This window comes from Ips typographus, linkage group LG1 (assembly GCF_016097725.1).
Source record: "Ips typographus isolate SLU linkage group LG1, UJ_Ityp_2.0, whole genome shotgun sequence".
NCBI classification, from domain to species: domain Eukaryota; kingdom Metazoa; phylum Arthropoda; class Insecta; order Coleoptera; family Curculionidae; genus Ips; species Ips typographus.
In genome coordinates, this window is record NC_138422.1 from 14,901,740 (window position 1) to 15,190,097 (window position 288,358).

The window sequence follows — 288,358 nt, forward strand, 5'->3', positions numbered from 1 at the left end:
GGATTATTGCAACCTGAAAATGAAATATGAGATACTACAGCATCACTCAGAATGTCTTATTGAATTTTTAATTTGTTGTATTTATTTTAGAGAAACATGTAACCATCCAGAACCTAAATCAAGAACTTAAAGTTAAAGAAATACTACATATTGGTGATACATCTCTGCGAATTTTGGTAAATAAATTCGGTTTCAAATTTAGACGGAATTCTATGATCCAAACGGAGACTTCTCATAAATAATAAATGTTATTTCGGTCAAGATATTTTTGATTTGCTTTGGCATAAGGTTGTTTTAGTGCAAATTTGCAGCCAAAGATCTCTACTTTCTGACTGACAATACACGCAAAATTTTAAACCTGACGAAGCTTTAGACACGCCCTTTTCTATAATATGAACACAACAGGTTTGTTGACGAAAACTTGATTTGATTCATATGATTATAAATGACGTAGCCTTCGTGACGCACGGGTAAACTCACTCCGCGAGAACAGTAATTGTAAAGATTTTTTAAAACTTAACCCCAAAGATAGATCAGCAGAAGTCATTAAACTAAAATTGTGTTTAAATTGCTTGCGTAGGGGACATCACCTTAAGGATTGTAAATGCCAACCTTGTTCTAAATGTCAAAGGCGACATAATACCTTATTGCATTTCTCAAATACTAGAAACGAAGTGGTTTCTGATCCCCAGGAATGCCCAAGCTCTGAAAATGCTAATGTTTCTAATAACTCTTTACATTCACGCAGAGATGATCATGTCAATACACTATTATCCACTGTATTGGTTCAGGTATCAGATGTCAATGGTCAAATTCATGAATGCAGAGCATTGTTGGACAGTGGGTCAGAATCCAACTTCATTACAGAAGACCTTTGTGATACATTAAAACTTTTAAAACATAGTACCAATATAACAATAAATGGTATAGGTCAGGTCACTTCTAGAATAATTCATAGAGCGTCGGTACAAATGGAATCAAGACTAAACGCGTTCAAGATTAATATTCCTTGCTTAGTAATAAAACGCATTACTAATAACATACCTCATGTTTCTTTTGATGCCAGCAAGCTGAATATTCCTAAAAATTGCTTTCTTGCTGATCCTAATTTTAACGAATCAGGTAATATTCAAATTTTGATTGGCGCCCAAATTTTCTGGGATCTTCTTTGCGCAGGTCAAATTAAATTGGGAAATGACTTGCCAACTCTACAGAAAACTCATTTTGGATGGGTGATATCTGGACCTTTGCCTTTACGATCTCATTCACTTTTGTGTAATTTATCATTGTCAGATTTGGATAATTCTTTATCAAAATTTTGGGAGATAGAAGATTACCCCAGAACAAAAACCTTATCAACTGAAGAACAATTATGTGAAAATCATTTTGTTTCTACCACCAAACGTTCTATTGAAGGGCGATTTATCGTTCAGCTGCCTTTCAAGGAATCATTGGACTGTTTAGGGTACACTAAAGATAAAGCTTTGAAACGTTTCTATAGTATAGAAAGAAAACTGCATAAAAATGTTGATTTATATAATGAATATAAGTCATTTATTGACGAATATTTGCAGCTAGGTCACATGTCATTAGCTGACAGTGATGAACAGGGTGATTATTACTTGCCCCATCATGATGTTTATAAGGAATCCAGCACAACCACTCGATTGAGAGTTGTGTTCGATGCCTCCGCCAAAAGTTCTACTGGTAAATCACTGAATGACATCATGATGGTAGGGCCAACCATACAGGACGATATATTCTCCATTATATTGCGGTTCAGACTGCATGATATTGTTGCCACTGCCGATATTGCCAAAATGTATCGGCAGGTGCTAGTCGATGAGTCTCAACAAAGGTTGCAAAAGATATTATGGCGTGATCATCCTTCAGATTTAATTCAAGCTTATAAACTACACACTGTCACTTATGGGACAGCAGCAGCTGCTTTCCTAGCGATAAGATGCCTTTCGCAACTTGCATTTGAATGCAAAGATACACATCCAAAAACGAGTGAACTGATTTTGAAAAACTTTTACGTCGACGACTTATTATTTGGTGGAAATAGTGTTGACGAGGTCTTGGAGATGAAGAATGATGTAATCAACATCTTGAAGAAAGGTGGTTTTGAGCTTCGAAAATGGAACTCGAACGATAGACGAATATTAGAGAATACTTCTGAAACTCAAGCCAACTTTAACATCAACACAGGAGATAACCATTCGGCCGCGACTTTGGGTCTGCGTTGGTTATCAGAAAGTGATGAATTTAGCTTTAAAGTCGGTTCATACAATTCTGAGCGAGTCACAAAACGAGCCATTTTATCGGCTACCGCTCAATTGTTTGACCCATTGGGACTTTTAAGTCCAGCAATAATAATTCCGAAGATGATTTTACAAAGACTGTGGCAGAGAGGAGTTCAGTGGGACGAGTCTATTCCATTGGATTTGCACACTCAATGGCTTAGTTTTCGTCAAGATTTAAATAATATTAATAATTTGTCAATTACTAGGCAAGCTACATGCAAACAAAAGGTTTACACGGAGTTCCATGGGTTTGCAGACGCTTCCGAGCTTGGATACGGCGCTTGTTTATATTTGAGAACTATAGACAAGGATGATAAGATTTCTAGCAGACTTTTATGCTCTAAAAGTAGAGTTGCTCCTTTGAAAACGCAAACCATACCACGGCTCGAGTTGTGCGCAGCGGTATTGCTTGCAGAGATTGCCGATAAGTCTAGGATTGCACTTAATCTAGTGCCTAATAAAACTTACTATTATAGTGATTCAAAAATTGTATTGTCATGGATTAGATCTCCTTCGAACAATTGGAAGACGTTCGTTTCTAATCGAGTATCCAGAATTCAAGAATTAACTGACCCTAAGGAATGGAATTATGTGCACACCACCCAAAATCCTGCAGATGCGATTTCCAGAGGTATGAGTCCGAAAGCTCTTTTGGAGCATGATCTTTGGTGGTTTGGCCCTTCATGGCTTGCTCAACGTGAGCAGTGTTGGCCAAGATATGACACAGTCTTACTTGACGAACTTCCTGATAAAAAGGCCAAAGCAATTACCATTTCATCGTTAGCTGTGACCTGTGATACAGATTTTAATTTATTTGAAAGATTCTCTTCGTTTTCTAAACTACTTAGGGTAACAGCATTCATGTTACGATTTATTCGCAATTCAAGTTTGAGACGTGAATTTAAATCAAACCGACGAGTCGGGCATTTACAATCTCTTGAACTCAGACAATCTTTAGAACGTTTAGTGTCTATAGTACAAAGAACATCATTTTGCAATGAATATGATTGTCTTGGTTCAGATAGGGCATTGCATCCGAAAAGCAAACTTTTACCCTTAAACCCCTTTTTTGATGGACGGGTTATAAGAGTAGGTGGACGGCTTGGTCGATCCAATTATCGGTTCGACAAAATTCATCCAATAATTTTGCCGGCTAAACACAATTTTACTAAGCTTCTTTTTAAGTATGAACACCTCAGGCTCCTACATGCTCCGCCCAATTTATTGCTGTCCTCGATCAGAGAAAGGTTTTGGCCAATATCTGGGCGAAACCTAGCGCGAAAAACTGTACACGATTGCCTAAAATGTTTTAGATTTGCTGCCCAAGGTCAGAAATATTTGATGGCTGACTTGCCCCAAACTCGATTAACCCCTTCGAGGCCATTTTTAATTTCAGGATGTGATTATGCTGGTCCATTTCTAATCAAGGACCGAAAAACTAGAAATTTCAAGTTGACTAAATGCTATATTTGCCTATTCATTTGTTTCGTCACTAAGGCCATCCACCTCGAATTGGTGTCTGATCTTACGACGGAGGCATTCTTAGCTGCATTGCGGAGATTCTTCTCTAGGCGTGGACTTTCTAAATCGATTTATTCCGATAATGGAACAACTTTTCAGGGTGCAAAGTCGGAACTTGCAAGTTTTTTAAAAAATAATTCTCGTGATTTTATATTGGAACTAAATAATCAATTTGTGGATTGGCATTTTATTCCTCCTCGTGCACCGCACTTCGGCGGACTTTGGGAAGCGGGGGTAAAATCCGTGAAACATCACTTAAAAAGAGTCATAGGGGAAACTCCACTTACGTTTGAGCAATTAACCACAGTACTATGTCAGGTGGAGGCCTGTCTCAATTCCAGACCTCTTTCCCCTCTATCCTGTGATCCTTCCGATATGCAACCCCTAACTCCAGCGCACTTTTTTATTGGAGAACCGTTGTTAAGTATGCCCGAAGATGACCTCACTTATGTGAAGAAAAACCGCCTATCACATTACCAACATTGTCAGCAAATAGCTCAACATTTCTGGAAACGCTGGATGAAAGAATATGTGGGTGAGCTCCAGACTAGATGCAAGTGGAAAACATCAATGCCACAACTACTTAAGTTGGACAAGCTGGTCCTCGTGAAGGAAGATAATACCCCTCCGTTGAAATGGAAGCTCGGACGAGTGGTAAAACTGTGCTATGGAGCAGACGACGTTGTAAGAGCTGCCGTCATTAGGACTTCCAATGGACTTTTCAAGAGGCCAGCTACCAAGCTCTGTGTTTTACCTGAGGAAAGTCAGCCGTCAGATGTTGAAAGACTGGAGGCTTTCAAGGTGGGCGGCGATGTACCGGAGAAACTTGGCAACCATGCCGAAGCAGATGCCGGGGACGAAGAAGCGGCTGCGTCGTCGAGACCCGAGACGAAACGTGTGTGTGCTTTTAGAAAGACAGCGTTGTGAGCGGTCGCCTTTCTTTACGCTCCGCACATTGTCGTGCTATTGCATCATTTTTTGACCAGTTAATGTCAGTTTGTCTTTCAATAAAGTGTAATTCAAGAAAACTAGCGTTTCAGTACGCAACAGTAGAGCTGGCTCCTCTGCTGTCAATTTCCCGCTCTAAGTCGCGTAGCTTTATCTCAACATCATTCTGAATTTTACTAATGTTCTCCCGAACATCATTAAATTTTACCTGAACATCATACTCCATCTTTTTGAGACTATGGGTTACATACTCTTGGATGTCTGTCTTGGTCCCCGCTAGAACGTCCAATATTTCTACGTTACGCTTTTCTTGCCGCTCTCTGTCTTGTTGTCGAATTCTTTCTTCTTGTTGTCGAATCCTTTCTTGTTCTTCTTTGTTTTGTTTAAGCATTCCCATAATAGCTGCAAGTTGGGCCTCCATGTTTGCACTTTGACGTCTTGTTATTGGCATAAAATAAATTTAACACACCACTGTTCTGAAAATCGGGTTAGGGAAAAACCGGTTCTGAACACAAGTCTCTAACCCGTTTAGTTCAAATTCACGTCGCACTAAAGTCTGATCCCACTTCTGACACCAATTGTTACGATTTTCCCGTGGGTTTACACAAAGTCTACTATGGGAACGGATTCTGCCTATTTTTTAGTGATACATTTCACTGCTACTAAACTTTCTTTAATTAAATGCATTATTTGAATTTTATTTAAACGTATATAGTAAATTATTTGTAAACGTAAAACGTACCTACTTACCACGGGCGGAAAGTAAGCGTAAACTTTGTCCGGTGACGTATTTTTCTTCTTTCGACCCTCTACACGTAAATAACTATTATTGAGTGAATTTGAGTTTCAGAATTATTGTAAATTGTTAGTTTACAATTACAGTGTTGAGTTTACAAAAGGTCTCGCATAATCCGTGTAAAGTGTCACAATACTCACAATCAACTCTTCTTGCTGATTTGAAATCACTGGGTGACCTACTATACTGATTGGTAAACAACAGTGTGAAATTTCCTCATTACCGTCTTTGTCTATAACGTGAGTGCCGCTTTATTAAACCCAAATTTGCCAACTGCGATCTGTTTCATGTTCAGTAAATAAAGAACCCGAAGATTATTATTATGTGGTCGTAAATTAAAAGAATGAATTCCGCTGTTGCTGTTTCGTGTCCTCGTGCTAGCAACGACAATTACAGAGACAAATGGTAATTAGGCAAAAAGATAAGCAATTTTGTAATTTGGTGCGGACAAAAAAAAGTCCCGCAACAAAGAACTCGCGCGTCCCGCCCATTTTTCTTGCCAACTAACGCCATTTAGAACTCGACTCTGCGTTATTGTGTTACATACACAGGCCTAATCGGTCAATGTCAGCCATAATAAGGGTTCGTGGCGGTGAAATTCGACAGATGATAACTTATTTTCGCGTCACGATATGTACTATTTCGTTCTCGTTCCACCCTTTTTTTGTTCCATTTTAAATTTAAGTACGACTCCTGACTCTTGGCATGATTAATTTCAATTTAACGGCCGGTATGTTGAAATTTGAAAAGTTTCCGAGGTCCAACTACATAGCGCCAGTTTCGAGAGCAGGTAAAAGGCATCCTTTTGTTGTTGTCGCTTTGGAATTAACGCTAATGTGCAAACACCGGGCACAGTTAAAACAATATTAGTGACTATCCGGTTCAAGCTGCGGTTCGCCTCTTTAAAGCATAATTAGAATGGGGACAGGCGGTCAACCCCGCAGTCACGAAGGGCAGAGGCCCTTTTTGAAATACGAGAATAGTTGCCCGGGAAATTGCCATTTTGCTTACTGTCCAATACGAGTTAGTGTGTAAAAACAAAATTTGATGGAGAAAATTTTCTCAAACAAAACAGCATGTAATAAAATAAGTTCTGTTTAATGCAAACAGCATCTAAGTAGACTTACCAGCTAATTTCAAATGGTTTTTAATGGCTCAGAAACACCAAAATATCTTCAGTGGCTGTCAAATTGTCTTCGGAGTCTTGAAAGTCTTACCAGAAAATCTCAAACTGTTTTTACTACCTAAGCAACACCTTCAGTATCTTCAGTGATATTCAAACTTCCTTCTAAGCCTTGGAAGTTTTACCACGGAATTGCAACTGGTTTTTAGTGGCTCAGAAACACTATAAAGGAACTTATGTGGCTGTCTCTCTTCGGAGTCTTGAAAGCCTTACCAGAAAATCTCAAACTGTTTTTACTACCTAAGAAGCATCAAAATATTTTCAGTGGCTGTCAAATTGTGTTTTGAGTTTTTAAAATCTTGCCAGAAAATCTCAAAAAGTTTTTGCGACATGCTTGATGAAGCCTACAAGCAGAAACACGTGTCGTCGGGTTATCATCCTTGTTCTTTTCTGTTTCACGCAATAAACACTTTCTTGGTATTGAATATTTTTGCGCCAATCTTGCAAAACTATAAAAGTAATCTTCGATAGACGTTGTTCTTTCAAATTTGTAACTCTTTTCGGTAAGTAATTCGTTAAACTGTTTTCAAATGTACGATCCCTTTACTGTTTCTACTTTGAACTACATTTTGATAAATTTTTTGTAAAACATTCGAAAATTTTTGACTTCAAAAAATTCTTTGTACTAACTACTAAAGTTGTTACAAAAAAAGTAATTTCCAATACGTTGTCAGACATAACTATTTCAGTATTATAAAAGTAGGTTAGGTCTGAAAACAAAACCGTATTTTCAGAGTTGCCCGAGATTTGGTGAATACTCGATATTGAAACTGTGCATTGAGAAGACTTACACGCACTGTTATCAGCGCAAAAATTTAAATATTACGCGAACATTAATCTCACCCTTAACCTAAAAAATATCTCCCCACAATAACGTTCTACGTGATCCCAGCCATCGACGTATTCCCATCACTCATTTTTTTCGGCTGCGCTATTTTTTAAATAATAGAAATTATGCTCTCGACACCTACCATTAATCTTTTGTGACATCAATTTGTTTTTTACACGTCGATGCTTTAAAGAACCTCTCTCGGTTAAAAATTGGATATTCAAATAGATTTTGGATAAAGACCGGAAGACGTATACCCAGATTCTTACAGCCATTGCTGAGGTTTCAATCAGCACGATGGTTGGTCGATAGCTTACTTGAAAAATTTGTTCTGCAACGTCTTAAAGTAAGCTAAAGAATCTTGAAATCAAATTGCAAGAGTTGCACGTATTTTATTACAAAGTAAACTTCATTTTTGTCCATAACAACACATAGTAAACAAGTTAAGGAGCTGGGTAATCCCGGCCTAAATTGAATTACAGCAATTCAAGTTTTGAGAGCGCTTTTCTCCCTGACTTTACCAAATTTTGTAGTGTTTTCTCAGGTTATTTTATAGAAAATTTAATAAGGTGCTTAAAATTGTCATTTTCTCACTACAAGTGGGTTTGACCAGCAATGTCGTCCCTGACTATCAAACTGTGCTCGAACTACACATTAATGATATGACAGGATAATGACATCTTGCAAGTTGCAAGCAAATTTCAATTAGACTGGGGAAATTTAATGGTAAAATTGGTAAATGTTCCTTTCACGCTCATTACTAAATTTTATTAAGTAATATTCTGTGGTTATTCCCAACATCTAATAATTAAAATATGTACTTCTGAAATTACAGATTTAAATAATTAACATTCTCAATGTCAAATGCCTAAAATGTTATAGATCGATCACGGTGAAGAATATTATAATAATTTGTAAACGAAGATAACGATAATAGCAAATATGATTTCTTTATTTTTAAGCCTGATTTTAACCAGTTACCTAGGCGTTTTTGTCGTTAAGATTCTGGCAGATTCATTAATAAAGAAACATCTCATACACAATCAAGATCTATCCAATGGTCGTATTTTTCACAACCTTTACGGGTATTCTAGCGAAAGTAAATACAATAATTGAATTTTGCAAAAATTGCTGTTGCAAATTCGGCTAAATTTATATGTATTGTGTGTCCTCATTAGGGATCCTATAAAGTTCGTTGTCCATACACTATTTTAAAGCAAACAATTCTGTTAAGTTGTTTACACTTTGTTTTTTATACAAACATAAACAAATCACCTTGATTTGTGTACGAAGTACATGGGTTTCGTTAAAATGTAATTTGAGTACATGTGATTGTCTTTTTTGTGTATTTTTCTTTAAAAAACTAGTTATTTTCACGCGCGTGTTCATTTACTGTGTTTCATGTGAGGATCTAATCAGCCTCATGAGTCACACACTGAAGATATTCCTTAAGATTATCCCCACTGCAGAATATTAATAAAGTGCGAAAGAAACATCGGATCCACACAATTTGGATTCAGACGAAGTTTAGGCACGAGAAAAGCATTAGTTGCGATTCAAGTACTGATTCAGAACTGGAACGATCAGAGAAAGGACTTAATGCTGTGTTTCATCGATTAGGAAAAGATTTTCGACAGAGTCCAGCATCGTAAACTGATCCAAAAGCCTATACTGGAACCAAATGGCTGAAGTCAGAGTTGGTAAGCAAGACCAATTTGTAGAGGGGTCAGACAAGGGTGTGTTCTCTACCCACTTCTCTTTAATTTATATTCTGAAGCCATCTTTCAGGAAGCCCTAGAAGAACGCTACGTGGGCGTTAAAGTGAATGGTGTATGGGTCAACAATATTCGTTATGCGGACGACACAGTTCTAATTGCAGGTAACATGGAGGATTCGCGGGATATGCTTGGGACTGTCGGGGAATGCAGTAAGAACATGGGTCTCAATATTACCAAGAAGACTAAATTCATGATAATTACTTGAAAGCCACAAGAGTTTCAAAACTCAAGCCTAACATATGAGAATCAACCAATAGAGCGAGTAAATAAATTTAAAAATCTAGGAACGTGGCTGTGTGAAAACTGGGAATCAGACACAGAAATCAGATGTCGGATAGAAAATGCCCGCAGTGCGTTCATGAAATTCAGAAAAGTGCTCACCAATACTGATTTCGATCTTGGCTTGAGAATTAGATTTGTCAAATGCTATGTCTGGACAGTGTTGCTTTATGGCATGGAGGGATGGACACTGAAGGTAAGCACTATGAAGAAGCTGGAAGCATTCGAAATGTGGGTCTATAGGCGTGTACTGAGGATTCCTTGGACTGCAAGAAGAACCAACGATGAGGTCTTGAGAATAATCAATAAACGTCGAAAAACAGCATACCTGGGCCACGTAATTCGCAACGAGAGGTACCAATTCCTGCAATTGATAATTGAGGGGAAGATTAAGGGAAAGAGAGGAATCGGCAGGAAAAAGATGTCATGGCTCCGCAACGTTAGGCAGTGGACAGGACTGAGGACAAGGCAAGAACTAATGCATACCATACGTAATAAGGAAGAGTGGACAAATGTGATCGCAAACATCCATTAATGGACACGCAGCAGAAGAAGAAGAAGTACATTCACCAGACATACTTAATTTTAGTGTTAAGGAAAAATATAACTTTATATGTTTTTATGTGTCATTGTGAGGGAACAAATATTCTAAGGAGTTATGCAAATTAGTTGATATTTGGATGGACTGAAAGGAAATTAATATTTTCATTCGGACGACTTACTATTAAGCTATTGAGCTTTTACACAAGAAAGCTATACACAAACCTAGAATAACGTTCAATAGAAGACACAATAAAAGTTTGATTATAAAAGAAGTAAAAATAAATTTTTAAAATTGCTCCTTCATATACCTTACACGTGTTAGTTTGAGTTTGCAATAAAAGTCGAGACAATGTATTGGTTTGCCAAAAAAGGAAGCTTGGACTAAGCGTGTCGTTCAAATAATTAGATTTTATGGCAAACTTGAAGCCATTGTTAATTTCTACGAAAAACCGTAACTTACGGGACGTCAGACAACAAAGAAAGTTGGTAAAAGTGTTTCGCGCAAACGATAATCAAGATTGACAGACGGGAAATAGTAAAAACTTTCTAAAAGCTGAGAAATCGCCTTAATGGAAACTTCTTCCATATTCGTGGGTGAAAAATATTTTGTTATTAGCTGTATCGACACACGTCCAAATGAAAACTGATGGCTCTTTTGATCGACGACTCGGTGTTGATTTATTTCGAGAGATTGATGATTCGGCGGCCCTTTTATTTCCATCAAGGATTAACTGCAGCGCAGTTGCTTGCTTTCCTGCTAAAAGGCTTTGTGACTTTTCCAACGCAGTTTTAATGGTCCGGATATGTTGACGCGTTTAAATGGCCCATTTATATCCGCCACCAAGCCACCTGTCTCGTGCGATTTTTGATTACTTTTCGAAACGTGACAAATTTCTGCTGGACACGATTGAAAAAAGACTGTTAAACTTGTTAAAGGAAATGTAAATTGTCCCGGACCAGATTGCGTTTTAAATGTCTTTTTTCGCTTTCTTTTGGCTGCTATAATCCTTTTAAAAAGACGCTCGCCTTCTCGTTATTTACAGCGGCTTCGGGACTCTAATTTGAATTAATCACCGATTGTGAATAGATCTTGATTAATTGATCGGAAAATTGGGTGATTCGTTTTTGTTCTTTGGAAAAATACGAAATTTAATTCGTCTTCTGTTTTCTTGACTAATTATACCTGTATTTCATTTATTTTTCGTAGTTAATATCAGCTTGACTAATTATTACCGACCAGTTTCAAAATGTACTTCTGAATTTGCCAATTGCTCTACTTCTACTATTTCAGCAAGATGATTTATCTGACCTTATGCTCGATAAGTGCCAAAAAAAGTAAAAAAATGTTTATAGTTAAAAAATGTTTATAGTTGTTTTGACAAGATTATAATAAAAACTTTGCACCAATCAAACATTGTTTTCATTCAATAGTCGTAGAAACAATCACTACTATTTTAATAATAGTCTTTATTACGTTTGAGGGCATTCACAAATTCAGGGAGGTAAAAGACATCCACAGATTTGAACTTTGATAAGCTTTATCTTTAAGTGGAAACAAGTGAGAAAATTCTGTCGGAAAAAAAAAACAAGCGCATGTCACGTGGTGTCTTCCAGAAAGGCTCAACAAACTTTTAGTTTACCGTCAGGACGTCAGTTCGTTCGTCGCGACGCTTTCGAAAGCACGTCGACGTCTACAGCGCTTGCGTCAGTTTACGTCGGATTAAAACAACGTGCAGAATTCACTTCCGGTTTACGAAAACTTCGCGTAATAAATTTGTATTCGTAAATAAAATGTGTAATGATTGTGTGAGTGTGATGGGTGTTTCAGCAATATAATTTAAAGCTCCTAGAAAGTTTGGTAAAAAACTTTGTGAGATGAAGGATTTAAGAGTCGTCATGAAGTTTGCTCTCGTTGTTGTACTTTGGGGTAAGTGACTAGTTTCGTTCTTAATTGAAATGTGGATGAAAGTTACCAGTGTACACAGTGGACGTAAAAGCTCTGAAGACGTCTTAAAGGCTTGGCTTTTAAAACTTTCTTTCAGAAACTTTTATGCCTGCATTTAATCAAATTCTCCTGGCGCGCTTTGAGCTGCCTTTTACAGTTGCCACAGCAAAAGGTTCAATTTTTCACCTCGACTGCATGCATCATGAATGAAGAATGTTCCGGATGTTTTTCGCATATTATGCATCTAGTGTGCAACTTTCTAAGCATAAGGGTTTGCCGCTAAAAGTGCAACGTCGTTATCCCTAATGTTTGCTTCACTAACAGGCAAAAACCCCGAGCTTCTCTTAGTTTTTATTTTAAACCGCAACCCGAAAAGAAGCCCTTTTATTCTTTCCAAAACAACATTCTAAGCCAAATAATTTGTGCTTCTGCGAGGAGAAAACGGGCATCTAACTACCTTCGTTATTCCTTTCAATAATGAGAGAATCCTTTTCCGCGGCCTGGATTTTTATTCAAACTGTCTTTCCAGGGTTCCTATTTATGCAAATTATTTGCCACGATGATGCTCTCGTTCAGTCAAGATTTCTTTTTATTTCACTTTTCCTCATTTCTATTTCTCTTTCTCAGTCATCGTCAGCATATTCTTTTAATAATGGCTGCAGGGAAGTGTTTAATTAACAACTTTAAAAGACGTTTATTGGAATTTTTATGAAACTATCGACAATTTAGCAAATGTTGAATTAGACTAAAAGGATAATTTGAGAGATCTGTTAAAAGTGGTATTTACAATACTTGATACTTATAGGGCCCTTATCATACAAGGTAGATACCAAAAAATATTGGGTTTTGGGTATTAGCTGTTTTTGGCCTTTTGTTTCTGATTTTTTCTTTTTAATAACTTTTAATCATGTTTTTAATGTTAAGTGTAATATTTCTAAATTTATTGTCAAGGTTAGTGTATTTTTTCCTTCTAGAAGAAAACAAGTTAACGGTATTTTGCTATTAAAATTAGAAAACCTTATCTTTACTTTACAAAGTGAATTAGTTGTGTTTCACTTGAAACTATACAGAAGTAGTGCTTCATCAATAAGATTTAACCGACTCAATAAATCGACCACTTGAAAAGCAAAAATTTGCGAAAAATCAAGCCTGTACCTTTAAAACTGTTGATTCGATCGCATTTCCAGGGCTACATTGCATAAACTGCTCATTACTTAAGGCATCCATTTTGGTCGGTAACTCAAAAACGGTTAGACTAACAAAAAATTTGAAAGAGTTCAAAAATATTTCTAGCAACCTGCTTAATCATCATGTGTACCTGTCATAGTCCGTCAAGGTACGAGTCGACTGGATACATTTGTTTCGCAATAATGTTGTACAAGATGCTGAAAACTCTGCGAATAAAACATGTTTTGCAACATAAATCGTGTTGTTGCAAAACATGTTTTTTGTTTGCTGTGCAGACTTGACACACACTGTACAGATTTTTTGCGGAACATTTGTAAGCAGAAGCACTGAAGAGCCTCAAGCAGGCTCTTTTGAGTAGTTCAATTACCCAAAAAATAACCGAAGAATAAGGGTTTTAATGTAAAAGTTAGTTAGAACCAACCTGTAGAGTGACCAGTGTGACAAAGTTCAGTGATACCTCCTATATTTGTAGAGTTACAACAGTTTAAATGAGAAAGCTGTAACGAATTGAAAAAAATTATAAATAAGGAAAATCTGGTTAGGCAACTTAAACTAAAATATTTTCTAAAGTAGGTAATGTAAGTTTGCTTATTGTATTTGTTTTGAATTTTTTATCCTCCATTTTATCATAAGCAAATAAATGATCCAATATAATGTTTTCAAAGAAATTTGAAGATTACCAGGAATTAAATTTTTTAATTATTATAATTGTGTTAAGTTTTTTGTTGTTGATAATCTTGTTTACAAAAGAAATTTTGTCAGTTCAAATTAGAATAAAACCTGAAATTTAGGTTAGGAATGTGTTGAGTGTTTTGTATTGGTTCTTCGTTTCTTTCAGGTTAGAAATTATAGAAAAACTAACATCAAGACAGAGCAATTATAATTATTAAAAAATACTTGTTATTTTATATAATTTTGTTATTTAACTTTTTAGCAGATCAGAACAATTTTTAAGGTTCGACTGAGTTTTCACTACTTTTAATGAAAGTAGATGCAATATTTTTTATTTTTGTGACATTCTGTGACTTTGAATTAATAATAATTTTCAAAAGAACGAAAATTTGTGTTATCATATCATGATTCATTTAAGTTTTACGAGAAGGAAAAGATAATAATACTTTGAACATTATTAAATAAAATATATTTAGTGAAACATAAATTATTTTTGTACACAAAATGTAAAAATTTGTATTGGTAAATTTCAGCTTGAAATTGTCAAAGTTCAATATGGCTGTTCATATTGAATTCCATTACATTTTCTCGTTGGGTGACTTTTCCGCACTTTTCAATGTATTTCGATCATTTCTATTCTCAGCTGTCAGCCAAATTCTCAATTTCCAAGAGTTCAGTTAGGGTCCTAATTGAAGTTTTATTTTTATACCATATTGGTTTTGAAACTTCAAAAAAAAAACATTTAAGATTTGGTTACATTGGAAAGGGATGAATAGTTAGATCCACTATCAAATCTCAAAAGTTTTGCGTTTTTTTAAAAACCGATAATTTTAAATTGCAAAAGTCAAAAATGTTCTGAAAAACCACTTGATCGAGTTTATATTTCTCCAGTTTAGACATTTTTTCTTATCATTTTCACGCAACCACATCGATTCTTCAATAATTGAAAGCAAATAGAGGACGTTAATTGGTCACTTAGCAGTCAGTAAAGTTACCATTTGCAATGGAGTAGAAATAAAAACAATTTTGCAGACCTTAAAGAAAAAATTAACAGTTAATAAAAAAAGGTTCTCGTGTTAGGAGCTTTAGTACTCAAAATCTATTATAAAGTTTCAAGGCAGTTATTGCGTGCTAAACGCTCGCTCTTAATTATTTAAGCAAGCTTGACCGTATACTTCCTTAATTATGCTGTGCCTGTAAAACTGTAAAGTAATCGTTGTTTGAAAGTAATTACTGGCAAGGAAAGGAAGCTTATCAACTCCCCGCGATGCTCTGAAACAACACGTTTTCAGTTTACCGTTTTAATTCGAACGACAATGAATCGAAAATTAATTTCCCAAAATCAACTTTGCTATTTATCTTTATAGACCAACCGGAGCAGCTTATTTAAGCTCTCTAGAGTTGGTGTTTGAACAGCCTTAAAATTGGGGTCGAAGTCAGTCACTAGATTACTGTACAGCGTGTTATCTGGAATCCAGCCCATTACCATATGTAAATATGCAAATTGTTGTTGTCTAATAAGTTTGCTCGGATTCTCATGCAGGTCCCGTCTTGCCTCCGGTCTATTTTAGGGAAATTGGCGGTTCCTTGTAATATATGGGCGACGACAGGGGCGGATTTTACGAATAATGAGCCCCTTTTATAGGCGGTATTGATGTGCGGCTCCTGCTCTATTATGGGCTAATATTAATAAAGCTAAGAAACGAGGGAAACCTTTCAGACGTTGCAAGTCGTATTGCGTAAACAATTATTACTGCCGGCTTCTACCTTATTGAATATTGATGAGACTGACTTGTTGGAGTGCATGCTACTGGCAATTATAACCGCATGAGGGCGATATATGTTCAGGATTAATGGTGATTTATGCTGGAGAAGGCCAGATTTAGTTCATATAATTCCTTAAATATGTTGGAGATAATAGGTAAAACTAGAAAAATTACAGATGTTTAGAGATTTGCTGTGCTATATTATATCTCTTTATAACTGAACTTAAGAGAATTAGAATACTAGCTAACCTAGAGCAAATCCAGTGTAGTTGGTGGTTACGTCATTGAGTAACAGCCAACCACATTGGTAAATCATTAAACAGTTGATTTCCTACTATGAAGGGCGTTATTTCAAAAACAGTTTTAATAAATATTTTCTGAAGTTTAGGGAAACTGAAACATAAATAGGGGCGCTGTCTGGACGTGTCTTTCATTATTTTACCCAAGCGCCTTCTAAGGTGTGGCAGGTGTATGTGGGTGTAATATACATTTTAAATTAAATGATATATTCTAGTTTTGCGATTTGATTATACATAATATTATAAAAACTACGCGTACAGGGTGTTCCACGATACAACCATCGATCGATATGAGAAAGACTACAAATAGGAAAGTTTTGCAAATTGGCAACATAGTATAGTAAAGCCAGCATGCCCAATCCAACTAAAATATTTGGGTACCAACATGCTTGTTGTAATTGAAACACCCCTTATATTATTACATTTTTCAATACGCCTGACGATTCTAATTATTCCATTCATCACGTATCCTAACCTAACCTAATCTACATCTAAATTCAATGGTTTATACCAGGTGTCCAAGAGCACCCTGGACATAGGAGATTAACATGGGAAAACGGTTTTGATTTTTTTGCGCCTGTACGGTTGATTTGATTGACCGTACCAGAAACAATGACCTGTTTACCCGTTGCCCGACAACCGCCTATACAGTGCAGGCCAAAAGTTTAAATTTTCGCATTTTTGTTCGTGTTTTACGACGAAAGGGCTCAAGTTACAGATCTGAAAAAAATACAGAAAACTAGTCCGTTACAGGTACTACAACTTTTATTAATACGATTTTTCAATCAAATCAACCATACAGGCGTAAAAAAATCAAAACCGTTTTCCCATGTTAATCTCCTATGTCCAGGGTGCTCTTGGACACCTGGTATATATTTGTGTTTTAAAAATGTAATTTTTTTTGTTTAAGTCAGTTGTTGGTGAACAATCTTCTTTAATTAAAATAAATTATTTAAAACATAATTTGTTAGCGCATTTTGTTATACAGGGTGGTCCAGTTTTAAATGTCAATAATTCACCAATCCATAGCCAATTAAAAAATAAGTTGACATTCATTATGTCATTTTCCTGAAAAGTGCTTCCTAAGGAAAATACAGTCCTTCAAATTTCTGTTTAAAAAATCGTTTTTTTTGTCATAACTGTCAGACCGTTGGAGCAATATTGATCAAATTTGGAACAAGCACTTTATTACACGTTATTACGGTCAAAGACCCAAAACTAACCTAACCCAACTTAAAAATTGTCTTGGAAACGGAAAATTCACTTAAGAAGTTTAAAAAATATTATTGTAGCCAGTTTTCATAGTTTCCAGACAAACTAAAAGACTTTTGAAAATTGAATTAGAAAAGATAAAAATTTCACAAGTTTAAAAATTGTGTTTGTAACCAGTTTTCATGCAAATCGAGAGACTTTAATACTAAAAATTGACTTGTAGACATAAAAACTACTTTTTCAAGAATTTGTTACTACAAATTCATACATTTAAACCTTAAAAATTGACTTGAACCCCAAAATGTGACTGAACTAATAAAAAGTGACATCAGAAGCTTAAAATTTGCATTTGAAGTAAGTTTTCATAATTTCAAGACAAATTTCAATATTTTAGTCTTGAAAATAGTCTTAGATGCAGGACATTGACATTAGATTCATAAAAATTGTCTTAAAAACTAACTTTTCGTGCTCTTTACTTTGCTTTTCATTTTCTTCGAACTCTGGACTATTTTTAGTGCTTCAAAACTGCTTTCAGCTTGGAAAATCGAGTTTCAAGACTATCTTCACCAAGTTATTGACATAGCAAACTTAAAAAACATTTTTTACATTCTTCATAGACTTAAAATGGCATTCCAAGCTTTGTCACTATTAAATCGACTTCTGCACTCATAGGTGGAATAAATTGTAGCATCTCTAAGAAACTCAGAGAGCTTTTTAAGACTGAAAAATCGAGTTTAAGACTATTTTCAAAAGTCAAGTTTCTTCAGTAATAAAAGTAAAAAATTTTGGTACCAAATGCTACAATAATAGTCTTGTGAACTAATTTTTAGAAATAAAATAGTCCGAAAATTTAATTTACTTCTTGTTGTCCAGTCCAGAAAATTGAGTTGTACACCAATTAAAGTCTTGAAAATATACTTTTGGACTCTCTTTAGTCTTTGTAAAGTCAGTTCTAGCATTAAAAGTCAACTTTTATATTATTTTTAGTAGTAAAAAATGAGTTTCATGCACAAAACAATCTTTGTCTTGATTTCCGGACTTTTTTTAGTTTTTGAATGCCAGTTTCAGACACTCAACCAGGATGGCAGTCTGAGAAGAGAGAAGTTTTTAGACTATTCAGTACAAAATTGGACTTTCACAAGTCTTGGATGTTCAGTTTTAAAATATAAAACGATTTTTTAAATTGAAATTTGGAGGACTGTATCTTCCTTAGGAAACGTTTTTCAGAAAAATGACATAATGCAAGTCAACTTATTTTTTGATTAGCTATCAAATGGTGAATTATTGACACTTAAAACTGGACCACCCTGTATAACTCCAAATTTAACTCGATTAAGTTTTAACTTAAGGTTACATTTTTGGTTCAATAAACAAAAACAATTTGAATGTGTGTGTGTATACTGACAGTTATCTTAATTTAAGCTGTTTTATTGTATTAACTGATTTACCCAGTATGTAGACATAACATTTTGAGGTTTTTGACGTAATTCGATTTTAATTTGATTATACATGTTTCCACAAAATAAGCTATAATGGATATTGAAAAAGCCTCTCAAAAGAAACTTTTCTAATTTAATATCAAAATAAAGATACCTCATTCATGTCATAGAGTAATTTACACCTTATGTAGTTAATAAACAAACATTTGAAGTTAAAATTCTCAATTGAGCTGCACAATTCATAAAACCACGACCAAAACGAATTTCTTTCTTTTTTTTTTTTCTTTCTCCCTCTCTGGATTTGAAAAGGAAATCCGTTTTGCAAGCTGAAAAGGGAGCACGAATAATAACCCAAACAGGGCGGGTAAATTTTTTTAAGCTTGTTGACATTAAATCAAAACAAATTCCTGAAGAAGAGGGTGTTTCACGGTCAAACGGTTCGAGCTGTGGAATTCCAGTAACACAACGTCATATTTTTCCAAGAGGGCGGTTATTGTCCTTTTGACTTAAAAGGGTATTTCCGAACGTTTGCCCCTTTTTCTCCCCTCCAACGCAGAAAGTTTTTGTTCAAAGTATAAGCGAAACGATATAACTTTTCCAGTCTGGAAGTTCTGGACGGATATTGGGAAAGAATTTGCTTACAAGCGAAAGTATGAGAATAAAGATAAAAGCTTTATTTAATGCGCGAAGGGGGAAAAGTGGCTATCCCGTTTAAAATGTTTAGAACGTGGCTAATCAAATTGGAAAGAAAATCTGCCTTAGTACATTAGATAGCAAGTGTTAAAAAACCGTTTTACACATGAATGGGACAAAAGTAATGGAAATACTGTAATTGCTGTACGACACGGAATATGTAACCTATTTTTTGTACATGTATAATTTTGAGTGATTACAGCACCTGTTTTGAAAGCGGGAAGAACTGGATCTTGTCAAGTTTCTCGTTACTAAAACTAACAAACCAGGAAGTGAATACTTGTTATAGTTACTTTTACTTTACTGTTCAGCTGACCGGGAAATAAAATACAGGATTAAGAAAAATGTTTTAAAATATTTTTATTTTACTAGATGATTGGGATGATTTGCAGAAAGTCGTACAAAAAATAGTGTAAGCATCACGAACAGTAACAGCTTTACTGACTCAATAAAGTGCACTTCTTCGCACCGGATGCGGTAAAGTTACTTTTCTGCACTCAGTTTATCATCTCTCACCTCATTTAAGTCAACAAATCGTAATTGTATATTTGATTTCTTAATTAAGCATACACTTTTACTCATCTTTGCAAACAGAGACTTTCATTTTAGTAACTGTACTATACATTTTCGTTCAACTTAATGAAAATTGATTCTTGTAGGAAAACACATGCGAAAAGCGTTTTTTTCGCCTTTTAACCGCCAGTCTCGTGGGTAAAATAATTAATTCCGCACTCGATTGAATAGTTGATATTATTTTTCGTACTTGTTAGGCAAACAACTATTAATCTTCTGGTAAAAATGTCCGGATTCACTATGAAGCAAAATCAATATTTAAGTGTTCGCAATCAAATTGGCGGCAAAAGTTATTTCACCGTCTAATCACTTCCTAAGCAGAAATTCTAACTAGTTTCAGACTCGCAACCTAAATAATAGCAAAAGTTTTCTTTGACACGCTACAGGTCTGACTTAGAATTACCTGAAACAGTGCATAATAACTAACAGAGTGAGATTCTAAATCATTGTCAATAAATTCAGTAGTAGTCCACCAAACAGAATGTTACTTAATTAATGTTATCCGTTTTGCTGCCACTTATTAAAACAATGAGATATTATCAGCAGAGTTTTTCTTGTTCTCGTATGATATACAACTTAATTCCGCTTGCTTATTAGGGGGCGGAAGATTGATGAGGGTAGTTATACGATCCTACTCTACTAGAATAATTATTATGAGGGAAATCCAATATATTAGATAGCATATTTTTAAACTGTTGGTAGCACTAAATTTATATGTTTAATCAAAAGTTATTTTATAGTATAGAATATTATAATTTTGTAACGAATTTATATGACAAACAATAAAACTTAGATAATGTATCACGAAAAGCTGTTTTCAATTAGCTGGTTTTTGAATTCACAGGATATCTCACAAACAAATTTTGCGTTCAACTAACGCGTGTTATAATTCACATATAATTCGGTATAACAAGCAATAGTTAATTACATTTCTATCATGACTGAATGACACAAATAATATACTTAAATGCTCCTAGCTTAGAATCCATATAACAAATTTGTGACTCTTATAATAATCATGTGTACCTACTGCACGCACTACACTGTGACACCCTGTATAAAGCAAAACACTACTTAAACAAATCAATTATTTTTTCTCTGGCAATCACGAACAGTAAGATTAAAGGTCTACCATTTGTTTCGATAATAACAAATTCCCTTTCAAAATTATTTATGTCAGAAATTATTACATAAAATTAAATTGGCGTTCAGCACTTTGTCTCAAAGCGCTTTAGGCGAGGAATTTCTTAATAATTTTTCCGAAAGCCTTTTCCAGTCCACTAGTCATTAATAAAATCAGCAGCTAATAAATAACTAATTTATTTACCTTTATTTAAGGGCTTAATTTAGTGTGCTTTATTAACTTTCTTGGCGTGTTTGGAGTAAACGTGGGATTTCAATTATTTACGCGGACGTAATTCCTGCTTTGCCTTATTTTCTACCTGATTTTGTTAAAAGCACCAGCTATATTGTATTTAACCTAAATACGAAATGAATTCTCTAATTATTGTTGTCAGATTTTAGTAAAATGTGGAAACATTTAATGATCTTTTTGTAAAAAAGCGATTTAAGTTATTACTAAAATGTCCGTTTTCATTTATTTTATTGGTTTATGATCTAAATTTTAAACAGATTTTGAAAGATGCATCATTAATTTAGTCAAAATCAGCTGCAAGATTAGAGTTTAAATGTTTCTAAGCAGCTATTGTTAATAGTTACTTATACCAAGGTCTTATCGGAAATGCGACTAGAAATAGAAAATAATAATATTGTTACGATTTTCCCGTGGGTTCACACAAAGTCAATTTAACTCAACAATTAATAACTTTATTTACACTTCAAAACACTCCGTACAATAATTAACTCAGCTATTAAAAACACTACTACAATTCCACAACTATTTCACTATTTAAACTTTACCGCGTTCTCGAATTCACTACTACACTACTCTCTCTCGTCGACGCCGCTTCTTTTATATTCACAAACCACGTTCTAGAATGACCGCAAAACGCTTCGCGGGTTGCCTTGACCATTCAAGAATCTTCCAGGTAGCGCTTCCTAACTGTGGCCTACTTTAATACGCGCCCGGCCAGATATTGCGGTGCATCGGTTTCATCCTGACTCGAGTATAGTAGGCCCAAACCGTAACACTGCCCCCCTCTTAAAGCTGATCGTCCCGATCCGCTTCAACTAATCCCTGGTATTTCTTGAGTCTGTCCAGATGAACAATTTTCATCTTGCCTTTGGGGCTGCGTTGGACTCTGTATGCGACGTCGTTTAACCTTTTTACCACATTGTAAGGTCCCTCCCAGTGTCGTTGCCATCTTTGACTTAATCCTTTGCTCCTCCTGGGGTGAAACATCCACACGGCATCACCTTCCTTATAATTGCCACCAGTTGGTCTGTGGTCCAGTGTCATCTTCATACGGTTGTTGTTTGGTTTCATCTTCTCTCTCTCAAGTTCCCGAATTGTGCTGGATCCCTTCTGTAACGAACACTGGTCACACCGTTTACACCATTCCTCAACGTCCTTTCTGAAGTTAATCCAGTAAAATCGATCTCTTATTCTAGCCAAAGTCTGGTTTACTCCAAAGTGTCCTCCTCCGCGACTGTCATGTAGTTCTCGCAGCACATTCTCTTTGCAGGAATTGGGCACTATTGTTTGGTAAACAAAACGTTTTCCGTCTGGACTTTCCCATTTGCGAGTAATTAAGTCTTCTCGCAGTCGAAGCGAATTCCACTGCAACCAGTAACCCCTTACTGTTGGTCCATATCTGGAAATCTGTTGCCAATCCGGTTTCAAATCCTTCTCCAACCATCTTCTGATTACTTTCAAATCAGAGTCTGAGCGCTGTCCTTTTATTATGTCCTCCTTAGAAACGCTGCTCTTCATTCTTTTTGTAGCCTCTGTATCTGTCACCATCGCGATTTGACCAATCCTCCAACCATTATGAATTTGTCCTTTCCGGTACCTTAAGTCACTATCCAAAGCTTGACGATCCTCTACATACCGCGGTAAATGTCTTTCCGGATTCTTCATTTCCTGCTCCTGGTTACGCCAGTTCTGCGGGGTCGGTAAACGAGACTGCTGTCTGCAATTCCATTGGTAATGTCCTTTACGTCCACAAATATAACATGTAATGTTTCTTTTAGCAGAGGAGTTCCGGTGATTTGTTCTGATGTCCTGGTTTCGTCGACACTGTGGGTTTGGAGAACAAGACCGCTGTCTGCAATTCCTTCTAATGTGTCCCGTACGTCCGCATCGATAACACTCCACTCTCGTGATCGGGCGTGATCGTTCTAATTGTGTGGGCTGACTATTTCCTAATGCTGCCATTTGTTGCACTAATTGGCCTACCATTGCTTTAATTTCATCTATTAATGTAGCAACATGATCGGCTGGCGGTACTCTTTCCTCTTGAATAGGCTCTGGCTTTAAATCATTGCACGCAGCTTCAATTTCCAGCGCTCGAATCAGTAATTCGCTGTTGTTGCTCCCTTTGAACATCTTCAGCCATTTCTTTACCTCCGGATCTCGAATCCCATCTACAAAATACTGTGCCACAAGTTCTTCTTGGATTTCATCCGGGACGGCTGGGTAAGCCAGATGCACAAGGCGACGAATTTCGGTTTCAAACTCTTCTAGATTTTCACCAGTTTTCTGCTGTCTTGCCATTAATTGCGTTCGATACAGTCCTTTCTTATGTTGATCCCCATAACGACGTTCTAATGCAGCTACTAATGCTTCATAGTTGCTTCGTTGGGCGATAGGCACCGTCTGTAACAGCTCCAATGCAGGTCCTCGTAATGCCACTACTAGTGCTACAGCCATTTCCTTGGTACTCCATCCATTTGCATTTGCAGCGGCCTCAAATTGGAGTTGGTACATTGCCCATGAAGTTTGACCGTCGTATGTGGGAGGCTTGATCTTGTTGAGCCCATTTCCGGTGAACACTGTAGAGCTGACTCCTCTGCTGTCAATTTTCCGCTCTAAGTCGCGTAGCTTTATCTCAACATCATTCTGAATTTTATTAATGTCCTCCCGAACATCAATCTGAATTTTATTAATGTCGTCCCGAACATCATTAATGTCTTCCCGAACATCGTTTAATTTTAACTGAACATCACTCTCCATCTTTCTGAGACTATCGGTTACATACTCTTGGATTTCTGTTTTGGTCCCCGCTAGAACGTTCAATATTTCTTCGTTACGTTTTTCTTGCCGCTCTCTATCTTCTTGACGCATTTCCATATCTTGTTGTCTCTTTCTTTCTTTTTCTTCCTTCTCTTGTTGTCGAATCCTTTCTTGTTCTTCCTTCTCTTGTTGTCGAATCCTTTCTTGTTCTTCCTTCTCTTGTTGTCGAATCCTTTCTTGTTCTTCCTTCTCTTGTTGTCGAATCCTTTCTTGTTCTTCCTTCTCTTGTTGTCGAATCCTTTCTTGTTCTTCTTTGTCTTGTTGTCGAATCTTTTCTGTTTGTTGTCGAATCCTTTCTTGTTCTTCTTTGTCTTGCTGTCGAATCTCTTCTTGTTTTCCAAGCATTGCCATAATAGCTGCAAGTTGGGCCTCCATGTTTGCACTTTGACGTCTTGTTATTGGCATAAAATAAATTTAACACACCACTGTTCCGAAAATCTCTAGTCCGGTTCTGAACACAAGTCTTTAACCCGAAGTTTAGTTCAAATTCACGTCGCACTAACGTCTGATCCCACTTCTGACACCAATTGTTGTCGACAACAATTAATAACTTTATTTACACTTCAAAACACTCCGTACAATAATTAACTCAGCTATTAAAAACACTACTACAATTCCACAACTATTTCACTATTTAAACTTTACCGCGTTCTCAAATTCACTACTACACTACTCTCTCTCGTCGACGCCGCTTCTTTTATATTCACAAACCACGTTCTAGAATGACCGCGAAACGCTTCGCGGGTTGCCTTGACCATTCAAGAATCTTCCAGGTAGCGCTTCCTAACTGTGGCCTACTTTAATACGCGCCCGGCCAGATATTGCGGCGCATCGGTTTCATCCTGACTCGAGTATAGTAGGCCCAAACCGTAACAATATTAAAGTTTTGAAACAACACTTAGATTAAAAGCCGGCTATCAAATTTCAAAACTCTCCATAGGAAACTAGTGAAAAGATGAGAAAACTATTAGAAATCAATGGTATAAGATGGAAAAAACTTTTCTAACTTGTGTCAAACTGAGATATAAAAACAAGTTGAATTAAGACAAAATTTGAGTGGCAGAGCTGAAAATAAAACTGATAGAATTGATTAAAAAACAAATTTAATGTGAAATAAAAAACGTTGAAAAATGTAAGAGAATTAAAAATGAATGGCCATATTGAACCTCTTTACTAATGAAATAAGTAAGCATGACTTTGATGCAAATTTTTAGTTTTCAGGTTAAAAACTGTTTTTGCAGAAAACGAGTCAAATTAGAAGCCTTGCATTAGAGTAATTACCAACAGATATACTATACAATATTCAGTTATGAATCGGTTCACATAATTGAATTTTTAGTTTTGATTGTGAGGGTCCTCTCTACAGAATGAAATTTGAGTAAAACTGGAAGAACAATCCCGGGTAACACGTAAAACTGTCAATTTAAATCGACCTTACAAGTAATTTACCTCTTTTGCAGTATGGCTGCGAAATTGCCTGTTAGAAATTCATTGGAAACTAATGGGTTTTAAAGTGAACTTTACACCGGAATTTTTCCTCTAAAAATTGAATTTTTATGAGTACAACGTGGGAACGACGGCTCTCATACACCCTGATCCAAAACGAACATATAAGATTACGGTCTGGGAAGTTGGGTGCTTATTACAATTAGATAATCGAATAAATAAAGCAGTTTAGTCGAGAGATAGTCGAGGCTAAAACCGAAAACCGCGGCTATCCGTATGTTAGGCGAGTCTCTTAACGACCCAACTTTGCTTGCGGAATAAAGTTAGCTACATAATGGCTTGATTAACACCCCTAATAGCTTTTACTAATGTGCTGCGAAGTAGCTACCCGGCTAGTCAGCTAGAGAAATTGTTCTCATTCGGACTGACTATGAAATGTGGATGGAGTTTTGACAGTAGAAAAGATGAGATTCGTACTAACCTGAGTTATGACCACAGTGGGAGTGCTTTCTAATTTTTGGACCTCACACATTTTGATTGTTACTACAAACAGTCAAAATGTTTGTTGAAAATTTAAGGGATGTTTGATCATTGAACACCCTTGATCCCTGACTTTTGTGGGAGGTTGATTAAATTTCCAGATATATACTGTGTCACTGGCCGCATTTGTTTTCGGGCTCCATGGCGCGAGCAGAGCGTTTTTGACGTCACGATGACATAATTTGGCAAAACCATAGATTAACCAATTGTCAAACTACGTCATTGTGACGTCAAAGAAGCTCTGCTCGCTCCATGGAGCCTGAAACGAATGCAGCCACTGTGTATAGCATAATCATTTACTACGTTTCCATGCAAATTAAAAATGTTCTCAAAACGTTTTGAGTTTTGAATCTTGCCTTGTAAACTCGTTTTCAATTCGGTTTCAATCTTATTTTACTTCAAGGTCGATTCGCCTATTTTTGGGATCGTATCGGGATTGAAATAGCATGGAAACACCTTAAAAATGAAAACGATTTTGAAATCGAGAAAATACGTCACAATTGTGTATTGTCAACGTGTAAATGTCATTTTTCACTTCTTTAAGTTAGAAAAAATAACTAAAAGTTTTTCATTTTATCATTTAAATTGTTTCTAATTTCATTAATTGTAGTTACTAATAAAGTAAGCAATAATTACATTTTACCTTATCATGGCTACCAGAAAAGTTTTGTCTGGACAAAAAAGTAAAACTTCTACTGGAAATTTTCCAAACACAAAACATTAATCGGTATTTTGATACCAAGAAGTATAAAAATGGAGAAATTTACCAATTGGTTTATGAGGAATTAGTAAAGAAAAGTGTAACTACTTGTGAACGTTTGCAAATTAAAAATAAATGGAAAGCTTTGAAGTGCATGTATTATAAAGTGAAGCGTAAAAATGGGATAAGTGGAGAAGTCCGTTCAGAGTGTACTATTTTGCCATGCTTGATGAAATATTGAGTGCCAGACCATCATCCAGTTTGTGGGGTGGACACTCTTGACGAATATGAAGAAAGAAGTGCATCGGAACTCAAATGACACATCTCAATCGTTTCTGCGTTCTGTAAAAAGCTCAATCTAGTTTCAAAACGGAATTGAAAACGATTTGAAAATTAGCATGGAAACTCTAACAAATTTCAATGTTGAGATCGTTTTAAAAACGCCTTTAAATACATTTATAGTTCCTGCAGTTGGTGATAATCTTAAAAGTTGATATTACCTTTTATGGTTGAGGTTACAGGTAATTAATAATAATAATAATAATAATAATAATAGTCTTTATTTTGCATGTGGCTGTAAGAAAAACAGTCCATGTAAACTAATCTTAAAACTAAGCTACTAAAATTTAAAGTTTAAAATAACAGGTCAGATATAGTAAAACAAGATAAAACAAGATAAAATTAACATTTTCATGACAGTACAAACTTGCGGATCATTTCGGTTTTAAAACATTTAAATCTTCGCAGTCTTTATGTTCACCAGGTAACATATCACAATTCAGCAATCCTCCATACAGTACAGAATTGTGCATGTCTCTAATAACGCAAAATTTGAACAATGTCGTGTATAGTAGTCGTGTACATCTCTGAAAATCTCAATCCTGTCACAAATATAAGAAAGCAACCAATTGTTTCTTAATTTAAAAGCAAACACATAAACGCTAACCACAATTTTTTGTTTGTCTGACAAAAGATTTAAAACATTCAGCATTGTTGCAGTAGGGGTATACGTATTGCACTTTAAAATGGTTCGCATTGCACGATGTATAATTTTTAGTATAATTCAGTATAAAAAGATGTTGAAAGTTAGATTTCTACACGTCAGACATTTAATTTTGTTATACAAATATTTGTAGTTTTAAACTGTAAGAGGGATCTAATTTATGAACTAAAATTTTGTGTTCGTTGACAAAAATATGTGAGCTTTATTGAAACAATCTTAAAACTGAAAAAAAAGTGTTTTAATACAAGTAGCTTTATTACAAGTAATTAGGCAATTATTATTGCCGATAGCATAGATTTATATTTTGCTTCTAATTTGAATATTTTGTTGCAAAAAACTAAAGGAAATAATTCTTTGAAAAGACAACATGATATTTCAATAAATTTCACACTGGTTACTTTCGAAAATCGTACACAATGCTTCATAATGTAACTGAATGTTAGAAAAATGATCCGAACTTAGTCTTAGTTTTACATTTATTTAATGCATAAAATAATCCAAGGAAGCGATTGAGATAAATCATATCAATAAAGTCGAATTTACCTTGAATGTAATAAACACTGATGAGAAAGTAAATTGAACCTTACTGACATCTATTTAGTTTGTTAAAACTGAAGTCAATATTTTGTCTGGTTAAGGGTTAATTTAAACAGCAAATTGTTGATTACTCTTAGCTAACATTGACATTGACTTAAAAATGATATCGATAAAGTCGCAATTTGTCTAAAACAAATTAATGAACGAATGAGAGTTACATATTCAGATATAAACTAAATTGAGTTCTATTAACATTAAATAAATTCAAAGCTTAAATAGCTATTTATGATATGTGTGTTAAAAGTGCATTTTTAAGGCACGCATGGGAAACTTTGAATGTTAAGCGATTTTGAATTTTTTACTACTTTTTTCCTCTTTTAACAAAAAAACAAATGTAAAAAATAATAGTTTTTAAGTATCAGTTGTCATGCATTTGTTTAAGTAATGGAAGAAACTCTCTACTTCTTTTAAGCAGTAGATAGTTTTGTGTTATGCATTAGATTTAAGCGGAATAAAATTAAACGCAAATTGGGAGTACAATTAAAGAAAACGTACAAAAGGAGGGCCGGACTGACAGTAATTAATTACCGCAGTTTTTGTTCCGGCTAAATAATTTTCTTTAAATATATCATCGGCTCTATCTCGAGGCTTCGTTAAAATTTTAATGAAATTGGAATGATTTATCGTTCTAAGATTACTCCCGGTCTGGGGAATGTGAGCCTGGAAAGCTTAAATCAATTAGATCACCGTGAGTTATAAAAGAATGAAGCGCGCCACTGCCTAATCCAACACTATAAATTTCACTTCGGACCCCCTGATTGGTCGTCGCTGTCAAATAAAGTGACCGTTGCTGTAGCTTTTAGCTGTGCGTCGCTGTATCCGCAATTATTTTATATTCCTGGCAGTTTTTCACTCGCCCATAGGGAATCTCGACCTCCATCTCAATCCCAGTTCGTTTTTTATATCACCTTTCCATACCCTCCTTCAAGCACTAATCCCCTAAAGGTTACGCTTTGAACTGATGTTCCTAATTTTAAGAGCATTAAGGAAATTGAGGGCCCGAGTAGGATTTTATAGTTGACCCTACGCCACTGTCTAAAACCGTTATGCCGGCTCGATATCCAAGGTGTTTATTAGAGGTCCGCTATCTAGCACGGAAGTGTCGGTCTTTGGAGAATTACAAAAACGACGAACTTGTGTGATATTGTGTCGGTCTAGACATTTCGCGAGCAGTGTAAATAGGTTGTGTAAAAATAAAGGAGCTATTGACACAGTTTTGTGAAAACATAGCTTACAAAGAAGTAAACAGGGGCGCGCCTACACTTTTAACATGATGAAACCACCTACAAAAAAAGGATAATTAACTCACAAACATTCACTGTCTTTGACATCACACAAGCGGTGTGGTAAAGAAACACTTTCTTTTTTTCTACATGGTTTTTTATTCACGTGTTTCGTCTGAAAGTAATCGAAAATGCCTAATGGAAAGTCTACTGGCTTTTGCAGAGATAGGTATTAATTGAATAAACACGATTAGCGCCCGAGTTGTGTAACAGTGGTGTAGTAGTTTTACTGTAAAACCCAAAATTAACTTATTGGAAAAGCTTTGGAAATATGGTAATTATTATACGTTATAAGAAATAGTGCATTGTTATTTAAGAAATAGTGAAAATTACGTTCATCGTAGTTTTGCTATACCATCCCATTCAAACTTTCAGAGTTTTCGGACATTTTTCATCCCAGAACCAAACCTTTGCAGACTTGTTTTACATTATCAGAGGGTTCTAGAACCATTTGTTTTAAATTGCCAGAGGCATCTGGAACACCATTTTGAGTGTGCCAAAGACCTCTAAATGCTACTGAGAACTTTCTAAAAAGTTCCAGAGCCCTCTACGAGCCTTCGAAAACTGAAACGTTGTAGCCCAGTTATGATATTGTCACGTCGAAGAGAAAACGACAACGGTAGTGAGTAGTTTATTTTAGTTACTTCATCAAATAAATTAGCAAAGAGTCAAAAGAGCGTCATAAAAGTAACATTAACCCTCATTTGCACCGTTGTACTTTAAGCCAAGCTTAAGTTAAGTGTGGTTTAAACTGTGTGGAATACAGTTGAAAAAAAGTCACAGTCTGGACCATGCTTAACTTAAGCTTCGACGGTGAAAATGTTAACCATCAATCTGAAAGTCTGTCCGTGAGATCACTTGACAGAAAGTAGCAATAGTCACTCAATATCACGTGATTAGGTGTCAAATTACGTAACAAAGATTTGTTGAGATGTTTCTTCAAGGCACCCTTTATTAAAACCAACATTTTATGTTTTTTACTAAATCGTAACAATTAACCAAAACATATGACACATCATTGTAATCAGAACAAACAGCCCAATTCAAAAATATAAAAATAAAATATGGCGCTCATAAGAAAAAATTGAAACTGATGATGGTAACCAAAAACTGAAACGTCGGATCTTAAATATGATATTGCCACGTTGTAGAGGAGGAAAAGTATAATGTCATATTCGATATAAGACGGGTTTTTGAGCTTAATGACTGTTATTTTAACAGTTTCAGAACCATTTGTTTTAAATTGCCAGAGGCATCTGGAGCACCATTTTGAGTGTGCCAAAGACCTCTAAATGCTACTGAGAACATTCTAAAAAGTTCCAGAGCCCTCTACGACTGTCTTATACTTTCTAAGTTTTATATAGCCACAGGCCTCTAAAATTCGAACCATTTTGAAAGTTCCATATTCATCTAAATCCTATACAGAAAATTCTGAAAAATGTTTTGAACTTTCCAAGAACTATTTTAAATTGTCAGATGCAACCAGAACCATTTTGTAAGTGCCACAGCTCTCTGAATAATACTAGACCTTCTAGAAATTACCAGAGGCTTTTCAATGCTACTGACCAGTGCCAGAGGCTTCTACAAGTATTCTAAACCTTGTATGAGAATTGTTTGAAATTGCCAGAGGCTCCTAAATACGACTGAACCTTCTAAATATTGTCAGAGACCTAAGTCTTTAGAGTCAGTCAGTCAAAACCTTCTCAAATTGGCCTATACAAGTATTCTAAGAGCCATGTGCACCGACATATTTACATACCTGCACCCTAGGCTAGGTTTTAATTTTACTGACATTTTGCACGTGACCTGTCATTTAAAGCATAATTTAGCTTAGTTAAGTGCCATAAACGTTTAAAATTACCAGAGGCTCCTAAATACGACTGAAAATCTTGTAAAACTTACCAGAAGCCTCTGCAAGTGTTTTACACCTTCTAAATACTGTTTAATAGTTGGTATATAAACTTTGATTCCCTGGTGATAGCATTTATTGTAGCCCCTGCTAAGTTATACCCTAAAACTACTAGTAGGTACCACTACTAATATACAGGGTGTCTGTTTTTCGAGACCCACCAGAGACATTTCGGTTTCTTGTAGAGATACAAGGAAGCTTAATTTCGGACAAAGTTGCGAATTTTAGACTTCTTTTTGAGAACTTCGAAAATTGGACAAGGTTTTGACGTTAGTGACAGTTGTCACCTGACCTTGGGATAGTGTTCATTGAAACAGTCACGTGACAACTGTCGAAATAACGGTCAATAAGCTCAAAAACACGTATTATATCGAATATTGCAAGAAAACTGTGGAGAACAGTAATTTTGACTGATTCTGGACAAGATATTTGACAGTTTTGACGTCAGTGACAGTTGTCACGTGATCCTGGAATATTGTTTATTAAAACAGTCACGTGACAAATATCGAGACTGTTAAAATAACGGTCATTAAGCTCAAAAAACCGTTTTATATCGAATATGAAACGAAAATGTTTAGAACCGTGATTTTGACTGATTCTGGACAAGGTTTTGACGTTAGTGACAGTTGTCACCTGACCTTGGGATAGTGTTCATTGAAACAGTCACGTGACAACTGTCAAAATAGGAGTATTATGCGCTAGATTTAAGCGAAATAAAATTATGATAAAGAGTTTAATAATTACAGTGGTTTTCCATTTCTGAAATAGTGAGAAATGAGTGAGGAATGTGAATAGGAGACAACCCTTGAAAATGCCAAAAAAATAGAAGAACAAAATTTGACTGAAAACGACAGATCAGTAACGTCAGACATCATCAGTAACGTCGTATCTGAAATATCATATTGCATGCTTGCTTTTTCAGTCATCTCATCAAGTAAATCAACAAAAAAATAAAAATTAGTTTTTTAGACCATAAAAATAAACAAGCAATTAACAATGTTAGTAATTGGTAATGTATTGTTGAAATGGCAAAGGTTAAATTGAAAGCCCAAACGTCAACTTTTTGTGGAATTGTTGGCTTGTGCCATATTTGATTGGCTATGAGCAAGTCTAAGTGGACATAGTCAATCAGAATATAAACAAATTTTAATTTGAGTTTCTAAAATATCTAGACCATTAAATGATAAATTTAGAAGTAAGGATAAATGACTAAATTTCCGTCATAGGGGAAAGTACTATCAATTTATTTAGTAAGTAGTAACATTCTAAAAAATGTTTTTCACAACTGTGCTGTGTTGTATGTTAAATATTAATTGGATATGTATAAAGAAATATATATTTTACCTAAAACAATAGTATTGTTAATATTATCTCACGTCTCTTATACAATACAGTATCTCTCATTTTATTATCTTTTTTACAGGAAGAGAATAAAGCAGTTTGTTTCGTTTTCAGTCAAATTTTGTTCTTCTATTTTTTTGGCATTTTCAAGGGTTGTCTCCTATTCACATTCCTCACTCATTTCTCACTATTTCAGAAATGGAAAACCACTGTAATTATTAAACTCTTTATCATAATTTTATTTCGCTTAAATCTAGCGCATAATACTCCTATCTACTGCAAGTTCTAGTTTAAGTTTTCTCTTCTAATTAAAGAGCGATCTCATAAAACACTCCATACTTTAACATACTTTTCGAATTTTATTAGCTTAGCCCGAAATTTAATTAAAACCGAAATTCCATTAAAACTTTCATATATTAGGTGAATAGCTCTTATTATATTTTTTATTAGCATATTTAAGCTCGCTGCGTGCTTTTGGTCGACTGAAGTTTTATGGAGAAGTTTCTAGAACGGTTATCGGCATTGCTGTAATGTTGTTGTAAAAGGGGCTTTTTAAGGTGGTTTAGCTATTTCGTGAATCGCGTCTTTAAGTGGAACTAGAGCAATATGATTAAAATGTAATATGGGAGAATTTTCGATGCAAGAATTTAAAGCGGAACTTTTGAATTGATATCGCTTCCTTTTGACTGCAATTACCTTTGCTCCTTTCAGTAATAAAATTATATTACAGCGATCACGGAGTGGAGTTCCATACTAATGAATTTCAGTTTTTGAGTTTCTCAATGAGACAAATTAATTTTGTGTTTTGCATAATTCTAATAAAATTTCTGCAGTAAAGTCTTATTATTAAATTTAATACATATATGAGTGTTTTCCTATTCTTTATTAACGGATATTAAATACACCATTTTTAAATTAAATTTATGTAGCTTTTAAAACCGCAATGAAATCGTTAAACCTACTGTAAATTGAAGTAAATCATTCACTGCACCTTTATAGTATATTTTATTCAAATTAGTGAGAGTTATTCATTGGAAAGTTTTAATTAACATTTTGTATGGTTATGTGTGTTTTAAATTCGCAGTTTATAATAAATTGATGCCTTTGAAGTACTGCTTTCCACGCCGTTACATAGAATACAGTATTATTTGTAATTCAAGTTCTATAAATAATTGTTTGTGTGTATTTCTAAATGCTTAAAAAAGCGTAAATATGTTATTAAAAAATAACAATTACAACAAGCGGACATGTTTTTTTGTAATTTTAAGTAGGAACTCAAACAATTTGTGAAATATTGGCTTGAAATTTATCGGGGACACCCTGGTAGAATTAGCTGATATGGGACAGTTTCAAGTAGTATTAAGTCAATTGTACTGTTTGAAACTAGAAAGTTACTCTAGAACTAGTTGATCAAAACGCTAGAACATTCATACGGAATAGAGTGAAATAATTTAAATACGTGTCACTTACAAAACATTAAATTTAAATCACGTACACTTTAATAACCCGAAACAGGAAAACTTAGCCGTTTCCTCTACACTCGGGGCGCTAAATAATGCAAAATACCCGTCTGCACCATTTAAAGTTAGGAGCAGAAAAATAAAGTCTTCGTGTTCTTATCCACCGTAAAAATACCCCAGGAAACCTAAAATAGGGGAAACTTTAAAATTGTGATGAAGTTGGTATGAAATGTAGCTCCATAGCCCTCTGACAGTGTTGCCAAATTATTAATAGCATGGGCATCCCTTAATGTCCGCTGCCGACTGCGATAGAAAATTCGTTGAATTATTTAAGGGTTAAGACGTTAAGCCATGGTGCTTGACTAGATGATTCTAGTTTTCAAATTGGAATATTATAAAACTTGGCTGAATCTAAGCTCAACAAATTATCTGACTTTCAGAGAAAACGCCGCCAGATATCGTTTTAATGGGGCATCATATTTCGCCCCCGACGGATAAAAAGTTGTAAAGTTCGTTCAAAAGTTCCAACCCGGATATTAGACTTCTATTGCCCTGTGTACCTCTCGACGTGTCTCGAGTCCTTTACTTTTTATGGGCGAACTTTTTACAAATCCCTTGCTCTTTTACGCGCATTTCCTAACTTTCCTTTTAAAACACTCTTTCGAATTAAGCAGGCTCAAGTAGTATAAAAGTGTAGTTTTATAGTGAACTTGCTAGTACAGTAGAAATTAACAAATTCTACATGACAAATAAATGATTTTTCTTTGATTATATCTCGACATTGCATAGTTTTAATATGGCAGCAGAATTTTACTTGAAAATAATTAAAAAAGCTCTATCATTACGGTCAAATTCGTTTGAAACAAATAATGTTAGTAAGCTAAAATAGATCAGTGTGTCCGAAATTGGTTTTACATGTATTGGGATCGCGGTAACCGTAAGAGCTACAGAGTCGGTTAAATGGAGAAAGTTTTAGAGAATTTTATGTGAAACTTATTTCCGGTTTCCAAATTATCTTTCTCCGTCAGGCTGCATTTTAAAACCCAGTAAAATTAGTATAAACCGTATCAAATCCATTTTATAACTTCATGAGTATTGACAGTTGTGACGCTTAGCTGTCAGTTCCAGATATTTTTTATTTTGTTCGAAACCTTATTTACTGTCAAATTCATCTCTTATAAAGGTACGAAACAAGGAAACATACTTTGAAATGATAGTTGTTGTGCAACATCTGGTGACATCTGTACTCAACTCTATGAGTTAGAAAGTACAAATAGGCATTTATATTTCTGGCATCCAGTTGACTATACTGGAATGAAGGTTCTTTGAAGCCTCTCTGATTAGCCGTAATACGGCGAAACCGGTCAGAGGATTGGGATTGATAAACAAAAAACAAAACCTCACCATTTTTATACTTTGAAATGTTATATAATCAGTTTGACTTTGGTTGAATGCATTTTATACCTCAACCAAGGCATTTTTGGCATGTTTCTGACTTATGTTTAGCCTATTGTTAATATGACAACTGGCAATATCCTCTTCATAAAGCGATAATAAAAACAACAAAATATTCTTTAAAATCGAGTAAAATCAGTAAAAACTGAATCAAATCCATTTTACAGTTTCATGGGTAAGGTTTGCCAGGTGTGACGTTTAGCTGTCAGTTTCAGCTGTCTTTTGGTTAAGTTTTAAACTTGGCACTTGCGAATTTTAATCCCATCGAGGTACAAAACAAGGAAACACACTTGAAAAATAAAAAGATTGATTTGACTTTAGTTGAATGTAGTTTATAGCTTTATAAGTGCGATTTTTGATAGTTGGGACGTTTGACTGGCCGTTTCCGATTTCGTTTTAGTTATCAGTACATATTTTGTTATTTCAAAATTGAATTATTTTACACTCATAGAAGTAAAAAATAGCAGAATATATTCAAAAACATGGTTCTTAAGAAAATGTGTTTTGAAAGTTTGTGTTGGAAAAAATTAAGAAGTGTCTAGGGTTCATAGCGTCTAATTTATAACTAAAAGTAACTAAATATGCTGAACTTCTTAAAAGCCAAAAGTGCTTGGTAATGATATTTAAAAACAATGTTATTGGACTATTTTGTATTCATAGAATTCTAAAAAAAACTAGCACAATATATCCAAAAACATATAGTTTTTATTCACAGTATATTCGTTTCCAATACATTTAAAAACTCTTTCTGTAAACAACATATTCCACTTTTGCAATTCAGATTGCCAAACATTAATGGATCATGTCTTTTGGAAGAAACTTTCCAGACTAAAATGAACATTTCCTAATAGACGAAGAAGAATCGCAGCTGTCTGTACGTAGGGTATGTCCAAATGAAATGAGAACGTCAAGTCACTACACCCAATATTATTTTCCATCGTTCCATGAGACGTTTTCATTCTGCAACTACACAAAGTGTTACAAGATTGCAAACGTGACCAGCACCCGAAAATAGGTTTACGTGTTTCACACCCCCCCGGATGTTTTTCGAAAAAGGAAATAGGAGAATTTTGCGGATCCCGAAGAAAATTGTCTTCGTAATGAGAACGTAGAAAAACCCGGGTCGCGACACATCCATGAAAATTATGACGTTTCCGGTTGGCTTTTCCAGGCGAAATTATCAGAATGTATTTTTAAGTCCCGCTAGTTTACGTTCTAATTTATTTCCTTTGGGGAAATGGAAAAATTCTCGTTAGCGCTTCGTTATACTATTGCTGTCTGTGCAATTTGCAATATATCACTAACAATATAAGTGCAATTGGTATAACAGTAATTACTGTAATAAAAGTCTTTTGAAATAACGAAAACGTTTTCTTTACAGACTTAATAAAAATCTCTTAGTCGGGTCCCTAATCCTTCAGCACAAACTTAACTTTTCCCAATTAGAAAATGATTTCGTTTCGAGCCGAAGGAAGATTTTCACGAAAACACAAAACTTTTCCCTTTTGTGAGTACGTATTTAAATAACTTTTCCGTGATGCTGACTACTTTAAAAAGGATATTTTCGAAATACCTAATTAAAGTTAATTGTCACTCGGAAAGTTGTTACCACCCTCGAGTTGTTCGTTAATATGCAAAGTTACCGGATTATTTCTTGTCGTCGAGATTGGTTTGGAAAAAATAGGGCTTTTAGTATAAAAAAGAAAGATCGCGTGATATTGATAGGGAGTAAGAGGGTCAGCAATAAAACATTCAGATTCAAATCACTGTTTTATTCCCACAAACCACAAAACGCTGGAAATATTTATTGATAATCACCGAGTCAAACAACGTTCAACTCTATAGGGTCATTTATTGAAAAAGTATAACAATCAGTTGCTGTTGTACTTCGCTTGGATTTTCTCGATAAGGTGACATTTTAGCCTTCTATTAAACTCAGGGGAGGGATTTAGAAAATGCTATTCGGGTCAATAGGAAAACTTAAAAACAGTGTTTGTTGCTCCGACCTGGTGGCTTAAAATAGGCTGATTAACATTTTATTTAACTGGCAAAAGTAGGTTTAATAGAAGGGCGGAGTAAATATTTAGTCTGGATTAAAAATTGATCAGATACACGTAACGATTTGTTCAATTTACTAGCGCACCTCTGGCGATCATAAATGTATGATTGCCCTAATTATTAATAAATAAATTTCAAAAGCAATTAGGAACGTAAATTCAACTTGACCCACTTTTTATCAAGTAGTTTAGCTTAAATAATTGACGGACAAATTAATTTCTCAAACAAGCTAGGCTACACGTTGCCTCATAATATGTAATGAATTAATAATTTATTTAGACCTAACTGTGATAAAAACAAATTAAAAAAATACACATAAGGATTTTTAAGTGGTTAGAATGGAGATAAAATAATTATTAAGATATTTTATTCTATAAGAAAATAAGCAAATAATCTATGCATTTTAGTTTATGTTAAGTTTCTTAACGTCATATTATTATTATTTTAACAAAACTTTTACTTAAGTCAAAACTAAATGCAATCGCACAGTTTTTGCGACATTTTGCAAGGTCAACTATAACAAAACTTTAAATAGTATATTCTATATTAAGAGCGGAAAGTGCATATTTGCCGCTTGCACCTGAAAATTGCAGCTTGAGGCGAAGCCGAAGTTGGTGAGTAGATTGTTGATTGAAACGCTCTAGAGCAGAAAATAATTCACTTTCTGCGCACGCGCGCAAATAACCACTTTCTGCTTTGAAATGGAAGCGTACATGAGGTACTTTCAAAGTCATTCGTCGAAAAAAAACCTTTTTGTTCAATTTCAACTTCCCTTTAGAAACTAAATAATACCATCATCAAGTACATCAAAATTTACAAAGTTATCATTCATATCTCGGAAACCAATGACGATAGATTTTTTCTAATTACGTCATCCTGTGTGTGTAAAAAAGTGTGTGTAATGTCTTAGTTTCAAACCTCTCTTTGGCTTTGTTAAAGACCTGTAAGCAATTGTTTAAGAGTGTTTTGTAGTTTTATCGCTTTATAGACGTAATTTTGACAGTTATCACATTCGTAACTCAAAGTCAGAAACGGCCGGTCAAACCTGTCACCTGTCAAAGTATTCTACTCATAAAGCTATAAAATTCATTTCAGCTAGTTCATACTGATTTTATCACTTTACAAGTATGAGTCCATGTTCTCTTCATTTATAAGATTGAGTTTGACAGTTGCAAGGTTGAGAACAACTGTCACCATATCCACGTCAGTGATTTCATATTTTAGTTCAATTTTGAAAAGATGAGAAATAATGTCAAATAAACCAAAATAAACCCTCAACTGGGCATCAAAGATACTGGCTAAAATTCTGAAATATATCAAAGAAAAATGTAAAAAAAATTATACATATTAGTATTCCCTACAAGTTGAGCAATTTAAGGGCTAAAAGTAGATAATAGTTTTCTAAGTACAATTTTGAAAATACATATAATATTTTCGGTACATATTTGAATATGTTGACGCAAAATCCACTAGAACAAGATGAAAAATTATCTCAATCAAGAAGCAGTACCACCCCATTGTGAACCTGTTGCAAGCAGTTTTACATACATTCTACTCAATAGAATGGCAAAAAAGGTCCAATTGAACGACCACCCAGTTGTCCAGACTTAAGTCTTTTTTAAATTTTCTCTTTTGAAGATATTTAAAAATTAATGCTCCAATTTTAACTTTTGTCACAGTATTGAACACTATTATATTATCGAATATAATTTTTCCACTATTAAGAACTTTCACGACATCAATTACAATTGAGAAAAACTATTGGAATATTACATTTTGTCATTATTTATTACTTATTGACTCATTTAGGAAAATGATGCTTTCATTAATATGTAATAAAAGAAATAAGTTATTGCTTGTAGGGCTTTATAAAAAAAAACTCATTAGTGTGTAATAGAACAAAATGTTCGGCTTTGATTGAAATTATAAAAGTAACTGTGTATAAAAAAGTGTATAAAAAAATAGGTTGACATGTCCAAATTTAGCATATTAAAACGTTATTAACTCAAACTTGTTGGATTTATATAAAAATTATAAATATTTATTGAACCAAATCAAAGTTCAACATTGTAGCCTAATTTGGGTATAACTGAATGATTTGCTAGTTTTGCAAAACATTGGTGTTTAACGATATCTGGAAATTAGATTCAATTGTTCGTAAAGTACAAAATTGTTTAGCGCCCCAGGAGAATGTAAACTAGTTATCTGGCTGGTGTGAGAAGAATAGATTCTCTCTTGTAATGCCAGTTAGTGCATTGTTTTCGGTTTAATCGGAAGGAAAGCGGCATGTATGTTAGATTGCGAATACCAAATTAATAGACTGATGTTGAATACATCTAGAGTAACTATTAGTTATACAATGCAACTGAATATCACTTTAAAGTTTATAAATGGGAATTTTCTAATTACAACAGCGGATAAATATGACGCTAGTTTCAACATTTAAAGCAGAATGAAAGATCTCAGACATAATGGCATTGAACTAACGTGAATTTCAAATAATATATTTATTCCATGTGATTTGATTAATAGAATCAATTACTTCTCAGTTGTTACAATATCAGTGAACGGGTACTTCTGCTATTAGAAACCAAAACCGAAACAATAATTACTGTACCCGGTACCTACTAGCTTCATCTTTCTGTAAATGTCTTTGTCACACTGCGGTGGTGTCAATTCGATAAGCATGGCCCATACCTTCGGATGGGATGGGATTCGGAATGGATGTATGGTCCATTTTTTTTCCCGTGGCGGTTACGTCATCATTTGCCTTTCTTGTCTATTACATGCGTTCCGAGAGCGATAGAATTTTGACGTCATCTAGTCACGTCGGCAATGAATCAGGACGACAAGGCTCGGAAAATCGGCTGCCATTGTTGACAAAAAGTAAACAAAGAGAATTTTTTTATTTTTGACAAGTATTTCGATTTAACTGTGATACTACGTGTGAGACTAGATAAAGTGTGTGGGTTTCGGTAGTCAGTTTTGGAAACGCCACCTTCTTAATACACTTTACAACTATCAAGGGGCCCGGTGAAACATTCTGAAGGAACTAGAGTTTGTGGAACAGAAAAGGATGCCTTTTCTAATAGAAAACACTGTCACAAGAAAACAGCCCATATAGGTGTTTACTTATGCCCAAGAAGAGTTTTTACAAGAACACTACAAAAACCAAGTTTATTCAATCCAGTGGTTCTCGAAGAAACATGGATATAGAGTAAAGGTGTATTTAGCAGAAGCTCACAAGGTGATTTACCTAATATTATAAAAAGGACTCTGGTAGAGGTATTAATGAGCTGCTAATACTAAATAGCTTATGTTTCAGGTACCTTTATTTGCCTAATCTGGAGTTTGCTTATCATGCTATGAAAGGGTCCAAATTTAAAAAGTCCCCAATTGCTCTAAAAGACTCTGAACAAAAGGTGTTTGAAGCTATGGTTATAATGGTGTTGTCAAAATTCATATGCAGAATTGAAAAAACAAATTTCTAGTAAGTTTCAGGTAATATTAGAAAGATATAAGTCACTTAAATGTAAATTTGATCAAATGCCATTATTTTGCAGAATTAGCCCTTATACATTTTGCCATATCTTCTCTGACTATAAGGCTAGAAACATACAGTAATTCTTCATTTTTATCTGGTAAGGAAGGAAGGGATAGAGGATGTAACAATGAAAAAGATCAGTCTGTAAAAATATTTTTAGAAATAGATGATAGTTCCGAGACTGTTAGTGTATCAAGTGGAAATGAAAGTGAAAACATTTCGGTTGAAGACTGTACAGAAGAAAATAGTGTGTATTTAGATGCCAGTAGTGAGCCTGGTTGTGAGATAACCAATGAAGAAGTTTTTGAGCAATCGGAAACAATAACATCTTCTGGTAGGCTCGTAAGGTCTCCTCAGAGGTTAGATCTTTAAGAAAGGGGATGTTAGGATAGTATAAGAGAGTGTTCAGAATAGTATAGAAAGTAAGTCAACGTTGTATGTTGACACTTAAAAAGATAGGTTAGGATGTCGAGGAGAACGTGGCGGTAGTGTTTTGAATATAAGCTTCAAGTAATATACAAAGTTAATGAACCAGTCTTTAATTACGATAATTACCAACATACATAAGAAGACACACTTACAAAAACCACAAACATTCAATAGTAATTTGTGTGGTTTTTACCTACATAGCTAATATTCCTATAAAAAATGTAAGTTGATTTTTATAATCTGTAACGACAAATTAACTAAAGAAAAGGCACTGTTCATATCTAAATCCAATCCTGTCCGGGAAAACTACACGCAAAACACACCTCGCAGAAAAGATATTCGTATTACGATGACGGATCGACGTCGAAAAGGGCTTGAGGTCGTGTAGCTAGGGTGGAATTCTAATTAAAATATTTCGCATTGTGGCCTTACTTAACGTCATTACCAGTTAGTAATATTTCACTAGGAATATTCCGCTTCAAAATGCGACTTAAAGGCCGTTTTATCACGCCATGGAAATGGAACGTTGCCCATGTGGAACCCAATTAGTCAGTTGGCCGAAAGCTATCAATTTGCATTCGGAACGACTTCACACAAAACGAGGTTGACGCTATCTCTTCTGGTTTTGTGTACGACAATTATGGCTGACCGTTGATTGGTCCTCGCCGTCCCCAAAATCGGTTCTTTTTGATTTGTTGTTTCCGTTATTATTAGTTTCCCATCGAACTTGACGCCTCGCAAATTGCATTTCATCGCAATAGCCAGAAAGTGTACAGTTTTTACTTTTTTGTCTCGTTAAAAAAAATGGTAACGGGCTCGTTTTATGCTTTTATAAGTTCTGATAGAGCTATTCGCCTGTGACGTGTAATATATTTATAGAAATGAGAATGTGAATATGGTCTCAAATGCATACAATTTTGGTGTAGCCTTTTTCAGCACTGGAAAGTTTAATTTTATGTTAACCCGCTAATTTAACAAATTAGACTGACAAATTAGGTTAGTTTAACCTGACAGTTAAAACCGTACATTTCTAAATTTTCAGTGAATTATGGTATGGAACCGACTAAAAGTGTACCAGAGTTAAAAGCCAGCATCAGTCAGCACGCCCAACAAATACAAAACACAGTTTCGGCCACATCTAAAGATTTAAGCGCATTAACCAAAAGCTTCTTTCAACGAGACTCAGCTATGGTAAATGCCTTCAAAGACAATACAGCGCAAGACGTAAAAAATGTCCAAGCTAATTATGCTAAAAAAGAAGAAAAAGTAATGAATTATCTTCAGCCTGGAGGCTCAACCGACCCAGCAGCCAAAGAATACGAGAAAATACTTCAAGACAACGTCAGCAAACTAAAACAAATTGCAGTTGCAGATTTTAACTCTTGCCAAGAGAATACCAAAAATTTGACTGAAGAAACCAAAGTCAAAATTCATGAATTTATCATCACAACTTTCAAAGGTAACGCTAGAAGTGATTTTACAGAAACTGCAAGCAGAATCTTCAAAAATGTTAATCAAAAAGTTAAAGACGATATGCTAAATAAAAATTCCAAAATGGAGTATAGCAGAGCAACCGTTGTGCCTGACGTGTCCAACATGTTTGTTAATCCTATGACTAAATCCCCTGAAGAGCTTGAAGCTGAAAAAGTTCTACAAGAAATTTTTGAACGCGAAATCGTAGAATTTAACGAGCAGATTAAAAAAGATTTTGAAGAGCTACAGTTGCAACTAAGTCAGGAAGTTAACACTGTCATGGATAAAGTCTGTGAAAGTGTTCAATTTACTCAGGTAACTATTTAAATATTCAATTTCACTTATAGATAGATGATTTCAGCAGTGTTTTAAATCCAGGTTGCCACGCCTTCTCAAGATTTAGCAGGTTTTCCACCTAAAACTACAGTAGAAAAAACTGTAAATTCATTACTAAACAAAACAAAAGACGATTTTAAACTGGTCAGTGATAACGTGCAGTCGGACGTTCAGCGCAAACAGGAAGCAATAAACAGGAATGTCAAACATTACGCTGGAAAGATGTTGGGCAGAAATTTTCTAGATGAAACCGAGGACTGACACAAAACCGGACGAGTTTTTTAACCGTGTTTTGCACCACGAGACAGCTGAAATACGTAACTCTGACCATTAATTTCGAATAGCGTGACGTAATATCAAAGGCAACTTGAAGGCGGAACAATAAAATGCACCTCTCGCAGATGTCCAGTGTTTTCCAGTTAAAAGAATAGGAAAAGGGAACAATAAAATTTAATCGCAGCGATAACGACTCTGACAAGTGCGACAACAAAAAGGGGATTAAGTAGATGCTGCCGCCAATCTACTGTCGGAAGCACTAAATTGGCTGCATAATAACTTTTTTATTTCCCTTAATATAGCATTGTATCAAGCGGTTGTACACAACTAGAACTAGGCCACATACTTACGTATTTATAGATTGTGGGACTATTAACATGAAAGAACAAGGCTGCGATTAACAATTTGATAGTTGATTAATGTTTGAGGAAAATTTATTTTTTTAAAGCTACGTGTACCAAATCATCCAACCATCTCGTCTGTGGCTTGCCGACACTTTTCTTTGTGTGCCATGGTTTCCAGTGTACAAGCCTTGATACTCTTCTGTCCACAGTTAGTCTGGCAATTAAACTTAAGATTCCACTACCTTCGTTCTTCTTATTTTTTCCTTCCGGATTTTATCTCCTAAGCCAACGCCAAGTATTGCCCCTTTTGTTCAAAACCATACAGGCTATAGGCAGGATGCATGTGCTAAAGACTTGTCGTTTTAGATTTATAGAGATGTCAGGGTTTTTAGCTAGATGACTCCAAATGTCACCAGTGTCAGTTTTATTCTTCGTTGTATCTTTGTCGTTTGGTTTTCCTTTTTTCATTTCAATAACACGACTAAGGTATTGTTACGGTTTGGGCCTACTATGCTCGATACTCGATGAAACCGATGCGACGCAATATCTGGCCGGGCGCGTGTTAAAGTAGGCCACACTTAGGAAGCGACACCAGAGCCGCTTTCCAGCCGACATTTTGTCAAAGCGCCAAACCCCACGCATGAAGCGCAAATTCTCGAAACAGGAACTCGCAGCCTGGAACTGTCTTTTTGCGGTTTTGCGTCAAGTATTCGTGCCAGTGTCACTTTTGTCGTTAAACTTCTTAAATTAACTACAAATTTTCAGTGCTGTTTTTTAAGTTTAAGTGAAATTATTTACAGATGTTAAGGTAGATTTTTAAGAATCAACTATGGATGAAGAAAAGTTGAGAATTAAAAAAATTAAAGTGTTTTTAACTAACCTCCTGCGATAATCTGATTATAATCGGCTATTGGCACTTTCCAAATTACCACAATCCATATTATTTAATGTTTTAACTCGGAAGTGCAGAAACCAAAACAATTATTTCGTGTTTAACCTCAAACAACAATGACTTGTGCTTGAAGCCCAAATATTGCGGGTGGTGCACCAGGGGAAAAGGGAGAAGGCGAGCTCACGTCTAAAAATGCGAACTGGGAACGCACATCGGAAAAAGTTTGGTGCACATATGCTCGTTAATGTGCATAAAATGGTCGGCTGGAAAGCGGCTCTGGAAGCATCTTTGATATTCGAGGCAAATCGCGAAGCGTTTTGCGGGTATTCTAGAACGTGGTTTGCGAATATAAAAGAAGCGGTGTCGACGACGGCGTAGTAGTGTAGTAGTAGTGAATTTGGGAACGCGGTAAAGCTTAAATAGTGGAATAATTGTGGAATTGTAGTAGTGTTTTTAGAAGCTGAGTTAATTATTGTACGGAGTGTTTTAGAGTGTAAATAAATTTATTGTTGAGTTAAACTGACTTTGTGTAAACCCACGGGAAAATCGAAACAGTATCAATGTATTCATTAACAATATCTACTATTCTTATGTTCTCCCCAGTCTTTTTTATTATTTTTGTTTATGATAAGTTAATTTTTAGTCCGACGTTATTTACAGCTTTATGTAATTCTAACATGTTCCTCAGGTCTGTTTTGCAGCAGTTCAGCTACTGAATATCTGAACTAATAATCACTATGTTATTGGCAAAGCGTAAATGGTTTGAAAAGAGACTATCAACGTTTACAACCTTATTTTCCGACAATAGCATTTTACAAACGTCTTCCAAGGCCAACGAAAAAAGTTTTGGAGATATAAATTTGTTCCATCCATCGCACGCAAGATAGCCCATGCTTCAACAGAATCAAATGCCTTTTAAAGTTTATAAAAGTGAAATAAAGTGGTATATTATATTCTGTTGTCTTCTCTTCCTACTGTTACCATTTGAATGGTCTGCAAGTGATCCAAAGTGCTGTATTCCTTTTCGAAATCCCTCCTGGTTCACTGGTTTATAAAGGTGAGATTATAATTTTCAATGGCTGTGATGACATTTTAAAAAGCAGAATAACTCCTGCGTTGTGTTTTATGTTTCAGGGTTATTTCCTTCGAATAAACATTTGCTAAATACCCCCTGTAGAATTATTCCTCTCGTGTCATTTCACGTATTTTTTCTGAACCAACACAACGGTAACTTTTTGAGTATTAGGATCCAGCAAAACAGAGTTATACAAACAAAAATAAAATACTTTTTTTATGTTTAAAGATTTCGTATCTTCCAGTCAATATAAGGTTCTTATCATTCTTCATTTTGACAATTATGCTTTTCTCAGAGAAAAGTTACGATCGAAGAAATTTTATGTTGGAGTTGTCCTTAATTATGGTGTCAATTGTTCTGGTATTATAGGATCTTACATCCAAGAGATCTCATTACACATGAAATACAAGATTTTCTTTAAGACATCTTTATATTGTTCAGATATTTCTGGATAAAGGTAAGATATGGGATGACGTAAGGTTTGCTGGCCACATCGATTTACATCCTTGACGATTTTTAGGAGATAAATCCAATATCTAATACGGACGAGGCTGTCAGATTTCTTGTCATTGCGAGACGTTCCGCACTGGGAACGAAAAGTATTTTTCCTTAAACTCCTTTTCTTGGAGCTGACTAGCGCCAAATATATCGAGGCATAAATTCTAATACTCGAGAATGTTCAAGTGTGTTGGATTTTCCAAGAAGACGGGTATATTGTTTAAGAGAGGATTTATTGAAGCATAATGGTGGCAGATATTCCTGGATAAGACAGACCGGATTCGGATAATGTATTAGATGGTTTTGTGCGAAAACTTTAACATTGATTTACGTTAAACTTTAAAGCCCGAGCACAGGAAGCGTTACTTAAAATATGTTGCAGATTCCTAGTCCTGAATAGTGGACGAACACGTCACATGCTGCCGAATCGGCTGCCAAATCCCTACGGACTGGAACGTAAAATATGCACAGATACGGCAACAGTGGCTAGTAATTTATAGCCTCATGTTTTCTTCCGCATCCAGACAACCAGCGTTTCAGCTGTCTTATCCTAAGTTATTTAGTGGGCGCATTACGGCCTTTTTTCCACGTGCATCTAGATACCGACTTATTCCCGCGTGAACGTGTTTTTTTCTTTTATTCGAGCATACGAGATATATTGTGGTATAAATCGCGATATCGACAACCTTAGATGGGCTCTGGATACATTCAGAAAACCAGAATTATTGTTTACGTGGATATTCGTCAAACATTATCACGCCAAAATCCATTCCGTAAAATCAGAAACTTACGACAGATAATAGGGCTGATGATAACTTTGGGGATTCAGGGAATTAAAATCGCTATTTAGACCAATTTAGTGGAATTTGCTGAGCATAAAATTCCAAAAAAAAACCGAACTCGTTCGCTGGCGCGACTCATAAAATTTTATTTAAATTCGGTTCGAAAATTTAGTGGCGCTCCTGGTCAGTGCACACAATTCCTGATTTCAATTTCGATTAATTTAACCTGCTGGTTCTCTGTGCCAAATATATTCTGCGGGTTTTATCGGACACCGTTTGCCGTTTATACAGAACAGTTGTCATTCGAGCGTAGATATGTGCATTTAGGGTGTTCAAAAATGATAAAAACTTAAATAATTTGATAATTGCCATGTTATCTGAAATAAAATCGAAATGGGGAGTTGTCATACCAACTCTGGAAAGAGAAGTATAAATTCATATTGTCACGAAATAAAATTTGTATTATTAAAAAAATTATCAAGTTAGAGCAGAATGGCGCGACTGACAAAGTAAAAGATATATGTGAGTCATTAAGCATACAAGTTTTCGGCTTGAATGTTAAAGAATACTATTGAGAGCGATAAATGTTATTTAAATTTTGACATCTTACAAAAACAACAAATATCATTATAGCAAAAATTTGATTGAAATAAGTCAAGTCACTTAACGGTATTTGCTATACGAACAAGAGGTGGTAGTCCATCTTCTTCTTAGGACGCCGTCTTCCTACGGAGGTTGGCGATCCAACTGGCTATAATGGTTCGTGAAACCGCACCCCTGAAGATCTCTATAGATGTACGTCCGCACCATCGACGTACATCCTTTAGCCATGAGTTCTGCCGTCTGCCCACAGATCGTTTGCCCTCGATCTTCCCTTCGATAAGGAACCAGAGGAACTCGTACCGCTCCCCCCTCATAACGTGCCCGATGTATTGGAGCTTTAGTTCTTTGATGGTTGTCAGCAGTTCTTTACTTTTACCTATTCTCCTTAGCACTTCCTCGTTGGTTATCCTGTCTACCCAAAATATGCGCAGTATACGGCGATACAAGTACATCTTAAAGGCGTCAATGCGGTTCTCCATTGCTTGGCATAATGTCCAACTCTCGGAGCCATAGAGTAGCACTGGGAAGATATAACAGCGCAATATACGTATGCGGAGCTGTAGGATTAGGTGTCTACTAGTGAGGAGGTTCTTCATGAAAATGAATGTCCTTCTGGCCTGTTCTATCCTTGATCTGATTTCCATTTTAGGGTCACTGTTCTCGTTGACGAGGGCTCCAAGATATTTAACGGACGGCACGTTCCACAGCCTGGTTGTTAATCTGAAGGATCGCCCGTCTTGGTGCCTTGGAGAATACGACCACCTTGGTCTTGGCAAAGTTTATGTGTAGACCATACTGTGTGCTATGTTCAACGATGTATGTTGTCCATAATTGTATCTTTTTTTACTAAACAAATAATAAAGACCCCAAACGTTTTCTTAAAGTAGTTTTTTTCGCGGATTTGAAACTTCTGCATATTGCTGCAAAAATTGCAATCTTTTGCAAAAAAACATATTATGTGTTTCATTCCCTCCTAAAAAATATTTACAAAAAAACAAATATGGAGGAAATTATTTTAAAATAGGTTACTTAATGCTATTTGCCATCAGACCTAGAAGCAGTAGTAAGCAAAAATAAACCACAATGACATCACTACATTATACAAGCTAAGAAACCGTGTATTTTCTTAAATAAAAAATTAACAAACCTGCACTTATGATATGAGTAAATCTCAGTTTTTTTTAAAACATTTCAATTAATACATAGACTTTTGCCAGGCAAAAAATTTTTCTGGTGCTTCATTAAAAAAAGTACAGCTTTGACATAAATTGAGTTTTCTAATACTTTAATGGCTGTAGCCTCTTTTTTTGAACGTCATTCGAAAGACCACAAAAAATACTGAAAAATGAGTAAAACCTTAATTGTCTACCTCTCAACGTTTCTGAGATATTCCAATTAAAAAAAGTACTTCAAAACACTCAATGTCTCCCTTTTATTATTTCCACAATGAAAAACAATCCGAGGCCAAGTAAAATTGTTAAAATTAAGTAAAACAAAGCAAAATTGTTATATTTTAACATGTCAAAATGCAAAATTTTGAAATTCCAAAATAAACTGAAAGAACCTCAATCTGTCATCTTTGAAGTTGTCAACAAACACTGTCAAAAGATTAAATCGACACAATTTTTCACAACAATAAACAAAAATAAAGTTTAAATTAGCAAATTTTATCTGTGACTTTGCTTTTGGCAAGAAAGGAGAAATATGTTAAAATAAAGTAAAAAAGTCATTTTTAAGATGTACAAATTTGGCAAATATTTTTGTTTAATAAAAAATAATACAAGGTCTTCAGCCAACAGCCAGAAAATCTCAAAATAAGCCATAAAAAGTGAAATTGTCCAAAACTTAAATTGACAAATTTTTATTTTGACTTTTGGCAATCAGAGAAAATTTCAATTTTATCAAATAAAATTTTAAATAGTTTTATTACAATAATTTGTCAAAAACAGTGGCAAACTATTTAAAACAACCCAAAACTGTCGTTTTTGAAGAATCTCAATATAAAGCAATGCATGCAAATTCATAAAACACATCGATTAACAATCGCTAGACAATTTTCTTTTGAATGCACTGAAACTCGGATTACTAATCAAAAAAGCATTACTTAAAAGTCATTTTGCCCATCGAATTTAAAATCCTTCGACTGCTAATCGATTTGTTCTTATGAATGCGGCCAATGTCAAATTTTAGATTGATTGATAATTTAGATTTATGAGAAATACAATTTTAACATTTTGAAATGACTCCCCATTCTTCTGAGATATTGCCTATTCCAATCATGTGTCTTCACAATAATAATTGACACTTTCTCAAAAAAAGGAAGCTTTAAGGTATTGAAAAGATATTGATCTTATCTTTTTGTAACAGAAATCATTCTTGGTATTTTTTTACAGGGATGTTAAAAAATAGATAGTTTATAGGTATTTAATTGTTGAGCGGTTTTTGTTTTTGGAATCAAATTTGGTTTTTTGATTGACGGTTTTTGAATGTAAGAGAAGTCAAAAAAAGCTAGCAACATAACGCGGTTGGATTATTCTGAGATCAAACGAGTTAAACGAAGCCTGTGACGTTATGTCGTTGATACGAATGTCTCACCAAGAAGAGCTATTTTTGTATTGTTATTTTTGGAGGACGTCTGACTGTAGCTGGAGGAACACTTGATCTGGGGTGAAATTCCTTCAAAGAAGACTTTAAAGAATTTGAGGATTCCAGGTTCTTCGACCCCGCATCGGACTCAAGACAATTTCTTCGGCATCGCAGCAAATTGTCCTGTAGTGCGGAGATAGAGAACGTGATGTGCGGTGAGATTAAAAAGAACAGTACATAACTGACTGTAAGTAGAATAGTAATGCTTTTGGACTCATACATAACGGTATTGTGCTAGTGAAATGTCAATTTTGTATTTTGCCCTAGAAGATAATTTTATAGAATAGGTAAGGTTATTTTTATGCGTTGGCCTAATACAACGTTTTGGCATCTCTGTATTTCTTGATTTTGTTGAATTTAAATTCTAAATTCATTTATTTTTCTATTTTGTGGTTTGATACTAGGAGTGATGTCTTGTGAATTAAAAATGTCAAAAACAAACGGGCCTTCTTGTGCCGCTGGAGAGAACTGGGACGGCAGTCAAGAATCCGTTCAGGAAAGTGAGGTGGACATCATTATGCAAATTAACGAATCCAACCCATTTCTCTCCACGCCAGGACAAGAAAGGTCACCTAGTGTAAATCATAACAGTATGTGCCCACTATACCGTACCATACTAGGACCGTTACTAGATCGTGTCGGGCATCACTATCCAAACCATAGGGGATGTTGGACGGATGACGGAACGGTCTAGTGGGTATTGTCTGATTACTTAACATGCAAAGAATATTAGTTTGCATGTGTCGGTACGGTTACAGTCCTAGTACGGTACGGAGTAGTGGGCAGACACCTTTAATCTACATTTTTAGGTGATTTAAACTGGTGTAAACAACACAGAGAAAGTGCTTCCAGTCACAAAGAGAATGTTTACGTTTTACGACCCAAACAACCACAATTTTGTATTATTTTGTATAAAATTACTGACTCACCCTCTTACTTCAGCTAGGCCGACATCTTATATTCCCCGCATTTTTTTAAAACAATAAATTTAGTTAGTGCTACGAAAAAAGGACCGCTTAAACAGCGTGTTAATATTCACAACGTAGCCTGTTCCAATTTTTTTTTAGACCCTTTCAAACGAAACAGTGACGCAATTTGAATCAAATTATGCTAAACCAATTTTCTCGTCCGGAGATTTTTAAGTAGGCTATAAAACATGATTTTCAGTAATCAACTTAATAAGATGAGACTTTTCAAGTGAAGGAAAAATTTTCGGAAAAGTACCTGTAGAGATGATTGAATAAAAACACTTCAAAGGGAACGTCAGATACGCAAGATAAAACGGATAAAATATTTCAGGCGCAAATGAAAACAAAAGAAAACGGTGCACGTTGGGGTGGGTAATAAATAAAAGCTACGAATGTTTTTAAATCTGCAAATGGGGATGTTCGCGTAAAGCTCGAACGGATAGGTCCTGATTTAAATATCCGGAAAACTGTCAAAGGGGATGTTTATCGTTATGTTCCCATTTTGTAGCACTGAATAGGTTTTTATTCACATTTGCAGTAAGTGTGCACACACCGATCTTCTTTAACAAGAACTGCAATAATTAATCAGGATTAGGTCGTTTGAAAAAAAAAGCTCAAACTATTCATTGTAAACGTCATATTGGTAACTAGTTGAAAACGCTTAATAAATCACAACCGCACACACAAAGTGGGTGTTTTTCCCATTTAATTTTGAACCGTTTTTGCGCTTAATTTGCCTCTTTGTTCCAGCGAAGAGGGCCAAAAATGGATTGTTTTTAATTAACTTGATTTATTAGGTTGTTTCGTGAATTCCACTCGAAATTAGGTTGACGCAAAACTATAAATGCATAAATTATTTTCAAATTTAATTGGCCGGATTATGAACATTGAGCGTTGTTATTAAAGTGGAAACTAAAATGTTTTGTTTAAAAAACGCTGCTCTAAACCATTACAATTTTCAGAATTAATTTTTTTATTCTTATTTAATAAGGGCAGGAATGGCTCGAAACATATTGCATAGCTAATAAAACTAACCAATCAAATTCAGGTTGCTGGCAAACGATTTGCGATCTTAGTGGGGTTATTCGTTTTAACTGATTTTTGAGTCTTAAAAATTCGAAACGACCATCAAGAGGAATAGATTTTCTAACCTTATGTGATATTTAGGCATATTATGTGCAAAAGGTAGACCTTTTAAGATGGTCAATGGGTAAACCTAACCTAACCTAACCTAACCTTATGTGATATTTAGGCATATTATGTGCAAAAGGTAGGCCTTACCAGAACATTTGGAATACCCTCTGTATGTCAGTAATATCAAAAACAAATATGTAAGTCATTTTGAAATAACAGTGATTATACATATAACATCAGTCCTAAATGAACATAAGCAAACTTTTGTTAACAGTTGTTTAGTCACACGTTAAAAATTAACGAAAACCCACAACAGCAAAAAAAAACTTTAATAAACATTTTAAGTATCAGACAGGAAATAAATATGCAATGATTGGGAACAATTTCAGTTTTGAAAGCCCGGCAGTTTAAATGCTGATAACAATTTATAACATTATTGAGGCGGATAAATGTTTCTGAATATACTGTTGATTCCCTCCTGGATGTGGAGTTTTAAAAATAAAACTTTGTATTCGTTAATAATTCAAAGCAGATGTTTCGTTAAATTATACTATAATATGAAAAAATTATTCACGGTCTTTTTGTCCTAATTCGTTTTTCCACGTTAAAAAAATTGGATTAAAAATGTGACTTTTCGAAATTCATTGTTTACCTTTTTTCCTGGCTCAACGCAGATTGAATGCAAAATCCCAAAGCTGATTAGCATCCAAGTTGGACTTAATCTCGTTTATCTGGATGAGGCTCATAAAAATAAATTGATGAGATTATGATTTCGAGTTAAGATACGAGGGTGGGTTGGTGAGTATAAATTACGAAAGATTTTTTATATTTAAAGTTGCTTTATACCAACTGTATTAACATCAATCAGTTAGTCTTTTGTATTGTCTTTGTGTATAGTCTTTTGTCTTTTTTCTATGCACAAAAAAGTGTTTGAAAAAGGGTATATAAATAAATACTATTTAACAACATTTGACATTTTAAATAAGAAGGAGAAAATTACATTGAACAAAAAAAAATAAGAAAGTTAATTGGTGCCTGGTGGCATCTGGAATACTATGTAAAATCATTGTAAACGGTAAAAATTATTTTAAAAAATTGCATGTATACAGAGTGTCTGTTTTACAATCCTGGCCATTCGAAACTCGGAAACATGAAATATAGATGAGTTAAAATGAGGCAAAGTTGTGCAGCTGTGCCAAATGCATTTTAAAATTCTAACTTCTCCCAAAAATAGTCGAAAAAAAAATTTTGAAAAAAGTTTTTATTTTCTTTCTTATTTACAGAAATAATCGAAAACGATTAATACTTTCACGAGACAACTTTTCACCTTTTCGCCTATACAAAATGACATTTGTAAAACTTTTGTCAATTTCGATGTGCACAAACATGTTTCAGTTAACTCCAAGCTTAACTGAACTGTGTAAAACTAACTTTTAGCATTTAAGACATAAATTACATAACACCGATAAAAGCCATTTTTACTGGTTTCAGGTAAACTGCAGTTTTAGAGTTTTACTATAAATCGGTTATAGTAGGTAACTTGGAATTAAACTGATTTTGAAAAGTCTCAATTTGGTTTATATCACTATCTAAATCTCATTCCTTTATTAGATTGTTATATCATTATGATTTTTAAGTCAATGTCAATGTTAATTTTAGAATTTAAACTCCAGATTAGACTGAGTCTTAACATAGATCTAAGAGTTATATTGACGTTTCAATGAGAAATTCTGTTAACAGCTATACGTTTTAAAGTAAATTCGACTTTAGAGTAATGATTTTTTAAATTGTTTCCTGAAATTATTTTATGCATTTAAAAATATAAAACTAAGCCAAAATCCGGATAATTTTTCTAACATTTTGTATGGTTTTTAAAAGTTACAGCGTTTAAATTTTTTAAAATATATTAATATTTTTAAAAAATTGTCTGTGTCTATCTTAGATTTTTGCAAATATTTTATCGTACACCATTAAAATATAGTAGTTGCTCTGTCAGTAAATTGAAAATCAAAAAAGGTCCCACTTATCAAAACGTAAAACATTTTTTTCTTATTAATCGTAAAACTTTTCTTAATATTCTTTGTATTTAATTTGTTGTTTGTTTTTTTTTAATACACTTATTTTTTTATGAAAATTCTGTTTCTATTTTTACTAAAATAATGATGATATAGAATTCCCATTTTTCTTCATCATATTTTTTACGGGTAAAGGTGCTAGCTATGATTTGTGAAAGTTGATCCGATTACTAACCGAACACGTAACAAGACGAACCGTCCCAATAGAACGGGAATCCGACGTCCGCAAAGCCGAAATAGATGGCTTATCATTTATCAATCAGAACCAATTTCTGATCTATCCGATGCCCTATTTATCGCATTAGTTATACATGGCCGAAATCCCGTAAACAGAGAGGTCATCGGTGCAGGAATATTGAAATTCTATCAGGCAGCTTCACCACACCAAATGAAACTTCCATTGTTAGGTTTCGTTTCAGATCGCTTTGTATAACGGGCTTGTATTAGATTGTTCAAGTTTGAGTCCGCTATGAATGTGTACGGTCTGTAAAGTTACTAAACGGACCTCTTTAATGACTGGAAAATTGATGAAGCACAATCTGAGCGCAATTGGATCATTGCGGATTATCATAGGTCGGAAAGTCTTTTATATGTAATGAAAATTATAGAATGGCTCGAAAATGATGGCAAAAATTACACCAAGTGACTGAACTGAAAGACTTGAAATATTAAAAAAGTTAAATAATTCTTTAAAATACTTGTTGATCCGATTGGTGTCATTTTTGCTTATTAATAATTTCCGGAGTCATGAAAACGGTGGATTATTGGAGACAGTTTATATACCAGGTGTCGAAAATAGTTTTGTACAAAACTTTTAGAGTCTTCTTATGTCTACTAGTCAAAATAAATTTTATTTTTTTAAATGGAGTATATTATTCTATCAATTATTAGGAAGTCTTGTTAAATTAATAACATATCATGCATGCACCGTATTCTTGAAAATAGCTAAAATGCACTTTTAGTTAAGTAGAGAAAGCAATAACGACTTGTTCTACTTTGAAGTGATCAAGAAAAACAAAATTTAAGTTCTTCTGATATAAAAGTCTAGGAATTTTAATCAAACGATCTTACTTACCTGTTCCATGAAAAGATTGAATAGAATAAAAGAAGAAAGTCAAAGAGGATGCAAAAAGAAAGAAATTCTGAAAAAGAATCGAGTGGAAACCTGGAAACGGACAAAGTGTACATTTCTCTCAAAAACCCAATTGAGCAGCTTTGGTTTTATATTCCACTCATACATGTAACAAACAAAACCTGAAAGTAAATAGAATTTTTCTACTTGACAGAGAAAATGCAGTGGTTTCATAGAAAAAGAACAAAACAACAATTTAAATAACAATGCATAATGCAATACGATTTTCCGCACACAAAAACGAAAAAAAAAAGAGTGGGTGCTTAAAAGACAAAAGCCGGACTGAAAACAGAAACAGAAGCCTCCTAATTATACCAAATGGGTTCTGACAAAGCATCCGAAGTTTCGCTGAATGGAAATTTTCTATTCACCTGCTTTGTGCGATTTTCCTGCTTTGCCGTGTTTACCCTTCCGTTTATAAGCCCCAATTTTGCATTCAACATGTCAGCACTTAATTACATGTAAATACCGGCGTTTCGATGTTTTGGAATTATTTTCGCGTTCTGCAAGTGAAAAATAAAGCTAAGCCGGATGTCGGGCCTTGAGTTAGAGCCCCGGATAATTCGGTGAAAAATTAATTTTCATCGTTTGGAATTTTCGCAAAGAACGAACAAAGCCAGGCTAACAACACGTTTTTTTTCCAGCGCATTTGGTCACTGATGTAAAACGGTTTATGAAGTTTTACAAAGCCGGGGGCAATGAATGATGCAAACGGCAAATAAAACACGCTTGTTTCTGTTTATTTGTACGACTTTAATGTGATAATAAATCAGGATTCAAGTTTAAACTGGCGACAATTAGGACGTGCAATTTTGCAACTCTCAGTAAATTACATACAGATTTATTCAGTTTTCGACGGTGGAAGTGACAAAAAATTTGTCAGGTAATTGTTAAAGTTAGTTAAACGTACCAGTTTGTCTATCGTTCTTGTTTTTGCTGGCTTAATTAGATTAGGTAATTGTTTACCTTAACTTTTCTTTTCCATTTTTGTGCACAATTTCTGAATTTAATTAGTCTTTTGATCAGGTAGATGTATTGTTTTTGACTTGATTAATTGACGCTAGAAACTAATAATACTAATCACGATTAGAAAAGGATTTTTTGAAAAATGAAAAATTTTAACGTGTTTTTTTTTTTGGTATTTATTTCCCCTAATTTAAGGTTCTTTGGTATAAATATGTCCTTTGCTGCGCATTGGAATCCTCCTGGAGCAAAATAAAATATTGCCAAAATTGCGCTTTTTTGCAAAATTTTAAAAATTTTGAATGATTTCTAACTCTAATAGATTTGACTAAAACGCCATTAAAAAAAGGGTAAAAAATACTACAAAATGAGCCAAAACTGGCTTCTCTAGCTCTTCATGTTACCGAGATTTTGAATTTCAAAAAGTACTTCCATTCTTTCAATTTTTTTGAAAAATGAAAAGTTTGAAAAGTTCTTTTTTTGTACTTATTTCACCTAATTTAAACATTTTTTTGAAAATTTTCTGGTTTCTAAATAAGTGACAAACTTCTGAGGTTTAGGTGTAAACAAATTATTAATCTTTCTTCATATTTCTAGAAATTACTACCGAGTGTCCATTCAATTTCAACATGTTCTATTAGCTAATATCACTTTTAAACAAACCAACATGTCTGACCATATGCGGATTTCTCAATGGATTTTGAATACTGCAACAAATAAAACCATCGCAGATAACTCATCCATTTGAATCACCTTGTGCTACTTTCTCGTTCATCCCTGTCCCTGAGGTATAAATCCTCATATTGCAACGACGTAAAAGTGTTTTCAATGTTTCCCGTAGGAAAATTTATAGACACCGAAATTATTCTGGATATCTCCGAATAAGACAATATGGCGCCCGATAATGGATTGGACATTTCCATAATGGAAAGTGCACTACGATATTAATACAGTGAGTTAATGGTGTTGTGTATGAAAACACTTTTTACCAAGAAATGATTTATTTCAAAACTTAATCGTAATGATTGTTTGATATAAACAAAATCAAAGTAAATTGGTGTGTCATCAGAAGAGACCAAATGTGCATTACTGTTTATTGTAATGTGTGTTCGACAACATTCCAATTTTGTTTGGTTTGTAAGAGGAGCATTTCCATTTAAACTCCTCTTTTTACTCTGTAATAACGTTGTTTAGGTCTATTCTATTTAACGACTCCCTAATAACAATGTCACCATTAATAAACTGCTATTTCATAAATCCGCACTTCATTAGTGGGTTACCTTTGATCCGTGTTCCATTGACATGGCCGCACAAATGTAAATTACAAAGTAAAGTTCGGTCGGGCAAAAACGCATCGAAAATCGACATTTATTCTGACTCTTCTGGCGTCATTAATTAAAATTTCTATATTGGTAGGACAGGAAATCAATCACTTTGAATTGTTTTACGCACGACCAAATTTTGCATTCAATGTTTGTTTATTTTTTACCTCTTATTACAGAGATATTGATTAATTTCTTAATTAAATTTCTTAATAGTTTAGAGGCAATTGCAACTGGCTAAACGGATATCACAGTCAGTGTTTCACAATTTGCGATCCTTGTGCGATAAGGACATCGTATCTTATTTAACTATTCCAAAACGAACCTTTGTCCACAATGGATAAACATTCTATCCAAGCAAAAAAAACCGTCAATGACGTCACACTTTTCCCTTTCAGTGCTCTCCGGTCCATAAATTACCCAGGAAAAAAATAACCTTGCCTGGATATTTGTCAAACCGGGAAACTAGACAGATTCTCCCAAAAGACTATCGGTATTGATTGCCGTTTATTCTCATAAGCGCTTTTGAAATATGGCGTCGTAAATACGCTGAGTTGCATTATAACTCATTCGTTTTCTGTTTATTTACAGTTTGCCCACAAATGAAAATCTACAACGCTTCTTTATCATATATTTTACTTATGTTGGAAAAATTTGAAAACTACCTCGTATAATTTTCAATAAGAAAATTGGCCCTAAATGCACGAGGATTTTCAAGGGTCAGTCGGGAGATGAATGTTATGTTTTTTATGGCCCTTAAATCCGTTTCGAGAACCGATAAATTGGCTTAACAGCTGTTTTCCACGAAATAGAACTAATGGAAATATATAAAATGTTTCTGATTTACACAATTATTCTTTCATGGGTCTCTCTGGGAAAGCTTTGGTCTAATAATATATGATTCAATTTAGACTCAAATGAGTTTGATCACCGCCCTCTGTACAAGAAAGCCTAGAATGTCACTTTTAATGGCGGCGTTAGCGGTTTTTTTTTTGTACACAAACCTATGGAGATGCAGTAGAAAATATGTTTTTTTTATTTTTTCGTGTAATTGATTAGAAGTTGTGAGTGAAAAATCAAAGAACGCTTTATTCCTGATCCAGATATGTATAGATATGGCTTTTTATACCCAATAAAGTCCAGCCAAAGCAAGTTTGGTTAGAACCCTTTGTCCTGGAAAGTACAACAAACTAATGTGAATACTGCTCAATCAAAGAAAATTTGGAAATCCTTGAAGCTAGGTAAGCAAAACTGGTAAATGGGTTTTATATTATTACCAAGACCTTTCTTTTAAAATGTAAATGTGCCAATGGAACTTCTAAAAGCTGTCCTGTTTCTTCAGAGTAAACCTTTGTTGCTCTCAAATGCAGGCGGCCTCAAAATGTAACCCACATACCTATGTATGTAAGAGGCAATAAGTTTACTGAATGAGAAAGCATATTGTACTTACCACTGAGTATTGTGTTGGAGTAAAATCATTCCAGTACAAAGCTTTCAACCACTGTTGGGTTCCAGCAGGATCTTTTGGAAAGTAAAAGACTTACACTTTTGGGCCTTTCACCAAATTGCTTTTACAATTTGGCAAACAACAAGTGGAAGGCATATTGTAGAGGCAATAGAATTTAAGTTAAAAAACCAACATCAAATTATAGAACAATGAAGGAACAATAACAATAGTGATAACACAATAAAATGAACACAAACTACACTTTCACTAGAACAATAAACATATAAACAACAATATATAATAGCAAACAAAAATTACTTTGGCAAGTAATCCCAAGTCTTGACTTTAAACCTTAAAAATTAATCTAATCATCGAAAAACTCAATTTCCACAATACAAACAAATGCAAACTGTCAACCACTATTTCGGCCATATTGGAATTTTTGGCATGCACCTTCTTGGCTTTCTTCTACAGAGGGCGGTGGTTTGATACGACTCTAAACGTCAATAATGTCAATGTCACATTCGTCATATAACCACAAACGAAAATTGCTAATTCGAAAGTTTCGGGTATCTTCCCGGAAAGTTACGGAAGAAATACGAAAGTTCCCAAATTTGCTCAACTCTACTTTTAAAGTTCACATAATTCGATCATATACAAGCTAATCATATAACGTCGTTATCTCTTCTTTCTGATGTTAGAACGGATCAAAAAAGTACACGTTTTAAATTAATTCGTATTTTCTCGATTGAGTTCATATACTATCCGATCATATACCAACAAATAATTAGTTTGTTTAAATATAGGTTTGATTTTCAAAGAACCAAAATGTTTAAAAAGTTTTACTTTCATTAACTTGCATTTATGGTCGAATCTATTCTGTTGGATTAATTTTTTCACGTCTTAGTGATTATCAAACTTTATTCTCAAAGCAAAAAAGTAGCACAGAGAGTAATAATTAAAACAGGTAGAAAGATGAATAGTTTACACTACTAAAAATTTTTTTTTGCATATTTGAAAGAAATTGATATGCTTGATGTTAAGTTAGATTATGCTTAGCAATTTCAGCGCCTTTTAATCTCCATATTTGAATAGTTTTTTGTTAGTTTATTCACCAAAATACATTCAAAGCATATCTATAAATATAATCCAATAACGTCGTTTCAATTTCATGACATCTTTCTATAAATCAACACAACATCTGTGTGTGAGAAAGCATCAAAGTCGCCAAAAGGGCACACAAAATCCCAATACTTTCTATCGCATTATCAACTAAATAACTTGGCTAGAACCCGACTCAAAGGAAAGTCAATATATCCATCCCACCCGCAGTCTTCTTTCCCATTTCTTTGGCATGCAAATCGATCCCAGACCGGACACGTCACATCAGGAGAATTCCCGCGATTCCCTAATATCCCCCGGGATATTCTAATGTCGTTCGTGTTGGTAGCCCCTTGTCTCCGATCTGCATTTTCGAAAGAAAATAGTCACAAAAAAGACCGGTTTTATTTAACTTTAGCTCACTTTAACACTTCTTTATATCTGGCTTTGATTAGATAGTTATTATTATTCTCATAGTGCTTATTATTCACTAGTTGTCTAGAGGAATGAGTCATTACTACCCGCGTGCATACCTAAAATATAGCAAAAATTCAAGTAAAATTAAGTGACGTAAGAGTGTAATAAGTTTCATTCTATAACAAGGAAATTTCAAGAAATTTCTTGCCATTCTCTATGCCAAACTTAGTGAATATGGTCAAAAAATTTCTGTGCATTTTTATTATAATTTAACCTTTTCCGTATCTCTGGTAGTTTCCGCGAGGGTCCAATTTGAATTACCCTGTAGTATTCTACTCGCATGTAATAGCTATTATGCACTCGGTAATTTACAAGACTTGCCTTCGGCTCATCTTTGTGAGTAATAGCTGTCATTACATACTCGCTGAATAATATACTATGATCGCACTGGATTGAATATTGCATGTTTACCGAACTAGCCATGACCTCACCGTGATATACGTTAACTACGTGGCAATCACAGGCCAGAAGCATTCCTTCGTAAATTCCACGGACGTAATTATACAAAAAGCAATCACGTTAGAATTCCAGCAAACTTTACATAGCACGAACTTGAGCCGAAATGGCTTTTATGCTTACACAGCAATTAATAATTTGGTACCTAGCTTATCGCGAAACATTTATCGTTTCTTGCTAGCTACGGTTTTTTTTAATAATGCTTGTACGCACGCAGTTGAAGCTCCATTAGTATTTATTTCAAGGAACGTGTGAGGAATGTTATTTCAAGGGTTTGGGGCACGTGTATGCTACCAAATGTTCTAATGACAAATAGCCTAAAAGTAAATTAATTGCGTATTAAATGAAAAGTCCAAAATCAATCATTTTGGTCACGCCTTGCCAGCGATAGATCTTTTATGTCCCTTTCCTACTTTGATATTAAGCCTAAATTTACCTATTTAATAGAAACTATTAAATAAAACCGTAGTGGTTTGAACCGTAAATGGTTTGTCTAGAATTTGAATAATTGTGCTGCCAACTTACACACTCTTTCATGAATTGTAGTTTGCTTTAATGTTTTAAGGAAAACAGTGGTAGCGTTATTTTTAAACAACACATCTTACAAAATTGAGATGATACAAAAAACATACAAGCAGGAAAGAACCAACTATTGGTTTCATTAAAGGAAGCTGAAATGCAAATAATGAAACATGTACAAGTCTAACTTGGAAGAAGGAAAAAGCAGTAAAAGGATGTCCCAAACAGCCACCCACACATCTAGATAAGCTAAGTATTTAAAAATAACCGAAATATACAGAATTTTAAAAACTGTAATTTATACAAGCCTGATGAATGTATTGAATATTAGCATAACTTCAAAACGGATAGATTTACGGAAAAACTGCAAGAGAAAGTAACTTAAGAATCTCTTTAAAGGATTTAAAATCAACCAACTAACTGTGCACTCTCGTGGCTGGTATACCTATTTTGTGGTTTACAATGGTCGGTTTTTGGCTGTTGGATCTGTAGTTAGTGGAAATCAAACGATATAACTTTTTTGTTACAGAATCAATTTGTTACATTGTTGTTTTTTGTTTAATACAAAAATTTACCTACTATTCATAAAGTTCCAATAGTTCTCTGTTACAGCTGATTCAAATAAACAGTTTGGAATTGGCCATACTTGTGTATTTTCAGCATTATCGGGTAACTAAAGTAGGTACACATGATACTACAATACATTTTGGTTATGTTTAGAAGCGAATGGCGTTCCAACTGCTACACATAATTGTTACTAACTTTAATAAAAAAAAGGAAAATAACTGAGAAACTACAAATTTGCTTGATTGTATATTTACGCCCACTGCTTTCGTGCGAGGTTTCAATTCGTACGCCCCCTGCCAATTTTTGTATTAAAGTTACGATTTCTAATTGCCCCGGCTGAAAACACATTTAGTTGGTGGAGTTTTCGTTCTGATATCGAAATTTAACGATTATTGCCTACACATAAACGTCAGTCGGGGTGGAAATTTAAATTCAATTTACCAAATATTCGGAAATTGGACGTGCGTAAGCGTCGAACTAATTGCACCGTAGGTCCGAACGTTTTCGGTAATTTTAAATTTAAATACTCGCCAGGATTTTGACGGGAGGGTTTGTGTTGTTAGATAATAAATACAAAAAGTGATATTTTTTGGTATGCAACTACTGTCCGTCTCAGGCCACTGACTTACCATAAAGTGTTGTGGTATAAGTAAGTCTACTCGTATGTAATGACTATTACTCACTCGATGACTGTCTTTTGGCTCGTATCGCTAAACTTAATCTTCGTGAGAAACAGCTACCATTACATGCTCGTTGAATAATATACTATAAGGTAACTACTAAACTTATTAATAAGCCGGTAACAAGTGGATCAATGTCGGTCAAAATTGCGATATAATAAAACTGACGAAAATTTACACCAGGAGCAAATGAATTTGAGATAAAGGCCCTGAAATAAAGCCGGTCGTTTATCATTGTCGTTTCAAAAGAAAAATATGAAATTATTTGTCCACTGAATATACTGAAGGTTTTAAAGCGAGCTGCGGCGAGGATTTGAGGGACTCTCTATTTATCATTTTTTCGGACTTTTTTAACAAAACGATGCCGGTTTAAAACTCGGTGAAGCAATGCGGAAACCTCAACCGCAAGCTAATTTTTTCCAACTAAAATTTCAGCAATTCGTTTTGCTGATTATGACAAGAACAATAACTAGCCGGCCAGCAGCGGGTCAATGCGAAGTAATTTGGGATGAAATCGGGACGTTTTGTTTGTTACACTAACCTCTATGATTTATAGACGAATGTAAGCTGTAAAATTTGAATTATTACAGCTGCAGGCTAAATGTTTCGAAAATATTGGCCCCGTTTATTCATCACCTCTGTCAAACGCTTTTTGAAGCAGAAATTAAACACTTGTCACAAAATAAACCAATTCCGACGATCAAATAATTTAATACAGTGTAAAACTGTCTTTTAAACACTTTAAAATTTCATGTTAAACCGTTTAACTTCAAATGCAATTAATAACGACTTAATTTAACTTATCAACATAATTTTTAAATAAATTTTTATACGTAGAAACATTTTGATTTAACCTAGTTAGGGTCGGTTTCTTTCTTTAACATAATTCTAAGAGTGAACTAGATATTTGACTGTGTAAATTAACATTTAGACTATTGATCGTTTTGAACAATTCCAATTTATAGATGATCTGAAATGAAAGTTATCCGGGCTTTATTTCAGTTTTGACCGGCCGTGAAAGCCTTTATACAATAGATTTTGACACATTTTTAAACTGTTTGAGATTTGTATTCATTATTCAGTAATCGATTATTCACAATATTCATATTTAATTTTTTCTCTGTGTCAAGATTTCTAGTCTTTTGAAAGGTTTTAATAACTTTTGCATCATTTTTAAATAATTTGCAACATTTTTAAGGCTAAAAGATTAGTGAAAAAAGAACAGTTACAATTATAGAAAAAAAATTAGTAGACCTTACAATAAAAAAAAAAGAAAGGAAAAAGCGAAAATGATCGCAAAAGTCATGTGACGCTTCACCAAAAAAACGGTCAAGATGGCGGAATTATGTGTGTCACATGACTCTGACAGAACAGAAAAGTAAAGAATAGAGAAAATACATCAGTCGAGATGGGCGAGCAAAAATATCACGTGACCTTGTAAAAATTGATTGGAATTAGTGATATATTTGAAGTTAGGTGATCTTAAAAGAACTGAAAATGACTGAAATGTCACGTGATTTTGAATAAACTGATTATTTGTGACTTTTTAGATCTTTTGCAGTATTTCTAGACATCCTGGAACATTTCTAGGGCAGACAAAATTTCTAAACTTACAGAAACATTTTTAGAGTTTTTGTCACATTTTTCGAAACTTTTGGCAACAATTTTAATAGTTTTACAACATCTTTAGACCTTTTGCAACATTTATTTGCATTTTGAACGTTTCTAGACACTCAACAACAATTTTAAGCTTTAATCGACATTTCTAGACTTTTTGTAACATTTTTAGGTCTTTTCGAGTATTCTTAGATCTTTTCCAACATTTATAAGCCTTTTTCACTGTGTAAAGTGACCGTTAAACCGATTAAATACTGACTCGTGCAGATTTAACAACTATATTTCAATAAAGTTTAATTTGTAACAATTATTTGTTACAACAGCCTTATTGACATGGTTTTGCTAAAGTTTTACTGTCAATTTTGAGAAGCAGGAAATATTTTAGTAATTTTAACAAAACTATATAAACCTGTCATTTTATTATACAGAAAAAAATCCATTAATATGGTAGGTTCAAACGGATTGTGAATAGACTATAGTTGGATTTGAAGTTAGCAATAAACCAACCATACAGGGTGTACTAATAACACTACTTATCTAATACATTAAAACCAACGCAACGGGGGTAAAAGAGGACATAAAAGCTACACAAAAACTATCAATCTTAACTATACTAGCATGATATTATTAATTAATAAAACACCTTGTATAGTTGTTAAGGTTCCTAATAGCAGTACTAAAACAAAAGTCACGACATAACCATTAAGGAGGTCGCTTTTTGTTACGTACGGTAAATATAAGAAAACAATCACAACCAGAATTCGGAATTCCATTTTCCCTAATGTTGTTCGGATTTACATAGCACACATATTTCTCGTTAAAAGCCCGGTCATATCTCCTCTCCGAGGCAAATCCGTGGAAAATACACCGCAAGCGTCGTCTGTATAAACAGGAAGTCGAATATTTACTGCAGATTAAAATGCTCCGAACCAAAAAGGGAATAAAAGACGAGATAAGAGTATATACAGGCCGGAACGAAGGATGATATGAAGAATTAACTTAAACGGTCCCCGAAGAGTGCTTCCTACGGCCTGGGGCGAGCAAAAACCTGCCCTTCGCTACCTTTTGCTACTTAAAACGCGATTTCCTGCGGTTGAACGTATTTAACCTGTCCAGAGTAAGGATTACCGTTATTTAGTTAATACCCTTTCTGGTCGGGATTTAAAAGTGAGATACAGTCTGGCAATTTTATATTGTTCTTGGCTAAGTTGCGGCCTTGTTGTTCTCTCCACTCGGTTTCCCTGGAGCCTCGTAATTACGCCGTTCGAACACCGCACAATTGCGATTTTAAATCTCAAGATCGGTTGCTCTTTTAAGTCCAAATTTGGCAACGAAATAATGAGATTGTTCTCCATCATCCAGGAAAAAATATACAAAGTGAATTCTTTCTTTCTAACGGTTTTTCTTTAATATCTAGAGATCTTCTTTAAACTCAGTAATGATCAACTCTGTCTCAAGTCAACATAGTTGATGACACACGAAGACTTAAAAATAATACATGATTTCCAAAAAGTTATTGTTCGCGTCTTTCAATTCTTGAAGACAACAACAAACTTTGAAGAAACTATCAATCTAACCTATATTTTTAAAAAAGCAACCTACATAAGCTTTAAAGTATTTGAAATCAGAAGAAAAACGTCTTTCGAGTGAGCAAATGAAATCCAGAAGTTTCCACTCAAAGTATATCAATTTTGACATCAAATTTTGGCAATTAGAGAAGAATACTGTAATTTTGCTCTTACACTATTCCATCACATCCAAGTTAACTATTAGGGCCGATTGCACCAACGTATTTAAGGGCATCCTACGCTAAGGTTTAACTTGACTGTGACATTTTACATATGACCTGTCACAGTTAAATAATAACTTAACTCGCTCTCTAAAGGGGAAACTCATTATTAGCTATTGAGTAAAATGTAAAATATAAACAATCATCCGGTATATTAATCCTGTGATATGGTTATTATTCAATAGAGGTGTTAGATCACCACAACTCGGCCTACAATACATGTGGAAAAATATCACACTCGTGACTATAAAAACACTTATACCAGTCCGAGTTTTAATAGAATTTATGAATGACTTTACGAACATCCTGTAAGAAGAAGTGTTTGAGTTGAATCATCTGATGCATTTCCTATTTGAAACTTGGGACACCCTGTCCCATAGTTGTCAGGGCTCGTACAAAAAACTACTGTATACAAAATAATATCACATACTAGTTTATAATAAATACGTATACAAAAAATAGACAATTACTTCTTCTTGCCTTTGTCCGTTTGCTCTTCAATTTTGTGTTGAGCTTTCTTTTTAGCTTCTTCCAATTTCTGAATTTCTGCTTTGGCAAGTTGTGTTCCTTTACTAGTCAGCTCCTTGAACGCTCCTAATGCTGCCCGTTGCTGTGGCGTAGCTTTCCTTTGGTATTCTTCGTACTGTTTCACTATTTCGCTTTTACCGACACTGACCAGTTTACAAGTGGTGTTGGCGGTGATAATCAACACCATTTTGGATAGTTCTAAAGCGGCCGTGGCCAGACTGACAATTTTGCTGTTGGTCATGATTTAATAAGGTCTGGCATGTTTCGACAGCCGACCAGTTTTATTTTTTTGGTTGAACGAAACAGTGACATGACTGGTGTTTAATTGCTTTTTTTATTGCAGTTTTGGTGAGCATAGTGGAATCGGCCAAAATTACTAAGTTTCACGTTCCTGCTATGGTCTATCATGATACTGAAGCTATTTTGGAATGCGACTTTACACTGGATGAGAAGGATGATGAATTGGTGGTTAAATGGTATCTTAATGATGCAGCAGTTTATCAATGGATACCTGGTAAGTTTTTTCCACTTTCTTAAAATGTTTTATTTATTATAAATCAATTATAAAAAGAGTAGAGTGTGATAATAAACCTAATTTGCAAAATAATCGCTAATGACAAGTCAACAATGATCATAACAATATTTTATAATATTCTTCTCTAGTTACTTCTTTCTTTACTTTACTTACTTTAACATAGATAGGCAGTGATTAACTCATATGTCCATTTGCTTTGAGAGCAGCTTGAGATTAGTATAACTTTAATATCTTATGTGTGTTTAAGAAGAAATTCCAAGAAAAGCTGTAATGGCCCTCTAATGTAGAATGAGAAGGAGCTCCATCCATGTTAAACCAGAGATTCTCTATGGCTAAATTATCTCTCTGACATGATTTGATTCCAGGACATTCTTCAATTTCAGTTGAAGCACGGTTAGTTTCAGTATCAGCATATTAAGAAGATCTTCGAGAAATCTCTTCTCCATCTGCTTCTGTATGATTATCATTATTTTTCGGATCTGGATTGGCTTCTAGTAATTCTACTTCCTTCACCAATGGATCGTTTTTACTTCTCGATAAGTTTCCTTAACAAAACAGCATCAGATTCTGTCTATCAAAAAGGGATTGGTACCCTTCTAGTTGAACGGCTTTGGTAATTAAACATTCGTCATGAAGTGTGCAGTTAGATGCTTTACCAAGCAAGAATCTTAGAAGAATGTAGTGCATCTAATAAACAGCTTGTTTTCGGGAAGATGCTCAATTTCTCACTCCTACGTCCAAATTTACTATTTCTCATATTATGATACTCTTCCATATGCCCATTTCCTTCAGAGCATGCAAATGTATAAGGCAATTTAGGTTGCTTTATTATTAGGTCTTCTCATAATATTTGAGGGTTTTCTGCTCAGCTTTCTTTAAATTTGTTGTTGGTTGTTTGTAAATTGACTTCTCTAAATGTTTGGTGGGTTTACTGAATTTATTTACCACGTGAGTGGATTTTGGTAAGGTTTCATTGTTTTGTCTTAAATACCTTTTGTTTCTTTCTACTAAGCTCTTTCTAAGGTTAGTTATGTTACGTTATGTTTCATTCATTCTATGTTACGTTTTCATTTATCCTGATTAATTGTTTTTAACACTTCTGTTGCTTTCACTGTGACAGTTTTTACACGATCTTACAAGCAAATTGCAACTCAAAATTAAAACATCGCTGCCCCTCTAAATCAGAGAAATCTCGCTTACTTATTTGGCGGTTATCCAAGTTGGGTTAACACAAACGCACGGGTTAAAATACGATTTTCATTAGCTTGTACTAAACGTATATGCGTTTATTGTTCCAACACACCATTTGTCTTCCGGCAGATGCTACAACATGCTAAATTACATATAATTTGTGGAAAATCATACTAAATTGAGAAGAGGTTACGAATTACAAAAGTTTATGCGAACTGGAATAAAAATTCAGTTGGTTTGATTGTTTCCAGGTTTGTTTTGCTGATATTTGGTTGCTACAAAACGTACAAAGTGATTGTTTATATTTTACTCAATATAGGTAAATCTGTTAATTTTGATCTGACAGCTTATAACTATTTTCTGAATTGCCAAATTGACATTATGTTATTCACTTTTCACATTTTTGACACATGTTTTGATGTAATGACCTAACATCAAGCGTTTGTCTGCTACAACCTTCCAAATATTGAAAGTTTCAATGCTTAATATTAAATATCTCGAAAACGACGAAATTTACAGAGAAACTTTTTTAGGACAAAAATTGTAGATAACGAGTAGCAGAATCAAAAAATGACATCAGTGACTTGGGTTGTCATCAATTTCAAGTAGATGGGGCAGCACAAAATATTTTAGATGAGTCTCTCTTGGTCCTTTCAGTTATTTTTTGCTGTTCTGCGATGAATAGTTTTTCAAATACAATACCTTGCATTCTTAGTTTTTGTTATTTTTCTGTCAAATCGATTTTTTAAATAACTTAGTACTTATGTATTTCAGCAACTAATAAAGGTCCTCAAAGCTTGGGACTCCTAAAAAATAAAGTGAAACTAGACCATCCGCATACCCTAGACAAAAAGTGCAACTGCTTCCACAGGCTGTTGCACATCACCAAACTCGGTCCAGACTTATCCGGAAACTTCACGTGTTCAGTGTCGAGTTTGCAAAGTGAGGATACGCAGACGAAACCGATGCTGGTTGTAGGTAAGTCGTTTTTTTTTTATTCTCCACAAACTCGTTAGAGATGAAAGTTCATCGTTTAAAATTAAAAGCCGAGATGCACTTTTCTCCCCCGAAGTCAGCGACGATGCTTAAGTGATTAGAATAATCTTCGGAGTGTAAAGACGTTTTTCTCGTCATTATGTAAGTGAGACCGTCAAAAGGAAGGCGACTAAGACTAATGCTTTTGTGGTCGGATGGTGTTAAGTGCACAAGATGGTTTTTCATTTTTGTTTGTTTTTCGAAGTTGCTTTGTGGAAAATCTACCGGATTATACTTTGGAGGTTTTCGTAGGGTGTCCCGCTAAATTAAAAATGTTATAGGTATTGATACACTTTTGATAATTTTAGTAAAGTGTATGCACAAACGCTTTCTTAACTGAAAAATGTTTAGCATAATAAACCCCTTTTGCAAGTAAAATGTAGTAACAATAATAGTATAGAAAACGCCAACGAAAACTGCATTCACGTCATATTCGATCATTACGTCATAGATAAACAATGTCGCCAAACTTCTCAACATTTGTGAGATAAAAGACATTTTGCTAAAATAAGTTATTTGTCAAATGACCGTATTTGAGTTGGTTCAACCAATTTTTCATTTCGTTTATTAGCTAGTTAAGGACTACCTTAGTTTTCTTATAACTTTATATATACCCGTTTCTACATACTTGTTTCATTTATAGAATATATCCCAAATTGCAGTAAGTATCGGGTTAATCAGCATTAGTGAATGGCTTGGCCTCTACAAGTGCTTTATCTCCTCTCTCCTCCGTAAAATTGTGCTAACAAAATCTAAACAGATCTTGAACAACCAAAAACTTGAAACTTTTATGATTTTGTTAGGCTACTTAAGGCCAATGTATACAAATTTGAACTTTGAAATGAAATTACTGTAGATGAAAAAAACTGTCACTTTTGATATATAATAATACAAACTCAATTTTTGTTGACAACGTTTACACCTATTAGAGTAATATAGAAATAATACTGTTCAATAATACGATAAACCAAAGGCAATTTATTCAATAAAGTGAATTATAATTTACTTCGTAGTTACATTGAGTAGACTTTTTAATCTTTTTACATATTATACGGTCAAAGTAATTTGTTTCGATTTAATAAAATACCAGAGGATCATAGTCACTCAAATCTTAATATTACGTCACCGATGACGTGAATGCAGTTTTCGTTGGCGTAAACTACAAAATTTTCTATGCACTATTTCAGTGGATTTCCTAAAATTACATAGTGGACTAAATAGTTCAGCAGCCACTAAATCAAGAAGCCGGTTCCAGTCATTAAATTTCGTTGGGTCCGAAATAATTTGCGAATCGTATCTGGGTGAACCAAAATAGGCCCGGGGGAGCAAATAGTTAAGTGATCGATACCGAATGCAATTGTCTCCCAAAGAGTGGATTTACGGTGCGGTTTTGCCCTAAGTGGTAGGGACACTCTATAGCATTCAAGCGCGCTTTGTCTCGCTACGAACTTACTAATTGAACTTGCTATACTGACATTGTTTCAACAAACGGTATTGGCGGATTTATGTTTATTAAACTTTCTTGCAGTTTGCTTTACCCTATCAAATTCCTCGAGTAGTTCATTATTAAGGACTGCGCTATCTGCAAGTTGCCGATGACTAGCTCGCAAATAGGGCTCTTTAATACTGAAAAGGGGTAAACTGTCAAGTTTATAACGTTGCAAGAGTGCGAAGATTACATTTTCTAACTTTCGTCGTACTGTTAAAGTTATACACGGGATAGCGGAAGAAGACGTAGATAAATTCCATGCAGGTCCAATCGTTCATCCAAATAACTAGAACAGACAGTTAGGCAATCTGTCGTTGTTAACAACAATTCCCAATGGGAGGTAAAATTGGAATTTTATACTTTTCAATCATGTACAATTGTATTGGTTGCTGTAAACATGATAGATTTTCGGGCTAGAAGTGATTTTGATGTATTGAACAGTTTTTTTTCGTGAAAACAAAATTCTAAATTTTGATGTAAAATGTATGCAAGTAGTTTGTAACCAATAAACTGACAGATTTTACCGCAATTGCAAGAGGTGACATAATAGAGTTAATTGTGAAATAATAGTTGAAGGTTTACGAGATACAGAGTGTTAAAATGTTAAAATATTTTCAGAATTAGTTTGATTATTCCACAATTATTAGTTATTGAAGATGGACAAAACTTGATGCTAAACAGTAATAAAACAAAAGATATTTAGTTTTGTATCTAGTAGAGAGCGCCACATACGCATAATCTTAGGTTAGGACAGTTCTTGTAGTACGCATAGTTTTCATTTACGCAATAATCCTCTTTACGCACAGTGGTAAAAAAACGCACAGTATTACTAAGGTAGGCTATAAACTAACTGACTAATCCTGGAGAAAACTGATACCTACGTCATTTGATTTTAATTATAATTGTAATGTCGCCAATAATAATTATTATAAGAATAACACTAATAATTAGATAACATGTTTCTATGAAAATGTTATATTACACTCTTAGTGATATTATTTATCTTTAGTAGCATAATACCTATGATTAGTACAAATATGATGTTAATACGTTCAAAGTAAAATTTTTTCATGAAAAGAATTACTCTGAGTAGTAAAAACTGGATTTTACACTTTGTCGTAGGTAAAGTATTGTACGTCACACATGCTCTAAGGCGCAATTACGCACGAAGTCGCATAGTTGGAAAATTACTTTTTTTCACTCCTACTGGGATATTGGTTAATTCCTTATCAATTTAGAGAAGGATAACGAATATATGAAATAGACCAATCACTGGCAAGTTTTAGCGTGCGTAATGAAATAACCCAGTTACAGCTAATCTTGAACGTAAACCAAATAATTCTTTTGATTGTCATCCACACTGACAGTTGGTATCGAAACATTGCATTTTGGCTTATGCTTTGAGGCAATGTAATATACTATTGCCATTTCGTGCGTAAAATGCTTTTTTCAGAACTAGTTACGTAATATACTATTTCCCACTAGTAACATGATAAACATACCATTATTGACCTGTTAGTAACTTGAGAAATTAGTTTTCTCTACCTGAATAGTCATTGTTAACCTAGGTCAAAAATACTGCCAATGTCTATTAACACATATGGCATATGAAATATACTTGACAGATACAGATAAATTAGGTTGTCTCTCATTCAGAAGGTGCTTTACGCAGGTGTGTTTACATCAAGGTACCATTGAGGTTGAAGAAAACCAAACAAATCTATGGTAACTAATATCTTCAAATTTCGTATATGTTCTTTGTAAAGTTTTTGTTATTCGTTTTTAAAGATTTGGCATTCGTTTGTGTTTCGTGGCCGGAAAACTAAAGAAATTCGAGATAAACATGTCTCCTGTAGAGAATTAGTGCATTTTGATCTGATACTCCTAAGAACGATTAGGTAAGTCCAATACACGAGTTAAAATATAATGTTTTAAACCACCGACCCAATTTTAGGTGTTTATGTTGACCAGTCTCTGGAAGTAACCTATTAAGTGCCTCGGGGATGGTTAGAGAAAGTTTAAGGATATGTGAAAGCAATTAAAACACTCGTAATCCTCCACAAGATGGATTCCAATAAATTTCACTCAAAAACTAAGCTTTGAAACGTTTGAAAACTTTTACAAGCCCAAGAAAATCTAAGGTTATTTTATGTTGTAACCTTTTTTGAAGTCTTGTGTCTTGCACCAACTTGCTGACCCAAAACCATATTAGTTTGGTAGAAAATGATGCATTGTCCTTTCAGATGTGTTAATATATACTTTCCATATTCTGAGCTTTGTTTTAATTATTTTTTTTTTGTATTAATCTCCGTAATTACTAACATCATTCTAATATGCAAAAACACGAATAGGTTAGGTTCTTATGGTCGTTGCTGAAGTGAGTGAAGCAATTTTTAAGGTAATAAACTAAATTCTATACTAAATTTTCAATAAAAGGACCATTAAAAATACGGTTAAAAGTCGCTTTGCTCCTCGGGATTTAATTTTGAATAAAAGCTTCTGTTTAAACCTTGGTTAATAATATATTATTACAATTTATACTACAGTTTCACGTACTTTCTATTGCAATGCATTGTACTAGTAAGTTTACATTCCTTCAATACAAAGTATTTAATTTTCCTGCTGGTCACAATACAACAATTACATTTTAAACTTTATGTTAGATAAGCAATTTCTTGTTCAAACATAACTCAAACATTCAAACCAGCTGCGTATTCTCGAAGGAGTAATGGCCAGCTGCACTCTGAGAGGTTAATATGTATTACGAGGCAATAATATCATGTCAGTTGAGTGGTATTATTAGGCAATTAATTTAGTAGCATTATTAGGCAGATGCTTGTGGAATAATTGGTATGCAGTAGCTGCTTTATTGAAGGCGTTATTTCACACCGTCCGCTTTAATGAATAGTTCAGTTTACTCAAAGAACTGTTCCCTCTATTATTAAGGAAAATTGAATGTGCTTTGGATATTCGAGAGAAATTTAATATAATACATTTGCCGCAGTCTGAAAAAAAACCGCACCACAGGGCACCTTGTTTCCGTCTCCAAGGACCCGAAAAGGAAATTTATTTTTCGTGTCCAATTTGCGTTTAATGGATACAGAAATACGCAAATTTATTTGAATTAGGATATAACTGTATTCGAGGGAACCGACAGCAAGACAATTCAATTATATTATATTTTTAGCTGTGTCTTTTTCAAAAAAAGGCTGGCTTCGGTTATCTCGTGTTCTGCCTCACAACGGGAAATATGAAATTATCTTTCCTTATTTTTTCCTTTATTGTTTTTTAAATCGTTCAGTTTAGAGGTCTTACAGGCAAAATCAGATTTCAGTGTCTTTTATGGAGATTTACGGTTTAGCACGTGAAACTGAATAAAACGGTACGTGATGGACGATCCCAATCGGCCTAACACAATAACAAAACCGTAGGAAAAAGCCTTTGGGCTATCATTCCCCCGATAAATATCACAATAAATAAAATATTCGTATATATCCGAAATTGAAAAATAAACGAAGTGGCCGTCAGGGCGACGCTAAAATAAAATTTGTCGTCTCTCTTAGACTTCCGAAAAGAGTTATGGCCCCGAATAGAATGGAAAAGGAAAATACAAATAAAAGCCCACATTTCTGTGAACTTCTCTCCGGATGATCTATCGCGGAGCGTGACGGGCTCATGAAAGTAGATGAAACTGGGATGCAAAATTGCTGAAAGTTTTAAGGAGATTTAAGAGTGAATTTATGACGTTTTGAATTTAGGACTTCCCGATATGATCGTACAAGCCACTGCAAAATAAGTTCTTGCGGCAAGAAACTACTCGAAGATGTCGGATATTGGCGGGCAAAGTATCCACTTGTTATGTTGTTGAAGTTGTTTGTTTCGATACTTCCTCTTGAAGTTAATCCAAAATCGTTACAAAAATAGAAAAGGTTAAAATGTGTTCAATTTAATAACAACGTAAACAACCCGAGTTGGGATAAATTTTATCAAAATTAACTACTGAATATCAAACGTATTGTTATCGACAAAGACCGATATTGCAAGTATTGCTAAATAGCAAGCTATTAGCCAAAAAGTCCTATTTAATTTTTATTCTATTTAGATAGAAGGCGTTTTCCCAATTATAATTTTTTTAAGCTTCTTTAAAAGGACAAATGCAATAGTACGGATTTATTTTAAATATTCGACAAAGATTTGGTATGCTGTCATATTATAAAATTGCAAATCTCTGTCACTTTCGTAAAACAAAATATTAATAAAAGCCTTTTTAAAAAAGTGTATTTGACTACTTTCCCCCAAAAGATACTAATATTAGCCCCAATTTTAGATTAAATATTTTTCATTATAGTGGAAGTGAAACATCCCCTAGCGGCAAATTCAGATACTTTAATATAATTTTCAGCAATTTCTCGTAGTCACATTTTTATTACCAAGAATGGTTTAACGAAGTGTAACGATAGTTTCAGTGGAACAGCCGCGTGTAAGGCTCACTGCGACACTCTATTCAATATTAGCTAAAAAACCAAATTTTTTATATTTTATAAAGAGTGTCACTAAAAAATAAATGCTAATTGACTCTCCTGTAAGAAAAATCATTCCAAAATTGTTTTCTTAGAAGGGACAATCATAAATAAAATAAAATAGACCTTTCAAAAAATGTCCACACCTCTACTCATCCATAAATGTCTGAAATACCATGGGTCATGTATAATGCCAAGATATTTTAGTCAGTTTTCTGTAATTTTTTTGCTAATTTAAAGTTATTCAACGTGTTTTAACTCTATTTAGAGCATTTCAGTTAATTTTGGAATGTTACTGGCTTATTTAGGATATTCTAGGCTGATCGACGTTGTTTTAAACGTTTTTGGCAAACTCGACAGTTAATGGTTTATTCAGTTCCATAGACTTCTGAGTGATTCAAATTCATTTAGAGCATTTTAAGGTTATTTAGTATTAACTCTAGAATAGCAAATCAACTTTTAAAGTAATCACTTTTGCATTCATGTGAAGAAAGTCATCACCTAACCTCCTAAATCTCCCTAGGGTATTTGCAATCCGCAAAATAAACATGTAAACCCCTCAGTAATCACCGAGAGGTCAAGTCGGAAATTTGGGGCGGTCGCTTTGATAAATAGAGGAAATGAGCAACTACGTGTGTGTTGAAGGGTTAGGGTAACTTTGGATTATCTTTTTTAAAATGCACTCTTGAATGATAAATTGACACTAAAAACTTAACTATAAATTCAAAAAATTTTTGGTTTGCCTCTTAAGCGAATTTATCAAGGCTTTTATAAAATAAATGAGTCTGCCGCCACAAAAGTCCGCCGTTTTAATTGAAGCGGCTATCTCGATTCGCGTTTTATCCGAAATTCAATTATTTCTGCGAGCCGGAGGTAATTGCTGATGGAATTCAATTATTAACGAATATCGTAATAAATTGTTTTAAATAAGAGATAAGTTACGTTATTTAATCTAATAATATTTTGTTGATTCAACAGAATCTGGATTTCATACGGGAATCGAATTAAAACCAACCTAAACCGGATTTTGCTAATGCAATTTCATAAAGGATTATGACGGCTCGTTTTTACACTGTGCAATTGTAGAGAGCCTTGAATATTCAGAAAGTAAATATTAACGTTTACATACCTTAAATTTCAGGTATTAAAGTTGCAGATTTCTGCTTATGAATATGACCACATGTACAGTAAGATTTTACAGGCTGGAACAAATCCAAATTAAAATCTTGATAAATTCTTGTATGTATTCAAAGTGCTTCAAAAACAAATTACAACCAGCAACCTTACTTTTCGCGGTTCCAATTTGTTGCTTAACAGAAAGCTTAATTTGACTTCGAATATCTCTGAAACCAAACATTTCTTAATAGTACAATTTTGAGGTCACTGTGTAACTCTGTGCAGAAAAAATCAAATGTCCTAATAATATACTGGGTCTCGTCCTGCATTATGTTACTTAAAAGTCAATAACGTCACTTTTCAGATATTTCTTTCAGCAAAACCAATTTTGACCTCAAAAATCACATATCTTTTGTATGAAACTATTTAGGTCATTGTGTAGGTCTATGCAAGTATAATCTATCGACGTAATAATATACAGGTTGTTTGTTCTAGACGAAATTGTTGACTTTTGTTTCTTGGTGTGTCAATTTTCAGAAACTTTTCATATATTTCGGAAAGCACATTTTTTTGTGTTACATTTTTTAGGTTACTGTGTGTAGGTGTGTGATGATATACAAAGTGTCTATGAAATTTTTGACTTCACTTTCAATCACTAGCGTCTCGTTTCAGCGGATAAAACCCAATTTTGATCTAAAATATCTCAAAATATTCTCAAAAACCTAACATTTTCTCATTTTCTGTGTTGCACTCGACTTTGAACTTGTATGTCAGTTTTCAAGCGCTTGACACATCTACATGAAGTTAAATCCAATTTTGGCTTTAAATGTCTCTCATAAAGCAGACACTTTTTAGGTAACTGGGTAGCTCTGGAAAAGCACAATCGAATCACGTATTGATTTGCAGGGACTATTTGAATTATTTGCGTAACTGCTAAAACAACCAACTGTCAAAATCAACACGCTTCGAATTTAACATAAGCTTAGTATTTTCCGTGCATTGGCGTTTCAAGTTATATGACACTGTCACTTCATATTTATGAAACCAATGGTAAATTCCTAACCAAAATCAACGTAAACAAACGAAGAAATGACAGCTGGAATGCCCAAAACTTTTTTCAAAACTGTTCACCAGAGGGAGTCTCTTCGCCAATAGCTACCTAACAATTAACATTTTCTGTAGCACTTTGGTTGGGGGTTTAAGAAATACTATAAGGACTACACAGTGAACCAAACTAGATCTCTGTAACTGTCAAAGTTACCACTTGCAATTTGACTTTAGTTTAAGATATAACATGTTTCTCTTTTAGAGCAGTTTTGTATTTTTTTGGTAAAATGCCACCAAACGGGTGTAACTACAGTTTCCAGGTGCGTAACCACCAAAACATAGAAAATATTTACTGAATTCAATCGAAATTTCAGGAAATTATTCTTGAAAAATAATGATTTGAACCTGTATATTTAAAACCACACCCAAAATAATAAAAATTTATTATATGATCAGATTTGATTTGGCTGTTTCTCCTCATTGAAAATCATCCTCATTGAAAATTTGGTAAAATCAGTCATTTTTCAAATTGACTCCCTCTAGAGTTGGTTTCAAAAGGTTGTAAATAAATAAAGTTGTTTCGTTTCTGTTCTCTGACATTTTCTTGATGAAGAACGTCACGTAAGAACAGAATTAGTGAAAACTAAATAAATAAAATTTTCTCATGAATAAACTACGTTGACTTTTTTTTTGGTAAAAAGTTCAGTCATTTTCTTTGCTGAAAAGATAAATCGTTCGCACTTAAAAGCCGCAAAACACTTAACAGCCCCAATTTAAAACATAACATCAAATCGTTTCTCAGGAGGAAATTTAAGATAAATGAAGTGCATGGAACTTTTATAGAGGTTACGTCGTGCTGGCGGAAGTTCAGCACGAGATTCGGCGAAAAGTTTTTAGTTCAAGTGTTTATTATCGAATTACTTCGAATTTTCAATTGGTGTTCGGTAATAAAATGCCTGGAGAGGTTTAAACGACAATCAAACTAAATTGCTCAAGCGTGGAAACACAGAAAGAAAACTGACGTTAAGATGTAACAATTATTTAAAGGATAATCTCCCAGTGTACTGGGTAGATAAACTGAATTAAATTTAAATTAGAACTACTGAGCACCGGAGCGCAACGGGGTTAATTAGAGAAGAAGAAGCGAATTAACATTTAAGGGATTCATCGTCTAACACACCCGCCTTTTCGTCGAATCACCGGAGCAGGGAAGGCTGATTAGCCCGGGTTTATCGTTCCAGTATTCCGGTTTATTGGCGGGAATAGTGCCGGACTAAGACATGACAGTTCAGAAGAGGGATATGTTTATAATTCGACCACGTATTCACAGCCAGGTTGAATGGGAGTAGTTGGATTTAATTAATTATTGTCGCATAATTGTTGAGTCCGTTCAACTGTCAGATCAAGCAGATTACACTATCAGACCAATGGGAAATTTGGACGTTACCATTGTATTTTGGTAAACAATGATGAATAGTACACTTTAATCCTACAAGTCTCTAATAATAATAATTAATCTACATAATTTGATGAGGTATGATACACATTTTATTTAAAAAATAGTCTGATTTTGCTGGACATTAAAGGGTCACTAGTGTAGTTCAGTTTAATTTAATCCAGGAGTGGAAACTCTAAAACTTATAATAAACCACTTGGTTTTATTAAAATTTTAACAAAAATAGCTTTTTGGATTATTTTTCAATAAAGGTGATCAACTGGCATAAAAAGTTCCTAGCCACCAAAAACATGACTATATTTATGTATTAAGAGTGAAAAATAAGGCTAACTTTGTCGTGTGGTTTTTGGTTGCGTCTAAACTATTTACAAATCAGTAAAATAACGTTTTACTATGCATGTGTATAGGGGCCCAAAAACATCTTTCCCAAACTCTGTATTGCTAGATAAGAAATAGGGGTAGGTTCACGTTTTCTATAGTCAATTTGGAAGTTATTTATTGGGGAAAATGCAAATGCAAACAAAGTTAGGATAAGAAAAACTGTTTCGGAGGGCAGCATATAAAAATGTTTACGATCTGAAAGGGACGTAGATCAGCAAAAAAAATGACGGTGGTTGTCCATTTGGGGAGGAATAAAACGATCCGCTTAAGGGTCGATGTTCTATAAATTTTTTTGCCGATTCGAACCCTTAACAATGCATCCAACTAGTGCAGACTGAAAAGCTTACGTGTGTCAGATCTTTTATTAACAATCAGACTGTGACCATTTTCGGACGCGAAATACTATTAATATTAAAAACTAGGGGTGGGCCGTCGGATTCCTCGTCAAGCAAATTAAAAATAACTGCCCCATGGCTAATTTAAAATATGCGTTTGTCCTTCACGAGCAGAGCCATATCGTCGGTCCTATTTTTTCCATTGCAGCTTTCAGCTCCATTTCCAGCTCTTTAATTTTGCCCGGACCGACCGAGCTAACTGTCAACTTGCGAGCTATTATTCACCGGCCCATTCACAGTTGGCAATATTGTCGGCGAGCAAAAAGGAAAAGTAGCGCATAATAAAGCGCCCTGTATAAGCGGACTTTGTTAAGCTTTTCGGTCCCCATGGTCCAGTCATTTCTAATGTAAAAGTCTCCAACGAGAGATGTTCCACTGAATTCTTCCTCTTTTCAGTTATATCTCATTCTAATGTTGCCCTAGCACTAAATTACTTGGCTTCCTTCAGCAGATATTTGAATATTTAGCGAAAAAATCTCTATTAAATACCTACTGTGGCAGACTGGTTGAACTTTCATTGTTATTCATTCAACAATAACTCTTATGCTTTGCACATCAATCAACAAAACCTAAATGACTGCAAAATAACATGTTTTGTCATGCAAACTTCTCAACAATAAATAAAGGTTAATATTAAACAACAACTATGAAACACATACACACTAAAAGGGCTTAATAGATGCAATTAAGCTACACACTCCCCACAGTTTAAAGTGTTTCCAGACTATTACGCAATATCTTAATGGAATGGAAAATGCACATTTGCAGTGGACATTGTCCGCTATATTTATGCAATGTACTTTTCGTACGTGGCATATCTGGTTGGGAATACAAAGGCAAATTTTTTCTCTCGATTAAGTTACCCTATTACAAAATTAATTTATATCGTTTGCTTGTTTGCTAATAAAGAAAATAAATTTTTCTAGTTTTCAGTAAAACCGTCAAACGTACTGAAATTGAATCGTTTCTTTGCAAACGCATCTTCAGTCAGGTAAAACTTCGTAAAGCCTGTCAATACAAATAAAACATTTTTTTATTGACAGCTGCTCTAAAATGTAATATAATAAATTTGGTTTTATTGGAACAAAAAATACTTCAGAATAATACAGCAAGTAAAACATTTTATTACTTTTTGAAGCTTTCCACAATGAAAATTTAACAAAATGACTTTTAATTTTTTATGGATACATATAAATTACTTTAATTTTTTACGTTATTTTAAATGCACATTAATGTTATTTTCACTCATACGTACGTTTTTGAACAAATTTATGATTTGGTTTTATTATTTGACAAATTTGTTCTAAAGACATTAGAAATAAAAATATAGGAAAGAGTTCGAGCTGCTCAAAACTAAATACCCTTATTGTTGATGACGCTTAAAGTAAATGCTGAGTCAAATATCTTAGTCCGTAGTTATCATTGAAACAGTCCAGTTTTGCAAAGTTTAGCATCACCACACAGTTTCAACGTAACTTATTTTAGACTCTGTTGGTGTAACATTTTTGTACTTAAAAAGTAAATTCGAAATTATCATCCGAAACCTCACTACTGTCGCAAAATCATCATTTTTTTTTCTAATGAAACTGTGGTACCCACGCTTTTTTTGAATAATTTGGAAATCGTTCAAATCAAAATTATTTTAAAAGACCTTTGAACTTGAATCTAGCTGTACATTCATGTATAAAAGTTTTAAACAATTGTGCCTAATTAGCAAGTTATAGAGGATTGAATAGAAGAGTACACTAAAAATGTTAAACGAAAATTTGGTCAATTTTGAAGCCGTCTAGCGGCCAAACCATTCCATCTTTCAACCCAAATGTGAGCATTTTTAGAAAGCTTATTTCAGTGGCTCTCCATTGACATATAAAAGTTTTAGACAATTTTGCCTAATTAGCAAGTTATAGAGGATTGAGTAAAAGCGACCACTAGAAATGTTCAAAATCACTTTGGTCTACTTTGAAGCCCTTTAGCGGCCAAATCGTCAACTTATCAACCCAACCCAAGTGGAAGAATTTTGGAAAAATCTCATTTAAATGGCTAAGCTGAAAAGTGGCTTGTAATTCGACTTGTTTTGAGGTTTTCTGCACGACCCTGTTCTGCTGTGTACCAAAATAAAATTTTTGATAAAATGTTAATTTGGCAACAATTTGGTGATAAATTAGGAAACTGATTAATTTAACAACGGTGACAAAATTGGTTAAATACCTTGTTATTAAATTAAGAGAATGACCAGTTTAGCAATATTGCAATCCGTTGGTAATAAAATAGGATAATAACCAGTTAGACAACGTTGCCCAAAATTTAATTAATAAAGTGGATTATCTTTTGTGTGTTTTCAATAACAGTTCAGCTCAATCATCCCATGTTTTAAAAAAAGGTGATATGAAAGTTTTTTTATGTCATTTCTGACGCTCCCAGAAATAGCAACTGTACATGTGTACATGTTTATTATCGGGGGTAATATCCCTAGTGCATTTAATTTTTCCGGAAAAATTCGGAAAAAACGAGTTTCTAAGTAATTTATTTTAACAAATAGCATGAGCGAGAGTGGTTTTAAAAATCATCCGAGTCGAAGACGAGAGAGAGAACAATAATTAATAAGAACAATAACTTTCAAGCTAGAAAGGGTAACACTATTCTTTATGTTGTTGTGAGGAGTGTGCAATTTTTTCGATTTTTTTTTCCGGAAAAACTGCTGACAGCTAAGTTGACAGTTGTTGACAAGTGATTTTTCCACTTAAAATTTACATTTGTTATACTAATTCTTGATAGCGATTGGTCAAAATTGATAGGAAGGAAATAATCATCAGAAATTAAATATAATTTATTTAATATACAGGGTTCTTTAAGTTTCTTTTCCCAAGAATCTTATGGCGATTTTATGAGGAAAAAAAACTTGCCTTGAAAGCGTCATTTATATAAAGGGATTTGAAATATATTATTATTTCCATTACTAACATGATAAACATATCATTATTGACCGATTGGTAACTTGATAAATTAGTTTTCTTTACCCTAATGATCATTGTTGCCCTAGGTCAAAAATAGAGTCTAATCTCTAGTTCTAATTTGACACAAACACAACAAAAAAGAAAATATTATTGAGGCAAATAATAATGTCAATGTCTATTAAGACCTGACTTGACAGAGACGTTTAAATTAGGTTATCTTTTCATGTTGTTATTTTGTTGTTATCCTAAATGTTTAAATTTTCAATAAAAGTACCATTAAAAATATGGTTAATAGTGGAAAAAACACTATATTATCCACGGCCAATAAAAGCTTCTGTCTAAACCTGGGTTAATAATATACTATTATTATAGCCTCTACATAACCTCAAATTACGGCGGAAATGGCTTCGATTAATCATAATACTGTTACGGTCTGGACCTACTATGCTCGATACTTCTTAACAAGCGCTCGCTTCGGGATGAAACCGATGCGCCGTAATATCTGGCCGGGCGCGTATTAAAGTAGGCCACAGTTAGGAAGCGCCGCACCTGGAAGATTCGAAGCAAATCGCGAAGCGTTTCGCGGTCATTCTAGAACGTGGTTTGTGAATATAAAAGAAGCGGCGTCGACGACAGTGGAGAGTAGTGTAGAGTGTAGTAGTGAATTTGGGAACGCGGTAAAGTTTAAATAGCGGAGAAATTGTGGAATTGTAGTAGTGTTTTTAGTAGCTGTGTTAATTATTGTACGGAGTGTTTTAAAGTGTTAATAAATTTATTAATTGTTGAGTTAAACTGACTTTGTGTGAACCCACGGGAAAATCGTAACAATTGGTGTCAGAAGTGCGATCAGACTTTAGTGCGACGTGAATTGGAACTAAATTTCGGGTTAGAGACTTGTGTTCAGAACCGGACTAGAGATTTTCGGAACAGTGGTGTGTTAAATTTATTTTATGCCAATAACAAGACGTCAAAGTGCAAACATGGAGGCCCAATTTGCAGCTATTATGGCAATGCTTGAAAAACAAGAGGAAAAACATGAAAGGATTCGACAACAAGACAAGGAAGAACAAGAAAGGATTCGACAAGAACAAGAAAGGATTCGACAACAAGAGAAGGAAGAACAAGAAAGGATTCGACAACAAGAGAAGGAAGAACAAGAAAGGATTCGACAACAACAAGAAAGAATGCTACAACAAGATATAGAAATGCGTCAAGAAGATAGAGAGCGGCAAGAAAAACGTAACGTAGAAATATTGAACGTTCTAGCACGGAACAAGACAGAAATCCAAGAGTATGTAACCCATAGTCTCAATGATGTTCGGGAGGACATTAATAAAATTCAGAACGATGTTCGGGAGGACATTAATAAAATTCAGAACGGTGTTCGGGAGGACATTAATGATGTTCGGGAGGACATGAATAAAATTCAGAATGATGTCGAGATAAAGCTACGCGACTTAGAGCGGAAAATTGACAGCAGAGGAGCCAGCTCTACAGTGATCACCGGAAACAAAATCAAGCCTCCCACATACGATGGTCAAACTTCATGGGCAACGTACCAACTCCAATTTGAGGCCGCTGCAAATGCAAATAGATGGAGTAACGAGGAAAAGGCTGTAGCACTGGTGGTGGCATTACGAGGACCTGCATTGGAGCTGTTACAGACTCTGCCTATCGCCCAACAAAGCAACTATGACGCATTAGTAGCTGCATTAGAACGACGTTATGGGGATCAGCATAGGAAAGGGGTGTACCAAACACAATTAAAGGCAAGACTGCAGAAAACTGGTGAAAATTTACAAGAGTTTGAGGCCGAAATTCGTCGCCTTGTGCATCTGGCTTACCCAGCCGTCCCGGATGAAATCGAAGAAGAACTTGTGGCACAGTATTTTGTAGATGGGATTCGAGATCTGGAAGTAAAGAAAATGCTGAAGATGTTCAAAGGAAGCAACAGCAGCGAATTACTGGTTCGAGCGCTGGAAGTTGAAGCTGCGTGCAATGACTTAAAGCCAAGGATCAGGGCTGTGACTATTCAAGAGGAGAGAGAACCGCCAGCCGATCATGCTGCTACACCAATGAATGAAATTAAATCAATGTTCGGCCAAATAGTGCAACAAATGGCAGCATTAGCAAATGGCCAGTCCACACAGGTAGAACGGTCACGCCCGATCACTAGAGTGGAGTGTTATCGATGCGGACGTACGGGACACATTAAACGAGATTGTCGAGTAAGGATACCGTCCCGCTCTCCAACGAGGGACGTACAACCATCCAGAAGGGACCAGGAAAACTCCCACTAGTCAACATTACGGGGCGAATGTTGACTAGCGAAGACAAAGCCCCCAGAATTATCTCCATCAGAAGCCTGGGTAGATCAATGGGAAGCCTGAACGTAGATGGAAAGGTGGATGCGATGAACGTTACTTTTACTTTGGATACCGGTGCGGCAGTATCTTTGATCCGGTCAAACCTTGTGGATAAAAGTCAAATTAAGCCTTTACGAAGAAGTATTCTCCTGCGCACTGTGACTGGAGAATCGGCTAAAGTTTTAGGAGAAATAACAGTGAAGATTTGCCTTGGAAGGATTACGTTTTACCACACTGTGTTAGTAGCGGATATTGAAGATGAATTTATTCTGGGAATGGACCTGATTCGTCAACATGGATTTTCTTTTGATCCCGAACAAAATATCCTAAGGTTTGGAAGTGAAGAGTTCATCCTGTCAACCAGTCACCGCTGTGAGTCACCCATTAATGTTTTGGCATCTCAGACAGTTAAAATAAGCGGCAATTCCGAGCAAATAATCATTGGACATTTGGAGCAGAATTCTGGGAGCTGTGTTGGACTTGTACGAAACCCGGACCGACCAGGAAGATGCCTCATTGGGAAATCACTTGTAAATGGAGGAAGTGAAGTCCCAATAAGAGTTGCAAACATTTTTTCAGACGACGTAAAAATCAACAAAGGCGAAATTATTGCGGTATTCGAGCCTGTAGTCAAAATAACCAATTGCGATGGGTTACCAGAACAGGAGGAGCAGTTGGGGGAAAACAAGCTCTTAAATGAACTTGAAAAGACCTGGAAACATCTGTCAACACCACAACTGAAGAAGGCTCGGAAACTGATTTTGGACCATGGTAGCATATTTGGAACACCGAATAATATGGGAAAAACTACCATTGTAAAACACCGAATTAACACCGGCAATGCACAACCGATTCGACAACCACCTAGGAGACTACCAATAGCCAAACAACAGGAAGTGCAGGAATTAGTGGACAGGATGCTTGACGACGGAGTTATAGAAGAATCCTGCAGCCCTTGGTCATCACCTGTTGTTCTGGTCACTAAGAAAGATGGATCAAGCAGATTTTGTGTAGATTACCGAAAACTGAATGACGTGACCAAAAAGGACAGCTATCCACTTCCCCGTATTGACGACACACTGACGACTTTGGCAGGATCCTGTTGGTTTTCTACTTTAGATTTGAAGAGTGGGTACTGGCAAGTTGGCATTGAGGAGCAAGATAAGGAGAAGACTGCTTTTTCTGCTGGAAATGGGCTGTACCAATTCAATGTAATGCCCTTCGGACTTTGTAATGCTCCTGCTACGTTTGAAAGACTAATGGAAATTGTGCTTCGTGGCCTTAACTGGAAGACTTGCTTGGTTTATCTGGACGATATCATGGTGATGGGAAAAACTTTTGAAGAACATCTGGACAACTTGCAAGAAGTATTTGCTAGAATAGGTGGTGCCCATCTTCGATTGAACGCCAAAAAGTGTTGGTTCTTCCAAAAGCAAGTCGAGTTCCTTGGGCATGTGGTGTCGGTCGACGGAATCCAGACGGACGACAAGAAGATCCAAGCAATTAGAGAATGGCCAGTACCAAAGGATAAACACGAACTCAGAAGCTTTCTAGGACTTGCCACCTACTACAGACGGTTTGTGGAAGGATTTGCCAACATCGCAGCTCCGCTACATCAACTTACTGAGGACAAAACACCCTACTGTTGGAATACCCAATGTGATCAGGCGTTCAGAAGGTTAAAGGCATCACTTTGCTCCAGTCCCATCCTCAGTTATCCACAACCAAAAGGAAAGTTCATTTTAGACACAGATGCCAGTAATTCTGGTATTGGAGCTGTATTGTCTCAAGTCCAAAACGGAGAAGAACATGTCATAGAATACTTCAGTAGGAAACTTACCAAAGCAGAACGGAACTACTGTGTAACGAGAAAAGAGCTACTGGCAATAGTAAAATCAGTCGATCACTTTCACAAGTACTTGTACGGACAGGAATTTTTGATAAGGACTGACCATGCGGCACTCAAGTGGCTCCTCGGAATGAAACAACCGGAAGGACAAGTAGCAAGATGGCTTGAAAAACTCCAGCAGTATAATTTCAACATCAAGCATCGACCCGGAAAGCTGCATAATAACGCAGATGCTCTATCAAGAAGACCTTGCGCCGAAGAATGCAAACATTGCCAGAAAGCGGAACAACGTGAAGGCGTTGTGTCCATCAGAATAGTTCAGCTGAAGACCGATGACGAATGGAGTCCCGATGAGATTAGGAAGGATCAACTAGAAGACAGCGACATAGGCCCATTGTTGTTGAGAAAGGAACAAAGCGAGCCAAGACCAACATGGCAAGAAATCTCTAGCAAAAGCCTGACGTTCAAAGCACTTTGGGCTCAGTGGGACTCGCTTGTGGTTGAAGGCGGCTTGCTAAAAAGAGCTTGGGAGAGTGCCGATGGAAAAGAGATAAGGAAGCAGCTGGTAGTTCCCAGAGGAAGGGTCGACAACGTGCTGGAGGAAATGCATAATGGAAAGACTGGTGCTCATTTGGGAGTAAATAAGACTTTGGACAAAATCCGGCAACGCTTTTACTGGGTGAACTACTGCCAAGACGTGAAATCATGGTGTCGACAATGTTCCATTTGCGCAGCTAGCCACGGACCACAGACGAGGTCCCGGGGACCTATGAAGCAGTACAACGTAGGATTGCCGTTCGAACGTTTAGCCATAGACGTCGCTGGGCCTTTTCCTGAGACCAACAGAGGCAACAAGTACATTCTTGTTGCCATGGATTACTTTAGCAAATGGCCTGAGGTGTTTGCGATTCCAAATCAGGAAGCCAGCACAGTCGCTGATATTCTCGTCGAAAATGTCTTCAGTAGATTTGGTGTGCCGTTGGAGTTACACTCTGATCAGGGACGAAACTTTGAGTCCAAGCTCTTTCAGAGGCTCTGTGACCTGCTAGGCATTAGGAAGACCCGAACAACGCCGCTTCATCCTCAGTCGGATGGAATGGTCGAGAGATTTAATAAGACCATAGAGCAACATCTCTCAAAGGTGGTTGATCAGCATCAGAAAGATTGGGATCAGCATATTCCGCTCTTCTTGATGGCTTATAGAGCAGCAGTCCACAACTCAACGGGACAGTCACCATCTAAAGTTCTGTTTGGTCGAGAACTGCGACTTCCATGTGATGTGGTGTTCGGATCTCCAACAGGCCAAAGCACGAACATTGAGAACTACGTTGACGAGTTGCAACACAGATTACTGAACATCCATGATCTGGTCAGGGAAAGTTTGAATCTAGCTAGCGATAAGATGAAAGCTCGTTATGATCTGAGGGCCAATTCGGGAGGGTTCCAGAAGGATGATAAAGTTTGGTTGTTTAACCCTCAGAGGAAGAAAGGCAAATCACCGAAATTAACACCTGTTTGGGAGGGACCTTACAATGTGGTAAAAAGGTTAAACGACGTCGTGTACAGAGTCCAACGCAGCCCCAAAGCCAAGATGAAAATTGTCCATCTGGACAGACTCAAGAAATACCACGGATTAGATGAAGCGGATCGGGACGATCAGCTTTAAGAGGGGGGCAGTGTTACGGTCTGGACCTACTATGCTCGATACTTCTTAACAAGCGCTCGCTTCGGGATGAAACCGATGCGCCGTAATATCTGGCCGGGCGCGTATTAAAGTAGGCCACAGTTAGGAAGCGCCGCACCTGGAAGATTCGAAGCAAATCGCGAAGCGTTTCGCGGTCATTCTAGAACGTGGTTTGTGAATATAAAAGAAGCGGCGTCGACGACAGTGGAGAGTAGTGTAGAGTGTAGTAGTGAATTTGGGAACGCGGTAAAGTTTAAATAGCGGAGAAATTGTGGAATTGTAGTAGTGTTTTTAGTAGCTGTGTTAATTATTGTACGGAGTGTTTTAAAGTGTTAATAAATTTATTAATTGTTGAGTTAAACTGACTTTGTGTGAACCCACGGGAAAATCGTAACAATACATTCTTCAATCCTGTGGATCAACAAAGGAAGTAAGTTTAATGAACAAAAGTAGTTTATACTAAAATAATTCTTTAAAATTACTTCTCATGGTATTTAGACCCAGCTTTCATTAAAGCTGTAGATTCTCTCAGCAGGTTTGTTTAAATACTGTGCCATTTAACGTCATCATGAAATATCTTCCACTTTTAGTTTGTTAAAGACGAAGTGAAATCAAATTACGCACATAGCCCAATATTTGAACTTTCCACCTAGCAAACTGGAAATTGTTTGCAGTAATCTTTGCAAGAAACCGTACACGACAATGGAGTCTCCGAAAACATAATGGCGCCTAATTAAGTCCTAACTGTGAGAGGCGTTCATTAAAGCAATCTTCAAACGGTATTTCCTTTTATCGGCACCCTTTGGTTTTAACGTCTCTTTGGTAATTAAGAACTGATCTGCAATATTATACGGTCTCTTTTAATGAACGATGAATGAGCTATAAATAAAAAGAATTTTCCTTATTCTTTTTAATTAAGGGTTTAAAGTGGATGATTATCAGCGCGCTCTAATTCAGTTTAATGATCGTGGATAATGACGGTGAAAAATTCGAGACGGAAAAAATAAAAACTTAAATGCATACGTTAATAAATATAAGGTTTTTCGCAGATTTGGTTTTGATTACTCGTATATGAGTGTTGTTTTCCAAGTAAATGTAGCAAAATATTTTCCGACACGCAAGTAAAGCACACTGAATTAATAATGAATCTAAGTCACTGAATACTAAATTAGGGCGACGTTCGCTTGAGAAATAAGCGAATTAACATTTAAGGGATATTAAAGGAGACGTGTTGCCTTTTTGCGCAGTCTGCGTACTAAGAAAATGTTAATTAGGATTTTACGGTTACCCCTTAGATGTAACTCGCAGAAAAAGTATGGCATTTGCACTAAATTAAGCCCGAGGAAATCACAGCCGTGCTTCAAAGGCCCTTTAAAACTCTTAGAAGTTGAAAAATAAATACTGGCGTCATGTATACCTTCATAACGAATTTGTCCGCTACCGCCATAGATCATCCAGAGAACTTAACGCTAACGCGGGCTTTGTATTCACCTTTTTGCTCTTTACTCCCTACTATAATTCTCGTCTTCTTTACATACCTCCTGGCAAAATCGGCAAAGCGCGAAGAGCTCGCAAATAAACGGTTAACAAGGTAACACACAGGGACAGTAATGGCCCAAGATTTGAATAAGTCACGTAACAGCTTCAAGAGACCGGCATCCAAATCCACTTCTTTGTGTCGGCCTCAACTTTAGGACTTAATTTGATCCTTGCGGACTTGCAACACGCCCTTGAAACCCTTAACTACTCGACCGTAGGGTGCTTGACTTCCGTTCCACTTCGCACTACAAACAAAGGCAAGCAATTAGATTTTTTTCATACAGTCTGAACAACTTTCTTGTCCATTTTATTGTCTTGGTACAGAGAGATAATTGATCAGCTTCCTTAAGTTGCTTAAATCAAATTTCAAGTGCCAAAAATTTAGGTTATAATTTCTCAATGGTTGCAACTGAGTATTAGTCATAGACTGATTTTGGCTTAATCAGTTTGTATTTATTTTTTCTACGACCTCTATAGAAAATAAAATTTTCCGCCCTCTTTCGAGAGATAAAATTATCACTTTCACTCCCTAGGGAGTGAATGTGCCACTAGGGTGCGTATTCTTGAAACGGTAAAAGAGAGTAATCAAGAGAAAAGTCTGGAGAATGTGCCAGGAACCCGACATTGTCAGCTTCTTCTGTCACATTCTATCAACACTTCCCTTGAGAATTCCCTTCAGTAAAAGTCACACTGTCTAGAATAATACAGCAAGTAAAACATTTTATTACTTTTTGAAGCTTTCCACAATGAAAATTTAACAAAATGACTTTTAATTCCCAAGTCATAGACAAACATAATTTTTTATAAATACATATAAATTACTTTAATTTTTTACGTTATTTTAAATGCACATTAATGCTATTTTCACTCATACGTACGTTTTTGAACAAATTTATGATCTGGTTTTATTATTTGACAAATTTGTTCTAAAGACATTAGAAATAAAAATATAGGAAAGAGTTCGAGCTGCTCAAAACTAAATACCCGTATTGTTGATGATGCTTAAAGTAAATGCTGAGTCAAATATCTTAGTCCGTAGTTATCATTGAAACAGTCCAGTTTTGCAAAGTTTAGCATCACCACACAGTTTCAACGTAACTTATTTTAGACACTGTTGGTGTAACATTTTTGTACTTAAAAAGTAAATTCGAAATTACCATCCGAAACCTCACTACTGTCGCAAAATCATCATTTTTTTTTTCTAATGAAACTGTGGTACCCACGCTTTTTTTGAATAATTTGGAAATCGTTCAAATAAAAATTCTTTTAAAAGACATTTGAACTTGAATCTAGCTGTACATTCATATATAAAAGTTTTAAACAATTGTGCCTAATTAGCAAGTTATAGAGGATTGAATAGAAGAGTACACTAAAAATGTTAAACGAAAATTTGGTCAATTTGATTTTGGTCACACTGTCTAAAGACAGTTTGTCACTTTCTTGACAAATTGACAAACATAATATCAACACTTTTTTTTTCAGCCAGGTATTAACATAATATTTAACTGCTGCTTTGTTTCACAAAACATAACATTAGTCGTAGAAAAAGTTAGATGCGCAACTCTGGAGTAAACTGCTTTTTGCACCTTTGAACTCAATACCTCAGAGTCTCAAATTGTTCCGGAAGCAAAAGTTGCATTTTCCTCCTTAGTAGCGCAAATAGTATATTACATACTCAGGTGGAAAGTGTTTGATTTCTGTCGAGATATTAGGTAGTTAGTAGGAACTTTATATCGAGACAGAAATTAAACTTTCCACCGTGGTTTGTATACTATTTTATTTTCAACCATTTATCAGAATTTTATCAAACTTTTAGTAAATCATTTAGTTGAAATATTGATTGCTAATAGTATCTAACAATAAGGTAGTATAGGTGTACGAGTAGTTATGACTTCAACCATGATAAAAGACTGGTGATTTGTTTACAATCTTGACAACGTCATTATTGTGCTATTGTGTTTTTAATATTTTGAGCTGAAACGTTTCTTAAAGTGCTTTTAATATGGAGATTTCTGAAGACGCAATTATTACTTACCACCTGAGCAGCGGGCTGTTGCAGAGGTCGCGGAAGAACTGTAAAACGTAAGTCCAGATATAATGAGAAATAATGTTATTACATACATAGTTGAAAATAATAACTATTGGTTTCACACTTATTTACACTTTTTTACTTAATACTGAGTTTGTGGTTTTGCCTCTCTTCAATTTGATTTTGAATTGTATCTGCTTGTTTTTCTAACTTTATATCATAAATAGGCTTTTCTTTTCTTCCATTGCAGTTTTCTCTTTTTTTTTTGATTAAATTGGTTAAATTAACTATGCTGCTGTCAGCAATCTGTCATTGTCGGTGTACCGTCTATCATCCTCAATCCAGCTGTCTCAGTTTGATTTGTTTTGGTTTTTTTTTTTTGCTTTTTTCTTGGGTAAAGTGTTCTCTGAAAGATTTGTTTAGCTTTGATAACCCACACCGCATTTCCGGTTATCCCCGGACAATTTAGACTAGACTAGAGTAGTGAGGATTTAAGTGCTTTGCATTTGCAACTGGGGTAAGCTTCTTAATTTTGGAGAATCTGCTGGTTTAATTTACACTCCTGGTGTCTGGGAGAGACTGGGAAGCCTAGTTTATAAAAGAAATTTTAACTTTAGCTGTAACTTTAGCATTAGCAATAAAATTTGTATTAACCTTAAGAAAGAAGGGGGTTTTTAAAACTTCTAATTTAACCATATATTTTTCTGAAAATTAACTTTAATATTATTTTTTCAAGTTGTACTGCCTAATGCTACACTAATGCACTAAATCAATAGTAAAATAATAAAAGAATATGCTTTTAATTTCTGTTTAGATATTTCATAAATAAAGCAGAAATTCAATCTTAACTGGAAGTTGAAATATTAGAGATTTAACTTTAGTATTAGTTTGTAAGAAAATTTAGAATTTTATGTAAAACATGGTCAGCAGTTACAGATAAATTTAAAGTTAAATTTTGTTTATGAACATGACAATTTAAAACCACTAGCTCTATTCTTAATGCTAATACTAAAATTGATGCTTAAATTTTGTTTTATAAATCAGGCTTTATTCTTTTCTTTGCTTTCTATAGAGTCCTAGGTGAGGGCTGAAACATCCATAAGAACTAGAAAAGGGTTGAAACACTTGTAGAATAGATAAATTCTATACAAACTTATGATGGAAGCTCAAGCTTGAAATACTTGAAAAATAACATACATTTGAAAGGTAAGTATCGATATGATCGAAATCAATATTAAAACAGTTGGTCAATTATGTCTGAAACTATTTTGGAATTGAAATCGATTCAATGAATTTTCCGCATAAGGCTGATTTGTTTGCTGAATTCTCCTGAATTGATAAAATGGATTTCAATAAGTGGGCGAGCTTTACCTTTCAGACAAATTGTAACTGAAACTAGTTCATTACTAGTCAAAGCGCGGTTTAAGTTACGGCACATTGCATTTACGTTTCGGGGAAGAAAAACAACGCTATATTCCGCTTGTTTATTAGAATACCTTTTCGCTGAAATTAAACTAAACTAGGCAAAATACACTAGCTCGGCTTTAATTAAAACAAAACTAAACTCGTAAATTTTTATTAACTCGGCAACTTTTACCTAAACGTTTTAGAGCAGTTTAGCTCATTTCATTCGAGTGGATTTTCGGCATGTTCGCGTGTGTTTGCTCCTTCATTCGCTCACCTGACTTGACACAAGAATGGCATTGCCGTTTTGTCAGTCAGGTGAAAACTTGAAACGCTTTGCTCCCTCATTAAACTACTCAACTCGTAACAAGATATTTCACTTTGCCTTGATAAAACACAAATCGTATCTTCATCTATTATGCGAACAAACTCCAGTTTTGTGTAGAGTCATGCTCGGGTTAGGCGAGATTAAACGAGTGAAAATATCGAGATCCGCAAGTTTATGTTATGAGGACAAAAGAGCATACAAAGTTAGTTTTGGCAACATTTGAATAATGGCACTCGGAGGAGCAAACTTGTTGGAAGTTGGCAAAAACCGACGTTCCCTCGTGCGTTAAGCTATGCACGGAGGTGCCTTAATTTTATGGTTACCTGCAAGGCAGAAAAGATTTTTTTAACAGTCCGACCATCGAGCATGAAATTTGATTTTTAACTTCTTAAAACTCCACTATTAAGCACTTACAAATTGTTCGATAGCAGGATATTAGGCGACTTTAACGATCAAGTTGTTACGGACAGAAAGTGGCAATAAGCAGTTCAATTGACTGAAATGTATGGGCAAAATTTCTTGAGTTTTCAACTTTATTTTCTAGAATGTTTGCCGTTGGCTGCAATCAGTTTTGGTAAAATGTCGTCTGAATGTACCCGGTAGACGGTCTAATAGCGTAGCGTAACGCTATCATAAAATTTCATTGCCATCTTTATATTTCTAGGAATATGGTGCTTTCTAGGATTAAGTACCATTTTGTGAATAATATTAAATTTTTTCTTAATTAACTTCATTTTTAGGTCAGTGCCGTTGTAAAAGAGTGAAACATTTTGACATAATGTTATCTTCATCCATATTGCTTTAATAAGAGTAGGTTTTAACCAAAACCTCTTTAAAGAGTTAATCCCCTATTTTCTATGGACAACTTTGTATTTTTATTTGTATTTTACTTTGTAATTTAAAATTTAAATAGAGTAGTGGGGGTGGTCCAAAGTTGGCTTTGAAAGAAATGAAATATCTCAAAAACGGCATATCATAGAAACTCTCATCACTGAAGCGTTTTACTGAAGCTCGACTTGAATTTGTTCTCACTTTTGCCACTAGAGAACGTTTTATCAAAATTGACACTTACTTTCTAGATATTTCGAAAAAATCAAATCAATAAAAAAAATGATATAAATTATTTGGCCTATTTTATCTAGAATTTGCTAATCTGCCGTAACACGAATTTAATAAATAAGGTGTTTTTACTACTGAAATTTACCGAATTCTAACTAGTTTCCTAGCATTTTCTCCTAAAATTTGCAAATTTATTGCCGCATTTCATTAAATTCTTATTGATGTCACCTCGTAACCACAAGCACAAGCAGTATAGCGCCACTTGTCAAAGTCAAAATCAAAAATTTAGGTAATTGAATCAATCTAATTTAATTAGTGATATAAATTACTTGCAGTTATCCTCTCGGCATAAGTTTTTTTCTGGAAAAACTAATACACAAATCAATGTCATTTGATTACTTTGAGGAATTATCAAACATACATTTTAAGTCCCTTAATAAAAGCATTTTCATTTTTAAATCGTAAGTATTTTGGCGTGATACTCCAAAACTCTTCACTATCAAACTCATGACAAGCCTCTACGGGATTTTACATAAATACTTTTACTGATTAAAATAGAATCTTCCAAATTTATTGCTTGAACAGTAAAAAGTCAATCCTGCGCCAGATTATTCATGTCGTGATCGTCGTAATCCGAATTAAGTTCCCAAATCCCCATATCCCATTTCATATTAAAGCTTCAATAAGGCAGAGATCGTGAATTTAGCATTAGCATTGATCATCTGATTAAATTTTACGACTCACTTGCTATTATGCTGTTTGCATATTAAAATGAGATTCTATTACTTAATCAACCAAGACTTCTATATAAAGTTTGGTATTAGTCTTATTTGAAGAGTGCAAAAGCCTAGAAGTGTAATTTGCCCTCTCAAACTAGAAGAAACTTTCAGATCAGTCCCTCGTTAAATCTCGCCCCGGTTTGGGATTGAGATTAAGTCGAATGTGACGATATGGCACTCGATTTTCGTTCTGTGTCGAACCTAGTTCGTACAAAGTGAGGTCGGGTAAAAGCGGCAACGATAAAATCCTTCTGATTAAGTTTCACGACCCAATTGGCAAAATGTTACTCCCGGATCCCATGTAACAATAGAACGACGACACTAAGTTGCTCTTGCGATGCAACCTTGGAAATTGGTTTTTGTTTTTATTGAGTCAACGTATCGGTTTCGTTCGGAATTAATTCAGTTCTTGTGAGCACTTTGATCTGAAGGGGAAAAGTTTAAAGGGCGTTGAACTGCCAATCAATTCCAATAAACCAGATAAGGACAAAACAACAATACTGGAGATGTTTTCATAATTTAGGACTGAAGTCTCGCAGAGCTTTTGATTTGGCAGGGTTGATTTTAAGGCAATGATTGCTATACAGCTATAATGCAAACCTGCAATACATGTGGGTGTCATCTGCATAAAGATGACTGGACCAAAATGAAGGCTATTTGATAAGTTTCTCAATATGGAGCCCTAAGGAACACTAGATGTTTATTCTCTATCCTGCCAAGGGACACTATTCATCAACTATACGCATACCCAGGACCATAGTTTAAATAACAAATTAGGTTTTACTGGGTTATTTTTACTTGACAGGTTATTAAGCTTTGGGTATATCCCGCAATATACACGGTATTTAAATAAAACTTTCTTATTGGTTTAGTAGTTGGATAGATTGACAACACAGTTGAATGAGAATATTAGGTTTCAATTTAACGTTTACCTGAACTTTTTTGTCCCCTTGCTGAAAAAGAACAATGCAACAAAATGTGAGGACCACAGACTAATCAGCCTCATCACACACTGAAGATATTCCTTAAGATTATCCACTACAGAATATCAATAAAGTGCGAAAGAAATATCGGATCCACACAATTTGGATTCAGACGAGGTTTAGGCACGAGAGAAGCATTAGTTGCGACTCAAGTACTGATTCAGAACTGCAACGATCAGAGAAAGGACATAATGCTGTATTTCATCGATTATGAAAAGGCGTTCGACAGAGTCCAACATCATAAACTGATCTAAATCCTAAATATATTGGACATAGAGTAAAAAGACATTCGCTACATTCAAAGCCTATACTGGAACCAAATGGCTGAAGTCGGAGTTGGTAACGATCTCAGAGAAGCTAGACCAATTTGTAGAGGGGTCAGACAAGAGTGTGATCTCTCCCCACTTCTCTTCAATTTATATTATGAAGCCATCATTCAGGAATCCCTAGAAGAACGCAACGTGGGCGTTAAGGTGATAGGTGTATGGGTCAACAATATTCGTTATGCGGACGACACAGTTCTAATTGCAGATAACATGCAGGATTTGGAGGATATACTTGGGAATGTCGGGGAATGCAGTAAGAACATGGGCCTCAATATCAACACCAAGAAGACTAAATTCATGATAATTACTTGAAAGCCACAAGAATTTCAAAACTCAAGCCTAACATATGAGAATCAACCAATAGAGCAAGTAAATAAATTTAAATATCTAGGAACGTGGCTATGTGAAAACTGGGAATCAGACATAGAAATCAGATGCCGGATTGAAAATGCCCGCAGTGCGTTCATGAAATTCAAAAAAGTGCTCACCAATACTGATTTCTATCTTGGCTTGAGAATTAGATTTGTCAAATGCTATGTCTGGACAGTGTTGCTTTATGGCATGGAGGGATGGACACTGAAGGTGAGCACTATGAACAAGGATGTGGGTCTATAGACTGAGGATTCCATGGACTGCAAGAGGAACCAACGATGAGTTCTTGAGAATAATCAATAAAGACCGCGAACTGTTAGACCGCATTAAACGTCGGAAAACAGCACACCTAGGCCACGTAATATGCAACGAGAGGTACCAATTCCTGCAATTGATAATTGAAGGGAAGATTAAGGAAAAGAGAGGAATCGGCAGGAAAAAGATGTCATGGCTCCGCAACGTTAGGCAGTGGACAATGCAAGAACTAATGCATACCATACGTAATAAGGAAGAGTGGACAAATGTGATTTCAAACATCCATTAATGGACACGCAGCAGAAGAAGAGGAAGAACTTTTTTGTTAACTGAATTTGCTAAACTTTTTATCGAGGTTTTAGTTTACACTAAATCACAACTTTCTTGATGAAGATACAGTGACCCTACCTATAGCGACAAAAAGCATAATTAAATCCAATTAAGTCCTTTCGGAGGACAAACCGTTCATTAAAATGGCCCTTTGCTCCAAAAAATCTTTTATAGCTAGCAGACCGGCTTTAGTGTCACTCTCGCAATTAAACCGATCCACTGGAGCTTTTTTAATTAAAAATTGCAAATTAAAACGCTTTGAAAAATTGAAAGTCTTCGCGTTACGGACAAGTGTCTCCTCTCAGTGAGCCTTCTCAGCATTCGGTGCGACCTTAAAATTCTTCATCACCTGAGTTTTTTAATTAGTGGCGTATTAAAACGCATTTGGGGCGTGAAACAGCAAAAAACGTGTAATTACGGTCTTGAGGCAAAACACCTGAGAAAAAAATTAATCCGGCAAGAAATTCGATTTGCCTTCAGGCGTTTCGTCATCGGTATAATCTTCCACCCTTATCTTATCCCGTAGTACCTTTCATTAAATATGCCCTTAGTCGACCTAATACGCCTATCTAATGTCAGGCCTAAAAGTTAAAAGCAAGGTTTAACGTTGGCCGCAAAACTTTGACGTAAGGGCGACTTTTTCATCGTCAAAGTTTCCTGCAGTTAAGCCTGGTTTGGAAGACGGTTTTTTGATGACGCCGCTCGGCTTTGTGGGATTATTTTGAATTTTCTGGCTTGTCGGTTTTCCCGGGGGTTTCCTAACAGTTTAGCTAATTGTTAAGGCCGCGATAAGATGCTCGATAAACAAATTTGACGGCCATATACAATATATAAAATTAGTGACCGATGTTGTGTAATCTAGACAATATTTGTTCAGTCAGTTTTTCTCTGAATATTGTCGTTTTCGAGATATTGACTGTAAAGTGTCACAAAAACTTTAAAAAAACGTATCCCTTGTGCATTAGAATCGCTTCTGGAAATATTAAACATTTCTTGAAAAGTGTAAAAGCCTCTGACAATTTTTAAATGGTTTTTACTCGAATTTTCAGAAGTATTTAGAACTCTTTGACATTTTTTGATTCTAAAGGCTCGTGACACATGACAGTTGTTGTAGACTTGTAGAAGACCCTGGTAGTTTTTGGAGGTTTTCAGTACTATTTAAATGCCTCTAGCATTTCCAAAATAATTGTAGAAGCTTCCAGCAAGTTAAAAAAAAAATTGTAAAATTTGGGACCCCTTTAAATGTCTCTGGATATGTTTAGGTAGTGGTGATTCAGTAGCATTCAGACGCTTCTGATAAATTTAAAATACAGGCGCAACTACAATTCTACATGCTTCTGGTAATTTTACAAAATTTATGGCAGGTTTAGGTTACTTGTCGAGGTCTTCTGGCATTTGGAAAAAATTGCCTAAAACAGCAAGTTAAAAAAAAAAATTAAAATTTGGGACCCCTGTAAATGTCTCTGGATATGTTTAGGTAGTGGTGGTTTAGTAGCATTCAGACGCTTCTGATAAATTTAAAATACAGGCGCAACTACAATTCTACATGCTTCTGGTAATTTTACAAAATTTATGGCCGGTTTAGGTTACTTGTCGAGGTCTTCTGACAATTGGAAAAAATTGGCCTTTTTATCAAAATTGGCGAAGATTGAAAGTGTTTCTTACACTCTTTCGTGTCTCTGACACTTTTTCGGAAATTTTCTGTGGTATTTGACTTCATTTCTACAAATATTCTATAGTGCCTGGTTATTTAAAAAAAAAATATTATTACTTAAATATATTAATTTTTGTAGAAGCTATTGGCTGTTTTTGATAATTTTTCAGTAGTATTTAAAAACCTATGGAATTTCTAAAAATGATTCTAAAAGACTCGGCAATACAATTCTTGGAAGGTTTAGGACGGACGCCTGTAGAGGCTTCTGGCAATTTTTCAAAAGTTTTCAGCAATATTTAGAGATTATTGGCATTTAAAATAATTCTGGAAGCTTCTGGCGGTTTTACAAATTTTTTGGCAAATTAAAGATTTTTTTAGTGGCTCCTGGAAGTTTTAATTTAGTAACCAATGGAGTTATCACAATGTTTCTTCAGGACACCTGTAGAGAAGCATATCTGGCAAATTTTTGGAAAAATTTTAGTAGTATTTAGAGGTCTATGCTATTCCCAAACTAATTTTAGTGTTCTTCGTGGGTAGTTGGAAAAAAATCTTTTCCGTTTTCCGTAGCATTTACCAGTTCATGGTATATCAAATATGTTGGAAAAAATTGAAGGTTTCTATAAGTTTTTGAGAGCGTCTTGTCGTATATAAGTCAAAGTGATTTAAAATTAGACTTATAAATATTTTTTTCCAAATTACTATGTCTGCTTGGTGAAAATGTAATTTGTCTGGAATCGCAAAAATCCATGTACTTTAAACATATCCTATTCTCAGAATCAGGATTTACGATTGCACTGTTTGTTACAAAACTTGTCAGGAACTTTATGAATTAAGTTTGCGGTTTTATTTTATTCGTTATTTACCGTCTGGATCAGTACATCCTCATAAAACAAGCCCGTAACAGTAAAAAATTCATAAAAATGAAAACAGCTTCCGACGCGAATATAGTTCATCAAATTTTCAACAAACTACACAACAAACTCCTTAACAGGGCCAGTAAATGCAAATTCCGACTATTAGCATGCATTTATTATTTATTTAATAGCACCCTGGGGCATGGAGCGGTTAGAGCAGTCTTCTTAACTCGGAAACCCCATTAACTAAGCTGAAAATTTTCCCGACAAAGATTTAAGGTAGTTTAACATAAATAGGATAGTTAGTAAAAATTAAATGCTACAATTAAAAGTAACCGTTTCGTTTTTGACGGCTTTGCCCTTTATAGCGCTTTTTGTAGTCAGTTCTAATTAATAAGCGATTTGAAGACAGCGGCCCCGTTTAATTAACCTTAGCTGCATCGAAGAGCCGTTCTTGCAAAAAAAGGGCTTTGCGTAAATTGTTGGATGTTAAAAACGAACTAAATTCAGTTACGGCCCGTTTGTTACGAATTTTACGACTGGAGTTTAGTTTTTAATTTATAGATGTCGGGTTGTAGTTTATTTTTGCCTCGGGCTTGTAATCTGCCAGGCGCTAGTGCCGGGTCAAACTATGTCATGCATACTAATGCCTTTAAGGTTTAACTGGGCGGTTTTATGTCATTCAATTTGGTTTGGAAAGCTTTGCAATTTTAATGATTAATGCTTAAAACATGCCAACATTTTAAAACAGTCATATGATGTACAAAAGTGTGTTATAGAAGATAAGTTAAGAACGTTTTGATGGATTTTAATAAAACTTGCTCTAAGCTTGTCTCTACTGTTGACTTGCATAACAAGAGCAATGAGATCGACTCCAACAGCAGCACTAGAGGTTCATTTTCTTCTCCACATCATGGTGAGGAGAACTGCTTGGGAAGCACATCTCAGGTTGGATAAAGCCGGATTTAAAAGGGTAGCACACAATGTAAGGGACTCACTACACAATGGTAGTGTACACTTTCCTGAAAACTGACGAAATCATCAGAAAGTTCAGTTCATCATTGGAAAAAAATACCATAATATGGTATACGGACGGATCTACAACTACCGAGCGAACTGGAACAGGAGTCTTCGGGCCTTGCACCAAATACTCCGAAACCATGGGCCAGTTCCCTAGCGTTCCAGTGGAAATTCACGCTATAGAAAGGAGTATTTAGTTCAACTTTGACATCAAATACCGGAACAAGAAAATTGCGATCCTTTCTGATAGCCAAGCAGCCATCAGACCGTTGAGTTCATCAACTCGATGATGGTTTTGGAATGCCTAGGAAAACAATGATCTAGGAAGAAACAACAAGGTAACCCTCCTCTGGGTTCCGGAGCACTTCGGAGCAGAGGGGAATGAACAAGCACATACTCTGGCACCAACGCCACTGACCGGGCCAGAACTATTCTGCGGCCTTGGAAACGCATACGTCCTGGAAGAACTTAATAAAGCTGAATAAGAAATGAGAGTAACGCACCGGAAAGGACTTCCAGGACTGAGGCAGGCCAAAAATCTTCTCGACAATTTTATCCGAGCAAGACTCGAAGACACTGATTAACCTCAGCAAAACGAGTTAATAACGGCATTTCTATAACGGGACATTGTCGACTAGGCTTAGAAGAGACAGCAACTGCAGACTCTGCAGAGAAGTTCCAGAGACACCCCACCACATCCTGCTGGAGTGTTATACTGTACACCACAGAAGATTGAACACACTGAGATCAACCAGCTCATCAACCAAGAACTGAATCTTGAGAGGCTGTTATGAACAAGGAAACCTTGAGATAGCAGAAGAAGATTGGGTACAGTAGATCTAATCAGGTCGCAGTACATCTGTAACCATCCACACCCACCAATACCAATAGCAATACCAAACTTAGTAAGACTCACGTTTTTGATTATTTACCCAATTTACGCATCACGATAGTAATATTCCAGTAATTGGCGATTTTCAATAGTAGAAACCATCTATATATTCAAATGTTTTTCTCAAAGACGAACCAAAACTTCACATGACATTTATGAACTTTTTATCATTGATTTCATAATAATTATGAATTTTCCATACTTGGTATGACTGTACATTAACCTTTATTAGTAAAACTGGTTGCGTTTGTACTAAATGAAATTAACCGCACCCAAATGCAATGACGTGGACACAAAACCGCCACATTTGCGAAAAGCACACTTTGAAAATAAGGCAGACGAAAAGTTAGTATTAGTATTATAAGGTGGGGCCTGTAATTATGTTTTGTCACGAAATCTGGCACGACGACAGCCCTAACGGTTGGGAAAACTCGTTCCGAAATTATGTAAACATGACACCTGGTAAATGTACTTTAAGTTTGCTATTACAAATATGGCCTTCATGTAGACGACGAATAATGTACTGTTATTAGAGGCCTGTTCTCGCCTGTGTACATTTGATCGTTCCTGGGTAATTGGATGGATTATTTTCAGCTATTTTTAGTGCATAGTCGCTGACTAAACGTCATTAACCTTCACCCTTAAAGTTTACAAAGTATTAGATTTGATCACCCCCATTGAAGAGAAATTTAAACAAATTTCTAGATACAATAACTTCTTTTGTGTTCATTTAATTGAGACAAAAAACCTGTTTACACTGAAGCGTACATTATTGTGCAAAATAATCCATACATAATTATGTTGTTGAGTTTAAGCATGTTGTATAATAAATAGTACTTACGCAAACGGTTAAGGAATCTGATAGTTACATAAAATAATGATTTTTCAAACATTAAGAGTTATGGGTATTAAATATTTAGAGCTGACTACTATCAAATAAGCTCACTACGAAAATAAACACCACAAAAAAATCATCCATTAGATAGTGGTTGGAAGTAAAAAATAATGGGTTTCCCGATACAGGGAAGACGTAATCCGGGAAAAACCAACAAATCCCGAAATGGATATCGTATGTAATTTGGACGCCTCGCGCTTCCTACTAGTACCGGCCTGATTGGGCCCATAATTTACCAGCCGGACCAAAGTATTTTCCAGAAAAGCAGTTTTAATTTGTCTTGCTAAGCTGTGGCACATCCGAGGGGGTTTTTCTTTTTTTTATTGGGTTTTATAGAAGAGCTCTGATGCGGGGAAACGGCGAAAATCAATTACTACGCTCGCTGCGGTCAATTTATTTTTCCATGGGCATTATTTATAAAAACGAACTTGCCCGGTTTATAAAATATTGTAGGAAACGCGTGGCTTTGCAATTTTATAATTGATCTTGTTTACGTTTAATTTTAGTTTCTGTTTGTCGTTCCGTATTCATACACCGAATAGAACGTCAAATAAGCTGGTCCTAGATTACGAGTTTGAATTACAAAGCTTTGTCGTTAATTCTAATGGATAATATTGATTACACGTTTAAATCAATTCATTCCCATCGCCAAAGGTATGCAATCTGACACGGTTTTGGTCAAAAGGCAACATTCTGTAACGTTCACTATTGGTCAGCAAATGTATTCCATTTAATGCTTATATAATGCTTTATCTTTAATTTTGTAGTAGAAAGAAGCTATTAGGTCAACCAAAAAAAAAGGTGGCAATAAATAAGCGTATTAATTATAATCATAACTGTCTATTTTTTAAGCTAAGAATGATTATTCTTTACAAGAATGCATACATTTGATGAAATTTGATAATCTTCTTCTTAAAATAGGCTTTCAGCCTGTTTTTCCAGATTTAAGGAGTTCCTTGCGACGTCGACATCCAGCTATCCCTCCACCTCTTTGGTGGTCTGCCTGGCGGTCTTCTAGAGTGTGGTTTTTTGTCTCTCGCAATTTTAGCAATTCTATTGGGTTCCATTCTGTTGATGTGTTGATTCCACTCTCGCCGTCTCTGTCTCGTCAATCTTACAATGTCCTGTATGTCGCAGATTTGTCTTATTTCTTGGTTGGGTATTCTGTCACGTAGCGTGTGTCCCGTGATACTACGGAGCGTTCTCATCTCTGCCGATCGGGTTATGCTCTTGGTTCTGCTGGTGTCTGACGTGGTTTCTGCGGCATATGTGATTATTGGCCTTACGCATGATTTATATATTCTGATCTTTGCTTCTATTTTTAGGAACTGGTTTTTCCATAAAATGTCTTTCAAACATCCGACTATTTTAGCCGTATCTATTTGATTCTTTACTTCAGATCTCCTGTCTTGATGGGCGGTTATTTCTACCCCAAAGTATCTGAAGTACATCACTTGTTCTACTATTTCGTCGTTAACAGCTAGTTTGCATCTTCTAGGTTCTTTTGCTACAACTAGTGATTTTGTCTTATTTATCGCAATCGACATATTATAGCGTTTTGTTGTCAGATAGAATTGATGAAGTAGTCTCTGCAGCTTATCTTCGTTTTCTGATATAATTTCTGCGTCATCCGCGTAGCACAGTATTGTGTTATAATAACCTTTGTTACTTCTGTAACCTTGCCCCGCGTTTTTAACGTCTTTTATTATTTCGTTCATGATTAGGTTAAAGAGTACCGGGCTTAGAGAGTCTCCCTGTCTTATTCCTGTTGATATGGACTCTTCTTGGGTCAAGCTGTTGTTTACGAGTATTCTGGTGGTTGTATTGGTGTTAAGTTTTCAATAGTTCTAACTATTTCTTCCGGAATGCTGCCCCGTCTCAATATGGTTGTGATGATGACAGTTTATATTTGACTAAGTGATCGTTTATTTTTTAAGAAAGTATAATTAACAACTGTACTGAACATACTGAAATTATGCAATTATAGTTACTATAATTACTCGTATATGATTATTTGAGTACCTAGTTCAATATCGTTATTGGATTTTTCAGTGTCAGCAATCTTGGTTATTACCTACATTAGTGGAAGTCTAGTGAGTAGAAATGCGTTTACATTAACAATAAAAAAGCTAAATAATTTTATGAAATGATCTTATAAAACTATAACTAACTTCATAAATACCGATGTATCACTTATATTACACTTTATTTACATGTAGTGATTCTTGAGCAATAGGCAAAGTAAACTAGAGTAGAGTAGCTGAGTAACTTTAGCACAGTTAGGGATAAGATCCGTTATAGTAAGAGTACTTTTAAAGTGAAGGATTTGGGGATTGTTACTTGCATTATTGGGACAGAGAGTTATTATGGGTCTGAGCTTGATTTTATAACCCAAAAATCGATTTCCGCAGCCGTCTTAATAGACCATCTGGGATAAAGGTTAAACAAAGACAACTAGCTAAAATGTCAAAAAAGTTACATAAATAGCTTTCTCATGTTGCCGGCTGACAGTATCCTACTCTGCAGACAACCAAAGTGAAGAACAAAATACTAAACATTTTCCAGAAAATTTACATGCAATTACCCACTCAGTAATAAAAAACAGATCACATCTCAATTCTACTACTCTGATTTACCAATATTAGAATAAATCTGCATTTGACATAATTTGAATTGCAAAATGATGTGACAGTTTGAATGTTTGTTAAAGCTGTTTAAGTTTAAGTTAATTAAAACGCATACATTTTCCTAGATTCTAAAGTATACTAATTATATATTTATGGGACATAGAACAAGGGCCGAGGATTATTCAAAACGTCCTCTGGTAATGAAAATTTAATTTAATTTGGCAATTTGCTTGTTCATGTTAGGGACAAAATCGAATATTTTCATTAGCGCAACTTGGTCAAAATTAATAGATAACCGTTAGGATTAAAGTTATTAGTCGCGCTACTGCACTGTGAATATCCGATTTCCCTATTAAAGCTAAAAACCCAGGCAAATAAAACGTCGCTAATTATTTTCATTTTAATGGCGTTTTATTAATGCCCAGAATTTATTCGGATTTGAATAAAGCGTCTAATTTGTTGCCGATGCTTCGAATTGACAATTTTGGAGTGGACTTTGTATGTTGCGTTCGTATAAACATCGACCGTTTATCTGCAATTTTCACAGTATAAACGTGAATTTTCACATATTGTAAAATTTATAGGCATAGCTTTTAGCAAATTGGTGATGATATATCCCTTTTCGACGCTCTGGAGATAACACGATAGAAGAAAAGTGTCCCGTAACATTATATGTTTGCCCTCGATATGGGTCAAGTTTACTCACTGGAGCTCTACAGTAATTTAATCTAGTGTTTGCTTTAGGACATGCACCCTTCAGAAATAATGATACGTTATGACGCTAATAGGTTTCGTCTTGTCAGTGTATAAGAGTTAGAAAGTATTTATTTGCCTACAACTTTTGATTGGCGACATAATTTATATTACGATGCCGTAAGATTGTTAACATGACATTGTACTCCATGGAACTATAGTAAGTTGTGATTTTTTTTGTAACAAATTGATTGGAAAGCTCTTTAAATGAAGCTAAATTTCAGTTATTTTAGAAATGGTCCTTCGAGTCCGATTAATTGCTATTGATCCGGCTTGACGTACCATGAGTAGTACCTGTGGACTGTGAGTTAGAGTATTTATAGCAACATGTATTGCTTTACTATTTTTTAGTGATTATTTAAGTAGATCTCTTGCACTCTTTCCATTCTTTGTGGTTTTGTGGACTTGTCAAGTTTATAAATTTATATGGTCTTTCAACCTGGTTGACTTGCTAAGGATAACAATCCGGCTCGAAAGACCATAAATTAACCCATACCTACAGATTAAAAATTAGAGAATTTATTGCAAAAGTTACTGCTTTATTTACTTTTAGCTTATTTATGTTTTTCAAACTAGAAATCCGCATTTTTGCCTTTTCATGCCATTTGCTTTCAGTTTCAGAAATTTCTCTCAAAGTTCGTAAAATGTAGGTATTTGCGCATATGGTGGCTTAATAATTCCATATGAAATCTAAAAAGTTATTTATACGAAATCAATGATAGAAAAAGAAAACCAAATAACAATACAAATCAATGAGACAAAGATGGAAGAATGAGTGTGTCAGTTTGCTGAGTAGGTGTTGACTAACTCGATACTCACGTGACTGATGTTTTATGAATTTTGTTCATTGGCTGTACATATTTTTATGATTGGTTCTCTTTCCGTTGATTTCTTATTGACATAATAAGCATTCCTACCTTAGTCTACATATTCCGAAGTTTGCTCATAACTATACGCGTATTTTTAAAGTCAACATTAAGTTGTGATGAATGCCGTCAGAGAATGGTTTTGTTGAAGTAGTGTTGAGATTGTGTTGGAACTGTTAAGAGTGTTAAGCTGGTTGGCAACATTTTTCTTGTTGACTTAAAAAACGGGATTTTGTGATCGATGACCACTACTGACAGAACTGACATTTAAAGAACCTTTGCTGAGTATTTTACGCCTTTTCTATTTTCCTTAATCAACAAACACAACAAACAATAACAAATGCCGGAAAGGCTAATACATAACCTCAAAAAAGCTTACATTGTCATTGGTCAAAATTGACTTCCAACATGAAATCAACAAATCCATCAGCTCTGAGGCTTGGTGGAAAGTTGAGGCTATGTTGTTTTCATACCGGATTTATGTTGACTTAAAAGACAGTGACAGTTGGATCCACCATTAATTCATCAGCACTTTAAGAACACTTTTTATAAAATTGTGGTGCTTGTGTTGGCAACAATACCTAAACTGTTGACTTTAAAAATACGCGTTATGTTATGACCGAGACATCAACCAAGCTCATTATATGAGATAAGAAGGAATGACTTAAAATTGTACAAGCTACCAAATGCAGTGGATTCAAATTGGTGTGTGTGTGAGACAGAGCACTAACTAATTTTTATTTAACTTTAATCTTCGTCTTTGAATTTAAAAGAAACGCCCCTTAGGCCCCAGGAACTAGTGAGTGTTATTTTAATATAACTTATATGATTTTCTTGTTTTTATAACTATCAGTACCAATTCAAACATCAATTCAGCCCATTCATAGCTGCACAGTAAAAATAAATAAATTTATACCTAAATACAGCAAATAATGTTTGAACACTTTTATTCGAAAGAAAAATAAAACATTTAAAAACCACAAATTATAATAGACTTTTAATAAACCAAAAGAGCGCTTTTGGTTTTTGTACGAAAAAAGTGAATTACTTTTCTTTAGGGGAACTTAAATACAAAATCCACCACCTCTCATTTTTTTTTTGGGATATATGTATACTTGAAATATCCCAATAACACCTTTTTTTAACTAAGGCAGAAACCGCATTTACCCTCTCAAATTGACTAATTCACTATATTTTGCAGATACATATTAATACAATCCTCTTGTCATGGAAAAATAGCTTCATGCAGAATATACAAGGTTTTTCAACTTTAGCCACAAACTAATGAAGCATTTGGCAAAAGGAGGATAAACAAAAACTCAAATAAACATAACACATCATGGTTCACACCGGAAGTAAAACAAATGGCAAGCGAAAAACGTGAAACCTACCTTAAGAGATACTTAAATAACAGAATACCAGAAGAGTGGATACGAGACAAGAAAATAAAAACAGATTGAAGGCAGAAATAAGACGAATAAACTCCGAATACTGGAAAACCTTCACTGCGGATATGGAACATGACCTCTATGGCAGCCAAAAGAAGATATGGGGATTGATAAGACGAAGAAAACGCGAAGTCAACGAATATGTAACAGTGATAACTATCCCGGGTGAGGCATGGATAAATTACTTCAAACAAATGTTCGAACAAGATGAGACTCAACACCAGGAAAAGCCAGCAATGGTAGAAGCAACTACCCGTATCACCCACAAACTAGTAGAAAAATATACCAAGGAACTAAAATTCAGAAAAGCTGTAAACTAACTGATAAAGTACGGAGGTAAACCACTAAGCGAACAACTAACCAATCTATACCAGAAGATCTTAAATGAAACAACTATACCAACCTACTGGGAGAAAAGCATCACTATCCCTATCTTCAAAAAAGGCGACAAAAAACAATCAGGAAAGTACAGAGGAGTAACTCTCCTAAGCGCCGTGATGAAACTATTCACGAAAATCATATGCGGTATCATCTCATAGGTTATATCCCGAGACGTTCAAGTTTTATCGGGTAAACTGTGCATAGGTGATTTTTTGCAAAATTTTGCTTGGAAAATGATTGAGACTAAATAATTCGACGATAAAATCCTGAGACCGCAGGTCAAAGGATTTTTTCCAAAGAATTATTTAGTTGAAACCATTTGCCTAAAAGAAAAATTTTGCAAAAAATCACCTATGCACAGTTTACGTGATAAAACGTGAACGCCGAGGGGTATATGTCAAGATTATTTCCTGAAAACTCACATTTTAGTTTATTAACAAGAAAACACCTTAGTTAGAACACAAATACTAAACTAAACGTGATGAAATTAATGATAATATTGAACTCACCCCAGCAGACGACAGATTTTCGTTCAGCCATGTATATTTTTGTTTACATTTCAGATTGACAATCAGACGTCATAATATTTTAATTTATGTAATTTTTTAATGGAAACTACGTTATAGTGATTTATTAATTGTTAATATTGAAGAAAATAGCTTAAATTTTATGTGTCTAAATCCCGTTTCGTTTAATATCAAATGTTCTTCAAAAAAACGTATTCGAAAAAGGTAGGAGGTGTTTATTCAGTGTAAAAGTTTAGCAACTAGGGATATATTCAGTATACCAGAGGGCCTATTCTTGAAAGCAGGGAACGGAATTCTCAAGAAAAGTGTTGCTAGAATGTGACAGAACAAGCTGACAATGGCGGGTTCCTGTCACATTCTACAGGTCTTTCTCTTGATAATTCCCTTCCCTCGTTTCAAGAATAAGCACCCTGGTGTCTAAGAGCACCCTGGACATAGGAGATTAACATGGGAAAACGGTTTTGATTTTTTTGCGCCTGTACGGTTGATTTGATTGAAAAATCGTATTAATGAAAGTTGTAGTACCTATCACGGACTAATTTTCTGTATTTTTTTCAGATCTATAACTTGAGCCCTTTCGTCGTAAAACACGAACAAAAATGCGAAAATTTAAACTTTTTACCTGCACTGTATAAGCGGTTGTCGAGCAACCGTACCAGCAACAATGAAATGTTTACCCGTTGCCCGACAACCGCCTATACAGTGCAGGCCAAAAGTTTAAATTTTCTCATTTTTGTTCATGTTTTATGACGAAAGGGCTCAAGTTAGAGATCCGAAAAAAATACAGAAAACTAGTCCGTGATAGGTACTACAACTTTCATTAATACGATTTTTCAATCAAATCAACCGTACAGGCGCAAAAAAATCAAAACCGTTTTCCCATGTTAATCTCCTACAGTGCGTTTTTTTTAACGCGCAACATAGGATTTCACGTGTTAAATTTTTAAGCCCATGTTAGACCATGTTATTTTGGAACTACAAATATAAAACTTGACGGGTGGCTATTTCGTACCCTGAAGCTTACGTAAATTTACCAATTCGGCCTAAAAAGTGTTAAAAAACTTGCAAAAAATCATCTTTTTTCGAAAAGGTTTTATCGTTTCATACTCCCTGTATGCATTGTTGTTCTTCGTTGTTTTTGATACTGGCACGGCAGGTAGCAGGTAAAATTTGGCGTAGAAAGTAAAACAGGGTGATCATTAACTTTATATCAAGAAAGTTAAGAACAAAAGAAGTATTTTTATAAGTGAATTGTTCAAAGTGACCTCCATTTGAAGCCAAACAGTATATTCCAAACAATCATAAAATGCCCTTTTGACGTTCAAAAGATGTCGGGTCGTGATGCAGTCAAAATAAGTCACTTTACCTGCTACCTGCCCTGCCAGTATCAAAAACAACAAGGAACAACAATGCATACAGGGAGTATGAAAAGATAAAATCTTTTCGAAAAAAAAATATTTTTTTGCAGTTTTAAATCACTTTTTAGACCAAATTGGTAGACTTACTTAAGCTTCAGGGTACTAAAGACACACCCGTCAAGTTTTATACTTGTAGTTCCAAAATAACATGGTCTAACATGGGATTAAAAATTTAACACGTAAAATCCTATGTTGCGCGTTAAAAAAAACGCACTGTATGTCCAGGGTGCTCTTGGACACCTGGTATATAACGTCTCTCATTGGTCGAACTAGAAAGGTTCATTGAATTTTATTGGCTGCTAGTACAATGAGGGAAATAATCAGAATAAATACCCATAATGGAAGAACAACAGGGATTCAGGAAAAACAGGTCTACTACAGACGCCATATTCATCATTCGACAAATAGTCGCGAAATCAATCGAATACGAGACCGGCGTATATGTGCTTCATAGATCTGAGCAAAGCGTTTGATCGAGTGAGGTTAAAAATGACATCACAACCATATTGAGACGGGGCAGCATTCCGGAAGAAATAGTTAGAACTATTGAAAACATGAACACCAATCCAACGACCAGAATAACAACAGCCTGACCCCAGAAGTGCCCATATCAACAGGAATAAACAGGGAGACTATCTAAGTCTGGTACACTTTAACCTAATCATGAACGAAATAATAAAAGGCGTTAAAAACGCGGGGCATGGTTACAAAACTAACAAAGGAGAAATAACAATACTATGCTACGCGGATGACCCAGTAATTATATCAAACAACGAAGATGAGCGGCAGAGACTACTTCATCAATTCTACATGACAGCGAAACGCTACAATATGTCGATTGCGATAAACAAGATAAAATCACTAGTTGTAGCAAAAGAACCTAGAAGATGCAAACTAGCTGTTAACGATGAAATAGTAGAACAGGTGATGTCCTTCAGATACTTTGGGGTAGAAATATCCGCCCATCAAGACAGGAGCTCTGAAGTAAAGAATCAAATAGATAAGGCCTCTAGAATAACCGGATATTTGAAAAACATTATATAGAAAAACCAGTTACTAAAAATAGAAGCAAAAACCAGAATATATAAATCATGCGTGAGGCCAATAATCACATATGCCGCAAAAACCACGGCAGACACCAGCAGAACCAAGAGCATAACCCGAACGGCAGAGATGAGAACGCTCCGAAGTATCACGGGACACACGCTACGTGACAGAATCCCCAACCAAGAAATAAGACGAATCTGCGACATACAGGACATTGTAAGATTGACGAGGCAGAGACGGCGAGAGTTGAATCAACACATCAACAGAATGGAAGACAATAGAATTGCTAAAATTTGCGAGAGACGGAAAACCATACTCCAGAAAACCGCCAGGCAGACCACCAAAGAGGTGGAGGGATAGCTGGATGCTGGATGTCGACGTCGCAAGGAGACCCTTAAAGCTGGAAAAACAGACTGAAAGCCTATTTTAAGAAGAAGAAGAAGCAACAAACTAATTTAATTTTTGACAACAGGCTAATTAATTATTCTTTTCGTTCACTGCATTAATTTACATTTTTACAAAAACGAATGTAATACGAACAATAATCTTGAGACAAGAAGACAGTTAAATGGCAAAGTTTATATTTGATATTATACAGTTCAGGCCGGTGTGATGGCTTAAGCTAAGATTGTGGAATGTCACGATCTAATCTGTTTTTACACTATATGGGTCAAGTTTGTTCAGTCGGCTTTATCCGGGACATTCCAGATAATATTACTGTGTGCTTGAGGACCACATTGAAAATTAATGCCGGCTTATGCTATTCCGTCCTAGAGCACAGTCAAAGCTGGCCTATAATTTATTGCGATATAGGTTCCACTTCTAAAGGGATGTTAATGTTACGTTAATAATGTATAAGCGCTTATTTAGCCGCTTCCTTCACAAGAGCAACGTTTTAATAGCTTGGAGAAGTTTTGTTAGTGGATTTTGAGACAATAGAGACAGAGTTGCCACAACACTGTGGAGAGATAATGGTATATTGTATAACAAGGGTGGATAAGAAGGAATGTTTGCTACGGTGGCAATATAGATAATTTATCTAGATTTTCATAGTCTATAGTCATCTGTCTACATGGTTTACACATAAGAAATAACGTTATTACATACATGATTGAAATTAAATTCGTTTTTCTTTTCTAATCGAAATACTGTACCAGTTTGATAAATAATAGAGTTCAATCTACTGAATTATGAATTCATTGGTCTGTTTCTCGTTTTCCCAATTCCGATTTGAAGCATATGAATGTTGTTACAACAGGAATCATCCGCATGACCAGTTAAGTGGCGTTATTTAATCAAATTTCTGCCAATATTTGCGCTAGTTTACAATAATAACATTCGGTTCATATTGAATGACAATTGCCGTTATTATTTTAACGGAACTCAATAAATAAATCATTCATTACGGCCGATATTATGAATAGCTTTTTCATATTTCTATAAAGCTTCTTGTTACAAAATTATAACGAACTACCGGTCATTTGTAATCGGGTCATATAAATAGTAATTTCCCAGTAGAAAATTTATATTTTGCGCTCTGTTTTAATTATGAAACTTGATAACCGGTTTTTCGATCTTCTGAAAATATTGAATTCGAACTGGATTTTAATTTAGAGTGTGCAGTCCAAAAAACAGATAGCTGCTCAAATGTGTCGTACTGGTCCATTACCGATTGAACATTACATTAATATGAATCTACATTAAATTTCCAATAAATATGCAATTGCTGAAGCTTAATGCCGGCTTTTATCGAAATACGCACGCTTATAAAATAAACATCGTTAGCGGACTTTGTTAACGACAACTTATTAAGCTGGCAAAGCGTATTAGCGTGGAATATTTCAGTCATAAATTTATTAATAATTTTACCGTGAGTAATTAGGGTTAACAGATAATGTGAAGGATTAAATTGAAACTGGATGTTGAGGGAAACCCAGGAAATTGCACTAGGTACAACAAGAAAAAACGATTCTACAGATATTTCTGGTGTACAATCCAAAAATTACATGTATTAAATAATTTATATATTGTGTTATTTTTTGTTTTTTTGTATTGTGTAAATAAATATGAGTGTCATTAAACTGTCAGTGTCAGCAGATTGTCCTTTAACCGTGTTTATTACAGTTCCAACTTTGATAGCGCTTTTCTCTCTGATTGTACCGAATTTTTTATTGGTTTTTTAGATTATTGAATAGGAAATTTAATGAGGAGTCCAAAAATGTACTTAAAAATGAGATCCGGTTACTACAAGTAAGTTTTGCAGATGATTTTCTCGCAGACTGTCCTGGAAATCGTCATCTTCAGACAGTTCAAATTTTGAAAGTGCTTTAAAATATTGATAGCTTTTTTCTCTAATGAAATTGTAGTTTTTTTTTAGGTTATTGGTTAGTAAATCTAAAGAAGATTCCAAAAATGTGCATGTTGTAACATGCATAAAAAATACAACAGTTGTAGCAAACTGTCCCTTAAATCGTCAAGTTTTCAGTTCAAATTTTGTTAGCGCTTTCCTCTTTGACTGTATTAAATTTGATAGTATTTTTTTGGATTGTTGGATGGGAAATTTAATAAGGATTTCAAAAATGTGTCTAAAAATGCGATTTGTCCACAACAGGTTGGTTTTACAGACGATTTTGTCGCAGACTGTCCTTTAAACGGTCAAGTTTACAGCTTTTTCTTTCCTGACTATACTAATTTTTTTTTGTGTTTTTTAGGTTAGGTTAAGATTCTAAAATAAAAAAAATATATTTTTTTAATAATTTTCATCAGTTTTTTTATGTTTTAAAATGTTTTTTAACTGGAAACTTTACATTTTTCTTATTTGAATAAAAAGTATTTGTCAAACGAAAAAAAAATGTTGAAGAACTCTGTACGACAATTTCCTAAAGAAGAAAATGTATGTTGAAAAAGGGTTTTAGAATTAAAAATATTAATATGTTTTTACATTGAAAGATGTGCTTTCATCAAGTTTCGTTAAAATACGATTATATATATATACACAATCTTTATTTTTTTCATACGAAAAAAAAAGGCTATCGACCACACGTGGTCTTTCTGCCTATGTTTACAGATTTTTAGTTATTTACAATCTTATTTCTAATCAATATTTACAGTTTTAGATAAAAAAAAAAAAAAAATTCTATTGGAAGTGCTCCAACAGGGTGGATGCGGGAAAGAGGTAACGGGATTGTCTAGTTGGTCTTGTTAAGCACAGTGGAGTAATTATAGTCCAGTTGTGTGAATTGTTTTTCCATTTGTTTTGGAGTTGTACGAGTCTGTCAGTTATTTTGGTCATGTTTGTGCGTTCATAGAGAAGTTGGTTGGATGGGTTGTGGAGTGGGTTTTCTGGGTGTCTTATTTTGGTTATTAGTCTTAGAGCAATCTGTTCCGTTGTTTGTATGTGTTGTTTAGTTTTCGGAGTTGAGTTTGCCATTAGCATGTTTCCATAGTCTAGAAGTGGTCTGCAGATGGATTTGTAAATTTGTGTTGCAGTTTTGGTACTGATACCTTTATTTTTGTAAGTTAGTGATCTAAAATGTTTTGTTCTTTTAATGAGTTCAGTTCTTGTATTTTTTACATGTTTAGTGAATTTCATTTTGTTGTCTATAGTCATTCCTAAATATTTAATGTAATTTTTAGGGGTAGTTCTTTGACCATCTGCTGAAACAGTTGGTGAGTCCGGTGTAATTTTATGGTTGGAAAGTAGGAGTTGATTTTTAGTAGCGTTAGGTGTTAGTCTCCATTTGTAAAACCACGTCATTGTGCGATCCGTCATTGTCTGGAGTCTTTCTACTGCTTTTTTAGTAGTTTTATCATGTGTAACGAGTGCCGTGTCGTCCGCGTACTGTAAAATATAAGCTGTATCGTTTATGTGTTTTTTATTTTGAAATCGGTGGTTGTATATGTCATGGCAGTATATATTATATAAGAAAGGCGAAAGTGGTGAACCTTGCGGAAGCCCTTGTTCAGGACAAAATGGGAATGAAAAGGTATTGTCTATGCGTACCTCTAATTGTCTGTTGTTAAGTAGGTTTTTAATAATGTGAAGTAGATATTTTGGTGTCTTAAGCTCATGTAGTTTGTACAATAGTCCTTTATGCCAGACACTGTCAAACGCTTTGTTGATATCCATAAATAAGCATGCTGATTTTTTGTTATCTAAGTGTGTAGTTTGTAAGTTATTTGTTAATATGAAAAGTGGATGTATGGTCGAATGTTTTGGTTTAAAACCAAATTGGTATGATGGTATATGGTTAAAATACGATTATTTTTGCGGAAATGACAAAAAGAAACAAACAAACAAGAAAATTTTAATATTATACAGGGTGTTACAAATTCGATGCATTAGCATTGCTATTTTAGAAACTATAGTTGATAGAGCTTTAGTTAAATGGAAGCAAAGTTGCTCATTTTTTTGCTAAATAATTTGGTAAAAAAAAATTCCAAATTTTTTGATTACATCCGGAGATATTCGACAAAAACTGAAAAAGTCCAAATTTCCATATTATTTTTTACCACTTATTGTATTACGTACTCTAAATGTATTACGTACTTGTTTTTGTGTAAAATATGGCCTTAGAATTAATAATACAGAGTTTAGTTTGATAAGATTTAATAATTAGGTTTTGCTGTTTTTAACACATACAATCATCATCGAATTCAAACATCAAGACAACAAGTTTTGGAATGTCTGTAGGTACTAAAAAAATAAATTAAAAGTTGAGAGCTGAAAACTAAAACTATTTTCTTGAAGAACATGAAAAAGTGCATCCAGAAGGTGCTAGTAATTTTCCAAAATAATCAATAATATAGTTAAAAAAATTAAATAGAAATTTGACTTGTTCGGTTTTTGTCGGATATCTTCTCTATAGTTTCTGAGATAGCAATGCTAATGCATTGAATCTGTGACACCATGTATATAAAAGTGATCAGAACAAAAGTTGTACATTTTTTCAATATCTAACTTTCCTATAAGACTTTATATATTTTATAGGAACACTAGCTGTAGAAAGTCAAGTTTTCCTAAAAATTGCAATAATACACTTTCAACCTCTATTTACCATCCCCTGCCAACAGTAATCAACCCCTTAACCATCTCCAATTGTCTTTATCCTGTTTTTCAATTTTTTTTGTTTAAGTAAAAGTGTTTATAAGTTATAACTTGCTCTTCCAGTTTAGAGACAACAGAAAATAACAACTAGCAGCCAATTTCAAAATTGTAAATACTATTCCCGCTACAACTACTTTACAGACATGCTGTATACAAATAGATTGCGGACAACCGCAACTGCAAACTTAAAAGAATCCGCTGCAGCAAAATAAACCAACATGCATATTTCAGGCTTATTTACATGTGACATTATTTCGCGAAGACGTGAAGCTGTAAACGTCCAAGGAGACACATTTTTATTACTCTAAAGCATAAAGCCAGAAAGTATTTTTAAGAAACGGTGTTTTCTATACACCGCGAAAAGCATTCGTCTTGTCTGTGGCTCCGGAGTAGTTTTCATTCTCAGCAGGGTACAGTGGTTTAAATTGGAGGCCAGCAGCGAAAAGTCTTCGCAGCCATGCAATCATGAAGGGTGGTTCCTTCATGGAATTTATGCAACTATTTAGGTGCATGGTGGTTGTTAGGAGAAAGTTTCATCAAGGGGTTGCTTTTATCCGAAGTGTTTTTCTCTTTTTTTGGCTGGTGTTCCTAGATTTTCTTCCATCAGTGTATGCGAGGTCGGGTTAGATTTACTTAGCTAATAAACTTTTACAGCTTAGATGCAGAAAAGTAGGACGGTTCATACTTTTACGACTGCACCGCGAAACGTCCCAGGACGTATACATAATATATGACTTTTTTCGGGATTTTCACTTTGAACGACGGGGTTTTCTATAACGGGGCAGATATCGACTTTCGATTTTCGGGAGATCTCGGTGCTTCGCAGAAACACAAAATACGGTTCTATTTATTGGCGTGAAATCCGAATTTGGTCTGCGATAAGCGTGACATAAAACTGCCACTTTCAGGCGAGATATTCAACAAGGAAACCAGTTCAACCATAAATTACAAAAAAAATTAAATAAAAAAGCAAACATGAAAATTGTACTTGCATAAATACTACTCTATTATTTATTTGACACTTGAAATAACAGTTCAGATTGAGCTTAGGTGTATCAGTTCGTGATAATATTAATATTTGAATTTCATTACACTATAACAGGACAGAAGTTCAAGCAAAAACACACACTTGAGAAACCTCCAGCACCTTGAGTAAACACAATTACATACCATCTTGGATACTAACCCTCTTGAAAGGGCTCTCCTAACAAGGCTATTTCCAGTCGATGTTTATGTTAAATTTTTCTTCCGGAAAAAAGTATAGAGCTGGAATTCGAGTTCAACGCTCCATAAGCGAATAAATTACTGGTCATCACTTTGCCAATGAAATTTGTGAACAAATGTCTTTCGAATTGATTTAGTCGGACATAAAGCATATTGAAATTGCATGGCAAATTATATCACGGCTCTATCTATTACGGTTATATTATGTTGGAGTAAAATATGTGTTTAGAGTTGATTGAGAGTATTGGACAGTTTTAGTTATGACAGTCTATTGAAATCCAGTTGAAACAATTATTGTATTTTAGTAGTGGAATAAATTTGCTTAACATTCGGGTTTGTGACTAATTCCATAATAATTGCTTTTGTCTACAATTAACTCGTTGATATGTTTAGCTAAAACTTGTTTTCCAAAACATGTTTGTGACGTTAACAATTGTTTATATTTGAAAATAAGAACTCAAGTAATTTGTTACAGGCAGTATTTATTGCTTAAAAAAAGGATAAATATGTAATTGGATTTAGCACAACTTATCTTAAACTCAACATACAGGGAGTGAAAGTTATTTTTTGAAAATACTTTTCTTTAAATAACTCACGAACAACTTCCTATCATCAAACATCTTCTCAGTTTTGAGGATGAATGGGAATGATCTGACAGAAAAGTGACTTTTAATATCAATAATTGTAAAAATAAACACCAGATGCTTATTGCTTACTAGAAGTCGATGTTATACTTTCCCAACCCTTGTCAACCGCAACGGTTTCTTTAGGATTATTGAACTTTAATATTTTTTTTGCCTCTTGCCAGTTTTATTAACGGAATCAATGATTTCAAGATTCAGTCGCAAGTGGATTCTTCTTCTTCGTCACACATAACGTCATTACATATGTTCAGAGACACCATCTTCAGAGAATTTTTAGATTTATATAAAAAAACAGCAGAACACAGAGGACAATATCATAATATTTTTAGTACGGTGAAACGAAAATTCTTACAAACGAAAATAAATTAATAACTCGTCTCAACCAACTTATAGAACATATTTCCATTATACAAAAGTAGCCCACAATATACATAGAATATCTACGGAGTATTACTGTTTTTTTATCTAAAGCCACGTAAGATACAAAACAGCAATAAAACGACTAACAGTGACAAAATAGTTTAATTTACTATTTATTACCTAGTTAATGACGAATAACTCTAAAATCATCAATTTTTTTAATATTATACTTAAAACCTTTCTTCCTACTTCATTTTAAACTTACCGGCCTCATTTGTTTAAAAACCTCTCTTCCATAATTTCTGTTAAGATTATTTATTATGAGTAGTGTTACTAGACACTTTAAAGTGTTTTTTTATATCACCTAATTTAGCTCCTTTAGTTTGCTATAAATATGCCTTTTGCTGTGCATTTTAACCGAGATTGGAAGCTTTCTAGAGCAAATAAAAAAAATGAAAATTTTGACAAAAATGGCATTTTTCCACTTTTTGAAAAGTTCTTATTTCACCTAATTTAAGGTCTTTTGATAGAAATATGCCCTTTGCTGTGCATTGGAGCCTTAATGGAACAAATTAAAAAATTGAAAATTTTCTCCAACACAGATTTTTTCCAATTCTTGAATGGTTTAAACCAGGGTTTAAACTACTTATTTCAACTAATTTAAGCTAATTGGCTTTGTTAGAAATATGTCTTTTGTTGTGCATTTTTAAACCCTTCTGGAGCAAAATAAAAGTCAACTAAAAATTAGCCAAAATTACACTAAAAATGTTTTTTTCCAATTTTTTAAAGGTTGAAACTTTTTTATTTGAACTCCTATCAATTTGTCACATTTGATCACTTCTCTATTTTGGAATTAGTAGCGCAACAAAAGCTGAGAAACAAATTACGTTTGTTTTCAATGAAACGTATTGTTATATTCCCACGCTTATTCCTATATTTTATTACATTTATACTTAGTCAGCTCTAGACCCACTTCATTCCATCTCTCTCTTTAATCGCAATTCTTTTTCGCTTACTAGTTTAAGTCTTAGGCCGCAAGCATTACTGTAGCATTCGATTACTATTCCGACTCTCAACCACATCTCATCATAGATTTTCAGTTTAAGAGCGTAGTCATTAAACACCTTAACCAGTACTCGTGAATTTTACTTGTTCAACAACATCGAACCTAACAGTATGTGCAACAATAAAAAACTAGTATCCACAAGATGTGTGCCACAACACTATTTTTGTTGCAAAAATTGTGCAACATTATTGCGATTCAAAAGTATTCAGTGGACAAAAGTATACTGCTACCAATTTGTCTCACACTCTGTATACCGGAGATATGAGTCCAAAATTCTATCGATAGAGTAGATCCACAAACATGACAAACTGATAATATTTCTTCCAAAAATGTGAAATTTTAATATAGGACACTTGTACCTGAGAGAAAAAAAATTATTGCATAATTTGTGACTTTACGGTAGACACTTTGAAAACTCTCAAAGTTTACTGAAATTACGACCTAACCTATGAGGAAGTTTAATAAAAGGCGGGTCGTAAGTTACGAATTTCCGCACGGTCCCAAGTTTTGAATATTTGAATAGATAAGCATTTTTCGCTGCCGCCGCCGAACCAGCAACAACTATGACTCACTTTTTCTCCGGCCTCCGCAGTTCTTAAAGCCATTCTAACTTTTATCTGTACGGCAGAAAACTTGAAAGTGCGAAACAATTTAAGTTTTGATGAACAACTTAAAACTTTATAGTTTAACAAGAACATCGGACTATGGATCGGTCTGAGAAACTTCTTATAGTTGCAACACCTACCAAAATAGCGTGTACTTTTTCCTGCTCTAATTATAGTTAAAGGGTTTTAGCACGCTATTTCCATTTCGAGTGAAAGAGATACAATATAATCCAGAATAAGGAATGTTTTTTAGCTCAAGGCATGCGATGTTCTTGGAAAAGATGAGTTCTTACAAGTAAATGAGAAAATATGAAAGCAAACATATTCCAAATTGAAAAGAATGAACGGTATTTATTCCACGCTACAATAAGTTTCATTTTGGTTTATTATTAGAAAATATTTTTATCTTTTATGGAAAGAATGGAGCATTCACAATTTCTTAGAGGTTACTTGGAATTTCCTTACATTCTGGCGAAAAATGAACTAACAAGTCAAAAACAAACGTAAGTTACAGAGCGTCCAACTGAATATAGAAAAAGCGGATCATAAATATTTAAGAAGCAATTAGTGATTTCCGTGCTTTTTCCGATCCTTACCCCGTTCGGCTTATAATTTTCTCTTCCATCCGAATAGAACTTTACAAAATGCAAAATTGCTAAACACCCCCTATTGCTTTACATTTTCGACGATCTTGAAAATGCAAATTAGGGCAATACTTCAACCAACGTCGTGACGAGATAATAGCTTAACAAGTGCTTGTTTTACATTCCTTGTCGACTTTTACGACAATTTTTCTGCTTTGTAATTGATGCTTTGTTGACCTCGTTAAGGAGAAGTTTCATAACTGAAGTAGTATTTAACTATTTGCCAACTTTCTTTACAAACTCCAGTTGCATTTATATGCATCTAAGCTAATATTACGTGAAAAGTGTTGTAGGGGGACAGGCTCGATGATTTTAGATGATTTCGGCTTTTGAATAATTTACTATTAACATTAATGATATTTCTAGTTGATGTTTGATTTGAAATTTGTTTCTTTAGTTTTTTACAAAAGAATATTCTATTGAAATTATGTGTAGGATTTTACTGTTGCTAGTTGTAGCAAAGCTTCATTTACATGCGATATGTAAAAATGAACGCAAAATTCTTGAGCTCATCTATAAATTGCAGCTAGCTATGCAGCGATTTTGATTTGTAAAAATATGCAGGAACTTGCTCTGCTCTAAATTCAAATCAGCGCGCACCATTCTTCCGTTCCTTCACATTTACTGCCACATTTATTATGTACAACCTCCGAATGGTAAATAAGTAAATATCAGGGACGGCATCAAGATGCAGGCTAAACTTAATATATGCATATTATATTTTGCTCCTTGTCAGATTTTCGCGTCTGTATATTTAAATTTCTATCAGTTGCGGTTATTATTGCATATACGTCTATAAGGCTCAAAGCTGATTTGCATATGTGGCGTTTTTTTGCTCGACAAAACTAAATTATTCGTCTCATTTGCCCGAACAATTCTTTTCGAGTGTGTTAGCTAGCGCATTTTCTCACGTAATGAAATTCCCATTGTAGGAAATTCATATTGTTCTTAACAATTTCGCATGACTTCGTTCAAGTGTTGGATATTCCAGTCGACATTCTATCGCGGTAGACGCTTTGAACTAGAAATTAATGGCGTGCAACTTCTCTAAGCTATAATGCCTCGGAGAAATGTGTTTTTCACTCGAAGGAGTTAAATCACGCGATTTTCATGCCTAACAAGATTAAATAGTTTGGTGTGGAAAACTTTTAAAAGTGAAAGTTGACATTTCGAAATTGCAGTAAACTACAGTGTCACGAGCTTTTATTTAAACTGTGTGTCATGATGATTTTAATAATACAAGTGTCTAACTTAATTTTGACTTAATTTTGAGTTTAGTATGTCAAAGTTCTAAAGGCTTTAAAAGTGGTCCACTTAAAAACTACTTATAACATAGTTACAATCTATTGTTAACATAAAGATAGTTTTGTCAATATTTTCCAGGTGGAGTTCTCTTTCGTCTTTTTGCAACAACTTCGATTAATGTTAAAAAAAATTCACTATGATACTTCTTCCAAAAATAGTGTGGAAAAAAAGCTGTAAGAAATCTCTGCCAGTGAGATCACATATTTTATGACTTTTTTATCAGCATTCTTGGTAAAGACCAAAGTTTACGAGAATTGACCAGTCAAACTAAAATAATTCTGTTTAAACACAGTCATAGATATCAAACTTCCACTCGTGAAGCTCTGAAGTGCATTCAATAAGGTCGTTTATGTATGTTTTGCAATTTTATAGTTCTATGAACGGGAATTTACACTGTTGCCGTGTCTATGTCAAACCAGACTAAGCCCGAAATCAGAATCCAACTACAAATACCAACAACTACTTATAAACATTTTGACATTATCATCTGAACTGTAACTTTCTTGTGTGTTTTGGGCTACAACTAAATTAGGGATATTTTTGCAAAAAACGCGAGAAAATCAATTGTGTGTTTACACTGCAAATTTCAGTGCCGTAACTGCTTAACCTTAGAAATTACCACTCAAATTGCGTTGAGTTCCAATTAACTCCACTTATTGCAACTGTCTTGTCGATAATTTACTCTCTAACTGAAACGAGGATTTTTCTGCAAAAATGTGCATTACAGACCTGGAATTCAAATGAATTTTACTGCCCCTTAACTACTACTAATATCTAAATAACTACTTAAATTTAGATATTACCACCTAAATTGGGTTTTGTTGCAATTAAATCCAATTTTTGCAACTCTCTGGTGGGTAATTTACCATATAGCTAAATAAGAGATTTTTTGCGAAAACCTCCAATCCAGACCTGATATTTAGATTCATTTTACTGCACCTTTTTTCTTCTTAAATTCAGAAATGATCACCTGAATTTAGTTACAATTAAGTCCTCTTTCTGCAACTTTCTTGTGGGTTTTTGCGCTCAGGGAATTTTTTTGAAAAACGTGCAATACGATCCTGGAATGACAAACAAAATTAAATTGAGAAATTATCACCTGAATTGGATTGAATGGCAATTAATTTCAATTTTTGCAACTCTGGGTCGGTAATTTACCCTCTAACTAAAATAGGGATTTTTTTGGGAAAACTTGCAATACGGACCTGGAATTTATCTTCAATTTACTCTACTTTAATCATTTGAGTGCGGAAAGGAGTACTTTTCCGCATTGCAAGATTAATCTACAATAAATGAATAATAAACCTGCAATTTTGACGTTTATATGTGTAGAGCGAAATTACCCATTTTTACCAACCTTTTTATGAGATGTTTAAGCAAAGAAAAAAAACTTTTCAACTTTTCCGCACTAATGTAGTTAAGTTACTTTTCCGCATTCATTAAATTTAAAAAAAAGAAACATTTAAATCAAAAACTCATAACTAAATATATGATTTCTCAATTAAGAATACACTTTTAATCATCTTTGCAAACAAATGCTTTCATTTTAGTAGTTCTACTATACATTTTCGTTCAATTTAATAAACAATTTTACTCGTAGGAAAAATTTTGACATGCGGAAAGTGTCTTTCCCTCCTTTTAAAACTGCTTAATCTCGTGCGGGAAAGAACCACTTTCCGCACTTGTCAGGTAAATAACTATATAAGGTCCATTTTTGCTTATGTTTATTTGCTATTTGAATTGCAAATTCTATCAGTGCGGTCATTAGTCTCTTGCAAATTTTCATTAAATTCAATACAAGACAGACTGAAAAATCACGTGAGTTTTGCTCCTAACGCGATGTTGTCAAATTTCTTAATTTGTCATTCGACCCTAAAAAGGCTAAGAATAACTCTCAAAAATTGTTACTCTAAGTGTCCCATAGCTTCAATAAATTTTCTAAAACTGTCAGAGGCCTCTAGAATCAAGTTCGAAAGACCGCTACATGTATCCTAAAGATTTGAAGAATTTTCTCAAACTGCTGGCTTTATAAACTGTGAAGTGTCAAAGACCTCGAAATACAATTGAAAATCTCCCCCAAGTCTACCAGGAGTATTTAACCGTTCTTCAAAGAGTTTTTTAAAACTACCAGAGGTTTTTAGAACTATTTTGAAAGTGCCATGGTCAGAGGACTCTACAAGTGTCTTAAAGCTTTGACGATTTTCAAAAACTACCAGATGCCTCTAGAATTATTTATGAAGTTCCAGAGGCTTCTAAATACAACTGAAATCCTTCTCAAAACTACCAGTTTAAACATTCGAAGAAACTTTTAAAACTGTCAGAGGCTTTTAGAGATTCTTTCAAAGTGCCAGAAGCCATTTAGTATTTAGTAAAAACCTCTCAAAATTACCTTCCAAGAATATTTGTAAAAATTCCAGAGGCTTTTAGAATCATTTTAGAAGAAATCTTTAAACATTTTGCAAACTGTCGAAGAAACTTTCAGTATTGCCTTCTAAATAATTTGTAAATCTCTCAATCATTTATTAGAGAAACCTGACGTCTGTAAAATCGTTTAATAATTTGCCAGAAGCCTCTACAACTCTTCAAACCGACTAAGAAGCTTTTAATATTGGCAGATGCATCTAGAAACACCTTGGAAATGTCAGAGAACTCTAAAAACTAAGTCCCAGCTTAGTAACACCACATTTTTTGATAATTATGATGTCATGAACCTTCCAATTTGGTTCGATTTTTTGTTTTTCATTAAAAATAGCAAGAAAAATCGACGTGTTTAATGACATGATGATGATTTATGCCACGCATTTTGTATCATACTGTAGCTACGTCCTTTTGTAATTGCAATGTAGTTTTTCAAGACTTTTCAAATTTATAACATAAGCATTTTAAAAACCATTGGTTTCAATGCAATGTTCTGCATAAACTGTTGTGGCGACTTTAATAAATCTAAACCACAATCCTTTAGTAAATAATAATCCAGATGTTATTGATAAATTGCGAAACTTGTAAAAGACCAATTTAGTGTGAATTTTGCTTCGGCTAAACCATTATTTTTTCTGCTCCAGTTCAAAGATCAATCAATCGAGACCGCAGAAAACTTAAGTTTCCAGGAAAAACAGAAATTTCTGTGAACTATCAACATGGCGTTTTCCAGATCGTTTCGCTAAAGAACAACACAACTTTCCCGATTGTTTATTTCGGTAACAGAAGTTAGTTTAACGTTTGTTCAAGTTTAGTGTACTTTGAAGTTAGTTTTGCGGAATGCCGCTTAACTCGAACTAATAGAATTTCTTCGTTTTCTTCTCGAGGACTTTTTCCACGTTTAATGGATTAAGTAATCGTCCGGTTTTATACACTGAAATAATTAATGTACGTGCACGTCCTGAATTTAATCCTTGCGCTCGAGATGTTACACCGCAGATTTGCTGATTTTCAAAGTCCACTACTAAAGCCTCGTTCACATAAAATATGCAAAGGCGAAGAAAATATGTGACGGTTCGGAACCGACCGGAATTTAGAGCAGATTTTAGCATAAAAGTTCCCGCGATTTTCTTCTCATAGCTTTTTATTTTGCAATTTATGTCCTGGAGAGCCGCCACCATCCAAAGATAATATATCGGCACGTTTCCGTTTACGTCATACGTTGTGTATCTAAACATGGTTCGATGTTGCCTCGCAGCGACAATTTTTCACTAAAGAAACTCCCCCTTGGTTTATCTTACTCTCTCTAGTGTATGCAAAAGAATTAACACCCTCTCAACATCTCTCTAGGGTGCATCAAGTGAAACGAGATGGGGAAGCTGAGCCTCATTCGGTTATGAAACCCCCGGGACGTTTTGCCTTAAGAACGTCATTTCTATTAATTTGATGCCGTTAAAATTGATGACTTAATATTTTGCTATAACCTTCAAACATAATGTTTGCTTTCATTCAGTAAATTCTAGTAAAACTCCAGTTCTTTAAAGGTACAGTTGGAATATACAGTGTGACCCACTTTTGTAAAAAATTTGTTTTCTACAATTTCTTTTGTTCAGTTGTCAAAGTTTGTATGTATATTAGTTTTACTGCCATTTGACAAGTTTTTACAGTGTTTAACATACCTAAGTACTTATTGTACCGGGTGATCAACTAAAATACATCTAAAATATTTTTGTGATTACAACGTTGTTGCATCTACAATACTCGTAAATTAGTGGTAACCACAGATTTTTTTATTACACACAACACGACAACTTTAGTAACATCCTATTTGTAAATTCTATTATTCAGTCTAAACAATTTTTGTTTGGATAACTTTCTTTCTAAATGTGGTAGTTTTTGAGATATTGAGTAATAAACAATGTAATTTTTAATATTTGAAAGGCAAACGGTTGATGATAGAAAAACCGTTTGAATGTCCTGTCTTACTGTTTTGAGATTTACAGGGTGTTATTCGGTACTTGTACAAACTTTACGGAGTGAATCTTTGACTAATTTTAAGCAACAAAGTTTGTATCAACTTAGAACCGCAAACGCATCATTTCAAAGATACAGGGTAAAAAAAAACACCCTGTAATGACATCACTTAATAAGTTAAACGATGTAGGCTCTATAAGAAGTTATAGTTGTGTTCCAAATTTAAACTCAACTTTTTAACACCAAGAGGGTTAAACTGTGTTTCTGGCAGTTCAAACTTTAACATTGACAGAGTTTTTTTTTGAGGTTATTGGATATGAAATTTAGTGAGGATTCCAATAATGTGCTTAAACTGATATTTTCTCACTCCAAGTGGGTTTTACAAGCAATTTTGTCCCTGACTGTCAAACTGTGGTCAAAAGTTGCAAAAATCAGGGTTCAGAAAAGTTTTCTTGCAGTATTCGATACAAAACGTGTTTCTAAGATTTATCATAGTTATTTTGAGAGTGGTCATGTGACTTTCTAGCTAAATTATCCTCCAAAAACCATGTGATATGTGTGACTTATGTCAAAGCTTGCCTGAAATTTGCAAGAATTACAGTTTAACACAGTTTTGTTACAGTTTTCGAAACAAGAAGTGTTTCTGAGATTTCCTGTCACACTGAATTTCATTTTTCCAATTTTACTTTACTTTACCACAGTCACGTTAAATATACGCCCACCACTACTTTTATATTTACTACTATTATTATTTTTCTCTCCACAATTGTTTTTGAGATACAGGGTGTCAAATTCGTGTCCATATCGATACCAAATTGTATTTTGTATATACAGCGTGGTCCAATTAGTATGAACCTTTCTCATATATTATATTACCTTATTTATTCTAATTTCCATATCTTGTATAACAAATTTTTGAAATATTTTGTATAATTAACTTTAAAACTGTTTGAAATATGGCGATAGTGCCACTAATCAAACATTTTTTCATTCTTGACCGTTCGTGAAAAAAATTGTGTTTTTTCTTGTGATAAAAACTCGAAATAATTTTAAATAAAAAGTATCTAAACTGAAATCCATTATTTTTTTTATAGTACATTTAAAAAAATTGTTATCAAAAATTATTTGAGAAATTATAAAAAAAAGTTGGTAATATTAGAATAGAATAACAGTGTACTATACTTAGAAAGTAGTAGCAACATCTTTTCTTAAACTAGTTCTTTTAACAATCTTATTTTAAAAACTTTTATTTATAGGCAAACAACTAACTATTTCTGCGAATTAAAAACTAATTACTCTCAAGTATTGATAATCGTTTTTTTTTTTTTGGGAAAGACTTAATTGAAGAAATTGCATGCAGAGATAACGTGGCTGAACAATAGCGTTCCCGGTTATTTCAATTTATTTCCAGACCCTGTTGGGATATGAAATTAAATTCCTTAAGCACGCGAGTACACGGTATACTTCATAATTGGAACGATATATGCATAACATCGTTATCCACCTAAATTAAGCTAAGTAATCTCAAAGGACAATGAAAATCCTGGGAAAACTAGTTAGAGTCAACCAAAAAGGTAGCACATAACGAGCGCAGTCACCTTTCAGTTACACGTTATTAAACAATCATTATAGAAAGACATAAATGAATGTGTTGCAAAGTTAAGTCACGTAAAAGTAATTTTTAATAAAAACCTTGTAGTTTTTCATGGACCTTTTTCAAAAAAATCACTGAAAATCAATTCGTGCGTAAACGGAATTCGTTCGGCAAACGAAGTAATACATTTTGTCCGGGAGCGAAAAACGTTTTCCCTTTAGGGAAAAACTAGGGCTGACCCAGTTGGTCCCAACTTTGTCACGGGATTTTATTATCAGATGTTGGATTGAACTTATCGGGCAGGTCGATCTGGGGACAAGCTGGATTTCGTGTTCTTCAAACCGAATGGCGGATAGAAGCCCTGCTTGTAACGAAGTGTTTGTTGTATTTGCGGTGGCGTTATTCACTTTTAGGCCTGTAATGGCTCTTAATCTTACTTGGGTTAGTAGCACGATAAAATGAAATGCCAAAATAATTGTTGTTTTTGATTAAGGAAGGGTTTTGTGGAGAAAAGTGAGTTACATAAAATAATAATTTCCAAACGTATTTACTATGATATTAATATAATGGATGTGCATGTGAAAAGCAAATGAAATGGGAGACTATTTTAATATTTAGATACTAACAATATCTGTGTCTGTTACGGTTTACGAGATGTCTGTACTTACAATATTAACGTCAAAAAAAAAAAAATAAAACGTAAAATCAAGAAATTCATTTTTTTCAAAACTTCAAGCTAACAAAAGAAAATTTTGACGCTTTTAAATGTCATTTTACTAAGGCCATGATAACGCAACTTTTCTCCCATTTAACCAAATTTGTGTTTCTAACCATTTTGAAGATATCTATAAGGGCCTTCTTATACCATACACACTGTATAACATTATACATGAAATATCTCTAGAATTTGTTGTGGAATTCAAGAAAGAAACGATATACAGCGTGTCCCATTTAAAGTCTACTTCCAATATAACCGGAAGTATCACCATTCTAAAAATAATTTCGGTAAACCTTATACTACCAAACTTTCAGAATTATGGTTTTTACTGTTTATCTATAATATACTCACTACATGAGTTTATTTTTATTTTGCTCTTGCAAAAACATCCGCAAATATAAAATTCCAATCAACAATATAATAAAACAATCGTCACAATCTTCAGAAAGCAGTAAAATAAACATCTGAGAAATCCATTCCATTCGAATTAAAGCGTCAAGAGATTGAAACCTTTATTTCAAGTTTACATTGAAAATGATTTTGGAAAGATAAACAAAACTTTATTCTCTTCCTTTAAACTTATTCGAGGGTATCTTTGCAGCAGCGGACTACGCCGAATTTCTCACTGCAAACAATGAATAATTCATTAAAATATAAAATTGACCGTCTAAAGTGAGCCCCCCCCCGGTCGATGAGGGTAAAATGAATATTCAACCGGCGTCATCCAGGTCTAAAACCTTATATTGAAAACGGGGCCATTTGGATACTTTGAATTTATACTGATATGTGAGGTGATTTTCAATTATTAGCTCGGGGTTCGATGGCTTTTAGAGCGATAGCATGTTCCATTTATGAAACTTTTTTTTTTGAAAAAAAATTTGAGTTTTTAAAGTCGTTTTGAGGGCAATTGAGTTCAGTAAACGTGTGCTCCATAAGGTTGAAGATAGTGGGTAAACAGAATTATAATGCTCTGTCGGCTCTATTCTATCGTTCAGACCAATTTCGTAACAGGAGATCACCCTCGAAATTGCCAATTATGTAACTTTAATACCAGTGTCGCACTTTTTGCTTCAAAAAAACCTTTCTAAGAACAACTGAACAATTAAACAAAAAAAATTGTAATAGTGAAAATAATGGTCGGTGAATGGTTAACTGAAATTTCTGCAACAAAAAAAAATGACACAGAAATAAAATTAACATAATAAGGAAATATTGAGTCGAGCCGCCACTGACTCTCAATACGATAACTTATTGGCCTATCGGTTCAATTTCCTGTGTAAAAATTTCACTTCGCTTTATGAAATTAATTCTAACGCCTACTTGGAGGGAATTTAACACGGCGGGGGCCCATCAGATTTACGCAAAATTATGGTACTTAATGGAAAATGAATTTTCCGAAGGAGGAACCGAATTTTATCGGGGGTGTTAAAATTCAAACCGGCTTGTTACGGCTCCGTATTGAATATCGGATTTCTAATCTGTGGATTACCGGATGGACGTTTAAATTTTAGATTGCTTATTTACTGACGGGGTGTTGGGATTAATACTTTGAATTGCCCGCTCGTAAATTTAATAGATTAAATTTTATAATTAAGAATTATTATCATTGATAAGGTCTTCATACATTGTTATTGGTTTACTTTTGTATTTTTTAACTGTTCTACTAACTAAAGTTTACCATTTTTGTTTTGATTCCATACGGAAATGGAATTTCAAAATTATTTCTAGTAAGAGAGACAAATTATTGCAATTCAATGCTTCTATGTGGGTAGTGGACATCTTCAGTCAGTCTACCAAAGCTTGTCATAACGTAATTTGGCAACTCATTTTCGCATTCTGACATATGTCTAAGATATTCTCAATTTTTGCTCCTTTGAGTGCCAGGAGTGCAGCCAGAGCCCAGTTAGCACCGCACTCAGATTTTGAGAAAAACTTATTAATAATTACCCGTTATCCAATAGCTGGTATCGGGGGCGTTTATGGGGTGCTTCTAGCTCCGGGTTGTAGTTCACTGCTTCTCGCAGTAACTGATTTTTGCTGCTTTCCGCTTTGTGAAATATCTTCACTGCGCTCTGCTTGATCTTTTCCGTTGCGGTGGTAAACTTCAAATCTCGCTGGATGTCCACGTTTCTGACGTACCATGGGGCGTCCACCGCTGTCCTGAGCGCAATGTTTTCCACAGCTTGGAGTTTCTTCAGGTGCAATTTGACCGCATACCCCCACGCGGCTGAGGCGTAGGTCCGGTGCGGTTGAAGAACTGATTTGATGAGCGTTACTTTGTTCCGAAGTGCCAGCTTCGATGTCCTGCTTGTCATGGGGTACAGTTTGGCTTTGGTCGCTCTGGCTTTCTGTCTGGCGTATTCTATGTGGCTTCCCCACGTGAGTTTTTGGTCCATCTTGACCCCAAGGTATGTCGCCTTGTTGCGCCACTCGATGTCTTGTCATGTCTTTTAACCTGACGTTTCCTTCTATTCTCATCTTTGGTCTTCTTTTGAAGACTATGTCCTGCGTTTTCTCCGCGTTTAGGTCGATCTTCCATTGGTTGCACCATTTCACAAATGCTGTGGTCTCTTCTTGCAGGTATAGGGTCAGGAGTCGGCCGCTCCTTGTCCGGGCCATGATCGCAGTGTCATCCGCGTATAGAGTGCTAAGCTGGTTTGCTGAGTTCTAGGCGGATCTGAAACATACCTGTTATAGAGAATGGAGAATGATGATGCAAAATTAAACTGTAAGAAACGTTGGCTTTACTGTGAAGTTTCATTTCAAGACATTGATGACTCCAACCGAAACTTAACATCAACTGTTCAACAGAGGATCGTAAACCACAAAATCTCATTTTAAAGAAAATTTTCTGTGCTGAACAGCGTTTCATTACAATGTTCCATCTAGTTTTGAATCTTTCCGGGAAAAGTAAACTTCCTAGCACCCGAGTAAAAAAATTCGTCAAAATTCATTAACTGTGTAGCAGTTAAAAACAACATTAAAATAATTCGGTGATTTAAATCAATTTGCCGCATGCAACTGGTGGATAAAACTCGCATTTGTTAATCTCTTAAGGTTTCCCACAGGTCCGTATAAATAATCCAGCAAAAATGTAAATCCAAAGCCACAATTCCGTTCCATGGCAAGCTATCCAGGAATTTACTACACCTTTATTTCCACGCTTCCGGCATTGGGGACGTTTCTATCTTGTTCGCGGTTGTAAGTCAACGTTCAAGTGGAAATTCGGCCAGTTTATATACAATAAACGTCGAATTGCAATCGTACAAGCCAACATTGAAGTTCTCTCGTTCGAAAAAGTCGCTTTAAACCGAAAACGATAAAACACACCGGTCCAGAAATAAATCCGGACAAATGACCTCGTCCGATCCCGAACCGTAAATAGCGTTTCGAAATGATTTGCTTGTCTTAAAGTGACCGACTCTACAAAACCCGAAAGTATATTGGTCAATAAAACACCGGGTCCGGTGGAGGTTACGAGCCGTGTAACTTGGTCGCTGCCGTAAAGTTGAAGTTCGAGGGGGAGAAAAAGGTCGAACAACGCCGGAAAATCCTAAATAAGGGGTACAAATTTTAAATGGGAGTTAAATTAAGAGAGTTTGAAAAATTGTTGGCATTTTTCTACCTGGAAAGTCGAGAAACGTGGCTGAGATACGAGTTTTAAATTTCGGAGGATTTAGAAATTTAGACCATTACAGAGAAATAATAGTTAAACGGAAATTTTATTTTAAGCTACAATACTGGAATGTTGATATTTTACTAGTGCCCTTGTTATTATAAAATCCAAGATAAAAGAAATTATAAAAATATGATTTAGTAAGTAGTAGTAATAGTTAAGACAAGTACAAAAATTAATAAACCCTTTTCTTAAGATCTGTTTTTATTAATTGTTCCCCCTTATTAATTGGGCTTTAATTCATAATATAATTCATGTAAAATAACGTTATGACGACTAAAACAGATTAAACAATTAGGGGGAACAGAGAGTTAAAACCAACTAATGGTGAGGGTAAAATTTTAATTACCTGATACATTATATAGTTATAAAATTTAGTGAAGTTTCCAAAAACAAAAACTGATTAAAAACCGCCCAAAGTAATATTTTCATCTCTCAAATGAGGGAAGAAATGAAAAAAATGAAAAAAATATAAAAAGCAAAAAAATTTGAAATTCCCATTAATTTAAAGTTAATTTATTATTTAATGGTTATCATATCGATAGCATTAAAAGAGAAAAAAATCGACAATAATTTCATCAATATCATTCAGTATAGGAACTACAGTCTGTTCAGTGACTTCTGACTGTTGCGTCACAATCACCAGCAAATAGTATGTCGGTTTGAAGGTTTAAGATTTTAAATAGTATTTAGATGTCTTCGACATTTTTAAAATAGTTATAGAGGCCTCTGGCAATTGACAACAATTCTAGAAGGGTTTCTGACACTTTCAAAATTTGATTAGAAACCTCTGACAATTTAATACAATAATGGGAAGGTTTAAAAAACTTGTAGAGGGATCTGTTACTTTTTAACAAGTTCTCTCATTTAAAGGTTTCAGACACTTTCAAAATAGCCTCTGGCAGTTTAAAACAGTTATGAAAAGGTTTAGGACACTTGTAGAGGGCTCTGGCACTTTTTAGAAGGTTTGAAGGCTTTTTAGGATTTCGAGGGTATAGCATATTCAAAATGGTCTTAGAGGACTGTGGAACTGAACAGAGCTTATGATGATTATACATAATATTAGTGGATTTAGGTTAAGAGTATTCTAAGTTACCCAAATAGGTAAAAATATGTAGTACTGTCACTGTAGTGACGATTTCTATGCAAAATAATTGTAGTTTTAAGAAAGCAGAAAGAAACTTTGAAAATAAACCTAAATTGACTAGATCGTGATCGTGGTTGAAAGTGATATATTTTTATAAAATTTTAATACAATATGGCAATAAAAATCCAATATTTGTTTGAATAATTCCAAACAAAAATTCAATTGTTTTACTATTAAAATATTAACTAAACCTAAAATTGAGCCGGTACCGCAGGCATGAGGATTACCGAGGCAGGCACTGGAACTGTGTGGCATCCCTTAATATATAAATCATGTAGAATATACATATGTATTTAACCAGTGCGGGTATATCCGTAAACATAAAACACATTGTTTCACAGATAACCAGCATCGAAATTGATTTAGCAGATTTCGGTGCTGTACATTTCCTGCGGCGCGGAACAAAATATATCAGATTGCATTGTTCGTGTTAATATTTCGTTATGTTGTTGGAATTCGGTTCGGCAATCGGTTTAATCTAGCTTGAAATGTTTTCCAGACAGAGTAAGACGGAAATTTCGTTTATATATGAAAGTGTTGCTTATCTAAAGTGTTGCCCCTCTGATGCTACGTGTCACGTATTTCATTAAACATTAAGTGAAGACGTTCTTTTTCCGTTACGTTTTTCTCAGCAAAGCTTCATTTCACGTGCAATTGGATACGTCGCGGGTTCAAATCTACTGTTAAGTTTTCTTTCATGTTTTCTGGAAAAGAACCGAAGTAGGATAAGGGCAAAAACTCACTGATATATTATTTTTGTACACTGTGTGTGAAAAGTCTGGCAACCCTGAATGAACAGTCCGATTAGAGACAAGATCGCAATGAATTAAGGTTATGTTTTTTCTAGTCTATGAACCATAGAGTAATTTTAAATAACTTTGACACCCTGTATCTCAAAAAAGAGGCGATTACTTACTTATGTTTATAAGTTATTCACAAAAAGAGGATGTATTCTTCGTCCAAGTTTTTTTCAAAACTTTCAAGAAAACTTGCACGAAGAATGTTAACAAGAATTTCAACCTCTTTTTTGTCATGTATATACTCGACTACAGTCCCATAAGAAATTATATTACTTTTTGCTCTTGTTACGTAAATATCTATTTCTGAAAGAGATAAATCATCAGTCTATATTTTTTCAAAATTACCAAATATATCCACTAAACTAAATGTTTTAAACCAGCAGCAATGTCCATATTTCTCATAGATCGATTCACTAAAAATTGAGTACTGACCGCATAAACGATATAAACAAAAATAATCGAAACATAAATAATTTAATATTTTTCAAAGTGGAATCAGCAGAAAGGCATTTTTATAAATGGGAATTATTATTTTGAAGTTAAAGCAATCCGACTGGAAATTGTATTTTTTTTATCAGATTGCGTGCCTGCATTATTATAATTATTATTTAAAGTTGCGTGAATTTATTATTAAAATTGAAGCTCTGGCGGTAGTTGAGAGCAAACTTCGACCGGTGTTTATGAAGCTGTCCAAAGAGAGTAATTTACATTAGGGCATGCACGCCAAACGTCCATTTTTATTGATATTAATAGTTAGGTGTAAGCGGAAACTATGGCCATTTGCATCAGAGTTATTTATCGGTGTGTTGGAGGGTTGAAATACCCTCGCCCTTGCTAACAAGGAATAGTGTTTTGAAACATTACCAAACTACAAAAAGAAAAATTTTTTAAAGCTAGTGAAAGTGCTGGTGCTACTTTTGTGTATTAATATCTGCTTAGTCGTGTCGTCTATGGACTGCACTTTTTTTTGAGGTTATGTAAACATAAAACAAATTCGAAGGACCATAGCGACAAAATTGGTTTATTTTAAAGTTGCAGCGCAACTGTATTCTGACCATGTATGGTCTTTGGTAGAATTTCCATTAATCTAATTGTTTCCAAGATATTCGACTTTTTTAACTTTTTTATGGAATATTGCATGAAAGTTTTAAAATTCCGTATCCATAGGTATTTTTGGGGTTTCAGGGACTATAAAAAGCTGAAATTGTTCATCTAAAACTGCTCTTTCACCTCCATAAAACTACAACACGATTCAACATATAGAGCATGTTTGAAAAACAGTTAAATTTCAAACTGACGCTCTGTTAGTTATGACCGCGTTTACCCTGTTCTAATTGGGTATAAGCTTAATCTACTGGGAGCTAAAAGTCATTCTGAACAATTATTTATTGTCTCTCGTAAAATTTCCAAAACTCTAACCGTTTCCGAGATAATAGACTTCTCCTACTTTTTTTAATTGCATTGAAAATTCTTTAGCTCCGTCATTTTTGGGTTGTAAGAAGTTCAATATGTTCGTCTTGAACTGATCTTTAACCTCAAGTTAACCGCAATACGATTGATCATATACAAGGTGTTCAAATAACAAAAAGAAACACAGTTAATTTTGACACTGACATACAGGGAGACTATAACCGTTTCCGAGATATTTAACTTTTTTTTGAAAATTGTATTTAAAATTTTTAAAGCTCTTTAACTCGGTTATTTTATGGGTTTTAAAGACCGCAAAAATCTTAAAATGTACTTCTTGTTCTGCTCTATCACCTCCTCTAAGCCGCAGTTTGATTAAACAAATAAAAAAAGGACTAAATTGCTTTGTAGTTTTTCCTAGTAAGTCTAAACAAGATGATAAACGGATAGACGAACACGGGTTTTGTAAATAGATACTGGAAGCGTTATTGTTTTTTAATAGTATGAATTCCAGATACTACATAAAAAAGTAAATGTTTCAGTCTAGTTAACTTTTTTCTGAAAAAAAAATGACTTTCATCGCTATTTCTACTGGCTCTTCAAGTTTGACAGAAATTATAAAAAACTTTGTCTACTTATGTTGAAGAGTATTTGAAACAAATAATTTCCACTTTTCCATTATAAACAGAACGTGAAATGTCTCCACTAAAACCAACTTTACTCTTAGTTACAGAGAACTCCTTCGAGTTGAAGCGTCTAAGCGCCGACGAGGGATACATAAGAGTACAATGCAGAGCGGATGGAATATTCCCCCAGCCGGTGATGACTCTCCATTCTGAGAAAAGGTAATTTTAACTGTGTTTGCTAATAAACACCTTACACGGACCTTTACAGAACGCGGAGGGGTAATTGATAAGGCTGCTTTAACTTCGTTCCCCTTGTAAAATATAAACTAATATTGCCCGCGCTCAGATGTACGGAAAGTAGTTGATTATTGTACGTGCGAAAAGTTTTACTTTCTTAAGTTGGTCGTGATATTTGTTTGTGCAGAAAGTGGCTTTTTTACGTATGCTGAGTAAAAGTGATCCTCCGCATGTGTTAGGAATTAGTAAATATGTTGCACAGCAAGAGTATCATGTACAGGGTGCTGCATTTTCGATGGTTTTACGGGGTACAGAGAAAACGGTAATAGATAGAAAAAAAGTAGCATACGTGTTCCGATCTCTTTTTCTGAGCTGAGATGACTGACAAAGAGTGGGCTGCGCAAACTTCTTTTGTGTCAAAGATACGGGGGGCTTTTGAAAATTGGTCATTTTGGAACCTCCTCTGTATTTCATTTGCTATTAAAGTTATCAAAAAAGGAAAAACGGTTTCCGGTAGAAGTTTTGACGTAGAATCCAAAGGCGTAGTCAGTTTTTTTTATTACGTTTAGTTTCTGACATATGACAGTAAGTTATGTTTTTTTAAATGGAACACCCTATATATTTTTAGTTCGTTTAATTCTGTAGATTTTTACTTTTTCAACGGTGTATTAAAACATATAAGTTTGTAAACGTTAATCTTGGTAATTAGAAAAAAAGCGTTTCCTTAACAAAAAACTGCTAAATCATATGTATAAAAATACCCACAGTCGAAACAAAATTTGGCTATGTTCATATTAACATGTTACATGTCGTTTATAAACAGTTTTTTCAACTTCCACCTTAAAAATAGTAGAAAATAAAAATGGCCACTTTTCTTATTAAAGTGACGGTAGAACTGTTTGTAACTTAGATTTTTAATAAGATTTATTAAAAATATTTAATTTTCTGATGTGTTAGTTTATATGATTTCCGATTTTGTTTGGTATTTTAGATATTGGCCTTTTTTTAGCTTAGCAAAGGTCTTTTTTTAAAATAACAGGATTAACCTCTACAAACTTATATGTTGTAATACACCGTTGAAAAGGTAAAAATCAACAGACTTAAATGACGTAAAAATATGTAGGATGTTCCATTTAAAAAAATGTAACTTACTGTCACATGTCAGAAACTAAACGGAATAGAAAAAAACTGACTACGCCATTGGATTCTACATGAAAACTTTTACCGGGAACCGTTCTTCCTTTTTTGATAACTTTAAGAGCAACTGAAATACAGAAGAGGTTCAAAAATTACCAATTTTCGAAAACCCCCCGTATCTTTGAAACAAAAGGAGTTTGCGCCGCCCAGTTTTCGCCAGTCATCTCAGCTCAGAAAAAGAGATCAGAACACGTATGCTACTTTTTTTCTATCTATTACCGTTTTCTCTGTACCCCGTAAAACCATCGAAAATGCAGAACCATGTACAACAATTTCTAGCACTTTTTCGTACAACTCCACAGTATTAATGAATCTAAATTTTCTAGTTTCACGATGACTAGAAACTCTCGCTGAGACCTATATTTGCTTAAATTGCAGGCAGAAAAAGTATGTGGGAGTGAGGCATCAAACGGAAAGTCCTTGTCTAATAACTTCCCATTTAGTTCCCCATATATCGGCCATTAATTACTTAATTGGCTTCCTCCTTTCGCAACATAGGCGCACCGCCAGAACAGTTTCGGAAGAAATTAAGAACTTCCTGCCGAGGAAGTGGGCGTTAGTCGTAAATAAGCCTAAGGTCACGTGATGTGGGCGAGAAACGAGAAAGAGCCTCGGTGTAAAACTAGGTCTGACATATCGGGACAGGCCAAACAGTATTACGAGATAGGAATTGGGCTTCGCGTTTAATTGAGAAATAAATCTGGAAATGTGTCTGGAGACGGCACAAAAAGCTCACACTCGTTCTCTCAGAATTGAGTTATGATAAGGATATTGATTTTCCTGCAAGAGTGTGAAATATTAATTTTTCTGCTTTAGAGTGTGGCAAGTACTTATTTACGACCCGGTTGTGTAAACCAGTTTTGAAAGTGATACTTAATATCTATAATTATAAGTAAAGCGCCCGAATGATGCGTATGAGTCAAAATATGAATAAGTTGATTTATTTTTAGGATTAAATTACATTCGTATTTATTAGACGTTCATATACAGGGTATTCCAAATGTTCCAGAACGGTGTACCTTTGTCTCCAAGGAGAAAACACCAATTATGAAATTTCAGAATATCACGTAAGGTTAAAAAATCTCTCGGTGGTCGTCTCGAAATAAATAAGTAAAAGAATAATTCCTATAATCAGCAGTTCAGGTTTAATAACAATGTTTTATCTAGCCAGTTTGGAGAAATCAACATTAATTGAACCTTTGAGCAAAGGACAAGTTTCATTGTTGACTAAAATACCTGATAATGTCCAATTATTAGAAAGTATAGCTTAGCCACAATTAAAGACTTTATTTTTTTAGTCATACCAAGGTAACTAACTTATTTAAATTGAAGTTAAGTGGAAAATATAAGGGTTTGTTATTCAGAGAAGCCATTAAAGCGTTCAAAACTGGGACGGAACAGCTGAACTTTAATCTCTATAGGACCTAAAGGGAGAAACTACGTTAGTGAAATGTCAAAAAGCCATTCCGTTTATCTTTGTAGTTAAGAGACAATAAACTGTAAAGGTTTCTGGGTCTGAGGGCTTGATGAAAGTTATATTAGGTTTCCTTCACTGTTTCTCAGCTCGAGGAAAGTTATTTCGTTACGTTCTGCAGACTAGAAGTCGATTTCTTTGTTAGTGTTCGGAACGATCTTTGCCCTTCTAGCTGTGATGATAAAGGTTTCGTGCGAAAAACTCGCAATCGTTCTGTTTTCAAAGTACAAGTCGTCGAAAATGGATGAGCTTTTCACGGACAATAAAAACGTGGAACAAACCACACTAAAAGCGAATAGATCATAAAATTCCACTTTACCTAAATCACATTTATGCGCCACGTCCGAAAACGGAGGTCATAAATAAATCGGAGTTATTTCTCGCAATCAGCCATCATTTAAACTGATAATGTAGACCACGTTTGCAGCAGTTTTATAACTCTGTTCAGTAACAGAGCGGCCCTCGAAGATAATATCTGAGCCCTAAATCCAGTACATAGGCCCAACGGGTTGGATTTATTGTTCTTTAGTGAACGCTGGACACGTTTCCCCAGTTAATTATGGTGTATGTTGATATCAACTTTAGGAAAATTTGATTGCTTTTTCGTTTACTTGCTTCCGTTTCCCTATCAGAACGTCACATTTAATTAGTCAACAGTTAATTTAGTTTTTTTTATTATTTTTTATTATATAAGATATAGAGACTTGGAATTAGTCTTACTTGAAAGGCATACTTTAAGTCAATTTTATGGGTTTGAAGTCAATTTTATTATCATATCAATTTATATTATACCAGGTGTCCAAGAGCACCCTGGACATAGGAGATTAACATGGGAAAACGGTTTTGTTTTTTTTTGCGCCTGTACGGTTCATTTAATGGAAAAACGCTTTAGATAAAAGTTGTAGAGCACGTTTTCGGCTATCAACGTAATTTTTTCAATACCGTAGATTTGACCATTAAGACGAAAAACGGCTCTAAAATTCGGAATTTTTAAATCTCGCGCCAAGCGGTCGTTACGGAAAGTTTATATCCGGCCGTGCTACCAACCTTTCAAAATCATAACAAATCGCTGCCAGTCTTTCTGTAATCAAAACATTCAAAACCAGTTTATTTAGTAATAATTTTGAGCTACTACCCACATAATGCGAAGAAAATACTTTATCAGTAGCCACAGCCCAAAAATCTGGTAAGTTGCGTTTATAACCTCATTCAATGTCTCTACTCAACTTATTTACTTTGTAGCAAAATTCTTTAAGAAAACACTGGTTTTGCTTGCAAATATTTAATGAGGATGACCGAATCACCTATCTGAAGCCTCTTCATAACACTACCAAACGATTTAAAGTGATGAAAACAGTGGACAATGAAGCCAGATCTTTGAAGATAAGTTTCCTACTGCACAGGGACAACAACAAAGGGGCCAAATACTTCCTTCAAAAGTGGTGTGATTTAGCTTCAATGTGCTTAACTTCATCAGCGAGGGTCTTCATCAGTGTTGCAACTAAAACTTAAACTGATTCAGTGTTGATATCTGACTTAAATCTCAAAATTTGATGTGACTGTGAAATGTGAATAATCTTAAACTGGCTATAAAACCTCTGAGAAACCCCTTCTAGGAACATAATATGGACTAACACTCAAATTATCAGTCAGGTGACAAAAGTTTTTGTATATGGGTAGGTATTGTCAAAAAACCAACTTTTCAATTGAGCTATCTACATGAGCTGGTCTATTCTAGGTTTAGGTATTAACATTATAATTGTGTTCTTTTTTCCACAGACTCAATTGTTCCAAATAAAACTTTGTACACTGAACATTTGTATTTTATTTATTCACAGTTCAAGGTACGGTAGGTAAGGTAGTATACATTTTCTTCAAGTGAAAAGCTTAGGTACAATAGGTGGCAAAGAAAAGTGGTCTTACCACATAAACAGTGATTGTTCCACAGATTGAGTGTGAGTGGGTGAACCTTTCATCATACAAGCATTGCTAAAAAACTTTGTCTTACTAACCTAATGTTTGTTTGGATAATAGTGGAGTTCCAAATTAGCAAAGGTAGGGGAAATGTAGTGATTGAAAGTCTCTAAAGAGAAACAATTTGCTTCTAATTCAATACACCATTTCACAGGACATACCTTTACTAATCAAATGTGAACTCGAGTTACACATTACTTGCAAATAAACTATTTTTGGTTAGTAGACATTTTACAAGTATCCTTGTAGGTGAATGATGTTCAAGTTAACTAATGGAGCTAATTAAATATCAGTACTTACCTTACCCTGTAGAACTAGGGAAAAAACATTGACATTCAGTTATAAAAAATGCCTTTTTATTAACATCATACAATATAAAACTATCAGTCATATAGGTCACTAAATTGCATCACTTTTGAGGGAAGTATTTACCCTCTTTTGTGATCCCTGTATAGTAAAGCAACTTATCTTCAAACATCTGCAGGCCTTCCTAGTCCATTGTTTTTATCACGTTAAATCGTTTGGTAGTGTTATGAAGAGGCTTGAGATAGGTGATTCGGTTGTCCTCATTAAATATTTGTAAGCAAAACCAGTGTTTTCTTAAAGAATTTTGCTACAAAGTAAATAAGTTGAATAGAGATATTGAATGAGGTTATAAACGCAACTTAGCAGATTTTTGGGCTATGGCTACTGATAAAGTATTTTTATCACGATTTCTTTTTATTTTCTTTGCATTATGTGGGTAGTAACTCAAAATTATTACTAAATAAACTTGTTTTGAATTGGTTTTGATTACAGAATGACTGACTGAGGTTGGTAGCACGACCGGATATAAACTTTCCTTAACTACCGCTTGGCGCGAGATTTAAAATTTCCGAATTTTAGATCCGTTTTTCGTCTTAATGGTCAAATAAATCTACGGTATTGAAAAAATTACAAGTTGTTAGCCGAAAATGTGCTCTACAACTTTTATCTAAAGCGTTTTTCCATTAAATGAACCGTACAGGCTTAAAAAAATCAAAACCATTTTCCCATGTTAATCTCCTATGTCCAGGGTGCTCTTGGACACTTGGTATATTAAACGAACTTAATTTGAAATTTAATGATATGAAGCATTTTCCCGATCAATTTAAGGCAACTGTTAGCATATCGATTGCAAAAATAATTATTTTTCAATCCAGAGGCTCTGAAAAATTGTTCCCTCTAGGACAGAAGATTGATTTACCCCACAAGAAAAATGAAGTTTAATTGATCGAGCAATTAATCACGGATATTGAATTTGTCATTCTAGACGTACTCAACGTGAAAGTAAATTTAAAACAAATCGAGTTTCAACTTTTTTTTGCTGTTTACTTTGGCTTGTCTTCGCTTCAAGCAAACATTAGTTTATTCAGAAATGTTTTGCCAGGTAATTGCCGAACCGGCACTAAAACGAACCCTTATCGTACGAGACCGTAGGTCTACGTACTTCTTGGAAAAAAGACAAGATCCCAAGAAAATATTTGAGAAGCAGTCCCATACATCACCTCTTTATTCCATTTTTGGTCCCCGCAAATTACGGGAGGCCCATTCGAGAAGGCTTTTAGTGACCACCGCAGGGCGGACTCTTATCTTTTCACACACCACTGAATCAAACTATTATGAAACGGACGAATCCCTCCATTTCTGCGACAGGATTGACGCGAACGGCCAAGAAAAATGCTCCCCGGGCAATTTACGAACGAAGGAGGACGATATTTTTCATTTCTGAGTGCAGTTTTTAAGGGAACGGATCTCGGTTATTGATGGCCGGATCAGCTGATAATTAGGTTCTGCGGGCCTGGGATCCCTGTCAGATATATTTCAATCGGCGAATTTATTTGTCAGCTTAATTCGTTGTCATATTTTCTGTTGCAGGGATATCGAGGCACCGATTCTGAATTACAAGCAGGTGGGACACCTTTATGAAATCTCGGCTCAGGTGACGCTGCTCGAGCTCGAAGAACCCGAAGAGTATTCCTGCAAGCTGCATATTCCCTTAGCGAATTACACGACACGCAAGGCGACCGTCTTTTATCCAGGTAAGACTGCGTTTTCAGCTTGACATCTCCGGGGATTTTAAGTTACACGTTAAACTGCCCTGATTTGTGTCCAGGATGATTAACGAAATATGTCACTTTAGTTGTTATTAAAGGCTTCAGTGTGTGATAACACCCCACGATTACACAAGTGAGAAATTGTTTCAAAGGGGAGATAGTAAACCACTAGATAAAAATTAGTAATTATTCGATGAAACAAAATATAGTATAGGGTTATCTAACTGCAGGGATACTACGTATCTTAATAGAAATAGAAATAGAGATTTTAACAATTTAAGATATAAATATGTTTAAACTGAATCCATTTTTGAACCACCCTGTACGTATAAGTAAAGTGTGCAACTTTCCAAGCCATAAAGTTTTTATGTGAAACTTTTTTCTGTAAAATGTACTGGAGCGGAAATATTTGGCATCCAAATAGAGTTAGGACGCCCTGTATAGGTGTGTGAGTCGATAGGATATTTACCTCGATATTTACGTATACAGGGTAGCCTAAAAATGGCGTTTTAGTTTATGTACAAGAAAAGTTAATACAGATCAGAACTGTCGATAGTTGGATTGCTTTAACTGAAAAATGTAATTCTATTACTTTCGTGAGTAGTTGAATTAATTTTATTTTTTTTATGTAAGTTTTTTTTTTATTATTTGCAATTTATAATTGAAATACAAACACCCATTTTAGAGTAGTTGGTAATTGTAGTTCAATTACTTTTTTCAGTGTTTGAAACAGTTCTGAATTACAAATTAATCGTTGTCACCCTACAAAAAAATACTTATGTTGAGAAAGTTGTTAAAATAAAACGATTTCCAAGAGGAAATTTGCAACTGTAGAGACTTTAAGACAATAGCTTATTCGACATTATGCAAATACTGTTTTGGTGGCAACAGAACTAGCTCAGTTTATTCCAATCTAGTCGAAACGAGGTAAATTGCACCCACCAGCGACGAAACTTATTAAGATAAAGAAGTTTACAGTCTTTGTTTCTGTGAAGAAATTTAATAAGTAATAAGGTCAAATGTGTTCGGCTTAAGGGCATACGCTCACTGTTTCGGTCGGGACGTCCCGCACTAAAAATGCAAATCCTTTCTTGTGCATTACAAACGAGAACCAACTTTTTTCCGCGATATTAAAATTTCAATAAGGCGGCTGCGTCGGCATAAATCCACATCAAGGGATTCGCATAAAATTTTCACAAGACATCCGGCATTCACCCCTGCCGATGCCTTAAATATTAGAGAAGTAGTTTTGAATGAAACCGCACCTTGCTTAAAGCACCGTACGATTACCTATTCCAGCTTGAGGGATCTTGTAATATGCTATGTTCTATTAATAATTCACGTTAAGGAAAGTGGTTTTGCTATCCCTATTTAACAGTGATATGTGACAGTTTTCTATTAAGTCGGTAGAATCTTAAGAAATTTAATTCAAATTACTTATACTGTTAAGTATCCAGAGAAAAATGAGTGTTTAAAGACTGAAAATTGATACAGTCAGTGCCTAGAAATATTATTTAAAATATGTTTAATATTGTAATAATAATACCTAATCCTATTTCTTTGACATATTTATACAAAAACTAAAAATAATATCTTAACAAACTTTTTGCTAACTTCCTTTTAAAACCTTCTAACCTATCACAGTTTTTTATATTATCAGGCAATTTATTAAATTTGTGTAATCCTTATACTACAAAGTATTATTCATCTGTACGGCATTACATTTAAAGGGTAGTACAAAATCTAAATAATTTCTCGTTTTATAATGGTGGATATCCTTAAGGAATTTTATCCTGTCACAAATATAGGATGGCAAAATTCGATTTTTAATCTTATAAACTTATTGAAATTATACAATATATATTAAACATAAATACGTTTTTGTAGGTTAGATTATGCAGTTTTAAAATAATAATGTATTATAATGACAAATATGTAATTGAGAACTGCTTTCATTACAAATAAAAGAATACTTTCATAAATGGCAACCTAAGTGAGCATAGTACATACAATGAAAATATTTCTTAATTACTTTACCATCACAATAATTAAAACAACATTTGACGTTTTGCGTATAAATAAAATCCAATTTATTTCCAATCAATCTCTTTATGAAATTTATATCGGATTCCGTAAATTGATACATATTTTTGTTGGTAATTGCAATTGAACTGAAAATTGTGGTACAATTCTAAATATGATTTTTCTCATCTATGACAAAAAGCAAAGAAGACAATTTAAAGTTTGTAACTTGTTATGTCATTTCCTTTATTACTTTGATTTTTTTCTATACCAAAGTATGTGAATTTAGCAAATTAGAATAAAAATTGCATAATTTCTAATTAAAAAAAAAATGCAAAATTTCCGTAATTTAAACCGTTTCCGAAATTCTTTTTCTTTTGGAAATTTCATCAAAATTTAAAAAAAACCGTCTGTCCGCCATATATATATATATAAACAATCTTTATTTTCAACAGAAAAAAGGCTATCGACCACTTGGTCTTTCTGCCTATGTTTACAGTGGGATTTTTTTTAATAGTTTTAGCATACATGTTAACTTAATCTAATTATTTACAATTTATTTACAAAAAAAAAACAAAAATAGTCTTAGTTAAAGTGCTCTAGTAGGGTGGCAGTGGGAAAGAGGTAACGGGATTGTCTGGTTTGTCTTGTTATGCACAGTGGGTTTATTATTGTCCAGTTGTTTGGATTATTTTTCCATTTGTTTTGTAGTTGTATAAGTCTCTCTGTTATTTTGGTCATGTTTGTACGTTCGTAGAGAAGTTGGTTGGATGGGTTGTGTAGTGGGTTTTCTGGGTGTCTTATTTTGGTTATTAGTCTTAGAGCAATCTGTTCCGTAGTCTGAGTATATCTTTTAGTTTTGTCAGTAGCGTTTGCTCTAAGTAAGTGTCCGTAGTCTAGAACTGGTCTACAGATGGATTTGTATATTTGTGTGGCGGTTTTCGTGCTAATACCTTTGTTTTTGTATGTCAGTGATCTAAAATGTTTTGTCCGTTTAATAGTTTCAGTTCTTGCATTTTTTAAGTGTTTTGTAAATTTTAGTTTTTGGTCCAGTATTACGCCTAAGTATTTTATGTCATGTTTGGGTTCAGTTATGTGGCCGTCCGCGGTTATGTTTGGGGAGTCGTCTTTGATCCTATGGTTTGGTAGTAAAAGTTGGTTTTTAGTTGCGTTGGGGGTCAGTCTCCATCTGTAGAACCATGTCATAGTATCGTCAGTAAGTGATTGTAGTTTTGACGCTGCTTTTGACGTAGTTTTGTCGTGTACTATAAGTGCAGTGTCGTCTGCGTATTGTAATATGTATGCGGTTTTGTCAAATTGGTTTTTGTCCTGCTTGTTGTGATTGTATATGTCATGGCAGTATAGGTTGTAAAGTAAAGGTGAGAGGGGTGATCCTTGGGGTAGTCCTTGTTCAGGACTGAAAGGAAAGGAGAGTGTGTTGTCTATTCGAACGTGCAGTTGTCTATTTTCTAGTAAATTTCTGATTGTGTAAAGTAAGTATTTTGGTGTATCAAGTTTATGTAGTTTGTAAAGTAGTCCTTTGTGCCAGACACTGTCAAAAGCTTTGTTAATGTCCATGAACAAACAAGCTGTTTTGTTGCTGTTGAGGTGCGTTGTTTGTATGTTGTTAGTTAAGATAAAAAGTGGATGTATAGTCGAGTGTTTTGGTTTAAAGCCAAACTGGTATGATGGAATGTGCTGTCCAATCTGTTCTTGAAGTCTGTTTTTTATGATGAGTTCGAGTAATTTGCTTAGTACTGGAAGTAATGTAATAGGTCTGTAATTTTGAGTCTGTGTGTTGACGAGTCCATTTTTTGGAATGGGTATTATTATGCCCGTTTTCCATGCATCCGGTATTATGTTGTGTCGAATGCAGTTGTTAAGTGAGTCTAGTATAAGTTTGTGAGTTTCAGGAGTTAAGCTTTTTAGTAGTTTGCTTTTCACTTTGTCTATGCCAGGTGCAGTGTTATTTAAGTGTCTGTCCGCCATTTTTGTAAGAAACTCAAAATATCTGTTTTGAAATGCTCTCTCATCTAACGTCAACACAATTGAACATATACAGGGTGCTCAAAAAACGAAATCAATTAAATGAAACTAAAGCTCTGCCAGTGGTGATCGCGTTTAACCGGTTCTGAGTGTAAACCTACACTATTGAAGAAACCACAAAATAGTGCAATGTTGCCAAAATGATACTTTTCCAGGAAATTATAAAACAACAATTATTACAAAACTACGCAATTGGACGAAAATCACTGATAATCATGTTTTAAAAGCTTTTCCTAGTGTCATACACTTTTTTGGCACCATTCAAAGGTCCATTGAAAGGGCTATGAAATTTTTTATATTTAATTTTGTTAAAGTAACTAAGTTTTACAAAGAAAAACGGAGAAATAGTGCAACGTTGCTAAACTTTTATTCTTTCCCAGAAAACAAGGTTAATTTTGAATAAATTCATTAAAACTGTATTTTGCTGTTTTAATTCTTTCTTTTTTTCATTTGGTTGAATAACATTTTTGCGAAAAAATTATAATCACTTTTTTGGCGCAATATAACTTTTGGCACAAACTAACTTTTTGGCGCTTTTGTTACTTTTCCGGGAAACGCAATTGAATTTAAAAATATTTATTTTTTACATACGAAAGATCTCTGGAATAACATAATTTTGAAGTGAAAATACCGAAACTTAAGCAAATGTTTGATTCTTAAACACAAAATTTTAAGTACACATTCTTAAACCTTCCAAACGGTTAAAGCAGTCTTGTTTTAATGAAAAAACGATTACGATCTATTTAAGCTGAAATTCTAGAAGTTGCAAACTCTAAACTTTATGATCCCGCAATATTTAAACTAAATTAGTCGGGAGCAGTGGAATTTTGAGCAATTCCTTAAATTAGAAAACCCAAAACTTAATGAAATGTATATTGCGGCAAAGCGACTGAAATTTAAAGTATTTCATACATTTTAATTGCTTTAACCGTGTAGTGTAGCGGGGTTGAAAGAAACCCCAAAATTTATCGCACATGAATAAACTTGAGCTGGTTTCTTTCCCGTTGTGATTCAGGGTAGAGGCCGATGTGTGTCGCTTCAGGATTTTCTCTGAACAAACAGCGCATATTTGCGTCTATCCTAGCGCGAAATTGTTTAGGGATTTAAACAGTTTTTTATTATACTTAGGTACCTGAAATCAACATAAACAAAAAATATCGCAAAAAATTATTAAGAAAATCGGGAATATTCTATATATCCTTCTGCTACATTGGAAGAAAGCCATCCTCCGTGTCTTTTCGAAGTGAGCAAATCACCGCCGTTTTCCACCAACATGGTTGCCGAAGAGCGCCTTAGCCCATGTCCGGTATATTCTTCGAGATTTTTTAGTTTTAGGTATTTTGCAACAAGTTTTGGAATACCACTGATAGTATGGCACCCAACATGTTGAGCGTAACATCTTTGGTTTCGGTATGCAACAAATAATCTTCTACTCTTCATATGTTTAGGGCGGAGATCTGCGTATTTACGGTAAATTGTACAGGGATCGAATTTGCAATTTTCATTGGTAATGGTAAAACTTCTTGACCTGTGAGTTTTTCCATCTCGTAAGAACACGACAAGGAAACGCCCATTATCTTCCACATCATCTAAACTCAAACGTATTAAATCATCTCTGCGGCATGCACCGAAGATGCCAAACACTAAAATTACTTTTGCTAGTAGATATTCTCCATCTGAAGCTTCACATAAAAATTTGGTTACTTGTTCTGCTGTAAGAATCTTGGATTTCTTTGGTATATATCCTACAGCTTGTCGTTTCAAAAAAGCAATCGTTTTTGGATATTGATGGTGAATATTTTCTTTTATTGCCAAACAACTCTTTAACATAGAGAATCGACTCCATAAAGTGGAGGATTTCATAGTGTTGGCTTTTTCAGAAAAATATTCTAAAAGAATATCGTCACTCACAATTTTGATTCGTTTCTGAGTCCGCCATTCGGTAAAACTGTTATATTCTTGTTCATATCTCAACCTGGATTTCACTGGTAATAAATCTGCACTCACTTCTGCCGCTCGTTGTAAGATATTTTCGGGAATATCCCGATTTTCTTCACAATCTGAATTCATTTTTGCAAAATGTAATAAAAACATAAATACTTAATTTTCACTGACAGAAAATAAAATTTGTCATTAATAAATAAATCGTTGCTATAGACACATTACTCGTTTCTTTTTTTTCTTCGGGTTGCCATAGGATATCTAGTATCATGGATATCTATGTTTATTATTAAGCGCACGGAAAGAGGGATCGGGAAAAAATTTCCGTGCGCTGTTCCGAAAATGTCATATTTACTGTATTTTATAAACAGTTGAAAATGTAGTATTTTCTGTTAAGTATAATAAAAAAGTCATTTCGGACGTGTCAAATTATAATAAAAATTGAAAATACGAATTTACTATAATTTCATTTCCTCAGACACTCATAGAATTGTTTTTTCTTGCATCTAATAAGGCGATGAAGGTTAGGAGTTTTCCAATCGTTTCATTCATTTTTTATTTCCAGGTTGTGGGTAGTGTTTTCCAGGTTAATCAGATGAATAACAACCATAAGCATTTGCTTGTTTTCGCAAAATTCGATGTTAATACACACTTACAGTATACTACACAATTATCTATTCTTTTTGAAGTATTTTCTAAAAAAACTGCAATAAGAGATTTAAATTTTTGCTTAATGTTACATGTTTAAAATCAACCACTACTTTTGATAAGTTTGGAAGAAATAAACTCTAATGACTTCTCAAGATGCTTCATTTTTAAAAAGGAGAAATTGAAACGTTTTTTATGTCAACTAATTCCACAAGCCCCAGCATTTATATGTATACGTTTTCTAATTTTTTTGCACACGTTCTTATGTTTTTTTGTTAATTAAATCTTATTTTTTTATGGTCTGTCACTCATCTTGTTTTGGCAACACCAATAACATTATAGCAACAAAAAAGTTGATATATTATTATATTCAAAAAGTAAACTTTCTAGGCGCGTGTTTGGCGACACCGACACTATTTATATAACCCAAAATTGACACAGTAACCTCTATTATTTATTTACTTCACAAGCTTCAATTAGTTTATGAGTAAGTAAATAAATAAACACACAATACGTTGATGAGAATTTAATGTTCTATTGCGTCATTATAACGTCCGAAATAACGGACAACTAAAACAGTCAAGAATTAGTTATTTTTTTTCCAATTTTCCACATCAGTCTAGAGCTAGCAGTTTCAACGCGGAACTTTAATCACAATAAAGGTCCCGGTTGGGGACCAGAAAAGACGTGTTGCCGGACCATGTATCAAATCTTACACTGATGAAACTTTAAAGTGGTGTAATTCGCTTGCGAGAGGGGACAAAGCAAATGTGTCTGCAGGAAATAATCGAGGGATTTATATATCATCGTTGTTCAAATTGCGTTTGCCCCATTTCTAAGATTGTTGCATTTCGGGTAAGTCCGATGATTGGTTACGTATTTCTGGGAAACAATAAAGATAACGCCAGACCGATACATTCTTTACAAGTAAATGTCCTGAAAATTTTACATTTCAGTTTTTCAGTGAGAAATGCAACTTGGGGTAAATGCTTGTTATTTGCTCAATTACAAATTTGTACAAAAATAATGATAGATGGTTGATGGTTCTTTACACGTGTATGTACTAACGGTTTCCAGTGCGTTATACAACACGTTTTCCTAACATAAGGAATATATTAAAACTTAAATCATCATTAATAGTAAGCAATTGGTAATTTGAAAACGAAATTGTTATGTAATTGCATATGACAGACTCTTAACTTCCCCCCTTTTAATAAAAATACTCACTCCTACGCCAGACAAAGAAAAATGACAAGCTATTAGTATAAGTCGGCAAATATGTTAGCTTTATATATTATAAGTTGGAGGCCCTACAGCAAAATCACTAAAAGAAATTTATTATCATGCTGTCATGCTGAGCAAAAGTGTTCCAAATAGGTTTTTTTGGTTAATGCGTTATTACAAAACCGAATGACACTTCAAAGGAAACGTTATATGTTGTTTACACACTGGGGATGTCTTTCAACTTTGCAAATAGAAAGTTATTAACCTCTTTAATACCAGTCAAATAATGATGATATTTTGAAATTTGACAACGTAAACAAACATTTTTTTCACCAATTTTCCGACGAGTTTTTATAAAGCATGTTTATATCAGATGACTCAAAAGGTCAACAGGAATTGGTTACAGCAATACAAATAGTCCTGCTATTAGAATTACATAGTTGAAAAATGTTTGAATTGAATTAAATAAAATCCTACAAGTAAGTTTAGTTTAGTTTCTTTATATTCTGATTTATAAATTAAATAAATACTAGTAAGTTTTGTTATTATTTTTTCTTATTAAATAATTTCCAAACTAGAAGCCACCTCAGCCTGACATATTGTAGAAACTAACCCTGTGCAATTGGTTTTAAGTAGTTCCGACACAGTCAATAATATTCTCAATACAATGGTCAAAAGTACTCATTGATTGTGTAGGAAGCGATTATTATCAATCGATTTCAACATATATTTTTACAGAGTTCTAGAAGATTGATACAATTTTGACGCATTTTGATGCATAATTATTGAAATCATCAATTCAATTAACATTATAATAGATCCCGACTCATGGCACTTTGATTTGATTTGAAGAAGGAGGGAAAATTAAGAAACAACCAGAATTAGAGTTAAATTCATGGAGAAATTGAATTGAGCATCATCATTCCCAAGTCAAATGTTCAGTATAATATACAGAGTGAGTCAGATAATACTATCCGGATTTTAACATAAATATTTCTTAAAAACATATGTTAATCCTTTTCTTTTTGATTTACAGAGTGACAGAGGGTCTTTAATGAGCTGCAGATTTCAGTAATCTAAAATGATTGAAATTTCTACAGACACGCTCAAGTTGACGGTCTATAACATTTTTTGACGCTCTATTTACTGTTTATTTGTGAACATTCAATTGCCTCATTTAATTTGGAAACCTGGTATTATTGTAAAGTGTTTTTTAAAAAGGTTATCTCGCTCACTGTGTAGAAAAAGTTATATCTGCAAGGCTCTGGCATTGACAGAGAAACTTAATCATCCTGTAAACTGATTTACCCTGTATAATAAGTGTTTTTACTACCGTTTTGACTGTAGGGCTTCCCAATGAATATGAATGAACAAAGCAACCTTACAACTTTACTTGCAACAATCTAAACCATTAAACAAATGCGTAAGTTTACAACAGTGAAATTAGATGGTTTTATTTAGCAAAAACAATATTTATAACTAGCTAGGGGTTTTTCACTTGTTTCAAGCGATATTAATGTCACCCCTATCTACCTGGACTGGCTGGAATAATGACCGTAATAGGTCAGAGCGTGTAATTTGACCCAAATATTAATCATCGCAGAATTGCCAAGATTTCCCAGGGGCAAAGTGAAGCCGGCGGCCTGGGAAAACCCCAAAATGGAGCAAAAATCTTGAGCATAAATCCCGAAATAATTATTTGTTCTTTGCCTGGTGACACGGCTAAACGGTGCGGTTGGCGGTCGACAAGGGAAATTGGGGGAGAATTCTAATGAACCAAATTAGGTTTTAAATTTTTTTTTTGTGGGTCACAAAATCCGGCAAGCAAATGCAAAAATCAATTTAAAAAAAACTTGTTATTCTGACGTGTACTTTTTCCGCTGACTTTTGAATGCCGTTGAGTGTGAGAAAGATGCGTTCCACAAGGGTTCTGGAACAAAGCATTCTGGTTTCCAGCTCTGATCCTAATCTATTTGATAGCGATCACCCATTCCGAAAACCTTTGATATGTTTACTAGGATTGACATAGAATAAAACCAGTTTGTTGTTATAATATACTTCGAATGATTAATAGAATTCTTCTAAAGTTTGCCAGGATGAATGAGTTTCGCGGAAAAACTAATTAACTATAATAAATGCATAACATCACTGACAGCGTCGGTAAGCCACATGACGCCTATTTGTACTGTAGCACGCATATTATGCACCCAAGTAGAAAAAAATAACTATTTCCTGGTATTGCATATTTTACCCTCAAAATTTATTTGCAAATGTGAAAGCTAAATTTGATAGAGTTTATTTTTAATGTTTCTGCTTGTTGGTTTCATCAGGCATGTACCATCTGTATGAAAGGAGGTTTAGTCAGTCAGGTTAGGTTATCATTCTTGCTACATTTTACCCTTTTTTTGCGGAATTTACCCCAAAAACAAATTTTCCTGTCATTCATTACATACGCGTTAAACTTTTTCTTTACCTTTAATACTCAGCAATTAAATGTAGGTAATTTAAAAAAAAATTGCAGTCCTGTATAATTTGATTTAATTGTAATGATGATGTCGTCAATATAAGTCCAGGCTACAAAAACCAAACCACATAAATCCGGAAAAGTTTAAATTACTCACTATTAGTATAGTTTGTGACAAAGTCTGTCACATTGGCTGAATGGCTATTAAACTAATCGACTAATCAGCCATAAACCTGGAAGTCAACGGCGACAAGGCACGAATTGACTACAAAACTTGGACGAAATTACTCGATGCATGCTTTGTTCCACTGACCATTAAGCTGCGCGATAATTCCGAAATGACTTTATCCATTTGAACGACAAATAGATTAGGATCAGCCTGAAGCGAATTTAACTGCAAGAGAATGACACGGTGCAAATTGGAGTTATTCACGGTTGGCAAAGACGCGTCGTCTTGTAATTAACACAATTCAAAAGAAAAAATAGGAAAATTAAGCTGCACTTAATTGCGTTTTATAAACTTTCCACCGCCACCAATTTATATGTAAATCCCGATCTCATAGACCGGGTAATTTTGCCGGGCCGCAAATCCGAAAACTTTTCTCGCCGGCTAATTTCATTGCAAGATATTGTCATCTTAATAAAAGCACCTCTACACTTTTTGAATAGAACGAAATTATTTCCGGAGGCTAAACTCAGTTAAAAAAAATTAGCCAGATTTAGCAACGGAAAATGCCGTGCATTTAAAAAAAAATTTAGAAGCGCTTTGGCCAAACAGCCCGCAGGAATGGAAGGCTAATATCAGATTCTAGACGCCGTTTCAAGGTATGGCTCAGGAATGTTTAATGCTTAAAATTAAAAACACCACCGGCCACGCTCTAATGCAAAGTAGATTGGTTTTAAATTGACCTGTTTTATGTGGGTTTCAACTTTCAAGTGCTTAAGAATCAGTTTTAGTTATTGCCTAAACAATCTTTTTAAAGGAGTCTTTTACAGGATTTGGGCTTTGAAACAATGAAGTAACTACGTCAAAATTTTACTACAGGTAAATAAATGGACAAGGTGAATAATGGCCACAATCCAAAATTACTATCTTAATTATATAATAATTTTATTAACCGCTTAAATATCTGAAAAAACTAACAATAACAAAGGATTTAAAAAAAAATTTAAAAAAAGAAAATAAAACCATTTATACCTCGGAAGTAAACGGTTTGTATTAGGTTTTAAAATTAGCCAAAAAAGCATTACATTTACTTATACATTACGTTATTATTTACTTCAATAATAACAATAAATAAATAAGTATAACAACGTTTCAAAATAAATTAGTTGACGATGGTGTTTGGAATAATTAAAGCAAAAGATGGCGTAAATTAGAAAGGGGAGTAACAACAAAAATGTGTTTATTTACAACCATATATGTAATGCTGTCATTACTAACGTCATTGAAGGTTAGGAAGTATCATATTGCGCACCTCTACTTCCCGCCCTCACTTCCCGCCCTCACTTCCCGCCCTCATTTCCCGCCCTCTAAAATTGTGATTGTTAATATTTTTAAAAAAAAAAAAAGATGATTGAATCAAATTTTTTAAATGTCAGATAAAGTCGGATCGATATTCAGTTCGCAAATAATAAATTGAGAAAAATGTCCTGGATTACAACTCGAATTGTATGCATTCTAACGGTTATAATGCCTATAATACATTACAATACTAAAATTAACATGATCTAAACTAAAACAAACTACTTATTGAAATTAATGGTTACATTTGAATTATTATAAGTGTTTATAGAAATATTTAGGCCAGTACCAGCACTGGCGTCTCCAACAGTTGTCTCTTTGGTCGACAAATTAATTTGCTGCTGAATGACTGAGGTTTGTGAACTACTTGCAACAGCTTCAGAAGACATGGCACGTTGGGACAGCATAACAGAAAAGCAGAAGAAAAGCATATAGAAAAATGACTGCTTGGTAGTTTTTTGTTAAATGTAATATTCTAGATATGTTCAGAATGAAACAATGATTTGTAAATTTTGATAGAAATATGATGGTTGTAAATAAAATAGTATACAAACCTCGGTAGGAAGTTTCATTCCTGTCTCGAGATCCTAGCTAAACCTCGACGCTTCGCGTCTCGGCTATCTAACTAATCTCTCGACAGTAATGAAACTCTTCCCACCCCGGTGTGTAATATACTATTGTTTTGTTTTGTTAATATACTCTTTCAAATTTTTTTGAAAAATAGAAAAATGTGCTTTTTTGTACTTGTTTCAGCTAACTTAAGGTCCTTTGGTATAAATATGCCATTTGCTGTGCATTGGAGCCCTCCTGGAACAAAATAAAAAAATTGTCAAAATTGCACTATTTGCAAAAATCGCATTTTTTACATTTTTGAATGATTGTAACATTTTTATTTGAACTCTTATAGATTTCACTAAAACGCCATTAGAAATAGGATAAAAAATACTACAGAATTAGCCAAAACTGCTCTCTCTAGTTCTTCATGTTACCGAGATATTGAATTTCAAAAAAAAGATCGATTTTGTGTAACGAATGAATGTTTGTAGGGCGAGCGCAGCGAGGTCCTACAATTTGAATGAGTTACACAATAAGACATTTTCAAAACGTGTTGCATACATAATTTTTTCTAATTTTGACCAAAAAGCGGTAAAAACCATCTTTTAAAGTGATTTAACACAAATATTCACTTTCATAGCACCTTGTATAAACAGTGACAACGACATGTTATGATGGATGTCGCCCATATGTTTCTACGGAAATGCATAAAAACAGGGAGTGATGAAATGAACTTTTCATAACTAGTTACATAAAGTGATACTTTTCGTAACTAGTTACGAAAAGTAAAACGTTTTGTCACTCTAATCAGTTTTTAAAAGTGTCACTTGTGTCACCAAAATTAGAAAAAATAACTTCTAATACCCCCCCAGAAATAGGATAAAAAAAGACTACAAAATGAGCCCAAAACTGGCTTATCTAGCTCTTCATGTCACCGAATTTCAAAAAGTAGTAAAAAATAACTTCTAATACCCCCCCATTCTTTGAATTTTTTTGATAAATGAAAAATGTTAAAGTTGGTGAGTGGTATTATACGAGCGGGATACCAACTTTACAAAATATTTTCAATGAGAGTATATGAAGAATTATTATGGATTATTCAATATTATTGATTTTATGTTGGTATTATTGTATTATTCCAAATTATACTGATATTATAAGTATTATTGCTTGATTATCGTTTTATTAGGGATTATTCTGTATTACTTGGATTATGCCGTATTTCTCAGATTATTATATTATTATTAGTATTATTGCATATTATTAATATTAATTGATGAGTGACCCCAATATTATTCAAGTGCCACACCCCTCGATTTTCCCTAATATTTGTATCTTTTTAATTAAAGGAAATAGCTTAAATGTTTTAATGTTACCCACTGTTACATTGTGACATTATCAGAATATACTCTTCCTCATAAATTTACCACTCTATTTCCTTCAACAAAAACCACGACGTTAACATATTTTTATCCAATCACGTCTTCACCCTAAACTCGTTCCCCTCCTCAATTCAGATGTTATCGTATTAAATTAATAAGAAATACCTCGCATGCCGCTCATCCATCGAAATGATATTATAGTGAACGGTTCGATAAACTCTTAAATAAATCCGGGAAAACAAGATAAAAGCAATGGGAAAACAGTCGCTTTCAAGCAAAATCTGTTGTTTTTAAGCCGAGGCCCCGTTTTAATTCACTTAAATCCGACTTTCAATCCCAAATCGCGGCACCCCAAGTCGCATTTAAATGGCGCGTATTAACATTGAATTTGAATCCGATTGGTTTTAGAGGTATGTCAGCGTTAGAACGTCAAACGTAAGTTACGGATTGATTATTTTATTATGCCCGAACCAGGATTTACACTTTTTATCACCCGACGAATAAAGGGTGTACGTCTATTATGTCATCAAAACTAGTTTCAGTTAATTGCGCTGTTCCTATTTGTTTAAGCTGGATTTTAATTAAATTGCTCTCCTTAAAGCGAATGCCTAATTTACTACGGAAAATAGACAGTCTAAAACTACTTTAAGTTAATGTTGGGGAAAGATCGGGAATTTATCTGGAAGAGTCATTTTCATTTAGATCTAACTTGATGTAATAAGTTGGATTGGAGGGGTGAAGTCAATCCCAAGAAAGGGAGATATTGGTATTACTGGAAACTTTCCTAAATGACGCAACTCTGAATACATGCGTAACAGTAACGTCAATACCCATTCAAAATTCCACAGCTTTACAATCTATTAATTACTAACAGAAGTTAATTACTCCATTACCCCAAAGCTAGAGGGTGTAAAAGAATATGTAATGTTGAATGAGGGGTTAATAACCGCAATTGTTTAAGCAATAATTAAACCAGAAAACTCACATAAAGCAGGTCAATTTAAAACCATTCTATTTTGTGTTACAGCTTGATTGGTACTACAGTACAGTTGTTTTGTCTGATATAAAAAGAACAGATTCAGAATGGCATGTTGATTAATTACGACAACGGATGCCATTGACTTAATCCAGCTTTGCTTAAATTTTGATGAATACACAAAAGATTACTTCATTAATATACAGTTGTTTCAAATTTCAGAAACCAACCAAACCGATGATTTTTTAAACAAAATGACCAATTTTATATTTGATATTTAAGTGAAAACGGTTTACGTCAAATAAATTTGATTCGAACAGAGAATCGTAATATCAAATAAAAAAATGATCATTCTATTAAAAAATCATACATTTTGTATGTTGGGACACTTTGTATAATTTCTAATGAACGGACAAACCTAAAAATAAAGTGGGCACAAATGTCAACAATATTGACATTTCGCAAAATGTTGGTGGTTAAAATTCAAACAATTTTTCTATACAAAGTTTCCTATTTTCTATAATTTTGTAAAGTATCTCTAATATTTCTAATGATACGATTTTCGTGACAGTATGCCTATTTTTTTGTGAAACTAAACATACCGCAAAACAATTTTTTTTTAACTTTTTTGTTTTTAAGATACAAGAAAAAATTACGCAAAAATCATTGCAAATTTCATTCGGAATTTCATAGGTGGAAATGGTAAATTTTTCTTTTCTTAATTAGGTTTCAACACCCCTTATTTGTTTGACGAAGAATGGTTTATATAGCAAACTGGCATTACTCTTTAAAATCATTTTTTTTCGAAAAGATTTTATTGTTTTATTCTCCCTGTATGCATTTGTTCTTTGTTGTTTTTGATACTGGCAGGGCAGGTAGCAGGTAGAGTGACATATTTGACTGCATCACGACCCGACATCTTTTGAACGGAAAAAACGGCATTTTATGATTGTTTGGGATACTATTTGGCTTCATACGGAGGTAACTTTGAACAATTCATTTATAAAAATACTTCTTTTGTTCTTAACTTTCTTGATATAAAGTTAATATTGGCATTTTGATCACCCTGTTTTACTTTCTACGCCAAATTTTACCTGCTGCCGTGCCAGTATCAAAAACAACAAGCACCTATCATACATACAGGGAGTATGGAAAGATAAAATCTTTTCGAAAAAATATGATTTTTTGCAAGTTTTTAATCACTTTTTAGGCCGAATTGATAAACTTACTTAAGCTTCAGGGTACGAAACAGCCTCTCGTCAAGTTTTATACGTGTAGTTTCAAAATAACATGGTCTGACATGTGCTTAAAAATTTAACACGTGAAATCCTATGTTGCGCGTTAAAAAAAGCGCACTGTATAGCTTTTCGACGTAGAATCGATAATTAAAATTTTTTGTAATGAATAAAGAACACTCTGTATATTTTGGAAGCCCACAATAAGCCAAATAAAAATAAAGAATTCTACAGAGAATGTTTCATTAAAAATAAACCGTTTATCTCTCTCAAAAGGTTTAAAAATATCTCTGAGATACCACAAAAGTCATATTTCTTAGTTTTCCTGTATCTTAAAATCGGAAGAAAAAAATAGGTCAAATTTGATCTAGTTTTGTGTGTCATTTACGAAAGTTACTATAACTAGAAAAACTAGAAAATATAGCTTTTCAATGCACAAAACGTTACACAAAATCAGTACCAAAAATTAACTAAAATATAAGTTTATAAAAATATGTAGTTGTCAAAGTCAAAATAGTGAACGTAAACTTGTTTTTTAATGTAACTCCAAAGGAAGAAAGAAAGTCGAATGCGGTCAAGTCTGGCGGTCGTGCTGGCCAAGAAACATCAGTCCGTTCGATCCTTCTGGAAACTGGTATTTTTTGTTTTTTGGTATGACTTGAACTCAAAAATGAACAAAAAAATCATAAATATTTTTATCAATATCTCAAAAATTAATTTAAAAAATATTTGACTTTTTCCTAATTTAACCGACATCGCATTGCATGATTTCGGCAATTCCCTTTTACTCAATTTTCACAGCTGCCCTGGTTTCTGAATATTGACAATGTGTCAATTTGAAATATACTGGTATTTTATTCTCTATAACGCACTTGTTATTAACATAAATAGTTATAATGGTTGTCCGGTTTATAATAACTAAATGCACTTGAAACATTTGGTTACAAGAAATTTGAATTTGAGTTGAAATTTTAATGTGACTATTACAATACATATTAATAAACCCTAATAACATATACGTGTATATTTTAATAGATCCAGAATGTGCTTTATTATTAATTTACTCCGTCAGTAACACAATTACATAAATTTTATTAATCAATGTTTAAATATTAATTATTACGCATTTTACCATTGAAATTAGTATTAAAAAATTATATACAAATTGCACTTAATGAAAATCAATTAAGAGAAATGTTACCCTAAAGTAATAGCACTCAGTAATTACGTTGAAATTGTATATAATAAAGTTAGTAGTAATATGATGTATTCGTAGAGTTGCTGAAATAAATTAAAGCTTGCCAAGTTCATAATTCATCGTATTAAAACGGCAAATAATTATAAGTTTCCTTTTGGTTATCGGGCGCACTCTGGTAATTGACGCTCGCAAGTTCGAAACGCTTAATTTATTTCCTCCAATTTCGGTTGTCGTACTTGGAGAAAGTTTATCTTCGGTTCGAGTCAACACCATGTTTTGATAATTTCCGCACTCCGGGCACTAATCAAACGTTATTTGAGTAGTTGCCAACGATATCCGTTGAAATATTAATAAATTTATCTTGTTGATTACTTTGGCGAATGTACATTTGCCGAGTTAAAGGTTTTTAATTATCTTCAGTTCGATTAAAGTGCAACGGAAAAATAAGTGAACTGATGGTGACAACGAGATTCAATACTTTTTGTCCACACTGTTTATGATAAATATTTCATTACGTACTAACTTTTTGACATCATTTTTGATTGAATATAAATAGTAAATTTATAATAAACATTTATTAAACGATTCTCACTAAATTTTAACCATTTAAAATATTTGATACATCTTGTATAATTAAAAAATGTCTACGGCAGCATATAAATCTGAAATAATTTTTGTCATGGAAATTCGGTCTGGATGCAAAAATACAGAAAAACCGTGCGGCTGACAATAAACCGTTTAATTAAAGAAACCGACTTTTGAAAATAATTTAGGTTTCTCATTCTCGCTGCATATTTGGCGACGAGAGCTCTGTCATTTACATTAATTCAACGGCATCATTTCCAACGAAGCCCTAGCGGAAAATAGAAGGAATTTGTGTCAACGTCCGCTTTTTTATGTTGGTTATTCTGCGGTCGTTCTTTTTTTTCCGACAGCAGACAATAATTTGTCGAATAAACAGGGGGAGAATTTTAAACTTTTTCCCTTCCGGGCCAATTACGAATTAGCACTTTAGACTGGCAAGGCCGCATTAAACCTGCCGCATCAACAGCACTCTCGTACTTTTCGAAACGAGATATTAACTTAATAAAGTGGACCTAAAAGCGGTTCGTATCGTTAGCTTTATTATTTTGGTCCAGCTGTTGGCCAAACGGGGCCAGGGTGGATGGTTATAGTTTCTCCTAATGTTGCAAGTAGTAAAATGTTACAATCACTGATATTAGCTAAATAGTATGTTGTCAAGATATGTGGAAATAACACTAAAGTATACCACCAGCAATTAAGGCAAAACTGCTTTAACCATAACTTAGTTGTGATACAACTTTGTGTTTTTCTAAAGTTTGTGCTAACGTATACATAACCACAGTGACCCTCCTTATCATGGACACACTGTATTAGTCTTACACATATTCTTCAAACCATGGATACTACGTTATTCAAATAAAAATACTGTGTAACTTTGGATGAAAAATGTAAATTTATAAAAAACAACCTTCTCCCAACTTGATAAACATTTGCATATTCAGTTTAAGTGGTAATGTATTTCAAAAATCACACAATCACTAGAAAAACTGGTAGTTTTAATAAGTTAATACATTTTATCATATTCAAAGATGTGTTTATTTTACATGACTGAAAAGCACTAATTAATAACCTATAAACTTACATAGTATGGTCACTAGAAATAACAAAGTTAGCAGCGGTTGCAAAAAAGTCAGAAAGTTTCGTTAACAGAGTCAAATTTTACTAATTATTGTGTTTTTGTTAAATATAATTCGCCATTAAAACTGACACATTCTGAAGAAGTTCATCATAAATCAGTGCCAAAACTTGTGAATCAAAGTCAGTAATAATGTGGATAGTGTAACAAATCACTTAGAGAAAACATCCTTGGGCGATTCAAAAAGTGGCGTATAAAGAAAAGCGATTCGTAAATTTTCCCACACCGACAATCGTTGCCATCATTATTATTTGCTAAACAGGAGGAACAGCACCGGAAATGCTCTTTAACCCCAATAGAATCCGAAACACGGGTCCATGGGGATCGGGCCTTAATGCAATGCGTGGTTTTGAGAAATCGTCTCGCCAGCCCCGCCATTGTTTGTGTGACAATAATAAATGTCCCCAAAGACACACCGGATAATAAATTGAAGACTTGTCTTGATTAAATTTCAGCAAATTGTTTTCCGCTTTTTGTTTCGGGCTCCAAACAAATAGTTCTCTCGGCGGTTCTTGAAATAACTAAATAGTTTTCTGGGGGGACAAAGTTTTACTGAAATGTCACGGTTCATCTTAAAATGGCGCTATTTCTCCATTCTGTTCGTTTTGTTTTCGGTTTAATTGAAATGTAATCTCAACGTGGATAAATTTAGAATGGCGGACGATGGCAAAAAACTTTGTCTTATTACAGAACACCGCTTTTTTTACTCTGATATTATTAAAAGTATGTAGTATAAGGTTTTTGTTGCTGCCTACAGTACGCAAGATGTTTTTGAAGTTTAATTTATTAAAGTAGGTTGTTTACTAAACAAGCTTAGTTTTAAATCAAATAATGACATGGCAACACATGAACATAACTGTATGTAAAAGTATAATGTCAAGTGATTTTTGCAGTCTAATGCTTGTATATACCGGTTTTCAGAAAATTTCGAACAAGATTAGATATCACAATAATATTTTGATATAATGAAAGTATAAAAAAATACGTTACGATCAAAGTTACTTCCTCATTACTCTTCCTTGTTGCTTCCTCATTTGTCGAATTTTAAATATTTAAGAAGTCCAAACCTTGATTTTCCTTTCTATTACGTCATATTTTGACAGATGACATTTTAATGTGAGGACAGCTCTGTTTTTTGTTCTGTTTTACACCTGTAGACTGCCAACTTCAATCCCATAGAGGTATCAAATTCAACTTTTGTTCAACACTGTATCTCCGAAATCATGCACTTTTCTACTTAGACAAGTTAGGTCGTCATAACAAATTTTCAAGTTTAAGCACTGAATATTTTATCTGAAATAATTAGTCAAATTAATAGAACATAATATTAATGGAACAAGTAATAATTTAAAAAAGTAAATCTTAAAAAAAAAGGGTTAAAGAAAACGCCACTGAAACGTTTGTGTCGAATAAGCTAAGAGGCAAAAACTCAAGCTGTATTGTTAAAAAATTAAAAACGACTCCTATCTTGAACAACCCAAAAACGTTCAAAGTGCTGCTTTGCGTTTATGGCCTCGTTTATTCCGTAAAAGTGCAAAAACGTTAACAATGTAAACAATGGCAAAAAAGGGAAGCGGGCAACAAGCCTTAATGGTTTTTGGCACACTCAGCCAGTGTTTTTAATGTGCTACTTATCAACGGCTTTAACGTCTGCTGGAGAAATAAATGCTCTCAGATTGATAGCTTTCGTGGTTATCCGGGTAGGAAAACAAACCAGGCGACGCTAAGATAGCATAGAAAATCAAAAGTTAAACATCAGCCTCTTTTATGAGCAATCATCGTTTTTTATGTATTTAAAAGATTTCCAAATTGATCATGGTTTAACTGACCAAAAGCTGGTTGTATGAAACTGTGGTCAGTTGAACCATGATCACCTTTTAGGTTTCACATTTGTCTATGAATAAAGATTAACCTAGCTACATACAACCCAAGCTAACAGACCACAATTTTATAAAACTGGACTTAAAATGTATATGTACAAGTTTACAACTGCTAAACTTGTACTTACTACTAAAATTTGTTTGGTGTCATTATATTATTCTGAAAGCCTCATTGTATCCATTGTGTTCTTCCTTTGGTATGCTTTTTCAAAATGCATTTTTCTCCTCTGCCACGTCCTTTCTTTTTAATGTTCTCATACAGCTTCCTTAAAGACTTTGTAGTTGTCAAATAGTTGTTTGGTGATTGAGAGTTGAAGATCGAGGATATTTTAGTCCAGGCCTCATCTTTCTCCCGCCGAATATGTTGTGTTATGAAATCGATAAGAAAATTTAATAACTTGTTTGACATGTACCACTGATGAATTTCTCAGTTTTTGCGACACAACGATTTCTCTACAGCTCAGCTAAGTATGTATCTGATAAGTGTGACTCTCAACTGGAACTTAACTTAAGTTGCACTTACAAAAGGATAGCATTTAACGGAAACCCGTACAAACGGCCCTAACTCACCTATACCTTTAGTTAAATTGTGCATTTCCTATATTCCTGTTGAAACTAATTTTAGTAATATTTTTCGAGTGTCAAGACATTTTTCGCAAATGCATCTTCTCGAATAACGTATGTAAATACAATGTGACTTGATCGAAAACAATTCCAGACAGGGCACTTAGGCTAAAACGGTTTTTAAAACCTGAACCGTCTGGGTCTCCTGTTTCATCCTTTTATGGTTTGCAGCATAATGTTTAATATATACCGTTGACACGAAGGAGCCATAACGGTTTTTAGCTCCTTTCTGAACTTTATTTTGGACCGTTAAGGATGCCAGAAGCAAAATAAAATAAGAGCGTTAGAGCTTTCGGAAGTTCTTCCCGCGGATAAATTGATAGTTTATGGCAAAGTCGGAATTTTTGCGCCCACAAATTGACATGGTATAACGTTGTGTACTACATGCTGCTGGCTTTGAAATAATATATTGTTGGTACATGCAGTTGATGATACGCTATTGGAAAAATAAAGGTAAGAAGGACAACGAAATCAAAGGGACTTGCCTGGAAAATATGGTTGATGCAAAGGTCGCAATTTGCCGACCTGAAGTTCATATGAAATTCTATATCTCTTTGTTATTAAAGGAGAGAGGTACGGGACTACAAGGACTACGACAAATATAAAGAAGTTTAAGAGGATCTTTCAGGGATTTTTCTGACTTTCATCTTCGTTAATTGCTCACGTTCATTCTTTGTCGAAATAAGTAAATAACTTTTTTTTTATATCACTTAACTTAGATTTCAATGGCACTAAACTCTCCTTGTATGCAGATAACAATATTCATTTTCCTCTTATTAAAACATGATATTTCTTTATATTATCAATGAAGATGCCACACATTTACAAACTTATTTTAGAGTAAGATTTTGTTAGGTTTCAAGTCAAGTTTAAAGTAGCTCAAAGTGCTAAATCAATCATGCTTTACGTACAAAGTAGGGGTTTGATTAAAAAAACATTTAAGTTAAAGTTTTTTACATGTTTGACAGTTTTAACAATAGAAACCGGTCTGCCAGAACTCAAATATAAAGGCAATTTCAAAACTATACATACAAATCCTATGATAAAAGAAAACTATTGCAAATCAGTGCTCTAGACAAAGATGGAGATAGACTTTGTGACATGTGTCAGTGTGTCAAAACAAAAGTGTGACGTAGTAGCTTCTTTATGGATCACCCTGTATAATAGTATTTTAGTGGATAAGATGTCCCCTATAAATTAATGTTGACGTGTTCGAGCGTTTTTTTTCCAAATCTACCAGGAGAAAGTCATTAGTAGGGGTGCGACCTTTTCGTTGAGCCACCCTGTATAGACAAAGACACACTTACAACTATGCTCCACGGAATTTTGTTTATTTTTAATTTTTATAAATTTAGTTTTACGGCTCCAACAGTTGTTGGATAGAGAAGAAGAAAAATGTTTGTTTCTGCTGAAATGCGGCAAAGTACTCCATCAAAATTGCTGCAGTTTCATGTTTAATTAACACATGTTTGAATGAAATAACATTATAATCCCGTTAAAGGCCAATTTTATCAGTTTCAGTTAAACTGTAGTTTTTTAGAGTTTAACGGAATCTATACACAATTGACTGTATAAATTTACCCTTAAACAGACAGAACACTTTTTTTTCAGTTGTAACAAAGAGTTATCAATAAGGTTTATTTTACTTTCTCCCCGTTATTTGTTACAAAAGCCAACCCTGCTGAGAGAGTTTTGTTTCAAATAAACTTTGTCCTTATTGATATGATTTTTGTAAAATGTAACTGTCAAAATTGAGGTGCAAAAACATATTTTTTTCAACACGTTTTAAGGCGAGAATTACATTATACATCAGTTTTTAACTTTTAAAGTATGATTCACTCAAACCTTATTTTGTTCAGTTAATTACTAAAGTTGATATCAATAAGATTATTTTTGGATTAATTAAGCTTGTTTTCTCAAAAAAACTGGATTCGGTTCATATTTTCTACCAAAGATATAAAAAAAACGTTTGTAGTTTGTAGAAAACACGCGATTATGAAAAAGTTTAGTCTATTCTACTTTAATCCAGGAATAAGCTGTGAAACTGATGATCTAATTCCTAACACGAACTAATCCATGTTTAATTCCTACAAAATGTACACTCAATTACTAATTTTAAATTAATTACCCACTCTAATTAAATAGTGACAGTTCTCTGACTTAATAATTAGAGCTTACAGCCACTTAACCATAAATAACACCAATGCAACTATCACTAAATTATTGCTTTTGCCACAAACACAACTTAATTAAAAATATTGTTTGTAAGGCTTATTGGAAGCCTTTAAAGCTTCCTAAAATTAGTGGGTTTGATTGCTAGTTGCAATTTCAGCACTATTTACAAATACGCTTGACGAACGAATTTTCAACGGACGGATTTACAGCAAAAGCTCAAATGTGCCCCATCGGCGCTTTTTATGGCGTGATTTTTACATTGCAAATACGTTCGACTTTGATGTCGGAAAAGTCACAGATTTGGGTTTTTAGTCAATTTGCATCGATTGCAATAAAAGCGTCAGTTGCACAGAGAGCCCTCTTAATAATATGGAATTCCAGTGAGCACTCGAATTGAAATATTAAAAAACTCGACGAGTCGACTACACAAAATGCCAAGTTTCTCTACCTGTCTCGCAGTTTTAAGGATGTTCTTCAACAAAGTTAGCTATTGCGAAACAACTAGACCGTTTAATATTTCATTGTCTCCGTCCCCTAAATCCTTCCTGAAAAGTTGCACATTGTCGTTAAATTGCTTAATTTAATTACAGCCGAAACTTCCGAAGCAGAAAGTCGGGAAAAAGTATGATTTATTTTGAGCCGGGGCTATCTCGAAATAAAGGGAGGGTATTAAAAGTTAGGGTACGTCGGGAAGTTAAAAATTCTCGAAGGAAGTTTGTCTTGCTTGAAGAAACTCTGTAATATGTTTAGAAATATGAAAGAAAAATAGCGGTCCCTATGGGCCGTAGCAACTTATCTTTTTAGGAAGTTTGTGTACCTTGTTATTCTACTTCTGCCTTGGCGCATCTTTTAGCTTTCCAAAATTTTCCACCACACTTAAAATCCACACAAGTAGAATAATTACACTCTAGGTAATATACGTAAAGTTTTGTGGGTCAGATTTAAAATTGCCTAGCGCAGAAAAGCTAACTAAACGATTTTGTTAAATACCACAGAAAACAGATCGGTTTTCAACAATCCTAGATGTACACCATGTAAACCCTTATAATATGTATTAGTCGATAGAAATTATACACCTAATTCCACCTGAGTATGTAATATACTATTACATGGGACCATTGATAGTTGCCTGTCAAACTTGTCATTTTTTTAAACAGTTAGCTTTAGTTTTAGCTACAAATTTGGTTTAATTTTGACAGCCTGTTGAGTAATTTCAGTAATGGAAATTATTAATAAACTTTTTGGACATACATACCCAATTATTAAAGTTTACTTCTATACTTATTATAGAGGGTGTCCATTTTACCAGCCTAACCATGGGGAACACGGTTATTTGAAGAAATACAAAGAAGTTAAAATTTGGGGCAAATTTGAGCAATTAGGAGACGATTAAAATGCCGCTTTTAAAGTTGAAAAATTTTTAGTACTTCTGGAGATATCCGCAAAAACCAAAATATTGAAAAATAGTTTTTATTTTTTTACTAATTTATTTGATAAGATAACTGAAAACAAAAGACAATTGCCACTTTTCGTCCTCTAAAACGTGACAATATCAAATTTCAATTTCGACGTGTCGGTTTTTAGTTACCATCATCAAACTTTCATAATTCTTATAGGCGCCATAATGGATTTTTACATTTTTGAAATGGTCAGGTGGATGTGTCTATGGTTCAAATTGGCAGTTTATTATAAATAACGAAAATTATGTTTTAATAAAGGGTCTTTTGAAAATAACAGCTTAACAATTCTCTGTCACTTGACAGTTCTTCACATTGACAAAAATTTCCTGATTTCGAAATTTCAAACCGATGAGCATGTGAGCATGTGTTAAATGAAGTCACGGAATTCTCTTTGACTTTTTAATCAATTGTTGATTGATGTTATTTTATTGCACTCTTCTGGGTCTTTCCTGATTTACTTGATGAGGTATCTAAAAATGAATGAAATTTTACTGTGCCATTTTTCCTCTTTTTACAACTTAGCATTATCATTAATGACATAAAAAGTATCAGTTTTTGATAACCATTAGGAACGCCATATTAGATATCATTTTACTTATTTAAAATGTATTGTATTACAGTTTAGCTAAAATATCACATATTGGATTTTCACAAAGTGTGCATTGTATATGATATCAGTGAACAATTTATTAGATTAGAGCACGTTTCGTGTTATCATCTGACAGTTTGTCACATGATCATTCTTTTGCAAATTACAGTAATATCACGTGGGTAGAGTCAATTAACTGATCGGCAATTTTTGAGATGTCATTTTCAAAGGGGCTCTTAGCAAAACCATATTTTTCGTGATTTTTAATAGGCTCTATCAAAATATGCATAAGAAAAATGAAAGTCGATTGGATTAACTAAAAAACGAAAAGTCGAATATCAAAATTGATAATGCCTCGTTATAAAAGAGGAAAAGTAACAATGATAAAGTGTCTCTTGTTTTCAGTGATCTTATCAAATAAATCTGTAAAACAATAAAAACTAATTTCTAAAATTTCGGTTTTTTTTTCGGATATCACCGGAAGTACTAAGAATTTTTAAATTTTTAAAGTGGCATTTTAATTGACTCTTAATTGCTTAATTTTGCCTTAATTTAAAATTCCTTCCTCCTCCTCCTTTTGCTTCTTGTATCTCTTCAAATAACTGAGGTAAAGCTCGTAAAACGGTCACCCTGTATGTTGTTTCTGAAACGCCGCAAAAGAAAAAGAAGAAACACGTTTTATGTGTTGGTACAATAGCATATTTCAAATGAGGTACAGTCTCCAAGTACAAAGTTAGAAATAGAACATCTGTGTTTATTTGTTTTAAGTGTTCATCCCAATATGCACTAACATGCTTTAATTACATTCATTTAAATTCAACTACAAATTTGTTTAATGCTAGGAAGCCACACTTGTATTTGACCAAACGAATAATAATGTTAAAGTTGGCATATTCAACTAGAGAAGCCGGGTACGTTTAGGATCCAGCTGAGTTTGTTTAAACTTAATTAGACGAGTCACACATTTGACTGAATAGAAATGTGAATTAAGCAACATTTGTTCGGCTGCAGCTGATAAATTATTCGGTGAGCTCATGCGCAGGCAACAATTCAATATTAATTACGTTCGTAGTGAATTTTAGGGTTTCCTATAATTGAATGCACATATGTGCGCAAACACCGAGGAAATTGCTAAACTCAGGGCTGAAATTAGCCATTTAAGAAACTGGGCCGTTCGCGTTTCACCCATCCCAAATATTCCCAGTCCACTTGTTCGCTAACAAGAGATAACTAATTTTGTCCTTGCCAAACCCCAATCGGAAATGTACCGAGGCTTGTCGCTAAAGTTACCTGCGTAATTACGGAGTTCCAAATAGTCCTTTGTCACCGCTATACCTTTGTCTGACAAGAATCTGCTATTGAATATGCAGGGCGAGTACACTCCCACGTTTTGGGTACAAATCAGTTAACAAGGCAGGAAATAATTCGTGTCTCTGTCAAATTGTCATTTTCGCGTTGAACCAGGCTGGGCAAACAAACGAAGACGTTGAGGCAAACTTTACCAACTCCCACACATCAGACTTTGTACAGTCTAATACTGAGTAATTTTGATCTGATAGCATAGTTTAAATTAGCAAAGTTGCAGTATTTTTTCTGCATCGATAGAATCTAGTGTCGAAATTCACATGCTTATCGTTTGTCAAATTTTTGACATTGGTTTTGAATATATTAAAAAGAAGACTCTGTATTTTATTTGCACAAGCTGAACATCTTCAAATATCTAACTTACTGAGGTATTGTTGGTTACTTTTTAAAAGTATAAATTGTAGTTGTCAAACGTAACAGTGTTGTTGTCATGTTTAACAATTGAAATATTTGTATAATATTGGCATTTAGTGTCAACTGGTCTTTACAATGCTGCAAGCTCAGATTGGCATTATCAACGTTACTTGACGTGTACTGTTCTCGCGGAGTGAGTTTACCCGTGCGTCACGAAGGCTACGTCATTTATAATCATATGAATCAAATCAAGTTTTCGTCAACAAACCTGTTGTGTTCATATTATAGAAAAGGGCGTGTCTAAAGCTTCGCCACGTTTAAAATTTTGCGTGTATTGTCTAGTCAGAAAGTAGAGATCTTTGGCTGCAAATTTGCACTAAAACAACCTTATACCAAAGCAAATCAAAAATATTTTGACCGAAATAACATTTGTTATTTATGAGAAGTCTCCGTTTGGATCATAGAATTCCGTCTAAGTTTGAAACCTAATTTATTTACCAAAATTCGCAGAGATGTATCACCAATATGTAGTATTTCTTTAACTTTAAGCTCTTGATTTAGGTTCTGGATGGTTACATGTTTCTCTAAAATAAATACAACAAATTAAAAATTCAATAAGACATTCTGAGTGATGCTGTAGTATCTCATATCTCATTTTCAGGTTGCAATCCACTTATTTTATTTTAAACCCGCTGGAAAACATTTTAGACGCTTATTTTATTTTTTCTATGACTTTATTATTAATATTTTTTAATATTTTTTAAGAAATTTTTATGAAAAATCTATAATGCAACTAAAAAATCTCAGTCTCTGGAAACAATGAAATGTTAATAGATGTTTCTTACAAAAGTAGATATATTTTACTATTATTAACATACTATCGTTGTACATATCATATAATGTATTTCGAACATCCATTTTAATGCTTTCAGATAAATCAGTGGTCTTGGCCCGTCGATAACGTCTCGATTTACGTTTTCTAGGTGAGAAAATCATAAGATTACTTGCTTGTTTTTTCCGAATCGAATAAACAGTTTTGCGGGAAATTTTCAAAGCAGCTGCAACCTTCTAGTATCAAAAAAAAAAACATTAGTAAGAATATGTAAGGTCTTAAAATTTCTTATTTTCTTCCTGAACAGATGATAAAGCTTCTAAAGGTCCTCCATTGGTTTTTTCCAATTCAAAATATTCACAAAAGTTAAGAATTAACTGCTGGGCTTGTCTGTGGAGAATTTTTCCAGACATTTTCTAAAAAAATACTGTAGGTAATAGTAAGTAATTCCGAATTTAGGAAAGACCAAATGGCTAAATAAAAACCATAATAGACACTCCCACTTTTTTTTCAAAACAGGTTAGAAATTGTGCCAATTTTGGTTAGATCGTGACAGCCGACATAAAAAAATAAAAATATTAATAATAATATTATGAAAGTACTTACAGAATGTTAAAAGCGTAGAAACAATAGCTCTTAAAAGAACTGTGGTGGTATGGTAAATAGAAAACTTTATAAATGATTAACAACACAAAGAAACGGAAAAGAATTAATAGTAAACAAATCAAATAAATTTCGATGGTTGTCAAACTGACATTGACTGAAATAGAAGCGCTAATCAGTAAATGTTTTTTTTTTGGAAGACATTCACTTAGATATTTACCCTTTCTGAAGGTGAACAATAGACAAGGATGAAGTCAATAATGCATGTCTACTTCTAAATCACAGGGGGATGACGCACGGGTAAACTCACTCCGCGAGAACAGTATTTTACAATTTAAGCTTTTACAACGGTCTGAATTTAATTTAGCAAAATTTCACAGTTTTAAGTATTTTTTTATGATTCCGTGACTGTTTTGACCGGTGTCAACTGATCTTTACAGTGTTGCAAGGTGAAACATTTTTATTATCAAAGCCACGTGGTTTACTTTTACAATTTCAGCATTTATAACTTTAGTCTAAATTTTATTTACAACATTTTTAAATATTTTATTTTATATTTTAAAAGTCACGTGACGAGTCTCTTACAATTTCAGCTTTTAGAACTGTCTGAATTCAATGTAGCAAATTTTAACTGTTTAAACTATTTTTGATAGTAACTTTGCGGTTTTGACAGGGTTTAACTGGCCTGTGAAGGGTTGCAAACTCAAAAATTGGGTTATCAAGATCATGTGTCATGCCTTTAAGTTTCAACTAGGTTTTAAAAGCCACGTGACTAATTTTGAACAGTGTTGCAATTTCAAAAATTGCATCATTAAAGTTACGTGACGTGTCTCTTACAATTTCAACTGTTGCAACTGTCTAAATTTAATTTACGTCAGTTTTCAAATATAAAACAAGAAAAAAAAAATCTGTCACTGATTTTGACAGGTGTCAACAGGCCTTTACAGTGTTGTAAGCTCAGAATGGCATTATCAACGTCACTTGAAGTGTATTTTACAATTTCAGCCAAAAAATGGATTATTAAATTCTGCTTTCACAAACTGTCTAAACAATAATTAATACATTCTCAACGTTTAAAATACATTTTTAAAGTCACGTGAATGATTTCGACAGGTGTCCACTAGCCTCTACAGTGTTGCAAGCTCAGATTGCAATTGTCTAAATTTAAATTAGCAAATATTCACAGTTCAAACTATTTTTTTATAATCACGTGTTTTAATAAATGTCAATTGGCCTTTACAGTTTTGCCAGCTCATTAATTGGAATATCAAAGTCATGTGATATGTCCTATAGAATTTCAACTTTTGCAACTGTTTAAATTTAATTCACTAAATTATCAGCGTCGAAATCTAGTTTAAGATTTCGAATGTCACGTGACGATGCCTAATTTATTTTACTAAATTTTTAAGGTTCAACCTACATTTTAAATGCCACGTGACAGCTCTGAATTGACTATGACAGTGTTGCAAGCTCAAAGATTGGATTATCAAAATCAGGTGGCTTGTTTTTTGCAACTGTCTAAATTTGCTTTACTAAATTTTCAACGTTTAAAACTACATTTTAAAAGACAGGTGGTCATATTTTTGACAGGTGTCATTTGGTCTTGGTTGTAAGTTTTGCATAACAACAGCTATACAGCTGTGTAAGGTTTATTTAGCGTTTGGTGCTTTAGGAATACAGGCAAAAAAAATTAAAACCCTATATTTTTCGAAAATCAGTAAATATATCACCATTGGTGAGCCTCATCTCGGAAACTATAAGAGATACGAGAAAGTTTAAATTGGGGCAAAGTTGCGCAATTTAAAACTCAACCAAATGCTGTTTTAAAAATTTCGATTTTTCAAGTAGGTACTTCCGAAGATATCCGAAAAAAACTGAAAATGTTATTTTTTGTTTTTATTTATTTCTAACCATTAACCTACCTAACCTACCTCATTAACTCAAAGCTAACTAAGGTAAAATTAGTTTTTATTGAATTATTTTGTTATTTATGAAGCAAATCATAAGTTATTATACATCACTAAAATCACAATAAAACGTATTATTTCGTGGGCTAAAAATCCAATATGGCGCCCATAAGAAAAAAGAAAGTTGATGATGGCTGCCAAAAAACGAAACGTCGTGTGGCAAATTTGAATCCATCATCGAATAGCTGGGATGAAAAGGTGCTTTTAGTTTTGGGATATCTTTTCAAATAAGGTTAGAAATAAATAAAAACACAAAATCAATTTTTCAGTTTTTTTGAAACGGCATTTGGTTGAGTTTTAAATTGCGCAACTTTGTCCCAATTTAAACTTTCTCGTATCTCTTATTGTTTCTGAGATCCCAATGGTGAGGGTCGAATTTGAATTACCCTGTATATTCGAAATCAGGAAAAGAGAGTTTCCGATTGACCAAATAAAATACAAGGTGTTTGACAATTGACTGACATATATTAATAATTCTGAAATTAGATTCAGGCGATTCAAGAAAAATACTTCATATTTGCTAATCTGAACTAAGCTGTCAGATCAAAGTTAACGGAGTAGCTATTGAGTAAAATGCATCACTCTGTACATACTCAGCCAATGGTTGAAGCTGGGTTTGCCAAGTGTAAACCGTACTCAAAAGACCTTTTCCTCCTAACAAAAAGCGTCATTTGCAAAGAGCGAACAACGTTTGAAGTTAAAAAGTCTCGAAAGAACTTTCTCACACATTTCCGGCACACTCAAAAAGGGATAAGGCAGTTGGCTTCAAAGTTTTATTATTTCGAGAGGGTTCACGCACGGCGCTGAAACTTTTTTCTCCCTCAGTCCGATATCGTAATTTTTTTGCGCCAACGGGAATAAATCAAACAAACTTTTCTAATGGAGAGTAATGTTGAAAAATACTCACCCCCACCAAAGGTACATAAATATGTATAAAACGGGCCCATTAAAGAGAGGCCCTTTAACATAAACAGTACTTAGTCCCCAAACTACGTATTCGGGCAGCTTATGAGGGCCGCGTTTCCCGTCTTAGGATATCTGGATTATCCATAACTGTCCATTTGAACGTTGGGGGACGTAAAATACGTACAAAACCGGACTCAGGATAAACCGGACAAACTAATAAAGCTAACGATATGAAACGCTTTTAGGTTCGCTTATTAAGTTAATATCCCGTTTCGAAAAGTAGGAAATGGGAGTGTTGTTACTGTTGACAGTTTAATGCCCGTCTGCTCATATTGCTAGTTTCCAATTTTATTGTATTGATTTTTTTTTAATATCTGATACAGTAAACATAAGCAAACATGTCTTAGTTATTCCAGGTAGTACAATTGACATTAAGTGATTTTAGAGGAGGAATTTAAAACCTTTTCAAGTTGTTTTTAGCCCTAACCAGTTTCGACAGCGGGTTTTACGTTATTTTGGAATTCACCTACTTCCTGTCCTATCTCAAACCAGCCCTCCAGTCTAAACCGGGTAAGTTTAAACAATTTGTTGCTCATCACACCCTAAACTACCCACAGAATCAGGGCCCTGGGTGGACTGTTCAAGGGCTTTACTATGGGACATGGTGCTGCTGTCTTTGCTTGTTGTTCAGCAATCTGCAATGGCTTCAGACACTTCAGTAAAGTGGTAATGAAGCTGAAGCTGTCTGATGTCGAACGCAGTATTATTATATCAGTAAAATAACAGAAAGAATTTCCAGTGAGCTTCATCTTTCTTTCCTCTTTTGTCTTGTAATAATTATGAGTGTAGTAAACTACTTATTACAATTTAAAATTCGCGCCATTATCAAGTGACGGGTGTGACATGACAAGTGAAGTTTAAGCGGAGAGAGAGAGAGACAGAGAGAGGTTAAGTCGGGGCGAGAGAGCGGTCACGGTTTTTTTTTCAATTTTTGCCTTTGCATCTGAATAATAAATAGAGTTATCTAAAAGTGTGCCTTTATTCAGTCATCCAGACAAGCCATCCTACATGAGTTATATTATTATTCGATGGCTTTGTTTATACAGTTTGAAATACTACAACAAACAACAAAATACTATTTATTTATGCGATAAGCTGAAGTAATACAATTGGTCCTGTTGACTACAAAATTTAGATAGTTACTGTAAATCCTCGAACTTAGCAGCTACATTCTGAACATTTTTGGTATTTTGCAAACATTTTTCGTAATTTTAATTGTTATAATTTGAAACACAGCTTGCTTATTTATTTGTCACATTCAAAAAATTTACCAATCAAACATTTTTACTTCATTCTATTTTTGATTGATTTTCCTTATACATTTATTTGTCAGCTTATAATGAGACAAACTGTAAAAAAACTGCATTGGATCGTTTGAAAATTGTTCAAAACTAAAATCGGTAAAATGGCTTTAGAAAATTATTACAAAGCTCTCGAGAAAACTCAGATTTTTATCGATGCGATTTTATTACCTTCCCTGGATGGCGTACGCCCTTAGAAATCTGAGCACAAAAGCGCTTGATTGAAATTTCTTCTATAAATTTCTTTCCATAAACCTGAGACCTGAACGCTCTCTCCTCCATTATGATTCGGTAAAATAGACCAAGTCTATACCGGAGTCGATAATAATAATGGATAGTAACTATCCATTATAAAAGATATTCAACCGAGTTTGGAGAAACTTTTCGAATTTACGGACTGCGCTCTAAATCAATGGGGTATTTTAATTTAAACTCCCTGCAGAAATTATTAAATCCATTTGTCGTCTAGTCGACCTAAACCATAATGTCAGGGAACTAAAAATACCTTTAATCGGATCTAGTGCTTCCTATCCCAGTTTTAAATTAAATTAAAAGTAAATCGAACTGAAATAAGGACTTGATGGCGAACAGACATGAAAACATAAAGTGGTAATGGATTACCCCATGATATCGCTTCATCATTATCTTCCTACATGGAAACGGTAAAGGAAAATTGAACAATAGAGCCAATTTAACTGTGCAGAAGGAGAAAACTTTAGTTCTCAGTTTCTGAATAGCGGTTTATATTAATTTGCCACTGACATTGTTAGAGTAAGTCAATAGACTCCTCGGTATCAATGCTGTTAACCACGAGTCGGGCTCTATTATAAACTTGTTCCGGACTAAAGTGAATAGATTTACGCCTTTTCGACTCGAGATATCGCTCTAATTGTCTTCTAGTTAGGTCGCACAGTTTACAACTAGTGTCACAATTACACGGTAACAAACGCAAATTGCTAATTCGAAAAACCACGTCGATTGGATGAACATAGTCGGTTTGGATGTGAAATCCGTTCATAGATGGCTACACATTAATCGAAAGGGTCACATTTGCAAGTTCAATTTTAAAAATTCGGTGCAGTTTTACGAGCGGGCAACCGAAAAATTAAAAAGGGTGGAAAAAGGGCGCGTAACGTGTCCTGGTTTTTTTAAGGGCTCGCTACCAATTCGCCCGATCAGCTGCACTAATAAATTCGGGAATTATCATAACCATCCGGTGTTTTCGATAATTTAATGACTACTTTCGATAATTGCCAGTTTAAATTTCATAACATTTTGCCGATTTACGATTTTATACCAGTTTTAACTAGGAAGGGAAATTTGCAATCGCTATTATCAGCTTATTATTTTTGATATAGGTTTACATATTGAACGGTTAGTTTAACATAATGAAATTATCGAAAAGTAGTAGTCCATATTCACACAGTGGAGTAGTGAGTATAAGTGAAATCAAAACTCAGAGTCGATCTCCACAAATATTTATTAAAAAGGTTGTTAATTGCCTAACATGTTTCGGGCGTATTCAGACACCCATCTTCAGAGGCTTAACTAGATCACTAGTCTGCTGACTGTCATTCTAAAAGGGGGGACAGCTGAACCCAAATGTACCAAGGTGGTTTTTTATTCTGCACGGGGGAAAAAACCTTGATCAAAAACCCAGTTCTGGTACAGAGGTGACAGGTTGCTCCGTTTTTTATTCTCAAAGGGGAAAAAAACTTAATCAAAACCCAGTGTTGATGTCAAAAAGTGAAGTTACTAGCTCAGTTTTTATTCTTTAAGGGGGAAAAAACTTAATCAAAACCCGAAGAAGTTGAATGATGTAAAAACTGCATGTCTATCTGAGGAGACCAAATGGACACGAAAGGGACGTCACACAACAAAAAACCGCGGTGGACACTCACAAGTTCAACATTAAACAAATTAAAATGAGGGCGACTTTCCCTTTGTCACTGTGGAGGTGTGACCGTGCAGGGCAACATGGCTTGGACTCCATGGCATGGACTCCATGTCCTGCTGCACCCAAGCCATGTTGCCCTGCACGGTCACACCTCCACAGTGACAAAGGGAAAGTCGCCCTCATTTTAATTTGTTTAATGTTGAACTTGTGAGTGTCCACCGCGGTTTTTTGTTGTGTGACGTGCAGCAGGACATGGAGTCCATGCCATGGAGTCCAAGCCATGTTGCCCTGCACGGTCACACCTCCACAGTGACAAAGGGAAAGTCGCCCTCATTTTAATTTGTTTAATGTTGAACTTGTGAGTGTCCACCGCGGTTTTTTGTTGTGTGACGTCCCTTTCGTGTCCATTTGGTCTCCTCAGATAGACATGCAGTTTTTACATCATTCAACTTCTTCGGGTTTTGATTAAGTTTTTTCCCCCTTAAAGAATAAAAACTGAGCTAGTAACTTCACTTTTTGACATCAACACTGGGTTTTGATTAAGTTTTTTTCCCCTTTGAGAATAAAAAACGGAGCAACCTGTCACCTCTGTACCAGAACTGGGTTTTTGATCAAGGTTTTTTCCCCCGTGCAGAATAAAAAACCACCTTGGTACATTTGGGTTCAGCTGTCCCCCCTTTTAGAATGACAGTCAGCAGACTAGTGATCTAGTTAAGCCTCTGAAGATGGGTGTCTGAATACGCCCGAAACATGTTAGGCAATTAACAACCTTTTTAATAAATATTTGTGGAGATCGACTCTGAGTTTTGATTTCACTTATAATGAAATTAGTTTCTGATTAATAAAATATACTTTCCATATATTTTCACAGTTAATCCAGTCCCAAACAATAGTGGCTTTTCACATTTTTTTCTTTTTTCTAATTCCAGTTTTAGTTTCCTCAATCCAAACTCTTTCGGAAGGCTTCAGACAGCATTTTTACTCACCAAACACAACCAAAACCATTCTGACGACTTTAAAAAGTCATTAAAATTGCTTCCTGTTTTTGTTTTGACAATCTAAATCATTCAGCTAGCATTTTTGACTACTCAAAGACAGCAAAAACCATTTTGACATCAACTTAACATTTTAAACTCATTATAAACAACTCTAGCTTTAGTTTCCTCAATCCAAACTCTTTCGAAAGGCTTCAGACAGCATTTTTACTCACCAAACACAACAAAAACCATTCCGACTACTTTAAAAAGCCATTAAAATTGCTTCCTGTTTTTGTTTTGACAAACTGGAGCATTTAGCTACCATTTTTGACTACTCAAAGACAGCAAAAACCATTTTGACATCAACTTGACATTTGAAACTCATTATAAATAATTCCAGCTTTAGTTTCATCTAAACTCTTTTTGAAGGCTTCAGACAGCATTTTTAATCACCAAACACAACAAAAACCATTTCGACTACTTTAAAAAGCCATTAAAATTGCTTCCTGTTTTTGTTTTGACAAACTAGAGCATTCAGCTACCATTTTTGACTACTCAAAGACAGCAAAAACCATTTTTACATCAAATTGACATTTTAAAATCATTATAAATAATTCCAGTTTTAGTTTCCTCAATCCAAACTCTTTCGGAAGGCTTCAGGCAGCATTTTTACTCACCAAACACAACAAAAACCATTCTGACGACTTTAAAAAGTTATTAAAATTGCTTCCTGTTTTTGTTTTGACAATCTAGAGCATTCAGCTAGCATTTTTGACTACTCAAAGACAGCAAAAAGCATTTAGACATCTACTTGACATTTTAAAATCATTATAAATAAGTCCAGCTTTAGTTTCCTCCATCCAAACTCTTTCGGAAGGCTTCAGACAGCATTTTTACTATCCAAACATAACAGAAACCATTCTGACGACTTTAAAAAGTTATTAAAATTTCTTCCTGTCTTTGTTTTGACAATCTAGAGCATTCAACTAGCATTTTTGACTACTCAAAGACAGCAAAAACCATTTTGACATCTACTTGACATTTTAAAATCATTATAAATAATTCCAGCTTTAGTTTCCTCCATCCAAACTCTTTCGGAAGGCTTCAGACAGCATTTTTACTAACCAAACATAACAAAAACCATTCTGACGACTTTAAAAAGCCATTAAAACTGCTTCCTGTGTTTGTTTTGACAATCTAGAGTATTCAGCTAGCATTTTTGACTACTCAAAGACAGCAAAAACCATTTTGACATCAACTTGACATTTGAAACTCATTATAAAAAATTCCAGCTTTAGTTTCCTCAATCTAAACTCTTTTTGAAGGCTTCAGACAGCATTTTTACTCACCCAACACCACAAAAACCATTCCGACGACTTTAAAAAGCCATTAAAATTGCTTCCTGTTTTTGTTTTGATAATCTAAAGCATTCGGGCAGCATTTTTGACTACTCAAAGACAGCAAAAACCATTTTGACGTTAACTTGACATTTTAAACTCATTATAAATAATTCCAGTTTTAGTTTCCTCAATACAAACTATTTCCGAAGGCTTCAAACAGCATTTTTACTAATCAAACACAACAATAACCATTCTAACGACTTTAAAAAGTCATTAAAATTGCTTCCTATTTTTGTTTTGAGAATCTAGAGCATTCGGGCAGCATTTTTGACTACTCAAAGACAGCAAAAAGCATTTAGATATGTACTTGACATTTTAAAATCATTATAAATAATTCCAGCTTTAGTTTCCTCAATCTAAACTCTTTTTGAAGGCTTCAGACAGCATTTTTACTCACCAAACACAACAAAAACCATTCTGACGACTTTAAAAAGTTATTAAAATTGCTTCCTGTCTTTGTTTTGACATCTAGAGCATTCAGCTAGCATTTTTGACTACTCAAAGACAGCAAAAACCATTTTGACATCAACTTGACATTTGAAACTCATTATAAATAATTCCAGCTTTAGTTTCCTCAATCTAAACTCTTTTTGAAGGCTTCAGACAGCATTTTTACTCACCAAACACAACAAAAACCATTCTGACGACTTTAAAAAGTTATTAAAATTGCTTCCTGTCTTTGTTTTGACATCTAGAGCATTCAGCTAGCATTTTTGACTACTCAAAGACAGCAAAAACCATTTTGACATCAACTTGACATTTGAAACTCATTATAAATAATTCCAGCTTTAGTTTCCTCAATCTAAACTCTTTTTGAAGGCTTCAGACAGCATTTTTACTCACCAAACACAACAAAAACCATTCTGACGACTTTAAAAAGCCATTAAAACTGCTTCCTGTGTTTGTTTTGACAATTTGAACCATTCAGATAACATTTTTTACTATGCAAAACACACGAAAACTTGTCTTCAATTTAACAATTTACGATTTTCGTTGCATATGCAGTCATAGTGCAAATTTAATAGAAATGTAATTTTATTATTCTTTTATATAAGATGTTTCAATATTTAGTAAAATATTATATAAAACACGTAATTTATTCAAAGAACTTAGGCCACTTGTTGTATAAATCACTATTATTTGGGGTAATGATATAAAAACAAACTGACGTCGACAAAATAGACTGTAAAACTTGGGTGGACTGTCCATAATCGTCCTAGTCCGATTGATTGAACATGCGATACATTGAATTCCCATAAGAGACATTCAAAAAATCCAAAAGTGTCTCCAACTAGTGTGTTTGCTACAAACTTTTTCCAACCCGGACTTGTAATAAAACTTTTCTCGGCGTGTGCAGCAAAAACACCGCAATAAAAAAATCATAAATGTAACTAACGTCTGAGCCCATAAAAAGAAAATAGGAGGGTGCGGAAATCAAGAAGTGTCAAAATAAGTGCGCGGGAATTGGATTTTTATTACTGTACACCGAATTCCCCTGTTGAGCCTGTTGTAACATGTGTTCCAAATAAGGCAGTGCAATGGGGGATAATAACGTCAGGTAGTGAGTACCATTCGTTGGGTTTTACAGTTCTTGGCGTTTAGTTTATGTTTAGGCTTACGCTACGTTAACCCCTTAAAAATAAAAATCGTAAATACTTTTGTAGCTCTGAAAAGGATATCCACACCCGTGGGAAATTTGTTGTAAGAGTTTTTTTCCCCGGGACTTTTAATTGTTCTAAAAAGCTGTTCGCCGCTGTTCAGTGTTAGTTTTAACAAAATTAAACTCATGTGAACGTTCGTTAATTCCGTTCTTTCCTTTTCTCTAATTACGTCAGAGCTTGCTATATCGGGTTTTAATTTTTCGGACGAAGAGAGCCAGCGTTCTGGATCGAGGGACGGTTTAATTCAGTTTGGTTCAATGGGAGCTCGGATATGTTCTGGCGGATAAGTCGAGCTTGAAAATGAGCGAAACGGGCCTTCGTAAAGCATAGATTTTAATTAGATTTATAATTGCATATTAAGCAAATAAAAAATAAATCTTATATCCATCCATAGGTCCTGGCATTTTTTTTACATCAATCAGTTGCAAATCTCTCCTTTGTTTCAGCTAAATCGAAGAAATGTATTTCTCTATTTGCAACCGATTCAAACTTTTGTCCGTTTAAATTGGAACGTCCTAATTATCGAACACTCTCTGTTCTAATGCCAATGGGATTAAGGGCTTTGAAGTATTTTCTTCGTTTATTGGACAATTTAGTTTCTACAATCTTGATAATGATATTTTATTTTTCCAGTTTGCTACAGTTATTACCGTGCTCAGTGAGACGGTATAAAAATGTCTCAACAAAAATTAACTAATTAAAAGGTTTGCAATAACAGAAGTTTCAATTTTTAGTTACAAATTATTACAGGTGTGTTTTTTTAAATTTGTGATAATATAATAAGTAGCAAATATTAAATGACGAATGTTTTATAGAGTTTATAGGGCAATCCAACACCACCATGTTTTAGCAACATTACATTTTTGCTTCGTTTTTGAGTTATTGTCGGAAAACCAAAAAACAAGCATTCTACAAATTTGAAAATTTTTCAAAATTGGAGAGAATAAAAAGAGTAAAGAGAGTCACTTAGTCTGGCACAAAGTTATCTGTGTGTTTTAATGACATTGGATAGTGCAGAACACGTGATGCATATGGTTCATTTTTTTTCCCGTGGCGGTTACGTCATCAAGTACTCCGCCATATTGAAATTTACGCACGTCGTTTATTACAAGCTAGGCTATCCACCTTAATCACCTGTTTGGACGTTGCCGTATTGACAAATTCCTCCTTTAAACCTCACAATATGTATCTTTCATTAACCAATTATAAATGAAAATGAGAAAACTACATTGTTTTGAAAAAAAAACATTCTAAGAATCTCACATGTTTTGCATGCAATCAATGCTTTTTTTTTCGAAAATTGTATAATTCATTGGTCCGTTTATTACTGCAACAAACAATACACCAGGTTCACATCTGCTCGTGGAAGATGTGGCAACATAGGGCACAGTCTCAACTGACAGTCGGCTAAACATTCTAAACAACATTTTGAGGTAAAGAATTTTAAAAAGTTGAAAAACACCAAAAACTACAAACAGAAGAAATAAAAACTTAATTTAGGGTTGTTTAAGTTTATTAATTAGTGTTGTTATTGCGAGACCTTCGTAGAATTTAAGATTTTTCTTCACCAAACTGGAAAACTTGCAACATTTGGTGGTAAACAAAGGCAGAAAGTTCCAATCAAACTTTGGCTTGGGAACAACAACCACATTTAATTTAAATTATCTGGAAAGAACATCACAGATAGGTGCATTCAAACGAGAACGTACAGCCCAATACCAACGTTTCAAGAATTATTCCATAAAATTTGCAAGAAAGGAAAGGCAATGTGTGTATCCTGGGGACTATTAAACCCTAAAGCAGTGTTTTAACTTATAACAGAATTGTTGGTGTTTTAAGAACTTGCTTCTTGGTTTTGTGATATAGATATTATTTATTCCCTTTTGTAAATTTACTCAGCAGCATTAAATACATATCAATTTGGTTTTGTTGTGTGAGTTATTTAACATGTTTTTTCAATTTCAGTTCAATTTATAGTAAAAGCAGGTAGGTACCTCAGTTAAAGAAATTATCTAATTTTATGATTGTTTATGAAGAAAACTAGACTTCTTAGATAAAAAAGAAACTTGAGTGTACTTTTTAAAGATTTTATTTGTTTATTTCATAATGTGTAAATAATACAATTAAAATAGTAATTTAACCTACTATCTGATGTAAAAGTATTTAACAGTAGCACCATCTGTTTCTAGCCTTATAGTCAGAGATGATACGGCAAAATGTATAAGGGCTAATTCTGCAAAATAATGGCTTAAGACATAAATTTGATCAAATTTATGTATTAAGTAACTTGTATCTTTCTAATATTACCTGAAACTTATTAGAAATTTGTTTTTTCAACACTGCATATGGATTTTGACAACACCATTATAACCATAGCTTCAAACACCTTTTGTTTAGAGTCTTTTAGAGCAATTGATAATGGGAATTTTTAAATTTGGACCCTTTCAAAGCATGATAAACAAACTCCAGATTAGGCAAATAAAGGTACCTGAAACATAAGCTGTTTAGTATTAGCAGCTCATTAATACCTCTACCAGAGTCCTTTTTATAGTATTAGGTAAATCACCTTGTCAGCTTCTGCTAAATACACCTTTACTCTATATCCATGTTTCTTCGAGAACCACTGGCTTGAATAAACTTGGTTTTTGTAGTGTTCTTGTAAAAACTCTTCTTGGGAGTAAGTAAATATATGGGCTGTTTCATTGTGACAGTGTTTTCTATTAGAAAAGGCATCCTTTTCTGTTCCGCAAACTCTAGTTCCTTCAGAATGTTTCACTGGGCCCCTTGATAGTTGTAAAGTGTATTAAGAAGGTGGCATCTTCAAAACTGACTACCGAAACACACACACATTATCTAGTATCACACGTAGCATCGCAGTTAAAAACAAGTTAAATCAAAATACTCCTTAAAATATTGTAAAATTTACATCCAAATTAAAAAATGTCTCTTTGTTTACTTTTTGTCAACAATGGCGTCCGATTTTCCGAGCCTTGTCGTCCTGATTCATTGCCGACGTGACTAGATGACGTCAAAATTCTATCGCGCTCGGAACGCATGTAATAGACAAGGAAGGCAAATGATGACGTAACCGCCACGGGAAAATAAATGGACCATACACTGATTTTCCACTAAACTTGCCAATTAATGTTAGTGATAACATTTTTTTATTTTTTTACTCCTTAACCATGCGTCAAATGCAAAAAAGTAAGAGTTTTATTGTAGACCAAATTGATCGCTCATTTCAGAAATAAGCTTTAATTTCCATAATAAAAAACGTACTATCCTCCAGTTGACAGTCTAGAACTTTATTTTGATGTTCTATTGATTGCTTTTTTTATTTTTTTTTATTTAACAATCAATTTCCTTTTCTATTTTGTACTTAAAAGTTATCTTACTGATCCCATCCCATTCCATAATTTCACGGAATCGTGATATTATTGAAAACATGCTTGAAAACTTGAAAATTTTTAATCAAAAAATATGGAAGACATCCAACAAATTTTCTTTGTAAATTTTTCATAATTTCTGAACTAATCTAACAGATATAGGTCTGGCGGCTTGGCAGTCCATTAGTTTTGGATGTCACTTATTTTTTATACGCGCAGATAGGCTTTAAACAACGCATCCACATTACTTTTAGGATGAACTGTAATTTCAGAGTGCTGTCGATTTTACACAGTGATGAGGGCTGCGAGTTGTCAAACAATATCAATCACAGCTTTACTGCAACGTTTTCAATGCTTTTAACGTTAAGCAGGTGATTTACTAAATATTGGCACTTTTATATCGTAGCAGTGCAGACAAGCACTAAAAGATCCCGAACAAGACGGAAAAAAGCAAAACAACATTACTTTGGCGCCCGTATTCTCATCATTACTTGAACTCTACTAGAAAATTGAAATATAATCCCGCTTTATCTCAGGTTCTACAGCGCAAAATTTCGGAATATCATCGGCGCGTCACAAAAGAACGCGTTTAACGCCTGCATTAACACGACAAGTTTATAAAGAAGGGTAAATATTTCCTCTTATTTTCCAGTTTGAACTTTAACGAAACTGTGACGTATTTCGGTGGGACCCATCTAAAAAGGAACGATAAAAGGCAACAATGCAAACAAACTTTTCTTTTGTTGCTGTCAGAATTAATGAAGACCGCCGAGAAAGCTTATACGTGTTTACCAACCGGGCTGAATGAATTTCTTTCAAAGAATTTAAAGTTTTATTGTCAAACAAGTTGTTTTCGGACTTGGGGGTGTCACTCATCTATTTGAAGATCCAATTTGAGTTTTGTTTTGACTAGCAAAATGCTTGTTTTTCTATTTCACTGAGTTTGAATGAGTTTTAATTACAAATTACTCTCAGAAATTGTTGTATGCATGTAAAATAGGGGAAAATTACATGGGTATGGACTAGAGAAACAAGTCATTATAACTTGTAAATGGATTCAAAACGTGAAATGACACTACTTTAATGATTCATTAAATTATGCATTTTTTAATTGTATGTGTGGTTATTTTCGTTCTCATTTTACTTGCTTTTACAAAAATTCTACTAAACACAAAAGTTGTAGACACACTAGACATTTCAAAATTATTCAGGCAAGGTTTAAAACATCTCATTAAGGCCTTTGGAAAGTTTTATATAGTATTTAGAAGCACCAAACCTTTCAAGACGATTCTAGAAATTTCTGGCAATTTTAAAAAATTCAGGCAAAGTTTAAGACACTCGTCAAGGGCTCTGGCAATTTTTGGAAGGTTTTCTCTGGTATTTAAGAACACCAGACATTTCAAAATGATTTTATAAACCTCTGGCAATTTCAAAAAAATTCAGAGAATGCTTGAAACACTCGTAAAGGTCTCTAACAATTTTTGGAAGGTTTTCTGTAGTATTTAAAAGCAGCAGGAATTTTAAGATAATTCTAGAGACAGATAAAATTCAGGAAAGTTTTAAGACACTCGTCAAAGCTTCTCGAAATTTTTGAAAGATGTTTCTGTATTAATTAGATGCACCACGAACTTTCAAAATCATTGTAGAATCCTCTGGCAATTTTAGAAAATTCAGAAAAGTGTTAAGACCCTTGTCAAAGTCTCTGACAATTTATAGAAGGTTTTTCTGTAGTATTTAAAAACTACAGAAACATTTTAAGAGTTAAGTTTTTCTGTAATAATTAGAAGAATTAGGCATTTCAAAATGGATTTAAAAGGCTCTGGCAAATTTTACAAAATTCAACCAAGATTTAAGACACTCGTAAAGGACTGTGGTAATTTTTGAATAGTTTTTCTGTAATATTTAGTAGTACCAGACATTTCAAGGTAATTTGAGAGACCTCTGGCAATTTTATAAAATTCGGGCAATGTGTAAAACAACTTTAAATTTTGTGGTTTATAATTCCTGGTTGAATAACTGATGTTTTTGGTTTTGGGAGTTGAATCTGCTTTGGAAATCAAACTTTGTATATTTTTCTAAAATTACTTTGTATTTTTAAAACATAGCTGTATTGGATATTGGTATACATAGCAAACTGTCTTGTCATTTTTTGACGTACTATACGCAGTTAAAGTTCGGTCACTTAAAACTGAAACACCCTGTATGAAATACCTAATATAATCGTCCCCCCTAACAGTGGAACACACTTTGCGTAACGATTTTCTTATCTTGTTATTAATATGTTGAAAGTGAAATTGTCAGTAACATAATCTTTGTTCTCTGTTATATAAGGTATCGTTTCCAATTTAGGTGATGCAAGTAGATTTCACGATTAAGAGCCCTACTAAAACGTGCTGGCTAATCGAACTCAACACTGAGCAAAGCATATCCAGCACAATGGCTGCCAAACTCTTAACTGTATCACGAAACGGTAATCGATGAGTGGACACTGAGATAAGCCGAAACTGCTAATTGGATGGTTTAAACGTAAATCATGCTGTTTGAGATTGCTCTTGCATATTTTAGGCACATTTGAACCGTACATTGCTTGACTATTGAAAGATCTACGTTTGGATCTCGGTCCTAAATGCCCACTCACCAGAAAGGGCACTCAAATAGCACTAAGCGATTACCAGGCTTAACTGCGTCCCATCGCAAAACATAACAGTTTCAATCTGCTAAATACGTGTCAGTGAAAGAATAATTCAATAAAATATGTATAGACTAAAATGAGTCAACTTCAATAATAAAATGCGCGTCTATTTGCGACAAAATTATTGTTCCATTTTAATGGTCGTAAATTCGTTGCTCTAAAAACGTCAAAATTCAGCCCCAACAATTAGAGCAAATGGAAATTCAATTAACAGTTTTGCATTTTTATTATCTAGGGGTGACATCAATTTTAATGTCAAACGGTGCTAGCACGATATTTGCGGCACCTTTTATAAACATGTACAGCATTTATAAAAGTTTTTGACAGTAATGTATTAATTGTTGAATTTATTTTATAAACGAAAGTAAGCATTAGCATTTTAATTCCTTGTTTCACTACTGCAGAATTATAAGGTTGTACAGAGTTTTCTAATTTTATTCTCACTCAAAGATTTTAAGTTTTTTTTTTTCACTTAAGAATACTGAGAGAATTGAGAAAATTAGGGTAATAATTCTTCAAAAATAAATTTTTATCTGACATATTAAATAGAAATATTCCACTTTTTTCATTTTATAAATAAATTGACAGGAAAGAAAAAGTTTTCAAGAAGTTTCAGATAGAACTAAACAACTTGTTCCTATTTCAAAGTTTAGATTTCTACCACAAGTTTATATTGAAAAGTTTAACTACAAACTATCGAATTGACGCAGGTTGTTGCAACTCCTTTTCAACTAATTTGAGGACGGAAAATTCATTGCAACTGTCAATTTGACAGAAAAAAATCGCACAGCTCAGTCATGGAGACAGATATCGAAAAGTGATTTCACCATTAGACGGTGCGTCTCGGAATTAGTGGAAAATGATCCTTCACTCATTTGGTTCCGTTACGAAATGTAAAGAGTTTTAAGTGAGATTTATGACACTTTTAACAGCTGACAGATTGCAAAAACTGTCAAATTGACCTAGGTTGCTACAACTTTTCCACTAACTTGCGGAAACGAGTAATTGGAAGGTACAAAATTACCCTGTTGAAGAACAAGCATATGAAAATATAAGTTATACTAGTAATTTTAAGTGACTATTGTTCACTAAAAACAATTTCCTATAACCAAAGAAATGATTTATCTATATACAGGGTGGTCCAGTTTTAAATGTCAATAATTCACTATTCAATAGCCCATTAAAAAATAAGTTGACATGTATTATGTCATTTTTGTAAAAAATGCTTAAAAACAGTCTTCCAAATTTCAGTTTAAAAAATCGTTTTTTTATCGTCACTGTGACCGTTAGAGCAATTTTTATCAAATTTGGAACAAGCACTTATGAAATTAATACTCATTATGTGATGTTAATGACGTTTGTCAAAATTGTGTAGTTGCGTAGATACAGGGGGATGGTTTTCATTTCCCTGCCTTATTTACAGTCACTAAACATTTTTCAAAAATTACATTTTCTTGTAAAAGAAATAAAGTATTTCTTGTTAAATTCTGATTTGAAACGACTACAAGATAATTGAGTTATTATGTTTTAAAACCCAAAAAAATTGGATAGTTTATTTTATAAAAATTAGTCTGCAACAGTCGTTCGTCTTTCAAAAAATAAGTAGACATGCATGATGTCATTTTTGAAAAGAACTCCTTTCCAGGAAGATATAGTCCTCCAAAGTTCAGGTTTAAAAATCCTGTTTTTTGTCATAATACTGACACCGTTGAAGTAATTTAGATCAACTTTGGTACAAGTATTGGTCTAACTTTGGTCTAAGCTGTCTGTGTCGATGCAAACGGATTGGTTCACTTATTTTGAGCTACATTAATTTTTATACCTCTGGACTTCGCTCAAAGGGCTGATAATTGATTATAATGAAAGCTTTCTTGTAGGTGGCTTTAAGACCAGGTAATCAGCATCAGTTCCTGGAGAATATGACAAAAAACAACGAATTTTCTGAATTTTAGAGGGCTGTATTTCTCTTAAGATGAGGTCTTTTAAAAAATTACAAAATACATTACAACTTAGTTTTTGAAGGAGAAACCACTTCTTGCAGATTTATTTTTAAAAAATAAAATTTGTCTTTGTAAGTAATTCCTTATTTCATATTTGTTAAACAGGCACATAAAGCTGAAATTGTATTATTTACTTTTCAACTAGACAAACTAAACTTCATTAATAGATTATCAAGTAAAATCATCCATGACAAAAAGCGAACCGAGAGAGAGAGCAAAGTCCAGTGTGGATTTTGCATAAATAAATCTGTGAAAGGGACCGCGTTGCACTAGTTCTCTACAACTATATTTGTTTACATATAAATTAACGTCCTGAATAAACTCGCATTTATTCAGTGGCGTATTTTGCAGCGCGAATGCGGCAAATTTAATTTTGGCCCTTGCAAATTCCTAGACAGGTAGCCATGGCCAAGCGTCAATTGTCTAAGCCTTTGTTGCAAAGGCCACATTGGAAAGTTTGTAGTTTGCAGGAAGCGAAGGTCCTTTGAGGCGAGCCGTAGCTAGATTTAAGAGATTGGCCCGGTATAACTAACAAAGCTTCCAGCATTATTTCTTAATTAGGAGCTAATTTAATTGCTCCGCAGCCATATTAAGCGAGGATTTAGGTCTTAAACCGGATGAGAAATTAATTAAGATGCAATTTAGATAGTTTGCGTTTGCTTGTTTTTTTTTAAGTACCAATTTATGGGACTGTTATTATCCGTTTTCCATCTCCTCCTAATAAAAGCCAATTTGAAATCAACTGTCATACCAATTTTTATGTACTCAAGTCTCTAATCATATTTAAATTAAAATTTGGTGGGTTCTTTCGATGTAGCACATAATAAAATAAAGTTCAAAGACTTGAAGAATTGTATTTACCATAAATGATTTGTTGTTGTCATAAAAATGCAATATAACATTTTTCTTAAATGTAATGTTAGTTAAATGTTTTCTTTTTTAATTATGTTTGTGTTCTGCTTTTTAAAATGCTCCAAATATCGCAAAAAGCGTACGAAAAAAATACAAAAGTCTTTAACCATATCTTTTAAGTCCAAGAATAGTCATAATTAATATTTTTAGGAAAAAACAAGGTGATGAAAAATGTTTCTCAAGATCTCAAAAAGTTAAGATAAGAACTCATAATCATAAGATAGTGGCTTATCTCAAGCAAATTTGAACGATAATTAAGCTTTTTGGAACATAGAGGAAATGAAATATTTAAATAAACCTTCTAACGAAGATCTTCACAACAATCTGCAAATGTGTCAAAAACGTAAAAATAGTAGTACCAAATGTCATTTGGGTCCATTTTTGCTTAAAACTATTCTTAATTCTTATGACAAAATGAAATAAAATTACAAAATTTTATTTCTTGATTTTGCGCAAATAAAATCTTTTTTGCCACGTTTTTATGAACCACCTTGCATATCAAAAATAATTTTAAACTACGCATCTTAATATGCTCTAACACTTTTGTATTAAATATTTTTGATATTTCTCGAAACAAATTAGATAATAAACTTTACTGTATCGTTGACTCACTCTGTACAAAAACCGTACAGTTTCCAAGATATACAGGGTGAAGTTTCAAGAGGAAATTGCACCAGACTGGTTTGGTTGTGCATTCAAAGGTAAAAAAGTGCACTACCTATATTAAAAGAAAAAATAAACTGAAAACTTAAACAGTTATTAATTTTGAAACTAAAGTTTATTTTAAATCATCCATAATTCCATTTGTTAGTAAAAATAATTGTAAACATTAATATATTTGTTGCAAGGCTTGTGTAAAAAGTGATTTCATAAAAAAACCTATTTTTGTCATAATTAGAAAACTCTAAAAAAATCCACTGTCACATAAATACAATTCTTCTAAAATTGATGGATACTGCGTCATTTTTGCAAGATTTACCCGATCATGATTTTTTTAATTGCCAAAGGCTTCTACAAGTTCAAGAACCAAGAATTTCAAATCAATTCCAATTTCACCTTCCAAAAATTTTATAAAATTGCCAAAGAGGTCTTAAATTGTTTTGGAAATGCTAGAAACCCCTAAATACTACTAAAATCCTGAATCATGAAGTGTTCACCTTTCAAGAATTTTCTAAAAATTGACAAAAAACTCTAGATTCATTTTGGAAATGCTAGAGGTCTCTAAATACGATTGAAAGCCCCCCAAAAAATTTCAGAGGTTACTACAAATTTCTCAAAATTTTCAAGATATTTCTAAAATTGCCAGACATTTTACAGGTGTTACATTTTTTGTGTCCTAAACTTTCTCAGAAGGTTTAACTGTCATTTTTCACCTGACAGTAGTGGAAAATTATTTGAGAAAGCTACCCAAAAGTAAAAATTGTTAAACATACCAACCAATCAATAGAGGCTCAATTCAAACATTGAATTTGTGAAAAATTGGAAACAAAAATCTATACTGCTTTGAAAATATTCTTCTGGACAAGTTATGTGAGCTTTATAGCTAAAATGAGAAAAATAAATTTGTCAAATTGTTGTTTAAATAATCGAGTAGCAAATCTTGTCCCTAGTATGTATTTCCATGACTGGTTAAATGAACAAAACTATACCATGTAATAACTGTCTTGAACTGAAATAAACAATAAAAAAGTTTAGCCACAATTTCTAGTTGAACCGAATTAAAGTTCAACAAACATTCGTAAAACTGGCTCTAAACGAAAAAATGCAGTTTGTTGGTTCGGTCAAACTTTTAAGATTGAAATAACGCTAGCGGAAAATTGTAGTAGCATAGGATTTCCTTTTTCATGCACCGGTTTCAGTCATTCCCGAAAAGTTATTCGCAAATTCCCGGTCGGTGTGGCGGAATTTCCACAATTGCGGCGAACAACGTTCTGACGGCGCAGAAACTAAATATTTCCTCTGTTTATGGCAAAGGGCTCAAATCTGGCATTCGGGAAGGGATGAGGTCAGAAAGTTTGCATTCGAAACGAGCCGCAAACCTTCGCCAGTTGCCAATTACGCCTTTGATCGCAAATTTCTTGGCATTTCGTTGTCACTATTGTTAATCAGCCAAAGGAATTTATGGCGTTTTGAAAGCCTTATCGAGAAAACAATTTACGCTCATATTTTCTTGAATTATAACGTTCTTTTCTAGGCAAATTATTTATGGTTTCGTTTTTTCCGGTAAATCATGCAAGAAAGGCCCGAATTTATGCCAGGTTTACAAGAGACCAATAAATTCGGGTCCTTCGCTAGTTTATTAGTTTTGATATAAGCCGAACACGGCTCATAAACTCGGTCTGTCAGTGAGGTAGATGGTATCTTGAGTGGGGAATATTGATTCGATGGCGAAAAAAACGAGGTCGAATTTTGCATAATAATAATTCGGTGTGTACCGAAAGAGCACGGCTCCTTCAGAGCTTACTAAATTAACCTTGCTTTACGTTATTAAAAAAGTTTTAATAAGGGATTTTTTGGAGGGCTGTTTAGGTTTCTTGGGAAGCTCTCAGAATTTTAAATTATCTTTCTTATAATTTAATGCTCCATTAATAGATTATAGGATGTGTAAAAGGCTAAAATGAATTAGTACAGATTAGAGGCAAATCTAACAACTAGTAGTGTATTATTCAACGAGCATGTAATAATAGCTATTACACACGAAGTTACAATACAACAAGTGACTTAAACCCAGGCCCACGAGTTTTCTGTAGATGTGACATTGATGTTTACTTACATTTGTCAATAAGCAAATGCCATTTAGCGTGATTTTTTTTAAACCTCTAGTGAATAAAGCATTGCTTAAATCAAATTGTTTAAAAATTGTCACACATAAATGAAAATATCATTATTATCTGTTAACTTTACAATAGTAGTCACCCACTAATTGATCTGTCGTTGAGTATTAACATTTACCCCGAAGTTGGGTGTCAAAGAAATTGATGAATTTATTCATAAAGCAGCTTCTAAAATGAATTTTATCAGTGTAGAACACAATTTTATGTCAAATTTATATTCAAATAATTTTACGTTAAATGTTTCACAATATGGGACTGGTTTTACTTGCATACAACTTGTTTGCTCAAACTTGCTGTGTTATTTGTTGCGAACACTTAATTAAAGTAACTATGTAAATGGAATCTAAGGAATATTATTTATAATATGTTTTAACATTCGATAAGTTTAAAGATATCTGAGATACAAAGAGTGTTTCAATAGTGATATTTTTTAATTTTATCTTGTAAATGGAAAACCAAAAAGGTTTTCCAAACTCTGCTGACGTCATATTCAAATTGAAGAGAGACACAAACCACATCAAATTCAAAAGTAAAATAATTTCAAACCTATTCGTGCCGAGAGTTTTCTAATAAAATTACTGAATTTTTACAAAGTCGAAACCTCGCAGTTACACGAGTTTTTAGATATTAATTTTACCTTTAACCACCTTAGTTATTGAGCTTTGACATCCCTCATCATAAGATACTAAATGCAGCCAATTTATTTGGTCTCATTGATGTAAACGACTTTAATAAACAAGAAATTTGTATTATTTCTTATAATGATACACAATTTTTAAAACATACTTATATATAAATCACGGAACTTATATGAGTATTATAAACAAACAAAATAATTTATTACGTGTATTCTTTTAGATTACATACATTTGCTTAACTTTCCAATAACGTTAAAAAATTTATTGTAATTCGAATTACAGTGTTGTGCTTAGGGTAAACAGGCTAAAGCCATTTTATGTATTGTAACATATTTAGTAGCCATAATTTTATTGTTATCGTTAGGTAATAGCCAATCCACGTTTACGTGCTAAGGGCAGAATGCAAACTCGTTTCAGTGAAATTGGTATTTCCGGTAAATACTGAAATAAAGTGTTTACCATACTTTATTAGAAGGTAATTTTTCTATAGTTTTATAGGTCAAAAGTTCGTTGCAATTTAACTCTCAGACAGTTCAAAAAGTATAGCAGAAGATAGTTAATCCGATAATAGGTTTATTCACTTTTTTGCTTCAAATGCAAACTGACTGCTTTCAATTACCACCTATTTTAACCGCCTTTACAGATATTAGCATAAAGCTAATATACACTAATAATACGTTTACGAACACAAATTAATTAACAAATGAAGTGGATTTTGCTTTCGACATGTAGTTATTCTGGATGTCAGGTGTGGTTTTAGTTTTGACGAGAAAATGTGTTAATAAAGCCACGTGTGGTAGTGAATTATTATTTATCATTACGCGGCCTACCTGAAATAGTGTATCGATTAATGGTTTACCGCATTTACTTCATATTTTGAGCGGTTGTACGTCGATGGCCTCGAATAATAATAAATGAGTGCGATCATAATTCAAGATCATGAGGAATTCCCCCAAAAAATGACGGAAAAGTTCAATTAGTGCAGTGATTTGACGGCGATGAGTAATGGTATTACCGCATGGGGTGCAGTAAATGATATTAACGATTTTTTTATTGCTCAATGGTGTCTAGAAATCTGTTAAAAATAATAAAAATGCAAATCTAGTGTTCTAAAGTGGGGAAAGATCCAAACACAAAACAGCCAAACATTAAACCAAAACTTTATGGATTGTACCATGACTCAAATTAATTAACTAAACACACAACCTACTACAGGAAGTCATAATTAAACTTGAAATGCTTAATTAGTAACTTAATTTTAGCCAAGTTAATTTGATCTTGATGTGATAAAAAGTTGAATGATTTTAATACTTAATTTACCTGAACAAGAACAGGGTTAGTAGCTGTTGTACGAGTAATATTAGCACACGAATTTCTAGGATCTCAACATGCGGCTAAATAGTTACTTAGTACTAGTGTGGTATGAACATTTTTATATTCATGAAAGTGAAAGTATTTGCCATAACACACGAGTAACGTATACATATAATACTTTATCTACGATCAACACAGACATTTGTCAATTTTTAACTCTAACTTTGTTATACCAGGTGTCCAAGAGCACCCTGGACATAGGAGATTAACATGGGAAAACGGTTTTGATTTTTTTGCGCCTGTACGGTTGATTTGATGGAAAAATCGTATTAATGAAAGTTGTAGTACCTATCACGGACTAGTTTTCTGTATTTTTTTCAGATCTGTAACGGGCCTTTCGTCGTAAAACACGAACAAAAATGCGAAAATTTTAACTTTTTACCTGCACTGTATAAGCGGTTGTCGAGCAACCGTACCAGCAACAATGATCTGTTTACCCGTTGCCCGACAACCGCCTATACAGTGCAGGCCAAAAGTTTAAATTTTCTCATTTTTGTTCGTGTTTTACGACAAAAGGGTTCCAGTTAGAGATCTGAAAAAAATACAGAAAACTAGTCCGTGATAGGTACTACAACTTTCATTATTACGATTTTTCAATCAAATCAACCGTACAGGCGCAAAAAAATCAAAACCGTTTTCCCATGTTAATCTCCTATGTCCAGGGTGCTCTTGGACACCTGGTATGTAACGAACGTTTTTGCCCCAGTAGTGCGGTAATAGTTATTTACATTACTAGTGTGTTATGAGCATTTTTACAGTCACGAGTGGGAAGTATTGCGACGACGAGATCGTAGATCGAGTTGTGGTGATCACACGAGTACATTAATTTGCCATACCACACGAGTATTGTACAATATTTTATCTACGATTAACACAGAAATTATCAATTTTTAACTCTAATTTAAGTTACGTAATGAGGGATTTTACAGTCACTAGTGCAATAATGATTGTTTTATTGTGCTCTTAGGGTGCTTTATCGCACTAGTGACTGTAAAATCCCTCATTACGTAACTCAAAGAAGAAGGGATCATTACCGTGCTAGTAGTAGATAAATAACTATTACCTAACAAGTGGGGAATACTTTTCCGCACGAGACTGCAGACAAATAGTTAAAGGGGGGAAAAGCCGCTTTGCGCTTATGTTGGGTATAACATTTTTTATACGAGTATCAATTTTCATTAAGTTACTAAAATTTATAGTGAAATGATTAAAATTAAGGTCTTTGTTACAAAGATGATTAAAAGTGTATTATTAACTAAGAACCTAAATATGCAGGAGGGAAAATTTTCGATGTTTCTGTAGGAGATCTCGAAAACTATAAGAGATAGAAAAAATTTTGATAGTTGTTTGAAATTTCACTTCTCACATAAAATGGCAAATATCTCAGAAACGGATACGAATAGAAGTCTAGAATTCGACGTAAAAACCTAAAATGCATACAAATACAGGATGTTCCATTCAAAATAAGCAAGTTGACATCTTCTTTTGTTTAAATCGAAAGTGATAGATAGAATGATAGAAAGATAGATAGATATTTTTAATATACAGGGCGTCCCACTGGTAACTACCGCGGTCGTTATTTTAAAAACTAGCACAGAATTTTTTTTTTTAAATTTCAGAGTTTCCTCCACGTATTATAACTTATATGTATATTGGGCGGTTTGCGAGATATTGACGTTTAAAAAATACATTTTCAATATACAGGATGTTTCAATTAGATTAGTGAAGTTTAGTACCAAGTTTAGTACCTACTTCAGGTACCTATGGTTGTACCTCAAAAGTAAAAATATTTTAGATGTAGTCCAACCCAAATACTAAACCCTGATATTTTCAAAAAGTTATCTTCAGGGTAGTTTCCGATGGGACACCCTATATAGCATGCATCGGATTTTTTTTTATATACAGGTGTGTACAGTTGATTTCACTGATCTTAAAGAAATTTAAAAATATATTCAATTTGCATTTTCTAACCTCAAACCTGATAATTTTTTAAATGTTTTTTTTTGTACAACTTGCAGAAAATCTTTTAGTTTAAATTGTTTTTGTTCAAATTTTAGAAAGTAGCTACGTATTTAGTCTGTTTCATCTGAATACAGTATATTCCCTATTAGAAATTTAAAAAATAATTATAATTTGTGATTATCATTATTAGAAGAAATGTATTGCCTTTAATCTATAGTCTGTTATGCCGATGTTATAAGTTTAGCTTTTAGAATTTAAAAGCCGTAATTGTTAATTTTAGCTGATTTGACCCTGTTTCTTCAGTTAAAAATTGTTCCAGGTAACGGCTTAATTAGGAAATGGACTTAAATAATTTAAATTGGACGAATTGAAATTAATAATAATTATAACAAGATTTCATAACTTAAAGTTTAAAACAGATTATTACAGATTTATATTTAGAGTTACAGGGCCGGTTTTAAAACAATCTTTATGTTGGTTTCCTAAAAAAACAAAACGTCATTTCAATTATGATTATCTTCAGATCAAAATGCCGAAAGACAGCTTTTCGCATATCTCCAAAACTATTATCTTTAATGACTTCACAACTTAAAATTGTTGTTTTAAGTCGAATTTGGGACAATCTGTATGTAAAAAAATCAAACAATAAATCAAAACAAAATTAACTACATTTTTAGTTGAAGTGAAAAGAGCTACTTTTGGGCTCTAAGTATAAAATGGATCCCAATAAACCACTGGGCTTAAACACATTCCAAAAAGCGCACTGACCATTTCTCATCCGTTCTTTTACCATATTCGGGGCCCTGCAGATGAAACAAAACGGTACGAACCCGGTTCTGCATTTTATAGCCCACTTAAAATTTCTCGACCGAACTTGGCAGGAACACCTCAATTTGTCAACAGGATTTTCACTCAACCTTATCATTTTTTATACACGGGATATCGTTGTTTCTATTGGTAACAAAAAAAAAACAGAAAATTTAGGGCACTAAGATAATAATATCAAGTGAAATATTGCATATAATAGATTCAACACGCGCTGCAGAATTTTGTAAACTATCGATTATGGTAATGTGTAGATCAACGTAAGCTTTACTATGTCACAAAAGTGAATAAAATGGCACGAAAATTGGAAACTGAATTGGCAATATAAACGTTGTACCTACCCTTCTTGAAGTAATTTAAAATGATCCACCGTTTCTAATAAACCTACTCAAAAAATCCAATTATTCTTTATAATTACCTCATAATGGAAACAATTACACCATATAACAAACAAAATTAAATGCCAAGGGAATCGAGCAAAGACGAAACAAAAAGACACGAAGCAATTTTGGACGTGCACCAACGGCTCGGAACACATTTATATATTTAGACGATTTATTTTTCTTTATGGCTATACGTATGTCTTTTCTTTTGTTATTTTCTGCTTTTATTTACTACAATAAAATTTACTGGACCTTAAGGACCCTTTACTACTGAATAAAATGTAGAATTTAGGATAGCCCTGTGTTTGCCTTGCTCAAGTGCTGGATACAGGGTGGACTGCTGTCATGAGGAAAAATTAGAGTGAAAATTTAGTTCCATACCGAAATGCACATCATATTTTGTAAATTTGTTGATTTTTTTTAATTTTGAGAAGCAATTTTTTCTATTTTCTGTAGTTTCTGGCATTGTCTAACCATCAAAAATTTCCTGCCTTAAATATCCACACCCCAGGACAGAAAATCGACTATGAAAAAATTTACTTGAAAAGACAGAATTTGTCTTTTAGTCTGTTTTCAATTTTCTGACCTCTATTTCCGAACTGAGATTTCAAATTCATGAAAATTGACTAAAAAAATTAGAATTTTCGTTTCAAGTCTATTTTCAATTTTTTGACTTTAGTGGCCACATTTTAGGTTACAAAATTAATTTAAATATTAATTCAAAAAATTAAAATATTTTAATCAAATTAATTTTTAGGTTTCTGGTTTAATTCCAACAGTTTTGAAAATTAACTTCACAAGCATGAAAATTGATTTGAAACGTCCATATTTGTTCTTTATCTCTATTTCATATTTCCTGACTTAAATCTCCGCACTTCAGGAGTGAAAATTCACTTAGTTCAGTACTCCGGGAAATTGAATTGAAAAGTCAGAATTTGCTCTTTAAGTATATTTTCAATTTTCTAATTTTAATTGGTGCCCTTCGGGTTTGAAAATTGACTTAAAAACTATGAAGGTTGATGGATAAGTTAAAATTTGCTCTTACATTAAGTTTTCAATGTTTTGACTCAAACTTCTACGATTAATGATTGAAAATTGACTTGTTTGAATATGCATTTATAGCCTATTTTCAGCTTTCTGGAGTTAATAGCCACATTTCAAGTTTGAAAATAGATTTTAAAAAAAAACATGAAAAATGGTCAAAAAAGTTCAAGTCAACTTTTGATGTTTCTGAGTACCTATAATTTTAAAAATGGGATTTACAACCATGAATATTGACTTAAGAAAGTAATGATTTGCTCTACAAGTCTATTTTCAATTTTTTTACTTAAATTTATAATCTTTAGGATTGAAAATTGACTTCAGGGCAAAAACAATTGACACGAAAAGTCAGAATAAAGCATTTTTTCATTTTTTTAAATTATAATTCTGGCATTTTAAATTTTGAAATGCAAGGACTTGACTTAAAACTTATGAAAATTGACCCGAAAAGTAGCAATTTTTATTGATCTGACTTAAATTTCTACATTTGGAGATTGAAAATTGGCATCAGTACTCGGAAAATTGATTTTAAAATACAGAATTTCCATTTAAAATGTATATTCAACTTTCTGACGATAATAGGCACATTTCAGGATTAAAATTCAGTTGAAAATTATAACTACTGATTAAAAAATAACAGAAAAAAAATCAGTTTGTTTTCCAGATTTTTGACTATTTCCAAGAGTTCAGCTTTAAAAATTTAGTTTACACCCACCAAAGTTGATTAGGAAAGCTAAAATATGGTGTTTCAATCAATTGTTGATGTTTTGACTTAACACAACCTTCCACACTTCTGAGAAAAAATACACGCATCTTTGTATTTGGGAGATGGGGGATTAAGCTAAAAGTTGTTTTGTTAAATATGTTAAATTTGGTGAATTTCAATTTTTTTTCAAATACAATCGTGATTTTTTTTTCAATAAGTTGATTCAAAAATTTATAGTGTGATTCTCGAAAGTTGATCATCACGTGACCAAAGACACTTGTGAGCCAAGCATTTTATTTTCATGATAATGTCAAATGTTAGTTTTCATGTTGGCAAATAGTACTAGTACTCCTGTAGTACTAGCAATCAGTCTCAAAAATACGTATGGGTCTTAATTTGTAGAAATTACATAGTCACGTGATGGTGGAGAATCGGACTGTACGTCATTGGCTTTGTAGTTTTTAAATAACGAATAATTTAGAATTATAAAAATTGGAATATTTCAGTATTTCTAAATGTGAAAATTGAATTGCAACTTCGAATAATACGAGTATTCACTAACAAAGTAAATTGCCTTGTTAAAAAAGTTGCAAAGTAAAATGTGTTTAGTTTAAAAATGTTTATCTTTAAAATTATCATTCTACTGTAAAAACTTCTAAAACCGTGAAACGAATACGAAATCAATATAACAATAATAACAACATAACCTCTATGATTGCAAACGGTAACTTCGACAAATACAAATTGAATACTGCGGTATTAAGCTAAATTTTAAAACTTTTTTGCGGTTTATTGTGCGGTCCACCTTGTATATCTTGTTTAAAAGCTAAAAGGTCAGAGCAGGGCATTAATTGAATTTTATTAAACGCTGTTAATGGATTTACTTTTAGTCCTGACATTAGAGTCATTCATTTATTAGGTCCGCAGAGAATAGTGGGGAAACGGCTCATAAAATTAAGTTGCATGAAGAAAAACGTAATTTTTGCCATCCATAAAACTGGATAAGAGGGTTATTTAAGGCCAGTACGTTTTATAACCTGGAAGGTTTTTAATAAGGCCGTATATTATTTACTGTGTTAATCTTGCGACCAAAATTTAACCAATATGAGGGTTTTATGAAGTAATAAACTTCTTACGGCTTTTCACATAACATATATAACACACGGTCATATTTCCTCGCTTTAAAGTCAACCTTTCGAGTAGTAAATGTGTCTTTGTCCTTTTTAGACGATGAAATTTGCAACAAGTAAATTCTTCAATGTTTTACTTTAAACTTTCGCAGCCTGGGTCGCACAGGTGTTATTTCATAAAAGTTTCAACAAAACAACTTCACCGACAGTCTCCAAGGTATTCTTTAAAATGGTTTTCCGTATAGCCGGATGGGCTGTAGGGACTTTGCGGTGCTTTTGAATTTAAATTAACCATCTGAATTTTTAAGGGATCTTAAGAGAGTGGTGACTCTTACATAATTTTACCTTGCTGAAGATGGATTAATCTCAAGATGGGGCTAAGTAAGTTTTTAATATTAACAATTTTTTTGTGGAACTTAAAAACTAAAAGTTGGTTCGTATTCTTATCAATTTTCGATGTTCTAACTTAAATTTCTACACCCTTTAGATTTGAAAATTGACTTAAAATGTCAGAATTTACATTTCAATTCTATTGCCAACTTCGTAATTGTGCAATTTTGTCCAACTTGAAAATGAAATTGAAAATATATGAAAATTAAGCAAGAACGTTATCTTATTACAAACAGGAGGATATCGCGAATATTTCCAGCGAATATTTCCCTCATGTGTTAAATGTCCCATATGAGCAGTGCATTTTCACCAGAATGACAGCGATAATTGCATTCTAAAGTGATAATTGCATTTCGATAATTGCATTGTACGTATCTATAACGACTGCATTGTTGTAGAGCCTATTGCTAGTGTACACTAATTGTTGTCCTTGCGCAGTCCTTTTTTGACTTTTTATAACCAAACAATGTCAAACGCGATGTCAACAAAAATTAATGAACTGTTTGGAACTTGCTCATTGAGCTCCATTGAGCAATCTATAGTTGCAGCAAAACCAAAACATTTTTTTTATTCGGGAAATATTCCCCAAAATTACATTCGTGCCTTAAAAATGATCTGATAATTCTGCGTTCAAACTTGTTATCGTTGCAAACTGCATTCGGTCATTTTCATATTTTTTAAGAGATAACAAGTTTTCATGCAAAATTATCGGTAATTTTTATGCACTCGTGCAATTACCCCCGAATATTTCCCTCATGTGTTAAATGTCCCATATGAGCAGTGCATTTTCACCAGAATGACAGCGATAATTGCATTCTAAAGTGATAATTGCATTTCGATAATTGCACTGTACGTATCTATAACGACTGCATTGTTGTAGGGCCTATTGCTAGTACACTAATTGTTGTCTTTGCGCAGTTTTTTGACTTTTTATAACCAAACAATGTCAAACGCGATGTCAACAAAAATTAATGAACGGTTTGGAACTTGCTCATTGAGCTCCATTGAGCAATCTATAGTTGCAGCAAAACCAAAACATTTTCTTTATTCGGGAAATATTCCCCAAAATTACATTCGTGCCTTAAAAATGACCTGATAATTCTGCGTTCAAACTTGTTATCTTTGCAAACTGCATTCGGTCATTTTCATATTTTTTTCTAAAAAAGCCCTCCACCTTCGGTGTCGGGCTCTTTCGCCAAAAAAAAATGAAAATAAACTTATGCAGTTAAGAGATAACAAGTTTTCATGCAAAATTATCGGTAATTCTTATGCACTTGTGCAATTACCCCCGATAGTGCAATAAGCAGAACGGAACTGTGATAATACCGAGAGTTCATACTGGCAAATTAACTTTACCACCACGAAAATTGATTTAAAAAGTGAAAGTTGGCCATTCTAATCGATTTTCAATCCTTGATTGACTTTAGCAGCAGGAAAATTGACTTGAAATGTCAGAATTTGCTTTTCAAGTATACTTTCAACTGTCTGACGTTAATGGACACAATTCAGGCTTGAAAATTACTTAAAAAAACAATGAAAATTTGTCGAAAAGTAAAAAAATAGTAATAAGTAAATTTTTGTGATTTCTGAGTTTAGTTCCAAGAGTTTTTTTTTGCAAATCAATTTTACAATTATGAAAATTGATTTAGAAATCTAAAGTTTGCTTTTTCAATCAACTTTCAATGCTCTGACTTAAATGAACTACACTTTGGGAATGAAAATTGACTTTAGCACCAAGAAAATGACTTAAAAAGTCAGAATTTTGCATTTCAGGACTACTTTCAAATTTATGATGTCAATGGCCACTTTTCAGGGTTGAAAAATGGTTTAAACTTAGAAAAATAGGTTAATAAATTTGTGAGTTTAATTAACTTTATAATCATAAAAATTGACTGAACATTTACGTTAGCACCAAGTAAATTTACTTCAAATGTCAAAATTTGAATTTCATGACTATATTCCACTTTATGACGTTAATGGCTACATTTCAGGCTTGAAAAATGACTTTAACACCTGGAAAATTGTCTTGAAACGTCAGAATTTGCTTTTCAAGTCTATTTTCAACTGTCTAACGTTAATGGCCACATTTCAAGCTTAAAATTTGACTTAAAAAATGTGACAATTGATCCGAAAAGTATGTTCTAGTTAAGTAATTATTCCAATTTCTAAGTTTAGTTCCAACAGTTCAGGTTTGAAAATTGACTTCCTATCCATTAAAATTGATTTGAAGGGAATTTTTAGGAGATTTGAAGAAAGTGGTGACCCTTTACATAATTTTACTTTACTGAAAATGAATTAACTTCAGGTGGGACTTATTGAGTTTTTAAATTTTTTTTACAGTAGTACGGTTTTATATAAAATAGTAGGGTAAAAATAGTCGTTTAGAATGAAAATAAATGGTTCTGATATACCGAGACAGGATGGCATTTCCACAAAACAAGGAGCCATTTCATGTCTAACAAACCGGACACGAAGCCAGAAAGTTCAACCACACTTGACAGACGTGATTTGTAACGAGTTGGATTGGAATGCATTATTGTGGAACAGTTACTGTGTTATTCAGTTTTAAATTCATTCGATACGGTTTACTTGATTAAAACTGTTACTTAAACATAGCCGCCAATTTATTTACAATAGATTCTCGGATTGTCAAACGCTGGACAGTATGCTAGGTACAATGTTAGTTGGACACTGTTTAATTGCATTTCGAACTAAATACTTTAACGTATGACAAACTGAGAGGATTTACTGAGAAAACAAATTAACCTCTAAATCAAAAAACTAGTTATTTGTGTAAGGCGTTTGTTTGAGCAGGATGTTGCAGAACAGTGCAGTGATCAATGGACAAAACTAAAAACCAGTTTCCATGTTTTTTTATAATAAAAAATAAGCTGTAATCATGGTAACAGTGGGGAAAAAATTCGATTATAATAATAATATTATTAAATAATAGTGTGGTAAGTAGTAAGAAATTCAGAAAAAATCAGTAGGTGGGCACACCAATACCTACTAGCAAGATAACAACAATTCTTATTTCCTTCTAGTAATATTTTGCCAAAACTAAATTATTATTATTGTGATAATGATGAACTTAACGCACTGTTCTAAATTTAATGTGTGTAGTTCGAGCAAAACTAAACAAATTAAATATGTTTTTAATATCTGTCGAGGTCGAGTATACCATACATCTAACATCAGTGCAATGGACTATAACTCTTAAAAGACAAGCAGTTTTTCTGATTTGGGAAAAAATCTGCAAGTCTTCTGTCAATAAGATTAAGAAATGTCATCTATCGAAAATGTCAAGAATATACTTCGTTCTTTCTTTTTGTTCGAAAACAAACTTTTTAAGTAAGGAGTTCTGTGAAACCGATTAAAGTAGTAAAAACGGATGAAAAGTAATAAAATAATCTTTTCTAAGAAACAAATTATACTTTGAATTTTAGCGGAACTGACTGTACAAAAAACGACCAAGTATTGTGTTTTTGGTCAGTTTTTGGTCAAAAAGAAGAAGATTTTTCTATTTATTCTTCTTTCTCACATTTTCCTTTTTTTTTGCTTTAAAAACCACTAATTGTCTAAACTTCTGAAAATCCTAGTTTCAGAGAGTGTCTGTCTAATGTCTAAACACTATTTATTTGACTTTTAAATCAATACTAATCCAATCTTGATAAAATTGTACAAGCGAACATTACAACTTGTTTAGAAAAACACTATTTTAACAATGTAGAAATCATAAACTATGGTTGGCGCTACGCCAATGCTTATATTACTAAACAAATTCAAATATTTCCAGAATTTAAAGAAAACATTACAATATGCCTGTAGCAACCAGTTGAATTCACTACTGTCTAAAAGCACCCCACATAACAGGAATTTGCCTGTAAAAGATTAAACCCCTTCGGCAAAATAAATCAACATGAGGTATTTCCTTGAAAAATTCCGGATCCAATTTTTCTGTTGATCCCATCATTTTCAATTCAAGTCTATTCGGGACGATCTGTCTAGCTGTATATTGTAAAGGAAAACCAATATATTTGATACGAGAATAGCTGATGCGGAATGAAATGCGCATCGATCTCTTATATGAGCAGTGCATTGAAACACGTTTCTATTACGAAAATTAGATTTTTGCGTCCGGTTTGAATGCGAATACGAATTTATAGCTAGTTTTCATCTGTTTTTTTCCTATTTACTGATTTGAATAAAGTTAAAAAAGTTAGGAGTGCAGTGCTAAGATTACATGCCTAGAGAAGCCAACTAACCGAAACGGACGACGTAGGGTTACCAACTATGAGGTCAAAACGTTGAAAAATTATTATACCTATATCATAAAAATATTTATACTGAATTTGCATAGACTATATGTGCAGTCATTTTAGTCAATTTTTAAGGTCAAAGAAATAAAAAATTGTCAAATATTATGAAAATTGAATTGACATACTGTTTTCAGTCGTGCAAGTCAATTTTCAAGATTAAAACGGTAAAAAAAGTAAAATATAATAAAAATTAATTTAACCGGTGCTATTTTTTTGTTTTAACAGTACAATTTTATGAAAAATAACTTATCAGACTATTTGCTGTCATTTTAGCCGATTTTTCAGATTCATCTGTTCACCATTTTTGTCAGCGACAAAGCCGGTTCGGCAACACTGCCAAAAATTGCCTGATTCTACAATAAAAAATTAAATTGTTAAAATCTGTCATTCCATCTGTCAAAAGTGTGATTCTGACACTAAAACTGTCAAAACTAGTCAAAATTACAGTAAAAGAAATTGAAAACGTCAAAACGTGTTAAATTTGAAAAAATAAAAATTGATGTTTTGAGTAAAAATTAAACTGGCTGTTCATATTGGCGCGCCAAAAATATAAAGGAAAAAAAATTAACACCGTATATTTTTTGAAAAGTGGTCAACGTAGGGTATCAAGAATTTGATAAATAATTGACATATGACAATTTTGACATCAGATTCTGGCGATTGAGGAAAAATACTGCAATTTTGCCTTAAACTTGAAATTTCAACTATACTGTCAGATTAAAATTAGAGATTTTAGTCAGATAAAAGTTAAGTAAAATATCAACAATCATCCTGTTCAACCAAAAAAAAAAAACATTATGATTTTGACTCCGCAGTCACCAGTCACCTCTGTCAGTGCCACCAAAAATTTACGGCAACCATATGCAACAACCACTTTGGTCTCCTGTTTTGGCTCCCTTTTGCTCCTTTTTGCTATGTATACATTTTTGTTACACATTGCAGTGAACCAGTCTTTTAACAAAGTGTTGTTATAAAATTTGTATTGTTTATTCATTACAACAAATAACAATTAATTTTAAAATATAACCACTAAATTCACAAATTATTGAAATGTAATTATAACGCTCCAGTCAGTCAGTTAATTGTTCCCTATTATTAACATGTTGGTCCAACCGGTATATTTCAAATTATAATTACGCCCTGGAACGCAAATTATTTAATGCAGTAAAAACTTTAATAACATTAACCAAATTAATTCGTGAGTGGATTTAAATAACCCGTTATATTGAATATTATTAACTTGAATTACATTATCGCGGGTATATCCTGAATAAAATTCTTTCACCACTTTGTAATAAACAATATTTTTTAACAAGCCAAAACACGTAACCTATTAATTAATGTAATAGATTAACTACTGTTTAATATTTCATAATTTTTTCCAAAAAAACAATATAAGGGCAATATGAACTTCAAAACAGTATTATAAACAGGGTGTGTCAAGTTTAAAACCTTATAATTCATTTTGTACTAATGATTTAATTATTATTGAAAGAATCATAAAATAAAAATAAAAGTTGTTTAGCCGTCATATCAATTTTATAAAGTTGACACGTTTCGCCTGTTTAGTGCTGTAAGGCATCATCAAATTGATAAAAATACTGAGTATTCACCCATTTGCTTTATATTGTCATTTTAATATCTGCTTTTTGGTGACGTTTAGTAAATTATAATTTTGATTATTTTTTAGATTTATAATATCATTTTTAAACCTCTAGTAATCAAATAGACTCTTTAAACACTTTTACATTCTCGACCTGTTTCAAAACACATATTTAAAAGCACATTTTCTTTAAAAAATTGTTTTTCTATACAATTTGCTTGTCTGTGTCAAGTTCAGTTGAGTTTATGGTGGTGAAAACATGATATCGTTTCTGCAGGGCAGTGCAGGGCTTCAAATTGGAAAGATTACACCCATTCTGGATTGGTTGGTGAAATACAAATCTCGAAAACTTTCCCAATTTAACAGTCCCTGAACCGCTCAAGATAAACAAAATCCCCATATTTGGTACATACATCACTAATTAGGCTCACTCTGTCTAAAAAAAAATCTTTTAGAACACACTGAACATTACTAACTACATTCACAACATGGTCAATTATAGTAACCGCATGAGTGTGGTATACAAATTAATTTAATATTCAAATCTAATTTAATTACTAAAATTTACATTTCCCAATAATTGCATTATTTAGCAAATTATGTGGTGACACAAATTGTTTTTTACTCTAATTTCATTAATAAGTGAAATTTACGTCCAGTTGGTTAGTAGTAACACTTTTTTAGTTTTACTTTCCTTTATTTGAAAGTAATTGAATTCGAACAAAAGACTCCAAATTGCCTCAAGTCTATGTCACAAATGTCACAAATCTAATACAAAACTTCCAGAACTTCGCCTCTCACGTTATTACGTCATACGTGTATTGAGTGTTAGATTACACGACAAAGGTGCAAATACTAAGTTGAGAAATTTAATTTTAAGTTTGATGAACTTCCGGATTAAATCACTTGGGGAGGATTTAATAACCAGTTGTACAGGAAATCAGTACCTTATTAAAAATTGTTTTAATATTACAGCGAAGATTCGTAAAGTTTACGAACTCAAAAAAGCTTTTACCATAATTTGATAGGAAACTGGCATCCATTTGCTAAATCATATTAAGACTACTGACTTTACAAAACGCCCAGAAAAACGATGGAATAAAAATGTTCTTCAAAAATTCGTTCTTTGTTTATTCTACCAAAGGGCGGGCTTAAAATGAATGCACAAACTTTGGCAAAGAAGGAATAAAAGTTCGTATTAAAAGTTGTCTCATTTAGTTCCCGAACCGTACTTTTATTATTCGAGAATTAATTCAATTACACACTTTTATCATGCACCAAGTAATAAAAGATTGAAATTTAAATTAATACAAAGAATCGAAACATTGTTCTATCGTAGGGATGTTATTTCTAAATTACTTTTGGCAGAAATTTACATAATAACCAGAGAACATAAGTGTTTGCAAAATTTTTTGAACATAACTTACAAGAATGATTGCTTGTAGATACTGAGTAACTATCTCATCTACAGGAGTTTTATAGTTCATTGATACATGATGAACTGGTTTTAAAGACATTTAATAAAGCTGTGTGCTAAATAAAAAAGCAATGTTTTCGTTCTTTAACCACCGAACTAAAAAGGTTTTTGTGTGATTGTAACTGGTTTTAAGTGAATTAAGTTCAATTAAGATTAAAAACGTTGTCAAATGTATCAGAAAAAGTTTTGCGTGACTTCCATGTTTAATCAAATAATGTTTATTAAATTAAATTGGGGAGAGTTGACGAACACGAAACCGAGGTCTTTTTAGGTGTTCGTTGTTGAATAAAATCCAATAAACGATGCCATTGTGGCAGAAGATAGTGAAATCAAATGAGTTAACAAAGCTGGTTTTAAATTACTTGACTTTTAATAGAATGTAACAAAAATTGTAATAGAAGTTACTATTTACTCGCATACAGTATGTCCAAAAATTGTAGAAAATCTCCACTATCTTAAAAGTGTTTGTGGGAATGTGAAATGGACCTGTAAGGACAGTATGGTTGCCAGATTTAATAAATTTTTCGATTATATATTTTTTTCGGCTTTGTCTTTCTATTTGTTTTGTATATCAATAAACAACAAATTCAGTTTTAGTTTAAACAACAACCTCTACCAATAAACACTGTGTTTTGGTTGAAAATGAATCAAATGTCGAAATGCTGTTGCATGTCATAAATCATAATTCACGTGCATCTTTTGATTAAAAGAGTAGCTTACATTTGGCAATAAAAAAGATAATTTCTAAATTTTTACAAAATTGGAACTAACGTGGCAACATTGCCTTATATGGCAGACTACCCGAAAATCAAATAAAAGTAATACGACGACGACACAAACATTTAAAGTTCTGCCAACATAATCAACAATAAAAAATGTTATTTGCTTGAAAAAAACAAAAGTATGTAACAATGCAGTATTGCCAAGTTTATGTATGGTAACTTCGACACTTTTGCACTTTTTGCCTATTTGCAAAAAACAAAATTATGATGTCAATTACGTATCTAAGAGCCGGTACTTTAACTTCAAGATAATTTCTTTCCTACTTCACCATAATCAGAACAAAATTTGATAAACTAAAGTAAATTTTAACATATTAAATTTCCTTCTGAAACCTACTTTAGTCTGTTATATGTATACTTAAACATTTGAAATAATTTATATCAATTCCAATTATTACTAAAATTCCCATTGAATTTTTGATTTAATAACCAGCTTCGACCCAAAATAAGGCTATAATGGTAGAAACTTTTGACGTAAACAATTATAATTGCAGTTTGAGTTCGACGCTGATGCAATAATAAGAAAGCACCTTTTCCAATTAAAGTTTGAGTAAAAATAATTAAACTTTGTTAGTTTCTTGCAAGTTCATGAATCTAACTATAGAATTGTTTTAATTAAGAATCTAATTGTAATTCATATTTTCTTGAATTTGGTGATTATTTATAAACTCATTATGAGCTTGAGTAGATCAAGCTATAATCGACAACGGAAAACAAAACTATTAGAAAACCCGTTCGTATAGTGACGACTGACGAGTTTTCCTTATCTCGGAGGTCATTCTATCCATTTTCCCGTTTTGGAAAAAGGTCATTGTTTCAGCCCGAGTTGTTCTTCCCGCTTTTAAAGAAAATTGCAATTATTGATCTCGGTCAGACAGTTTTCGAGTTCTTTGTCCGAAAATGAATAGAGGAAATCCTTAATTAAGAAAAGGGTTTAGGGTAAAAATATGATCAAGAGGGTTTTCCGCACAAAAGAGGTTTAATCTTTCGAGGATTAATTTGTTCCGTTTTCCGAAAACAGGATCCGGAGAATCGGTTTGGTGGCGGTTAGCAAAACAATGCGGAAAATCGTTTCAAACGATTAGTAAAGTTTAAATTGGTGCTTGCTGAAATGTTCAAGAAATATTTGAGTTTTTACGCCCTAAAAAGTTCTATTTTCTGTACGTATTTTAATTTCTAAAAGTATTCTTTTTCGCACTTGTGCAAAAATTCTGATTTTCTTAACCAGTACGAAAAATAATATTTTTTTACTCGCAGCCGAAGGCGGAAAAAACACTTTTCGTATGTGAAACTATGAGCGTTTCCAATAATTGGATTACATAGATAAACCATAGTTTAATTTTTCCTAACTAGTAAAAAAACTTGTAGTTTTTGTATATTGATTTATAAGATCAAATAAGAGTAGTAAAATTGGCTTTGTCTTGATGTTTAAAACTTATGAGTCTTTAGAGATGTTGTGTAGATCAAAATTAATTTCTAACAACCTTGTATAATAAAGAATTAGTATATTACATACTCAGGTGGAAAGTGTTTAATAATTTCTGTCGAGAAATTAGGTAGTTCGCCGGGATGAAGTCGAGGTGAACTTGATCTCGAGACAGAAATTAAACTTTCCACCGTGGTTTGTATTCTATTTTATTTTCAACCATTTATCAGAATCTTATCAAACTTTTAATCAGTCATTCAGTTGAAATATTGATTGCTATATTTCCTAGGTAAATAAGGGAACTTCAATTAAAATTTCGTAAACGATTAGAGATAGGTATATTTATGAAAAGATGTCAAACAAGCATTTTCAGGCAATTATGGGAATTCTAAAACTCCAAAAAATACCAGCAAAGGTTCCATTTTTAAAATAGCAAAGTTACCATATTTATCTTAGGCAAGCGGTAAAGCTGTATTTCTAAAAATATATATTACACATACAACCAAATTACTATTACTGTAATACTACCATGCAACTTCGGACACTCTGTATATTTCCGGATTAACTCTGCTAACTAAAATTTCGTCCAAACTTAATTTAATAAACCGAAGTTTTGAAATTATTAAACTAGACCGGGAGTATAAAATAAAATCTGGGAATTACATTAGCTGACATGGCAAAAGTTGGCAAAATTTGTGTAGCTTTTCCGATCTACCACATAGAGAACAAGTCTGATAAGTAAAATGAATGTTTCAGAATTGTAATAAAAAAACTACGTTAGTTAAATATGGAAGCCTGAATTTTGGTTTTTAAGGCAAAATAACCAAATTTCAGATATAACTCCAGTTATACAGTTTGAAAAAATTAACTAAAGATGATGTAAAGCACTAATGTTTGTTTGACATAAGCTGAGTTTAAAAACTAGTAAGCTAAGTATTGTTTAGTTAGACTGTGGTATTTTGCACCAATGTGTATCATTCAAAGTGTTTGTTACATTCACTTGTGTATCTGGTAGAATCAAAATGGTCCTAGAGGCCTCTGACAATTTAAAACAGCTATGGGAAGATATAAGACAGTGTAAGAGGCCTCTGGCACTTTTTAGAAGATTCTAAATAGCATTTAAAGGCCCATGGTACTTTCAAAATTGCCCTAGAAGCTTCAGACAATTTAAAACAATATTGGAAAGATCTAAGACACTTCTAGATACCTCTGACACTTTTTAGAAGGTTGTCAGTAGCACTTAGAGGTATCTGGCAGAATAAAAATGGTCCTAGAAGCCTTTGACAATTTCGAAAAGTTATGGGAAGGTATAAGGCAGTTGTAGAGAGTTGCAACTGATAAAAACGTCTAAAATAAAATTAACTACGCTTAACTCTTAAGCTAGGCTTAAACTACAACTGCAAATAGGGATAATGCCTCATGTCAGAAAAACGGACATTAGTACCTTCGTCTGTCAAACTTAGGTTGACAACTAATCATTCAGACTGAAGGATGTTATGGAAATATCTGGCATATTTGACACTCTTGTACATCCCAAATCAAACCGTTTGTTACGAAGACCAAGATTGCAACGCAACCCAACAAGCTGACCAACAGTACAATGTGCGACACTTTGTCCAACATCTCAACCTAGAGATCTGCGTTTTTGTTGGGATCGGTTTAAAGTACTACGCCATTTTCGTAGAACTTCAAGCGTGCGATGACTATGAAAGGTACTTTCTCGGTATTTGTCACTCGTCCACTTTGGAGGTGTGGAGGCTGTGTTCTCCAGAACTTTTAACAGCCAACAGAAAAAAGTGCCAGTTCAAACCGAATCACAACCGAAGGTACCATCCTAGGATTCACAGAAGGTACTGTGATTTTAAGTATATGGCTCGAAACGAAGACTGTCAGTGTATACCCAGTATTTTTGCTAACGACTTGAGGAAGGTGATTGGAATGCCCACGTGTTATATTCCACCTTTACCGGAGAGTCTTTGCAAGTACAACATTTGTGGTTTAGGGGGTTGTGAAGCGTTCCAGGATGGGAAAGGTTGGAATGTGAGATGTCAGTGTGACAAAGAGTTTTGTGAATCGTCAGTAGTTTTAGGGACTAGTCGGAGACCAAAATCGTAATAATGCAACAATGATGTAAGTTCACTTCAGTAATATATCAATGGCAAGTTAATGAATTGTCCTTACTAAGTACAATTATAGTTTTTCTTTAAAATTATTTTCTTAGTTCGTCCGATTTTTGGTGTTTTATTTGCTGTATAAACCAGGCTGTAATTTTGACATCACATACGAATGTAATATGTATACAATTTAACGGATAGAGAAGGGAAATTAAGCGATCAGAGTAAAGGCAAACATCTAAAGTAGCAGCAATAATATTTTATCAAGCTGCAAAGTAATTTGCGTCTGAAGCTCCCCAAAAGCTCGTTCGAAATAGACAAAAGGGAACGGCGGTTAACACCATCGCCGGTGCTAAATATCGGGAAATATTAACTTAGACTAATAATGCCTCCGTTGCTAAATTAATATAAACTGCTATTTGGCGGCAAGGAAATAAAGTTTTGTGTTTGCGGGGTAACTATATTCCCTGTCGGCTTTTGTTCCGGCTGTTATATTTTGCCGTACCAGATAATCTAAGAGAAGAGTCAGTAAAAGCTATTTCAAAAAATTGATTCGTTTTTTTTTTGAATATTTGATTTAACTTTAATAAATAAAAAAATATGTGTAATAATAGTTAACTGCTCTGACTGAACTGAACTACTTCAACTGATTTACCAATTCCAGCACTATTCAAGAATGAGAATTAATATAAAAATATTCATGATTGGAGAAGATTCCAATTGGTCGGTTTTTACCTTATTAGGTTAACATTGTTCGCAGTTTGTGATTGGTCAAGAAAAAGCAGCATGCTTTTCACTGGGTTGAGATGTATGCAATTGTTGCACATGTCGGCTTAACATTTTTTGGTTAGGTTTGATTGCTACATTTACAAAACAACATTCCTTAAATTAATAATCCTTCTAACAGGAGTTCCGAATTTCTACGTAAAAAATCCAACAGATAATCACCACAGTTTTCACAAAATATAGCAGAAATGTCTACTATTCAACGAGCATTTTAATGATAGACCAAAGGGTTAATTTCAAATGTTTTTTGAACTAGATCTGAAATTCACAAAAACCTCACTAAAACTCGATTTGTCTTTTTTGTTGTCGTTGCCATATTTTGATGCCTATGACGATATTCAAAATATGCTCCTTTACGAACTAAGTAGACTTGTGAAATCCGCATTCAATTCAGACGAAAATTTCGCGAGATAAGGGCAAAAAAGTGAAAAATTACCGCATCAAATTTCTAGCTAAAATCCCAATTTCGTAGGTTTTTATCTCAGTAAGATTAGATTTTTCTAAACGGCATTCACGTTTTATTAGTATTTCAAAAAACGAACAATTTTTAAAATTATGTGCCAGTACTCCATTTTGCTGCCTACAACTGTCAAAGTCGCATCGAAGATGCTCTTTTAGTAGCAGAGTAGAACGGTGCAACCCCCACTTCAATCGAATAAAGCGTGCGCAAGATATCGAAGAAATTAGGTTGATAGCAGCAAAAAGGGGTATCCGCACAAAATTTTTATATGTATTATGAATTTAATTTCGTTACTTTAAACCCAAAGGAATTATTGCTAAATTTATCTTGTCGAATTGCAATTTTTCTTTTTTCCCGATCTCAAAGAAGTGAATTTCATATTTTGATTTTTTAAGCATATTGGCAACAGTCAACTTAACGTTAAAAATGCCATTATAACAGTGCAATTTAAGTCCAAACTTGATTTTTATTTTTTGTTTGATATTTTGTTAACGTTTAAGAGACTAAAAAACCTGGTTTTTGGGTTTTCTAAGGTACAAGAGTGGATTTTTGCAAGCTATTGTAAAGGTTTTTGGTCCTAAAAAATTACTGAGGATACAATAACGCAATCAATAATGGCATCCAATTTCCAATAATGCTGATTTAAGAGGCAATCTCAAACAAGACAAAACAAAATAAATTTTATATAAAAATTAATTTCTGTCATTGTAAATGGGTTCTCAAATGAATTTTATTGGGACATACAAACATACGAAATTGACGCTGTTTCTCTAAACGTTTTCATCACCATCATATACGGTTTGTTTGTCTATGGCCCTCGTAAACCTCGAAGGACCATAAAAATGCACTTAACATTATGTGTCGGTCATTCCACGTACGTCACCGTAGCTTTATCAAACCACTTCATCTGCAAAACAGAAAGAATTCCAGCTTTTATGCGAGTTTTACTCCCCTTAATCAAATAATCATAAAAGCTGTATTCTTAATGTTTTGGATTAAAGAGGAAATGTGTTTAGATTTATTGAGCAGATTAGCCATTTTACGGTCGGTTGCCTGCGGTTGACTAATTGTTTGTTTTATTAAATTGCCAAGTTAATATTATTATTGTTTCAGGTGCAGCAAGTAACGTCAGCACGAGTAAATGGCTGACCATTGTCGGACTTTTCCTAAGCTTCCTAACCAGCCTACAATATTCGAGTAAGTGTATATAAAAAAAAAAACTTCTAGAACTATTTTTCATTCAGAAACCGGTTAATCCACTAGGGCATTATTTGATGACGGACAACATCAAACGAAAAACATCCAAACATTTTTATCAAAACTGAAAGCTCATAAATCACTCAAACACTGAGGGGCCGCCATTTAAATCGCCTTTTGAACGAAAATCCCGTAATTTGAAGGAAAATAGGAACGAAAGTTTGCACATTCAAGCCATTTTACGTCAGCCCATATAGCAAGTTTTTGAATGAAATGTTAGAGGATTTTGCATTTTCAAATAAGATTATGGGGAAATGGTTTACCGTTAAACGGACGGCAGATTTTTATTTGAAGAGATTTGTCGATAGAAATTACGGTCAATTTCTTTGACCACAAAGGGAGTGTTAAAAAGTGAGTGGATATTTACTTAAGGAAGTCGTTTCTAGTAAGTTTTACTTAGGGCCTAGTGGATTTTTTGGAACTTAATCTGGTTTAGAAACCAATTATTTTTAAGTAAGGTACTTATATGACCCTAATAATTGAGTGGCAAACAAGTTAAATGTGAGCAGAGCAACAGTTCAATCATCTGCAGAATACCTAGTAAGATTTTTGAAATTTGGATATTGTTTACGATACTTCAATTATAGGATTTCAAAGTTTTCAAAAAAAGTACATGGATTTTGATCCTAAAATAAGTGGTATTGTGATTAATCCTAAAATCGTAGTAAACAAGGTAAATGACAATTTAGAAATAAGTTAAAATTAGACAGATTTGAGAGACCACATATAGTATACAGGGTAATTCAAATTCGACCCTCACCATTGAGATCTCGGAAACAGTAAGAATTATATAAGAACAAGAAAATTAGATTTTTTGTTTTTTATTTATTTTTAATCTTATTATCACCTCAAAAGCAAAAGCACATTTTCATTGCCATATTTTTCTAGCTATACGAATGTTACTTTTAAGTTTGCCGTCCGACGTTTCGTCATGCGGCAGTTATCATCAACTTTCTTTTTACTGATGGCCGACATTTAAATTTTTGGACGTCAAAATAGTGCCTTTAATTTTTATTTCCGTTATTTTTGTCAACTTATGATTTGCTTCATTAATGACGAAATAATTCAATAAAAACTAACATTCCACAGAACAAGTTTTACATTAAACATTTTTTCTCCACGTTTTTCATTAACTGTTATTGGCCTAATACATCACCATATGCAACCTGTAAAAGGAAGTCAAATTCGGTTGCCGCTTTTGAGTTCAAAGCCATCAAAATCCACCAAATAAAGAGCTAAATTGAAAATTTGCCAATACAAAGCTTTTCCTGCTGGATTCCGGTGTATTTTACAATGGAATAGTGGGAATACGGAGCTGTAAACATCATTGTAAAATTCTGTCAATTTTCCAGTAAAACATACCAATGACCGAATGAATGAAAAAAACATAATAATTTTGTTAGTATAATGCAGTAACGAAGGATGGGAATTCTGAAATTAATCAAAGTACCAAATTTCTGACTCTATCTCGATTAATAATTCAAAGGGAATTAAGTTGTTACTCTGTCCCGACTAAAACATTAGCGCAACTGAATAATATCTAACCTAAAATAACCGCTTCACATATTACGGCAACAGATTGGAAACGCCTAGGTCAGATGATTAAATCTTCCTTCAAACTAATGGAGATACATCAAAGACTAAATTGCTTCCTCCGAACATCCAGTATGAATTATTGAAACCGTTAAATATTTCAGCAGACTAACGGCTCTATGGTTTCAATATGGCGGTCCCGGGTTCAATAAACCAACTTTATGGTTAATAATTTACAAGATTCCTTCCCGAATTTAAGGCCTATCGATTTTCTTTGACTGGAGAAATTTTAAAAGTCTAAAAATCTCGTTACCTTGCCACGAATCTTCAAAGATATTTCATCGGCAACTGTATTAATGTATTCACCCTTTTGTTAGTTTCCAAACGTCACGTAGCCAGGTAACTTAGATTACATCCCCAGCTGTGTCTCTTTGGATACTGATAAAGTTTCTAGCCTATAATGAAGGTGTGTTATACGTGATTTGAGGATTAACACTGTTTGTAGGGTATCAACAATTGAAGAATTTGTTTTTCTATCAGAAAAATGACGGTTATTTCCCGGGACACAAGGTGGTTCAAAATGGTAGAAAAATAAAACCGAAAAGTTTGGATGTTCTAATGATGAGACCACTTTTAACATGTTCGTGAATTTAGGTATCACAAGACCTATAACCTCTTCTCTTAAATAATAATTGTTTGAATTTAATTTCAAGAGCACAACAGAAAATAAAAAGTTAATTTGTGTTAGAAGAACTAATCAAGACCAAAATCATCATTATGATTAGAAATAATATTGAATCTGAAACAAAAATCTAAGAGAGGTATTCCGAATAATCCAGGACAAACAAATATCCCATAACTGACTTTTGGAATTCATTGTAAAAACTGTTCTTAAACCTACGAATAGTTAATCGCAATGAATTATTCTGATGTGGTAATATCGCAGAAAGCGAGAAACCCACAGTCACTGATGATGACAGTAATTTGGAAAACGATCAAGAGCATTTGGTTACTTCTATTGTAATGAAGATCAATAATTGTGTTATAATATAGAAATACTGATTGTTGTTTTTCTTGCAAATTACAAAAAATACATGTTTAATGATTGCATTAACTAGATGATTCTAGTTTTCAAATGAGCATATTAATTACCTTTTTTCTTGCCTTGGGCGCTCTTTTCAAGCAAGGATCTAAATTTAGCAGTGACTAAAGATTGATCTGTAAAGCAAGTAAAATAAGAGTTAAACTAAGGGTAATGTTTATTTTATTACGTCATAGTCCTTCAAATGTCAGAATTGTAACCAAGTCCCTTGTGAGAGATTTTCAGTTTTGGAAAATATCCATAAGAGATCGCACTAACAATTTTAATTCAAAAGAAGTGCATATCGTCAAAATTTTAACTTTAATGGCACTTTGAAAATACTTGCAAAAGAAAGATATGTTTACTAGTAACAACTTTGATTAAAATCTCTTTTCTCCTTCAAAACCTTTAATCGTAGAGCATTGAGTACCATTGCAAAGGGCAGATTTTTTATCAAAAGACTTACTATTTTACTAGCCACTCTTATTTGGACATCCTGTATATATCCAATCGTGTTGCGGTTAGCACGAAGGGAAAGAAGAGTTCAGGACGAACGTTTTGATTTCTTTACGGTCCATAAAACCCAAAAAATACCCGAGATACCGAATTTTGAAATAGTCATTTATAATTTAAGTCCGGGAAATGGGTTATTAAAGTACAAGTCTAGATGGGTTTTCTGTGACTTTTTAGACGAGTACTTTAATTGCATTTCACGAAAGAGTATCGCAAAACGTTTTATTTTATACTGTAAGTGGTAATAGTTATTTAATTCTTAGTTTTTTGTGATTTCCCACACCCCTATACATTTTCGACACCGTTAAATAGGTTGCTATAACAAAATTATATTACTTTATCTACTCCTAGCATGGTAATCATTCATTACATAGCTCATTTTGAGTTACGTAATGAGCGATTTTACCGCACTAGTGCGATAATAATCGATTTTATCGCACTAGTGCGATAAAACAACTTTAAATGAAAATTTCTGCTGTAATTGTTTATTGAATTTAAACATAACTTTGATACATTTTTTCATATTTCTCCTTTGACTTGGCAGGCAACAAGCCAGATACCACGTTTGCGGCAGCTTCTTCAATATCTGACGGAAGTTCTTCAGACATGTTCATAACGAAATGCACTTTTAAAAATTTGTGACTGACACTGTTAAATTGTCGCTTAAGTGATATGTGGAAACAAATGGCCACCATAGCAACAACACCAAAACAGTACAGCGTAGATGACAAGATTTAAGGGTAACAAATAACTACCCGTAGCAAGCATATACGAGACGTTCCTAAATAGTTCACATTGCACAAAATATGAATTTTTTTCTTACTTTACGCTGCTTCTGATGGTCGTAGATAAAATGTTGTACATCACCCGTGGGGTATGGCAAATTAACGTACTCGTGTGATCACCACAACTCGGTCTACGACCTCGTCGTGGCAACACTCCCACTCGTGACTATAAAAATGCTCATACCCCACTAGTAATGTAAATAACTATTATCTACTCCTAGCATGGTAATCATTCATTACATAGCTCATTTTGAGTTACGTAATGAGCGATTTTACCGCACTAGTGCGATAATAATCGATTTTATCGCACTAGTGCGATAAAACAACTTTAAATGAAAATGTCTGCTGTAATTGTTTATTGAATTTAAACATAACTTTGATACATTTTTTCATATTTCTCCTTTGACTTGGCAGGCAACAAGCCAAATACCACGTTTATCACTCATACCCCACTAGTAATGTAAATAACTATTGCCGGACTAGTAACGTAATGAATCATTTCCGGGACTGAAACTAACTATACGTAATAGAGCATATTACGATAGAGTATCAAATAAGTTTTGTTGAAAAATTCGAATATTTTGGATCCGGTTAGAGCTGCGAAAATTTTGGAGGAGACCAAAAATGTTGAAGAATGACTTGCTGCACCCGGTGGACTATTTGCTTACACCCACTTGGAACCGTTTTCCTTTTTGTTTTTCAAACACCCTGTATATGTTCAATTGTGTAAGGCAAAGATTTTGAGCTTTTTCAGTAGTTTTAAGTGAATTTTCCAGAATAAGTGGTGCATATACAATTCAATTTGGTTCTTTCCTGAAAAGCACTGTTCATTAGTAAGCTTTTCTATGATAGTAATTTCAGATTGTTGTCTACACATTCGTTAGACGCTTTTTCGAAATATGAACAATATCGAATATAGAGGGTGTCAAAGTTTTACTGAAGAAACAAAAATGTAATGATTTTGGCCAAACCATTTGAAGCAATTGAACAACATTTTGTAGGTGTCAGTACCTACGTGGAAAGGAAATTTTCCAAGAAACAACAATTTTCTTACGTTTACCAGTGGCGCGCGTATAATTTTTTCAGAAATCACCCTGTATATTATTAAACTGAGTGAACAAATCAAGATTTATGATTTAGCAAATCATTTGCACACTTTCACTTTAATTCTGTCAAACGTCACATTTTACTCAGATCATGTTCTTTATTTAGCACTGAACAGGCACTTTTTTCAACATTAATCGTTATTCCTCATGGCTCTATTGGTTTAACATGGCTCCATATTGCTAATGCCATTTGACTTAAGAAAAACTTGTTCGTCCCTTATATGCATTGGTTACCTTAGAAAGTTGCTTTTTACTGTTACTTCCATAGCTGCACTTGCAGCTAGCTGAACACATACTAAATCACAATTTAACGTATTAAAGGTTGCAGTATTTATGATGTACTAAAATTGATTTAAAAAAAGTAAAAAATATACCAGGTGTCCAAGAGCACCCTGGACATAGGAGATTAACATGGGAAAACGGTTTTGATTTTTTTGCGCCTGTACGGCTGATTTGATTGAAAAATCGTATTAATGAAAGTTGTAGTACGTATCACGGACTAGTTTTCTGGATTTTTTCGGATCTCTAACTTGAGCCCTTTCGTCGTAAAACACGAACAAAAATGAGAAAATTTAAACTTTTGGCCTGCACTGTATAGGCGGTTGTCGGGCAACAGGTAAACAGGTCATTGTTGCGGGTACGGTTGCTCGGCAACCGCTTATACAGAGCAGGTAAAAAGTTTAAATTTTCGCATTTTTGTTCGTGTTTTACGACGAAAGGGCTCAAGTTAGAGATCCGAAAAAAATACAGAAAACTAGTCCGTGATACGTACTACAACTTTCATTAATACGATTTTTCAATCAAATCAGCCGTACCGGCGCAAAAAAATCAAAACCGTTTTCCCATGTTAATCTCCTATGTCCAGGGTGCTCTTGGACACCTGGTATAGAAAAGGCAACAACATCAATCTAGTATGCGGAACACAAAATCTGCAGACAAAATCGCAACCTACATGGCAGTTTACAAAAAAAATGGAAAATTGATAATGTAATATATTTCGAAAGCGAACAGCGGCAGCAACCGCAAAAATTATACGCGCCCATATCGGCTTCAACTAAATAGATTGCAGATAAAAATTGCACCCAACGGTATACTATGGCGTTCACAGGTCGATGGAAACGTACGTGCACGATCATACGGTTGTCGCTTTGGGAGCAATTTCAATCCCATAAATATTTCCGTTGTTCTGAATATAAGTCGAACCCAAAATGACTTTCGAGTTGAAATAACGACCGCCCTCAACTTGCTCTATACCTTCGTTATAAGAAGTTTTAATTGACATTTAACACCGGCCCTTAAAAGCTCCCGAACTCTGAGCGTCACTATATTTACCCGCACACTCTCACCAGCAACACAACACGACTTTGCAATTTGCTAAAGTATTAATTTACACCGTTGTTCGTATAGGATGCGTTTAATATACTTGTCACGGCAATTTAAAGTAAGTCATCGTTGCCGTTTTATTGCTTACTTACTGCGGTTAAACTTTAGGGCGGCTGTTTATAATGGAAGGTGTGTTAATTAGACATCTAATGTTTATGTCTCAAGTTTCGGGTATCTTTTGCTTTTATAATAAAATGTAGGAAGAAGTTTGTTGTTTCTGAATTCTAAGCTGTTTTTGGTTGAGTGTTTGTAAACTTTACGGGCGCAAGTGTTTTCTTACTAAAACCGCCGATTTGCAAAAGTTAGACTGTTAGAAATAACCCTTCGCAAAATGAAGGACGAAAAGTTATTCGTGGTTTTCTTGACTTATGCTTAATTTTATTAGATCTAGTTGTGATAGTGACTGTTAATTATCAGGCTTTAAAAACATCATAGATTAGAGTCAACATTTTACTGAATAAGTGTCAGTAGGAGCTATAACTTAAAATGACAACGAAGTCTTATAGAAACCCAATTCTAAGCTGAAAAATTAAGGCAAGTAAAGTTTCAATCCAGCATTAAAATGATAAACTATTATTTTTTTTTGTCATAAATAAAATATAATTTAAAAAGAAGTATTCAACTTTAACAACTGAAAAAATCACAACCAGTTTTTTTCACAATAGTATGTCCTATTGTGAAAGCAGCTTTGCGCTTAATAATCTGACCCTGTATCTCTTTATAGTTTACGATATACCAATGTTAAGCAGAAAATTCTAATAACCCTGTACAAAACTTAAAAAAGCAGCACTAAAGCTAAATTTATTATTTTTTATGTTGTAAAAACCACAAATTTGGAAGTTTGTATAGATCACATGATTTTTGATTTTAGACATTAAATTACCCGGACGGTTTAAGTATTACTTTATCCTTGGTTATCCTTATCCCTTGAAGGGTGTGTCACTTTATTTCCTAGTGTAACTGTTTAGCATTAATTACTTGCTACTTTTGCATTTCGGCTCTCCTAATACAATTCTCGATTTTTTGTTTCAAAAGTGGTATTAATATTCTATTAGGAGCACAGGAGTAGTGAAAGTATTTTGCATTTTTTTCACAATTCTATTCTCTGCATTTCCTAATTCAGCTCTCCTAATATAGCATTTTTTTTGCGTTTTCTTCATATTTTAGTTAAATCTGTTATCCCAAGTAACTGAAATTTACGTCTTTGCGTTTCTCCTCTTTCGTTCTCATTTCTTGGTGTAAAAATTAGATTTTCTACCAGGAGCACAGGAGTGAAACAAAAGATAAAAGTTACTTTGACTTTTTTCCCCTACAAATAGCTATTTCAGTACAGCTCTGTACCGATAATCACGCTTCTTATCCACTGATATCAGTGATACTCTAGCAAAAGTACAAACATCATTACACTAATTGTCAAAATAAGACTGGCACTTGGCTGTTTTGACTAAACAGTTAATGGTAGAACTTTGGGGAAAAAAAGAGGTCCAAAGAAGTCCGGGAAATAAGCACAAGGGTCCGTACTAACAACTTTAATTCAAAAAAGTGCATTATCCAAAAATTTCAAAAACAATGGCACTTTGAAAATACTTGTAAAAGGAAGCTAGGTTTACTAGTAACAAAAGTGTTAAAACCTTTTTTCTCCATCTCTTTAAATAAATTATAATATTTTACAAACATGTTTAGAATGACTTTCTGCATCCAGTGAACTAGGTTTACACCTACTTTACGCAGTCAAAATTTGCAAAGTGTTTCTTTCAAATTTCACTGTTTTTTTTTTTATTTTTTAACACACACTGTCGCTGAAACCTCACAAATGGCAAAAATACGAAATTTTCAAAATTTTGATGTAATTTCCGAAAAAAAAAGTAAGAAAAATCGAATACCTCGGAAACGGTTAAAGATACGGAAATTTTGAAAGAGACTGTTCAGAATGTAGCTGCCATGTTCGAGGATCCAAACGTATTACGAAAACCCAACTGTATTACTTCAGTCTAATACATAAATAATACGTTATTGTTGTAACTTTATAAACAAACACATCAAACCGTAATACCTCGTAATTATTACAGGACAATAGAAATAGACACTTTTTTGGACATTTTTTTTATTGCAAACTTTGCTTAATATCCATTCTAGTTTCAATAATTTATAGTCAGCAAACACACCTGAATAATTTAATGCTCTTTTTCATAAATAAATTATTCGCGGGCTTTCACGATTGATTTTTTTCCCACTTTTTGCACTAACTGCCTAATATACATCACTGTATACAAACAATAAAGGAAAGTCAAAATGGTTTTTCGCTTTTGAGTACAAAATCATCAAAACCAACCAAATAAAGAGCTGAATTGAAAATTGCCAATACAACGTTCTACCTGCTTTGCTGTTGGATTCCGTTCCAATATTTGAGATGTATTTTACAGCGAAATTCTGAAAATATGGAGCTATAAAACATACTTTTATATTGTGAACCATTTCAGAAATACTGACACAATTTTCTAGTCAAATAATACTAAAAAAAATCAGATTATTTGTAATTACTGAAGGAATTTACGTAATGAAGTGTAGATCTTAAAAAACTAAGATCAAAGCCTGTATTCATGCACTCATACATCATCATACAATGGTTTTAACGTTAATATTTGTAGTGGTTTGTATAAACCTAATATGGTAAAGCTTTAGAAAGCTGACATCCTACAAAGTCTACTGATTAGAGCTATTCAAGTGGCGCTCTTTGATGAGAAAACCGCAATCTGCTAGTTTGGTAGAGTGCAAGCTTATAACGCCCTATATTAAAGGCAGTTTTGTTAGGTAAACATTAATTTGAATGGAAGACAATAATCGCACAATAGGGACTGTCACACAAAGCATGAAATTACCTCCCTTTTGTCAGTAATGCCTTAGAAATATGCCATTATCGTTGGAAATTAATTGACGTGCTGTTTAACACCGATAATAGTCCTTTATTATTTGCATTTACACGATCCAAATTCATTTAACCTAGTTTTTTGGTTGCAAGTTGTTTTAGACAAGATTATACACTTACAGGATGGTTCAATTGTTACAGCTAACTTTTGAACTGTAAAAGTTACAATTTATGTTAGGTTAGGAAATTTCCAAACGCTGTTGCCAATTGTGTTTGATTTCAAAATTATTTGTGCAGCTGTTTATCAGTTGTTAAAGCTCTACACAAAATGAACAAATTTACGAAAACATCATTTTTAAATTCGCAGATAACACAAAGTGTTTCTAGATAACCGAGTTATTAAGGGTCAAAGCAAAAAACTGTGCGAAAACATGATTATTTCTGATTTCTTATTTTTTTTTAAAAACCAAACGATTTAAAGAAAAGAATTAATCAAAATCTTGAAGGGATTCTAATAACTCTCTAATAACTCAAATTGAATTTGCCTTTCTCAATAGTTTTTTAGATATTGCACCAAAACTGTTTTGAAAACAAAACCGTTGGCCCTCTAGCGCTCAAAGAGTGCATCAACCAACATCAAGGGGCGACATTTTTGGAAAGTCTAGAGTCTGGACTATTTAAAAGTTAGAAAGTTATTAGCTGTCAAAATGAAATGTGTTCATTTATTAAAAACACGCTTCTGTCAAAAATATGAAAATTTTATGGCGTTGCAGACTATTATGTCAGTTTAATATGCTATTCTGATCCATATTTTTATTTCAAAATATATAATTTTTGACACTTATTAGTTCAATTTTAGGGTATTTTCAGAAAAGTCAAGTAAATCTGATCTACGCAGCATTCTGGAAGATTAAGAATGCCATTTAGACAATTCTCCCATGATTGCTGATGTTGATGGTTTCGTGACCAAATTTGAAAACTCTACAGACTGTTATTAAGTCTTTCAGACACTTTTCTGTTTTTTGATCAACTGTGTTTCCGAATAACTGTTCCTTGTTTACAAATTTTTAGAAAATTTAACAAAAGAAGAATAAACTCTATCTAAATCGTATTTCCTGAACTCTGTCAAGACAACAAAAAGTTTAACCATTTAAAGCTCGTTTTTAGGTCTATTAGCATTTAGATAGTTTTAGTTATCAAAGAATCGTTGAAAGAATGCCTTGGATATGATATCAATCAACAATTGATGAGGATATATCGATGATTAGGATCGTCTCTTCATTCTGACAGTCTCACACGTGATCATTTGGTTCCAAATGGCTATAGTATCACATGTTAGATTTGACCTAACGAAGGATTGTTGAGAGGTTTGTAGTTTTAAAGACAACAGAGCCACAACATATCTTAATAACAAAATCAAGCTTAATTCAAAATTTTCAAAGTTTTTTCTATGTGTAAAATAAACAAAAATAGAGTTGGAAGACAAATCACTAATAAATTTTTACTTTAACTGGTATAATAAGTATATCAACGTTGCCAAACAGTTGAATATATAGTTTGTAGTTTTAGTAACGTAGCTTTTATGCAGCTAGCTTCTCATTTAGTATAACCTTAAATGGAAATTGAATAATCGTAAAAATTATCCAACAAAAGACGTTCAAAAAATCAACAAAATTTGGCAGAGATTTTGGTAGAGAAAGAATAGCAATACCAATCGAACCACCCGGTATAACCAAACTCCTAACGGGATTTCATTGTGGCGCTTCAGTTTCCCATTACGTTTCAGGATTTTCCTTTAAAGCCCATCCAAATACAGGGGACGTTGTGTGTTTAAGTGATTTATGAGCCAGAAGCTTTGATGAAAATTTACTGGACATTTTCATTACATTGTGCCTTTTTGTGTTCGCTTTCTTTACCTTAGTTTACTGTCGAACCCTGCTGGAATTTCACTCTTAATGACAACTTTATTTACTTTCAGATCTGCGCTAATTATGAGACTACAAGGGATGGAATCGCCCTAATCCAAACTACGGATGTTAGCTGTAACAGTTAAATGTTTCACTGTCAGTTGTTAAATGTATTGAATGTGTTTTTATGGGTCCATTCTGAAGTGTTGTTGAGTGTTGGACTAAAGTCTCGACAACGCTCCACTAATGCTAGCTTAAATCTATTTTCGGTTTGGATGTGGTAGATCAAAAAAAAAGTGTAATCGTGTATATAAAAACGGCTGTTTAAAACTATACATCATGGTCAATGTCATTGTTTTGTAACTTCATTGTACTTCAAGTATCTTAAACCATATACGTAACTTATTCAAAGCACTCAGAGGACTGAAAGGAGATAATTTAATATTGTAAATATAAAGATGTAATAAATTTTTATATTTCTCGTCACAGATTTACGTATTATAATACTTTTTAAAATGGAAACGCTTTTTCTATAGCCTGTTTCAGTTTTGTAAATTTACGGCAGCAAAGGCGGACGTTGATCAATTTGATGTCAGCCTTTGCTGTCGCAGCTTTAAAAAAATGTCTAAACGATGTATGGATGTTTAATAATGAATCTACTTGTGATAAAATAATTATTTAATGTTGTAACATATGAATTTAAATTTTTTCTTGGACATTTTATTATATGTTGGCCTTTGTAAATATATTATATTAAGTAGCTTATCAATTATCGTCAAATAAAAATACTTGGCAAAATGTGTTTCAGTGTTTTATTTTGGCTTATATAAAACGATCTGTTTGGTTATAAGATGAGTAAGAAATTGATGTACAACCAACAAAACTGTTATTTTTTTAGATTTAGTTCTGAGTGTTGCACATGCAATTTTTAGGAACTACAAATACACTATACAGTATGGTCAAAATCTATGAAATAAGATCATTTTCATTTTAAGCGTTTTTAAATTACCCCCAAGACCATTATAATTGCTATTTTTAACTGTTTTTTTGCATAGTAAATTTATATTTTTTTATATTATCTGTTTTTTTGAATTTTCTATTGATTGTTATGTTGGTTTCATATTTTTTTCACTTTTCCGCATTGAGTGTGGTAAAGTTACTTTTCTGCACTCATTTTATTTTTCAAAAATATACATTTAAATCAAAAAACAAAATAACTGTATATTTGATTTCTCAATTAAGAATTCATTTTTAATTTAACAAAATGTGAAAAAAATATTAAACGAACAAAAAAAATTGTTATTTTTTTTTATTTTTATGAAAATGATCTACCTATATAACAACTTTCACTTACGTGCAAAAAAGATGTACTTTTTGCACTTGTTGCATAAATAACAATTAAAGTGTCAAAGGTCAGAAATATCAGATTGTACATTCTATCAATTTTTAAGTCAATAAATTGCACACTCTCTAGCCTAAATAGTAACCCAGAAAAGTGCTATAAAAAGTGTCCCGTTTTAGAGATATTTGAGGTCAAAGTTGGCATTACCTTCGTGAAAAAATTTCCAGAATCATGAAATTCAAATGGAGCATTCTGTATATTTTTTTATCAGTGGATTGCGTACGCTCAGTGCTACACAGTAAGTCAAAAAGTGCTATAAAAAGTGTCCCATTTTCGAGATATTTTATGTCAAAAATTGCTTGCATAATTATGTCACTGCGTTCAAAGTGTCAAAAGTCAGGAAATTTAAATAAGACACCCTGTACATTTCAAGTCAGTATATTGCGCACATTGAAGTTACACAGTGACTCAAAAAGTGTTATAGATAAAGTGCCCATTTCTGAGATATTTGAGACATCCTGTATATTTTTAGTTCACTGAATTGCGTACGATTTACAAAATGACAAAGGTCAAGAAATTCAAATGAGGCACCCTGTATATTTCTAGATCATTGAAATGAATTGCGCACCCTCCGGACTAAACCGACTCAGAGACCCAAAAAGTGCAAATAAAATAGTTTCCCGTTTTCGAGATATTTGAGGTCAAAGTTGACATTAACTCTGTGATGAAGCAATTTGCAGAAAAGTGACGGCACTGCATTAAAAGGGCCAAAAGTCAGGAAATTCAAATAGGACACCCTGTGTCACACGATTCTCAACGCTACACAGTGACCCAAGAAATGCTCAAGAAAAAGTAACCCGTTTCCGATATTTTGAGGTCTAATTTAACCTTAACTTCCTAAAGGAATTGTTTTCAAAATGACAAAAGTCAAGAATTTCAAATGAGACACCCTGTATATTTTTAGATCAGTGAATTGCGTACACTCCGGACTACACAGTGACCCAAAGAGTGCTATAATAAAGTGTCCCGTTTTTGAGCTATTTGAGATCATAATTGCCTTAGCCCCATGAAGAAATTTCCCATTACTAAACTACTAAAATTGTCTACATAATTACAAATATATTATTACAAGTACGGATAATTTTGCCAAAATACTTATAAAATAGTAAAATAACAAAAATTAGACAAATTTTGGAAATTATAAGTATTACAAAAATCACAGAAAAGTATAAAAACGGAAATTTTTAATGCTGAAAGGTGTCTTATTTTAAATATCAACTTTTATAAAAGCAGAAATTTCATCTGGCAATACTATATCTGTAAAAAACTTATCTTTACTAAGTATCAAAACTTTTCTTGAATCACCGTGTATACTCCCACAATTACTCTACTTCCAGCAAATCCCGACAAACATTTTCGTAAAACTGGAGGCGTTGAATTAATTATTCATCATAGACACGCACTTAAACAAGATTTACACCAAAGATCCTCCCATCCACTCGATTTATTTTGGACAGCTTTAATACAGCAAAAACCTTGGAAGGGATCCCCAAAAACCATTAAGGTTTCATATGTTCCTAAGGGACAGAGTGAGGATTTTGGAATTCTCGGACTTGTCTGTTCCCTACGTGCCAGAACAGAAATAACATCGACGTCCAATGAAGTGTTAGATTGTTTTCTAACCGAATTTACGAAATAATTTTATTCTAGCCATTTAGATTAGTGCGTGTTGGACTTAAATAGGAAAGGGATTGACGAAGTGCTTTGAACCTACGAGATAAGAGTGGATCACGTATTTAGGATCCTCCAAACCGATTCTCGCAAACTAAATTGATTTAAGCCGGGACTTTTACACAGCGTTGCTTAATACAATTTTTGTTTTCGTGCCTTTTCCGAATTCATGCTAGGTGGTTTCAAATATGGATCGCTCTTTTAGCTGATACGATTGCTTCGCATCCAGGAAAACCTATTAAGATTTTATATTATCCAAAGGGAATAACTGTGGATTGAGGTATTCCCAGAGGTCTGGGCACACGTGTTGAAACAGGAATTACCGAAGGATAAAGGAAGCCAATCGAGTAAAGAAACCTGCGAAGGGATGAGGATTTTTGCTGATTTTTAGAATAAAACTCTTCAGAAGAATGGTGAGCATCAACAAAAAAGAAAAAACTCACCCAAAATTATATAGGATAGTCGGAAGTAAGAAATAATCGTGTTTCAAATATACCTAGAAGCAAAGGCATCATTTGGGCATAAATGGGAAATCAAGCTACAGCATTTCCTGACATCAAAAGAGCAGTTCAACGCAAACGTTTTGAGCATTTCGCAGTCGCTGAAGCCAAATTTTCTCAGCCATATTGGAAATTAATTATCTCAACAATGAGACCTCAAAGAGAAATATCTCAGAAAGACACTTTTCTTCACTCTGTATCATATTATTATAAATTGACACTGTGTGTACATGTAGTACATCTTTGGTAATAAATGATATTCAATTATTTAGTTTTGTTAACATTATTAATCTTTTCCAAATATATTAATCTACTTTTGATAACATTCTTCACATAATTGGAACTTACTTTTAAACCCCATTAGGTTCTATATTTTCTACTAAATATGTTTCCATGCAGATACGCGATCGTTTGACTAATTGCAATATATAAATCTAATTACTATCTAAAGCGATCCGGTAATATACTCATATCATTACGCATTATACCTACAATAGAACGATTTGCATTAATTACGTCTGCCTGCTCTATATAAAACTGAAGCATTTACGACCGCAAAACCGCAAATAGTCTAAACTTCGTTAGCCGATACTCGTTTAACAATTTGCGGTATTACCGGTAATGGCATTACGTTTAATAGTGGAGAGACTTTAATAATATACTCATCTGAACTATTTGTTGCTGTCCTATCCAACCTAGTTTAATCAGTGGATTTGTTGCATGAATAATCCACTTCCTGAATTGTTTCGAACGTTCCACTAACCGAGAGAAATGGGATGAAACGATGTCAGGTGGTAAAACAAATTCGATTCAATCAAATTCAGAGCCTAATTTTTTTGGTTTTCTGAGTTGTGCTATGTATTAAAAACAAACATATACAACACAAACTGTAAGGAGAGATTTTTTCAATTTTGTTAGAAGATTAACAAGATTAACGTAACTCCACGATTTTACGGTTTTTGTAACAATACAATTCTGGATCAGGTTTCAAACCATAATAATGCATAGCTTTTTTAAAAGTGTCTTTCTGTATAATGAAGAGGAAATTTGTACAAAAATGCCTGAAGTACTATTAGGAAAATAGTCAAAGTGTACACCGACTGTTAGAGGCAAGGTGTTTCTGTGAAAATTGAATTTTCCTGATCCAGAATACCTTCATGACAGATTGTAATTCATCCTGTTACTAAGTACCCGATGTTACAGCTGGAATTTTACGAAGCATGTAAGAAGTTTTACTGAATGTTAAATATTATCAAAGAAAGTCGAGTTATCCACGTTTTCATCCATCCATTATACACACCGACCGTTTTCGAATCGACACACAAATTTGTGATTTTTTTTTTTTTTCATTTTTTGTACACCAAAATCATCGATGCAATATTTTCCAACATAATCTTGCAATAACCAGCAAATTATCACAAACTTGACGGTGAAAATTAGAAATAAACAAAACTTCTTTCAAGTCGAATAATAAAAATATCAGTTCCGCTTTTAAGAAACAAACTTGTTTATTCCAATAAAAGTGTAACAAACTTCTGAGTGATTCCATTAAACGATAAGCATGGAGGCACTTTACGTACAAAATTTTGTTTGTACTTTTGTGATATTTACAGGCAGCACCGCAACTAGAATTGGCTTATAAAGTTTCCGGCTGCAATAAACGAGCAAAGTGGAATTGACTGTGATCCCGAATTTGAAAAAGAACATTTCTGGAGTAGATCGACTCGTTTTATTAAATAAGGAAATTCGAGCCGGAAAGCTCGCATTTTACGATGATGATCAATCATCGCACCTGTCGAGACCTATCAATGCCAATCACAGCCAATACAAGATGTTGCTAATGCTTAAGTTCGTATTCGTTGCTATAGGCTGTTAAAAAAATTCAGATAGATAGATAGATAGATAGATATAGATAGATTTTTTGTTCAGCTCAGTACAAACTAGGTACTAAAAACCCTTGCAAAGGGTGTGGAACAATGTCAAAAGAAGACAACAAAAAAAAACAAACAAACAAAAGAGTACATGATTAAGGTCTACAAACTACTGTGGCTAACGACCACAAAGACAATGATGTAATTTACACTTGCTCTAAAGAAATAGACTTAACGCTATCAAAAAATTCCTTAAGGCTATAAAACGCTTTTTCAGCTAAATAAAGCTTTAGCCATCTTCTTAATTTACCTCTTGGGAGTGTTCTCACCCTTGCGGGGAACGAATTGTAGATTTTCTTACAGGAGTACTCAACGTTTTGTTGCAGATAGGTGAGGTTATACCTAGTCTGAATTAACAGGTTATGGTTTCTTGTTGGGTACTCGTGCACCGCAGTTGAGTCAGCAAAAAGATCCGAATTATCAATAATAAACATAAAACAATGATAAATGTACATGCTTGTGACAGTAAGTAACTTATACTCAACAAAACACTCCCTACATGAGTCCCGCCAATTCATGTTAAACATGGAACGTATACATTTTTTTTGAAGTTTAAATATTCTGTCTATATTACTAGAGTTACCCCAGAATATCAAACCGTACTGTAGCCTAGAACCGACAAATGCATGATATGCTGACAGTGCAGCCAAGCAACCAACCTCCCGGGCAATCACCCTTAGTGCAAAGCAGTATCGCGACAACCCCCCAGCCAAACACTCAATGTGGACTGACCAATCCAACCTCTCATCTATATTGACTCCCAAAAAATTAATGCTGTTGACCATTGAAATCTCTCTATTACCATGGTGAAAAGTTAAGGGGTGATGAACTCTGTTACCGAATATCAAAAATTGGGTTTTGGACACATTCAAGAGAAGATTATTACATGCAAAATACTGCTGAAGCTGGTCAATCGCCAGGACAGCTCTGGACGAGAGAGACCCCAGGGATACATCATTCAAAACCAAAGTGGTATCATCAGCATATAGTATTGTGTGTTCCCCAGTGACCTCCGAGAGCTCATTGGTATATAAAATATATAAAAGTGGGCCCAGTACAGAACCCTGCGGCACTCCTCTGTTGACTAATACTTTATTGGACAGAACTGTTACACCCTGATTACTCGTTTCAGCTACCTGTTGAGTCCTGCCAGTGAGATATGATCTTATTAAGTCGTTCGCTCTTCCCCTAATGCCATACATGTTCAGCTTTGTCAGCATCACTTCATGGTCAACACTATCAAAAGCCTTAGACAAATCCAAACACATTGCTGAAGTATATTTCTTTTCATTTAAGGAAAGCAAGACAGTTGTCAGTGTTTGATAGATAGCTCTTATGGTGGACTTACCTTTCCTAAAGCCGTTTTGCTTATCTGATATCACAGAATGTGCATCCAAGAAACTTACAAGTCTAGAAGATAATGCCTTCTCAAAAACCTTTTCAACATTGGAAAGTAGAGAAATTGGCCTATAATTATTTGCATTATCCCTCTCACCCTTCTTATAAACAGCCTTAATGTTGGCATTTTTGAGTTTTTCAGGAAAGCAGCCCGAAGTAAAAGCAAGATTTATAATGGCAGCGAGCGGTTCAGATATTACATCCGCCACTTCCTTAAGCACTTTTATAGGTATTTTGTCATCACCCACAGAACTAGTATTTTTTAAATCTCTAATTATGCGATACACTTCATGGGAGTCCACAGGCATTAAAAAAATTGATGGAGTAAGCACTTTGCTTATATAGTTTTTGAAGGTATCCTGTGAGTAAGGATTTACATTTAAGTCCGGACATGCTTTGGAGAAGTGATTATACTTACCAGCAAAACTCCCGAGCACGTCAATATTTCTGTCGTCCGATTTCGTAATCCTCTTAACCAATTGCCAGGCAGCTTTTATTTTATTTTCAGCTTTGTCTATGAATGCCAGGTTAGACAGTTGCTTAGCCCTTTTTATAACGCGCTTAAGAATGCCACAGTACCGCTTGTAATGCTGTTCAGAGATCTGGCCGCTATTTATCATAGTAAACAGAACACGTTTATGCCTACATGACGTTCGAATGCCCTCAGTTATCCAGTTAAAGCGCCTCGAGCGATATAGTCGTGAAAAAGTGTCACCAGTGTCACAGTGTGACTATAAAGTAAATTATTCATTGAAAAGTATGAAAAGCTTCCTCTACTAATCTTCCACCTTTCATTATTTTGCTTGGGTGATTCAATTTCAAAATATGATTGACGGTTATTAATTCATCTGATCAGGGAGTAGCGCGCAAGACTTATAAATAAGTAGAGATGAAAGAGGAAATTGTGAGCAAATTCGAATATTATGTAAGTACTGCCCTTGAAATAACCAATTTAAGAAAATAAGACAAGTTATATTTAATTACCATAAATCTTGTTTAACCCTCTAAGAAAGAAAAAGTCACGTGCATTATCAAACATCTCATTTAGCATTAATTTGTGTGAATTTCAACCACAAAAATATACTAATACTGGTATGGACGACACTGGTAAAACTGACCAATACACTTTTCATTAAAAAACGTACCCCCTCGACTACATTTTGGAGTTTAAGTTTTAGTTTAACTTTAACATGGTATTCTAAAGGGCACGTGACTGTTTTCAATCGTCAAATTTAAATTTAAAAATCACGTGATTACTTTTAACAGTAAAATGAACATTTTAACCCAGGGAAAGGCTAAAGCTTTTTAGAATAAAATGACATTCCTAAAGTCACGTGACTCTTTTTATGATCCAAATAATATCATGAAGGTCACGTGACTCGTTTGGAGTAATTTCTTTTGGAATGTAATTTTAGTAAGGGTAAAGTTACATTCCAAACGATTTTTTCAATCCAAAATAATATTTAAAAATACGCGATTGTGACAATGTTTAATCTGATATTCTAAAGGTTACCTGACTATTTTTAATACAAAAATTGAATCCTGAAGTTCACGTAACTGTATTCAATCATCTAATTTAATTTTAAAAGTCACGTGTATTTTTTAAGCATCAATTACAAATTTCAAAGATCACGTGTCCATTTTTAAAGACACAATGGAATTGTGAGAGTCACGTGACAATTTTAAAGGTTAAAAATGACATTTTTAAAGTCACGTGACTGTTTTGAATACGAAATAGCACAGGATTATTCAATATAAATTACCCACCCTTTATCTTCGTTATTATTGGTAGTAGAAAAAAGTTGTTAGATGAAAGTTGTATAATTTTACGTACATTTTCTTAAGCTGCTTTCAAAAGATAAGTAACCTTTAGTATACAAAATGAAACAATAGTATAATGCACTTTTAAAAAATGTAGCACTCTATACAGGGTGATTCCAAAGTTGGTGCTTTCCTTTAACCTGCAGATAGGGCTTCAAAAAATAAGGTTTTTTTTTTGACGTTTTTTCGAAATATGAACAATAACGAAGATACAGGGTGTCAAAGTTTTACTGAAAAAAAAAACAAAATAAAAAATAACTTAAATTTTATATATATATATACAATCTTTATTTCGTTTACAACGAAACAGGCTATCGACCAGTTTGGTCTTTCTGCCTATGTGATAAGAGATACATACTGTAATATGATTACAAAATAAAGTATAACTTAACTAGGTAAAGTATTTACAAAATAACATATTTAAAAACAAAAAAGTTAGTCTAAAGTAGTTTTGAGGATTATGTTATGTGTAAGTGTTCTAGTAGGGTAGTTGTAGGAAATAGGAAGCGAGATTGTCTTGTCTGTCTTGTGAGACACAGAGGATTTAGTATGGTCCAGTTATGTGGGTTGTTTTTCCATTTTGTTTGAATTTGTTGTAGTCTTTCTGTTATTCTTGGTAAGTTTGTGCGTTGGTATAGTAACTCATTTGAGGGGTTATGAAGTGGGTTTTGGGGACGTCTTATTCGTGTTATTATTCTTAGTGCGATTTGTTCTGTTGTTTGTAAGTGCCGTTTATTTCGTTCAGTTGTGTTTGTCATAGTTATATGTCCGTAGTCTAACAAAGGTCTGCAGATGGCTTGGTATATTTTTGTGGCGGTTCTTATGCTTATTCCTTTGTCTTTGTATGTTAGTGAGCGAAAATGTTTTGCTCTTTTGGTTATTTCTGTCCGGATGTTTTGTACGTGTTTTGTATATTTAAGTTTTTGGTCTATTGTGAGTCCTAGATATTTTACGTAATTTTTTGGTTCAGTTATGTGACCGTCTGTTGTTATTGCAGGGGATTTTCTGTTAATTCTACGGTTGGAAAGCAGGAGTTGATTTTTCGTCGCGTTGGGTGTGAGTCTCCAAGTATAAAACCAAGTCATTGTCATGTCTGTTAAAGATTGAAGTTTGTTTACCGCTTTTTCAGTGGTTTTGTCATGGACGATAAGTGCGGTGTCATCAGCGTATTGCAATATGTAGGCTGTTTTGTCTATTTGCATTTTGTCCTGTAGGTTGTGATTGTATATGTCGTGGCAGTATATACCAGGTGTCCAAGAGTACCCTGGACATAGGAGATTAACATGGGAAAACGGTTTTGATTTTTTTGCGCCTGTACGGTTGATTTGATTGAAAAATCGTATTAATGAAAGTTGGAGTACCTATCACGGACTAGTTTTCTGTATTTTTTTCGGATCTGTAACTTGAACCCTTTCGTCGTAAAACACGAACAAAAATGCGAAAATTTTAACTTTTTACCTGCACTGTATAAGCGGTTGTCGAGCAACCGTACCAGCAACAATGATCTGTTTATCCGTTGCCCGACAACCGCCTATACAGTGCAGGCCAAAAGTTTAAATTTTCTCATTTTTGTTCGTGTTTTACGACGAAAGGGTTCAAGTTAGAGATCTGAAAAAATCCAGAAAACTAGTCTGTGATAGACACTACAACTTTCATTATTACGATTTTTCAATCAAATCAACCGTACAGGCGCAAAAAAATCAAAACCGTTTTCCCATGTTAAGCTCCTTCGCTTGTTCGTTAGGACAAAGAGAGGATGGACAGTCGAATGTTTGGGTTTAAAACCGAATTGGTATGCTGGGATATGTTGTCCGATTAGTCCTTCCAGTCTGTTTTTTATTATGTGTTCATAAACCTTGCTCAGCACCGGGAGTAATGTTATTGGTCTGTAGTTTTGTGTTTTTGTGTTGTCCAGTCCGTTTTTTGGTATGGGAATTATGATGCCGTTTTTCCATGTCTTTGGTATTTTGTTTGTTGTGATGCAGTAATTAAGTTGGGTAAGGAGTTTGTGGGTTTCTTGGGATAGGTTTTTCAGTATTTTGGCTTTTATTTTGTCTTTTCCTGGTGCTGTGTTCTTAATGTGAGATATTGCCTCATCGTATTCTATGTCCGTAATTAGTTTGCAGTTGTGGTTTGATGAGGTATTGAAATAGTTAGTGTACCAATTGTCTACAAAGTTCCAGTTGTCATTGTCAAAGTTAGGGTTAGTTGATATGCTGAAGGCTTTCTGATAGTGTCTGGCAAACGCGTCGGCCCTGTCCTTGGCTGTTCCGTTTTCGTCAATAGTACCCATGGTGCTAGTTTTTTTATTTTTTGCCAATATGACTTGCCTTTGTCTTTTCCTATTTCTTGGCACGCTTCAAGCCATTTGTCTTGTCGGTATTGTGCGATTAAAGTTTTAATGTTTCGGTTAAGATTGTTAAGTGTTCGTTTTAGTTCGTTGTTTTGCGTTTGTATGTATAGTCTGTACAGTTCTCTCTTATGTTTGATCAGTCTTAAAATAAATTTAGGTAAATTATGTTGATAGTATGAGTTTTTTATTTCTGGTGTAAACTTTTCAATTGCCAATGTTAGTTGTTGTTGTATGGTCTCTAAGGAAGTGAATTCTGAGTTTGATTGAATGTAATCATATAAGTGTTGGTTTACTTTTTCTATGTCGGTTTTATTTAAGTTTAATTTTTTAGTGTTATGTTGAGTAGGTGGCGGGAGTTGCGTATGCTGTAAGTCTATGTTAAAGGTTATAGCGAGGTGGTCTGATCCAAGTTCGTTGGTTAGGTTTATATCTTTAATGGTATTTGTAAGGTTTTTTGTATGCATTAAAATGTCCGGTGTAGAGTCCTGGTTGTTGGTGGTGTATGTTGTTTTGTAAAGTCCGAGTTGTCAAGAAATCCGTTCAGTTGCTTGGTTTTGTCACGGTTAAGGTTAAAGTCTCCTACGATTATAGAATATTTGTACAGGCAAGCTTTGGTTAGTATATTTTGTTCTATTTTGGACTGAGGGTGAATATATACTAAAAATACGTGTATTAGATCGTCTAAGTAGGGAATAGTGAAGTGAAGAGAATCGTTTAGTGGATGGTTCAGATGAGGAGGGTTAGCTTTGCCTAGTCTAATTTTTGGGTTGAGAAGCACTGCTGCTCCTCCTCTGGCGTTATTGATAGTGTTACCATGTTTGCATATGTACTGCCAGTTTCTGTATGTCGGTGTCTGTCCCAGTTTAGTCTTAGTCTCCACAAACATGCAGCAGTCCGTATTGTTTTGTTCTAAGTAATTATATACAAGCGGTTTTTTATGATTTAGTCCATTGATGTTGGCGTAAAGGAATTTTAAAGTGAATGTTCTATATTTGTTACTGTCTGTTTTAGTTGGTCGTGAGGTTCAGTGGGGGAGTTTCGGGTAGGGATTAGCATATCGAACATTAATATATACATGTGGTTTCCGAAGAAGACCACGGAAGTATCAACGTCAAAGTCATCCACAAATTGTTTTCGCATTTTTTTTAGCAACTCTTCTCTATTTGTGTTGGTTGTTTTGTTAAGTTGGTGTTTATATTTGTTTATGATGTAGTCGTGTGTTGTGATGGGTGTGTGTATTCTACTTTGTACTGTTACCGTGGCTGCTATATCAGAAGTACGCTTGTTGAGGCATTTGACCCTGACGTTGGGAATTCCCTCAATCGGGGCTGTGGGTCGTCTTGGGCATTTCATGCTCCAGGCTGCATGGTCCGCGGAGTTACAGGCCGTGCATTTTATAGGTAGAGGCGATTTTCAGCTTGTCGTTGAGTGAGGTCCTTGACATCTGTTGCACTTTGATGGTTTTTTGCAATCTTCTCTTCGGTGGTCAAACAAGTTGCATTTACTGCACGGGGCTGGAACAGGATCTGGCGGTTTACTGTCCACTATTCTGAAGACGCGGCCCAGAAAGTGCACTGTACGCTCGTTAATAAGTTTTTCGTAGGTGTTGAAATTTCCTGTAATGAGCCTCATCATCAGGGTCGGAGTGCCCCTCTGCCTCGAAATGATCCTTTTGCAAAATCTTATTTCCAGGTTAAGTTTCTGCAAGTGTTTCAAAAACATGTCGTCTGGAATATCCAAGTCGACTCCAGTAGCCACCACAGAGTACGAAGGTGTTATATACCGTTTGTTGCTTGTTTGCTGGATTGTTGTATGGTTTGTGTCTGCTCTTTTGAAAGAACTTATTGATTTTTGTTGTATGAGCAATTGAAGTGCTTCGGTGGCTTTATTCTCATTGTTCGTTTTAATGATGAAATTATGTTCCTGTTTGATGACGTCATGGTTGTCTCTGTTGACTTCGTCCCATTTGATGGCCAGTTGGACTCTGGTGGTGGATGGTGTTGCATATACCACTTACATGTGGGTGAATGTAGGCAGTCGCTGATGAAGGGTTTTTGGGGTTGATGTTGTATGTGTTGTAGTTGGTTTTGTTTGAGGTGTAATTTTGGTTGATGTTGAAGGAAGATCCAAGGCCAGCTTTTTAGCTTCTTGAGTTGGAGATGTAGGGGTAGTTCGAGTCGGTCTTCTCCCCCTTTTTTTATTTTTAGGTTTCGCAAAAGAACCATCCTGGGAGGCGCGGTCCGATTCGGACTCTAACGAGCTCCCAGGGTCCATCCTACTTTTTGATTAGTCCTCGTATGACCATCCAATGTATAAATTTGTTTATCGATATATTAAATCAAAACTATGTACAGTTTGTCGCTTTTTGTGATCGATTTGACCAGTTGGTTAAGGTAAACTAGACCAAATTCTTTAAATAGTTTTGTATTTGTGGAACCAGGTGAGGAAAAAATAGTTTAGATAAATTTGCACTAAACACGTCCTATCTGCACCGAGGTTGCCACAAGAATCCCTTAAATTTTATTTTAACTAACTACAAGTTATTCCTTATCAACAGACATAAACAAAAACAAAAGATTTCAGCCGCCTTTGAACTAAGTTTTAATAATTTGACATTTTAAATTAAAACAGCATTTAATTTTAGGCACGCATTAAGACGGTTTTTATTTTTTTTACTGGAAAACGGTGCGTCGTAGCAAAAAATAATAAAAGGGGTTTTATTTTTAGAATTGAACCATTAGGGTAATATTTTTTTTCAAAAATGTTTTAAAAAAATTATACGCGCGCCACTGGTAAACGCAAGAAAATTGCTGTTTCTTGGAAAATTTCCTTTCCACGTAGCTACTGACACCTACAAAATTTTGTCTAATTACTTCAAGTGGTTTGGCCAAAATCATTAAATTTTTATTTTCTCAGTAAAACTTTGACAACCTGTATCTTGGTTATTGTTCATATTTCGAAAAAGCGTCAAAGAAAAAAAAACCTTATTTTTTGAAGCCCTATTCGCAGGTGAAAGGAAAGCACCAACTTTGGAATCACCCTGTATATTATTACATTTCTAAAAAGGGCTCTTCTTTCTAATTTCAAAAACTTAATATATGTCATGTTTATTTTGAATCGTTATTGAGATATTAATCTTTGAATAACACTGTTATTCTAATTAGAAATTGTTAGTATTGATAATGTATTTCATGAATTTTTGTATTGTTGCTATAATATAGCCTATTTTGATAGCATATTTACTAAAATGTCAGTAGTACAATAGTTATTATTGATGTTTAATTCCGCTTTGTTAACAATTTTGTAATTTAAGTAACTCTATTGTCTCACGAAAAAATTGAAAGAAAAATTGTCATATGACCTTAAAGAGAAATTATTATCAAAAATAGACAGGGAGGAAAATGTCAAAATTCCATGGATAGAACCGACTAAATACTTACATACTTTACACGTGCAGATGATTAAATTTAAAGGATTAGACAGGAAAGCTTTTATTAAGCACTAAAACGTAATTTAGGCGTTCATATTTACCTTGCGAAAACAAGGAAGATTTTTGCAAATTTCCTCATTGTTTCTTATTTGGGGAAACGTTATCCAGGCCCGAAGCCTATTAGATATTGTTTCGCGTTTCCCAGAGACTCATTATGGTAAGCAAGAGCAATACCGCCTTAAAATATGAATTGCTAAGCCTATTAGCATTCTTATTAGCCCATAACTCATACCGAAACAATATAATTAAAAGGCTTGCCAGGGGAGAAAACCGTACAAAGACACGGCATTGACTTTGCACGAGGCACAATTAGAAAGACGAATGTAATTGAATTATGTAAATTAGTTTTTAGTGGGTGGAGATAAATTCATTCTAATGTTTGTGTAATTGGTTACGTTCCTCTCGTTCTGTTGCGAGTTTCGAGATATACACTGAAAGGAGAGTTTTAATTCGGATTGGCCGGGACGGGTCGTTAATTTCGACGGGAATAAAAACAAGTCCGTGCCCGTAATAACATAAAATAAAAGGAATATGCTGGACGCGACCCTCTGAACTAAAGAGAAATTTACCAGATACATAACGAGTCTGTGCAGTGTGATCTAATTAAACTGGTTGAAACGGGAGCAGGTGCGTTGGAGTAATTTGAAACTAAAACATTCGCTATTCAGTTTACAGACTGAAAAGTCTCTATTTGTGCAACACTCGCATTTTCTGATGGCTACACTGTATTTGCATACAAATTAACTTCCAAATACACAATACGTGAGCCGGGACCTCGAATTTATGGCAAAATCCTGCCAAGCTGCTCCGAAAGCGAAGAATTCTAATGGGAGGTCGGTTTGTTGAGGTTAAATTAATCACTGCTCCGCTATGTGCATGTGACCGTTAACAGTCTATTAACACTAACATTCTACAGTGCGTTTTCGCAGAGACGTCTTCATTTGACCACTTTATCATACTTTCTTTAACAAAACATCAGTTAAAAACGAGAAAGTTGAACGAGACGAATTGTCACGTGATCGTCAAGCTAAATAATGTTATAAAATCACGTGACATTTATCACTAATGTCAAAATTGCCAAACTGTGCTCAAAAGTTGCAAAAATCAGAGTTTAGAAAAGTTTTCTTGCTGTATTTGATATAAAACCTGTTTCTGTGATTTACGACAGTAATTCTAATCGTTCTCATGTGACTGTCCAGTTAAATTATCTTCTAAAAGCACGTGATAAATGTCCCTAATGCCGAAACTGTCAAAATTTAACTAGAATTTGCAAGAATTAAAGTTTAACACAGTTTTCGTAACAAGACGTGTTTCTGAGGTTTATGACAGTTATTTTGACAATTTTTAGGTGATCGTTTAGCTAAATAGTGTTCTAAAATTACGCTGAAACTGTCACTAACGTCAAAACTGTCAGACTTTGCTCAAAATCTGCTTAGAAAAGTTTTCTTGTAGTATTTGATATAAAACGTGTTTCTGACATTTATGACAGCTAAATTATCCTCTAAAACCACGTGATTATCATCATCTGTCACTAATGCAAAAATCCAAAACTTAAAAAGCAAATGATGAACTCAACTCTGTCATTGTGCCCTGTTAGTGTTGTTACGGCTATGTTACATTAAATCTGCGATATTTTTTTAATCCCTGAGGTATTTAATCCCTAAAATAAGGGATACTACTTTTACACTTTCAGTTCGGTTTCTAGTTTCTTGTTTAAAAACTTAATGCCAATAGGCCAATAAAAAAAATTATGTAACTAATCTAGTGGATGAATTCAGATAAGCTTCTGGCAACATTGCCCCGAAGTTTTTGCTGACTAGGTATTTTATTAGGTTTTCTGTCTTTGTCTCGCGCATGCAATTAGCTATGTTTCTCTGTCAGGTACACGGTTTTCCTATGGCTAGTTTAAGTTTTACCACACCTGAATAGTTTTTATGTTTTATGTTGAATGAAGGAAGAAAGGGCCATGAAACAAATTGATGAGGCTTCAGAAAAAAGTCCCGATGCTAGTGTTTACTTTTAACACTAATGTGGGGAGTTTCTAAACTTAAGTTGATAGATGATTAAACAAGAATAATGAAATAAAAAAAACATAAAAGAAAAGATAGATTTCTAGGTATTACTACAGATGTTTATTAAACGTTCTTCTATTTGTAAATCATACTACTATTATAGGTCCTTAATGATAAAAGTAATATTAAAATAACGAAGTTACACTTGTCCAAAATGTCGAAAATTCAAAATTTGCTAGTAACAAGAAAACTAAAAGGCGAATTTTCTACTAAAACAAGAAATAAAAATACCGCGACAACGCCTTTTTAATTTTTAAATTTCCTAATGGTTTTGAGATTTTCCATAAAGCCGTGGACATGTAAAACGTGAATGAAAGTGAAATAAAATATGCGTTTAAAAATAACAAAAATATCCAGATTTGTACCGAAAACCAATAACAATGTTTAAACTTTTATATTTCATAAACTGAAAGTGCTATTAAATTAAATTTAAGTTCAATATGTGGAACTTTTTCTCAGTTTTTGGTTTATTAAAAAAATGCCTTTAAGCATTAATAGCTTTTAATAACTCACGTAAGCCCAAAACCTTTTTCCATCAAATGACTAAGATCTAGACCAAACCAAGTTTGATTTCTCTTGAGAATGTTCCAAATGGCATTGAGACTGACGTTATTGCAGATAGGAATTTACTTCGAGTTTGTGTTTAAGGAATCAATGTTAGTTTTTCTGTAAAACTAGTTTTGTCTCTCGTGACATTTCAGAATTGCATTATGCATAACTTACTATTGGTAAATCTGAAAATCCTCCCGCATAATAAACACCCCTCTCAAACTCCGTTCCCGAGTGTCGAAGTTTCAAACTTCTGTAAACCCCCTTGTCATTGTAACTATACCGATTGTGGCGAAGTTCTACCTGTTAAAATCCGATCGGGCCCTCTCGAAAAAGTCATTTCGGCATATCAAGACGTGTTATATTTAAATTTCAAATCTGCATCGATTGCTTTCGAACTCATTGTACTGGTATAATCGTATCAATCTGAACGGTGGCTTCTTGTGCGTACAGCTGCTTCGAATATAGGAAGTTGTCGATTTATGTGGACGACTGCGAATTGGACTGCTTTTTCAAATCTATTTATATCCACAAAAAATGTAATATTATATTTTTGTACAATAATTTTTATAGAAATTTGAGTACGCATAAATAATATTCATAAAGTAAAAAACTCCCTCTCTCATTAGTATGGCGACTAAAATTTCAACCGTTTATGGTTGGTGTATTTTTAGGCACGAACACCATATTTATACAGGATGAAGTGTCGAATATCCATCATGAATATTAACCAAGAAAATGGTTTTAAACACAAACTTCAGGAACTAAGGATTTTTTTTTTTAAAAATCGATTGTTGGAAAAAACGATTGTTTGACTTTTTTGGACGTAGGCCGGTGTATCTTCTGTACAGTTGCAGGTAGGTTCCGTTATGAACTTCTTCTGATATTATAAAGTTTCTTGCTGTATGATTTTTGGAAACCCTAATTTTAACAATTATGAGGTTTCCTTTGTCTTCAATATCTGTAGTGGTTAAATTGGCTAGCTCTTCCCTTCGACATGCACCAGCAAGTCCGAATATAGTGGCAACTTTAATTAACAGGTAAATTTCATCTGGTGCGGAGTTCATAAAACTGAATATTTCTTCTTTTGTAAAAATTTTCGCCTTTTTAGGTTTAAAACCAACATTCTGATTTTTCAGAAATGCAGTGAGCTTATAAAATTCACCGATATCGATGTCTCTTTTTATTTTTATTACATTTTTGAGCAATGAATACTTTGACCACATTGTGTTAGGTTTGAATTCTTTGCTTAAAGTAACAAAATACGCTAAAAGTACCTCTTCCTTTAAGGTTTTTATCCCCTTTTGTTCGCACCATTGGGTAAACAACTCGTACTGTTTCTCGTATTTTTCTCGCAATTTGAGAGGCAGCAATTGCAAACTAGCCATGTTGGCGGCTTTTAGAACATCTTCCGGAAGTTCATCTTCAGTGATATCCATTATTAAAATAGTTTTTTTAACTTAAATAAGTAAGAATAAACACTGTTGTAGACTTTAAATTGCATATAAATGCGTTGTTTGACAATGAGCTTTGGTTTCTAAGGAAACAAGCCTCATTTTCAAAGACAGAGACAAGGTGGTTTATTTACCTAAACTGTACGGAAGAATAATGTGAAAAAAGTCGTGTTTTTTATATGAAACCCCTGAATATTATTACATTTTTGAATTCTACGCAAAATTCTAAGCAGATTTTATGTATAATAGTCTATATAAAACCACTGTTGCAAGGTATAATCAGCATTTTAAAAAGTGTGCGGGAAAAAATTTTTCTCGCATAGTGTGCGGGAAAGTGCCACTTTGCACACACTTTTACGTATGCAAAGTAGCTTATTTGCAAACATTCGTAGAAAAAATCATAAGTGTGACGTAGTATCTTTTTTATTTCGCACCTTGTATAATAGTATGTTAGTGGACAAGATGTGCCCCTATAAATCAATGTTGACGTGTTCAAGGGTTTTTTTCCAAATCTACCAGGAAAGTCATTAGTAGGCCACCTTGAATATTACATTAATGATTTAGTAAATGCTAGTGTTTTTCGGAAAAAATCATGATTTTAGATGTTAAAAGATTTAGGAATTATAAAAACTCCAAAATATCAGACTTAGGAGCGGAAGGAGAGTAAAAAAATACAAATTACACTGTATATTCGTAAAGATTCGAAATGGACTAATTTCAATTTCGAATCATAAAAAGGTACTATAATACCTAATGAAGTATGTATAACAGTTAGGTATTACCACAAAGTCCAAAAATGTTACCTTTTCGCATACATTTTTTTTTTGAAAAACTACTCCCTCCTCCACTAAAACTAATGCGGGAAAGTAAGTTTTATGGTATACTTTATTTCGTTTCTCCCTACTCATGTCATAGCGTTTTCACCATTTCTGCAAGATTTGGTTTAAAGGTAAATTTTTGTATAACACTGTAACAACATTACTTTCTAGAAAATATGAAAAAACTTTGTCTAATATATATTTTTGTAGCTTTTATTAACAAATACTGTTCAATTCTAGTTACATTTCGTGTGTTAAACTTTATGATCGTTTAGGTTTTCAGCTCTGATCGAGAGGTATAAAAGCTCGCGTGCAGTTTTTACATTACTCTGCCTTTAAACACTACTAACCGAACCTTTGTTGAAAAGGAAAAAAAATCAATATTAATAAAAGCTAACACCATGTAGAACGCACGAATATGACATTTAATTAGAATATTGCCGAGTTATGTTTATTTTGATAGAGTGCGGAGCATGCCAGACGTGCATGGAAAAGCCTATTATGCCAAGAAAATTTATATTTTTCAAGATTAGATAAAATATAAATAGGAGTTTTAATAGTGCACTACGAGTATTTTATTAGAGTAATAATCGAGTTGTAGATGCAGTTGATTGCTTTCTCCTCCAGATATTCCTCCATTACATATTAATTACCTGGAAGAAATTAAAATATGTAAATATAAACCCTAAGCATCAAAATTGGCCTCGTACAGAACCGCATGCAAAATAGCTCTGCATCTCAACGGGATCGAGGTTATTACGTAAAATTAACATGAACGATCGTAGTGCTGCTTTCCAGTCCGATATTCAATTTGGCGAATTATTTCGATCGAGTCACGCTAACCAATCAAGGAATTAGCTTAAGCTAACACTGAATGACAGTGAAAGCAACATTGCATTCGACCTGGGTAACAAGCAATTAAAGAAAATTGGAGTAAAATTGCTCTACTTATCCAAAACGCAATTAGCCGCTGGTTTTACCATCGATTTTATAATTAGCCCGACGATTAGAGAAGTCTTTTGAATATTCTAGTTTTTAGTGTGGGGTTTTGACCATTTTGTTGTAATCGCTTGATTCTAAGTTTTAATACAATTTGAATATTTTACATAACAAGTGCTGTGAAACAAACATTTTTACGCACAATTGGCACGAATTCCATCAGTTGCGTAATTGCTTTACAACACGAAGTATCCATTATTCTTTATATACGGCTGTCAAATACAAGGTGTCAAAATGTACTAATTTTTTAGCTCTTTTCTGCATTTTTCTGCAAAATATCTTCGTTAGTCAACTAAACTGTGCGCCACCTCAACCGGGACAGTATTTTTTTTTTGGGTAATTTTTACAAGCTTGCCATATCTAAACGAAGGGACAGATTTTAATGCGGTCTGGACTATCATTAGGCTTAATTTATTGGCTTTGGTTGATAGAAAAAACTCTGACTTAAATGCACCGCCACTGTACTATACAGGGTGGAAAATAGCGCGTGTAAAAAGTTGAAATTTTCAAGTAGTCCCCAATTGATCAACAATTTTTTTGGATTTGTTTTAACATAAGGAAGTTTCACTTAGGTCAATATCTCCGAACTTTTTTGATGGTTTTTCAATTAACATACTGTGACTCAAGAAATATCGATTTATCCAAAAAATGCGACATAGCAACTGTCATTTTAAGTCACGTGTAGGTCTCATATTATGTGTTGCATAATTTTAAGTCAACTTCCTTGATCGATAGATTAAAACACTGATCGATCGATAGATTAAACACACAAACTCTAAACACCCATACAGGGTGTTTAGACACAGTTAAAGTAGAAGAACAACTTGTGCAAACAATTTCAAGTTTCACTGACTGTTGCTGAACCCCCTGTAAGGTCTTACCAAATATACAATGGCATTTGATTGATAGATACAAATCTGCTAATATGGCTTAATTCAAGATTGAACAGTGAGTGATCCATTTTCCGAAAAATTGTTGTTTTTTCACATGACGTTAGTTAAGAAACGTCCAAAAACGTTCCAGATATTGACCTAAATAACACTTAATTATGTTAAAACAAAACCAAAAAAAATTATTAGTTATTTGGGGACTACTTGAAAATTTAACTTTTTTGTATGCATTTCTTTCACACCCTGTATAAGGTAGTCAAACTGCTTTAAAGCAAAAGGTTTTTACATCAGTAAAAAGCCAATAAACCAAGCCCAATGACAGGCCGAACCGCATTAAAATCTGCTGATTTGTTTCGAAATGGTCTTTAAAAAAAGACCCAAAAAAATCACTGTATATTTATGAGTTTGACCAAAATTGCTCTCTTTTATTCTTGTAGAAAGAAACATTTCCTATAAATTGATATTTTGACGTTTTTTCCTAACTTCAGATATTAAGGAGTTATCGATATTTTAAAGCTGACAACAGCTTATTATTCCAAAAATGGGCAAAGACATTTTCAAGATGGATTAAAAATATAATATTTTAAATTTTCATATTTAAGTAAAATCTTGTTTCTTTTATCTTACATGATGTGAGTATTAAGTAACGTCAGTTATGCAATAATGTTTTCCGCCCAAACTATAGGCGCCATCTAGTATTGGAGTATTGCTTCACACCCTCTATAATCTTTGTAATAAATGAAACGTCAATCGCCATCTACATCATTCGTCAACAACGAAATGTGAGGTTATGCTTTAGTTATACAACGCTAGTGCCCTCTGCCAGCAATTCCCTTAATTTACCGTAGTTTATATTGTTTTGTGCAGAGATCTGAAAGCCAGATGGGTACATCATTTTGCACCTTCTAACATTTTTGTAAGCAACGTTTTTTTATCGATTGAGTGATGAAAAAGAAAACTGCCCTAAAAGTCTACATGTAGAAGAACGTTAACGCAAAATAAATGATCAAGTTTAATCGATAGTCGCCAGTTCAGAACGTTACCGATAGAGGTCGGTACATAGCTAAAATTTATCAAAATCTCAACCAATTCTTTTAAATTTCCCCAATTAATAATAACAATAATAATATCTTAAATAAACATATTAATTTTTAATGGGTAGAAACTTAAAATTAGCTTAATTATCTGGTTGGTTCTTCATTCAAAATGCATAAAAATAATGAAAAACTGTACAAAAAAAGTGTTATTAACATGTAAAAACGTCATTAGAGCAGTGCAATATGTCTAATAAAAATGTGTTTAAATTTGTTTCTCGCAAAAGAGAGTGAATGCAGTTTGAATATTTGGTAGAAAATATTGTGTATAGTTTTTACAAAAATTTTATTATCAAAAAGTACAATGTTTGTAAGCTAGAAAAATATTGAGAGGCAACATCACACTAAACAGTGTTTTGGAGGCAATTTTTAAGCAGGATTTTCTCAAATCAAAATTTGTTAAGCAAATGGTACGACACCTTAAATATTAACTGTTGCGATCTTTCGGTGCAACAAAACGAAAATTAATTTAAAAATAGCCACTTGCCCAGGCGCAATAAAAAACTGACCTTCTTCGAAGCGTTGTTGGAGGTGTTGTCCTCTCCGTCTAACTCAACGCAACCGATGTTGCATCGAAATTTCTCTCTCTCGTCGCCAAGCGTCTACCCGTTAAACTTTGTTCGGGAACGTTCCAGTGCCCCGAGAACTCTTAACAAGAAAGGTCGTTCTCATTTTTCTCTCTCTCGCATAAAAACACACGCTGTTAATTTGATTGTTGACTAGTATCATACTCTTGGTATCACTTTGTTTTTGGATTGTTACATCCAAACCCAGACCGTTTGTTTTGGCTGATAAAACGGCCACCCAGATTTGTGAAGTACTTCGGATTGCCAATCCGAACCCCAAGTGGTTTTATTTTAGGTCAAAGGACCCCCTGAGAGCCCTGGTTAAAATAAGTTAACCTATTAAACGCAATACAGGATTGTTGTACGGTAAAACAGTGGACCACAAACCCAGATTAAATCCAATTTGACAAATCAGGTTGGTTGAATTTTGGAAAGACAGGCCCGGACTAGTAAAATAAAAATTTCTCTGGTGGCTGACGGAAAGATCAGTAAAGCTGTGACTAAACTGTAAGTTTGTTTGACTATTATTTGTACTGTTTGTTTTGATGCAATCGCAGTGAAATTCCCGTGTCAGTGTTAGTGAAATAAAGGTGCAATATGCATCTCTCGCATTATTTTGTCACTTCAACTCAGAATAATTTTGGGTATTTTGCTCTTTATAATTGAACGTGGTGCTTAGCATTTTATTAAAGATTAATACTGCGTTATTGTGATAATTAACGTTGGTACTTATCTACTCTTATGACCGATGATGTAAATAATTTTGTTGAATATTTGATTGCCATATTTAGTTAAAAAATAAGACTTGTTTTAGTTATAAGTTTTTTTGGTCGTGTTGTTGCTACGACATTTGTACACCTAAATAGTTGTACCCGTATTTGTGTTTTTTGCTACGTTAAGTTGTAAGATCAGCAACTTATTAATTTTGTTTATTAATATAAAATTTATTGACTGGTGAATTAAAACTAGTGTATTATTTCTTGTCCCTGCAGACCATTTACTAGTACAGAACGGATGATAAAACAGATCACCCTATATTTTTTACAGTGACATTCTTCATATTAATCTGCATAAGTAGTTTGTTTGCTTGTGCACCCTAGAAAGTCGTTGCACAATAATTTTGATTGTGCCGCGGATTTTTCATTAACTTACTTGAGCAGGTTTTGTCCTAGGAAAAGGAATTAGGGAACAAATATTAAATGGCAGAAAACTTATTCAAAAAGCTAGAGTATTTAATATCCCAATGTATCTTTCCTTTGTAGACTATCAAGAAGCATTTGATAAAGTAAACTGGAGCTATCTTTGGACCATAATGGAGGAAATGGGAACGCCAAAACACCTGGTTCAACTGGTGCGCAACCTCTATCAGAAAAACAGCGCGAAAGTCAGAATCGACGGGATTTACTCGGGGAGCTTCAAAACGACGAGACAGAGGGTTGCATTCTTTCACCTACCTTATTTAACGCTGATAGCGAATACGTCATGAGAGAGGTTCTAGATGAGTGGCAAGGCGGAATACCAGTTGGTGGAAGGCGGATGAACAACCTCTGTTGCGCCGACGACACACTGATCATAGCGTCAACAATACCAGAAATAACGGAAAGTATGAGCAGACTGTCAGTTATTAGCGAAAAATATGGCTTAAAAATAAATAAATCTAAAACGAAACTAATGAGAATTTATAGACATGACAAAAATTCTCCACAAATATTAGAAATTGCAGGCTAATATGAAGTGGTAAACAATTTCAATTATCTTGGTTCCTTGATTACCAACACTGGGAAATGTGAAAGCGAAATACAGCGTCGTCTAATTATAGCAAGATCAGCGACTACCAATCTAAATAAAATATGGAAAGACAAATCTATCACCAAAAAAACCAAACTCCGTCTAGTTGATGCTCTTGTCTTCCCCATTGCAACGTACACAGCGGAAACATGGACTTTAAACAAAGCAGTTAAAAACAGAATAGAAGCTTTTATTCATCAAATGTGGGTTTATAGGCGACTCTTAAGAGTATCGTGGACAGAACACCGAACCAACGTATCCGTATTACAACAAATTGGTCCACGTTTAAGGCTGCTAAACAGAATAAACCGCATGTATCTTCAGTACCTTGGGCATTGTTGGGTATTCGATTTTGTCCAGAGAAGAAGAGATGAGTTGTCTACCTAACCTAACTTTGTATGTTCGAGTTCGAGAGAAAAAAAAGGTGCATGCGGTACAGAAAGATTTTATATACTTTTCTTGGTGGTCTTTAATGTAAAAAGCCGTTTTCGTTGTTAATAAACTGGTTAAAGTGAATTGCCCTGACTCCTTATTTAGAAACATCGACAGTCAGTATCCATCGTGTTTAATAAGACGGGTAGTTTTATTCAGAAACGCGATATTTGTGGCGACCGTGACAGGACTGTTGATGGTTAATGTTCATAAGGGGCTTTTACTGATGTTCTTGGAAAGAAAACAGCTCAGCCAGTGACCAGAGACAGTGTAGGCCTATCAAACTTTTACCGGGTTCCCTTTGTGTTGTTATTTGAACTGCTGGAGATATTGTATCGGGTTTGAGATGGCACCTAATGTTGAAAGTAAGAAGAAAAGTCGTACCGTTTTACGCAGTAACTTTACGCGTACCGCCAATGAACTTGAGGCTCGTCTATGTGAAGTGTGTCCAGATGATAATGGCATTCGTATTTCCTGGGACATGCTGCAAGCCAAGTTTGAAACCCTATCAGTAGTAGAGGATGAGTTTTTTGAGCTTTTGTTGGAGGAAGCTGATGAGAGGGAGTTGGAAGCTGAAGTACAGGGCCGGGATGAATATCTCAGGAAGTTTACCGCACTTAAAGTAAAAGTGAATGGTTTTTTGGAGAATATCTCCCAATTAAGTAATCCAACTGCAATTACTAGTCAGCCTTTAAACGTAAGTAAACGTAGATTTGAATTGCCAAGAATTGAATTCAAACATTATGATGGGAGTATTAGAGATTGGTTAGCATTTTGGGGTCAGTTTTCCAAGATTCATGATGATCCTTCGATTGATAATAGTGACAAGATAGAGTACCTGTTTCAAGCCACATTGCCTGGAAGTAGGGCAAACCAACTGGTGGAGAGTTATCCAGCTATGGGGGACAATTACTATAAAATCATTGAGAGCATGAAAAATAGGTTTGGACGAGAAGATCTTCAAATTGAGGTATATATAAGAGAGTTGCTAAAACTAATAGTGTCCAACACATCTTCACCAGGTAAGATGGATATTTGTGTACTCTATGACAGGTTAGAAACCCAGTTAAGAGCTCTAGAAACATTGGGAGTCACTTCAGATAAATGTTCAGCCATGTTATTCCCTTTAATTGAATCATGTTTATCTCCAGAATTGTTACGTGCTTGGCAGCGTTCAGCAAGTTTTGACACATGTAGAGAAGATGATCCAACACTGACACCCCTAGAACAGCGACTAAAAGGACTAATGGCTTTCCTAAGGCGAGAAGTCGAGAATGAAGAGCGAATCAACAGGGCAACTGAGGCTTTTGGCCTAGCAGGAAGTTCAGGACAGTCCAAAAGGGAAAGAGATGTCCAGAAGCGTACCAAGGATAGGAGTGGAGGCGAACCAACAGCTTTGGACCTTTTAAACACTAATACAACTGGGTGTATATTTTGTTCTGGAGAACATGCGTCAGAATCCTGTTTTAAGGCCCAACAAATCAGTCTGGAGAAAAGAAGGGAGACAGTGAGCAAGAAAAGAGGTTGTTTTCGCTGTTTGAAGATAGGTCACCAGGCAAAGCAGTGCAGAAAACATTTAAAATGTCTAGTATGTAGTAGGTCTCATGTAGTTTTGATGTGTCCAGCTATTCCGGCTGAAAAGAGTCATGGACCTAAGGTGCTCTCTGATGCTGCAGAGAGGGTTTTGAAGAATGATGAGGTTGTAAAAGAGCCTGCCCTGGCCAACTACACTCAATGCCCAGATCAAGTATTTTTGCAGACCTTAAGTTTAACATTGAAGGGTCCCCAAGGACAGAAAACGGTAAGAGCTTTAATTGATTCCGGTTCTCAACGTTCCTATATTCTTAGAGACACCGCAGCACAGCTTCAATACCGGCCTAAGCGAACTGAACAAATTGCCCACTGCTTGTTTGGTGGCTCTGAAATGGTGGTGGGACACAGTTGTTATAATGTTACAGTTTTTGGAAAGAACCGTTCCCTGGAGTTTGAAGTTTTGGATCAAGCAGTAATCTGTGGAAGTTTGAGTTCAACGCTGCATGAACCATTAAAAAGTGAATTACACTCATTAGGGATCGAAATTTCAGATAAATTTCAGTCAGGGCCCATAGAACTGTTACTAGGTGCAGACATACTAGGGAGTTTCTTTACAGGAAAGCAAAAAGTGTTGCGATGTGGATTGGTTGCTCGAGAAACTTATTTTGGCTGGACCCTAGTAGGAAAAACGCAAAGTGCAGAGACACGTTCTAGTACAGTTACAACTACTCTAAACAAACCTTTTAGTAAAGAACTGTTCGCTTCCAGAGTTATGGGAACTGGAGACTATTGGTATAAAAGAGCCCTCGGATAAGAAAACCAAGGAAGAAGCTGCGTTAGCAGCGAGGGATCTCTTTTTACAAACAGTTAAAGTCAACGACGAGGGACGCTATGAGGTGAGGTTGCCATGGTGGGACGATCACCCCCCCCTGCCCGATAATTATCAGTTGGCCCAAAAGAGACTGAATTCAGCTGTTAGAAAATTGAAGTCAGAATCCCTTTTTGAAGAGTATGGTCAAATTTTTCATGAATGGACAAAAGAGGGCATTATTACTCAATTGGATCCAGGTATGGTTGACCATTTTGTAGGACATTATCTGCCTCACCGACCGGTGATAAAGGAAAACAGCGCTACCACCAAGATTAGGCCTGTGTTTGACGCTTCATCACATGAAAAGAACACGCCCTCCTTGAATGACTGCTTAGAGAAAGGGCCAAATTTAATTGAGCAGATTCCAGCCCTATTAATGCGTTTCAGGGAGAATAAAATGGGGGTGGTAGCCGACATAAAAAAGGCCTTTTTGCAAATAAGTGTCCACCCAGAAGATCAAAAATTCCTGAAGTTTTTATGGATTGATGTTAGCGGACAGGAAATAGTTTATCAGCACCAACGGGTGGTTTTTGGCGTAAATAGCAGCCCATTTTTACTTGGGGCTACTTTGGACCTCCATTTAAGTAGATGTTTGGAGGAATTTGATGGTGACACAGCCAACTATTCGAAGCAGACGATTGAACGCCTGAAAAGAAGTTTCTACGTAGATAATTGTGTCACTAGTTTGGGAAATGAAAAGTCCGTGAAACAATTCATCAGAGAAGCGACTACAGTCATGGAAAAGGGATTATTCGAGCTTAGAGGGTGGGAGCACACTCGCAATGCAAACTTGGAAGAGTTCGAATTGGTAGAAGCTTGTCCAGTTCTGGGACTAAGTTGGAATCCTCAGAAGGACACTCTGAGCATTCATGGTAGTTTCTTTGAAGATATCAGTATGGACAATTTGGTGGTGACAAAAAGGCAGATACTCTCTATGGCTCAGAGGGTTTTCGATCCGGTAGGTTTTGTGACTCCGGCCACTTTAACCCCGAAAGTTTTGTTGCAGAAGCTGTGGGAGAAGAACTTGTCGTGGGATGCCCCAGTTGACGACGACACAACGATCAAGTTCAAACGATGGGCCAGCGAGTTGCCTTCCTTGTTAAGTATTGAGATACCACGTTGGATTATGGCTGGAGTTGGAGAGTCACAAAACGACAGTTTACATACATTTTGTGACGCAAGTAAAGATGCCTACGCCTGTGTAATATTTTTGCGTACTGTACGGGACGGGCAAGTATCTGTATTTTTAGTAGCCTCTAAGTCTAGAGTGGCCCCCCTAAGAAAGTCTGGGTCCAAGATGACAATCCCTAGATTGGAGCTGCTGGCAGCCACTATAGGAGCCCGTCTGTACTCAAGTTTGAGTATTAACTTAGAGCAGAAAATACCAGCCTATTTTTGGAGTGATTCCTCGACAGTTGTAAGTTGGATTCAGCGGCGAGAAGAATGGGGTGTTTTCGTTTGGAATCGGGTGAAGGAAATTCGAGATTTGACAGCGCCAGAGGACTGGCGTCATTTACCTGGTTCCTTGAACCCTGCGGATTTGCCTTCACGAGGCTGTTCTCCAAAGGAATTGCTTGAGCTGAGATGGTGGGAGGGCCCATCATGGTTGTATGAAGATCCATTAGCTTGGCCCTCTACGACAGATAATGCTAATGAAGAAGAAATCAATCTAGAGAGGAGAAAGAAGCTTGTGACTACCCTAAGCAATCTTGAACAGTCCAGCTTCTGGCATTTTGGATATTTTTCTCGTTTCACGAAGACTGTAAGAATGTTTGGATGGATTTTAAGGTTTTTGCACAACTGTAGACGTCCTAGCAGTAAACAAACGGGTGAACTAAGTGCCGAAGAATATAATGTTGCTGAAACATCGGTTTTGAAATTAGTTCAACATGAATGTTTTTCAGGTGTAGAAGACAGACGAATTTCCACCCTTAAACCATTCTTTGATAACAAGGGCCTACTGCGACTTGAGTCGAGAGTGTCTAGTAGACTGCAGGATACGGAAAGCTATCGTTTTCCCATTGTGATGCCGTCCAAACACATCCTAACGAGAAGCTTAATCATGGACATTCACCTACGATCTTGCCACGTAGGAACGCAAGGATTGCTATCGATAATGAGATTCAAAGATGAGAACGTCATAGAGTCAATCTCAAATGCAAAAGAGGTGGAATCAACCGAAACTTTAAGTGATCAGGAAGACGACTTTATGTCGGCGGTTGAACCCAAAATTAAGAGGACTAGATGTGGGCGTTTAACTAAGTTGCCCAAACGTTTTTTGTAAAGCGCGCGACACTTCTTTGTTTTTTCGAAATAATCATTTTGTATTTAGTTTGTAAGAAACTCTTTTGTGAAATACTTTCTTAGGTGGGAGAATGTTGGGTATTCGATTTTGTCCAGAGAAGAAGAGATGAGTTGTCTACCTAACCTAACTTTGTATGTTCGAGTTCGAGAGAAAAAAAAGGTGCATGCGGTACAGAAAGATTTTATATACTTTTCTTGGTGGTCTTTAATGTAAAAAGCCGTTTTCGTTGTTAATAAACTTGTTAAAGTGAATTGCCCTGACTCCTTATTTAGAAACATCGACAGTCAGTATCCATCGTGTTTAATAAGACGGGTAGTTTTATTCAGAAACGCGATAGGCATATAGCTAGAAGATCAGGAACAATGGAACGACTAATCATAGAAGGGAAAGTAGAAGGCAAACGCTCCAGAGGCAGATCTCCAACTAGATGGGTAGATCAAAAAAACATGAGACTGCATGATGCCGAAAGGATTGCACAGGATAGGCAAGCATGGAATCAACTGCTGAATCAAATATAAATGGTGTCACTACATCCTTTGGAGGATAATGGAAAGAGGAGGAGGAGGATAAATGGCAAACTGTAAATTCTCTTTATAAGTAAAGACTTCATTGACATCAAAATATCACAAATATGTAATTGTTATTGAGGCTTAAAGTAGATACTCCACTCTTTCTTATTATTATTTAAGGACTATCCAATATGACCCAATGATATTATAAAACTCAGTCAGAAATATGCATAAATTTATTTCGAAGATTAAAGAAAGATAATTTAGAACCGACATAGCCTCTAGTATAAGTACTCAAGTAATTAGGTACCAAGACTTTTAATAAATCACTTTTCTTTACCTAAATGAATTGAAATAATCCTAACCTACCTACGTCTCAGGTCTCACACTTTTGAAGTAGGATTTATCACACATTTATACCTCATCAACTTTTTAATAACTCTGTTAAAAGTCATGCACCAATGATCCATTCAATACACCCTGTATGGTATACTCACAAAAAAAAATCTTTATAGTCTAATAGCATGAGCATAAAATACGGTTGACACTCTACTATAAAACCTCGAAAAAAACTGAAATAAAACTGTGTAAGTCAATATTTAACATAAATCAACACTATAAAGCAGTAAGCCGAGCATGTATAAATAAACAGGCTTCAGTGGAAAGCCGTAGGCGTTAATCCGAGTGTAGCAAATTCAGAAGCGAATTAACATACAAAGTGTTCACTTGAAAACGTATCGATGCGGACAGGCCCCTTTCTTTACATACATCCATTATGCACCCCCCCGCAATGATACCATTACGTTTCGCTGTTATCGAACGGCTTTATTAAATATTAAAAGAGTATCAAGGGTTTTTCTCCCTCGAAAAAAAACTGAGAATTCCCCCAGTACTGCATGTCCACTAATAATTTTCCCAACACACGAGTTTCTAGTATGAAATAACCATCACGTGCGGTAGAAATTACGAGTCCTGCTACTACCGGATAATGATCAGCAATTAGCTGTGGAAGGTAAATCCTTGGTGGAATTTAATTAACGCTACCAAACAAAGACGTGTTTTGTTTATATTTAAAAAATAAATAAATAATTTAAAAACATGCTAGTTTATGTATGGTATTTGAGACTCAATATTCAGTCAACACACTTAAAACGTATAAAGATGTTTTCAAATATTTACCATTCGGAAAACGTGGCGTTTTTAATAATTTAATGGTGTCGAACTTCCACAGAACTTTCCCAAAATATGACTGACAGAGATGAAGGTAACCGTGGGTAATAAGGCCCATGAAATACATTTTAACCTGACTCAGGGGTTAACACGTGCATAATTTAGTGCAACAGTTTGCGACATACACAAATACCTCTGGGGTTAAGGAAGTTTGCTAATGTTTCGATAAAACCTTTATGATACACAATAGATGCTAACTGGAGGAGTAAATTGCATAAAGCTTGTTAGCAAAACTTTGAGGTAAGTTACTTTAAAGACGATTATCTTTGTAAGATGCTGAGTTGTTTCATAAAAAAAACGAAAATGGATGGAAAGTAAAAAATAGGTGTATTAATTGTATTTTTAAATTATTAGTAACGTAATTAAATAGTTAGGTGCTAAGGTTAAAACTGTTAAAATAGGCTTTATGAACGTATAATAGCTATTTATGTAACCAGTTACGAAAAGTTCGATTTTGTGTAACGAATGAATGTTTGTAGGGCGAGCGCAGCGAGGTCCTACAATTTGAATGAGTTACACAATAAGACATTTTCGAAACGTGTAGCATACATAATTTTTTCTAATTTTGACCAAAAAGCTGTGAAAACCATTCTTTTAAAGTGATTTAACACAAATATTCACTTTCATAGCACCTTGTATAAACTGTGACAACGACATGTTATGATGGATGTCGCCCATATGTTTCTACGGAAATGCATAAAAACAGGGAGTGATGAAATGAACTTTTTATAACTATAAAGTTACATAAAGTAAAACGTTTTGTCACTCTAATCAGTTTTGAAAAGTGTCACTTTATATGCCAAAATTAGAAAATCTTTTTTTTTTCTTCTAACAAATATTTAAAGTCAGTTTAGTCCATAAATGTTTACATTAATTTTTCAAATAAAAATCAGCCAATAAATGCACCTTATATCTCTATTAATTATTGTATAACAGTTGTGACAGACACAGCCACGCCCTAAATGGACCATCTTACGTCAAAACTGTCAAAATTAGCTGGATGGAGGTATAAACGGCATTTTTCGGCTTCAGTAAAAAGTTAAATACACGATCACGGCCTCAATATATAATATAGGTACCTTTAAAACTGTCAAAATTAGAATTAGAAAAGGCAAATTTTGTTTTTATTAATTCTTCAAATAAAAATTAGGCAAAAGCTGTCAAAACTATCATAAAGGTATAAAACGCGCTTTTTTGTTAATAATTAAGACAGCTGGGTAGACATCCCTCCACGTCCTAAATAAACAAACGTCCAAACTGTCAAAATTAGCTTTATGGAGGAATAACTGCATTTTTCGGCTTTAGTAATTTTTTACAAGAAGGAAATTTACTCAATAAATGCACTTAATATGTCCATGAGTTTACGTTTGACAGTTGTAACAGATAGTTAAATCACACCTTCAATAGATAATCTAACTGTCAAAATTAGCTTCATGTAGTTACTGACACTTATTTGAAGCATCGTATTTTAAACCTGAGCTTAGGTTAAGTTTGATTTTGAATGTGACAAAACTAGTGAAAAATTCACAGTCTGAACTACACTTAACTTGACCTTGGCCTAATTACAACGGTCTAGTAGTAACCTATGAATAATAATTGTATGAGTTTCATAATTTTTCATGAAAATTTACTAAACTATCTCTATGGGTTTATTAGGATTTGAAAATGTTAAAATCAGCCTCATGAAGGTATAAAATGTATTTTTTATAAAATCGTGCACAAAAGTACACTTTTTTTGAATAATTTTTAGTACTAAAAGTTCTACTTTTTGTTTATGGCAAGTTTAATCAATAAATTATTTGATATCATTCCACTATTCAGCTTTGTCTTACCACTTATTTTTATTCTGTATTATTTCGTTTGCGTCAAATGCAAAAAGTCAACAAACTGTAAATGACAAACACCGAGCAAATGGCTGATTCATTGCCTGCAAAAATCCGACCGGTTGCGTGCACCCTTTGAACTTTCAGACACGTAAGTAGTCTCTCCAAATCAGGAAGCTGATTCACCTAAGTGAAAAATTACTTTTACTACGTCCGCACGTGACTGTAAATTAGGAACGAGAGAAGAAGGGAGAAATTGCATCAAAAACAGACTAAATTCGAACAGATAAAAGCGAATGAATCTCCATTTGGAAAGGCAAATTATTCGAACCTGAAACACGTTTTACTGATATTCAGTTCAGCATTCGGGGGTGAAAATTTGAACAGGGTAATTGATATTCCGTTTGCGGCTACATAATTAATATAACAAATGGTGAGGACGTTATTAGTTATTTGTCCGTTTCGTTAATTTGCGAACCGGAGACCCCATAATCAGTGCAGTGGTTTAATTCCAGACAAATAATATCGCCCAATGCGCTGCCGATAGTCAAACAACCATTAGTCCCTTCTATGCGCAGTATGTAGGCTATAATTTAAATTAATTTGTTTGTTTAGAGTGTTTTTGACTTTGGAAATAATAAAAAAATTATCCAAACCGCAAAAAGGCCGCGGTTGAATAATCTAGTTAATTATTCCTTTTTAGCGCGACATTCGTAGATAAGTTAACGGAAACGCGAAGACACTTTGCCGAAATTCTGAAGATAATTTTTGGGTCCGGAGGGTAAACAAAACTTAATTGCAATCATTCGCAAACAGTCAAGACGACGGTAATTAAAATTTATGACTAAAGGGATTCGCACCCTTGCCAAAAATTGATTAAAACGAAACACACTCTTTTCATACTAGATGTCCTTAAAATGTAAAATAACCACTTTGCTTTCGGGGAGAAACCCGAGTCCTGCAGCAGGATAACGATCAGCAATTAGTTAAAATCCCAGCAGGAAGTGCATTCCGGGTCGGGATATTAATAGGGATACGATTCAAGGAGATCGTTTTATGCTATTCACCCATTAAAATGGATCGAAATCGCTCCATTTATATAATAGTGGACTTTCATTATGTAACCACTGACATACAGTAAATAATTTGGGTTTGTCATTTGGTATCATTATTTGTTAAGCAGGTTTTACAACGAAGTTTGATGTCAAAGAAATTGATAAAGGTATTCATAGATCAGCTTCAATAACGAATTTTATCAGCGTAAAAGAATTTTTTTCTATTTTCATCTAAACTTGTTTGATTCAAACTTGCTGTTTTTGACAATACTTAAAAAACGAAAAAGGTTTACGCTTTTGTTTTTGACACATCTAGCGGAGGTGTAATTAATTCATTTTTCCAGGACCCAAAAAGTTTTAATTACAGCAAGCACAACAAATATTACTATAGTGCAAATTTGCTTGAACTAATCTTTTAATGGGTTTTGCCATAAAAGTGAGAATATTTTGAGCAAAAATGGACTAAAATGACTTTGTTGACTTGATTTGAATCTGTTTCAAAGAGAACAATCACGTTTTTGACACATCTGAAGATTGTTGTAAAAGTAATCTTTGGAAAGATTAAATAATGTTTTCTCCAGGACCAATACGTTAATTACAGCAAAAACAACAGATATCATTATTATTCCAACGGTTCCAACATGTTTGATATAAGCGAATTAAGGGTTTTTCCATAAGAACTGAAAACAATTTGAAGCAAAAATCGACCAAAATTACATCTTATTTGTTACTAAATAAATTAAGAAAGTATGAAATTCTTCAAAGATAATTTTCATGTTTGTGACAAATCTGTAGATTATTGTGAAAGTCACCTTTAGAAGGTTTGAAGTTTTTTTAATTGCCATGAAAGCTGAGAATAGTTTGAAGTTTTGAAGCAAAAATGAACTAAAATCATATCTTATTTGTTGTTAAACAAATTAAGAAATTATGCCCTTTTTCAAAAATAAATTTCACGTTTTTTGACACATCTGTAGATTGTTGAGAGTCATTTTTAGAAGTTTTAATTGAATATTTTATTCCGGTCCAAAGCACAGTTTCATCAAAAACAACAGATACAACTTTGGTTTAAACATTTGATATAAGCTACTATCTTAATGGATTTTGCTATAAAAATTGAGAATAGTTTGAAGCAAAAATCAATCAAAATGACATCTTATTTGTTACTAAACAAATTAAGAAACGATGCACTTTTTTAAATTTGACGTTTTTGACATATCTGCAAATTGTCATCTATAAAAAGTTTAAATATTTCATTTTCTCTGGGTCCCAAAACAGTTTACAACAAATATCATTTGGTCCAATTTTTTTTTGACATAAACCAGTATCTTATTAATGGGTTTTGCTTTAAGAAATGATAATAGTTTGAGTGACATTATCAAACTACCCGCTTTTTTAAAGAGAATTAGTTATTGGTTTTATAACATTTCATATCCACCTAACCGTCATAATCTTAATAAAATAATCCAGGTCTCACAAATACTTGCTTTTATTCGGAAATCTTACTATTTAGCTTAAGTTATATACCATTTAAACGGAATTAAAATTGTTTTTAATAATATATAATAAAACACAGGGTATTCTATTAAAAAATATATTTTTTATTATTTTTGTGTTCGACAATAAAATTAGTCATTTTGACAAACCCTGTATAACACACAACAGACTTTCTTACTCAAAAGAGAGATACAGGACTTCTTTAAGCTACCTTAAAAAAGTATTAATTTTTACTAATCTCAGTGGCGTAGTAATAAAATTTTTATTGGAACTATGGTTTAACGTGAAATCAGAAATTCATTAATAACTCAAAAACTAGTAGAGTTAGGTATAGGAAAGTTTTATACAGAAATGTTTAAAAATAAGTAGCAAAACAAAAAAAAAATAATATACAAGATGTCTCATTTAAAATATAAAAGTTATAAAAATATGTCCATGTCTCATTTTCCATAAACGGTTCTACCATCGGTCATCAATAACCCTGTAGAATATGAATTTTAAAATCTGCTTGGAACTGAGAGTAGAATCTAAATAACCAATAATATATAGGGACGTTCTATTTAAAAAAATATGTTTTTATTTATTTTTATAAAATATATTATAATCTTTTGTATTTTCCTTCAACTAAAAAAGCTTACCAAGAATAGAATTACTCTAACATGGGCGAAATCAAAAATTTTCTGCTCTTAAATAAATTAGAAGCATTCCCTCGATTTTAAGAACTCAATTAAATGCAGAAAAATTTACTGCCCCACATAAAACCGAATTTCTGAATCGCTTTTGCCATTCGACGGAAAACTTTCAATTATTCGAGACTGGAGATCGGACCGGAAATTTGTTGGTGTAGATTTCATTTCGACCGAATAGTCTTTTTCCTTTATTACCTGAGTTTGATCACCAAAAACCTATTATATAAAAGATCGTGTCCCTCGGATGAGATCGGAAATTACAAAACGTTTTGTTTTAAAGCGCGGCTCGATCTCCGGGATTTTCCGTTCTAAAACTTATTGAAGTAAATATTTTATTGTCTCGCCTTTTTAAATCTGCCGTGATGTACGCTTTTTCGGTAAAATTTGATGAATACCACGCAATCAGGTATAATGACGAGCGATAACAAAACCATGAATTGCATTTTTTCAAACCCTCCTCTCTTTCGACTCAATTCCAATTACAATGTCTGCGTTAAGTGACGACAAATCTTTCACTTCCTGCTGTATGTAATGAGTCGACAAATTTCTGCTTCATGCAAAATCCACCGGATAATGGTGCATTTAGGTTATAAATTGCCAACCCTGTCGGCTTATTTAATGTGATTAACAATGGTGCTCGGGACCGTTTTACATTCATCCTCAAAATAAGGAAAAAACGACTAACAAAGAGGGTCTGTTGCATACACTCGATTAAGAGGTGCTTTCAGCTTGAAAAGGGCTTGAAATTGTCGCACTCTTGAACTGAACGACACTTAGGTGCCAGTTTGTTAACTCGCGCCCTTCATATTGGGGTTTTAGCGCAAATATTAAAGTGTTCCCTTAAGAGCTGTTAAGACGTGAGTGGGAAATTTAATTACTGTTATCATTTCAGTCTTTACGTGATAATTTTTAGCATATGCAGCTTAATAATGGGCAAAAAATCCAAGACAGGCATGGCGCGTGTCAACTTGCAAAGGTAATTTTTCGGGTTAGTGAACCAGTACGGCGGTTAAAGGATCAAAGAGTCTGGGAAACCCTACCGCTTTGTTCAGTAAGAAAGTCAACTCCAGCGTTCTCGTTGCAATTAATAAAACGTCATTGGCATACTTAAATAAAGGTTTTAGATTAGTTTAGAATCTCACTTTTCGACCTGCAACTACTTGAGAAAAACCATAAGAACAAAACACATAAACCCAGTCTTATAGAGCATGAAATTTTCTTTATTAACACTTTTTGATAGCTCCTTAAATAACGGAGCTACGCTCACTGGAAAAAGAAGCAAAGAAAAAGTATTTTGGTGTGTTGTGTCACTTTTTGCCCAGTAACTCCTTGAGAGGGACCTTAAAGACAAAATACAGAATGCAATTTTATAGAGCATAAAATTGGTAACACTTTTTGATAACTCATTAAATGACGAAGCTACGCTCACTTGAAAAATCAAACTAAATGGTAAAAATGGCCAGTTTGGTGCAGTTTGTCACTTTTTGGTCAGTAATTCTTTGAGGAGGACCGTAAGGACAAAACGTCTCAAAAACTTTTGTTAAAAGTAATAACGGTTAGTAGTAGTTTAAACTAGTGATTAATGAACAAATTATTGAACAGTAGTAAGAAGTTGATTTTGTCACTTCTAATAAAATTCTCGTATTATGATAATTCAGTTGTCGACCGTATTCGTTTCATAATTTGGTAATATATGATGACCACTTTATAAAATTATATTTTGTATTTTTTTCCAAAACGACCGTTTAAATCTTTACACAACGCACGCTTTAATCCAATTGTCTTAGTCATGATAAATCGACAATAACAAGAAGCGAATCGACGTAAATAATGCAAGACAATTTTCTCACAAAGCTGTCCAATAAACTGTCAAGAATCAAATTTATCCGGAATTACTCTCTACAAAAAAATAACCAAAACTGACCCGGGACCGGCGTCCCCCGGGACTTTTCCGTGTTTCCGAAGTAGAACAGCCTGTTCGGTCCTTCCTAATTGATTTAGAGTCCGGTCCGCGTTTTTGCGGTTGGCCCCAAAGTCACACGCACTGCACCTTCCTGTGTAAACAACGACCTGATGCGGGATTCACGTGGGGGCGTTAGCTCCGTAGGGAGTTACGTTGTGTACTGTGCTTCATTAATAAAAAGAAAAAGTTTTTAGAAAAGTAGTAGGACAGTCAATCGCAACAGTCAATAATGACAAAAGTAGAAATAATAAGACGTGTATAGTTTGTTTCCCAGTATACCCCCCACACAATGCATCCCCCTTCTAGAAAATATTCTCTCCCAACCCGGTAATCTTGCCCCATCTGTCATTAATGACATAATTGCTCTGGTTTCACTCGTCATTGATCAAAACTTTTTCCAATTTAAAGACAAATTTTACGCTCAAACTGACGGCCTGGCAATGGGCTCAGGTCTCTCTCCTCTTTTATCAGAAATCTTTATGTCGAACATTGAATTATCCCTTAATAAATCTTCTTTATTCTCCAAAATTCTCTTCTACAGGAGATACGTAGATGACATCTTTTGCATCTTTAATGGCACTTTGCTTGAACTCCACCAATTCTTTGACTTTCTTAATACCTTACATAATTCTATTACGTTCACTATGGAACTGGAGTCTTCACAATCACTGCCCTTCCTTGACATTCTGATTTCCAGAGTAAACAACAAGATAGAATTCTCAATATACCACAAACCCACTAGCACAGATAGTATCATTCCTTTTTCCTCTAATCACCCCTTTTCCCAAAAGACTGCCTAATTGAACTGCTTTTTCCACAGACTTATCAGCATACCCCTGCTGGAGCCCAACTTTAACAAAGAACTCTCATGGATCAGAACTGTAGCTACCAACAATGGTTTCCCCGTAAGTTTAGTTAACAAAATCTACTACAACCACTTTAAGAAATTTGTCAACAGAAAGCTCTCAGTGAAAGAACATGACATTGAGACTAGATACTTCTCAATACCTTACTTGGTGCCTTTCTCTCTTGGTGTTTTTGGGGCCTTTCTCTCTGTTTAAATCCTATGGCATCTCTATCTGCTTTAAAGTCTTACACTCTGCATCCCGTTTCCTTGTCAACTCCAAGGATCCAACTCCGCTCCTTAACAAGTCTGGTGTTTACCAGCTCTCTTGCTGCACAGCCAACTGTGAAGCTGTCTACGTTGGTCAAACAGGTAGAAAATTTGCCACTCGAATACATGAACACAAGAGAGAGTTTGAAAAATTTATTAACAACCAAAATTTGAACACTAGTTACATGTTATCACTATTTTCACGCCACTTTTGCCTCTACAACCATGACTTCAACGTTGAACAGGGCTTCAAGCCTCTCCATTTCTGCGAAAAAGGCAATCTACTGGACCTTCTGGAGGTCCTTGAAATCAACAAGGCTTCATCCATCGATAAGGTGGTCTGCCTTAATGACCAGCTTAGACACGGCTCCACCCCTTTCTTCAGATCCCTCAATTTCTAGTTCCTCAAGACACTCTCCCGGTCCCCCTGTGCTAGATTTCAACCCCCTCTTAACCTGCCCATAATTAATTCCCACTGCTTGGATACTTACGATTGTCTGTGACCAAGAACTATGTTTAAATCTGTACTTTTATGTCTCCAGTTTGAAGGTTGCTTAGTGTTTAACTTTAATTTTAATCTTCATTCGTTAACTAGCCATGTCATTATTTGTACAACCCTATAATTTAGCTGTCCGATAATTAGTATTAAGTTTTAATTTAATCTAACTTTGTTATTTGTTTACACTGTATTGTTTTGATGGAGTAGACCACCGCCCTCTGTACAAGAAAGCCTAGAATGTCGCTTTTAATGGCGGCGTTAGCGATTTTTTTTTTGTACACAAACCTATGGAGATGCAGTAGAAAATATGTTTTTTTTTATTTTTTCGTGTAGTTGATTAGAAGTTGTGAGTGAAAAATCAAAGAACGCTTCATTCCTGATCCAGATATGTATAGATATGGCTTTTTATATCCAATAAAGTCCAGCCAAAGCAAGTTTGGTTAGAACCCTTTGTCTTGGAAAGTACAACAAACTAATGTAAAAACTGCTCAATCAAAGAAAATTTGGAAATCCTTGAATCTAGGTAAGCAAAACTGGTAAATGGGTTTTATATTATTACCAAGACCTTTCTTTTACAATGTAAATGTGCCAATGAAACTTCTAAAAGCTGTCCTGTTTCTTCAGAGTAAACCTTTGTTGCTCTCAAAATGCAGGCGGCCTCAAAATTTAACTCACTTATGTATGTAAGAGGCAATAAGTTTACTGAATGAGAAAGCATATTGTACTTACCACTGAGTATTGTGTTGGAGTAAAATCATTCCAGTTCAAAGCTTTCAACCACTGTTGGGTTCGAGCAGGGTCTTTTGGAAAGGAAAGGACACTTTTGGGCCTTTCTCCAAATTGCTTTTACAATTTGGCAAACAACAAGTGTGACGGCATATTGTAGAGGCAATAGAATTTAAGTTAAAAAACCAACAACAAATTATAGAACAATGAAGGAACAATAACAATAGTGATAACACAATAAAATGAACACAAACTACACTTTCACTAGAACAACAAACATATAAACAACAATATATGTATAATAGCAAACAAAAATTACTTTGGCAAGTAATCCCAAGTCTTGACTTTAAACTTTAAAAATTAATTTAATCATCCAAAAACTCAATTTCCACAATACAAACAAATGCAAACTGTCAATCCCATATTTCGGCCATATTGGAATTTTTGGCATGCACCTTCTTGGCTTTCTTGTACAGAGGGCGGTGAGTAGACCGACTACACATGTATTGTCACCTGTCAGCTGTCTGTCATGTCCGGCTTTCGGTTTTTGAGCTTTTCCGCTTTTTGGGGAAATTGTTTTTTTGGTTTTTTCGGATTTGGCAATATGATGCTGCCCCCCAGACTTTCGTTTCCTGCAACCTGCCCTTGGCGTGGGTTGGGAACCATTTGGTCCACTCCATGTCCGGCTGCACCCAAGCCATGAAGCACCGCACGGTCACACTACCATAGTGATAAAAAGGGAAAAGTCTCCCCCTATTTTAACCTGTTCAGTGTCCAACTTGTTAATGTCCACCGCGGTTTTTGTTGTGTGACGTCCCTTTCGTGTCTACTTGGTATCCTTCAGGTAAGATATGCAGTTTTGCCCCTTTTAACTTATCTTTTTTTATTTTTTTGACTTATTTGCCGCCCCCATTACATATACCCTTTCAGGACATCCTACTTCTACTCATGTTCTTTTATTACAGAGAACATGCAGTTTTTACATCATTCTTGCAGTTTTTACACTGCCTTGGGTTTTGATTAAGTTTTTTCCCCCTTCAAGAATAAAAAACCAAGCAACCGACTTCTTCTTCTCTTTGACATCAACACTGAGTTTTGATTAAGTTTTTTTCCCCTTCGAGAATAAAAAACCAAGCAACCTGTCATCTCAGAACCAGAACTGGGTTTTTTGATCAAGGTTTTTTTCCCCTGTGTAGAATTAAAAAACCCCTTAGTACATCTGGGTTCAGCTGTCCCCCCTTGTAGAATGACAGCCAGCAGACTAGTGATCTAGTTAAGGTAGGCTTCCATGTCCTTAGTTTTGTAAGTAATTTACTAACATACTGTACAACTTTCAGCCTCTGAAGATGGGTGTGAAATACTGAATACACCCGAAACATGTTAGACAAACAACAACTTATTAATATATATTTGTGGAGATCGACTCTGAGTTTTGATTTCACTTATAATAAGACATGTTGAGTTACACATTTCTTCGTTGCTAGTTGGGTCTTCTGTCTCACCACACAAAAAAGGTTTGTTGGGAAAATGGAATTTTGCACTATTTTCTCAATTTTCAGATCTTGAGAGGCGTAATCTTACGCCACATAACAGGAAAATCTCCAGACCTTTAAACGAAATTAAAGAACACCAAAATTATTTAAGAACTTTCACAAATCTAATATATGCCAACACGCGTTTGATAATGATCATAAGGTCAAATGGAATGAATGTAGTATCATAGACAAAGAAACTTTTTCAAAAAGACGTATAATAAAAGAAAGTGCAACATCCTCTAGTAATATTGACCAAACTTGATTAAATATTCTAGAGGAGGAGATGATAACACTTGATTATATCAAACAAAACTGAAATTTCTTGTATAGTCGGATTTTTACCTTTTGAGAATGACGTCATCTTTTTACATCTGTTTCTCACATATCAAACATGTGAAATAAACAATTTTAACAAAAAAGGCACGTTATTAATTTTGTCATCCTGTCAAATTAAAAACGTTGACATTTACTAAGTCACTTTGATATAAACAAATATCAAAGGTATAAAAATGCTGCGATACAATGAGCAAGCCCAAATGCTAATTCTAAATGCGCTGCTTTTTTTGGAATACGAAAAGAAACAGTCTCCAGATGTCATCCCAATTGATTATTCCAATGTCTATGATAGAGCATCACAGGCTTTAAAAGTGAGTACTGCTACCCTATGCCGAATGAAAAAGGCTGGAATTCCAGCTGACGACTCCTATTTTACCAACATTTCTAAGAAAATGTCGGTCAGTAAAACCAAAATAACCGCTTTTATGAAAAACATAGAAGTTGGTATGCCAAATTACTATTTTCGCTTTATTGTGCACAGCACAATAACACAGCACAAAATCAATGAACATTAATAATACCTATATTATGTTATTAGGAGTAGAAGAGATCTTTAAGTGAGTGCAAGCACAGCTATTCACTGAATGAATGATGATTAAACTGAAACTCTCGTGATCATGTGATTTTCAAGGCATTTGATCATCAGTCACTTCTGAACACACTAATTTTTCAAAGCATTTTTAGGTTAAAACTTGTGATCTAATTCCAGACATGCGTGTTTTTTCACCTGCATGACGTCATTCTCAAAGGGTAAAAATTAGACTATAATCGTGTTTTCATTATAAAACCAACATCTTTCACTACAACAATAGACAACCTTTCCTATTGGAACGACAAAAGTCAAAATTAATGTCAATTTTCATTGACAAAAAACCCTTCTCTGAGTTCCAAATTGAACATTATCAGGTTTAATATTTATTAAGTTGTTGTTTGTGTTTTTTTTTTAGATTCTCTCAAGACGGTGGTAGATTTTCCACCGAAACGTCAAGTTTTTTAGGTATGAAGACCGAGCCTAAGACATTGGTCTTGTGTTGGGACGAAAAGTTGAAAATAGTGCGAAATTCCATTTTCCCAGTGTGGTGAGACAGAAGACCCAACTAGCAACGAAGAAATATAATTAGTAAATAGTTAACGTGATTTAATTCACACCATTTTGTCTATGGAGTGCAATCCACAACTATTAATCTTCTACATCATTGGTATTTCTACATGAATTTAACCATGGTGCGTTCATCACTAAGTTTTACAAATTTTCTGAAAAACGCTTCAAAAATCATTTCTTCTGCAAGTAATTCGAGTTGCAGGGCTTCGCTGGTTTCATGCTCCAACTATTCATTCATTACAAAAAAATGGACTTTTGTAACATTATGACAAATTGTAACTATAGTAATGTAAAACCGTCAGAGTAACACAACTCTTTGTGAGTATTTTATTTTCTACAGGTTGCTGAACTCGTTTAACGACAATCGTTAAACGAACACTTTGGATTTGAATGCATTTTTTAATCAACAAAAGTGCTACCTGTACACCAGCCAATCAACTAAAGAGTTTCCGTCCATAAAAACTTCGAATGTCGCCACTAATCATAGAGATAGGACCGGGACTCGTTCAGTTTGAAAGATTTCAATGCAATTAATTCAATTCCGGCTTCTTCTGATTTATTTGCATTGCTTTTGGCTTAGCGCAAACCGCACCATTTTACATACTTTAAACCATTAAAGGTAAAGCATAACTAGAATTTTAAATAATTGATATGACCTAGTAAGGACGGTTTGATGGATAAAACCAAGTCGGTGTAATACTTATTTAATAGGTTTAGTGGCTAAAATGAATAAAGTAGCAGCAACTGGTTGGCACTATTATTGGTGCTGTCGTCCAGGTCAAGAGTTTCGATTCCTTTTATTACCGTCTAAAGTCTGTTGAACGTGACGATTCTCTATTTTACTTACGTAAACATCCCGCTCGGTGAAAATTTATGGAGACTGGGAATTTACTAAAGTAGGTTGGAATTTTTGGGCATTTTATGCCAATTACTGCAGAACTTTAATTTTTTGAACATACGAAAAATCAAACTAAATGAGGATGACATCACTAATTTTAAAATCAAACTCACTTTTTTCCATACAAAATATTCAAGTTTGTTTTGAAATAGTTTGCAAATTCGAGTTTTTTTTTCTGATCCTATTTGAGTTATTTTGTGTCCGTATTCATCGTACAAATACTTATCAGCAATATGTCTCGTAATGGTTAAATTTTGCTTGTGCAACTACATTCTTTATTAAATGAAGTGAATGTCATTTTCTTGGCTATATTTCAAATTCAAATACAACTTTTTTCCACTAAACCAATTTGGAAAAACCAGTCGAAATGAAAATGTGCGATGATAAAACACCACCGAAACCGGTGTTATTAAGATAAAGCAGTGTGCACTTAAATATTAAAATTGGAAATGGTCTTTGGAATAATGAATTTCGATAAAGCTGCTGGTCCTGATCAGATACCCATTATACAGATCCATTTACCCATACAATTTATCAAACTCTTTTTTGATTATGTAATTGATACTCTTCTGGACTTATTTAACTGAATTTATGATAAGAAAGAAATTTCTAAACAAAGGATATCGTCCACTTTTGTGTTCATACCCAAGAGAGTGCAAAAGAAGTGTTGGCAGACCTCAAAAAAGATGGCGTGGCGACATCCAGAAAATTGCTGGAAAAAACTGGATAAGGGCTGCTATGGACAGACGGAAATGGAAAAATATGGAACAGGCCTACATTCAGGAGTGGATGAGAAGAAGAAGAAGACCCAAGAAAATGTTCAGTTTACCAAACCATTACACTTATGCGCCACATCTTGAAGTTGTTCTTAAAGATCATTCACAAAAGAATTTACAGAAGACGAGAGAAAGACATAAGCAACACACAATTTGGATTTCGCGAAGGTCTTGGAACACGAGAGGCGTTTTATGGAATTAACGTCCTTTTTCAGCGCTGCCTACATAGATATGAACCAAGAAGTCTAAGCATATTACCTACATCGATTTCGAAAAGGCCTTTGACAAGGTGAAACATGAAAAACTATATCAGCTGCTAGTGAGCAGAAACATTCACTCCGACGACGTTAGAATAATTACGAAAATATATTGGAACCAAAAAGTTAATGCAATGGTAGAAAATCAACAGGAGAAATGGAGATTCGTTGTGGTGTGAGAAAAGGTTGCATTCTATCACCGCTCACCGCTAACTCATCTTCAACCCTAGAAGATAAAGTTGGAATAGTTATAAATGAAGAAGTATTAATAATATGCTGATGACACCGTCTTGTTAACGAGCAAATGGTAGTTGCCTACAAGTTCCAAATTCCCACAAGATCTAAACGGTGGCTAATATCTGGGAACTTGGATAAACCAGACAAGCCAGATCAACATTTGTAAAAACGAAGAAGTTATTTGCAATTCGGGATAATAACATAGAACTTAGGATGACGATGCTGCTGATTGTTACGTTTTTTTGGGGTGTTGTACAGAGTTGAAGCATGGACCCTCAAGAAGAATCACTTTGACAAGCTACGAGCATTCAAAACGTGGTGCTACCTTAGAATGTGGCGTATGAACCAGATGCAGAAGGAGTGCGAAGTCATTAACACCATAAAGAAAAAAAAGCTTTAATACCTAAGTATGGTATAATGAGAGGACAGAAATACATACTTCTCCAATTGATAGTCTAAGATAAGTGGAAAGCGGGGCATTAGCAGATTGTGTTGTATTATCTGACTAATTATTGTAATCAGGGACGAAAATCCTCCTATAGATTGTTTTACAAATTTTTTTTTGGGGATGAATTTTTTACGTCAATCACTGCAGATCGTTAGTTTCTTGCATGCACCCTTATCGGAGTTTCAACCCACTTTCGAATATACACGTAAAATTTTTTCTCACATAACTAACGAGAATGTATAATAAACCGTCGACCTCTAAATATAAGGAAATTGCTCTACCAGTATTTTTAACGCTCAACAAAAACCTAAAAATAACACGCTGATTTATCGACTTTTTGTCCGTATAACATGTGTGTGTAAAACAATTTAATGAAATATTAATTTTTGTTGCCGGCCACAAGATTGCCGTGCTTAACTTGGTCTATGAAAAATAATGGGGCCTTGTAAGCACCAGCCTGGTATGTGCAAGGGTTATTGGATTGCCAGTTTTTATGCTACAGTGGCGGAGCTTTATTTACTCACTCAACTCCTCAAATACTCCAACATACCTACGTCACTGACCGCAATAAACCTTGAATTACACCCGTGACGTCATCCAGCAAGTAGAACGTGAATTATTCCCATAAAATCAGAATTTAAAATAGCTGGGAAATGGACTTTTCCACGGACACCTCTGATTATCCCTCCAAGAGACCCACAATGGAAAATGCGTGTCTAGTTGGCATCAGATAAGTTTGATACATGAGTTTTTCATATCTTTGGACAGTCGAAAATAAATATTCTTTATTTTATGCCACGACTGACCGTGTTACAGGTATAACGTATTTTATCACCCCCTTACAATTACTTAATGAAACCGATACGTGTTTCAGTCTGAGGAAATCGTGCGGTTTTCACTTTTAATTACATGCGTAGCGGGTCTCTGGTAAACGATTTTAAAATTTTACGGCCGGAAAATTGGCGGAAGTTATCGTTGTGCATGATGTTGACCGTCAGGAACAATGTTTGCATACTGAATTAATGTTGCACATTGATTTTCGCTGGTTTAATCATAGAAAACACATACTATACGCATTGCACGTCATTAGTTATGCTTTGCACTTGACCCGTACATTGAAATAAGCCAGTTTACATTATGTAGTATACTACTCCAAAATATTCGTGTAGCATGTGTTTAAATAGCTATTTATGTAACCAGTTACGAAAAGATCGATTTTGTGTAACGAATGAATGTTTGTAGGGCGAGCGCAGCGAGGTCCTACAATTTGAATGAGTTACACAATAAGACATTTTCGAAACGTGTTGCATACATAATTTTTTCTAATTTTGACCAAAAAGCGGTAAAAACCATCTTTTAAAGTGATTTAACACAAATATTCACTTTCATAGCACCTTGTATAAACTGTGACAACGACATGTTATGATGGATGTCTCCCATATGTTTCTACGGAAATGCATAAAAACAGGAGGTGATGAAATGAACTTTTCATAACTAGTTACATAAAGTGATACTTTATGTAACTAGTTACATAAAGTAAAACGTTTTGTCAATCTAATCAGTTTTGAAAAGTGTCACTTTATATGCCAAAATTAGAAAAATTATATTTTTATATCACGCTTTTTGGATGATTTTGAAACAATACACCGGAAATGTACGTAACAACCACTTTTGTCCCCCATTTTTTTTTGCTCCTTCCTGCGATATTTACATTCTTTTTATTCATTGGTCCTTCCTTACAAGGCAATCTCTTAATCTCTCTAAATTTTATACTTAATACATTATAAATTGCATTTTCAATAAAAAAAATATCACGTAACTTTTAGGATCCGTTTTGACATAAAAAAAACGCGACCTTTAAAATTTTATTTAATGATTGAAATATCTCCCGCTACCATTTGCACCTTAAAAATAGTCACATGATTCAGTGTATCGGTTCAAAACTAAAAATAAATTTGATGCTGGTCACGTGCCCATTTTCATTGTGAAAAGAGTCACGTGACTTTAAACTGAATAACGGTCACGTGACCCTTCAAATAACATTTTGACATTTAAAAACTGTCACATGACCTTTAAATTAAATTAGGGGCCTTCTTAAGGAGTTACAAGACAAAAAGTGACAGGATGCACTAAACTTTTTTTTTTTTTTTAAGTTTTTTTTTAACTAATTTGATTTTGACTAAGCGTAGCTCCGTTATTTGATAAGTTACAAAAATAAATAAATAAGGAAACTTACAGGAAATTGTATCTTCTAGTTGCAAATCTTGTGATATACTATTATTTACGATCATCGTAGTAAGTACTCTCCATCTCAGGGAAAGTGGCACGAAAGGGTCAGTTGGAAACATTGTATAATACAAACATTTTAATGCTTCTAATAGTGTGGTGATCATCAATTTTTGCGCTACTCTCCGTGTATAATTTAATAGGCATGTAACAGAAATGGGCAATCATCTAAAAAACTCCTCAATTTACCTCCCTTATAAAAAAAGCCAACGTCATCCGGCACCCTAAACCAAAATCATTAGGGGTGGTTTTGTGTACCTAACAAATAACAATGCGGTTTCGCTCACCCCCCTGCTAAAGGTTAGACATTTCTCCCTAAAAAAAATCCAATACCTTAGACACACATTATAACACGACAACGTCATCATTGTGCAGCGTTTTTAGAGATAACGATGATATATATTTGCCCAGTTGCATTCGGGGGGGTTCCGGAGGGAATTGGGGTCGGTTTCCCTTGAAATGCGAGTTGCCGGAAATTAAGGTTTTCTGATGGGCTGAACGTTAGAGAAAAACCTTGGGATATCAGTTACGGTTTTTTATAATGGATTGGGCAGAGAGGGAATTTTATTGGGACGTACCTGCATGGACTGTAAATGTTGTTTACAGGCACTGGATAAATGGTAGTAACGGGGCCCTGAAGGGCAAGCTCACACGTTAAATAATTGATTTCATTGACTTTCAGAATGGTTGCAATATAGAGTTGCGTGAGACCTACTTGTTTTTGTATGTATAGTATCCCCTGATACCAGTTTTCATTAATAGGAAATTAAGTTTTGTCTGTTGTTAGCGAACAACGCCAAACAGTTTTTTTAGTAACAGTGTCCTAATGTTATATTACAACAAAAAAGATGTCGCAAAATTAGTATAAACAACTTATGTATACTGTGCCGAAAAGTACTTATTTTTGGGTTACTCTCATACAATTTGGTGTTAAATGTATTTCCAATGTTGCCTTCGCCAGCTCTACTCTTTCACCAGTTTCCATGAACTTTTATGTACACTATTTAACTTAATTTCAACTAGTTCATCGATTTCTAAGTAGTTGAATTAACTCGAGTAGTTCAACTACTTTACACTTAACTTAAGTAGTTAATAATTTAATTACTATTTAAAATTATTTGCAATTGATAATTGAATTCATACATTCATACATTTTAGAGTAGTTGGTAACTGTAATTCAATTACTTTTTCTGAGTAATTATGACAGCTCTGCTTATCCCTAACCTAAAATTTTTCGTTGCAATAAAAGAAATATTTTCAAAAATGTTATTTTTTGGTTTTCAACCTGTATCACAAAGTATTACCATTTTCAAAATCATCATGCAATTACTCTTATTTGGGACACTCTGTAAATTAAACTGATAACTGGTCTATAGTAATACCTATAATGACCAAATCCAACTAGTTATCTGTTGACCAAATATGTATAGAAGCCGTTTGGACTTCTATTTTATTTCAAAATCAAATGAGAACGGGGGACTATTAAACACAGTTTTTGTAATAATTATTTTTAAATCTACGTAAAAGAAAGAAAATCCATCCATCCACTAGATAATTATAGTTGTTTAAACATACTGATTCGGTTTTAATAATCACTTCGTCATCCGCCCATCATTTTCCATTATCACTACGTCCACTGAAAGTCAGTTCATCCCCCTAGATAATATGCGACACGAAAAACCGATCGCAATGTGCAGTGGCGTGTTATTTTTCCCATATCAAAAAAGCCAAATCCACACATCATACACCTAGTCACATGTTTGTCGGGTTTGTCACCACTGTTTCAATTCAGCCCATTCAGAGATTAATAACGTTAACTTTGTATTTGTATGAATGGGTTAAAAAAATCGGTGGTACGCCCCTGGGCAATTTACCAAATAACAAATATACCTGTCTTTTGACTGCTGCTAGTCTTCGAATAGTCTTCCCCCAAGCAGGCAGTCCATCATTTATTAATATTAGCAGGAGGGCCGTGTGATTTATGGCTCAGCAGTCTCTTCCAAACGAGAGTGGATCATATTATAGTTACTCAGTGAGATTTATTGATTTAAATTTGTCTGATGTGCAAATAGATAGGGGAAATGGCTCGCGTTTTACATCGGATGAACATTGCGATTTATTTGTATGTTTTTATTTTCATCTTCAACGGGATTAAATTGAAGGAACATTGATTTATAGAGGTATCAGTTGTTTTATTGTATCGACGTTTATCGAGACATTTAAAGTCTATAATTTTAAGAGTTAAATGATTTACTTGAATTCTATCCTATGATAATATCAGGGTAGGGTAGAACCTATCCTAACCTAAAATATGTAAGTTTCTCAAATTTTTATTTTAAAATAGTTGAAGCTCTGACTGTGTATGGATTTACAACCATTGTTTGAATCAAGTCTCTTAGAGTATAATGAACTACTTATCAGTTATTTCAAGAGATATAACCAAAAATATGTTTCCACAAGAATATCATCTTAAAAAATACATTATGAGGGCACATGACACTAGTCCCCATGATATTAAATTATTACTGTGTGCAACAGAATAATCATATGACAAACTGTCAGATAAGAACAAAAAGTGTCATCTACGAGACACAATTTATGGATTTACAATTTTTGTTAGGTAAATTAACTCTGAACCATAGCCATTACCAACTAATTAAAAAATATTTAAGAAAATTACAATAAATATAAAAAGTGTAAATTGCTACTACACTGTTCTAAGAAGCATAGGAAAGATAAATGTTTGTTATACAGAATGGACAAGATGGATAAACCAAGTATACGTTGTTTCTGTTGAGTCCTGGTAAAATATTTTTGCTTCAGTTTTTAAGTTAAGCTGAGATTTTAGAAGTAACAAAACTTCAAATCAAAAGTATTAACGTTAATAAAAAAATTACAGAATCTGCTCTTTTAAAATTACATTAAAACATGTAAAATCGTCATAACACTGAAATAGAACTTAATAAACATGTTGAACCAACCAACGTATAAAAACTTAATTATTCAACTAACATACCAACTGTCTCTTGATCGCAATAAGTCGCTTTTCCAAATGAAATCCATGCAAATTTCCGAGATAAGGTCTATAAATAAGGGTCTGATAAAGGCGTCATGTTGCATGTGTGTTGTGTATTGCCGCAACACAAACTCCATATTTATTGCCACTGTATAATAGTAAGGGAGAAATTTGTAATCTTTAGATGGTCCCTAAAACCCCTATTTTTTGTTGGTTGGTTGGAAATAGACCTGGAAACTAAAGATCAGTAACATTGGTATGTTAAAGCATACAAATTCTTGATGCACGTACAAGGATTAAGAGATCTAGCGTCAGCCAAATGAGGAAAGTTGAGTGAGCATTTTATGACAAACTTATATATCTGAGAAATAAATTGGATTGTTTCTTTCCATTTTCAGGGAAAAAAGTGAAACGTGCAACACTGCATTAATCTACTTTTTTCCAAAAATCTACTTCATCATTCAATTAAATCCCTTCATCAAATCATCATCACGAAAATTGCCAAAAATTTTGTTTTCTATCTAAATATTAGAACATTTTCCAAGGGTTTTATATGCGGTTTAACTGTTTAATTAAAAATGGTTATTATTGTTTTATTGTTGTTAGTGTTATACGAGGGGTAAACCACTGGGGCATTATAGTGTAAAAACTGTAGGAATTAGTGGGCATTACTTGGGACTTGGCAACATTACTAACAATAAGTAGGCATTACATTAGTATTATGAAAACTATTAATAAAATTAAAAAAGTCTAAATTATATGTATTCTTATTATATCTACCATTCAAAAAATATAAACTTAAATAAAATAAATAAAGTTTGGTAATTTCAATGAAATCCGTTGGAAAACACACTTTTACTATCAAAAATTTTTTGAATGTAAAAAATTTACGTCAATAAAAAGCTCATTTCATTGGCTATCTATTGACAGAAGAAAACTTATACAAAGTGTAGCAAATAAGCTAGTTATTGACGATTGAGCAAAAAAATGCACCAAAAAAAGTCATGAAAAAATAAGTCAACTTTGACGCCCTCTAGCGGCCAAACCGTCCAACTTATTAATCCAAATTGGGTATTTTTACAAAGCTCATTTCATTGGCTGTCTATTGACGTATAAAACTCTACCAAAAATAGTGCAAATAAGCGAGTTTTTGAGGATTAAACAAAAAAGGAACCCCAAAAAAATTGGTGAAAAAAAAGTGGTCAACGTTGACGCCCTATAACCGGCAACAGCAACCTATCGATTTTTATACGTCAATGAGAAGTTCATTTCATTGGCTGCCCATCGACATATAAAAGTATATACAAAGTGCTACAAATACACGTGTCATTTACGGTTTAGTGACAGGTTGTACCACAAACATTTTTTGACTGGTTAAAGGCTAATTTGACCTTAGAAAATTAGGAAAACACGGTCACGTAACTTACTAGGTCTACCACGACGTAATGCTTGGAAATTTGTTGAAAAACTGTTTTTTGCAAATGACAATTTTCGTAAAGGTCAAACTTGCCTGAAACACCGCCACTATCCTAATGGGTTTTGCGTTATGTTGGCCGGTTAGTACAAGCGAAATTCAACCTTAATGATTGTATTTCTACAGTTTGGTACTACCCTAAATTTGGCACTCATTTTGCTAGGTTTGTGCCAAATGTCAGGGCCGTACCGGTCCGATTTAAAAAAAATCTTTTAAAGAAATTAGAGCGGTAACAGTCAAAGAAAACATTTAGTTAGCTTTGTAGTCCTCTGGCGGTCAAACAAAGCAACCTATCAACTGCAACTGCAATATGCAGTTAATATCTATTACTTCCGGTTAAATCTTATTTTTTTCTTTTTTAAATTAAAACATTTTTGTTAGACTTTTGATTTTTGGTAATTCAGGTAGGCTAGGTTAGGTTAGTTATCGGGAATTATTAGAAATTACTGGGCATTACAAGAAATTAGTGGGCATTACTCGCATATTAGGAATTAGTGTACAAAATTGTACTCAGCGGTTTACCCTTCTGTATTATACTGTTAAAACTGTGCAACTAATCCCGAATAAAAATATTCTTTCGAATAAAACTGAACTGAACATCTAATAGTTTCTGGCCAGGATTCCTCCCCATTTGTAATTATCCACGTTACTAAAGATAAGCGTTCCTTTCGGCCATAATTCGCGCCATGTCTAACACCCAATATCCGGTAGAGCTGTACCCGGGAGCGTGCCGTAGATTACCACGGGATCCCCGAAACGTCACAGTCTAATAAGGGGGCTGATTTCGGCCCCTTTTACGGAAGTCCGCGGGGTGTGAATGTCAGCGACACGAGAAACTTCTCTACGTGTCCGTGGGGCGCAAGTTTTGCCCACTAGTTGAGTCAGAGGCGTCGTTTTTGTTAATTTCCAATATTATGTTTCTGTTCATCCTTTTGTCAGTTTTTTTTGTTAGAACAAAGAAAAGGATGCCAATTATAAACTGTTTAATTCTTTTTCTTGAAAAAATAATGCATTAAAATACTGAAATCGTATCTTAAAAAAGTTAAATTTTGACATCATTTGTGATCTTCACTTTATTGGTTTAGTTATTTCAGCATAATCACAATATTTATTGTTTCTGATTTTTGCCATTTATTTTAGCTTAATTAACTTGTTACTTTTTATTTACGTGCTGAATATCAACAGTTTTAGAAGACCAAAGCCGTTTTTCGTTTTTTGAAAAAGTTAACTCTGCATAGAAGGTTTTACTCTATGTTACTTTAAAAACTGGCAAATTTTACTCTAAAATAAAATCGTTTAGAAATCTTTTAATCATATCGAAGGAGCACATTAATTTATTATCAAATTTTGGTTACTACAACAAGTTATTTTAAGGTACTTAAGTCAAAAAGAAAGAAAGTTATTCAGAGGAAAATATTGGTCGAGAAACTGAAAAATTAGAAAATCAGCTGTTGGTCCAATGAAAACAATCCATCATGTGGCATGAAAATAATTTTCCTGAAAATGACAGTTTGTAAGCAAAATCGTCAGTTCGAGCTCATAATACCGCACGAAAATCATTATAAATTACCAACGGGCGAGAGTGGCATTTGAAGCTCAACCGGTACAAAAGTTAAAAAGAAAAGTTTTTAATCGAAACGCTAAACGCAACTTTACCAAAATCCGGACGGCGCGACAGGGGAAAGTCGGAAATTTCCTTGACTGGCAAGGCAAACAACCTGAACTTTTCCGATAAGAATCCATAATTGTGGCTTTCCCTTCTGTAATCAGTCAAAATTGAAATTCGCGACTGTTGCGACGAGACGTTGTTGCCTGTTTTTCGTCATTTCGTCGTCTAACTTAGTGTCGACACGAAAATAAAACCAATTTACATGCAAAACATATAAGCCTCCATATCCAGGTCGAAGGTCTTGTTTTAAAGTGATTTATTAATTCTCCGATTAGCTTATCGTTAGTCCAAGTTGCATGAGGTGTAAAGGATTACGTTTACCTACAGGATTATATAAAAATAACTCCACTTTGTTGAAGGCACACATTGTAAATTTAAGAGAAATAGCAAGCAAAAAGGAATACTTCATAAACAAATTGAGAAAATAGATAGTTCACATTTAACAGTTTTAATCTGTAAAAAGGCTCATTTTTAAGATGTTTGATATACTTATTATCTCTATTTTAGGTGTGGAAAAGAAATATATTAATATACAGGGTGATTTTTTTTCGATGTTTAGTGAAGTAATCTCGGAAACTAGCAGAGTTACAGAGTGAAATAGAAAAAAATGCAGTTTTAAAAACCCAATTCATAACCGTTTTTCGTTTTTTTTTGAAAAAGTTCACTCATTATTTAGTAAAAAAAATCAATTCTGTCCATATTTTTTATTCCATATAGCTGATTTATAGATATTGGAGATATCGCCAGAAACGTTAAGCTACGTGGGGTCCACGTTGGGCGGCAATTTTAGACTATTTAAGACAGGAGTAATCTAGTTTAAGGACCCAGACCACCCACGTGACCAATTTTTCATTTCCCGTACATTCTAAGTGCCTTATTTTAGATATCTAAGTTTACTTAAAATGGTAGAAGTTATAACTACTCGTACACAGCAAAATAATTTATTAAAAGTTTGATAAGAATCTGATAAATGGTTGAAAATAAAATAGTATACAAACAACGGTGAAAAGTTTAATTTCTGTCTCAAGATAAAGTTAAGAAACTAATATCTCGACAGAAATCAAACACTTTCCACCTGAGTATATAATATACTATTACCAGAGCTACTCATTGAGGTAAAATTATATTTATTTGATAATAATATTGATAAGATAAAAATTGTGGTGTTCAAGTTGTATAGTTTTTATTTTTTTTTCTTTTATAATTATTTGGTGGAATTTGCACATATACCTACATTTTAAATAGACCGTACATAATATGAAAAAATGCACCAAACAAATAACAAAGATTTTTTAATAAATGTTAATAAGAATTTTTTTTTTGGTCTGCAAACAATAATATTTTTATAAAACGTCAAATATCTCAGAAACGGTTTAAGTAAAGTATAAGAATTATTCATAAAACATAGCTAGAATTTAACACGGAATTCGAAAATTTGGTAATAAACCGTTTTCCTTTCTCCCCTCAGGGCCTAAAAACCTTTTCTCCCTCAAGGCCTAAAAAATCATTTTCGTCAAAATATCAAATAAAATTCTAAAACGTTTTTGACGTCTTCGAGTAAAGTTAAAAAAATCGAATATCATTATGGTTCAAACTGGATTTAAACTAATTGATTACGTAATGGGACTTACCGTAAACTTTAATAGTGTTACGGTCTGGGCCTACTATGCTCGATACTTCTTAACGAGCGCTCGCCTCGGGATGAAACCGATGCGCCGCAATATCTGGCCGGGCGCGTATTAAAGTAGGCCACAGTTAGGAAGCGCTACCTGGAAGATTCTTGAATGGTCAAGGCAACCCGCGAAGCGTTTCGCGGTCATTCTAGAACGTGGTTTGCGAATATAAAAGACGCGGTCTCGACCGCAGTAGTAGTGAATTTGGGAACGCGATTAAGTTTAAATAGTGGAATAATTGTGGAATTGTAGTAGTGTTTTTTTAGTAGCTGTGTTAATTATTGTACGGAGTGTTTTGAAGTGTTAATAAATTTATTAATTGTTCAGTTAAGTTGACTTTGTGTAAACCCACGGGAAAATCGTAACAATTGGTGTCAGAAGTGCGATCAGACTTTAGTGCGACGTGAATTTGAACTAAACTTCGGGTTAAAGACTTGTGTTCAGAACCGGACTAGAGATTTTCGGAACAGTGGTGTGTTAAATTTATTTTATGCCAATAACAAGACGTCAAAGTGCAAACATGGAGGCCCAACTTGCAGCTATTATGGCAATGCTTGGAAAACAAGAAGAGATTCGACAACAAGACAAGGAAGAACAAGAAAGAATTCGACAACAAGACAAGGAAGAACAAGAAAGGATTCGACAACAAGAGAAGGAAGAACAAGAAATTATTCGACAACAAGAGAAGGAAGAACAAGAAAGGATTCGACAACAAGAGAAGGAAGAACAAGAAAGGATTCGACAACAAGAGAAGGAAGAACAAGAAAGGATTCGACAACAAGAGAAGGAAGAACAAGAAAGGATTCGACAACAAGAGAAGGAAGAACAAGAAAGGATTCGACAACAAGAGAGGGAAGAACAAGAAAGGATTCGACAACAACAAGAAAGAATGCTACAACAAGATATAGAAATGCGTCAAGAAGATAGAGAGCGGCAAGAAAAACGTAACGTAGAAATATTGAACGTTCTAGCACGGAACAAGACAGAAATCCAAGAGTATGTAACCCATAGTCTCAAAAAGATGGAGTGTGATGTTGAGGGAAAATTAAATGATGTTCGGGACGACATTAATAAAATTCAGAATGATGTTGAGATTAAGCTACGCGACTTAGAGCAGAAAATTGACAGCAGAGGAGTCAGCTCTACAGTGTTCACCGGAAACGGGTTCAACAAAATCAAGCCTCCCACATATGATGGTCAAACTTCATGGGCAACGTACCAACTCCAATTTGAGGCCGCTGCAAATGC

General features: G+C 34.1%; 4 protein-coding genes, 1 long non-coding RNA gene and 1 pseudogene across 7 annotated transcripts; 4 read left to right on the forward strand and 2 right to left on the reverse strand.

The window, feature by feature from the left end:
* Positions 1–11,847: 11,847 nt before the first annotated feature.
* On the forward strand, positions 11,848–231,166 carry LOC145727185 (uncharacterized). The gene is made up of 7 exons (XM_081976667.1): positions 11,848–12,110; positions 67,974–68,144; positions 70,131–70,334; positions 138,851–138,968; positions 145,528–145,691; positions 219,047–219,130; positions 230,436–231,166. The coding sequence occupies exons 1-7, from the start codon at positions 12,059–12,061 to the stop codon at positions 230,444–230,446; spliced, it is 804 nt and encodes a 267-aa protein (XP_081832793.1). The 5' UTR covers positions 11,848–12,058; the 3' UTR covers positions 230,447–231,166.
* LOC145731170 (uncharacterized) lies at positions 42,907–44,438 on the forward strand. 3 transcript variants are annotated; one of them, XR_014178755.1, is made up of 3 exons: positions 42,911–43,718; positions 43,782–44,056; positions 44,113–44,438. XR_014178755.1 is itself a non-coding variant. In XM_081982827.1 (2 exons), exons 1-2 carry the CDS (start codon positions 42,984–42,986, stop codon positions 43,804–43,806), a joined length of 774 nt encoding a protein of 257 aa, XP_081838953.1. In that variant the 5' UTR covers positions 42,907–42,983; the 3' UTR covers positions 43,807–43,940. The 3 variants fall into 3 exon arrangements, 2 of the variants coding, with proteins under 2 accessions (XP_081838953.1, XP_081838939.1); XM_081982827.1 differs by lacking the exon at positions 44,113–44,438 and having other exon boundaries at positions 42,907–43,718; positions 43,768–43,940; XM_081982813.1 differs by having other exon boundaries at positions 42,912–43,718; positions 43,782–44,438.
* Positions 67,513–67,923, reverse strand: LOC145729483 (uncharacterized). Its single transcript, XM_081980284.1, has one exon. It carries the CDS (start codon positions 67,869–67,871, stop codon positions 67,569–67,571), a length of 303 nt encoding a protein of 100 aa, XP_081836410.1. The 5' UTR covers positions 67,872–67,923; the 3' UTR covers positions 67,513–67,568.
* On the forward strand, positions 71,589–74,127 carry LOC145733133 (uncharacterized). Its single transcript, XR_014179122.1, has 3 exons — positions 71,589–73,605; positions 73,669–73,778; positions 73,835–74,127. It is a non-coding gene; the product is annotated as an uncharacterized LOC145733133 (long non-coding RNA).
* Positions 231,167–242,412: 11,246 nt separating the features above from the next.
* Positions 242,413–243,714, reverse strand: LOC145740095 (uncharacterized; annotated as a pseudogene).
* Positions 243,715–253,242: 9,528 nt separating this feature from the next.
* LOC145729139 (uncharacterized) lies at positions 253,243–260,552 on the forward strand. The gene is made up of 3 exons (XM_081979782.1): positions 253,243–254,988; positions 255,096–257,838; positions 257,894–260,552. The coding sequence occupies exons 2-3, from the start codon at positions 255,939–255,941 to the stop codon at positions 260,278–260,280; spliced, it is 4,287 nt and encodes a 1,428-aa protein (XP_081835908.1). The 5' UTR covers positions 253,243–254,988; positions 255,096–255,938; the 3' UTR covers positions 260,281–260,552.
* Positions 260,553–288,358: the final 27,806 nt, after the last annotated feature.

Coding starts and splice junctions, on each gene's coding strand:
- LOC145727185 (XM_081976667.1), top strand. CDS start 12,059: ATGAAGGATTTAAGAGTCGTCATGAAGTTTGCTCTCGTTGTTGTACTT. Junction 12,111..67,973: donor TCTCGTTGTTGTACTTTGGG/GTAAGTGACTAG, acceptor TTTTTATTGCAG/TTTTGGTGAGCATAGTGGAA. Junction 145,692..219,046: donor GGCGACCGTCTTTTATCCAG/GTAAGACTGCGT, acceptor TTATTGTTTCAG/GTGCAGCAAGTAACGTCAGC.
- LOC145731170 (XM_081982813.1), top strand. CDS start 42,984: ATGGAACCGACTAAAAGTGTACCAGAGTTAAAAGCCAGCATCAGTCAG. Junction 43,719..43,781: donor AAAGTGTTCAATTTACTCAG/GTAACTATTTAA, acceptor TTTTAAATCCAG/GTTGCCACGCCTTCTCAAGA.
- LOC145729483 (XM_081980284.1), bottom strand. CDS start 67,871: ATGACCAACAGCAAAATTGTCAGTCTGGCCACGGCCGCTTTAGAACTA.
- LOC145729139 (XM_081979782.1), top strand. CDS start 255,939: ATGGCACCTAATGTTGAAAGTAAGAAGAAAAGTCGTACCGTTTTACGC. Junction 257,839..257,893: donor AAGTGCAGAGACACGTTCTA/GTACAGTTACAA, acceptor GTTCGCTTCCAG/AGTTATGGGAACTGGAGACT.